The 219,417-nt window shown below is 33.8% G+C and overlaps 15 protein-coding genes and 10 pseudogenes across 18 annotated transcripts in view; 8 read left to right on the plus strand and 17 right to left on the minus strand.

Annotated features, from left to right (window-relative positions):
• LOC120217665 (50S ribosomal protein L21, mitochondrial-like) overlaps positions 1 to 1,915 on the minus strand; it is a 3,273-nt gene extending 1,358 nt beyond the window's left edge. Inside the window, exons 1-2 of the mRNA XM_039214736.1 lie at positions 1,442 to 1,915; positions 1,274 to 1,354 (exon numbers count right to left, since the gene is read on the minus strand). Coding sequence (XP_039070667.1) covers positions 1,274 to 1,354; positions 1,442 to 1,837 — 477 coding nt within the window. The 5' untranslated portion in view covers positions 1,838 to 1,915. The remainder of the gene's footprint in view (positions 1 to 1,273; positions 1,355 to 1,441) is intronic.
• Positions 1,916 to 3,671: 1,756 nt separating this feature from the next.
• Positions 3,672 to 14,459, plus strand: LOC120217379 (annotated as a pseudogene).
• A 3,743-nt stretch (positions 14,460 to 18,202) lies between these two features.
• LOC120217381 lies at positions 18,203 to 19,458 on the minus strand (annotated as a pseudogene).
• A 6,641-nt stretch (positions 19,459 to 26,099) lies between these two features.
• Positions 26,100 to 28,617, plus strand: LOC120217666 (annotated as a pseudogene).
• Positions 28,618 to 35,069: 6,452 nt separating this feature from the next.
• On the plus strand, positions 35,070 to 36,434 carry LOC120217667 (annotated as a pseudogene).
• A 10,008-nt stretch (positions 36,435 to 46,442) lies between these two features.
• Positions 46,443 to 50,596, plus strand: LOC120217382 (annotated as a pseudogene).
• Positions 50,597 to 51,522: 926 nt separating this feature from the next.
• LOC120217443 lies at positions 51,523 to 53,636 on the plus strand. Its single transcript, XM_039214532.1, has 3 exons — positions 51,523 to 51,701; positions 51,793 to 51,950; positions 53,234 to 53,636. The coding sequence occupies exons 1-3, from the start codon at positions 51,621 to 51,623 to the stop codon at positions 53,313 to 53,315; spliced, it is 321 nt and encodes a 106-aa protein (XP_039070463.1). The 5' UTR covers positions 51,523 to 51,620; the 3' UTR covers positions 53,316 to 53,636.
• Positions 53,637 to 70,252: 16,616 nt separating this feature from the next.
• Positions 70,253 to 70,987, plus strand: LOC120217383 (dof zinc finger protein DOF5.3-like). Its single transcript, XM_039214501.1, has one exon. It carries the CDS (start codon positions 70,253 to 70,255, stop codon positions 70,985 to 70,987), a length of 735 nt encoding a protein of 244 aa, XP_039070432.1.
• Positions 70,988 to 83,404: 12,417 nt separating this feature from the next.
• LOC120217433 lies at positions 83,405 to 84,963 on the minus strand (annotated as a pseudogene).
• Positions 84,964 to 88,217: 3,254 nt separating this feature from the next.
• LOC120217384 lies at positions 88,218 to 89,720 on the minus strand (annotated as a pseudogene).
• An 87-nt stretch (positions 89,721 to 89,807) lies between these two features.
• LOC120217386 (AP2/ERF and B3 domain-containing transcription factor At1g51120-like) lies at positions 89,808 to 90,653 on the minus strand (the record flags this gene model as incomplete). Its single annotated transcript, XM_039214503.1, has 1 exon — positions 89,808 to 90,653. A coding segment is annotated over one exon (846 nt), but the record flags the coding sequence as incomplete, so codon positions are not given.
• A 3-nt stretch (positions 90,654 to 90,656) lies between these two features.
• On the minus strand, positions 90,657 to 91,712 carry LOC120217465 (AP2/ERF and B3 domain-containing transcription factor At1g50680-like). Its single transcript, XM_039214553.1, has one exon. The coding sequence runs from the start codon at positions 91,710 to 91,712 to the stop codon at positions 90,657 to 90,659; it is 1,056 nt and encodes a 351-aa protein (XP_039070484.1).
• A 2,444-nt stretch (positions 91,713 to 94,156) lies between these two features.
• Positions 94,157 to 94,622, minus strand: LOC120217444 (glyoxysomal processing protease, glyoxysomal-like). Its single transcript, XM_039214533.1, has 2 exons — positions 94,498 to 94,622; positions 94,157 to 94,411 (listed from the first exon to the last, which is right to left on the minus strand). The coding sequence occupies exons 1-2, from the start codon at positions 94,618 to 94,620 to the stop codon at positions 94,223 to 94,225; spliced, it is 312 nt and encodes a 103-aa protein (XP_039070464.1). The 5' UTR covers positions 94,621 to 94,622; the 3' UTR covers positions 94,157 to 94,222.
• Positions 94,623 to 101,849: 7,227 nt separating this feature from the next.
• LOC120217668 lies at positions 101,850 to 102,807 on the minus strand (annotated as a pseudogene).
• A 4,256-nt stretch (positions 102,808 to 107,063) lies between these two features.
• Positions 107,064 to 113,812, minus strand: LOC120217387 (pentatricopeptide repeat-containing protein At4g33170-like; the record flags this gene model as incomplete). The annotated part of the gene is given in 6 exon segments (XM_039214504.1): positions 107,064 to 107,194; positions 107,196 to 107,276; positions 107,278 to 107,384; positions 108,471 to 108,476; positions 112,497 to 113,545; positions 113,548 to 113,812. Coding segments are annotated over 6 exon segments (1,629 nt in total), but the record flags the coding sequence as incomplete, so codon positions are not given.
• Positions 113,813 to 114,412: 600 nt separating this feature from the next.
• On the minus strand, positions 114,413 to 116,699 carry LOC120217669 (protein DEHYDRATION-INDUCED 19 homolog 4-like). Of its 2 annotated transcripts, none has more exons than XM_039214738.1 (4): positions 116,342 to 116,590; positions 115,230 to 115,307; positions 114,850 to 115,133; positions 114,413 to 114,675 (listed from the first exon to the last, which is right to left on the minus strand). In XM_039214738.1, exons 1-4 carry the CDS (start codon positions 116,489 to 116,491, stop codon positions 114,555 to 114,557), a joined length of 633 nt encoding a protein of 210 aa, XP_039070669.1. In that variant the 5' UTR covers positions 116,492 to 116,590; the 3' UTR covers positions 114,413 to 114,554. The 2 variants fall into 2 exon arrangements, with proteins under 2 accessions (XP_039070669.1, XP_039070670.1); XM_039214739.1 differs by lacking the exon at positions 115,230 to 115,307 and adding an exon at positions 116,597 to 116,699 and having other exon boundaries at positions 114,418 to 114,675; positions 114,850 to 115,116; positions 116,342 to 116,481.
• Positions 116,700 to 121,652: 4,953 nt separating this feature from the next.
• LOC120217670 lies at positions 121,653 to 122,507 on the minus strand. The gene is made up of 3 exons (XM_039214740.1): positions 122,313 to 122,507; positions 122,091 to 122,216; positions 121,653 to 121,988 (listed from the first exon to the last, which is right to left on the minus strand). Exons 1-3 carry the CDS (start codon positions 122,373 to 122,375, stop codon positions 121,743 to 121,745), a joined length of 435 nt encoding a protein of 144 aa, XP_039070671.1. The 5' UTR covers positions 122,376 to 122,507; the 3' UTR covers positions 121,653 to 121,742.
• A 3,559-nt stretch (positions 122,508 to 126,066) lies between these two features.
• LOC120217388 lies at positions 126,067 to 149,773 on the minus strand (annotated as a pseudogene).
• Positions 146,924 to 147,745, plus strand: LOC120217671 (putative EG45-like domain containing protein 1). The gene is made up of 3 exons (XM_039214741.1): positions 146,924 to 147,053; positions 147,148 to 147,424; positions 147,654 to 147,745. Exons 1-3 carry the CDS (start codon positions 146,954 to 146,956, stop codon positions 147,685 to 147,687), a joined length of 411 nt encoding a protein of 136 aa, XP_039070672.1. The 5' UTR covers positions 146,924 to 146,953; the 3' UTR covers positions 147,688 to 147,745.
• A 698-nt stretch (positions 149,774 to 150,471) lies between the features above and the next one.
• LOC120217676 (putative EG45-like domain containing protein 1) lies at positions 150,472 to 165,498 on the minus strand. The gene is made up of 5 exons (XM_039214745.1): positions 165,399 to 165,498; positions 165,033 to 165,303; positions 162,925 to 162,931; positions 162,852 to 162,858; positions 150,472 to 150,486 (listed from the first exon to the last, which is right to left on the minus strand). Exons 1-4 carry the CDS (start codon positions 165,496 to 165,498, stop codon positions 162,856 to 162,858), a joined length of 381 nt encoding a protein of 126 aa, XP_039070676.1. The 3' UTR covers positions 150,472 to 150,486; positions 162,852 to 162,855.
• LOC120217677 (putative EG45-like domain containing protein 1) lies at positions 163,015 to 185,739 on the minus strand. The gene is made up of 5 exons (XM_039214746.1): positions 185,729 to 185,739; positions 183,895 to 183,902; positions 164,240 to 164,249; positions 163,413 to 163,516; positions 163,015 to 163,313 (listed from the first exon to the last, which is right to left on the minus strand). The coding sequence occupies exons 4-5, from the start codon at positions 163,505 to 163,507 to the stop codon at positions 163,034 to 163,036; spliced, it is 375 nt and encodes a 124-aa protein (XP_039070677.1). The 5' UTR covers positions 163,508 to 163,516; positions 164,240 to 164,249; positions 183,895 to 183,902; positions 185,729 to 185,739; the 3' UTR covers positions 163,015 to 163,033.
• Positions 174,796 to 175,704, minus strand: LOC120217673 (putative EG45-like domain containing protein 1). The gene is made up of 3 exons (XM_039214744.1): positions 175,574 to 175,704; positions 175,203 to 175,479; positions 174,796 to 174,947 (listed from the first exon to the last, which is right to left on the minus strand). Exons 1-3 carry the CDS (start codon positions 175,671 to 175,673, stop codon positions 174,914 to 174,916), a joined length of 411 nt encoding a protein of 136 aa, XP_039070675.1. The 5' UTR covers positions 175,674 to 175,704; the 3' UTR covers positions 174,796 to 174,913.
• Positions 182,971 to 202,898, minus strand: LOC120217678 (annotated as a pseudogene).
• LOC120217672 (NAC domain-containing protein 73-like) lies at positions 190,110 to 191,907 on the plus strand. 2 transcript variants are annotated; one of them, XM_039214743.1, is made up of 4 exons: positions 190,110 to 190,257; positions 190,371 to 190,615; positions 190,710 to 190,899; positions 191,133 to 191,907. In XM_039214743.1, the coding sequence occupies exons 2-4, from the start codon at positions 190,436 to 190,438 to the stop codon at positions 191,666 to 191,668; spliced, it is 906 nt and encodes a 301-aa protein (XP_039070674.1). In that variant the 5' UTR covers positions 190,110 to 190,257; positions 190,371 to 190,435; the 3' UTR covers positions 191,669 to 191,907. The 2 variants fall into 2 exon arrangements, with proteins under 2 accessions (XP_039070674.1, XP_039070673.1); XM_039214742.1 differs by lacking the exon at positions 190,110 to 190,257 and having other exon boundaries at positions 190,319 to 190,615.
• A 1,079-nt stretch (positions 202,899 to 203,977) lies between the features above and the next one.
• On the minus strand, positions 203,978 to 209,048 carry LOC120217679 (auxin response factor 3-like). Of its 2 annotated transcripts, none has more exons than XM_039214748.1 (10): positions 208,265 to 209,048; positions 207,810 to 207,866; positions 207,442 to 207,624; positions 207,213 to 207,297; positions 207,000 to 207,090; positions 206,763 to 206,927; positions 206,247 to 206,366; positions 206,046 to 206,121; positions 205,237 to 205,384; positions 203,978 to 205,161 (listed from the first exon to the last, which is right to left on the minus strand). In XM_039214748.1, the coding sequence occupies exons 1-10, from the start codon at positions 208,571 to 208,573 to the stop codon at positions 204,281 to 204,283; spliced, it is 2,115 nt and encodes a 704-aa protein (XP_039070679.1). In that variant the 5' UTR covers positions 208,574 to 209,048; the 3' UTR covers positions 203,978 to 204,280. The 2 variants fall into 2 exon arrangements, with proteins under 2 accessions (XP_039070679.1, XP_039070680.1); XM_039214749.1 differs by having other exon boundaries at positions 206,247 to 206,363; positions 208,265 to 208,573.
• Positions 209,049 to 219,417: the final 10,369 nt, after the last annotated feature.

Below are 219,417 nucleotides of genomic sequence, written 5' to 3' on the forward strand. Positions count from 1 at the left end.
AAATTTCACTCGATGTCATTGATTCATTTCTACAAACATCACCCTATCGGTATCTCTCTAACCCACTTTAAGATTTCTCTGATATGACCCTTCCAAACTTATGAGATAAACTGAATTGGTTTAGGGAGAAAAATAACAGTAATCAGCAGAAGCATGACTACAAACATGTAGAAAGAACCTGGAAAACAAGTCGAAGAGAAGTTGGAACTCAAGAAAACGTAGGGTTATATAAAACCTCTAGTTACCAACTTTTCCTCCAGGCATTTAAGCCTAATAAAATCCTAGGATTAGTATTAAAGTTTTCTATTAAGCCATGGTTGGACAAGATAGAGGTGGAGGAAGAGAATTGGCTGCAATATGACATGCAATTGAAGAATTGTCCTGTGCAGTTTATGCTTTGCTGTGACAGTAACAAATGGGAACCCATATGGAAATTCTGGAAGCTGACCACAACCATTTTGACATAACAGATAAATTTGATTTCTGTGAGGAAGAATACTGGACCATCAAAATGTGTGATACAAGGTGGAGAGGTCGGTGCATGACCTTGAATTAAACGAGGGTAAAATTAATATTGAAGTAGATTTATATGGGAGGATGAAAGCCGAAGTGCAAGCATATGATCTATTAAATCCTATTTATGATGAGTATCCAGAAGAAAGAAAACAAATGGATGTAGTTAGGGAGAAAAACAGCAGTAAATCAGCAGACGTATGACTGAAAAGTGGTGAAAGAAGCTGGATCCTAGAAAACATAGGAATATATAAAACCTCTAGCATCTTTATATTAGTTCAAAGGGTCGTAAAGCTTACAAGTTACAACTTATATAACTAGACTTTTTTTCAAAACTTTCTTGCAAATAAAGTTTTATTCCTAGCCCTAGATTTAAACACTAAAGATAAATATAAACTATCATCCATAATAAATCTGATAATTGATAAATATTACTGAAATAAAAAATAAAGAAAGAAAAATCATGCGCCATAAACATTAAGACAACGCAGGTTCTATTAAAAATGCTAGCAGCATTGCCATTTAAAGGGGAAAAAATTAATATGCGACACTAACTATTGATAATTCCTTTATATGCAAGAAACTAAAGCGAAGCAAAAGCCAAAACTCAGAAACCATCATTAGGTAATAAATAATCCCAGAATTCATCCAACAAATTGGCTGCATGATGCGAAAGATTGTCTTCCACAAAATACTTGCTCGTAATTGAAATAGTCACTATATATTTTTGAATAAGCAGAGTGTAGAAACCGCAAATTACCTTGTCATTGACTTCGCAGAATTTCAACCTCTCCGTGAAAATGGAATCCCCATTGCTCACCTTAAACTGATGCGACCCAATCTTTTTTTTTCCGTAAAAAAGAAGACGGTTGAATTAATAACAGTCCAAATTTTCGATTCTTAAAACCAAAAAAAATAAAATGAATACCTGAACCACTGCGAAAACTGGCTCATAGTCTTTGAATACCCTATCGGACCGCTGGAGCGGGCCCACTACTTTGTATCCAATAGCCGCGGCCTCAGCTTCCTTCTCTTCAGGCGAGTAATCTCTATCCAAATCCACCGACACCTCGTCGTTCTCAGCTTCTCCGTCGCTGCTCTCTTCCATTTCCACTTCTTCCTCGCTGTTTTCGCTTCTGCTGGACGAGAAGTGACGAAAGTGAGACCAGGCAGTAAACCATGTGGGTTCCAAATTGGAAGTTGTTTTTACCGGATTTGGCTTTGGGGATAGGATTTCAAGGGTGGAGAGTGGCGGTGGATTTCTTAGAGAAATGAGAGCCGTCGCTTGGCGGACAAATGATCGGAGGCACCGTCGATGAGCCATTGAAAAATTGGCGCTGCTTCTTTTTTTTAAGTTCAGACGATGGCACTAGGGTTTAACACTTTAGGTAGACGAAAACAGGGTTTAGAAGTAAACTACGTGTATAGTACTTCAACTATCATTTTATTTTGTTTTGATCATTTAATTATTTTTTATTTTAAAATCATATCTAATATTACGTTTTGATTTCATTTTAGTCACTCGTTTTAAAAAAATTAATAGTTATGCTTATATTACCATAATAATGTCACGTCATCAATGATTTTTTTTAAATGATACGTCAATAATTCTGTTAATTTTTTAATGGCAGGTGATCAAAACGTTACGTTAGATATACTTTTGAGAGAAAAATAATTGAGTGATCAAGATGAAATATAAGTGATAATTAGAGTACTAAATATGTAGTTTATCTTTGTTATTTCTGTCTTTGTAATTACTTTTAGAAAGTTTAAATATAGTAAAAGTTCCTATACTTTCATAATTTAAAATTCAATCTATATATATATACTCTTTTTGAAATTGGAACTCAATACTATTTTTTATTTAAAAAATTTGATATGTCTCCTTATTTATATTAAATTTTGAAGCTTGATACTTTTTTGGACTCGTTGAACAATTTCACAAGTAAAAGAAAGTATTATTCTCCATGAAGATTTTAGGTTAAACAACTGTGTATGTGTGTTCATTATCAATTAGTTAAATTTTTTTTGAACAAATATTATCTTATAATCACTTTATATTAATAAAAAAATTATAAAAAGATAAAATGACCCTTTCAATCTTCTACATTATAAATTTTTACTCTAAACCATAATTTGTCTTAAGTCTAATTATATCTTCTTAAAACTCACCCTAAGTTTAAATTTTGAAAGAACAATTCATACATATTGAGATGAGTCACGATCTATTAGTTTCAAATTAAATTGTCATCTCTAATCTCTATGGGTATATCTCAACCATTATCTTCACCAATGCAACCTACTTTCTACCTCCATTTTATTCCTTGAGGGCGACGTTGTATGGGAGATGCAAGTCTGATGCTCTTTTATGTCGCATAGGATCAATTGATTCTTTATCCTAGTCATCGGTATTGTCGTGATCATTAGTTTCTATTGTTCTTTCACTTAAAAAATGAGATGATAAAGTTATGAGTATCACCGTTTAATCATTAATCAATTATTGTTTGGACATCATTGATCATTACATATGGATTTAACAATAAAATTTCATTATTTGAAAATAGGTCATGTAAAAAGTCGGACGAATTTTTATAAATTAGTGAAAAAAGCCAACATAAAACATTATTTGTTTAGTGGTTCAAAGTTTTTTTTTAAAATGATGAAATGAAATTAAATGAATTGATTGAAATGCACACATTTATTGAATTAAATCTTGTTTTAGCTTCATCACATTGAAAACTTAAGTGGAAATGTTCTTATTTTTCTTCTGTTTTCTTGTACTTATTAATTTTCTAAGTGAGTGTTATTCTTTTAGAATAGAAGAAGGTGAAATTTGGGATAAAAGGGCCTAAACGAGTAGTATATTGTAACATTGTAGGTTGAATTTTAGAATTATGAACAAATTAAAATAAAATATAACAATTAAGGCCTGAATTTATTACTATATCAAATTTATTAATTATCATCATCTCATTGAACTTTTAACAGAAAATGTCCACTTGTAACTTCGTTAACTCAATTGATTATTTTGTAATTTTGCATAGTTTGGAGACGGTAAAAGAAGCACCTAGAGTCTGGAGACTATCTGGGTAGTTGCCCTTTACTATTTCCCCGTGGCATTTCAGTTCATTTCGATCAAACTTTTCATTTCATCGTTCTTTCTTATGATCCCTGCAAATAAACTTAATTTCTTCAACAGGTCTCATACGAAAAAGTAATGGCGGGCTGGTTCGGATCGCAATCCTCTACGGTTGCAACCATGGTTGTCACCGGCACACCGTCCACAGATCTCGCCTTGACTAATCTTGCTTATTGCTCGCCTTCCGATCTTCAAGCTTCGCTGCCCCTGGCTCCAAACTCTTCCTCGTTAACATCGGCGATGCCTTCGTTCTTTCTGTATCATATCCTTTTTTGATCCTTTTTTTGCTTTACTTGCAGTTTAACTTCATTTTTACACGATTCCTTGTCGAGTTGTTCCTGATTTATTGACTGACTAGCATAATTTATGCATCTTTTTGTTATTTATTTGTTACTATGCACATTTCATGGACTCATGGAATGTAAATTCATAAAGTAGTCAATGCTATTGTGACTGATCATTTAAGAGATGTAAATTTGTTAATTGTTTCAGTTTATTAGACTCTGTTTTCTAATAAATTGTTCCCCTTATTACTACAAAAACCGAATATCCATATCTTGTAAGCTTATTTTAGTTTTAGATGTTTTTGTTCTTTGTATTTTAACAACGATTATTTTCCTTGTTTTTTTTTTTTTGGTTTTAACCTTTGGCTTATCCTTAACTTATGAATACTCCTCATGAAAGCATACGCAATGGATATATTTCCCTAAATGCTATCCATCGTCGGCTTGCAAAAGTTTCTAATGGTGACAATGTATCAGTTAGCAGGTTAGTAAACTTAGCTTTGAAAATTTGATGTACAAACACATTTCTTGTCACTAACTGTTTCTCCCCCCAACATGTAGATTTATTCCTCCTCAAAATTTAACCTCGCAATGCTTAGGGTTGAGTTGGAATTTGTGAAGAAGGGTACTAAAAATGAGCAGGTAGATATTAATGTAGTATATGATATATTGTTGTCTTAGATGATATTAGATTGCTTTGATGGACGGCAGTAGGGTTAAATGCTGTTATTATTTTTGTGGTTGATGCTGTTCTTCTGGCCAACCAACTTAGAAAGAGGTTTATCAATCAGGTAAGGCGATGTGCCATTTGCCTGTTGTAAATGCTTGCTCTAATTTTATAGTTTTTTTGCTGGCTATTTTTGGCTTGGATTGGCTAAATTTTATTCTTTTCCTTAATTCTATGTTTAGAACAAAGGGATCGTTTGAGATTTTTTCCAAATACTATGTCAGGTTTTTTTTTTGTCTTATATATATCATTCATACTTTGGAAAATATTTTCTTGATGACATTACCCATCTTAATTTGGTCATATGTCATGTAAAAGGCTGTTTGCTTCCTCTTTCCTCATGCATGCAAAACGTGTACAATAAATTTCTTCCTGTCTATGTTGAAAAATTGAATGATTTGTGTTGAAGTCATGGAATACTGGTTTCTTTTTTGCAGGTTTTGACTGTGGGGCAAAAGGTTACTTTGAGTATCATGGTAATAACTATATTTTCACAATCAGTGAAGCTCAGCTGGAGGGGCAAGAAACATCTGGTGCTCCTGAAAGGGGGATGGTTCTGGTGATACCCACTTTATCTTTGATGCTCAAAATTCAAGTGGGATAAAGGTTATAATTAATTTGCTATTAGTTGTTTTTTTTTAATAGCATATTTGACCTGTGGACGTCACTGTCATTCATAGAGATAGATTACATGTCAAAAAATTTAATTTGTTTTTATGCTCAACTCTTTATTTTCTTTATTGGCTCACTGGATTATGTTTTGCGATGCAGGTTGTCAATCAACGTGAAGCTGCTAGTAGTAATATCTTTAGGCACAAAGAATTTAATCTACAATCACTTGGTATTGGTGGCTTAGGTGAAGAGTTTGCTGATATATTTCGAAGTGCTTTTGCCTCTCGTGTCTTTCCTCCGCATGTGACTAACAAGTAAGATAACTTATTCTTCTAAGCATATTGTTTAATATTATATCAATATCTGTTATTTTTTCTGACGGGAATGCTTGAGGTTCCAGGTTGGGGATTAAGCAGTTAAAGGCATGCTACTTTATGGACCTCCTGGTACTGGCAAAACTCTCATGGCTCGTCAAATTGGAAAGATGTTGAATGGAAAGGAACCTAAGGTTTGGAGTTTGTCGCCATATTAGTTAACATGATTATCATTTGAGCCTGGCATTCTTTGATCATAATTTGATTATTCATGGGTCAGATGGAATGAAACTGATGTATTTTTCTATGCTTCATCTCAGCGAATATGGCCTGAATTACTTGTAATAGTTTGCCTGTAGATGATAAGAGAAGTTTTTGAATATATGTATCCCATGCTTGTCTAGTGTCAATAGATTTTGGATTGCTGTTTAAGGTCACAATGTCGATTAAACTTTTAGCTGGCATGCGAAACGTGTGTCCTCGGCATGCTTGTTTTTGTCATCATGTAGTTTCTGCCATCTCATGCTTCTTCTGTTGCTGTTTTTTTCATGAGCGTGTAAACTTCCGTTCAGAAAAGTCTGCTTATAGTGTTTTCTTGCCTGTTTTGGCTGCTTACTTAACTTCATGTTTCAGAGATGCTGCATTTGACTTCACCTGATTACCTATATTGTTTTGCCTATATGGGGACTGTTACATAATACTGTAATTGAATAATGCAATATTTCCTTGCTGTATCTACTTAGATTGTTAATGGGCCTGAAGTCCTGAGCAAATTTGTTGGTGAAACTGAAAAGAATGTTGAGACCTATTCGCAGATGCTGAAAATGACCAAAGGACTCGGTAAGATATTTGTGCTAGCTAGTTTTTAATTTTTCGGGTTACACTTTTAATTCTATAGTGAAAATTATGTCCTTTGACTTATCAGGCGATGACAGTGATTTGCATGTCATAATTTTTGATGAGATTGATGCTATTTGTAAGGTACAAGACTGCTTTATATACATCTAAGCATCCCCTAGCCAGTAGTACTTTTACTTAATTTTACGTGATGTTTCTAATTTCCTTCATAACTTTCCGTATGCAGTGCTCTTTAAAATATTGAAACAGTGGATGGTAAAATTGTGGCAAAGAGTTGGATATTGTTTAAGTCCTACAATCATTCTTTGATGTAGATCAAGTATGCTTGCACATTTTATGTATGTATTAGATGCTAATAAAACCAGGGTAATCTTCATAAAAAAAAATTTTTCAAGTTAAAGATCAGCTTATTCTTGATACACGAAGGAATATGTGATGGCCTAGTCACATATTATACCCTTTGGCTGTGTTCCAAACCGTTGAAAGATTCAATGTTATTGGTATCCAGACAATTGACGTAAGGCTTTATTCGTATGTTGAACTTTCTTCATGTTATAATTTGCGACTTTGTTTTGATTTTGCAGTCAAGAGGCTCAACTAGAGATGGTACTGGAGTTCATGACAGCATTGTGAACCAGCTGTTTACCAAGGTCACTCACTAGTTCTGACAATACCCATGTCTTAACGATCAGTACTGTTTATCTCATGCAGTTCTTTGGTTCTTGCGGCAACATGTCTTAATGGTATGATTATTTTAACTAAGGGTTCATTTACTTTTCAGATAGAAGGGTGGAGTCTCTAAACAATGTTTGCTTATTGGAATGACCAACAGAAAGGATTTACTTGATGAGGCCCTTTTGAGGTTGTTACTCCTCCCTCATTACTCCCTCTGTCTCTTTCTCATGCGCACATACATACACCAAGCAAACCGATTGATCTGCCTACTTCTTTGTGACATTAGATCACCTCTGCATTAAGAAGCTTGGAAACCATTAACAGAACCAAAATTTTGATGCATTTATTGTTGTGGATTGTGGACATTAAATCCCAAAGATGTATTAGAGTTACGGCAAATCTTGGTTTTATGGAGAACTTGATGGCCTATGATTAAGAGTTGTACTCAGGATCTGGAATAAACTTGTAATAAGCTGTCGCAAGTTGCACTAATAACATTTTATTGTATTTGCGAGTTTTTGTGGCTTTTCAGTTTGTGATGATTGATTTCTATTACTGTATGAAATGTCTTGATCTTAATTACATATTTGAACTCTTTTCTCTGTAGGCCAGGGCGTTTGGAGGTTCAGTGAGATAAGTCTTCCAGATGAAAACGGTCGTTTCAGATTCTTCAGATCACACAAACAAGATGAAAGAGAACTCTTTTCTTGCCCCTGATGTTAGCCTTCAAGAACTTGGTATGTTTATTAGTAATATATGATTCTGGGATGCACGTTCTTCACTGCTTTGAAATCGTTATCAATTAAAGTAGAAGTTAATTTCATTTATTCCACTCCTCGTTTCAGATTCTTCAGATCCACACAAACAAGATGAAAGAGAACTCTTTTCTTGCCCCTGATGTTAGCCTTCAAGAACTTGGTATGTTTATTAGTAATATATGATTCTGGGATGCACGTTCTTCACTGCTTTGAAATCGTTATCAATTAAAAGTAGAAGTTAATTTCATTTATTCCACTCTCCATCCTCTTTGAAAGATACATGGGCTAACAGATGTCGATGATGTGTTAAATTTACCTTTTCCTTTTATTTAGTTTTGTTCTCAATATATTGTGTCATTGTGAGATATTCTTCTGGGTCCTCTGAATGATTAAATTTGGTAGTAAAAATTTTGTCATTAATATCTTCTTAATTTACCTGTCTTTGCAATTTCTTTTTCTAAAGCATATGCACATTGTGTTGACAATGATCTTGAGCTGTATCCAGCATTTGGGAAGGCCTTACAAGTTTCTGGTACTTTTTGTGTTCCTGCTCGTACAAAGAATTATAGTGGAGCAGGGCTATGTTTTAAAAGGCGCGAGGCGCTCCAAGGCGATTAGCTACCCGAGAGCCTCAATTTTTGAGGCGCTTTGAGGCGAGGGATTCACGTACGCGAGGTGCTTTTTTTGAGTTCCACATAACCTTTCCCCCTCTCTTGGATTCCAGAAATAATTGTATTGACACCATGATCCCCGTCACCCCTACTCGGCCCTACAGACTGCCACTGGATCAAAACATCATCCGTTTCAGTTTGTAACTCACCATTCTGCCCCCCAATAGACTTCTCATTCCCAACCCACTTAACAGGCCCAGTATGGTTGGATTTCCTAATTGAAGTAGGTGCAACACCATAGTCAACCGAACGTGCACAATCATCCGAGAAGTTTGTATTTCTCGATTCCAGACCCACGTGCTTCCCACTTATTTTTGTCCTATTATCACTGCCAACTGGCAGCCCACTAACTTCTAACATACTTGTTTTAACATTGCGCCCATCTTCTTGATCAGCCTTATCGCCCACCCCATGCTTAAACTCCTTTCTCTCCCATCAATACAAACCCCCGACACAATCTGCTGCCCTGGAACTCCACCTAATACTGTCTCCTCAGAACATAAATTTGTCATGGTACGTGAATCTCTAAAAGCATCACCTCGTCATCCGACGACTGAATCACCGCCTCATGTACTCGCCGCCGCCTTGGTGGTCGGAGGCTTTCTTCTAAACGCCTCGCCTAGCGCCTCAGGCGCGCTTTTTAAAACACTGGAGCAGAGCTTGAAGGTGTTGTGAAAAGTGCAGTGTCTTTTGCTTTGAATAGACAAGTATGGATGATCTTACCAAGCCAGTGGATGAAGAGAACATTAAAGTTACAATGGAAGATTTTCTCAATGCACTCAGTGAAATTGTCCCTGCATTTGGAGCCTCAGCTGATGACCTTGAACAATACAGGTAATTTTTTTTTTGTTCAAATTAGTACAATCTTCAGTTCTTTGATTACAAGACGTGATTCCATCCTGCTTCGGTTCTCATCATTCTTATGTTCTAGTAGTAGGTTTAGAAGGCAATAGTCTTGGCACTGATTCTTCAATTCCTAAACTTTGTAGTTTTTAATATTTTTAGAACACTGCCTAAACAGAAATGCAAGCTGTGAGGATCACATGTAGTTTCCTAGGTTCTGTGTTCAGCCGTCTGTTAGGTATTTTGTTGCATCATAGTGTTCTATTTTCTTTTTCTTTTTTATAGAAAGTTGTTCTATTTTCTTAGTTGCTTTGATTAAAGATAATTGTTGTGTGGTTGGCTTTGGAAAATATGAATGTTTATCTTGAACCTTGAATTGGCTTTTTAAGGAATTGAAGTCTTTTTTTAGTTTTTCAGCAGAATATGCCTTATATCCTTTGTTTGAGTAGCTTTGCCTGAATTATTTCACATTTTTGACTTAATGGCATGGTGGATTGTGGTGATCGGCATAAGCATATTTATCAGAGAGCCATGCTACTGGTAGAGCAGGTCAAAGTAAGCAAAGGAAGTCCTCTTGTCACTTGTCTTCTAGAAGGGTCAAGTGGAAGGTAGGTAGCAGGAGTTTATTTTTTTTAAACATCTTTTAGCTTTAACTCTAACTGAATCTAAGTTGAATTGTACAGTGGCAAAACAGCCTTGGCAGCTACTGTTGGCATTGACAGTGATTTCCCATACATCAAGATAGTAAGCTTCTGACCTTTTGCGCATATGAATATATTGCAACCTTCTATTTGTTAATGTTATTGTTTTTTGTTATTTTAAAGGTTTCAGTACTCGAGAACTAAATGGATTGTTGATGGGGAGCGCAATACTAAATACTTCCACACTTGTGCTACGATTAGGAATAAAAGGAATGCTCTACTTGCTTTAAACTTCAAAGGGGAAACAGTGGAAGACCCAACGGCAATTAAGGCCATAGTTAAAGAGTATTTTTTTAAGATCTATAATGAACGAACTACTTTAGAGATTGATGGTTTGAATCTGGATTTTCCCAGAATTTTTTTGGAGCAGAAGCAATTCTTAGAACAGGAGTTTTCTGAGGAGGAAGTGTGGGAAGTGGTGAAATCTTGTGGCAGCAACAAAGCTCCGGGTCCTGATGGCTTTAATTTGGGATTTTTTAAGAGGTTTTGGCAGGTCCTAAAGGTAGATATTATGAAATTCTTTCATGATTTTTACTTGGGGAAGGAATGGGAACATGGTGTAAATCACACTTTCATCACTCTTATTCCTAAGATTTCTAACATTGGTGGACTGGACGATTTTAGACCTATAAGCCTTGTTGGTGGATTGTATAAGATACTCTCGAAATGTCTGTCAAGAAGACTTAGGAGCTGCATTTCAGATTTGATCAGTCCAAGTCAATTCGCTTTTATCCCTGGTCGGCAAATCCTGGACTGTTCTCTTATAGCAAATGAAGGGATTGACTTTTGGAGGAAGAATGGTTTAAAAGGGTGTGTTTTTAAGGCTGATTTCAAGAAGGCATATGATACTCTTGACTGGCCTATTTTGTTCAGAATAATGAAGGAAATGGGCTTTGGTTCTAGATGGATAGGTTGGATTTCGAAATGTGTCACTTCAGCGACTGTTTCAGTTTTGGTGAACGGAGTTCCAACTGAGGAAATTCCTATGGCGAGGGTCTTCGGCAGGGATGTTCCTTGTCTCCATTGTTGTTCATATAGTTGGGACTATTGAATCTATTAATAGCGAAGGCTGTTTCACGAGGCCTTTTTTCGGACTGGTCATTAGAAAAGAGGAGAGGAATTTTAATTTAACCCATTTGCAATTTGCTGACGACCTTATTATGTTCTGTGGGGCGTCGGAAAAACAGATCTTGAATGTAAAGAGGGTTCTTCGGTGTTTGAGATGATTTCTGGTCTCCAGCTGAATTTAAAGAAGTGTAAATTATTTGGAGTGAACTTAAAGGAAGAGGAAATTAAGGGTTTGCAGCTATGATTGGATGTTCAGTGGGCTCTTTTCCCTCAGAATATTTGGGGCTCCCTCTAGGTCCACATAGGAACTCCAACATTCTATGGGATCCAGTGGTTCAAAGCTTTAATAAGAGGTTGGCGGGCTGGAAAGGCTCCTCTCTGTCACTGGCAGGCAGGCTAGTTCTAATTAAATCAGTTCTATGCTCACTCCCTATTTACTTTTTGTCAATGTTCAAGGTTCCAGCATCAGTTTACAAGACTCTAAATTCTATCATGTCAAATTTTTTGTGGGAGGTGGTGATGGGAGAAAGAGGATACATTGGTAAGCTGGTCCGATGTTTGTAAACCAAAAATTGAAGGAGGATTGGGGGTTCCTAATTTAAAGGTGGTGAATAGGGCACTTTTGGAAAAGTGGGCTTGGAGGTTTGCTATTGAGGGAGGCGGTTTGGAGGGAAATGCTCTGCATCAAAATAAATTGGATCCTTCCTTGATGCAGTTTGACAGTAAAGTCTCTCCTAAACTATCCTGGATGTGAGAGATATGGTGAGAAACCTTATAATGCTGATTCGTTGGCTGTAGTATCAGAGGTAAATATAGCTTTATAATTGGCAATGGGAGGAACATTCGTTTTGGCAAGACAATTGGACAATGGATCATCCGTTGATGGTATTGTTCCCTAGAATATTTTCTATTGCAGTAAATAAAGAAGGAAGATTATCTCAGTTTGGGGAGTTCAGTTCAAGGGGTTGGATTTGGAACGTTCAGTTGAGGAGAGAGTTGAATGACTGGGAATTTGAGCAATGGGCAAATTTGATGGTTGTTATCTCTGATTTCTCTATTTCTGCTGATGCCACTGATGGATTGTTTTGGAAGGGGAATGGGGAAGGGGTTTTCACAGTGAAATCATGTGTCAACCTATCTTATTCGGGTTCTCCCGATTCAGAGGAAGCTAAATTTTGGAAGTCTAACGTGTGGAGGGGTCTGTTGCCTCCAAGAGTTGAGACTTTTCTTTGGCAAGTTATATTAAGAAGTTGGCGGTCAAGACCTCTGGTTAAGAGAGGTGTTCAGGGCATAATGATACTTTGTGTTCTTTCTGTAATCTTGAAGAAGAGTCTTCATCGCATTTATTTTTTTCATGTTCGTTTGTTTGGCCAATTTGGATGAAATTCTTGGGATATTGGAATTTTCAGTCGGTTTTTCATACAGATGCTAAAAGATTCCTATTGGCTTGGAATGACTTGAAGACCAACTCTCTTATCTGGCCATTTATTCCTGGAGCTGTTCTATGGACAATTTGGAAGACCAGGAATTTTATTGTGTTTGAAGGAGGGAAGCTTGATCGAGCAGAGATTTTCTTTCTTGCTAGGTGCAGGCTTGCTTCATGGTTTCTAGCTAAGGAAACTCATGTTACTATTTCCAAGGATGATATTATTGCTGACCCTCCATAGTGGATTCCTACTCATCCCATTCTTATCGGGTTTCAACCGTTTCCTTGGTCCCCTCCTCCAAAAGTTTTGTTAAACTTAATGTGGATGCGGCTACCTCGAGTGATTGGAAGAGGAGTGGCTTAGGTGGTATTTTGAAAGACATGTGTTTCAATTCTTGGTTCCTTCAAAGAGCCGGCTGGTCCGGGCCCCCAACTTTAATGGAATTGAAGGCTATCCTAAAGGGTTTAGATTTTTTTGAATCTATTCGTCATAGGGTTAAAGATAGATTATTGAGAGTGATAGTCAGGTGCAGTTGCTGGATTAAGGATGTGGTCTCTTGTCCTGTTGTTTATGTTCAAATAGTTAAAGACATTATTCAAAGCTTAGTGTTTTGAAGGTTTTATTAGGTGGGTTAGCAGGACAGCCAATATAGAGGCGGATGTCCTAGCTAAGGCGGGTATTGGGTGAATTATGCTCTGTTAAGGGCTGTTTCTTTTTGGTTTTATATCTCTTGAGGGAGATGGGTTGTATACTTTGTTATATTTGAGTTTATTGAATCCTAGGGCACTCCTTTCCCCCTTGTGTGGATTAAGGAACTATTTTCAAGTTCCGTTAACCACCAAGGGGGTTTTATTGAGGCCTTTTATTCCTATCAAAAAAAAAGGTTTCGGCTGAAACGATGATTGGCCTTCATGAGACTACAAAATGTGCTCACATTGTCAAGGTTTGTGGTGACAATATCTTGAAATCTGGATGATGTGAATACTTTTATCTGAGCAAATCACTGGTCTAAACTGGAACTTTGCTTTTGTGTGAGCACTTTTACATATGCAAGATATCTTGTTTTGCATTTGACATCACACATCACACTAGGATAACTTACATTAGAAAAAGTTGGAACATTCTGAATTTAGCATACTTTGGCAGGTATTTGAGGATGCATACAAGTCACCCTTGAGCATCATCATCCTTGATGACATAGAAAGGTAGGGGAAACGAGAAACTTACGCTACTAATTTAACTTGAAATGTGCATTGCTGAAAGAATATTTGCTTTAACTATTGTTGCAGGCTACTGAGTATGTTGCTACTGGGCCCCGTTTTTCAATTTAATTTCTCAGACATTGTTGGTCCTACTCAAACGTCTTCCTCCTAAGGTTCTCTTTGGTCCTTTCTATCTCTGTATTTTGTTATGATCAAATACTCCAAATAGTATTTGGAATATATAATTTTCTGTTTTAAAAAAAAACAATTGAACTATGTGAATATATCTGCTCTCTCCCTCGCAGTCCAATTAAGAAGTCCCATGCTGCTTACTAGTTAAACATTGTAAAAGATGCAATTTGACTCATATGTTAACCAAATCTGATTCCAAACAGTAAATTAAGAATTTCGTTTTAGTCTGAATTAAGTTATTGTTATTTAGATAAGTAAATGCTGCTTCTTTCTTTGCTGTTTTTCAGGGAAAAAACTTCTGGTGTTTGGGACAACTAGTGAGGTGGGCTTCTTAGATTCAGTTGGCCTTTGTGATGCTTTCTCTGTCACCTACCATATTCCTACATTGAAGACAGCTGATGTCACCTACCATATTCCTACATTGAAGACAGCTGATGCAAAGAAGGTAATATTGTTTGCCTCTTTTGTTCTTTAAGCCATCTAGGGGTACGATACTTTGTTTTGCTTGGCTTGTCGCATACATTTGCTTCGGTTAATGCTGACTCGTTTCTTATACCATGTCAATTGGTGAGTTTGAATGCATTTAATCTGCTTTTCTACCCCAGGTTTGGAACAACTGAACGTATTGTGGAAGAAGATGTCAATGCAGCTGCAGAAGCTCTGAATGATGTGAGTTTAACATAGCTACCTTCCTCGAACATTTATGGCATTTTTCTGATTGCATTATTTTTCCCCCTTGAGTGTTGTATCGGGTTTTACCTTTATTAAGCAGCATGATTTAACTTTAGTGAATCCCCTTGGTATCTGTTTAAACTGTCTGGCTCATTTTGATTCATTCATAGGCACATTGTTTCATTTATTCTTCTCTTCATGAATATTAGCATACATGTGAATGCCTGGTTGCATGTTTGAAGTCTTTGTGGAGTGGAATGAGTAAAGAGCTGAGGTAGGGCGACGATGTGAGTTCATGAATGTGCGGAATGATCTGTCAAGTTGTGATTATTTCTACAACTTTTAGCTTTAGATAAACGAATGCTTCCATTGGTGTTTTTAATGTGCATCAAACATCAATCCGAGCTGACTCTCATTCTTCCCTTACACATGGCTCAGACTGGGCTATGGGTTTGAGCTACAAAGCGTACTCGATAAAGCAACAAAGATTTGATATTATCATACTAACTGTTTGTTACCTGTTTTTAGATGCCTGTCAAGAAGCTTATATGTTGATTGAGATGGCAGCTCAAGGAGAGCAAGGTGGAGGAGCAGCGGCAATCTACTCCGGCAAGGAAAGATTAAGATTTCTCACTTTTACGATGCCTCCAGGATGTCGTCCGATTCTAATTCATGCATGTTGCTTGTTTCTACTTTTCGGTCATACGCTCATATTAGATCTTCACTAACCCCTTGGTTTCTCCATTCCTCTCCCGTCAGTTCCTATTCTTTTAATGATTTTTAGATTGTTTGCCATTTCAGCTCTTGATAAATTATCACCGACACTCGACATTATATATCCAATATATAATTCTAGAGGCTTATTAAATCTATCAGATATTAGATGATTCTAAACGTGTTTTTGTCCGTTAAATCTCAGTTATCACTTTTGTTTCATTTTAATCACTCAATTATTTTTCTTAAATTCATAAATAATATTTAATTTTAGTCACTTACTGTTAAAAATTATGATACTAATTTATCATTATAAATATTATCAGAACATCATTAAATATATAAAAAATTCAAGTTAATAATTATTTTAAATTTTTAATAGTAGAAAACCAAAATAAATAAAAGCATAACGGTAAATATAGTTTTATAAAAAAAATAGTTAAAAAAGCCAAATGAAACAAAAATAATATTTAGAATATTAAACGAATATTTAATCATATTTAAAATAAAATAACTAATAATCTGATATTAAATTCGTCAAGCAAAACAATGAACGATAGCAGGAATAATCATTCATTACCGTATAATTAAGCTACAATCAACCTAAACCGAAGTATTCAAGAAAATGTAGCAAAGAGAAGAATGAAAATTTAAACAGAAATGATATTAAACCTAATCATACTTTCTCTCCAAAAGTAAACTAAAAGGAAAACCCATGAAAACCCATCAGTATATCACCAATCGTCTCTAAAAGCCAACCCCAACCCAAATCCTCGACTCCTCTCTTGAAGCAGACCCTCACAACGCCACGAAAACATGCAACACCATGTACCCTTTGGCGAACAACGATTGGAACTCTCACTCTTTAACGAACGAGACCATGAAAAGCAAGATCCTTATAGCGCACAAGAGCAACCCGAGAAGGAATCGGTGGTCGTGTGGGGTGGAGCCGAGGAGCTTGGTGGCGGTCTCGATCCCGTGCGTGAAGGCGTACATTTCCTTCATGTAGAACATCATGAGTGCGCCGTTTGTTAAGGCGATCACCGAGTGGAGAAGACAGATCAACCTGAAAGCTGATGACGATGATGTCATTTTTGTGTGTGATTTATTTCTAAATTCGATCAGTGTGGAGTTGTAAGGGATTGATGAGTGGAATTAACTTCGAAATTTATGCTCATTTCAGCTTACGCCATTTGTCGGTTTCATTAGTACGAGTTTGAGAGTTGATTTTCTTTTATCTTCTCTGCTCATCCAATCTTTACGACATGTTAAGTTAGTTCATGGGGGTGTTCAAAAATATTTAACCTCAATTATTTGACTCGTTGGTTAAAAATCATCAGGTATTCATAATAAAAATATCCCATTTTTTGGATCGGTTATCCGGTTCGTTATTTTTTTAAGTTTTCGGGTTAGGCTCGGGTCACTAGATATCTTCTAACCGGATACCCATTGACTCGATATCTGATTTCTTATCTATATTTTTTTTATATTAAATTTTTATTTCTAATTCTCAAATTATTTATCATAATATTTTAAATTCCTAATTTTAAAACCATTTCACTGTAACATTGTAAATTATTAATTTTTTAATTATTTCACCATATCAATCTAAATTATTTATTTTAACTTTAAAATATTTAAAATTTAATTATATTTTTTAATTATACTTTTTAATAAGTTTTATCTTTTAATTATATAATTTAAATTTTATGAGTATATTAGTATTATAGACCTTTATGTTTTAGAATTTTAGAATTTTTCCATATAATTGTTTTTTTAATAATATATTTAAAGAAAAAAATATAAAAACCAGGTACCCATAACACGAAAAGAAAGGTACCCGAATTTTACGGGTTCTTGATTTACAGTGTTTTAAAATTCAAAAGAAAATAATACTCATCTTTAAATCATAGATGTTAAATTAGTGATAATTGCTATATTAACTCGAACATCGTTTATCCATTTTATATGATTTGAATCCTAACATTTATCTTGAAAATATAATAGATATCTATATAAAATAAATAAATAAAACTAGAACTACTGTTTAAAAGTACTTCACTTTTAATCTAATACTTTTTTTCATTATTCTAGAATTCCCAAATGCTAGAAAATTTTAAATTAAAAATAGCGAACACGTGAAAATTCAAAAAAAAAAAAAATCAAATAATACAATGCTGCTATCTCAATAAAACAACGAAAGAGGAGATCAAATTTCATATAATGCAAATAAATTATAGGATAAGAGAATCAGAGTTATTCAACAAACATTTCTGTTTGACATAAAAAAGAGTTTAAAATCACGAAAACTGAAGAGGAGAAATGTTGAGAGATGATATAAAATAAATATATCATCTTCATTTTACAACATATATTACTATGTTTGATGTTCTAGCAAATCCGAGCATGGTATGCAATGCGCATGACACAATCTCATCCCTAGGAACAACGGAAACATGTTTGCCACAAGATTCAGTCCAAGAACAGTTCAGGTATTCAATGAGGATTCTATCGTGTATTACCATATAGCCGAAGAAAATAATACCTGAACGACAAAGTTGAGCCTTCGCAGTCCAAGAACATATTCAATGTCCAATTTCTCTTCACTGCAATCTTATCCCTTACCGTCGAAAAACTAATTTGGTCTCTCGAAGTGAAAAGGTCGACTTCATTGAACCAAAGACGAGTGAAGAGGTTGCTAATAGGAACATGTTCCCTTATTATTACACATCCTTCAGGAACATCTGCAGAACCAGACATTAAAGCTAAACTAGACTCATCAAACGCAATAACATAAAAGCATCTCACAACGTAACGCTTGTGATAGAACATGGTGGGTCAAACCCTCCTTTCTATAAAAAATCGACCTGAAAATCGATGGAGGCGTTATCGTATTTGCCTGCAGCTTTATTTGCCTCAGCCTCGTCAAAAACATCAAAGCGTTTATAATGTCGAGAGATTGCAAATGTAGCATTTTTTTTCTCCACAAGAACCTGAAGGACTACTTCGAACAGTTAGAATAAACAAACATCGAGGCCGAATCATTTAACATCGCAGTATTCCGTGGGAGTGATCACAAAGTGTAACTTCAAAAAAATACTTAAGAATCTTATTTATTTGGAAGCTGGATAGAATTCCAAATTACCTCTCTAGAATTTGATATGGATCAACAAGAAGCTCGAGTTTCACATCAATCCATTAAGAAAAACGAGCATTCAGAAATAGCCTGTGTATTAGAAGCTTTGGGATCTGTTACAAGCATAACACAAGTCAAAGAGCATCGAGTTGATGCATTGTCTCAATATTTTTTTCTTGGTCCTGTTCTCAGAGTGAATCAAGCAATGCAGACAATATTCATCATAATCTACTAAAACTCGATTTCTCTAACTCAGATCTAAACCTGAAAGACAGTCATCTGTATTCTGAACATTTACCTTTCCGTTGCGCCTTCCATCAGCGTATGGAAGATTACAAACAACAACAATTCTCCATACTCCGATATTCTTGCTCTCATCCAAACCACCATTTGATTTCATATCAGCCTCTGTTTCTTCATTGACAAACATGTAAAAGCAGATAGTTTGCTTAATATTCGCTAATATTCTTTGGCTGTTGTATGATATCGAAAGCTCCTGAAAATGAATACTAAAAGTCCATCGACTCCAACACAGAAACTGAAGAAGAAGATAAAATATAATAGAGTTTCGGGTACCAAATATCGCTGATGCAACAACCACTCCATGACATTGCTCCATCTTGAGAAGATCATTGTCATCAATGTCGAATCCTGTCCCACGGCCAGGTTTGCTTCCTTTGACAAATCTGGCTAATTCATGATACACTCAATCAAAAGTACTAAGTCTAAATCAGAAAACTTGAATATAATACAAAAGATAACGAATAAAAGAGGTAAACTATACCCACATCGCACATTCATCGACTCTCTTATGAAATATGAATCATCCCGCTGCTTCAAAGTAGGATACCCACCAAAGTCCGAACCACCAAATTCGTTCTCTTTTTGTAAGCTTTCCTCATAAATATGTTAAATTTTTTAGTATAGGAGAAAATGATGGGACTTTTCGCATCAAAGCAACAGCTTCCTCCACAGGAAGGTTACAGGACAAGCTGCGTCGTAAACAGCGAGAAAATCAGAAACTATAGTTCAATTGAGGTGTAAACCTGAACTAGACATGTCAAAATACTAAATCTAAAACTAGAAAGAAACCATTCGAGGAGAAATTTACAAAACAAAGGAATGCTTACGACGTGGTCCTGTTCTTTTCTTGTCTGCTGGTGGAGGGGTTAAACTGAAGGCGTTGCATGGATGCCTTGGTGGAAGAGTGTAGCCGAGAAAATACGAAGGAGGAGTAGGAGGGAGCATTACTCCAACATCAGTTTCGTCAACACCATCACTGGCTAGTAAAGATGTCCAATTGTCTATTTTGACACTTTGTAGTTCGTTTATCAGGGGAAATCCGGAAATATTAAGAAGCAAGCTCTCATTTACCTTACGAATATAGTCACTTTCCCGGTATTCACCTGTATACAAGCCACAATCAATTCAAATTCACATATCATCTCGTCAGGCAACTAAAGCCGATAAGCAGCTAGAAGTCCAAAACTCAAAGAGCTAAGGATATACTATCCAAAACCAAAACAAAGAGAGGACCAAACTAAATTAGCATGCACTAGGATCTGACATGCATAAAAAACTAAATACTATACATACATAAAATCCAACATAAACAATGAATCAAAAGGCACATCCCAAGTCTGTAAAGGGAGAAAAGAAATTCAATGCGAGTTGAATGATTAACATTATTTCCCTCAACAGAAAGTAGGCAGGCAAAATATTCTCAGCTCAATTGAGCTCATGAGCAAGCATATGGATGCCTACTTCTTTATTCAAACACAAAAACCAGAGATGGACCAAGGGGGCGGCTGGGCAATCACCCTTAAAAATTTCAAATTCTTCTATAGTTTAGATATTTCCTTTGTATTTCTATTGATAATTTGTTTTGTCCCTTAAAATTTTATAAGTTCCTCATTGACACTAACCAAATGGAAACACTAAGTCCAAGTCTAAACAAGGTAAACATAGTATTTGGACCACTTCTTTCATCAAAATACCAGAGCAACCACCTTAAATATCACTAATTCACTACCCTTGATTTCTAAAAACCCACAAAGAACAATCTAATGATGAAGAGAAATAAAGGGAAAAAGAAACCAACCTTTGCCGACATATAAGACCCAAACAAAAAACACCAGCAGAGATTACACAAAGGAGCAACTTTCCAACCTTCTTGCGGCCAACAAACTTACAGATCCAATGAACAAATGTCTCCTTTTCCTTCAAAACTTTAGAAGGCATGGTTCTTACAGCTGAAGGCGCTTGAATTGGCAACAAAACACCATTTTGCAGCTGTTTATCCAAATAACCGTAACTCCCAGAACGAATCCCCAATGACCCTCCATTCATTGTATCTTTATCAACAATCCCAATTCACTCCTCTCATCAAACTTTTACTTAAATCATAAAGAGGAAGAAGAAAAAAACCCAGAAAACTATAACTTGAAAAACAATTATACAACTCAACAACAGTAAAGAACAAGCCGCCAACTCTTTGGGCGGCACAACTCAAATGCAGTTCAAAAATATAAGAAAGTAAAAAAATTTGAAGGAAAATAAATCTGGGAATCTATGCTTTTGATTGGTTGATGATGGTTTTGTAAAACCAAGGTAAGTGGGTTTTTCGATCAAATCGCAGAACACAAATTTCGACTTATTAATATCAGTCTTATTGTAATATATGGTAATAATCCAATTTTAATTTAATTACCAAAATAAACAATTACCGATCAATATTATCTAAAGAAATTATATATTTTCCGATTAAGTAAAATAAATAATTATCATCATATATTATTTAAATAATTATCCGCTTTTTTCAGTGACATAAAATAAAATACGTTTGTTGGATACGTTTTTGCCTCGAGTAGTAATATCAATGTGTTAAAACTCTCCCTCAATATGTGATAATAAAGATAAATGAAGGGGTTGACAGGGATAATTATTTCTTGAAATTTTAAAATCTCTTATAAGTTAAATATTTTATTTTTATTTTTTTATTGAAAATATTTTTACTTTTAAAATTTTATAAATTAACCCTTATATAACGAGATGAATTGACACTCTCAAATTTATTTGACTAAAAAAAGGACGTGAATTACTATCAATAGTTTAGATACTATTTCTCTAAATAATATTATTTTAATAAAAATGGATATTATTGGCTCAAATTGTCCCTTATTACATACGATTCCCCTTCTCTTTGGTGGGAGAAATCCATAGTTTATTAACGTATGACTAATTTACGATTAGAATGTAATTGAATCTCGACTGCTAACCTGTCTTTGATGGTATAATATCGAATAGTTGGACAACCATGGGTAGTTCGGTTTACCAAAGGGTTAAAATTAGTTCACCATAAAAGTTGGACGATATAATATATTTACGTCTAATAAACATATTTGGATTAAATTCATGCGTTGAGAGACAAATGTGATCATTCATGTTCTTGTGCAATGAAATTGCATTGTACCATTCTATTTTGTTTTGAATCTGGATTGTATTTCGTAAATTATTATCCATAATACTATTCATGGTTAATACAATTTTTAACTTTTTCAAAAATAAGAATGATAATTTTCAAACGTATATTAAATATTTTAAATTTATATAAATGTGATAGTCACTTGAAATTATCGAATTGGACTCAAATGATTATTTTAATTATTAAACTTTTAAAATTTATAAAATGATTATAGTAAAGTTATACTTTTTTAAAATTCAATAATAAAATAATTATTTACAATCTTGATACCTTAACCCGATAAATATTTTACCCATTGAATTAGGACCATGATAAGATTAAAACAACATTTTGTAAAGATATGATATTATTTTGTGATGACACATCAATATCACCGTTAACTTTCTAATGATGAGTGACCAAAATGAAATCAAAACATAAAGTTAAATATGACTTTAAAATAAAAAATAGTTAAGTGACCAAAACATAACAAAAATGGTAGTTAGGATATTAAACATGTAGTTTATTTTGAATTTTATGTGAAGGAAATCAAACTTAATATATGTATATTTGTTTGACATAAATATATATATATATATATATATATATATTATTTTTCTATTAGTTTCGAGACGATTATAAGATAGTATATGTTTGAAAGACTCTCCACTATTTGATAATGAACCCTCAAATATCTTTACATACACCGCGCTTGAACTCAAAACTTTTAGGGATAACAATCATCCATTTGACTATTAATGTACCATAATTCGTGGAATATTTTATAGGTAAAGTACATAAATGATGATTCCAAAACTGTATGAGCTGTATTTTATAGATCAACTATTCGTTTACATTATGTCGTCAAGCCAATGTTTAAAACATTATGTTGTCGAGTGACTCAACAAACAATGTTCTATAATTATTGGGTGACTCAACAAACAATGTTCTATAATTGAGAGACCATTTTGTAATTTTAATAGTCAAGTGACTCAACAAATACCTTATATTCAGATGACCATTTGTGTATTTTACCCTTCTTATATAGTTAAACATTAGGAGGAAGAATGCCAATAATATTAATCAATGTTTTCAAAACCGGACCGGACATTGAATCGGTGAAGGTACTGGTTCACTGGTTCAACCGGGTTCAACCGCGGTTAAACCGGATTTTATATATAAAATAATATATTTTTTAAATTTTACATAATATTCAAAGCAATATTAATATATATGTAACATTTTTTTTAAGTTTACAATATTAAAATGTATAAAAATATCACAAGTCATAACATGTATAAATGAAAAACCATAAAATCAAGTGAAACAAAATGATTCAAATCAACTACAACATAATATTTAAGGTAAAACATATTAAATAATAAATATAATTATATAACTATAATAAAAAAATAAAATTAGGGCTTAAAAAAATTATAACAAAAGATGTCATTTGGTTTAATTGTTTTAAAAAAAATAATCCCACATGGCTAAGAAACATAGAAGAGTATCACAAAAGTTTAAAGAGTAAAAATATGAGAATAAACAATCCCACATGGCTAAGAAACATAGAAGAGCATCCCAACTTACTTCTATAAATAATAGAGGTAATTTGACATTCAAAATTATGGAGCCTTTTCGATTTCAAGTTTTAATATTATATTTCGAGTTGATAATTTTTAGCTAGTGAGTTTTTGAGTCGAGTTGAGCTTACTTTTAAAGTTTTCGAGTTCGAGTCGAGCTCAGCAATACTCGAATTTGACTCGGCTCGTTAAACAAACGACGTCGTTTGGTTTAATTTTTTTTAAAAGAAATAAAGTGAACCGGCGGTTCAAACCGGTTTTGTCGGTTTTCAGCCAATTCTTCCGATTCTTTATCGGTTATGTGCTAATCCGATTTTGGGAGTTAACCGGACCGGACAGGCCATCGATTCACGGTTCAACAGGTCGAACCGACCTGTCCAGATTTTAATAACATTGATATTAATAGAATAATGGGTTCTTGTGGGGTTTGGTAGGGACTTGAAGAATTTTCAGTGAAGATATTTATTTCTCTCATCTGCTAAATGTGATGGTTTGATTTCTGTCATATCAAGTCTTTGATTAATTTGGTACCTACTCTTATACTAATTACCATCACACAAGACACTTTGTTTTGGGTCAAAGCATATGAACATGTGGGATTCATTGTATTTCTTTCTGATTATGAACAACCCAAAGATGGCTTGCTCTTCTATGACACCTTAAAAGAGAAAATGTTGCCTGTGGGGTCTCAAACAACTTTTTTCTCTTCCAAGGCTGCTGCATCAACCATGTTTATGAATCACTAATTTGATTTGTGTGCATTCACATAGCCATACTAACAAAAATAGCATCCTTAAAGTTTCATTAAATAATTATTTTAATTCTTATTTTTAGAGTATTTTAGTTCCTCCAACATTTTTTTGAGGCAAAAATATCCCTCCGTGGATGAAAATATTAGTCAACAAATTGTCAATACTCTAAAATAGCAAATTTTTTGTCCTAAAATAAGATGTTAGGACCAAAATACTCCAAAAAAGAATAGAGACTAAAATATAATTATTTAGTCAAATATTAAATCATTTTTTCACATTATGTCATTCATATAATATTTAGATTACGAAATGTTAGAAATTAGTGATTTAAATTTTATTTTGATTTGGTCTGAAAATTTTATAGTAACTCGTTTAATGGAGAAATAAAATTTAGAGAAGAAATAAAGATTTGTAACGGGTGCAGAGGTCCTCGGATCGAACCCTTATAATATGAGTTTTGACCCACATTAAATTTTTACATGACTATACTTCTTCGATTATATGTTGTTTGTCATTATTTTTATTTGTGATTTTGTTTTGCATTAATCTTCTTTATTTAGTATGAAAATATTGAATGCATTTTTTTGGTAGTATGTTCTCTGTATGCTATCGTAGTACATTTATTTTTTTAATATTACATTTAACATTGTCTATTCAATTGATGTTAATTTGATTATTTTATTGATCTACTCCTATTTTGAATCCTTAAGATAATTATCACATATAGATAGACATATATAACCACCCAAAATATGATACATTTGAGTTGTGATATATTCGGTTTATCAACGTGCATCACTGTTATATTTTTTTATTATAATTATAATATTTAGAATTCAATATTATTAATAATATTTATTTATATTTATTATTTTACTAAATTTCATAGACTATTCTTTATATTTGCGTAGGATTTAGGTCCAAATTTTGTTTGGTAAGAATTGTTTTTTTAATAAAAGTTGAAGAGTGTGGTCCAAGCAATTAAAGCGATCAACGTACCTAATTTATTTGATCATTATATAGTGACGGCCTGAAGTTGATTTCCGTACCAAAAGCAAATACAAAGAGTACCCCATATAAAAGTTGAAAATAAATGAGTTGAACACTCGGGAGTCAAAGACCCATTCTTGTATTCGATACCTAAACCCATATTTTTTTTGGACACCTACGTTCTCGTTATATTAAATTATATAAAAATAGATTTACGTGTGATTTATTAATTTAATTTTTAATAATAATGAATTAATGTGTTGTTTTTTAAGTTGAATAGTAATATTTTAATTATTACAATAAAAAATCTCATAAAATCCAGAGATTATTTACACATTATATTTTTTAAAATAAAAACTATAATATTTAACTCATCTTTAATTGATAGGTTGTAAGCTGGACTCTTCTATATTTTATTTAATTATTCGAAATTTATTTTATACATTTTTAGTAGAGTTTGAAGAACTCTTAATTAATGTTAAATTGATTATACGTGACATACATGGTATAATAAAAACAAAATATATATATATATATTATATAAAATTATTTAAATAATATATTTATAAAATATATTTATTATTATTAATATATCAAATATTAACCAGTAATTATTAATTAAACAACTGAGTTTTTCTTTTCTACTTAACAAATACTTATCGTAATTTAATTCAAAGTTTTCAGCTTAAGCTTCCGTAAGAATGTCAAATAAAACAACTCAAATAGAACCCACCGTACTAGTTTTGCATTTATCTGCAAGTAATACGTTTTGACTATGGACTTTCAAAAGCCCTTTAACATGTCAGCTGATCCCTGACAATTTCACATTGTTTCTTCTTCTTATCTTCCAAAATTCCATGAAAACCAGGCTTTGATATGTTTTTTGTGCCTTTGCAGCAATGAAGAACACCACCACCCAAACCCTGTTTTCTCTCCTCTTGTTCATAACCCTGTCTTCTCTCTGTTCTGTCTCTCGATGTTGTTTTCAATGGCTTCAATTCAACCAATCTTTTACTCTACGGTATTGCTCAAGTAGATTCCAGAGTTCTTACACTCACCAACGAAACATCTTTAGCTGTCGGTCGAGCTCTTTACAGATCGAAAATTCTGACCAAGACCCAGAATTCTTCTCAAGTTCTTCCTTTCTCCACTTCCTTCATCTTCTCCATGGCTCCCTCGAGGAACAAAGATACACTTCCAGGGCACGGAATCGTTTTCCTCTTCACACCCAGTACCGGCATCAACGGAACCACCTCATCTCACATCTGGGTCTTTTCAATCTTACAAACAACGGCAACCCGAACAATCATGTCTTTGGGTCGAATTCGATGTCTTTGCTAACCAAGAGTTCGACGACATAGACGATAACCATGTCGGGATCGACATTAACTCCCTCAAATCAACAAGCTCCACACGGCTGGTTATTGGCCCGACAACGAAACAGTGATTTTGAGGAACTGAAGCTTAATAATGGTAAGAATTACCAAGTTTGGATTGATTATGCAGATCTGTTATTAATGTTACTATGGCACCAGTGGGGTAAAAAGGCCTAAGCGGCCATTGTTGAATGTTTCTTTGAATTTGTCTGATGTTTTTGAGGATGAAATGTATGTTGGATTCACTTCATCAACTGGGAGGTTGGTCGAGAGTCATAGAATTTTGTCTTGGAGTTTTAGTAATTCAAATTTCGCATTGAGTGAACGATTGATCACCACTGGTTTACCGTCGTTTACTATCCCGAAAACTCCGATTCATAAGCATAGATCATTTATAGCAGCCTAACGGTGGCGAGTTTGATCATCGTTGTTTCGATCGCTTTGTTTTCGATGTTTATGATTAGGAGGAAAGGAGGAAAGCAAAGGAAAGAGCTGAAATGGAAGATTGGGAATTCGAGTATTGGCCTCATAAGATGAGTTATCAAGAAATCGATGTGGCGACCAACGGATATTTGGAAGAAAACGTGATCGGATTCGGAGGGAACGGAAAGGTTTACAAGGGTGTTTTACAAGGAGGAACCGAGATTGCAGTGAAACGCATTTCGTACGACAACTACGGGATGAGAGAGTTCTTAGCTGAAATTTCGAGTCTCGGCCGGTTAAAACACCGGAGCCTCGTTGGTTTGAAAGGTTGGTGCAAGAAAGAAAAAGGGACATTTATGTTGATCTATGATTACATGGAAAATGGAAGTTTGGATAAGAGGGTTTATTATGACTGTGACGAAGCCAAGATGTTGAATAGTGAGGAAGAATTAGAATCTTGAGAGATGTTGCCTCGGCTTTGTTGTATTTACACGAGGGATGGGAATCTAAGGTCCTGCATAGGGATATCAAGGCCAGCAACGATGCTCGATAAGGATATGAACGGAAGGTTAGGGGATTTCGGGTTGGCTCGGATGCATGGCCACGGTCAAGTGGCCACCACGACTCGTGTGGTTGGAACCGTGGGTTACTTGGCTCCCGAGGTGGTTAGGACAGGACGTGCTTCGACACAAACCGATGTGTTCGGTTTTGGGGTCTTAATTTTAGAGGTCATGTGTGGGAGAAGGCCTATAGAAGATGGGAAGCCCCCATTGGTGGATTGGGTATGGCAGTTGATGATGCAAGGGGAGCTACTCGTCGCAGTCGATCCTCGGTTAAACGCAAACGAAGGATTCAATGTGGAGGAGGTAGCGAAAGTTCTGCATTTAGGGTTGTTGTGCTCGTATCCGAATCCGGATTCCAGACCAACGATGAGGCAGGTAGTCATTGCCTTGGAAGGGAATAACGAGCCTTGGGAAATGGAAACAGAAGACATGGAAGCATATTTGCTGTCAAAGGTGAAGTCCAGGGATATGTGGGCTAATTACTCTCAAAGTTCCGGGTATGCATTACAACCCGACATTCGACGATATCCGGCAGTCACATTCGTCTTCCATATATCTGTCATGGAACAGTGGCATAGTGGAAGGTAGATGATCCCTGCATCATTTCTAAAGTGAGAGGCCTCTTTTGCTTGCACTGATTTTGACATGTCATGTACATATGTGTTAAAGTTTTGAACTGTAAACCCACATTGGAATGTTTTTTTTTCCCGGCTGATGCAGTGTTCTTTTTTTCTTGTTGCTTCCTCGCGTGGCATTGAGTTGGTCAATATTGCAGGGTAGTTGGGGGTATCTCGATTACTTACAACACTTATCTTTAGCCACTTCTGCTCCTTTTTTTCTTAGGCCTGACCTTATTACCTTATTGTTAGCTTTCACATGTAATTTTCCTCAACAATGTCCGGACACACTCACAAGCGAGCAGTCGAAACATTGTTTCATTATCGAAGTAGTATTACAATGTAAGGGAGAAACTTGTCTGTTTATAATTTAAAAACTTAATTGTAAAATCATGATTTCGGGCCGACCTTGTCTCAGTTGGTAGAGTGGAGGACTGTTGTTTGAACACCTGAAATCCTTAAGTCGCTGGTTGAATCCGAAGTCGGATGTTTCTTTATTTTCATTTTCGGTCTTCTAACAAGGTGATTGAAAAATTATAAAATAAACATTTTAAGTCTACATTTGATAATTAGAGTAATATAACTTTGGGTTCGTATTAATGAAGTTTTAATATCTCATATCTCAAAATTTCATACCTTACTAAACACGAGTTCATTTCTAAAATTTTTAAATCAGTTGTTTCAAAAGTTAATATCAAGATATGATAATTGTTTCATTATAAAAATTAATAAAATTATGAATTCATCAAATTATTTATGTGATTAAAGGATTGATGTTCTCTCTAACAGTTCTGAATTCGAAGAGTTGAATCTGTAAAATATTGTTATCAACAATTAAAAAAAAGACTCTAAACATAAATTATCTTATAATTACTCTAAACTATTTAAAATAATAAAATTACAACACAACAATTTTGACTAACAATATCATTAATTCTCTTAATGCGAAGATGTTACATCATAATTTTAATTAGGCCCAATAGTTGCTTTCAAGGAGTCCACTTTTATATGAATTCTCAATTTTATGATAATCTAAAGTGTTTTAATTTTATTTTCATTCTAAGGCAATGTTCACTTATTAAGGAATTAATAGTATATCTCTCGTAAGTATGCTCAGAGGTGACTATTGGTGACTCCCGAAAAGTTGACATCATTTTTAAAACCATATCATAATTTTCTAAAACGAGCAATAGTCAATTATCAAACGCAATAGTTGATCTCCATCGTTTATGCTAGAGGTGAATGTTTATGCTTTGATAAACGAATATTCTTTTCAACTTTGCATCCGTAATGTTTTAAATTAAAGTTCAGACTCAAATTTTTATTTTAAATTAGGGTAACCAACTAGGTACCGATTATTGGGCGTTTGTAGGAGTGTTAATCCTTCCCCATGGGTAAATGACTCTCGAACCCGATTTTTGGATTTTCGCAGACCTTAAAACTTGGTATTTTTATAAAAATAAAATGTTTTATTAAAATCACCCGTTTTTGGTGTCTCAATCGCACCTTAAATGATTAGTGGCGACTCCTCTCATTTCGAAATTTCCTTTCAAGAGAAAACCCCAAATCGATATTCGATCTTTCCCCACCTAGGCGAAAAAAGGTGTCGAAAGCTTGACGACTTTGCTGGAAAGTTTTGTTTTTAAAACAACTTGAGAGTCGAGTCACGAGTTAGTTACCCTATATTTAGGATTTCAGAATTATGAGTTCGGTCTTATTTAATTTGCAGTTCATTATGTTATTGCAAAAGGAAAAAAATTTTTTTTTCTATGGTTAATGCTTACACTTCCGTGATTTTATTTAAGATTGCTGATATCTAGCTCTAAACCAGAGCTCTAACCGGTTTACCTAAATAGAGAAAAACGTCACACTTCACTAGGAGCATTGAATTTCCTTGTGTGGGTCTAACAAAGTATATCTGGAAAGTATCCTAAGTTGTCTATCTAGATATCAGATCTGAGGTACACTTTTAGTGGTATGATCCCTAGCAGATCTGATTCACAAATTTACGTAACTTTTAATAATCTCAATTGATGTAAACTTTTTAAATTTCATCTCACGAAATAACCAAAAAGAAAACATAGTAAATTACCCTTCAACACCACGCACCAAACCAACCCTTCTGGGCAAAAGCATAGTAAATTTATATCCAAATTTATAGTAAAACCCTAGTTGAAATGCCCTCTCTCACATTGCTATAGTTGTGAAATTAAATTGCATTTTCATGCATGTGAGAGTCAAAAAGTATTTTATTCGGATCCCAACCGAATTAACCCTGCCTAAAATTGTGTGAACAGTTAAAGAGATAGTCAATAGTATAATAATAACAAAAACCAAAGCTACGGTGACCGATAAACTTTATTTTAAATTTTAATAAATTATTTTTATCTTTTCATGATATTAATTAATTTTTAAATAAAATAATTAAAAAATATGCTTAAGAAATTAAGTATTCAAAGATTGAACACGTAATCAATAGAAAAAATATACATGATTGATCAATATTTGCACAAATATTTTAGATATCAATATATGAATATTTTTTATTCATTTAATTATATTTTATAATAAATAAATAAATTGGATGGGAATGACTTTTCATATATCTAACAATTTATGGGGAAAGAATTGATAATTTTATCTAAATAATACCTTTCTTTATTTTTTATCAAATAGTATTCAGAAGATTTTATTTTCTAAAATTTTGAAGTGTTTAAATATATATATATATATATATCCATTAAGTGATTAAAGAAAATATTTATATACACGTGTTGCCGTCATCTTATTAGTTCATGTTTGTGTCCTCGCATATACCGAACATATTATTTCTTTTAAACAAAACTCATCTAATTTTTCATTTATTATTATGTATGTAAAGATACATTTATATGGAAGTACCTTTTAAAAGACGTGCGTTGAAGGGCGTATTTTTATTTTAGGTGACCGGGAAAATAAAATATTTTAAATGTTGTTTTTGATAAAGGAAAAGGAAAGGAACAAAGGGATAATTCTTATATATGGCAACCTTAATATAAGGTTATCATATTATTTTTTATTAAAAATATTAATTTCGTTAACTAATTTTTGGTAAATTCAATATCAACATTTTTCGATAAAAAATAATATTTTAATTAACACTTTACTAAAAATATTAAACAATAAACATATTAGATAACACTTAATATTAATATTTTCGATAAAAAATAATATTTTATATAATATTTTACTAAAAATATTAAAAAATAATATCTATTTCTTATAATATTTTTATTTTAGTCGTATATTAAAACTGAAACATACGTCCACAAAGGGATTATTTAGATATATTCGTGAAAAGAATCATTTTTGTTTTGAAACTTTGTCGTTGGGAATAGTGGGAGATATGATTTGTGGGGAATATACAAGAACCGTTGGGAGAAGGTATGGCCCACTGCTTTTGTTTGATTCTCCTTGTCGATTTTATCTTCACAGAAATTTCTTCATAAAAAATCGAGGAAGTTATTTTACTCGTTTTCTTATAATTTTTTTAATACATTTGATAGTTATATAAGCTCTGGCACGAAGTAATTTCGGCAATTAAAAGAGTATTATTATTTCTTTAAATTTAGATCCGAATACAAAATGTTTATTGTTTTCCTTATACTGATAAAAGAAGTTTTGATTATATATAAATTGAATTTTTTTAAACTTAATTTTTGAGATCAATGCTTGTTTTTAAGTTGTTAATGTGAATGATACTCAAAGAGTTTATTTTAGAAAATAACAACTCTTTAACAATGGTATGTACTGTAGGAAATTTTTCGGACAGAATTTTCAACAATTACCTCATTCACCCTTATTCTTGTTTCTTCTATTTTGATCATGAACGGTACAACAGTTGAAAAAAATCTAAAAAATGTATCATACAGTTATGAAAATGTGTTATTTTATTAAATAATTTAAAAAAATATCATTTAACTAAATAATTTAAAAATGGGTATTATCCAACCATATAGGTCTGTTTTTATGTGAGGTAAATTTTAAATAACCTCGAAAAGGTACAATATAGGCATCCAAAGCAGCTCAGTTTCCGATCATTTTACCCTAACAAAGGCCTTAACTTTATCATCCTTTGATGTTCAAAGTTCAAAAGCTACCTTTTTCCAACTTCATGATTGCTCAAAAAAAGGAACAACGTTCATAATCATTTTAATTCAATGGTATAAAATCAAATTTTATATATAAAAGGGGCCCCACTTCTCCAAATCCTTGGAAACTTCCACATTTTGTTGCAGCAGAGGCTAAATTCTCTTTAATTATCCCTTCTACCATTTATAAGTTTGCATGTGATCACGCCACTATATTAAAAAAAAATACAAATTGAAGTTTAAATTAAAATTTAGTATCTGAACTATCTTATCATTTTTTATTTTACTCCTTAGGCTTTAAAAGTTTTTAATTTAATAACTAAACTTTATATTGATTTTTTTGTCATTTTATGATGATATAGATTGTTATTCTTTTCCATACGATGTATCATATTTTATTATATTTTTAATATCACACAGGATTATGAAAAAATAAATTCGAAAATTCGAAATACACATTAAGATTAGACTCAAACCCTAAATTCTAAATTATACCTCAACCCCTAAACCCTAAATTACAACTCCCACCCGCCCTCACCCTCGCACCGGTGGATGAGCCGTTTAACTAAAATCTATTGTCGACGTTGATACTTTCTGTTTCGTCAAGCCTCGAGCTTGGTCCTTTTTTTGTCCTTTATCGTTCTCGTTCGAGAGCTAAAACGAAACATGCGCTTCCTAATGTTCTACACCTTTGACCAAATATTCTACCCTTGTCCGGAACCACCACTGCATTTGCACTCGAAAAGTTGAGCGATCGTCGGCCAACAACAATGGAGCTCAAATCAGTACCCATTTACCATCAGTACCCATCCCACATGTGAGGCTGTCAGGGGTGAGGGTGAAATGAGGGTTGTAATTTAGGAATTTAGGATTTGAGTCTAAATTTTAGGAGTACAATTTAAGATTTTAAAACTTATTTTTATTATAATCCTATATGGTATTAAAAATATTAATAAAATCTAACACATCATCATAAAAAATGATAACAAAATAACTCATGTTATCATAGTCTAACAAAAAATAATAATAATGTTAAAGTTCAGCTATTAATTTTTTTTTTAAAAATTCAGTGAATAAAATAAGAGAAGGTAAATTTTGTGAGTAAACTTATAACTTACCAAAAATTAAAAGCTAAATTTAATCGATCAATGTAATAATGGTCGGTACAAAAATGCATTCCGGTTTGGTACTATGCATTTAAAGCTATGAACCCTATTTTCAAAGAGTACGTTAATTTATGATTCATATTGGGTCAGATGGTAGTTCGAATTCTTTCTAGTTTTCGTGCTTAAGTCCCACATAACTCAAGTTTTAAAGTATTGTTCGGTTGAAATAGATAATAGGTCGAATAAGGTGGTATTTTTCTTATTCTAACCTCAACTCGAATTGTATATTTATTTCAATAAATGAGTATCGAAACCGACATACTTTTATCCGACATGATTTTATAAAGTTTTGTTTACAGTGAAAAATTTAGACTCATCTCTATATGGAATAATAATAATTATCGTTTATATAAATGATAATGCAATGATATCTTTCTCTTATATTTTCAATTAGATTTATATTTTATTAAATAAAAATTATGTCGAATCGAGGATGTGCGAGATTTTATCCTAGAAGTTGTGTTGAGATTAAAGTTAGATGAAGTCTCCCTAAACTTAAATCAAGTGATAAGTAGAGAAAATAATACTCAGATTAGGTTCGGATAATCGAAAAACTTGACCAAAACTAATCTATATTCGTTCTTATTCTCGAACCAAAAAATTGAATCAATTAATTTTCTTAACAACTTTTGAATATTAAGTTTTGATGTTTTTAATATGGTATTATTGTAACATGACCCATTTTAGTTATGTCAGGTGAAATTTGCATTTCAAAAAAAAAATTATATAAATAATTTTTTTTAAAACTTTATTATAAATAATGAATGTCTTAAATGTCAATGACAACAATATCACATATGTCATTAATTGTTTAAAAGAACAATTAAATTTAGTACGAACCAAATGACCCTAGAAATTAAAGGAATGATTGTTATTCTTAGAGGTTTCAGGTTTAGGGTACCAACAATAGTAGAATATTTAAGCGTTCATTGTTAAATGGATGAGAGTCTTTAATATAGATACTACCACTTATAAGTAGTACAGTTAATTAAAAGAAAACAATTAAATTTAATGATTAACGATATCAAAGGAGTAAACCAATGATTTTTCAAAATATAAGTTTAGTTGAATGTAATAAGTTTAGATGTTTAGTTGATTTTTGGATAATTTACAAAAACAATCATTGAACTTTTAAAAATTATGAAAATAATTATGTCATCAGATTTTATTAAACGATATAAATAATCATTAGAACTTATCAAACTGTCACCAGATGATCTTTAAAATGTTATAATTAATTTACAATATAAAATAATCATTATGAAAAATACATGAAATTAATCACTATTTATATTATAAATTATTAAATTATGTTACTTCATTGCATAACAAAATCAAAATCTGAATTACGACTACAACCCTAATCCCATTTGCCCACTGCCCCCACTCCATTATTAAACAATATTTTAATAAACAAAAACAGCAGAGAATCAGGGCTTAACCCTATAAATACAATCCTAGAACCACCCTCCTTCACCCTTTCTTCTTCAACTCTCTACAGCTTAAGCAAAAGCCATGGGTTTTGCAGAGGCAGCTAAAGCTGCTTGCTCTGCACGTTTCACCTCTTATAGCTTCACGGTATCTTCTCAGATATTCCCCCAGGCATTGCCTCCCATTACCATGACATTTCCCTGTAATGCCACCTGCTCACCCACCGAACCACCACCACCATCCCCCAACTTATCCTCCTGTTTATCCCCCAACACCATCCAAGGCACTACCAAGCCACCAACTTATGCTCCTCCGCCCAAAGCACCACCCCAAGCCAACTTCCTCCTCCACCAAAGGTACCAACCAAGCCCGACTTATGCACCTCCGCCCAAGGTACTACCCAAGCCACCAACTTATCCTCCTCCACCCAAGGCAACACCTAAGCCGCTGTCACCTCCTCCGGCTAAGCCACCAACTTACCCAAAGCCTACAAGGAGCTTTGTGGCAGTTCAGGGAGTTGTTTATTGCAAGTCATGCAAATACAAAGGATCCGACACCCTGTTGGGAGCAGAAGCAATTCATAGTCAGTTTCAAAACCATTCCTTACTATAATAATATAAAAAAAAAGCTTGGTTTCATTCATTTTCACAGTATAATCATTTTAATTTAGCCATGGACGAGTCTTTCCCTGTTTGTTTGTTGACTTTCGAGTAGGTTTCTTGGATGTGTTAAAAGCAGCAAAGTTTACCTTTTTCAACGTTTAGAGCTCATATTTCTAGGTTTCTGCTGCATCATCAATCGCTAGCATGCATTGTCACAGTAAACTGAGAACTTTCGCTGTCATTTTTGCAGACGCCAGTAAAGCTAACATGCAAGTCTAGGTTTCTGCTGCATCAATCGCTAGCATGCATTGTCACAGTAAACTGAGAACTTTCGCTGTCATTTTTGCAGACGCCACAGTAAAGCTAACATGCAAGAACACCAAGTATAAGCAAGAGGCCACTGCAAGAACCGACAAGAACGGCTATTTCTTCCTGCAGGCACCAAAGACCGTCACCAGCTTCGCAGCCCACAAATGCACGGTGTCTCTTTGTCATCGCCGTTGGCTTCGTGCAGCAAACCGACCGATCTCCATGGTGGATTAAAGGGAGCTACTTTAAGGCCTGAGAAGCCATTTACTGCAAACAGGCTCCCATTTATTCTCTACACCGTTGGGCCATTTGCTTTTGAACCCAAATGTTATTAGGAAAACTAGCTTAATAGAACCCACCTGTTCTCCATTGTTGTGCTTCATGTATTTACTACTGCTTTTGCGCTTTTGCAGGTTTCCTTAGCTTATTACTGTAATGGCGTTTTCGTCTTGTATTGCTCTGTGTGGACTGTGAAAATTACTGAAGAATAATTATCAGTGGATATGGATTTCTTCTTAAACTATATATTATCCTTATTACTTTTTCTAATGGCAATAATATGAAATAATGTGATGACCAAAACTAGGAAAAATATAGATAGTGTTTTCATTACTGATCATCGGGAGGAGTGTATGCTGTCTACCACTAGGTAGACATGACTTTTTTATGATTCAATATACAATTAGTCTTTTACTATTAAAAAATATAGAATAATTATTCAGTCATTCATATTTTTAAATTCGTTACTTTTTTTGTTAAAAAATAATATTTATCTAAATTAAACGTTAATATATTAAATATAATATCATAAATTTATATTTATATTAACACCATCATTATTTTCAAATATGGACTAAACAAATAATACAAATAAAGAGTCAACATACAAAATGTAAAACGATTTTGAGATCAAAGTTTATCATGTTTTAAACAACAAGTTAATGTACAACTCACACGCGTTACTCTTAATGAAAATGGATAAATTTAAAACATATGAATAGTCAGGTGATCATTTTATTACTTTTAATAGTTTTGGATTTCATCAAAACAATATTATAATTATAAGATCATTTTATAAATTTTAATAATCGAAAAGTTCAACAATACAACGTCTTATAATCATAAATTTTAATAATCGAAAAGTTCAACAATGCAACGTCTTATAATCATAAATTTAATTATAAATCATATTTTGAAAATGAAAAGTATACAGTAAAATTAGAAGAAAAAAAGTAAGGAATTTTAGATCATTTCTATATATGAAGATTTTTTATTTAGTTTGTCTTTAAATTTTTAATTGTAATTTATGTTATTTAAATTTACTTTTTGTCACATTAAATTTGAAAAACTTTAACAAATACTTAAAATTAAAATTGAGAAATCTTATTTTTAAATAAATTTTAGAATTCTCTATGAATTTTTGAATTTTTTATGTATTCATATATTATACATTATATTATCATTTCAGTGTGAAAATTTAAAAATTCAATTGAGAAAAAAAAATATTAAAATGGTAATTAATATACATTAATAATTAAAATATTATTTAATAAAAAATATTGAATTAGGGTTAAGTTTTTAGATCATATAGGCGGATGTAAGTGCATGTAGTTCATAGTAGATTAGTGTTCATCGTGAAATCTAATTATTTTTATATTAATTAATTATTTATTGATGATGTTTATCTTGAAATTTTATTTATACATATTTTTATAAAATAAAATTTATTATCAATATATATATACTCATTCTCAAATATAATTCTAAATCTATAATTTTTTTCGAATAATCTGAAGTGATTGTAGAGTAGTATCTATTTAGAATCTTTCTTAATCATTAATAGGACATATAAAATATTACAGACGTAACTCAAAATCTTTAAAAAAAAATATCTTTTAAATAATGAGATCATGAATAAGTTCTAAATCCACTGTTCTTAATCACCTTTGACTAATTTGAATTGATTATTTATCATCTAACAATTGTCCGTTTGTGTTATCCTTTGATTACAATTATGGAGTTTAGATATGCTGTGTCCCTCATATTTCTGCTTTCTGGAGATGGTGCCAAGGGAAAACTATAGTATAAATGATGCCAAATTACTTAGCTTTTTTAATGTGATATTATATTCAAATTTTAAAAATAGTTTTGAAAAAACAATTAAGAATAGTATTATTAAAAACAATATTTTAATTTTAAATATAAATTAAAATAATAGTATTTCTTCATTATCACCTCCATAGATTCAGATTTAATCATCTGAATGGGAGAAATAATAAGGGAAGATTTTACATCCTATTTAAAAATTCAATATTTAATTATAACCAAAACTTATATAATTATTTAATATTAAAAGAATGAAATATAAAAAATATAATACTCGTTTTTAATATGGATAAAAGATTATATATTTTAATTATTAGTTCCATATTATATAATCCGAGAAATTTTGTTTATTTGGCAGTCACGAGGCTATCGAAATGGAGTGGTGTAGATTGTAGAGTACAAAATCACATCCAAATAATTTTTTTAAGAAAAATGGGATCATTCATTAGATATCAATAACGGCAAGAAGTACATTATTTTTAATATAATCGAGTTCATTCAAATAAAATCAAAATGGATTAACACTCAACAAGGTTCACTGTGCAAATGAGTGCAACTCGATTTGTCATCCGATTAGTGTAGTGAACTCTGAGGTTGGGATGGAATGCATAATATTACGATTCTCATTGAGAATCAATCCAATCATCGATTTGTCTTTTTGGAGTTATCGATACGGTTGGCAATTGAAATGACATCCCCCGACAATCATGCAAAGCTTAAAATGCAACAAATTCGAGGATTAGATTAATTTCCATAGCTAATTTCTGAGGAGGGCAAGATTGAAAAGTTTGAGATCACGAAAGCTTATACCTCCGTCTCTTTGCACGACACACTTGATTATACGCAGCAAGAGCCCATCCTTTTAACCCATGGCGACCCGACCACCGGAAACCACACATAAGGGATGTAATGGAATCGAGAATACCATCCGGAAGGACATAGCATGACATGGTGAAGGTAGGGAGAGATTGTGTCATCGATTTGAGGAAGACTTTCTATGTCGCCGAACGAGAGTAGATTCTTTGTCCAACCGTTAGTACGGTTGATGACTTCACCTTTAACAAAGTCAAATGTTTCCAATTTGCTTCTTCCTATCGTGTGAGGGACACCAAAGTAGTGGCCAGGAAAGTAATTTTCTTAAACCCCAAAAATGTCCTTAATTTGTCTTTGATTCTCGGAGGGAGTACTGCGGCTAAAATAAATCATGGAATCGTTGTAGTTAATTTTTTGCCTTGAAGAAGTTTCATATAAACTAAGCACTCTTTTTAAACATTCAACTTCTGAGATGAAATTCTTAAAAAAAAATGAGACTATCATCCACATAAAAAAGATGATTAACCCGAGGGTCACCTTGATAGATCCTTTTCATTGCTCGACAAGAAGAGTAGCAGAAAGTCCTTGCGCACAAAAAAGAAAAAGGTACGGAGAAATAGGGTCACCTTGTCGAAGTTCCCTTTTCAGTTTGAAAGTCTTTGAGAATTATTTGTTAATTCTAATATTATAAGAAACCGTGGAAATATATTGTAAAATAAGATGGATAAATGAGGGAACAAAGCCATTTTTTCCCGTAACACTCAAAATGAAATTTCACTCAACTCTACCGTAAGCTTTCTCCACATCTAGTTTTAAAGCCGTCCTTTGTTTGGACCACTATTCAAGCTTTTGAGATAGTGAAGTAATTCATGAGCCACTAAAAAGTTATCCGAGATTTGTCTATCGAGCACAAAGACACATTGATTATCAGATATACATGCATAATGCTTTTTAAATGGTCGACAATAGATTTTAACACATCTTTATAGATGACCGAGCAAATTAATCGGTCCGAAGTTTTTTTTATTAATTTGGGGTTATAAAAAATCACATCCATTATAGATGACAAAGTTCACAAACTGGTGTTACTGCCATGTGACCCTTCAACTTCCATCTTCTCAGTTTCTCTTTAACCTCCTTTAATTGGTGAAAATGACAGAATATTGATTTTTATGGTTTAACACGAAATCTCAAACTTTTGTTGTGTTTAAACTTTTTTCCCAGTTAATATGAGTGTTTAATGTTATAAACATTATCACTTTAAGTATCTATGTTGTAATAGTCGTTAAAAAATATCGTCAACCACGTAAAATACAACACCGGGCATTTATAAATTTTATTTTTTAAAAAAAACTTAAAATTATTAAAAAAAACACTCCTAAAATATTTCTAAAATCTCAAAAAGTACTAAAATCTTAATCTCAAAGCATCCATTCTACTTGTCCTGCTGCTACCGCCCCCCATTAACTGCCTACCCATCCATCGTTGGTTGTCACTCGTAGCTTCAATCGTACAAAATCCATAAACCTTAAATCCCAACATACATACATCCCATCGGCAGGTGAATGGGTGATCGTCGACGACGACGAAATTAAAGATTTTGGACTATTTTATATATAAAAAGGTAATATTTAAGATTTTTTTTTAAATTTATGAATTTTATTTTTGAAAATTAAATGAAATAAAAAAGCAGGCCACATGTTAAATATTGTTGGTTGACTGAATGTTAACGAACCATTGTTACCAATGTAGACACTTTAAATGGTAATGTTGTAACATTATACACCTACATTAATCGAAAAAAAATAGGCACCTAAATGGAAAAAAGAGATATAATTTGTGTATTTTTTTTATATTAAGCTATTTTTATCTTATCATTCTTGTTTGGATTAAATTTAGTATTATCCTCTAAACTATGCACTTTGTATCTAATTGTCTCTTAAAATATGTTTCAAGACGTTTAGTCTTTTAAAGTTTAAATTGTTATCTAACTTCTTCCAAATCGTTAATTACAAAGAACTTGAGTAAATTACATATTTAGTTACTCAACTATTTTCACAGTTCTATTTTAGTTATCCAACTATTTTTTACCTTTAAAATTATCACCAAATTTAATTTCTTTCTTTTTCGGCCACCGACAGTTTTAGTCGCCAAACAAATTGGATAAATCTTTTTAAGTATATCAGTTTATAAGCATGGAATTTTCTCTACTCTTAATTAGTTAATGAAATCTCATATGTATTAACATGTAGTCCTTTCTTTTATATATTATTTTGGAGCTCTTTCTCTACTCTTAATTTGATTATTTAATTTCTTTCAAATAAAATTTGATAATTTAATTTGGTGATTCGTGTCAAGTGAGGGATATGTAGAACTATAGTTTCTTGGGTGGGCTGTCCATTTGTTCTCAGCTTTTGCAAGCCAGTGACGGTCATTGGCCTGCTGAAAATGCTGATCCATTGTTTTTCCTTCCACCCTTGGTAAAATTCTTTTGCTGGGACTTGTCAATCAATTCTTAACCAAATGCAAACACCAGAGAACTTAGATAGTTTGAAGTAATTGACTACAGCATATGCTCGAATTTAAAATTTTAAAAGGAAAAAAAAAACTCCCTTTAATCATTGAAATCTCAATAAATTATCAATCGTATATACTACCATCAGATACATACAATCCGTTTATAAAACTTTAGTGGTGTAGGACAACGTATGAATTAAGCATCTAATAACAAATATCGAAAAATTTGAATTGTAAGAACAAAATAAAAATAAATAAATTTGTTTGTAAATTATTTTCTTTATTACGTTTGATAAACTTCTAATAATGCATTAAATTTTAAATAGAAAATATTAAGAAATTTTATTAAACACTCAAACTACTCGAATAAAACAAACATTATCGCCTTTTAAGATGACTCAGGTTCGATTTCAACATTCTCCGTTATCAAAAAATAATAAAGAATAAGTGAAAAGTAAAAAAATAATTTAAAATGTCACATCAACGTCGCTATTAATTTTTTAATAATGGATAACTAAAAAAGAAATATAATGTAACGTTAAGTATAAATTTAAAAATTTAAACAATTATAATTTAAAAATTGAAATAAATAATAGGTGGATGATTAAATAGAATATTTATTTTTTCAATTATATATATACTTCATAATTTTGAAGCCTAGATAGTTGGGGCCTGGACGGGTTCCTGTCGAGCTTAGTTACGGACTGTTAGAATTGAGTTATTAATAGAAAATAGGGTAAGAGATGTTTAATTATTATCAACTTCATAGCCTTATCGTTCTAGTCTAATGAAATTAAATGCAAAGGGGCCCTTAAGTAACAAGCAAATCAAGCATAGACAACTAGCAATTCCGTATTCTCGAAATATCCCTTCTGCTTCAGTTCATATAAGGTAATTTTTGGGTTATAGAAAAAACCCTTCAATTTTTTATTAATTATTTTAATATTTAGGGTAAATTACAATATGTCACCAAATTTTTCTTTGGCATTTTTAGAGTAAATTACACTATGTGAAATATAAATTAAGTTCTAAGTCAATTACAAAATCGAATTAAATTAAATTAAATTATTTTGTCACAAAATTATGATAATTTGAGAATTTATCTTATTTTGCTTCACAATGTCAATGGATTGCTCGTATAAAAATAAAATATAATTTATAATAAATAAGATTTGATTGTTTATTAATGACTTAATACATGATTTATATGTATGATTAGGGGTGTAAATGAACAGAGCGCTTGAGGAATGTCTTGAGCTGTTCATACAACTTATTTTCGTTATTAAGCTAACAACAAGTATGAACAAAAAAAATTATGTTCATTCAATAAACGAACGAATATGAACAGGTGTTTGGTTCATTTATGTTCACGAACAAATTGTTTATAAGCTCACTTATGAGCTCGTTTATAAACTCGATTAATGCCCCATTTAGAATCTCGTTTTATTTTTATTTTTATATATATTTTAAATAGTGAATGTATGAACTATATTGAACGCATGGTGAAATTTGGAGTTTAAACTATGAAGTTTAAGGAGTTTAAATATTAGTAGCGTGATTTATAATTTTAGATTACAAATGAATATATTCGTCAACTAAATGATGAACATGAACACTATAAAAAATAAATAAACGACATGAACACTATATCAAAAAATTAAACGAAAATGAACACATTTAAAACTAAACAAAGAACACGAACATAACATTATTCATTCATGCTCGATCATTACACCCTTATGTATAATTGTAGTTACAACAATAAGAACATGGCACGTGATAAATAATTTCATACTATATGAATGAGATAATATATTATATATTGTTATTAACTAATATTATAATTATTTTAAATACGAATATTATTTAGAATAAATAAAAGATAATAAGTTGTACGTATTAAAATGAACTGAAAAGAGTGCAAAAATAAAAAATAAAATTTAAAAGCTAAATTAAATGTTAAGATTCGTGACAGAATACTTACTTAAATAATTATTATTATCTTTAAAAAAATATCTTATGTTTAAGTCTCAAGTAATATATATTATTTTAAATTAACAATTTTATTTAGTTACAAATTAAAATATTAAAATATATCAATATAATATGTATTTACAAACTCACCTTTTGATTCAATTAGTATGGAAAACAGGACAAATCTACAGTGCAAGTCGCACTAAAATGACGTACCGAAACGTATCACAAGATAATTTATCCTTATTTAAATATTAAACATATAAGGATTATTTAAAATTAATTATTTTTAAAATTTAATTATAATTTTAATAGAATTATAATTAAATTATATTTTTATTAAAATAATAATTAATTAAAGTAATTTATTTTGTTTAGAATTGTGATTTTAAGTTACATAAGTTAGAACGGACCATCAACAATAATCACCATCGACGATCATCTTAACTCGTTGAGAAAATCAACTGCTACAACATTCAACGCCTTCGTTTGTCGTCGCCCAACAGTTGCCCGTCTCGAATGAGAAGCTCTGCCTTTTGCGTCGGTTGCCGTATGTTTGTTTTCCTTTTTTACACACGTTGAACTTCAAAGAATCATCCTCGATCGTCGTCCATCCCAACCAAACTAATCACGATTGTCGATTCTCGTCCGTCTGCAACCGCCGCCACATGTAAGTCCATAGCACTTAACTCTCTGATCATCTTTCCATTTTTTTAAATGGTAAAATTGCATTCCAACCCCCTAATTTGTATTTTATTTAGAATAGTTGGTCTAGCTGGGATGGACGATGGTCGGAGATGATTATTCGAAGGTTACCGTGCGTAAAAAAAAAAGGAAAAAAAAACTGACGATACAAACGGAAAAGCTTCTTCGGGAAGGCCGAATACTGGGCGACAAAAAACGGAAGCGCTGGATGTTGTAGCAGTTGGTTTTCCGACTAGTTAAGGTAGTCGCCGATGATAACTGATGCTGATAGCCGGTTCTAACTTATATAACTTAAAAACCATAATTCTAACAAATTAAACTACTTAAATTAATTATAATTTAATAGAATTATAATTAATTATAATTTTTAAAAATAATAATTAAATAATTTAATTTGTTAGAATTAGGTTTTTAAGTTATATAATTAAAAATAATTAATTTTAATAAATGATTAATTTTAAATAGATTCTTATTTTTTAATATTTACATAATAAGGATAAATTTGTTTGTGGTACGTTTTGGTATCGTTTTAGTGGTGCGTTGGCGGTATGCAACGTGCGGTGTAGAATTTTTCATTGAAAATATTTTTTTTACTAAATGAACTTTTTAAACTATTTTATTTTTTGAGTTAATTGTATCATATGTCCCCAAATTATAGCCCTCATTTTAAATTGCTCATTAAACTTTTTGAATATTCCAATTCCATCCCCCAATCCATCCAATATGTAATTATTTTCAACCATAATTTAACCTAAATTTTGTTTTAAACAAAATATACTAATATAACTTGAACTAACAATTTATTAGCAAGAGATATGATTATTATATATGTATAGTTTGGGATGAAATTGGAATGTTCAGAAAGTTTATAGACCAATTAGAATGAAGGCCATAATTTAGGGATGAAGTTAAAATGTTTAAAAGTTTAAGGACTAATTTAGAATGATAGTCATACTTTAAGAATGAAATTGAAATATTTAAAAGTTTAGGAATCAATTTAAATAAGAGTCATACTTTGAAGATATACGATGCAATTAACTCAATAATTACCAGTCATAGTTTTGGTTTCCCCTTACGTGAAGTTGGCGTGGATGAGTTAAAATTTGGTTCTTTCATTTAAGGATTCATTCACATTTGTCCGAAGGGCACATTACATTCACTGACTGTTTGTGCATTAGAAACTTACGAAGAGTCACTTATTAATCACCACTTCCTCTCGGTTACGGATATAATATTTTATGTTACGAGATGATTTTTTAAATTTAAGTGAAAAATTAATTTATAAAACTATAAAGAGATAAAAACATATTATTAAAATTATAAAAACAATATTTAAAATATATGAAAATTTAAATTTTTTAGAGAGACAAACTGTATTATTTCCTTCTATCCATCCCTACCCCATACAAGTGCTAATGTAACAATTGGATAAATCCCTTTTGATGATAATAATAATAATCATGCTACTGGGAATTATTATGCTGCTGCAATCTGTTATTATCAAATGACTAAATGGAAGATATGAGGGGTTTGGCTTGGATTGCAAGGCTCTTCATGTAGTCAACAAACAACGGATGATGATTATAATACCAACTATCTTCTATTTTTTCATTATATAGACTTGATCATCATCTTCTTTTAATTATATAGACTTTGGTTTTTATGAGAATCACTTTTATATATTCCCATCTTTAATGAGTTTTTTTATTCCCATGAATAGTATGTAGTGACAAGCAACACCAGTAAGCAAATGGAATATGGAAAAGCAACAATTTTATTTATTTTGTTTGGTAAAAATGGAAGAAAAACACTAAATATCTATTTGAGGCTAAATGGACTTTCCATGAGACTCATTATCGGCTACCTTTTACTTGTATGTTTCACAATCACAGCTGAGAACAACAGGTGGCTAAACGCTTCTTTCAGTTGCCAATCCCTGCGCTTCTCTCTTTCTCTCTCATTTGGCTTACTTTCGTCTGCAAGTTTCTTTCTTTCTCATGGCGTTTCTTAATTCAAGCTTTAATTTTTCTCTTTACTTTGTTTACTGGTGCTGCTTTCTCATTTCCAGGTATGATGTTCTTAGGTTCTAGTCCTTGAAAAAAAAACTAAGCTGTCTTATTTTTTTTCTTGTTTGTTTTGTTTGATGTTGTTCCTTTCACTGTTGGTAAAGGGCAAGCTGCAGATTAGAATTCTCAAAATTCAGTTTTTTTTGTTGGTTTTTTTCTCAAGCAAGTAGTTGTATGCTTAATTCAATAATTGGTATGTAAAGTTGAAAACTTTGGGAGTATTTATTGAGCAATTCTTTCACCTAAGAACTTTATTACTTTTTTCATGGTGATGATGATGATGACAATGGTCATTTTCTGGGCTTGAAAATTTTAGTTTTTGCCTTATGCTTCTCTCTTTTTTCCCCACACCGATGAAAGTGATGGAAATTCTTTGAATTTTAGAGCTTTTGGATTGGTTTTTTTATGGCAGCAAATTCCTCAATTTCTTCTTGTGGTGTCAATTTCACTCAAAAGATTTCGGAACTTTTGCTCTCATCCATTTTCAAGGCATTTAGATTATTTTTGCAGATGAAATCCTTGAACCTGTAGTGAACGCTTGAAACTTGAAACATATAAGGGGACAAAGAAGCAAAGGATTTCTTTAACTTCAATTTACTTTCTGATATGTTTACTTCCATTTTAGGAAAGAATGATATGCTCCCAAAGTTCCAGTAACTTCGAATCCGGGAAGGTCTCGGACCCTCGGTCTAAGGAATCCGATATTTTATAGCTAGGCAGGTTTCCTGTGGAGGAAGCATTATCCAAATGACTCATATGGAAGGATTTGTGACTCAGATATCAAAGCCTGCATTCTTCTTATTGTTATGGAACTCGTTTTCGGCCTATCCGTTTTGCTGATGTGTTAACCTATTTCGAGTTTAGAACTGATCATGTCGTTGTTCTTCTCCAGCTGATGAGATATAAAACATATCGAAGAACAATCCGCACTATAATCATGAACACTCCTGCTGTTCCCTCGAAAGATCGGAAGGCAAAAGCAAATTTCTTCTCGAGGCATGTTTGGACGTTGGAGCTACAATTTGTTGTATAATATGTTGTATACAAAAATTCCCTTCTTCACTTAATTTTTAACTCTCGAAAGCATGTTGGTTCATCAGATTGCTAACACCGAGAAGCAGTTGTGGGCGACAATCCTCGCCAAAGGTTATTGCATTTGATGTTCGGGACTTATACCTCAAAGTCTGTTCAAGTTATGAAAGTTTCATTTTGGACGACCATGAACTGACGGAACTTCAAGACGTTGAATACTCATTGTGGAAGCTACACTATAAGCACATTGACGAGTTCCGTAAAAGAACGAAAAGCTCAGCTAATTCAGAAAGTACAAACATGCAACGGACTCGAGTGGTTCTCATAACCAATGTAGAGAAGGGTTAAGTTGTTTCTTCTAAAAGCTACCGAATTTTACAAAAAATTGATTGAGATAATCCGAAGTCATTATGGACTTCCCAATGAATCTTCGTCTTTAAAAGGGGTGGCATCGACTGTCGAACCAACAAATTGCGGAAAGGTCACTTTTTATGTCATCGGTTTTTAGTATGTCTCGGGGATCTTGCTAGATATACGGAACAAGTTGAAAAATCTAGTTTTGTCCAACATAATTGGTCAGTTGCAGCCTACTACTTGGAAGCTGCAAGTTCATGGCCAGACAGTGGAAACCCCCAAAATCAGGTATTTTAAGTGGTTTCTTATCCTCTGTCGATATCTCTTGATGAATGTGCTACATGTGTCAAGTATATAGAACTCGGTTGCGTTTGTAACATTCGATTTCCTGATTTCTATGTGTCTAACCTATCATGTTCACTTGTAGCTGGCTGTATTGGCAACATGTGGGTGATGCGTTTCTTGCTCTATACCATTGTAAGAAGTTTAGCCGTAAAAGAGCCTTTCCCGGATGCCTGGAACAATCTGATTTTACTTTTGAAAGGGTAAGACTTGTACTGTTTGCTCATGTCATGTAAATGAATTTGAACCTCTCGATACATCGAACCAACTTCTGATTTCTGCAACTGCTTTTTGTGATTTTACAGAACAGATCATCTCATTTGCATTCTCTTTCGAGTGAGGCACACTTTGATTTCTTAAAACCATTTGAAAGATGTGATCCTAATGTCAAATTACAATCGAGTGAAAAGATCTCAGAGGATGGTCCGTTGAAGGATGAAAATGATCTCTGCAGGAACGAATTTCTGGCCGCATCTTATCCGAACACTAAGTTTTTTCTTCTTAAAATCCAGGAATCCAATTATAACTGCAAATGAATAGAATTAGTTCATTTGAGATGCAGATATGTTTTAAAAGGCTCCAGATGCTACTCTTTTTCATCCAATATCACGAATATGCTTTTATGTAAATTCGGTTTAGCGCATAAGCATATAGAGTATATGAAGCTCTTTCGAGTTACTCGACTTTATGTGGAGGCTTATCACTTGCTATTTGAGTTTGTTTTCCGCTTTTAACTAAGTTCTTATGTTCTGGATGATGCGAGGCAGTTTGGAGGACTTCCCTTGTGCTTTGCATCTACCATGGGAGCTTTTGATGCGATAATGGCTTTAGATGATATAAAGCTAAGAGCAAATCTGGAGTCATATCAGCTTATGGATTCGGCTAGAACAGGACCTTTCCGAGCTCGTCATGCTGTTTCTGTTTCATTTTGCCCATAATCTAATTAATAACCCCGAAACGCAAGTGTCAAAAGATGAAAAGAATAAGCAGCATCTTGAGCTGGTACGATTTGCGTTGGCTGCTACATTCATTTTCATGGGACGTGTTGTTATAGGTGTTTGAAGACATTCATTTTCATGGGACGTGTTGTATATAGGTGTTTGAAGGCAAATACTTTGGGCTCATGTCCCCTTCTCCCCTCCATACTTGTTTTTGTCGAGTGGCTAGCGAGCATGCTCGATGAAGTTGAAGTTCATGGAGTGGATGAGAAAACTAAAAGCTCTATATCTTATTTTTTCGCTGCTTTTATCGACCTCTTGAAGCGGTTCAATGTTAGGGTTGAAATTCTGTCCGATGTAAGAACTGCATTGTGGGAAGACTATGAGTTGAGGGGCTTTGCACCATTAGCTGAAATACATCTTTCGTTGGATTTCTCATTAACTGGGATCGGAAATAAATTTTATTCGAAAGTCGATTCTGATGTTCTGATGTAACAAAGCAAAGGCATGCATCGCGTATACATGAAGCTGGAAAAGAATTGGAGACACAGATTGCAAGTGAAAACCAAAGCAGCCTTCTTGTGGATGAGGAATCCGTTGCCACAGAAGACGAAGAAGTTATTCTTTTAAAGCCTCTTACGAGATATAATTCGGCACCACTCTATGGGAAAACTCATAATGAACAAGACACAGCATCCCGAATGCAATGGAGGAAATATTCCTTCCGAGAATGTTTGCGCCATGCTACATCCCTATTAATAGCACAAAACCAGACCAATTATGCTGCTTCAGAGCTTCATTACGACATCTCGAATTTTAGGCGCAGCAAGCCTTTCAAGAAGCATGAGCCTTTTGTAAAAGATACTACAGTATTCTCGTTTTCTGAAGCCCCCATCTCGGCCGGACCACCGTCCCTTAGTTCTTGGGTTCTAGACCGAGGAAGTTTAAGCAGTACCGAAAAGGGGAGAAGTGATGCTAATAGATTGAGCTTGAGCCCTATTGCAGAAGTAGCTACTTCATCCCTGAGTGATCTCTTGATCGGTCAAACCGATGATTCTGTCACTTATTTAAGATCAGAAACTTCAACCAATTACCACTACTCCCCTCCGCATTCGGAGGATTATGTCACTTCTTCAAGTTTGGAAGCTTCAACCAGTTACCATTGCTTACCTCCTCCATATTCTGCTCCATTATTGCCTGATGATGCTGCTTGGTTTAATGCTACTAGACCTAGTATTTCCGAGATGAGGGGCTCAGAATTTATTAATAAGCCCGAGAATTTCTACAATGAATCAAGGATGAGTGGCTATCCGAACTGGTATCGTGATGACCAAGTTAACTATGGTTCTGGTATCCCGGGTTTCATGGATAAATACCCTCCGTTTAGCGGGATGACTTCTTCGGAATGGCTTCGGAGATACAGAGAAAGTCGCAATCTTGATTGTGCCAACAACCATGTGCGGCCTATCAATCATTACACTCCCGGGGCTTCTCGCATTGGTCTTTTTGATCAATACGGAGTCCCTTCTTTACCAAACCCAACAATTTACACAGAGAGTTTGGTATTGCAACAAGGGTTTCCCCGTGGCATGGAGGAACCAAGAAGGGAAAAGCCGTTCCACGGCTATCAAAGGCCAAACCCCTACGGCTGCGGTGCCATGACTGAACCTAGACCCGAGCCAAGGCCACTCTTGCAGTATCTAAAAGAGAGAGAATGGCTACTCCAGCAGGATCCAACCCTGAGAAATCCTACTTTCACGGGGAATTAGAAACTTCAAAGCTCCCTTTGGACATACAATATGTAAAGAAGTTGAAAATATGTACGTATGGTTTTAGTAGGACGTAGGGAGGGTCATGGGATCCGAATCCGAGGAGTTCCGACCCGATCGGGTCGTTTTTTTAATTTGGGTCGGGTCGGATTTTTAAAGGTGATGTTCGGGTCGGATTTGAGTTTAGGGTGAAAATACTTGACCCGACTCAATCCCGAAAAAATAGTTTGACCTTATATATTTAGGAATAATTACAATAATACTTATATATATATTATTTTTAATTAAATTATTATTATTTTTGAATAAAAATAATATTTTTTATTATTTTGGCTCGGATCAAATCGAGTTCGGATTTTATCTTAAAATATCAGGTCGGGTTGGCCGAAACCCGACTCATGCTCATCTCTAGTAAGATGTCTGAAAGTGAGGTTTTGTCCACAATTATTATAGATATTAGGTTGTGTTATAATATTAAAACACAATGATTATTGATAAACAAATAAACGTTATCGAAAAAAAGAAAGAAAAAATATCAATATTTTCAAAGGAGAATTTTACTAATAAAAACTTAATTATTAATCTTGATATTTAGTATCTCCCTTGACTATAAATAAAAACTAAATAGAGTATAAATCTATTTTAAGAAAATTTTCTACTTTTAATCAAATTAAATTTCTTACTACCTCAAATTTATATATTAATTAATTTATATTACTTTAAGTTCAAGTTCAATTCTAAAAAGTTTGATTTTTATGGGACGATATATGAGTAAGTCTCGAAGATCATTTTATTTACTTTAGCCTTGAGAAAAAAAATATTTTTCATTCAACCCCATTCCGTAAATTTTAATAAAAAACTTGCCTCTCCGAATCCGAAAGAAAAAAATATATATGTATGATCCCATCCAACCGGTTTGGGTAATTTTTAACTACCAAAACCGGGTAACCCGGTGAAATTTTCCGTGGCTTAATTCTAATAACAAGAATTTTAGGGATTTTGGCTCCAGCTCTGTCGAGTGAAGTTTCTCCCTATGCTTCTCGAGGGCCGAGTCTAAAAAATTCAAGATCTTAAGATCCAAGACGAAACTCAAATGGTAAAGAAACAGTCAGCAGGAGGCGATATATCTTCAGCACAAGCAGTTTTACTTGGGGCTTTAGCTCCTGGTGTCAACGTCGGTTCAATTCTCTTCTCAATGATCTATTATACATGATATTTGCAGCCATTTTTATGTAGTTTGGATCTTTTTGTTGTTTGGATTTCAGGGTCCAACATGGAATACACTAAAATCAACGTTTCTGATGCTGGGTATTTGTCTTGCTGTTATGCTGGGTTTAGCTTTCTCCTCTTGTGACTCTTCTTTGGTTCTCCATGTTGCTTTCCTCGTTCTGATTGCTGTTGCCCTCTTCTTGCTTCTTAATTGGTACTATATCTTAATTCTTTGCTAAGTTTTGACCCAGTCATTATAAGATTTTCTAGCTTTTTACTAATTTTGGAGTTGCGTTATGTGTTATTCATGCTTTGATCATTGCGTGAAAGTTATGTTACTCAGATCCAGATTCATGAGTATGGTTAATTTTTTTTAAGGTTTTTCATGCATTTGAAAGATCCATGAAGATCGAATCTAGTATTCATGTGTCCGACACGGATGCTTCGAATAAAATATAACTATGAACAACATAGCTTGAAAGAAAACCAGGGGACTGTATGGTCATTAGACAAACTTTCTATGTTAGATCTGAGAGCATACTTGGAGAAACAGGGTTGTTGTACCTCCGTCAAACGTTCCCCGCGTGCAATATTTGTACCTGCATCTCAAAGCCTCTGGAGAACCTCTCCATTGGTAGTATTCTGGAAGAGCACCTCCAGATAAAGGACTTCGAATATCTAACATCCCTCGGGAAGCCGTAACTTGTTGACATGAACTCTGACAGGCCCACGTGACCTACATAAGCCAAATCTATCACCGGCTGACTATATCCACCTAGCTTGCTACACCAGCTCTAAGAGTCACGGTAAAACATCTCGATCAAAACAGAGAGAAGTGATGGAATCACCTCAACCTCATTCATCTCTTTTCTATAGACATAATGCTTTGACACTGGTCAATGGCCGATCCATCATCGATTGCGATTCTCTGCCCAAATTAGGAGGGTGAACCGTCTGTAGCCGTCATGACCCAATTGTTCCCATCAGCAAGTTTATAGTGTTTTGTCTTAAACACGATGAATATTGTAGCTTACAACATTTTGAGAGTTTATATTATTCTATATTAACTATGCCAACTTAGAGGAATTTTGAGTGTTTTGTCTTAAACATGATGAATATTGTAGCTTAAAACATTTATAATGCTCTCTGTCTCTTGTCATGTAATCTGTCATATTGGATTTCAGTTAGGGCTGAACCTGCAATTGCTCACACCATTACCTGTTATTTTAGAACATAACATGGTTTAGATAACAAGGATAGATTTGGGGCTCAAATTTAGTTTCGAAGATGTCGATTCTTGCATGCTTGTTCTGTTCTTTTCTCAGTTTTAGAACAATATAGTGGAGGGATGCAACCTGAAGTGATTTGTTTCTCTTTTGATGATCTTTATGCAAGTGAGTAATTACATATGCATGGGGATGGTGATTCGAAGCAGGGAAACTGAATCTCTAATCATTTTTTCTAGTTGGAATGTTGCTGATTGGATTACTTATGCAGGTTCCTTGAACAGACCGGTTTGGTTTCTGTCGAACATCAAATGCAAGAGATGGACTTAATACCGAAAGATCGTACGAGATAATCTGCAAGAATCAGTTTAACAGGATGAACTGATTTCCTTTTTCTTAACATTTGAATAGTTCAAATGAAGATGTCATCAAATACAATAAAAGGAAGAGGCTAAGAGGGTATATTTCTTTTTCTTTCCTGGGAAATCACATCGGAGATGTGTGATCGTTGGTCCCTCTTTGCTTCCTTCTCCTTATGTTTGCTCTTCCTGCGCTTTATGAAGCAGAAGCATGAGCACCATGGGAGCTGAAGCAAAAACTTCATATTTCATGTATCAATTATGGATGATTCATTTGCAAAAACTGAGATTCATATAGAACTCCATTCTTGAGTTCACTTAATGGTAATTTAAGATTATTCTTCTGTTCATTTCTGCCTTTGGTTGCCGTTACTTTTTCTCCATGTCATGGATAGGAATATTCCAGGGATTGTCTCAGGAAAGGCGGGTTAATATACGGTTAATATACGGCGTTACCGGATATATTAAAAGATATTTAATAAATTCGGTTTAGCGCTACCGGAAATGTTGACTAATAATAATGTAGTAGGTCTAAGTCATGAAGAAATATTAAAAAATTGTGCAACCGACAAACTTAACTTGTCGGTTCGTGTCGATCCAAATTAAAAATGTGTCGATCCAAAACGATATAACAGGTAAAACTATGACAAAACCGGTATTGAAATGATAAAACCGGTAAAGCGCTACCGGATACATTTAAAGTGTCGGTACTTTAATATAAGGATCGACACTTCGTGAATTTAAAAGAGAAGCAATTTTAAATCCTATAAAGTGTCGATACTTTTAAAAAATGTATCGATCCAAAACGATATACCATGTAAAAATATGATAAAACCGGTATCAAAATGATAAAATCGGTAAAACGTTACCAGATATATTGAAAGTGTCGATACTTTATATAAGGATCGACACTTTGTGAATTTAAAAGAGAAGCAGTTTTAGCGCCTATAATGTGTCGATACTTAAAAAAAATATATCGATCCACAACGATAACAAGTAAAATATGATAAAACCGGTACCAAAATGATAAACCTAAAACGATACCGGATATATTGAAAGTGTCGATACTTTCGTAAGTACGTGTAATAAATTATCGACACTTTCAAAGAAATAGGTAAATATCCTTTCGAAAGTATCGACACCTGACATAAAGTATCGACACTTTTGTATTTGTATCGATTAAATATAAATAACATATTCGATGAAAATATAAATGCCATATCTAAATATCCTCTGAAAATAGATAAAACGGACGAGTTTTTGAAATCGAAGCGTAATTGTTGCTGCATATCAGAAGGCGTTTCTAAAGCGAAGTTTGTTTGTTTGTTGCTGCAGTCGAATCGAAAAGTATGTTGTCGAAACCCTAGTTTTTAATTATTACAGTAATAGGAAATAGGGTTTTTATGTGTTGTTTGGGGTTTTAGAGTAAAGAAGCATTTGAGAAAGATTACAGGTAGAAAGTGATATTCAAGGTAAAATATAAATGCCAATACTTTTATTAAATATTATAGGTAAAAAATGATATTATAGGTTGTATAAATGTGCCGACACATTTTGTAGTGGCCATTCCAATTCTTTTGAAGAAAACCGTTTTACCACAAGAGTAGTTATCTATATTTGTATATTGAATAAAGTGTACGTAACAAGTATTTGATTTGATTTGCGTAAACTGATATATGAAGGAAAAATGGAGTCAATGGGTGGAAAAATTGTTGGTGGCGCAGATGACTTTGAAATTGAGGCCGAGACTCGAAAGCAACCAAAGGGTGGATATATGTACTTCTAGTAAGTATCAATGTATTTTTGTTATTATTGTTGAAATGGTAATTGGATTAAAGTATCGATAAACTTTAAATTGATTACAAATTTTAAATGTTGACAGTATGGCCGAATGCAAAAGGATGAAGGAAGATGGCACACAGAGCGGTTCGGTATGTAAAATGAAATTGACATTGAGTAGTATTTAGTGTTAATGTATTGATTAAGAAACGTTTATGTTTAATATTAGGTGACAAAGATGTGAGGTCCAAATGGATTCAATGAGTGATGCTGAAAAGGAACCTTACATCACACAGTCAAGGAATGATAGTAAAGAATACAAAGAACAGAGGAAAGCACATGAAAATAAAGTATTCATTAAACTTGTAAATACGTTGATACAAAATATATAAGAACTATACCATTATATATTGTTAAAAAATGTAGGAAGTGTCGACAAGATGCAGCATTAAAAGGGTGAATTCATTAATTAAACACCTTAAGGAGAAGGGCCAGTTGAATGTGCTGGGAGAAATAGGTTTTGGATCGTTGGTAGGAGTAAGGGATCGACCTATTCGAAGGGAATTGTGTCGATCCTTGATGGCGCAATTTGATGTCAAACAATGTATTGCTAAGTATGGTGATTTTTCATTTCCTCTCGGGATCCCATGTGCTGCAGCCGTATTGGGGGTAGAAAATGAAGGCAAAAGTGTTGTAGAAGTCTGTAAGAGTAAGGACTGGAAAGCACTTGGCTCCAAATATGGTTTGAAGCAGAAGGTGACATATGCTGAAATTGAAGAGGAAATAAAAAGTGGATCTTACGTTGGGGATGAGCTGAAGGCCAGAGTTCTATTATACCTTGTCGGTATCTTTCTTTGTCCAACGGGTCATACGTCAACGAACAAGGAACATATGAAGCTCATTTGCGATGAAGGCTTGAAGGTGAATTCAATTGGGCTGAATATCCATTTGAGATTGATTGAATCAATAATCACCTTTAAAAAGGGCAGCCATAGATACCTCAAAGGGTGCATAGCAATCTTAGAGGTAAATGAGTTGAAGAACTTTTTTGTGTTTTTATATAAAAATATAAATTTTATTATAAATGCAGGTTGCACTGTTCGATTTTTGGTCGGGCTGTGAGGTAGTGTCGGCTTATGAAAGAATCGGAGTGGCACGCATCCGTGCATGGGGGAAGGAAGAGGTGGTTAGAGTGATGGTGAAGTTGAAGTTGGATAGAGCGAAGAAGCAAGAAAGGGTAATAAATGTAATTAAATAATATTAAGAATATAATCAATGTTTTAATATTGTAATTTAATTTTGAAGGTTATTGGCAAGGATGTAGAGGAGGCAGTGGAGGCAGAGGAGAAGAAAGGAGAGATGGTTGTATTGGGGGATGACGGTGAGTGGGACGACGGTGAGGGAAAACATAGTAACTTCGACATTTTGATGTCTGAATTGGCTGATATCAAAAAAATCCAATTTGATATCATGCAAAGACAATCAAGAGTTGAAGAGAAACTTGATAGAGTCGAAGAGAAACTTGAGAGAGTCGAAGATACACTTGAGAGGCATAAGGGGGTAGTGGAAGGAAAAATAGATGGAGTGGTGAAAGAAGTAGAGGTGTTGAGGGGTGAAGTGGTGAAAGAAGTTGGGTGTTAAGGGGTGATATTAAGATGGACGGGTGAAAAATTTGAGGGAGTGGTGAAGGAGGTTGTGGAATTGAGGAGTGAACTTACGGGGGTGAATGGGGTGGTTGATAATACTTGGATGAAGGAGATCAATTGAAGGGTGAAATAAAAGATGAGAGCTATGTAGAAAAAAATACGATGAACTGAAAAAATATGAAGAAGAAAAGAGGGAGGAGGAAGAATAAGAGATGGAAGAAATGAGGAGGAAGGAAGTCGATGTCGTTTATACACCGAAGAGTGTTATAACAGCAGATTTGGATTCGGAATGTCCTGCACCCCAGAAGAAGAAGCAGAAGGTAAGTTGAATAAAATAAAAACTTAATTTGATTTTTATTATGTTGTTGTGATAAAAAATTGTATGCAAAATTGTAGGTTGAAAAAGCGGATATTCCAAGCGGAATTGATGACATTGAAGCTGCAATTTGTGATTATTTATGGAATAGTGAGTTAGAATCGAAGTAAGTGTATACGACGTTGCAACGTTGAAGCCTACGGAATGGGTTGGCGGTGTGGTAAGTAGAAAGTAGAAAATGTTAAAACTTATTGAATATGTTCTGATTGTGTAATTAATTTTGTTAGGTTATTGATTTGGTCGCCTGGACAGTATGCTACGATTCTCAGAAGTCACTCCGGAGGATTGGCTACCTTCCATACCACTTAGCGGTGAGTTAAATTAATAAATGGAGATAAGTAGTGTTATAGACGGTAAATTAATAATGTTTGTTGCGTAATTGCAGCAGCAGGCGTTGGATGCCAACAACAAAGAAAGTGTTGAGAGTATTGCTACCTTCTGGGGTCCCATATTGAATAACTATGTGAAATTCATCGACTGTGAGAAGGTAAGACACCATACCAATTGCAAATGATGTTTTCGGATATAGAATGTTGAATTTTGTCAAATTGGGTGTGAAATTTTGTTGCAGATCATGATCACAATAAACTACCATAATTCACATTGGTATCTGTTGGTGTTGGATATGGTAGATCGTGTTGCAACAATATATGATAGTATGTTTACAACTGAAGCAGCTAAACAGAGAGTGAAGGATGCTAAGAGATTGGTATGTATGTATGTATAAAAGGACATTATGTAAATTATAATGCATAATTTTTTTGGATCATAACTTCTTCTATTTTAATGCATATTAAAATATTAGATTTTTATAATAAGAAACGCATTTGGGTTGAATCCTGTGGATCTCTAGGAAAGTATCCCTTGAAAAATTTCAAATTTGTGGAGCATAAGAAGAATAAGCAATTGAATGGGTATGAGATGTTATCACAAATAGAAAGCTTAATTTATGCAGTATTCATCATAATTGACATGTGTGGTTTTCAAATTTTGTAACAGACATGATTGCGGCATGTATGTGATGATGTGGATGGAATCGATCGGTTCTACAGGGGCAACTGGTGATTTTGTAAGTGGAAAGAAAAATTCGTTTGTGGTAAAATTGTTAAAAGTCGTAGATTGAATGCTGTAGTTTACAATACTTAACGTTCTGACAATTTGAATATAGGTTGTTGAAGAGTGGGATCGATCGCGAATATTAAACGATCTCGTAAGCCACAATCAAAATCAACGAAGACAGGAGATAACAAAAGCTGCCATGATACATAAGAATAACAAAAGGATGCAATGATGTAATGTAGGGTTAATTTTGTATAAGATTTATAATTTTGTATACGATTTATAATTTTGTATGTGAATATAATTATGAATGAGATGAGAAAAGTTAGCAGTATGTTGTTGTACATGTTTCTTATACACATTAAGGGTCATGTTGATACTTACGATATATGGAGATTGTTGTCTGTATTATACCAAATGTCATCATAATTGTCATCATGTGCGAGAATGAATGGCCATTCCATATATATTGAGGGTATGTACAATAACTACAAAATTCACTTTAAAGTAAAAGGCAAATTTACAATATGGTAAACAGGATGCAACCATAAAGTGTCGATCCATATATAAAAAGTGTCGATCCCATAAACATCGAAACCCAAAAGTATAATGTAATAGGTAATTTTTCAATCTAATCGGTACAAGTATACCGGTTTTATGAGAGAATAGGTCTAAATAATGTATCGACACTTTTGTAGTTTGTGTCGATATTTTTGGTCCAGAATGAATGGCAAACAGGGTGCAACCATAAAGTGTCGATCCATATATAAAGAGTGTCGATCCGATAAACATCGAAACCCAAAAGTATAATGTAATAGGTAATTTTTCAATCTAATCGATACAAGTATACCGGTTTTATGAGAGAATATGTCTAAATAATGTATCGACACTTTTGTAGTTTGTGTCGATATTTTTGGTCCAGAATGAATGGCAAACAGGGTGTAATAATAAAGTGTCGATTCATATATAAAAAGTGTCGATCCCATAAACATCGAAACCCATAAGTATAATGTAATAGGTAATTTTTCAATCTAACCGGTACAAGTATACCGATTTTATGAGAGAATAGGTCTAAATAATGTGTCGATACTTTTGTAGTTTGTGTCGATATTTTTGGTCCAGAATGAATGGCAAACAGGGTGCAACAATAAAGTGTCGATCCATATATAAAAAGTGTCGATCCGATAAACATCGAAACCCATAAGTATAATGTAATAGGTAATTTTTCAATCTAACCGGTACAAGTATACCGATTTTATGAGAGAATAGGTCTAAATAATGTTTCAACACTTTTTTAGTTTGTGTTGATATTTTTGGTCCAGAATGAATGGCAAACAGGGTGCAACAATAAAGTGTCGATCCATATATAAAAAGTGTCGATCCCATAAACATCGAAACCCATAAGTATAATGTAATAGGTAATTTTTCAATCTAACCGGTACAAGTATATCGGTTTTATGAGAGAATAGGTCTAAATAATGTGTCGACACTTTTGTAGTTTGTGTCAATATTTTTGGTCCAGAATGAATGGCAAACAGGGTGCAACAATAAAGTGTCGATCCATATAAAAAGTGTCGATCCGATAAATATCGAAACCCATAAGTATAATGTAATAGGTAATTTTTCAATCTAACCGGTACAAGTATACCTGTTTTATGAGAGAATAGGTCTAAATAATGTTTCGACACTTTTGTAGTTTGTGTCGATATTTTTGGTCCAGAATGAATGGCAAACAGGGTGCAACAATAAACTGTCAATCCATATATAAAAAGTGTCGATCCCATAAACATCGAAACCCATAAGTATAATGTAATAGGTAATTTTTCAATCTAACCGGTACAAGTATACTGGTTTTATGAGAGAATAGGTCTAAATAATGTGTCGACACTTTTATAGTTTGTGTCGATATTTTTGGTCCAGATTGAATGGCAAATAGGGTGCAACCATAAAGTGTCGATCCATATATAAAAAGTGTCGATCCCATAAACATCTAAACCCATAAGTATAATGTATTAGGTAATTTTTCAATCTAACCAGTACAAGTATACCGGTTTTATGAGAGAATAGGTCTAAATAATGTATCGACACTGTTTAATGTTTTGTCGATACTAATTTAAATATCAAGTGTTTTTCCACCGTTCATTATATATAGTACTCTAAAATCGAAAAACCCTAAACATAAAGGCAAGCAGACAGAAGATAACTCTTCCTCTCCGAAGAATACTAGCGTTATCATAACAGTGACGATCATATATTCAGGTAAATTTATCGATATTTTATGGGTTTGTTTGATTTCTATATTGGAGTTTTTTTCCTGAATGTGTTTGTGTTCCATTGTAATAGCATCCAACCAAAATGGCTCCAAAACGTCAGCGTCAGAAGTGCGGTCTTTCTCAAAGCTCTTCTCAACCCAATTCTTCTCAACCACAACCTCCTTCTGAAACAAATGATTCTTCTGAGGAAATCAGGTCCTTCGAAACTCTGAACTTTAGATCCGATATGGAGAAACAAAGATGGCAGACGAGTTTTAAAGTAAGGAAGATTCGTCCCAAACGTGTTATTGACCTGGGTTTCTTGTTTGATGATAAATATGCATTTGGTTTTAAATCCACATTTACATCTTGGGGTTGGCTTGAATTCCTTGGTGTAGAACCAAGATATTATCCCAACCTAGTTAGAGTCTTCTACAACAATGCTTCCTTACAGCACGAGCCTAATAAGACTAATATAATAGGAATTAATACACATGTCATGGGGAAGGATATATATATATATCTCCGGAAACTATTACGGAGGGTTTAGGTGTAGCGAATAAAGGGGATTCAGATGAAAATGGTGTAGATTGGTCTACAATTAAACGGGTTGCTAGAAATAGCCCAATTCACCTCGATGTAGAGTCGAGAGTGTTTCACAAAATGCTCACATGGTATATCCGCCCTAGTGGGGGAAAACATTCAACGCTTCGAGACAGCGATTATTGGTGGATAACAAAGTATAAATCCAAATCCAAAACGGCTCCAAACATTGCAAAACTCATATTTAATACAATTGTATATATGGTCACAAAAGGAGCAACAATTTCAACTACACTACCATATGGATGTGTCATCACTCATCTGTTGAAGAAGAAGGAAGTTGATTTTTCGCATGACGCCCCTGTTCGATTAACCCGCAAGATTGTTATGGTATTTATTAAAAAAGCGGGATATGATTTTATTGAAAAACTCGGTTAGAAGCGTGTCAAGGAGGTCAGATTAGATCAAGAGAGGGAGGAAATGGACCCCGTTAGCCATGAAGAATAGCAACCAAGTGGAGACGCAATGATGGAAGAAGCTCCAGTTGCAGAGGATGTCACAATTAAGACCGTGATGGAATACATGGTCAATTTTCGGGAGCATATTGATTCCATTGTGAGTGAAATGCGATCCGATATTTCATCATTGCAACATGAAGTCTCCATGTTGCGTGACGAATTACGTCAACGACATCAAACGAGTTAGGTAATTCATTATTTATCTTTCTAAACATTTACACGTTCTGAACTGTATTTTATTTTCTTTTAACAGATGTGGACAACCAAGCGGTCAATGAAGATGAAGCTGACGATGAAGATGACGACGACGACGACGACGATGATGATGATGATCCAAACAAGTATATCGTGTCTGCAACGCCGCCTTCAAGAAAACTTTTAATTTTTGATCTCAATGGTGTCCTTGCCTACATCCCAAGACGGCCTGCAGGTTTTAATTCTATTCTTTTGTATCCATTATTTTAACATATAAGCGTAGAACTTTAATCTCATTTTCTTCATGTTGTAGATGTTGTCCTCATAACAGGATTATTTGAATTTATGCAATTTTGTGTCGACAATTTTGTTGTTGCCCTTTGGTCTTCAAAGCTGAGGTTAGAACATGTTTGGAGCAATTGAATTACTGTAGTCAAAATCATTAATATATATTTGAATGTTAACATTCAAACTTGATTACAATCTCAGGCATAACGTCGACCATGTACTTGAGAAACTACCTTTATTTTCTGAGCATTTTCTATTCGTGTGGGTAAGATGAATGTCATTACAGTTTGCTGACTTTTCGTTGTCTATGATTCCTACATATTTATGTTCGACTGTTTGTGAACAGGATCAAGCAAAATGCAAAACATACAATACTGTAAAGATCTCAATGATGTTTGGAACGCGTGTCCAGATTTTAACGAGCTAAATACACTTTTGGTCGATGATTCAGCGGAAAAAATGATTTATAATCCGGTAAGTTGCATTTATGCAATATGTTTTTCCAGTTGAACACGTGTTGAGACATTGATTATTTTAACAACTTATGTGTTTATATAGAAATACAATTACATATGTCCACATACCTTTGACGCTGCTTCCCATTCGAACGACAATGCTCTAGGTATGACACAAATTTATTCATGCTTATGCGAATTTAGTTTATTGTTAGTAAAATTGCACCTCATTAGTTTGATAATTGAAATTATTTATGTATGTCCTCAGAAAAAGGCGTAAACATACGAGAGTATTTGGAAAATTTGTTGAAGGCCTCTAATGTTCCGGACTTCGTTAGAAATAACCCTTTTTCATCGGATTAATTTCGTTTGTCGGTACATTATTTGAACATTCTTGTGTATGTATATTTTGGTGTGATTATACTGTGTGAATATTTTCATTAATTATTCCATATTTGCTTCTCTGTATACATATACATTTGAAGATTGTTGAAATATCAATACTAGTTATTAATGTATTTTACATCTGCTTGCAAATGTATCAAAACACATTACTATATCATTGTTTTCCATGATATCGACAACAAAGTTTTCATACTTTTTAATATTGTGTCGGTACTTTATGTCCAGAATGGAAGAAAAATGTGTCGATACCTTGTCAAAAAGTGTCGACATTTACACATCGGAACCCAGAATTATAATGTAATAGATAATTTTGTAATATAACCGGTATAAATATACCGGTTTTATGAGCGAATAGGTCTACAACCTATATCGACACTTTTTAATATTGTGTCGGTACTTTATATCCAGAATGGAATAAAAATGTGTCGATACCTTGTCAAAAAGTGTCGACATTTACACATCGGAACCAGAATTATAATGTAATAGATAATTTTGTAATATAACTGGTATAAATATACCGGTTTTATGAGCGAATAGGTCTACAACCTATATCGACACTTTTTAATTTTGTCGGTACTTATGTCCAGAATTATAATGTACTAGATAATTTTGTAATATAACCGGTATAAGTATACCGGTTTTATTGGCGAATAGGTCTACAACCTATATCGACACTTTTTAATATTGTGTCGGTACTTTATGTCCAGAATGGAAGAAAAATGTGTCGATACATTGTCAAAAAGTGTCGACATTTACACATCGGAACCCAGAATTATAATGTAATATATAATTTTGTAATATAACCGGTATAAATATATTGGTTTTATGAGCGAATAGGTCTACAACCTATATCGACACTTTTTAATATTGTGTCGCTAATTTTAAGTAACGCGGTTTTTCTTCCTTCATTTAAAATATTTATATGTACATGTTTCTTATACACAATAGGAGTCATGTTGATACTTACGATATATGGAGATCGTTGTCATTCCATTCCGTCTTCAAAAAAATCAGTTGATGTAGGGTGTGTGCTTGTACTCAAACTGAGCTTGACTTGAGGACATATTAGTTTGTTATGTCCCTCACCGTTGCAGTACCCACATCGCCTAATTTTCTTCTCGACCTTGTTCTTGGCACTTCTTTTCGCTTGCGTTGTTTTCGTTGAGGGTTCACGAAGGGTCACGAACGTTGTTTACTACATGCTCTGGTTGACTGAATCATTCAAACCAAACGAGTTTTCTAATCTTCTATTAGTTTTTTCATCTCATCTCTTGCGGTTTTGAAAGACTCGTCTGTCTTTGATGCAATGTAGTATAACCTACTTGACGTTGAACGTAGAGCAGTGAACCTTGCCATTTGCATCACTTCTGGAGACACATTCAAATCAACATAACTGGGTGCAGAAGCCTTCGCATCATTAGTCCACCTACTTTGAATCAAAGTCCCGGGCAAATATGTGTAGTCCAAGTGCTTCAAAATGTGAAGTTGATGGCGATACGAAAGTCCAACGGTCTCGAATTTTTTGCAGGAGCAAATTAGAGTTTTCGTACGAGAATCAAAACTAATTTCAAATTTCCTATTTTTTCTGCGTACTTTGACAAAATATAATGTTGACATTCATCTGATAAGGACTTAATCTCTGCCTCAATCCGGTATAATGTCTCCCGTATAAGTTCATCTTGGAACACACGAAAAGATTCGCGGGTAAAAATCGCAGAGGCATGGCTTTCAAGGTCGACCAGTTTGTGATCTGGAAGGGCTTCGTATGGGAACTTAAGTAATCCGCTTTCAACTCGTTCTTTCAACTCGTTCATACGCATTCTACTAATTCCATCTTCAATTGCACGAACAACATCTAAATATGTCTTCTTGTGTTTCAGTACAATAGCTAGTGAAGCATTCATAGACTCGCACCTTTGTGTTGAGCAAATATTGGCAAAGAAATGACCGGTTAGATATGCTTGTGCCCATAAGTGTCGTGTATTTCCCTTCTCAATCACCCATGGATGCTTTTGGACGTTGAATTCTGAAACAACCGAACGCCATTGAATATCAAATTCCTTGGTTGTCCACCAGGAAGCCATGCATTTTGAGAATGCTGCTGTAAACTTTGGGTCACCAATGTTAGCTTGTGCATTGCGAGAAAGATGCCAAGAACATAATCCGTGCTTAGCATAAGGGATAACAGATTTGATAGCCCTCTGCATTGCCCTATCCCCATCGGTGACAACTGAAATAGGTGATTTATTCATCATGACTTCTAAAAAAATTTTGTAGCACCCACTCGAAAGATTGAGACGTCTCGTCAGCGATTATGGCAGTGGCAAACACAATTATGTTATGGTGATGATTGACACCAACAATAGGCATAATTGGTCGACCATACAAATTATCTTTGTACGTTGTGTCGAACGCAATTACATCACCGAAGCATGTGTAATCCGATCTCGATGTAGAATCCGACTAAATAAGATTATACAATGCCCCCGATTCGTCTACCGAGTATGTCATAAAAAACCCGAGATCATCATGTTTCTTATAATCAAAGTAGGCAATAAGCGCATTCACATCCCCATCGACGATTTCCTTTGCTTTACCTCTTTGAAGTGCATTGTAGAGGTCTTTATGTGTAAATCCAACATTATGATAGCCCCATGCATGCTGCGTTAAAATAGTTCATTACTTGTGACGTGCCAACACCGACCTCTTTCAATATTGTTGCCTCATCGATATCAGCCTTACTTACAGCTCTATTAGAACGCATAAATGGTGTCATAGCAGGTGTGCACAATGCATGATTATGTTTCTGATCAGAGTTACTTATAACCCACTGGTCGTTTGTATTTGTTGTTGTAACTACGACTCTAGCCTTACATCCTATTCTTGTGACTGGCGTATGAGCACGTTGACGATCAACAGTATTGACTTTTGATACTCGAAACCCTTCTTTGGAACAACAAAATTCTTGTGTCTTCACATTCCCTTCCACGTCAAGCCGTGTTGTTCCCTTACGTGCACTAAACCCATGTTCCCGTGCGAATCCCTTGTAAAAGTACCGAGCTTGATCACGTGAACAGAAGAGCTGACCAACCAATCTGTCAGATTCATCAACATTATGTACTTCATGGCATTCCTCGGTTGGCTTAACATTGTCTACATCAGTATTATCCATGGCAAAAATTTTGTTGTGCAAGTTCAGTGGTCCAGGAGTTGATGGAGATGTAAGCAAAGGTTCATTTTGAGCATGTTTCAGTCGTGCTGCTTTCAATAGGATGTGGTATTGGTAGTGGTAGTTAAAGGGTGGGTACAACATTAAATTCGCAGTACATATTTAGGTATGTACAATAACTACAAGTATCGACCCAAAAAACATCAAAACCAATAATTATAATGTAATAGGTAAATTAACAATGTAACAAGTATCGACCCAAATTAATATTATTTTATAAAATATCAAAACAATCAAATAATTTTTTGTGTAAATGAAATTATTAAATTAATATTGTAGGTGGAAAACATGAAACACTATTAAAAAAAAATTGAAACATAAATTACATAACTTTAAAAAAGTATCGATCATTTTTATAAAAAGTATGGACACTTTGAATATAATAGGTGAAAATATGATGTAATAGGTAGCGCTTATATAATGTAATAGGTAGCGTTTATATAATGTAATAGGTAGTGCTTATATTGTAAAGTATCTATCCTTTTATAAAGTGTCCATACTTTTTTCACTGTGGAAAACATTAATTTAAGGTTATCTTTTGAGTGAGTTTTAAGATATTAATTTAGTAATTATAGGCGTCTAATGATTTATTTTTTACGTTACGGTATATATTATTATTAAATTAAAAACAATAAACATATATATTACATATTTATTATTATCTTTGGTTAATATTGTTAAATTTAAAATCTAAATAATATTTTATAAAATATCAAAACAATCAAATAATTTTTTGTGTAAATGAAATTATTAAATTAATATTGTAGGTGGAAAACATGAAACACTATTAAAAAAATTGAAACATAAATTACATAACTTTAAAAAAAGTATCGATCATTTTTATAAAAAGTATGGACACTTTCAATATAATAGGTAAAAATATGATGTAATAGGTAGCGCTTATATAATGTAATAGGTAGCGTTTATATAATGTAATAGGTAGTGCTTATATTGTAAAGTATTTATCCTTTTTATAAAAGTGTCCATACTTTCTTCACTATGGAAAACATTAATTTAAGGTTATCTTTTGAGTGAGTTTTAAGATATTAATTTAGTAATTATAGGCGTCTAATGATTTATTTTTTACGTTACGATATATATTATTATTAAATTAAAAACAGTAAACATATATATTACATATTTATTATTATATTTGGTTAATATTGTTAAATTTAAATTCTAAATATTATTTTATAAAATATCAAAACAATCAAATAATTTTTTGTGGAAATGAAATTATTAAATTAATATTGTAGGTGGAAAACATGAAACACTATTAAAAAAATTGAAACATAAATTACATAACTTTAAAAAAAGTATCGATCCTTTTTATAAAAAGTATGGACACTTTCAATATAATAGGTAAAAATATGACATAATAGGTAGCGCTTATATAATGTAATAGGTAGCGTTTATATAATGTAATAGGTAGTGCTTATATTGTAAAATATCTATCCTTTTTATAAAAGTGTTTATACTTATTTAACTGTGGAAAACATTAATTTAAGGTTATCTTTTGAGTGAGTTTTAAGATATCAATTTAGTAATTATATGTATCTAATGATTTATTTTTTATGTTACGGTATATATTATCATTAAATTAAAAACAATAAACATATATAATATTTATTATTATATTTGGTTAATATTGTTAAATTTAAATTCTAAATATTATTTTATAAAATATCAAAACAATCAAATAATTTTTTGTGCAAATGAAATTATTAAATTAATATTGTAGGTAGAAAACATGAAACACTATTAAAAAATTAAAACATAAATTACATAACTTTAAAAAAAGTATCGATCCTTTTTATAAAAAAGTATGGACACTTTCAACATATTATAATGTAATAGGTAAATTTGCAATGTTATCGGTATAAATATATCGGTTTACTTATAAAATAGGTCAATATAAGCGCTACCTATTACATTATATAAGCGCTACCTAATATGTTATTGTACTTTATAATATTTTCGGTTAAATAATATAACATAACCGGTCTAAATTTTAACCGATCACTTGTTTAACCGATCACACCATATATTAACCGTTTTTTAGGCGCCGCACCGCAAAACTACCCAATATTCCAAACTTGACAAAGACATTACTTCTGTTCATTTCTCTTCAGTTTTTTTATTGTGTTTTTGTCGTCTAATTTCATCAATAACTTTTGAGGGTGAAGTAGGAGCCTAAAACTGAGGAATTTGCTTATAGGGTTGAGCCCATGATGATTTAAATCAGCGTGGAATTACATATTTTACTTTTACAACACACATAATTCTCTCTCTTTTATTATATATTCTTTACATATATATATTGTTATTTCATCATGTTATCGGTACGATTTTACTCATAAATAAAGATATCAGAGGAAATTAAAAGTGGTACACACTTATAGTTGATCTTTTTCTTTTTTATGAAGATTAGAAAAAGGGATACGATCCATTTGCTTCCATGGAAAGTGCTTAACAAAAGGGAGATAGCTTCATAAAGAAAATACTAAATTTGAGATATTGATGTAAAATTTTAGGCTTCTACTTTATTTTATAAATGAAGACATACTTTTATTAATTCACTTAATATTTTAAGATTTTGTTGTATTAGTTTGATAGATAAAATTAATAAAACTATTTTTATCATTAACTCTATCTATCGAATTAATAGAATAAAATCTTAAAGTATTAAGTAAATTAATAGAAATATGTATTTATTTAACCAACAATGAAGAAATCAAACTGTCAATAATAGAGAAAAGTAATGTTAAAAGTATAGAATGTTATTAGAAAAGCAGGATGAACGTAGGAAGAAATTAAAATAATTTAAGTTTGTTATTAGGTTATTAAGTTGGGTATAATCCTTATACTTGTAACGGGCCAGTATATATATATATTTAATAATAATGGAAGCTAAAAGCTTAACTAGACATGTCTAATTTTACAATAGGGAGGCCCTTCAACGTCTCGACGCAGGAGAGGTTGAATGTAAGCCAGGACTGACGTCAGTTGAAGCATGTCGAAAACAGTTGGGGGAGCTTTCTTTGCCAAAGCATCAACAGGGGAGTTTGCCTCTCTGTGAATCCAAATAAAGTCAAGATTCCAATGTCGTTGATGTAACCGGGAGATTGCGACAACAAGAGGGTGAGAGCTGGAAGAAGCAGCAGGGTCTTTGATAGCCGATATAGCATGCAAACAATCGGATTGAACTTGTACAAACTTGAAACCAAGTTGCCAGGCAAGGCAAAGGCCATCATGAATTGTCCAAAATTCAGTTTGGAGAGCAGACGATCGCACGAGTGAAGCCACATATCCAATTACCAGCATCGTCACGCAAGGGGCCGCATTTGGATGCACTATTGACCTATTGATCCATTTTTATTAGTAAAATAGGTAAACTACATGTTTAGTATCTCAATTATCACTTTTATTTTGTTTTAGTCATTTACTTTTTAGTGTTTTTTTTTAAATCATAAGTAATGTTATGAAAAAATAAAAAAGAATCCATCAAGTGACCTCAGCGATAGGGACGAAGCTATATCTAGTCCCGAGAGGGCTATTGAATCCCTCATTTCTTATTGAACAAATTAATGGGTAAATCTTAAATTAAAGTTCTTAATTTTAATTTATTTTGATTTTATTCCTCTTATTTTCTATAGTAATTATATTTTCTCCCCTCGTTATTTATAGTTAATTATAGTTCAATGATAAAAGAAAATTTAATTATTCCTACAGATTTTGAGCTTAAATAGCTAGAGTATATGCATTGTTAATAGATTATTATTTTTAAATAGATATTATATTGTAATAATAATAATAAAAAAGTTTGGAATACTTTGGTTTTATGTTTTCTTCTTAGATTCATGTGTTTGCGTTTCTTTATGATCATTAATCGACCGTGTACTATCACTGAACTTCACCTTATTTTTTTCACGAGATGGAGACATTTCCTTAGTGGATTTTGCCCACGCCCGACACTTTCTCTTTTACCCCATCCTAAAAGCCGGTCATTCAGCCAAATCTAAACAATCGTACATCCATACGTATATAGAATGTGATTTTCTCTCCTTTTGTGAAGATCTTGTCAAATTTTTAAGGGGATATTTTCATGATTTGGATGCTTTCTTTTAAGTGAAAGCCATCGTTTTCTTTTTACACATGCAAACAAGATAACGATCATCGTAAAGATATGCAGCAGCAGCAGCCCCCACTAGATCATCGGAGGTTAAAGCCGTTTACGGCCGCCGGAGATAATAACCAACAGCAGCAGCCTCAAAAGTGTCCTCGTTGTGACTCCGCTAACACAAAGTTTTGTTACTACAACAATTACAGTCTCTCCCAGCCTCGTTATTTCTGCAAGAGTTGCAGGAGATACTGGACTCATGGTGGAACCCTAAGGAACGTGCCCGTTGGCGGTGGTTGCAGGAAAGGAAAACGCTCGAAGGGTTCTTCCTCCGGTGAAAATCCAAGGTCGTCTCAGCCGCAGATACCACCACCACCACAAGCGCCGGCAGCTCCATCATCTCGTATTTCTTCAGTGGGATCATTGTATCATGGTGGTCGGTTCTTGTCATCTTCATCGGCAATCCAAGCAACGAACCAACAGCAACCTTTTAATCAAAGAATCGGTGGTTGGTCTTCAAATTTGGGACTTTTGCAGATTCAGCAACAGCATCAAGAGATTCAGCAAACCCAGTTCTTACAAATGGGTACTAATGGAGATCAAAATGCTATAAACATGTACCCATTGGATCATCAAGAGGGAAATTATTGGCATCAAAGTTTCATCAACAATACTAACCCTACAATCTCAGAAGCAGATTTATGGAGTATCAACAACATTAGCACCAGCAAGAACACAGATGGTTCTTTGAATCCAAGTCAATGGTCTGACTCTGATCTTCCAGGTTATGGTCCTCCATAGTGTTTATTTCCCTAAAAGGAAACCTCTTTTTGCCTTTTTGTATAAAAAGAAGCCATTGAAGCTCTCATTTAAGATCCAATATTGCAGAAATTCATCGTCTATTTAGCTTATGTTGCTATATCATATGCTCAGTTTGAATCTGGTTCAATTTGAGTGTAGGCAATGGGTTTGGTTCACATCAGTTTTAACAATTTCAATTGCCGACCTTCGCCATCCCATCACTTTATCCATCCCTTATAGGTAAATTCAAGCACTCAAGGACAACAAATATGACTTCTTTTCCTGCAAACGTTGATGGTAATGAACTTTGAGTTGCTTGAAATGTTTTTTTAATAAACCTGACGTGTTAATTAAGGTAATATGACAGATTTTCAAAAGATATAGTATTTTGTATGATACTTATTGATATGACAGATTTTTTGGATAATCTTTTTTCACTCTAATGCCATATAGGTTAAAAATAAAAGAAATAAAAATAATGAATATTTAAAAAAAATTGTATGAATTTTATTAAAAAATTTAATAGGTTTTGATAAATAATATTGTTTCTATATTATTTTAATAAATAATATTATAATAGGTATCATTCCTTAAATTAACCCAATATTTGTAATACCCCAATTTAAGGGCTAAATTTAAGAAATTATAAAGTGGTGGATTTAATTGATATTTTGAAAGAAATGGTGGATTAAATTATAAGATTTTAATATTGACGGACCGTTTTAAGAAGTGTAGCAAATTCAGTGGCTAAACTTATGATTTGACCTTTTTTTAGGAGTTAATATAACCCCATTTCCCGTGCATTTTGCAGAAAATGTTTATATTTCCTCTCCCGGTCAACCAACTTTGATCTCTGATCTACTCGCCGTCCGACCTCCAATCGACGAACTGAAAATGCCATCGTGTTCGTTGTCGACCGAGGAACAAAAAACCCCTCAAACCTTTCGTCGTGAATCGTCGCCGTTCGTCGTTAATTTCAGTCGGAAGTATCATCGGTAATAACTTGATTTTAATTAGTTTTTCGTCGATTCACGACGATCCGAGCATATGTTTACGGCACCTCCCGCACCATCGTATTCCTTGCATCGTTCCGAGTCTGCCGGTGTCATCCTTGGTCTCCGTCGACGGCGGTGCGTGTGGAGGTGAAGCAGTCAAAGTTTCCGATTCGTTGAAATCGAGCTTTCCGCCGTTCAAAAATTTGAACCGAGCTTCGTAAGTATCTCGAAATCGCTTAAAATAATTTTTAGGAATTTATTCGGGAATTTTTCGATATCAGGGCACTGTTCACGTGCCCCCACACGCTGCCACTACGCGTGGGGAAGTCAAAAGTGATCGGCTTGACTGGTTTTTGAACTATTTTGACCGGTTTATCCGGTCATAACCCGACCCGACCCGTTGACCCGACCCGTTGACCGTTAACCGGCATTGACCACTGTTGACCAAAACTTTGACCGGCTTTGACAAGGCATTAAAAGACCTTTGACTTTGACCCAGTATACCTATCCTGACATTCTTCGACGTTCCAAATCCGATTCCGCAGTCCGTTTTTCAAAATTCGAACCTGAAGGCCTCAAAATTTCCGGTCAAACCCGTTGACTTTGATTTTGACCGAAAATTCCAAATTTCTGAAAAGTTATATTTTATGATTTCGACGTCCTGAATTCGAATCCGAAGTCCATTTTTCTAAATTCAAACCCGGTAAGCTATTTTTCACTGATTTATTACCCGATTCGATCCGTTTATCGCAATTAAGCTCCGTTTCTGATATAATTTATGTTGATATATATCGGAGTAATTATTGAAAGTTGAATTGAAGATCAAAGGCATTCGAATGGAATTTTATGGTCGATCAGTATTGCACGGAAATCGAGATAATACTTTACTACCTCTTTGTGCTTTATGGAATATATTAATATTGGTAAATGCATGAATGAGATAATGTTGGTCACTTTTGTGGAGTTGATTAATTTATACACTCAATATGAATGTGGTAGAAATTCAGTATCTGAATACGGATCGAATGATTAATATAAGAGATTGAAGGGTTGTTAGAATTAAATTTCAAGTTCTGTGTTTGGTAGTAAAGAAATTAACCTGGATCTGTATTTTATAATTTATTTCATCAAAGGTAATATGTTAAAGGTACTTGGATGTGAAATTATGAGAATAATCTGGTAGGGTAAAATTACGAAAATACCCTAATGTTGTAAGATGACAAGAATTATCCCTGTAAGTTGGTTAATAACTCTGAAAAGACATATTGATCCGGTAAAAATTATTGATGTGCATAAGAAATGCTAGTTTTGCTTAGGAAATGCGGATAACCAGTTTTTAGTCTTATGAGGATTTGTGAAGGATACTAGAAGTCTGTTAAGGGAATCATTTCAAGATAAGAGAATGTTCGGGAAATCAATTGATCATAGGATCTCTAAATCATAATTATTTTCGTTAAGAGATAATATCGAAATTATATGGTTAAGAAATTACGGAAATGCCCTTAAGAGGTAGAATAGTTTGAGTTGACTCTGAATGAGAAAATACTTAGAGGATTCGTACTTAACTCGATTAAGTACGGATTTAATTGTTAAGATCCTGACTTAGTGCAGGAAAATTCTTGATATTTCGTTTGTAAAATCTGAGAAGGCACTTGACCCAGAAATATCCGAGTTATGAGTAAATACCTGAAGAAGAATTTGTCGGGGGTGTTTTGTTGTCACAATTGTTCGAAATGACTGAAATAAAAGATAAGATTGAAATTAATATAGTAAGATCAGACGGAAGGAAAGGATTAAAGTGCACTGAATCAATAAAATGACCAGAAATACCCTTGTAATGGAAATAACCCAAGAATATCACCAAGCTCAGAAATGATTGGATATCCTTGAGCTCTGTAATGATTAGAATAAACTGAATACCAAAATGACCAAAACACCCTTATGGCCTATACTAAGGAAATGTCTTGGGTTAATTAAGGAACCCAAATAAACATGGATGTGGTACTGCTCTTAAAAGTTACATATCACATATCAAGACGAGCAACCAATGCTAGTGTTATATCAGTACCTGAACGACATAGATGTCACTTGAATGCGTGTTTGTATTCTCCAGTTTGGCTCGATGATAATTTTGGAAGTATTCAGCTAAACTCAACTCTAGATCGCATTCAACAGTAAGAATTTGATATTTGTTAGACAAATCTACCACGAAGACCAAATTGAATTGAACGAAAGTACAGTATGTATCCAAAATTCAGAAACGTCTGGATTACCCTGAAAACCCCCGAATATTACGGGAATTGACATGACTGCTAAATGAATTAGGTAACCTCAATGACTGAGGATTTAGTAAGTGATTTGGATAAGTCTGAAAACTCTGATGAGTTTACATAGTGTGCAATTACGATGGTTTATGATTAAAATAATCAAGTACGTCAGCATTACATGATATTGTGGAAGCGTAGAAATGAAATGAAGACATTGGAAGATCTATTCAGCGATGATTTTGAAAATAACCGATGGACAAGAATTTATGGTATTTAAGAGTAAATACCATGGAAGAACAATGAATTGATTAATCGACAAGCATTAGTTTTGGGAGCTATTCATCTAAGAGTTGTTTGATAATCCGATCAATCGACATAGATTGTAAATGTCCTGAACCTTAATTTCTTCCTTACCAGCTCAAGTCATATTATGAATAATTAATGATTTTGTCAGTTATTGAACTCTTCCAACAGTGATTCTGAATTCCGATATTCTATCGGTATACTGAAGATCTGTGTTCCTCTACCTGTTAAGATTATCCAGTACCTCTGAATAATTTCTGTAAACTCTGGTGTGTTCCCTAATCACCTGGATATTTTACCTGATTTTCGATTTGATTTCTATTATAATACCTGACCCGGATTCTGATCGGATACTTGACCTGGATTTTGATTGAATACTTGACCTGGATTATGTTATGATTTTTGATATATCCGTTTACAGACGGAACATGTTTTACTTGGGGGGTAATGTTAGAGGAAGTATACCTGGAGGCTCCTCGGCTTTGTGCTCAGGGCCTTACTTACCGGCTCCTCGGCTGTGTGCTCAGGGCCTACTGGACTTGACGGTGGGTGTATGGTTCTGGGGAACCTACACATTTTGGACTTGACGGATGGGGGTATTTATATATATATATATATATATATATATATATATATATATATATATATATATATATATATATATATATATGTTTTAAAAAGATCTGAAAAGCTATATGATTTTTGGGAACACACTAGAAAACCTGTTATGATTTCCTGTACCTAGACATCCGAAATATTTCCATCTGTAATGAATACTATTTGTTACTACATGCGATATCAATGGACCCCAGCTCAACATAAAGATCTGTAAATATCTGAACCAATAAGGAAAATATGTTTATCTGTATCTGCATATTTTTCAGCATCATCTGGTAGTTCTGTATTACTGAGTTTTCCGAAGCTCACTCTATTACTCACTTTTTCAGGTTAAAAGAATTGTATCAGTGCATCTGTCGACTTCAGTAAGGGAGTTTTTCCGGCGTTGTTGCAGAGTATGATACATGTGATTAGGGGGCATATAATTATATTTTGATTTATATACAAGTCTGGAAATCTGTTGTATTTTTAAATAGTGACAACTGATTTTATAAGTTACACGTTTCAATAAAAGTTTTGAATTGTCCGCTATTTTTACAGTAGGTCGCTCCGGTGGCCCAAATGTAACACCCCGGATCGGATCTGGTTACCCTTATCGGTCTGTATGGGTTAGATTTACTGGTATCAGAGCTTTAGTTTGAGTCAAAATTTTTCAAGATAGACCGGCCGGTCGAATGTCAAAAATATGTCTGATCAGTACATGCCCCTAGACTACAATCGTACCTCTCTGAGCCGGAACTCTAGGGTTGAGTCCCTATCTGTAACGAGTAAACCGAAGTTTCTATCCGTTAAGGCTATACTTGTACAAAAAGGAATACCAATAACATCTGTCTAAACGCTGTGAAGTACCTCACGAGCCATGTGAGAGTTATTTATCTGAAAATTTTTGGCTTAACTCCGAAAATGAAATTGGGGTATTCTACTGCTCTATGAGCTTATTCTTATGACAAAGACTGAATTGATTACTCAATGAAATTTTCGTTCGGATTCTTTTATTGAAATGAGGAAAAGTTATGATAAGAATGTATGCTCAGCTGGTTAAGGATTAGTGAAGGATCCGTATTTTTGTAAAAGCTACTTAAAGATATGAGAGAACTGATGGAAGTTTTATTTATGCAATTATGTGATATGAGTGAATTTCGAGGACGAAATTCTTTTAAGGAGGGGAGAATTGTAACACCTCAATTTAGGGGCTAAATTTAAGAAATTATAAAGTGGTGGATTTAATTGATATTTTGAAAGAAATGGTGGATTAAATTGTAAGATTTTAATATTAACGAACCATTTTAAGAAGTGTAGGAAATTCAGTTGTTAAACTCATGATTTGACCATTTTTCTTTAGGAGTTAATATAACCCCCATTTCCCGTCCATTTTCTGCAGAAAATGTTCATATTTCCTCTCCCGGTCAACCAACTTTGATCTCTGATCTACTCGCCGTCCGACCTCCAATCGACGAACCGAAATCGCCATCATTTTCGTTGTCGACCAAAGAACAAAACCCCTCAAACCTTTCGTCGTGAATCGTCGTCGTTCGTCGTTAATTTTAGTCAGAAGTAACGTCGGTAATAACTCGATTTCAATTCGTTTTTTCATCGATTCACGACGATCTGAGCATCCGTTTACGACACCTCCTGCACCATCGTGTTCCTTGCATCATTCCGAGTCTGTCGGTGTCATCCTTGGTCTCCGTCGACGACGACGCGTGTGGAGGTGAAACAGTCAAAGTTTCCGATTCATTGAAATCGAGCTCGCCGTCGTTCAAAAATTTGAACCGAGCTTTGTAAGTATCTCGAAATCTCTTAAAATAATTTTTAAGAATTTTTTTGGGAATTTTTCGATATCAGGGCACTGTTCACGCGCCGCCACTGCGCGTGGGGAAGTCAAAAGTGACCGGTTTGACCAGTTTTGGAACTATTTTGACATGTTTTACCGTTCATAACCCGACCCGTTGACTGGCGTTGACCACTGCTGACCAAAACTTTGACCGGCTTTGACCGGGCATTAAACGACCTTTGTCTTTGACCCAGTATACCTATCTTGACATTTTTCGACGTTCCAAATCCGATTCCGCAGTCCGTTTTTTGAAATTCGAACCCGAAGGCCTTGAAATTTCCAGTCAAACCCGTTGACTTTGATTTTGACAGAAAATTCCAAATTTTTGAAAAGTTATATTTTATGATTTCGACGTCCTGAATCCGAATCCGAAGTCCGTTTCGCCAAATTCGAACCCGGTAAGCTATTTTTCACTGATTTATTACCCGATTCGATCTGTTTATCGCAATTAAGCTCCGTTTCTGATATAATTTATGTTGATATGTATCTGAGTAATTATTGGAAGTTGAATTGAAGATCAAAGACATTCGAATGGAATTTTATGGTCGATCAGTATTACACGGAAATCAAGTTAATACTTTACTACCTCTTTATGCTTTATGGAATATGTTGATATTGGTAAATGCATGAATGAGATAATGTTGGTCACTTTTGTGGAGTTGATTAATTTATACACTCGATATGAATGTGGTAGAAATTCAGTATCTGAATACAGATCGAATGATTAATATAAGAGATTGAAGGGTTGTTAGAATTAAATTTCAAGTTATGTGTTTGGTAGTAAAGAAATTAACCTGGATTTGTATTTTATAATTTATTTCATCAAAGTTAATATGTTAAAGGTACTTGGATGTGAAATTATGAGAATAATCTGGTAGGGTAAAATTACAAAAATACCCTCATGTTGTAAGATGACAAGAATTGTCCCTGTAAGTTGGTTAATAACTCTGAAAAGACATATTGATCCGGTAAAAATTATTGATGTGCATAAGAAATGCTAGTTTTGCTTAGGAAATGCGGATAACCGGTTTTTAGTCTTATGAGGGTTTGTGAAGGATACTAGAAGTCTGTTAAGGGAATCATTTCAAGTTAAGGGAATGTTCGGGAAAGCAATTGATCATAGGATCTCTAAATTATAATTATTTTCATTAAGAGATAATACTGAAATTATCTGGTTAAGAAATTACGGAAATGCCCTTAAGAGGTAGAATAGTCTGAGTTGTCTCTGAATGAGAAAATACTTAGAGGATTCGTACTTAACTCGATTAAGTACGGATTTAATTGTTAAGATCTTGACTTAGTGCAAGAAAATTCTTGATATTTCGTTCGTAAAATCTGATAAGACACTTGACCCGGATATATCCGAGTTATGAGTAAATACCTGAAGAACAATTTATCGGGGGTGTTTTGTTGTCAGAATTGTTCGAAATGACTGAAATAAATGATAAGATTGAAATTAATATAGTAAGATCAGACGGAATGAAAGGATTAAAGTGCATTGAATCTGTAGAATGACCAAAAATACCCCTGTAATGGAAATAACCCAAGAATATCACCAAACTCAGAAATGATTGGATATCCTTAAGCTCTGTAATGATTGGAATAAACTGAACACCAAAATGACCAAAATACCCTTATGGCCTATACTAAGGAAATGTCTTGGGTTAATTAAGGAACCCAAATAAACATGGATGTGGTACTGCTCTTAAAAGTTACATATCACATATTAAGCCGAGCAACCAATGCTAGTGTTATATCAGTACCTGAACGACATAGATGTCACTTGAATGCGTGTTTGTATTCTCAAGTTTGGCTCGATGATAATTTTGGAAGTATTCAGCTCAGCTCAACTCTAGATCGCATTCAACAGTAAGAATTTGATATTTGTTAGACAAATCAACCACGAAGACCAAATTGAATTGAATGAAAGTACAATATGTATCCAAAATTCAGAAACGTCTGGATTACCCTGAAAACCCCCGAATATTACGGGAATTGACATGACTGCTAAATGAATTAGGTAACCTCAATGACTGAGGATTTAGTAAGTGATTTGGATAAGTCTGAAAACTCTGATAAGTTTACATAGTGTGCAATTACGATGGTTTATGATTAAAATAATCAAGTACGTCAGTATTACATGATATTGTGGAAGCGTGGAAATGAAATGAAGACATTAGAAGATCTATTCAGCGATGATTTTGAAAATAACCGATGGACAAGAATTTGTGGTATTTAAGAGTAAATACCATGGAAGAACAATGAATTGATCAATCGACAAGCATTAGTTTTAGGAGCTATTCATCTAAGAGTTGTTTGATAATCCGATCAATCGACATAGATTGTAAATGTCCTGAACCTTCATTTCTTCCTTACCAGCTCAAGTCATATTCTGAATAATTAATGATTTTTTCAGTTATTGAACTCTTCCAACAGTGATTCTGAATTCCGATATTCTATCGGTATACTGAAGATCTGTGTTCCTCTACCTGATAAGATTATCCAATACCTCTGAATAATTTCTGTAAACTCTGGTGTGTTCCCTAATCACCTAGATATTTTACCTTATTTTCGATTTGATTATAATACCTGACCTGGATTCTGATCGGATACCTGACCTGGATTATGATTGAATACTTGACCTGAATTTTGATCTGATACTTGACCTGGATTATGTTATGATTTTTGATATATCTGTTTACGGACGGAACATGTTTTACTTGGGGGTAATGTTGGAGGAAGTATACCTGGATGCTCCTCGGCTTTGTGCTTAGGGCCTTACTTACCGGCTCCTCGGCTATGTGCTCAGGTCCTACTAGACTTGACGGTGGGTGTATGGTTCTGGGGAACCTACACATTTTGGACTTGACGGATGGGGGTATATATATATATATATATATATTTTAAAAAGTTCTGAAAAGTTACATATTTTTGAGAACACACTAAAAAACCTATTCTGATCTCCTGAACCTAAACATCTGAAATATTTCCATCTGTAATAAATACTATTTGTTACTACATGCGATATCAATGGACCTCAGCTCAACATAAAGATCTGTAAATATCTGAATCAATAAGGAAAATATGTTTATCTATATCTGCATGTTTTTCAGCATCATCTGGTAGTTCTGTATTACTGAGCTTTCCGAAGCTCACTCTATTACTCACCTTTTCAGGTTAAAAGAATTGTACCAGTGCATCTATCGACTTCAGTAAGGGAGTTTTTCCGGCGTTGTTGTAGAGTATGGTACATGTGATTAGGGGGCATATAATAGTATTTTGATTTATATACGAGTCTGGAAATCTGTTGTATTTTTAAATAGTGACAACTGATTTTATAAGTTACACAGTTCAATAAAAATTTTAAATTTTCCGCTATTTTTACAATGGGTCACTCCGGTAGCTCAAATGTAACACCCCAGATCAAATCTGATTACCCTTATCGGTCTGTAGAGGTTACAATATTTACCTGCATGATTATTTTGCTTCATCACCTACAAGGAATAAAACGTACGGTTGTGTCCAAATTGTCAAATTATGAGATCATCATCCTTTCATATTGGATTGGGTGAAGAGGCATATATAACACACATATATTTATTAAATTTTATCAAATTTATAATATGGATAAATAGAAGACATACTATTTTAAAAAATACAAATATTTAACTAAATAATTTTTTTATTCTTAATTTTTAAATGTTTTGATCACTAAAATTAAATTTTAGGTAAAAATTATTAATTTTTGATTAAACAATCGCTTTAACTTTTAATTTTTAATTTAAAAGTACTTTAGCCCTCAATATTTTGTTATAAATAAAAAATATCATATTGGATTTGGTGAAGAGGCATATATAACACACATATATTTATTAAATTTTATCAAATTTATAATATGGATAAATAGAAGACATACTGTTTTAAAAAATACAAATATTTAACTAAATAATTTTTTTATTCTTACTTTTTTAAATGTTTTGATCTTTAAAATTTAATTTTTAGGTAAAAATTATTATTTTTGACTAAACAATCACTTTAACTTTTAATTTTTAATTTAAAAGTACTTTAGCCCTCAACATTTTGTTATAAATAAAAAATATTCTATTTTAAAATGTTTACTGTTTATTGATTAATCGTTTCTATTTATGGAAAGACCTTTTTACTTTAAAATTAAACATTAAGAGTTAAAAGAAAAAATAAATATTAAAATAACTATTTAATTGTATATTAAAAATATTGTTGACATTATAATTAAAATTCATGATGGAATTTTTAACAGCTTTCCTTCTTCTATGACTTTTTAGCACAAGCCAACTTTGTGAGGGGTTTTGTTGGTGACAAATAATCCATGGAAGAAGAATCCAGTGTGTAGCTTTAATAGCACAAAGACATTTCCATGATGATTCTGCCCCTTTGGAGGGTAAAGCATCCATTGAGTGGGGTACCCTTATTTCATGTCAAACATCCAATCAGTATGGGACTCGAAGGCACCCCATTCACCCATCATTCCGTCAGTAAGTTTCAATCTTGTTCAACTTCAGTAACAATATGGTCTCTAAATTTTGTTCGTGCTATGTCACTCTTTTGGAGTATCTTGGATGGTTCTACGATACAATCTAATAATTTTTTTTTGTTAACCACATCATCATTTTTACACCCAAAACTATGTAAGAAGGTTGGAAAAATGTTCAAGTCTTTCCGATGTTTTCATGAATACGTTGGATAATTTATATGTTGGTTTATGCATTTTTCTCAATCTACGATCAAGATTATTCATTTTGAAAAAAAGTAAAATCCAATGATATTTATTTGAGAAAAATCTTTTTTCACCTATTATTTAAGTGAATTTACTCAGATAAAAGAAAAACAAGATATACCAATCTCGATCATATCTACTTTCTTCTTATTCACACATATAAAATATTTTTATATCAAATTAATGAAAATTTCTTGATGATTACTCGTAGATTAACATACTAAATAAATATATTGTTAAATAATGGATTACAGATTATGAAAATTTGACGTTGATCATGTTAAGTATTTTATAACAAACTGAAGGATATAGAATTCTGAATAATAATAATAAATCAAAAGAAATTTGAAGAAAGTATGATACTTCTAAAAGATTTTTTTTGAAAACTTCAAAAAAATCTACAAATCTTAATGCTTGATACGCGAAAAAATAACAACACCGTGTGGACTGAATGGAAAATGAGGAGGGGGGGGGGCTAACAAATTTCATAGTGATTCATGTCCCAATTGCTTATGTCATGCCCATATTTTCCTAGTATTTGGTTACTTGTCCTCTTCCCTATGGCTTGCAACATAATATTTGAGAAAAATAAAGCAATAGAATAAGTTATCATCACACTATAAGGAAATGTAGTTGGTGGATTTAAGAACCATTTTGATCAAGACTGATTTAGGTTTCCTTCTTTTAATACGTTAAAAATGGTTTAGTAATGGAATTTGTCAACCCCAAAACGGGCGTGATCCAGTGAGATCCTTTATTCCTTTAATTAATGTCAAGTGGTGTGTTAGTGTGTTGTGATTGTAACACCAAGGAGATTTGTGGTAATGCCATGAAAAGGATGGGTTTCTGATACCCCCGGTGTTCATCCGTTGATGGTATAATATTGGGAGAACGTGATTATGGTTGTGGTCATTCACAGTTTTTGATTTAGACCAAAAGCCGTCGGATTCGATTACTATTGTCAGAGATATAGAGAATGCTTAAGCTTGTGTGACATCTTATTAGCTTTATTCATGAAGTAAGAATGCCTATTTCCATCTTGAACACATTCAATTCAAATGAAACTTTACATTTATTTACCTATTTTTCTGCGATAGATGTCCAAACACAGCTTGGGTAGTGTTGATGAAAAGAAGTGGGTTTGTGACGATTTTAAATGATTAGTCTCTTCTAATTTAGGTAGAGAGTTGCAACGAGTAATTCTGTAAAGAAGATAGAGAGTGGTAAGCATTGCATGGGAGTTTATATACAAACCCATAGTTTTGGTGTCAGACTTAGGGTCATGATAACTATCCGTAAGCTAGCATGATGAATATATATGATTATATTAGTGGTCAAGTCAAGAGATTGTGGTTGACCATAGGATATGAAACTCTAGAAGCTTTGATTAGGCCAAAAAAAAAAAAAAAACTCCAGAAATTTCGATAGGCGGAGATGTGATAGCGGAAATGCAACTTGCGGAGGAGGTCCATTGCTAGCTAGGACAATCAATGGATCAACCACGGGCATGGAGGAAACCGCATATTGATGAGAATGGTTGAAGGGTCTAATGGCATAAACATGGGATCTTAGCCAGCTTTATATATCCAGTAGCGGTTGCAGAAGCTTTTGTATCTTGTTCTATCCAGCTAGGATTAGCCTTTTCCATAATACTCTAATATGTATATATGTATACACACGAAAAAGCAACAAATCCGATGGAAGACATTTCACAGCAATTCAATCAACCAGTCTAAGAACAGGTTGCTTGTCCTACAATGAGGCAATAAATTCAAGGATACAATTCACCATCTCAGCATCATAATCAGGGCCTTCAGCTTGTTATTCAGCTGATTCACTCGTAAATCCATCCTTAGTTCCCATGACAAAGAGTTTAAGCTGATTGCAGGATGGCATTGTGGTGTCGTCCGAAAAGGATCGAGGCCATCATGCCGAAAGGGTACCCCTGACTCACGTATCCCACAACGTGCTCGAGTTGATCTACTGCAGAACCTGCAATAGGTACCCCTGTAAACAAAAGAAGCACCCCATTTAATTCTCATCATCAAGACAATTCAATGCAAAAGAACACTGAACCTATATATTTTCAGCTCATCAGTTCTATATATATGGTAGATGTGTATCCATCCAAACTCATAAAATATTGATCATAAATCTAGAACAACTCTACTAAGCAAAACAAGAAATCACAAGTAAATATGAATTCTTCAATAGTATTATCAACATGCAACATGAAATCATTGATAAGCTTAAAACGGCCGGTGGTGAATCAATCGTTCGCAGGTGTCGATCTTTTGTCACCATGAGAAAGTAGAAGAAAATATACGCAAGGGTGAAATGGTTTCAATCCCTATTCTCAATCGAGAAATCCTATAATGACTCGTAGTGCGCGTTTCAAGTATACTGTTAGGGGGACGATAGATTTAATTCTGGTAAATTATATACTTATTAGAAGTTACGTCAACATATTACAGTTTCATGAGATTTAAATCTTCGATATCTTTTTTCGAAACTCTTGAGAAATATTGAATATTTGAAACTTCCCATCCGAGTATTTCTCTGGAGGTATTAATAACTGGATGTGGTACAACAAGCTTGAAACTTGTCCAATCAAATTACATGATTAGCACTAGATCAACAGGCTAGAATTCACTACCTCTCTAATGGAATCTAAATTTAAACAGATATCTAATCACTACCCAAAACGAAAGAACAGTTCTCCACATCAAAATCAAAATATTTTCCAAATTATATTATACCTGCTGAAGAACCCAGCAACAAGATATTGTGAGAAGAAATCTTTTGAGAAACCCAATTGCAGACGGCGAAAACATCGGCGACTTCAGCAAAACCGGTAAGAGAAGGTTTTCCGGTTGACCTTCCGACACCTCTCATGTCAAAAGTAACGGCGGGGTAACCTTTTTCAGCTAACCCAGAAGCAATCCCTTGCATAAGAGCCTGACAACCACCCATGATCGAGTATGGATGGACTAGAACGATTGCCATGTTGTTGTCTTCCGTCACTTGTTTTGGTCTGGAAATCTTTGTCCTTAGGTTGATCCCATCAGGGGTTTCGACTGAGGGAGACTCCATCGGGTAGTTTGGCATTGTCGGATTGAGCTTAAAGAGAAATGGAATCAAAAGAAAACCAAAAAGAGTATGATTGAATCTAGAAAATTGAGAGTAATAAGCATGAATGAAAAATATAGGTTAAATTTTGTATTTTTGTCATCTAATTATTCGCTTGGTTTTGTTTAATCATATAATTTTTTTTTTAAATCATATCTAAAGGTTATGATTTGATTTTATTTTGATCACTCACCATTAATTTTTTAATAGTAGGTGACTGAAATTAAACTAAAACATATTGTTAACTATGATTTTTAAAAAAAGTAATTGAATGATCAAAATGGAACCAGTTGAATATTTGGGTGGCTAAATACTGGTTTACCCAAAAAGATATGATGAAAGCAATTACGTAGCTTTATAAACTAAAAAAAGTCTAATTAACCCCAGTCCCTATACTCTTTGAAATTTGAAATTTAATCCCTTTGCTTTACTATAAAAAGTTCTCTAGCTTTATATATATATATATATATATATATTTAGGTATTTGTCACTTGGAATTTTGGTGCATTCTAATGGAAAAAGGGAATGAACATTAAACATCCTAGAAGAAGTACCACTGAAACAAACATCAACATTAAACACTCGTCTTTGAATCCGGTCTCGACGTCGTCGTATCCATTATTAGTGTTTGTCACTTGGAATGTTGAGCTCATTAAATATGGGACTGTCGAATGCAAGAACCATTGCATGGAGACGGTTATCGATGTATATGACGGTGCCCGTGATAACTGAAGCCGATGGTGATGCCACGAAGGCAGCAGTGTTTAGTGTTCCATGCCTCGTCTGTTTTGTCAGTATCTTTTATTCAGTATCCATACAGAACAATTGGAATCCTAGTAGTTCCTCCAAGTCACCTGCAGACAGTTCTTTCTGGAGAGGTGTAACCCCCTAGACCCGGCCTATGCGTTTTGACTAAGTCTAGTGGATCACATTATGATTCTTTAAGACATTTTTCCGAAACCGTTATTCAAACAATGTAAAATCACATTATAAATGACATGAAATTATAATAAATCATACTATCAAAACCTAACTTGTAAATATAATACCAATAAGTAATAAATTAATTTAAAACATATCTTAAAAATCAAATCACGATAAACCGAATAGTAATAGTAAAAATGTCATCATATTAAAATCTCATACTTTAAAATAAGGTCCATGTCAACAAAATAAAGTCAACTTGCAAGGTAAAAACGTTACAATCAGATATACTTCAAGAGATATGTTGATCCTCCAAGTGCTCAATCCAGGGTATCTAACCAACAGTATCTGAAAGGGGAAAAAACATTTTCGAAAAGTGAGCTAGGCTCAGTGTGTCCCAATATTACCATAAAATCACTATAGGTACACTAAACATATCATAGTCCAAAAAGTCTCATAAAATTATATTGCAGTAAATCTCTTTAAAAAGCGTTACCCTAAGGGAACATCTTAGGGCCTGAGAGCCTACCCAAGATAGATTTCGGGGCCGTGAGGCCTACCTAAGAACACATCTTAGGGCCGCAGGGCCTACCCGAGAATGATCTCAGGGCCGCAGAGCCTACCTAAGAGTCACATTAGGTCTGTAAAATTTTCCAGCTTGATCAGAGCTGTAATTTATAAATTCGTATTCCAAAAATTCAATTGCATCGTGTTATAAATTCCATAAATCCATAAACATGGTAATCATATACCATTTCAAAACAAATATCAGATAACAGTCATAATCCATAAATCATCACATTAAATCGGTGCATCAACAATACGGTAACCAAAGAATTCAGTGTACCACATATTAAAACAAATAAAACAGTTCAGTAATAAATAGGGAACACACCTCGATAATAGGTTCAAATCGTAGATCTACTGATTGCTGGTTTCACCACGCTCTGCTACAGTTTTCGAACCTAATTTATAGTAACACTATATTACTTATGGGTAACATAAATAAATCTCTAAAATCATAAAATTTACTGGTCTTACGGGTGAATACTGGCATACGTGGTTTAACTGATCTAGAAGAGCTGGGTCGAGCTGTTGAACGATCCGGTGAGTCTCGTGCACCTTCAAATAACAATAATTTATCAGCACCAAATCTTACTTAATTGTTCAAAGCTAAAATTCTTAAGTATCTAAGCATTTTCCGAGTTTGACTATCAATTTGGGGTATTTCGAGTCTGAATTTGGCCAAACGGATTGCGGAATCGGAATCAGGACGTCGAAAAATATAAAGTATGACTTTTCGAAAATCTAAATTCTTGGTCAAAGTCAATGTCAACCACTTTGACCGTCGATTTGGAGACCTTCGGGTTTGAATTTGGTGAAACGGACTGCGGAAATGGATTTGGCACGTCGAAAACTATCAGGATAGGTATACTCGGAAAAGATTTATGGTCGTTTAAGGGTCGGTCAAAGTCATCTTAAGTTTTAGTCAAAGAAAGTCAACGGTCAACGGTCACGGTCAACGGTCACGGTCAACGGTCGGGTCGGGTCAACAGTCGGGTCGGGTCAACCCGGTTCAGACCGGTCAAACCGGTTCGAACCGGTCAAACCGGTTCAAAACTGGTCAAACCGATTTTCCAGCAGCTCACTCTTCCTGCGGCGGCGCGTGCGGCGCGTGAACAGTGCCACGGTGTCGGAAAATTCCCGGAAAAATTTCTAAAAATTATTTTGAGCGATTTCGAGATACTTACAACGATCGGTTCAAATTTTTGAACGGCGGAGAGCTCGTATTTCAACTCGGCCGAATCTTTGACTGCTCCACCTCCTCACGCGCCGCCATCGACGGCGAACAAGGTTGACACCGGCGGACTCGCAACGACACAAGGAACACGATGATGCAGGAGGTGTCGTAAACGGAACAACGATCGGCGGTGAATTTAAGTTTTTCCCGGCGATAGAGCTAAGAAAAAACGACGATGCTTTGACTGAAAATACCCGACGTTTGGCAGCGTTTCACTTCAATTAATTTGAAGGGTTTGTTCCTCGCTTGATGATGAACACAACGGTGGTTTCAATTTTACGATTGGACGTCGAACGGCGTCGGAATCGGGCTTGGAAGTAAGGGTACGGGAGGAGAAAAACTTAAGCAATTTAACATTTGTGGTTTCTGATTTGAAACCAGAAACACGCTTAAATCACCAAAGCTGCCGACACTTTTAGGATAAATTTAGGGTTTGGTCTCTGAATTTCCTTTAACTCTAAAACAAGCTCCAAGTTTTAAAATATTTCAATTTAGTCCCAAAAAAATTTACCAATTTTCACAATTAACCTCCAATTTCAATTTAATATTATTCTAAATTTTTCCGGGTTGTTACAAGAGGTGCATTGGCCTTTGAGTATTCAATCATTGTGTCAATAAATCCGATTGCTTTCGCGGCATTGACGACCTATTTAGGAGAAGCATAAATTCCCGGAGAACCGATTCGGAAAACTGAATATGCAATCAAGTTAGTACATCGATATGTAGAAAACAGATTAAAACTCACTCGTGTCACTTTTTAGAGCAGCTTAAGCAGAACTCACACCTCCATCATATCTGCATATGATGTTTGAGACTTCCGTCGCCTAACAAGAAGTATTCATTATATTTTCAGGACAGTATGCTAACGGAACATAGAAAACAAATGAAATGGTACAGACTCGAACCGACGAAAGACGTGCCTGGATTCATTAATGGGAGAAAGTTCTTGAGTAAAAAAACATAGGAATAACTTGAAGCGGATAAAGCTGCAATCGTTTGCGGGATGTCTCCGTAAGAGGTTTGCAGACCTGTTAACAAACAATTGCTAGTTATGAACAGAGAAATAAAGCTGAAACCAATAGCAACTGAAAGCTTGGAACCTCTATACCTTGGGGCCATATTGGCCAGTGAATGCACAAGAATGTCAATGCTTCCAAAATCCTGTTTGACATATTCAGCAACTTCCAGGAACACAAAAGAAGTAACATAATCATGAATGCAATTGACTAATAATTTAATTGTGATCTAAAAACTTTAGGCTCTAAAAGTTCCAAAGATGAAATTCTAGCGGGAACATTTGTAGATACCGGAACAGTTCAATGATCCTGCATATCGCTTATTTGCTTTTAGTTGCATGAAACAACCGAGATCGAAAGAGTTTACAAGGATATCTAAACTTTTCCAGCATGTAAAATCCCTGGAGTGTTCATAAAATTTTCCATTACATCTTCAGGTACATCATCAGGGTTGTGAAGACTGCATCTAGGGGATATACTTTGGTAATCTCCATTACAGAGCCATCTAGTAATCTAAAACATCAGCTTCCATCAGAAAAAAAAGCCATTTCATCAAGTATCCAACAGTATTGTAACATACAACCGGCTATTACATGCGTGATTCATCGAACTTTCCCTGTCGCAAGCTGGTTTCAAATATGTTCAAAGCCTACAAGGAGAACTCTATTGTCAGCATGTGATATTTGACAGCAGAATCTGTAAAAAAGAATGAGTTGCATATAGCAAACGCAAACAAGGCATGCATAATTGCACACATTGTGTCTTAAGAGTATAATTCATCTGTCTTTCCTATTGTAGAATTACTAATCAAGAAAACAGAAGATTTCACTCAACCATCAGCATAACCAAATTATTTCACATTCATAAAGAGAACCCGGTTAGCTAAACCAGTAAAAATATGAAAAAAAGCGTCAAAAATACAAATTAATCTGAAAATAACTATTAAAGATTTCATCTTTTTACCTTAACAAAACCCAAAATTCCAAACTTTGCATCTCTAAGAAACCGAGATTCTAAAAATTAAGATAAACATTTGACATTTCCTAACCCAGGAGTTTTTGTTTATTCCTGGGATTATATACATGATCATTGTCTCAAAACATCAAAAACCAACTTAAAGTAGAAAAGCAATCTGAAACTCACTAGTTAGACATATATATGAATATATATGTATTCATCAGTTGATCTGTACTCCGAAAAGGGTAACACTTTTCTGTTTTACATTACGACCTGATTCAAATCCATCTACAGCTTTATCTTCATTCAACTTACTACAAGTCTTACTGTAATTCTTCCCCCTCAAACTCAGCTCCAAGTCCACTGCCAAATCATCCACTCCAGACGTATTAGTCCCATTCTTATTGCCCTCGTTGATGCAACAGCTTTCACCACTCACATCGATGAGGAAGAAACTTCTGCCATTTTGATTCCCACCAGGGCACTCACACATGTAAAATGTCAAGGTATCTTTCTCACCAAGTTTCTTCTCCTTCACGAAACGGCTCCATCCCCTAGTGAAAACAAAGCTTTGGCTACTCCTCCAATAACAGTAACGAAATTTCCATCTCACCATTAACTTGTCGTAGAAGACAAGTTCAATGTCTTCGACACCACCGCCGACCGAACTAATGTGAGGGAAGTGTTTAACGGCGTATTTTTTAGGGATCACGAGCCTGTTAAGCTTTCCGACATCGCTCGGTGTTAATTCCTTTTGAAAAAGTTGCATGCATGAGAACTGTGTATCACCATGCACAAGCTTCTTGTTTAGATAAGTGGTCAATTTCCCATCATTTCTAGACAAGATCTTGACGAATTCTTCCAGCTTGGCTTGATACGAACCGTCCCTGATCATGTTCAGTACATCCTCGGTCGAATAAAGGTGTTGAAAGTCCAGTTCTTGGATGTTGAGATCGGTCCACGGGAAGTTCCTATGAGTTTCGCCGCCACCGCTACGTAGCTTGATGGCGGAGCTGTCGTAAGCCATGGCGGCTTCTCTCTTGGACTTGAACGTCCCAAGCCATATTCATCAGTTGATCTGTACTCCGAAAAGGGTAACACTTTTCTGTTTTACATTACGACCTGATTCAAATCCATCTACAGCTTTATCTTCATTCAACTTACTACAAGTCTTACTGTAATTCTTCCCCCTCAAACTCAGCTCCAAGTCCACTGCCAAATCATCCACTCCAGACGTATTAGTCCCATTCTTATTGCCCTCGTTGATGCAACAGCTTTCACCACTCACATCGATGAGGAAGAAACTTCTGCCATTTTGATTCCCACCAGGGCACTCACACATGTAAAATGTCAAGGTATCTTTCTCACCAAGTTTCTTCTCCTTCACGAAACGGCTCCATCCCCTAGTGAAAACAAAGCTTTGGCTACTCCTCCAATAACAGTAACGAAATTTCCATCTCACCATTAACTTGTCGTAGAAGACAAGTTCAATGTCTTCGACACCACCGCCGACCGAACTAATGTGAGGGAAGTGTTTAACGGCGTATTTTTTAGGGATCACGAGCCTGTTAAGCTTTCCGACATCGCTCGGTGTTAATTCCTTTTGAAAAAGTTGCATGCATGAGAACTGTGTATCACCATGCACAAGCTTCTTGTTTAGATAAGTGGTCAATTTCCCATCATTTCTAGACAAGATCTTGACGAATTCTTCCAGCTTGGCTTGATACGAACCGTCCCTGATCATGTTCAGTACATCCTCGGTCGAATAAAGGTGTTGAAAGTCCAGTTCTTGGATGTTGAGATCGGTCCACGGGAAGTTCCTATGAGTTTCGCCGCCACCGCTACGTAGCTTGATGGCGGAGCTGTCGTAAGCCATGGCGGCTTCTCTCTTGGACTTGAACGTCCCAAGCCATATCCGGTGATGGTTGGCGTATATCTGTGCACCCCAATGCCCGTTCTGCTGCGGGACGACACCTTTGAACCTTGCTAACGACACAACGTGATCATCATGTCTGGCACGTTTGCTGGGGCGATGCTTGTAGTTGCTGTTGCCGGAATCAGATGTTTCCGATAATGAAACAGTTGATTTAGTGTTCGAAGCGATGCTTGAATCATCTTCCATCATTAGAGATTGGTATTAAAAGAAAATATCTATGCAGGCAAGAGATGAAGGTGAGATTTAATAATATATAAAATATGGGAACATCAAATGGAGAAAGAAACTATAGATTCAAAAATTCCAGGAGAGATTTCAGGGAGAAAATGTTGGCAATCAAAGGACAATGAAAATGGAAGGTTTTGAATTTGAAAGATGAATTCCCATACCAACAATTATACATAAAAAAAGTAGATGATTAAGTTAAAACCACATAATTAACTTAAAACATGTTTTTCCAGGGAAAAACACAGGATAACTAACTACCGGGTAAGTAACTTGGAACAATTTCTGTACAAAGATGATTAATTTAGGCATGGAACTTGAATTATTTACTTGGCCTCTCTCAGTTAGATCCTTTTTAACTAAAATTTACCGTTTCTTTTAGTTGAGTCTGTGTGATGTTATTTACGACTATGTATGATGGAAACCGTTTTTAACTAATGGTTAATCTAAAGTATTGATGTAGTATTTTTTATACGTCTAATTGATAATGTGACACATATTATATAATTATTTTCTGTGACATAACATATGTCACGTTATTAATTTGAATGGTGTTACACATATTATGTCATCACTTAAAATAAGGTATCACATTTTAAATTAAATATTGTGAAAAAAATGCTTTAAAAAAAATAGGAGACGAAGCGAACATTTGTAAAAACGTTGAGGGGTAATGTTATTATTAGTTATTTTTCTTTTTGTTCTGATTTTAAATTCTCTGGACCCGTTTGTTTGACCTCTCTTGTTTCTTTTGGACTCTTCTCAACCAATTTTGGACCGTATTTATTTTGTTTGAGCGTTAGCAAAATTCGTAATTTTTAAAAAGGTTGTCGCACAAATTAATATATAAATCCTAAATTTATAATGTTTCTAATGTTTATTTCTAAATAATATTTGTTAACTAATTATATCAAAAAGATATAAAACAAGATTGGGTTTAAAAACCTGACAACATCAAGACGATAGCCAATAATCCGACAAGCAAATCAAAATATTTCCTAATTTCCCCTTTAAAATAATTTTCTGGAGAAAATTAATCATCAAAGGAAAGTGCAACGGTTGATCTTTGATTTTCAGCATATTTTTGTTACCGTGATTAATGGGTTAGAGATTTAACATTCCATTTGCTATTGAATTGAATTTTATACAAATTAAGTGAAAACTAAGTTTGGATTTTTCCCGACTTTGTTACTCTTTTCTATTAACTTTTGAATTAATTATGACATTCCGGCTTTGTATTATAATGGACACTCTCATCTTCACGCAAATGACATCCCTTATTATGGAGCAAGGAGATGTAATGCTGTCCAAAATTAAAGACTTCCACATTCCGGTTGCCAGCACGTCGCCTTTTGATTTTTGCAGTGTTCTCGTTTGGACTCGGGGGGGGGGGGGGGAACTCGGGTCTACCGACACATCGTCATTCTTGGCTTGAAGACAGACAAAACAGGTAATCCCAAGGGATTAACAGAGCTTCGAAGAATGGGGATTGGACTCATCATCAGATGGTCGAGATGGTCACTGCCGGTATCACCGAGATACAAAGCCTCAAATTTGTAACCTCCGGCAAGAAGAAAAGATTTTCAATCATATTTTGACTAGTACGACAATATGTTTTAGTTGGCGCGTACAACGTTTTCATGTACGTTGGTCAATTCGAGTTCTTCAATGCACAAACTCCGGATGGCATTAAAAGCCCCAGAGGTTCCCTTTGCATGGCGTCCATCTCTCGTCGCAACTATGTTAGCAGCAAGTTGGTTAACGTTGTCATGGAGATCACGATGGGAGGTGGCGGTCCGAATAGATATAGATCTCCAATGATCTCAACTCCGTCCATATGAACGGGTTCTACTTCCTTATCACCGGTCTAACCGCAGTCGACTTTATAATCTACGTGTTTTGTGCCGGATGGTACAATTGCATCAACCTTCTCTGTTTGTCAACTATTAACAATTTTGATTGATAATCTTTGATCCCTCAACATTTTAGAATTAATTACACAAGAGATCCAAAAACTCTGGCAATTTATTAGATATAATAATAATTATATTATTATTTTTATATTACATCTCGATATAATAATAATTTATTGATATTTTATAGTAAAGTACATATATTGAAGTGATGTTTTAATCAGACAAACTTGTTTAAACCGCCTATTTGGTATTTAACTTTTTTTTGTTATTTGTGTTTTGATTGTTTAATTATTTTTTAATGAAATTGTATCTAATTTTTTCATTTATTTTGATTTTGATTACTCATCGTTAATTTTTTATTCTGATTTTAATTACTCATCGTTAATTTTGACCGTTAATTAATGGAGATGATGATGCAACATTATATAATAGTTTTAATACTCAAAACTTTATATATATTATCAATTTAATTTTAATTGAAGTCATTGCCCATACACCATCATCAATGGTAATAAGACATATAGAAGTCATTGCCTTCTCAATTGGTAATAGTGAAGGTCAAGGAGAATTAAGATGGTCATGATTGTAACAGCAGAGTTTATTTGAACCATTGCTGTAAGACAATAATCCATTTTCTACAGTATTTAAGTTTCCCTTGTCGGTATGAATCCCCTTTTCTGCAATTTGTGGCTCCTTCAGCAGCAAGTCACTGCAAGCACTTGCAATGGCTTCCCACGGAATCACTAGCCGTTACCCAAGGCTACAGTTTGTTGTGATGCATTACCATTGAGAAAGCTTAAAGAATATGAGTATGAAAAATATGTGAAAGTTACCTGAATCTCGGCATCACTGTTCTTTTGCCTCAAAGGTCTGGTCAAAATACCAACTAGCGTGTTCTGATAGCGATCACTAAAAACTGGAGCAACTTCCATTCCTGGTAAAAATGTGTCGATCATAATTAGGAATCTATGGTATAAAAAATCATAGGTAACAAAACATGGGGATATGCTCACCGGGGAGACATAGAATGTCAGCCATCAGCAACGCTCTGTCAGATGATTTAGGAGGATAGCAGTTGGCAACAGATCCCACTGGTATGCTGGTTCAAGTGGCTACATCAGTAAAACTCCAGAAAGAACACAAGGAAAATAATTAATAACACACCACGTCGAGAGGGACAAAATTATTGATAGTTTGATAGCAAAAGCTAAATGTCCAAAACAGATTAGTTCTATTTCGTGTTCCACAAGAATCAGCATCTGTGATCTAAGTATTTGGACTGATGAGAACTAATTTTGGGAAACAAGTAGGTTGTTACCAATGTTAACTTATTAAAATATAAAAGACATTTGCATATGACGAAGCATCATTACGTATTAAAAAGTGCACAGGAGAGAGGATGCAGAAAGGAGATCCTATTGCCAAAAGAAATTCTCCCCTTTTATTCTGAGGTGATATCCCAATTTGGGTTGGTCCTGATTAATGATAATACACAACATTAAGGTTAAGGGGAGAATATATTTAACCAAAGTAAAGAGTACCAAAATGTTTACATTTAACTGGAAGATAACCCCAAGGATAGCCATTCTAGTTGTTGACCTGGCCATTTGGACCAACTTCTGATGCTCCATTAAAAAGTTGTTATCATACTTGATCTGAAATAAAACTAAAACGTCATATCTTTGTTGGATCTCCAGCAAAGCAAACTAACAGCATTTTATTGGCTATTTTAATTAATGTAAACAACTCTATAAAGAAACTTATTCCTGTATACAACGGATCACCGATGAACACAGCGAAAGAAATTCGGTGTACTAAAGCATAAATGCTTCCTGTGTCCAGAATTTCTCAAAGCACCGCGTATAGCCACTAAAGATGCTAAAACTTCAAATGGTCTTCAGAACATTAGCACACAAAAATTCCACGAAGCTTCTGTAAACCAAGCCCGACCAAATAAATACGACAAAAAGAAGTTTGCTTCGTACTTGCCTGCGTCCGAGTACCATTCGCTGAAGGTTGATGAGTTGAAACCAATGACCAACCGAACTCCCATCCATGCTCTTGTCATCTTGAAGAAGCTTCAACAAGGGGTTGAAGTGCAAGGGATGATGCTGGAACATCAACCTTCAAAATCCATTTATCAGTCAAATATATATATATGTAATCAAATTATCAAATACTACAAAGTGTTGCCTAATTTTACTGTGCACTAAATTGTTCTTATAGCTTTTGAATCCACAGGTAGCCATACTAACAGCTTATAAATGCTCAACATTTTCAGTAGCCGTGCGGTAAGCCAACGAGAAGCTACTTTATCCAAATTCATGCCCGTATTTTCCTACAAAATGAAAACTATTTCATTCAAATTACCTAAAAGCTTTAATAAAACAAATTGCCATTCCAAATTTAATCAAAAGCCGTTGCCTATCTTATACCTCGACCATAATATCAATCTGAGCACCGCGAATCAACTCAGGTAGACCCTGAATCAAAACAAAAGGTCAGCACCATAATAACTCAAAATCAAAATGAAGTCAACCCCAAAAAAGCTGCATATTATGCATGAAACCACCCTTCACGCTTTGCGTGATTGTTGTGAATCCAAAGCTGTCTGGAAAGCTATTATTCCTCATAAGCTTGTTGTTCATGTAACACCCTAAATTAGGGGCTAAATTTTTAGAAATTATAAAGTATTGGATTTAATTGGTATTTTGAAAGAAAATTGAGGATTAAATTAAAAAATCGTAAAGTTAGTAGACCATTTTAAGAAGTACATGAAGTTTAGTGACTAAACTCATGGTTTACCTATTTTTTTATGTGATGAATTATAATATCCTTTCTCCCTATCAGTTTCCAGATTTTTCCTCTTTCTCTCAATCCTCTTTTCAATTCTGATCTACTCACCGTCCGACATCCGTTTGACGAACCGAAACCACCATCGTGTTCGTTGTCGACCGATGAACAAAATCCCTCAAACATTTCATCGTGAATTGTCGTCGTTCGTCGTTAATTTCAGTCGGAAGTACCATCGGTATTAACTCGATTTCAGTTGGTTTTTCGATGATTCATGACGATCCAACTATCCATTTTCGACACCTCCCACACCATCGTGTTCCTTGCATCGTTCTGAGTCTACCGGTATCCTCCGTTTCTCCGTCGTCGTCGGCGCGTGGAGGGGTGCGAAAATCAAAGTTTTCAATCTTTTGAAATCGAGCTCTACACCGTTCAAAATTGTGAACCGAGCTTTGTAAGTGTCTCAAAATCACTTAAAATAATTTTTAGGAATTTTTTTCGGGAATTTTACGACACCATATCACTGTTCACATGCACCCCCGAGAGTGGGCACGTATGGCCGCAGGGTGTTAATTTTGTAATTAATTTTTGTTTGGGTGTTATTTGTGTAAAAACACGGGTGTTAGTTTTGTAAATATTTGTATAAGGTGGATAATTTTATAATTAATTTCTGTTATGGTGATATTTATGTAAAATGGACGACTGTTGATCATTGACAGACGTTGACCAGAACTTTGACCGACGTTGACCGGGCATTAAACGACCTTTGACTTTGACCAGATATACCTATTATGACGTTTTTTGATATCTTGAATCCGTTTTTGGGGTCCGTTTCACCAAATTCGAACCCGGTAAGTTAGTTTTCACTGATTAATCACCCGATTTGATCCATTTTTCGGAATTAAGCCCTGTTTTTTATGAAATGTTTATTATTATTATGTATTTGAGGAATTATTGAAAGTTAAATTAAAGATCGAGGGCTTTCGAATGGAATTTTTTATGATTGATCAGTATGGCACGAAAAATCGAGATAATACATTACTATCTCTTTATGTTTTATGTAACATATTAATAATGGATAAATGCATGGACATATATATGATTGGTCTATTATGTCGGTTTGATTATGGATAGATTCGAATCGAATACGGTATAAATGATAAATTAATTCAGACTCTATTGAATTACAAGTTTAGTGATTGAGTGATAAAGAAATCAGTTCTGAAAATGTGAATTATAATTTATCTATTTAAAAGTACTTAGATGATAGATTATGAGAATACTTCGATTAGGTAAAATTATGAAAATATGCCTATGTTGTAGAATGACAAGAATTATCTCTGGAAGTTGATTAAAAATTCTGAAAAGACATATTGATATGATAAAACTACAAATGTGCATAAGAAATGCTAGTTATGTTGGAAAATTTGGATAATCGGTTTTTAACCCCAAAAGGATTTATGTAAGATATTAGAAGTTTGTTAAGGAATTATTTCAAGATCCAAGAATGTTCGGGTAAGCAATTAAGCATATGATCTCTAAACTATATTTATTTTCGTTAAGAGTTAATACCAAAATATATGGGTGCGAAATTACAAAAATACCCTTGAGAGGTGAAAATAGTCCAAGTTGACTCTGAATGAGAGAGTAACCTGAGAATTTGTTTTTAAATCGATAAATTAATGATTTGATTGATGAGATCCTACCTTTGTATGGAAAATTTATGAAAATTCATTAGTAACATTTGAAAAGACATTTAACCTGGAAATTACTGAATTGAGTAAATACCTGGAGAATGATTTATCGAAGATGCTCTTTGGTCAGAATTGTTTGAAAGGACTGAAATAAGTGATAAGATTAAATTAAATAATAAGATCGGACGAAAGGAAATGATTGAAATATATTGGATCTGTAAAGTGACCAAAATACACCTATAATGAAAATGACTCAAGAATGTCACCAAACTTAGGAATATATGGATATACTCAAGCTTTGAAATGAATAGAAAAATTTTGAGCACCAAAATGCCCTTATGGACTAGACTAAGTAAATGTTTTGGATTAAATAAGAAATTCAAATAAACATAGGTATTGTACTACCCCTAAAAGTTATAGAACACAACTTAAGTAAGTAGGTCAACTCTAATGCTATGTATATACCTGAATGGCATAGATATCACTTGAATGCGTGTTCGTCTTCTCAAGTTTGGATAGATGATAATTCTAGAAGTACTTGGCTCAGATCAACTCTAGAACGCATTCAGTACTAAGAAGTGGATATTCGTGAGACAGATCAACCACGAATACCATAATGACTCTACTATATGACTAAATTGAACTGAAAGGAAATACAATATGTATCTGAAATTCAGAAACGTCTAAATTAATCTGGAAAATTATAAAGTAACTGAGATAGACTTGATTGCTAAACGAACTAAGTAACCTCAAAGGCCGAGGATTAAATAGGTGATTGGATGAGTCTAGAAACACTGTTGAATTTACATGAAGAATTGTCCTTATGGATCATGAACCATGAATTAAGTATGTTCGTATTTTCTGATATAGTTGAAACATGGAAAGGAAATAAATACCTTTATAATATATGTTCGTCTCCTTAAGACGTATTCGGTGATGATTCTGAAGGTGATCAATGGACAAGAATTGTTAGTGTTAAGGAGTGAATACATTGGAAGGGCATTGAAAGAACTTGTCGATATGCATTAGTCGGGGAGTTGTATAACTCAAGTTATTTGATAATCCGATCGGTCGATATAAATTGTAAATGTCTTGAATCTTCGTTTCTATATCTTCATCTCACATCACTTCGGTTAGGTCTGAACACGCAAGTAACGTTGAAGGAAAAGATTCTGAATACCCCATTTGGTTCAATTGGGCTGAAATCTTATGAATTCAAAGTATATTCTTGAATACCACTGATTGTTTGGGTAATGGTATCACACTCAATAAATCTGAATCTAGAATTATTATGTATAAAGGTTCCTGAACGTTTTTTATTCACATGAAAACATAGTGGAATTCTACAGTATCAATCTGAAATGTTTGATTAGATCGGTTAGAAATCGATTATCTTCAATAAGTTCTTTCTCCTGTAATTCGATCAAATTGCACACGTTCATGTTATCCATAATGATAACTACAAAATACCTCTGATAAATATTGGGATTTCTCTAGTGTGTTCCTTATATTTTAATAAATTGTTTTATTGTTTTAACATGAGGTACACTGAAATCTATGGATATGTTTTATGGATGTACCGACTTAATGGTGATGGCTTATGGAATTGTATTACTGTATAAATTGTATCTTGGAGATACAGATTTGTAAAGTACAGTTCTGATCAAGCTAGAAAATTTTTATAGACCTAATGTGACTCTTAGGTAGGCTCTGCGGCCCTAAGATCGGCCCTAAGATGTATTCTTAGGTAGGCCTCGTGGCCCCAAACTTTCTTGAGTAGGCTCTCAGGCCCTAAGATGTTCCCTTAGGTTAACTCTTTATTCGACGGTTTTAAAATACGAGCTTAAAAAGCTCCACTACAGTATGATTTCTGAGATTTACTGAACTATCATTTGATTAGTGTACCTATTATGATTTTATCTTACTGTTGGAACACACTAGACATCCTATTCGATCTCCTGAAAATGTGATACTATGAATGCTTCATATGAACTAAGATATTCATTCATGGCTTCTATTCGTTGAACTATCAGTGGAACTACAGATTTTTCCGAAAACCGATGTACGTTTGATTAAATAAGAAATGATATGGCTTTCCATTTATCGGTATGTCTTGCAGCAACATCTGGTAGTTCTGTATTACTGAGCTTTTCGAAGTTCACTCTATTACTCACCATTGCAGGTTAAAAGAATTGTACCAGTACAACTATCAACATCAGTAAGGGAGTTCTTTCGGCGTTGCTTGCAGAGTATGATACATGTGATTAGGGGGCATGTAGATTGTATTTTGTTTTATCTAAGTTTGAAAAACCTGTTTTATTCTGAATAATAATAAATCATTTTATGATTTACATGTTTTAAGAAAAATTTTAAATTTTTAGCTATTTTTATAGTGGGTCGCTCCGATGACCTTAATGTGACACTCCAGATCAGATCAGACTATCTGCATCGGTATGAGCGGTTACAATTCACTTTTTTGAAACTGATTTGCAGGATTGGTTTTTCTTTAATATGACAGCTCAGGTGTTGGCAACTCCTTGGAACTTAGATTGGCCTTCTGTTTTTACTTTTACTCTTTGGCAACTACGGAAGAGTAGGAATGATAAAGTCTTTAACCAAGTCTCCACTTCTGCATATATATTTAAATAAAGAAGTATCACGTGGGCACGATATTACTCTAAAGGAACCACGAGTCAAGATCATCATCAACAAGCAACCATCGCCCAGCTCCAATGGAAAGCTCCTGAACCAGTCTGAACGTGGATGGTGCCATCTCCTTGTCAACTGGCTATGGCTCCATGGGAGGAGTTTTCGTGACCATGAAGGATCCTAGATGTTACGCTTCAACAAAATAATTAATCGGTATAGTGCCAGTGCTCCAAGCGGAATTATGGGCCATCTTCACTGGTCTTCAGTTAGCTTGGGAGCAAGGATTTGAGATTCTAGTTGTTCAAACTGATTCCCTTGAATCAACCAAACTTCTTGAGCAACCGGGTGCTGGGTCAAACCCAAATTCTCTAGTTCGTTCTATCGATAGACTTAGGAAAAAGACCTGGGCAATTTCTATCCTTTGGTCTCTCCGTCGGAATAATGCCACTGCTGATGCTTTAGCCAAGATCGTTAATCCCCTCTCAACCTGGATTTCCATTTTTGAAGCACCGGCTGCTGCCATCGTTAAGTTTTTAGAGAAGGACAAACTTAGTTTGTCTTGGTATAGTTTTTAAACTTCCTGGTTTACCCCATTTTTATTTGAATCAAATAATGTGTAAGTTACGAGGATTAAATACATAATTATATAAATTTAATTAATTATCACATCATCTATTTCGTTAATATTTAATTATAAGTAATTTAATTAACAAAATTTAAATAGTTAAATAATTTGATTAATAAAATTTAATTAATTATGTTTATCCGCAATCCTATCATTAAACCCATATAGCATAGAATAAAGTAACAAAAATGGAAACAAATACCGATGGAAATTATTTAGTGGTTAATTCATTGAAAATTGAAAATACTACAGTAGATACTGATGAAGCAACGGAGAAACTGATGCTGATGCTTCTCTGCTGCAAAAAAAAGGTTACTTCTTCAGCTAAACTATTCACATAATCTGAGCTACCGTGAATTTCACGATCCGACTGTTGTCACCGTCGATCACATCAAAATATGCCGTAATTTTTATCTTTTTTTGGTCTCATCTACCTTCGATTTAACGGACGGAAAGTTGAAATTTTCTAGCTTTTCCGGTTGAACTATTGGTCAATATGAAAAACAATCAAGACATTTCCGGAAGAGCGGGCTGGTTGAGATCGATGTTTGGAAGTGGGAGCGGCTTGACCTTGTGGTGGTTCAAATCAACGACGGTTGATGAATCGGAGTCGCTTTGCGTCGACGTATGAAAATCATGATGACGATGATGATCGAATCTCAGCCGTTGAAACTGCTGGCCGTTCACTACATCAGGGCGAACGAACGGATCAAAGTAAAAAAATTTACTCCCCGCGATATACGGCACCAGCGAAGCTTGCTGGAAAGGAAACCTAACAGCCGTGGGTACGTAACCGGTAACAGCCTCGCCCTGTACGAGGTTGAGGTCTAACGGCGATGAATCGATCATGAGATCCGGCTCACGGCTTGAGGATTCCACGGTGCTACTCTGGCTGGGGCTACGGTGGTGGTGGTGTTTGTATTACCGTTACTTTTACACTCATTCCCTTGTTGAGATTTTGTCTTAGCCTTGGCGCCGCGAAATTCTCGAGCGGCGACGTAGTAGGCTCTGGCCGCTTCCTCGGCCGTATCAAAAGTCCCTAGCCAAACACGGCTCTTCTTCCTCGGATCTCTGATCTCAGCAGCGTAACGCCCCCATGGACGCTTCCTTACTCCTCTAAAATGAACCTCATTATTATTATTATTCCCGCCACCGTTGCCGGTACTTTTGACTGGCGTCGTTTTCTCCCTCGGTGCCATGTCGAAAGGGAAACTCTGTGCTTTCGAAGTACGGCGATGTTTTTATTTGTTCTTTCGGTTTCGAAAATGGCGATTTTGTGTGGGGTGGATAGAAAACAGATGGCGAAGCGATGAGGAATTTATAGAAAGAGAAGATTGGAATCGGCGAGGAATTAAAGCAGAGTACACAGTCAACGAGGGATTTGACTGAGGAGGGGCGGCTGGTAGTTTCGTAAATTAACGAATGCAGATTGCGTGGTACGTGGGTTTGTCTTTGAACGCTGCGTTTATATTATACTCTCCATCTAACCTTTTTTTATCGCGTCCTTTCACAAGACCATTTATAAAAAGGGCGTGGTGCGCTGATGTGAAGTGAGAAAGGAGGTAAGTGAGTTTTCAAAAAGAGTTGTCGGCATATTCTGCTCACTCGCCGGGTGAGGTTGGATTATTTTTATATTAAAATGTTAAGAGAAAATCGTGATCAAAAATGTCTTATAATATACGATTTTAATTAATTTTTTTTAGAATTGCCAAAATGACCAATAAAATCGTAATGCGAAATAAAAATCGCAACGCGATCTCCAGAATCGTAAATCAGTTCCCAGAATCGCAATGCGATAGTACAAATTCGCGTTGCGATAATCGCAACGCGAATATGAAAATCGCAACGCGATTCTGACTATCGCAACTAGTATCTGTAAAACCGTAACGCGTATCCATAAATCACAACGTGTATCCGTAAATCGTAACGAGAATACGTAAATCGCAACGTGTATCTGTAAATCGTAACGAGAATACGTAAATCGCAATAATGTCCATAAACAATTGGTAAGTTTATAGGCTTTTGGTTTGAAAATGTTTGGTTAAGTACCTAGTATTCAATAATTTGTTGTTTGTAGGTTTTAGATGTGTAGAAAGTGTTGTTTGAGCAAATGTTTGGTTTCTGCAGGTTAATCTCAGAAGTGAACTGCGTGAAAATGATGTATGGCTGCAAAAGTTGATTCAATAGTAGATGAGGAAATAAGAATTATTGCTTATTTTTTTATTGTTTTAATTGATTTGTAAAAGATGATTTGTAAAAGTTGATTTGTTTAATTGATGTGAACATAATTCTTATTTGTGCTTGTTTAATTGATTAAAATGTAATGGTTGATTTTGTTGATTTCAATCTGCATTATGTTGAAGGTAAAAATGATTATCGCAATGCGAAATGAAAATCGCAACGAGAGAATCGCAATGCGAAATGAAAACGCGAAATGAAAATCGCAACGCGAATTTAGTTTCGCGTTTTGATTTTGTCGTTGCGATTTTCATTTTGCATTGCGATTCTCTCGTTGCGATTTTCATTTCGCATTGCGATAGTCATTTCCGCGGTGCGATATTCATATTCGCGTTGTGATTTTCACGTTGCGATTTTCATTTCGCATTGCGATTATCTCGTTGCGATAGACATTAAGATGATTGCGAACGTCATTTCCGTGTTGCGATAGTCAAATGAATGCCTAATAAGTGATAACAACTGAACAGATCATAGCAATTTTCAAACTCAAGTCACATGCCTAACTGAAAATGTTAAAAGTTCACACATAAAATACACATAATACAACGTTTGCATTTACGTATTCACATTGCGATTTACGTAATCGCGTTGCGATTAGGAAAATCGCAACGCGAATTGGGAAATCGCAATGCGATAGTCAGAATCTCGTTGCGAATTTGGAAACTGATTTGCGATATCGGAGATCGCGTTGCGAATTATCGATCGTATTACGATTTAGTTGGTCTTTTTGACAAATCTAAAAAAATTAATTAAAATCGTATATTATAAGGCATTTTTGATAAAAGGAGTAGATGGCGCGGCTAGTGCCTACCCCAGACCACACGGAGCTCCTGCATGACCGCCCGCTTCGCTTGGACCAACAGGTCCAATTACGTGATGCCACGTCTGGTTTATTCTTTAACGCGTGTTGATTGCACTTAACACTCGTAGAAAAGAAAAGAGAAAAGAAATAGGGTTAGTCTAAATATACAAATCATTTACTAAATCTATCATTTTTTATCATTATATATATATATTTTATTAAAATTTCTTTTTTTATTATTAAAGTTTATTATTAAATTTTTTTTCATTTCTTCAACATAATAATAATTGTTTGGATTTATTTTTTCGATCGTATGATTTTTCAGTATGTTTTTTGTTGGATTTGTGCAATTTTCACCGTTCGAAACTTAATCGTACATCCCGATCTCCATAAAGAAGCCAAAAACCGTTCGGATTTATTTTCTCTGATCTGTCGTTGTCCACCGAACGATCATTCTGATTTTTCAGTATGTTGTTCATGTTGACCTTGTACAATTTTCACGTTCAAACGTTGATCGGATCTCGATCGCCGGTGAAAATTCGACAGAATACAGAAATGTTTTTCTCTTTTTTCCTCAATTCTTCTCTCCCGTATGCTCATTCTTCTTCTCTTTGATTTTTATGATGATTTTAATATAATATAGTTGATGATTTAAAATAGGTAGTAGGAATTTATTTAGGTAATAAGATTTATTTATGATGAATTTTAATATAGTACTTGTTTAAAATAATAGATAGTAGGGTTTGACTTGATAAGTTTAATAGAGTGAGGGTTTACTCGGTAACTTTAGTAATACCCAAGAAATAAACAGAAAAGGCTTCTCATTCAACCCTGCTGCCTCATGATTAGTTACTGACTTCTGGTATCATTTTCACCCGACAGCTTTCTTCCTCACTCCCTGCGATCCACCTGAATTACACACTCCAAATATAATATATTTTGGTTGGTCAGATTAAGTGAATAAATAAATTAGAAATAAAAATCTTACAAGACGTATATAAGATAATGTTTCTTGATATTGTTTTTCAAGAAAATCCGTTATTCTTAAACCTTGTAAATACGAGGAGAGTATGATTCAAAGATTAAACTATGGACGGAAGATAAGATCGCGGAGGAGTGGGACTTCACGTGGGAAGAGCAGGACGGAGGTGGAGTAAGATAAATATAGGATGGCCAATACATGCCATTAAGAAGTGATCAAAAGCATGACGATGAATCACGTTGACTCAACACAACAGCTGGCATTGACTATCGTATTGATTAATTCACACCCATTTTTGGACGCTAAATTATAAGTTGAAATCCATACAAAATAAGAGGAAAAGCTTTGACGAAAAGACATTTTCAACCAAAGAATCGGCACCGTAGTAGAATTGCTGGATATTTTCGATGATTGTCAATGACGACGATACGGTGTCATTGTCAAAACCCCGGGCCAGATTCTAGTTTTGATTGATAGAGGAGTTTCAATCTACAAGCATTTGGGTTGTTACCATTTTGTGTCCAAATTCATTCGATTGTCATACAAAATTATTGTCTGAACTGAAGTGGTAACGTCGTTGTAATGACGAAAAACGTTGGTTTCCATGGATGAAGACGAAAAGCAAGCTTCTTTTAAAAGTAAATTTAGTCATCATTGACTGGAACTACAAAGTTTCAGACCACAGAAAATCAGACACGGACTCAACGCTGAATTCCAAGTTTGCTTGAAGTCTTAAAAACCAAGTCATGTTCTAACTCTAAGGTAGTTTCTTATAACATGTCTCGAGGTTGGGATCAGGGATGGAATGAGTGGGAGTGGGTGGGATGATTATCCCTTTAAAAAAAATTAAATTCCAATATATTTTAGATATATTCTTTGAATATTTAATTGAAAATATATTTTCGTCTCATAAAATTTTATAAGTTCATCATCCCTTAAAACTTTATAAATTCACCTTTTCTAATATAAAATTTTGCACCCGTCCCTAGTTTGGACAGTCGGCTGTATCATCAAGCCACTGCAATGACTTCAACATGTCAAAAAAGTGTGTTTTAAGGGGAGGTGAATAAGCTAGAGAGTCCATAAATATAGTTGGGATATAAACTTATGTATGGAACTCAATTTTAGTCTAAAGTCTGAAAGATTACTTAAGGAACTTGAATCCGAACTATCTTAATCTAAATCTTTAATGATTTGTATGAAGTATGAATCAAACTATTTTATTAGTTAAAAGGATCGTTGTTATTTTTAGAGGTCACAAGTTCAAACACTAGAGACTACGAGGGTGTTTGCACCTTTCATTGTCAAATTGTTGCGAATCTTAGTCGATGGAGTAAAAGGAATTTGTCTGATTTAGCACACTGTCGATTATAAGGGAATTTAAGTAAAATAAAAACTCTCTCCAACTCAATTATCATGATCATTAATGAACAGTAAGATAAACACGAGCATTTATGGCGTTGCTTGATATCGTAAAGGCTATCGTAAACAAAAAGAATTTTCTGTTTATTGAAAAAAAATGGTTTGTTTATGATAATACAACCAATGTAATACAGAGAAAGAAAGGGTGTTCTGTTACCTGGCTTGTTATCGTGCCGGCCATTTCAATTTCTTCCTTTTATATGATCACCAATAATCCCCACAAGAGCATGAGCCACCTTTAAAATGGTAGTATCTGCTGATGTCTCTCAAAATGATTTCTCTGGAGGCTATTTCACTAATGAATCTGAATGCAGTATGGCAATCTACAGACTCTAAGATTCTTTTTCACTCTAATATGAGCTCCTGGTGGGGTGGCAATCAATCCGAAGGCTACTGCAAGTTTCTCTGTGATGATATAGGAGTTTTTCTGTTTCACCGTGTTCCACGTCATTAAGATCGGACTCCACCTTCGGAACATAGCCAGCTTTGATCAAACGCTCACCTAGCTCATCGAGCTTTGCGTAGAGTGTTGGAAATAAAACACTCACACAAACAACTTTTATTGAAACTCAAACAAATATTACAAGAGTACTCTCACTCAAAAACAAGAACTACAACTCACTCTTATAAGACTTTGCTTCTTCACTCACTTAGAAGCTCTTAATTTTTCTTGATGCTTAAAACTAAAATGGGAAGGGGTATTTATACTACTCAAGAACAATCCTACACCACACAAATAAACTAATTTAAACCATTACAAATTCAACAAATATCTAACTCTCACCTAAATAAATTGATGTAAGCAATGACATCATTAATTAAATGATGTAAGCAATGACATCTTTAATTAAATGATGTAAGTAATGACATCAATTTAGTTTGGGTTTGGGTTTAGGCTCCCATAATGGATCAAGTTTATGATCCAACACCCCCCTTAAACTTGATCTCGTGACCCCTAGTAGGTTCCTTAATCTTAAGAAGTCTTCGCTGGTCAGTTGTAAAATATCAGCAACTTGATCTTGTGACTTCACATATTCAACTTCCACATTTTTTGCAACACACTCCCTTATATGTAGCGAATATCAATGTGCTTGCTTCGATCATGGAATACTGGATTCTTCGCTAAGGCAATGGCTGACTTGTTGTCGACACAAACCTTGGTAGGCTCTTCTTGTATCAAACCAATCTCCTTCAATAGATTTCTAAGCCAAATTGCATGACAAACACATGAGGTAGCAGCAACATATTCCGCTTCACAAGTGGATAATGTGACAATCGGTTGTTTCTTTGACATCCATGTGAATGCAATATCTCCCATGAAAAATACGAATCCAGTAGTGCTCCTTCGATTATCTATGTCTCCACCCCAATCACTGTCGCTATATCCAACAAGCTTGTAATCATTAGAAACTGAATAGAACAAGCCAAAGTCAATTGTACCTTTCAGATAGCGAAGAATTCTCTTTGCGGCTTTAAAATGGGTGGTTGTTGGGGATTCCATGTAGCGACTAACCAATCCAATTGCGTGAAGAATATCGGTCTCGTGCAAGTTAGATAGCGTAGACTTCCTACCAAACTTTTGAAGAATGTTGGATCTACACTTTCGCCTTCTTCATGTTTGTCATCTTGATCCCGTATTCTGCCGGTGTGCTTATTGGCTTACAGTTCTCCATCTTGAACTTCTTCAGTATCTCCTTTGCATAGCTTTCCTGTGAAATGAAAATTCCATCATTTTGTTGCTTAACTCAATGCCAAGGTAGTACGCCATGAGCCCCATGTGTCATCTCGAATTCTTTCATCATCACATCCTTGAATTCATTAAACATGCTTGGGTTGCTTCCAGGAAGATCAAATCGTCCACGTAGAGGCACACGATCAAAATATCTTCATCTTTGATCTTGATATATAGAGCATGCTCGTAGGGACATTTGTTGAAGCCATTCTCTTGGAAGTACTTGTCGATTCGGCTATTCCATGCCTTGGTGCTTGTTTTAGCCCGTAAAGAGCCTTCTTCAACTTCAACACCTTGTCTTCATGCCCTTTGACTTCATAGCCTGATGGTTGCTGAATGTAAAGTTCCTCTTCAAGAACTCCATTTAGGAAGGCGGACTTTACATCCATCTGTTGTCTTCCACTTGTTTTGAGCTGCCAAAGAAATGATTAGTCTGATAGTCTCCAATCGAGCAACAGGAGCAAATACCTCATCATAGTCAATTCCAGCCTTTTGACTATAGCCTTTAGCAACTAGCCTCGCCTTGTGCCTTTCAATCTCTCCTTTGGCGTTTTGCTTTGTTTTGTACATCCATTTGACACCTATCGCCTTATGTCCCTTGGGAAGTGAGGTAAGTTCCCATGTGTCATTCTTCTCGATGGCCTTGATTTCTTCGTCCATCGCATCTCTCCATTTCTTTTCTTGTACGCTTCTTGAAAGCTCACTGGTTCACAATCGGCAAACAGACAAAATAATGTAAGATTATCTGTCGTTCAGTTACCTCATAGAGATCTCTAAGGCTTCTTGTGCGTTGCACAACTCTTTCACTTTGACTCCCACTTGACGATGATGAAGGTGATGAGTCTCCTTGAGTGGTTGATGTTGGTGAAGTGGGTGGAGTTGCAAGCTCTTGTTGAGATTCATCTAGTTGCTCCCTCATTGTCGCTCATCTTCTTCAAACTGAGGAAAGAAATTGAAGTCATCTTTATGAGAGTTAAAATCCCATTCTCCTTCTTCGTTGAAGACCACATCTCGACTAATCACAACTTCTTATTGTCTGGATTGTACAACTTGTAGCCCTTCGAATTAGCATCATAACCGATGAAGATAAAACTCTCGCTTTTATCATCAAGCTTCGTTCTTCTCTCGTCTGGTACTGAACATGGGCTATACTTCCAAAGGTTCTCAAGTGGGAAATGCCAGGCTTTCTTCCCTCCATGCCTCTTGCGGTGTCTTTCTCCATACACTTCTTGTTGGAGATCGATTTGACAAGTAGACTGCACACGATACTGCTTCCGCCCAAAATTCTTTGGGTAGTTTCTTGCTTTTGAGCATGCTTCGTGCCATGTCGAGAATTGTTCTATTCTTTCTTTCTGCCACACCATTTTGCTGGGGGGATCTAGGAACTGTCATTGGTCGACGAATTCCATTTGCTTCACAGAACTCTTGAAACTCCCTGGAAGTAAATTCTCCACCTCGATCGGATCTCATGGCTTTGATCTTTCTACCGCTTTCTCTCTCCACTGCTGCTTTGAACTTCTTGAAGACTTCAAAAACTTCTGACTTCTGTTTCAAGAAATATACCCAGGTTTTTCTTGAAAAATCATCAATGAAGAGAAGAAAATAGTTATTGTTACCGAGAGAGCTTGGCTTGATCGGTCCACACACATCGGTATGGATGAGCTCAAGTGGCTTCTTAGCTCTTGTCTCTGACTCCTTTGGAAGCTTTTCCTGAATTGTTTCCCGACTAGACACCCTTCACAGAGTTGGTCAGGATGGTTGATGTGAGGTAGTCCTTTCACCATCTCCTTCTTAGATAATAGCTCTAGACCTCCAAATTGAGATGCCCAAATCGAAGATGCCAAAGCCATGATGCATCTTTGTAGCAAGCTTTCAGGCACTTTGCAACATCATTTTGTATGTTGATCAAGAACATTCTATTCTTTGACATCGGCACTTTAGCAATGAAGTTATTCTTATCATCTTTTATAGAAAGATTATAATTATTCATATGAATATCATAACCTTTCTTACCAGTTGCCCTAAACTTAAAATGTTACTTTTATATTGGGCACATAGTAGACATTTGAAATAAATTGATGTCTCCCATCTTTCAAACGGATAAGAATGTACCTCTCCCTTTCACTGCTATTGTGGAATCATCTCCAAACGAAACATTTCCACTTACTGACTCGTCTAGCTCCACAAACATGTCTTTCCTTCCACACATGTGATTGCTTGCACCACTGTCAAGATACCAGGAATTTGCTTGGACACCATCAGTTTCCTTTCGTGCTAGAAGAAGAGTTTCTTTGCCATCTGTCTTTTCCTCCACGTAATTGGCCTTCTCCTCAATTTTGTTGTTGGGAGCTCTACATTCTGAAGCATAATGCCCAAATTTTTGACAATTATAACATCGAATTGAGATTTGTCATACTTTGAGTTTGGATTAATTCTTCCACGGCCTCGTGTTGAGCTTTCTCCTTTCTCATAGTTGTTGTTGGAATTGTTATTGTTGTAATTCCAGCCTCGTCCACGACCTCGACTTCCACCTCGTCCATGGCCTCTACCTCTGCCTTGGCCACGTTGGTTTCTATCATTGCGTTGGCTCTCATGCATATCCTTGAGTTGCAGCTTGAGGAGTTGCTCAGTAAACTCATGCTTCTTTTTATGCTTCTCTTCGTATGCTTGCAATGATCCTTGGAGCTGTTCGATCTTCATTTCTTCCAAGTCTTTAGTTTCTTCAATCGTCACGACGATGTGCTCAAATTTGGGATCCAATGAACGGAGTATCTTCTCTATTATCACATCGTCTAACTTTTCACCATTTCTTTTTAATTGATTAGAAACAGCTACTACTCTTGAGAAATAATCTGAAATAGACTCAGATGCTTTCATGTTTAAGGATTCGAATTCACCTCTTAATGTTTGGAGACGAACCTTCTTCACTTGCTCGGATCCTTTGTAAGAGGTTTGCAGCTTCTCCCACGCTTCCTTGCTAGAGCTTGCACTTGAAATCTTTTCAAAACCATCATCATCTAATGCTTGATAGATGAGGTAGAGAGCCTTCTTGTCTCTCTTTCTTGAATCCTTCAAAGTTGTCTTTTGATCTGGTGTAAGAGTAGCAAAAACATCATCATCGCATGCTCATTATAGCCTTTCTCTATGATATCCCACACATCTTGTGATCCAAGAAGTGCCTTCATTTTGATACTCCAATTGTCGTAGTTGTTGTTGTTGAGTGTCGGAACTTGGAATGGTGCCATACCATTTGCCATATCTCTCAATATAATGAGATTTTGTAAAATCCGATTGCACGGATGAATCCGAAACGATGAAAAAAAAACTTTGGAGGGACTTGGACAACTCGGTCAAGGGCTCCAACTCGGCTGAATCGGCTCAACTCGGTGAGTCAACTCGATTTCTGGCAGCAGTCTTCCGGCGGTGCGTGGCGGTGCGTCAGAACTCAGATTGAGAAAATTCTGGCGGCGTCGTATTCCTCTCGTCGAGACCTTCGATCTTTCCAACTCGCTCTGATACCACTTTGTTGGAAATAAAACACTCACACAAACAACTTTTATTGAAACTCAAACAAATATTACAAGAGTACTCTCACTCAAAAACAAGAACTACAACTCACTCTTATAAGACTTTGCTTCTTCACTCACTTAGAAGCTCTTAATTTTTCTTGATGCTTAAAACTAAAATGGGAAGGGGTATTTATACTACTCAAGAACAATCCTACACCACACAAATAAACTAATTTAAACCATTACAAATTCAACAAATATCTAACTCTCACCTAACTAAATTGATGTAAGCAATGACATCTTTAATTAAATGATGTAAGTAATGACATCAATTTAGTTTGGGTTTGGGTTTAGGCTCCCATAATGGATCAAGTTTATGATCCAACATAGAGTTCTTCACTCTGAACGTGGCTTCGGTCTCCGGCTATGAAAGTGTGTATCTTGTCTTTAACCTCAATCCAACTAATCCCCGGTTCTTTCTTCATGTTGCAGTTTTTCACGAGTCTTCTCATCTTTGATACATTATACCACATTCCAACTGATGCGTATATGTTGGCAAGAAGAACATGGGTGCTGGATTTTTCCGGTTCAAGATTCGAAAGCATCTCTGCAGCACGTTGGCCGAGCTCGACATTCTTATGGAATCTAGCAGCACCGAGAAGTGCCCCCCAAACTGAGCCATCTGCTTGAAAAGGCATTGTATTTACAAGTTCCATTGCCTCATCTAATCTCCCAGCTCGACCAAGTATATCGATCATGCAAGCGTAATGCTCCTGCATAGGTTCGAATCCAAACAACTCCTTCATTGATCTGAAGTATTTCTGGGCTTCAGTTAACAAACCTGCATGATTACAAGCACAAAGGACACTGACTAAAGTTATCTGATTGGGGGAAACACCGTATTTAAGCATTTGATTGAACACCCGTTGGGCCTTTTTCCCATGGCCATGTTGAGCTAGTCCTCCTAGCATTGCAGACCATGAGACAATTCTTCTCTCAGGAATTTTAGAGAACACACGTTCAGCGTCATCTATGCTTCCGCATTTGGCATACATGTTGACGAGAGAATTTCCGGAAAAGATATCATGCGTAAATCCGTGCTTCAAGACGTGTACGTGCACTTGTTTCCCTTGTTCATATGCTGATAGATTCGCACATGCATTTAGGTGTGAACTACAAACATATGGATCCGGCTCTATCCCTCTATCTAGCAAATACAGATTAAGAGCTTCTTCACCTTGTCCGGACTGAGAATAAGCTGTGGTCATAGACGTGAATCCCACCAAATCTACGATCAAACACTCTCTGAACATTCTTGTTGCATCTTCTAGAAGGGTGCATTTTCCATATGCATCGATAAGGCTGTTTACAACGTTACGGTCAGACTCAAGTCCTGATTTCACAGAGAGTGCATGAACTTGTTTGCAGACATTGATTGCAAGCTATCAATGGATTTAAGTGCTGTTGATAAGGTAGTCTGATTGAATCCAACTCCTTCCTTATGCATCGAAGGAAACAACGATACAGCTTCCATGTCTTCCCCATTTTGTGAAAGCGCGGAGATAACAGCATTCCATGCAATTAAGTCCTTGTCTGGCATCAAATTAAAAACCATTCTAGCATCATTCATCAAGTCACTTTTGAAGTACATATCTATAAGTCCAACATCAACAAAAGAATCTGATCCTACATTCAGCTTTATCAAACATAAATATATTTATTAACCTAATTAATATATTTATTTCTCATTTTCAGAATATATATATATATATAATATATAAATTTTAAATATTGTTAAAACAATCATTATAAATTATTTATAATTATATAAGAAATAAGTCTCACAAATTTAAATATATATTTGAAATAAATTAAAAAAATATTGAAAGTTAAAATTCACTTACATCTAATATAAAACTTTTAGTTTTACTCCTTTTTTTATAAATAAAAATAAACGATTGAGATTATTTTTTTTGTTTTTCCAGTAAATATCTTCTCATTCTTCCTGTTAATTTTAATCGTCTATTTTTATTCATCCAATTATCATAAATAATATAAAACTAAAAAATGTTACATAATATGAACAGATACTAACTTTTTAGATTAGCTTGAAAAATACAATTTCAAGCTAAAACTGATTGTTTAAACACAATTTAAGGGGTAAAAGAAGTAGTAGGAGAAATGAGAAATAAAAAGCAATATTGTGGAGAGAAGTGCAGGAGAATTCCCTTTGCTTTATTTCAATTCAGGAAGAGCATCTCGTAACATTGAAGTTAAAAAAAAAAATCCATAAACTACAAAGATCACTGCTATTTGCAGACTATAATACAGTCTGTTTAGAAAAGGGTTTGGGATCCTATGATGAAGCAAGTTTGTATTATTGCTTCAACAATCGGACTACACAGGCATCCTTCATTAGCATCCTACCCACAAATGCATTTCACTCACTGGTTTTGTTCCTCGTTCACAAGAGTTGACAACACAAGATCCTGGATGAAACCGGCTCTCCCCCTGGCCTGCCGAATCCTTTTTTCACGCTCCTCGTTACTCAAAGAAGGATCGAAACTGCATGACATAAACGGAAACGAGATGTCAGTTTTTAATTATATTCGATGGTTTCCGTATACAATTGATACACGATGAAGTTCTTCATTTGAACCACACTGCAGTCTCTCTAAACAATGATCATACCTAACATTATTGAATATGTTGTACCGCAGAAAGGACATGAATGATTACCTCGATTTCCACATATGAGTTGGTGTGACATTTTTGGCAGCAATGTCTTCGGCGCTATTTACAAAGCATTTAGTAAGCTCTTCGGCTTCAGATGCAGGGAAATTCAAAATGAGTAAAGAAAGGAGCGAATCATTAGCTGTGTTAGACACGTTAGTACTGCTGGACCTATATGCACTGCCCCCTAGAAGTACTTGCAAATGTGCTTCGCGAAGATCCCGACCCAAGAGAGACAGTGCCTGGCTGTTAGGAATCGCAACTCTACGTAACCTGCGATGTCTCTGTAAGTAATCTTTTGTTAAGGGAAACTGTCCTAATGATTCGACTTTTCCTAGTAAATACATGATCTAAGAAACTGTACAAAGTTCAATTATTAAGGATATCTTGAACAAATGTCCGTGTTGCAGCATGATATGACTTAGCATGTCTCTTGATACTTTCCTGGAGCAAACTGGACAAATCTGTAACAGAAAGGTTAATGCATAAGACTCTTTTGTCACGAAAACATCATCGGAACTTTTTTCCACCATGAACCCAAGTAAACAAGAACTACAAACAAGATTACTAACGCTCTATTATGAGACTTGTATGAGGTGCTAGTCGTTAAAGGTCTTTCCAAAGTTGTAACCGGTCTCCACTAGAGATTGAGAGTAGGTTTTGGTTTAGGAAAAGGGAGGAAAATATCCGATCATCTGGGCAGAAATATAAGGTCGAGGCTAGCTATTTATTCTTTCGTACCTAGGAAATGATATGCCATACAATCCTCCAGCATTGCCAATAGCATATACTAAATGCTTGTTCCAAATCATAACATTCTCAACCTGTCAAGCTTATTGTAGCTTTCCATGGATGTCCACTTTCAACGTTTATCTGTTGAATGTAGCATTCATGAAGAGCATGAACATAAAACAGCCCATCCTGCTCAAGCCTCCGTATCCGGTGGCAGTTTCATATTTCGACAGAAGTTTCCGCAGCCTAAATAGCCAAATTATCTTACCAAAAGCCTGAAATTCTATCTGCAAAGGCAGATGCCATGTTAAAGTACCACTTAAATTGAGTGTTTCAGTTTTGTTTCTTCCCCTACCCCATAAAAAACTGGGTAAACATTGAACAAATCCTAAATTTTGTTTGATAAAGCAACTATCTCAACCGATTGCCACCGCTTCTATCTGGTTGTTAATAACAGAGTCGGAAATGACATTGTCACAGTCACTGAAACTATAACCTTGTACATTACCGATTTCTCCCACTTAGATTATCGATAGAAAATACAAATAAAATACTTAAATTATATGTGAATTTAAAATTTTCAGGGACAACCGCCTCGCCGCCAACCCCCTGGGTTCATCCCTACTATCAATTTCAATTCAGGCACCTTTCCCCACAATTTAACACAACAAAACAAGCTAAATGGTGTTCTAATCATCACTTTTTAATCTTATTCAAGAGGCAAAAAAACAATGAAGCTTACTCAGATATATTGAAATTTGCTTACCGCAACTTTTGATTCGCAAGGATGCTCATCTTCGAGATGCGAGCACAAAGACACGATATCGAAATCCTCGTAACAGTAGGGACATGGGAAATCTGGTCGTACCTCGTTCTCTACCTCGAAATCATCGATGTTCAAACGATCTTTGTTCATAGTTTATATTTCGAAACAGACACGCCAGCATCATAAAAATGAGATAAAAAGGGAAAACAAAAAGAACCCACATCAAAGATCGAAAAATGAAATAAGAAAACGAACCCAAAGGAGAGCTTTGCTGCTGCAAATTATATTGGCATTTAGCAGCTGCAAGACGATATGTCCAGAAATCCGAATCCATTGAAAGACCAAAGCTTGGATTTTTAAGACAAAAAGTTATCTTTAGGACAAACAATCTGCTAAAGTTTGGATTTTTTTCTTCTTCTTTTCCTCTCGAATATATATATATATATATATATATATATATATATATATGTTTCCGAGTTTTCTTTGACTTTATCTTTGAGAAACCTTTGGCTTCGTTGATCTCAACGAGCTTTCGATGAGAGAGAGAGAGAGAGAGAGATTGTTCTGTTGATAATTGACGACGCTTGGTTTTATGCTTAAATATTTTCACTATTTTTAGGTGTTTTGTGTGGTGTTGTAATATTTTCAATTTAGATATTGCCTTAAGGTTATTATATAAAATATTAGAAAATAATATATATTTTGAATTATTAAATCTAAAATAAATCAATCACAAAAATATTAATCAATGTTAAATCGTGCAAGATTTGTTAAAAATTTTAATTTTTAGAGAATTTGTAATGAATGTATTAGTAAATTCTAAAAAACTATTCTAATACTATTTTATTAAATATAAAATATTAATTTTTTATTAAATAAAATATTATTATGTAATTTTATAATATATATATATATATATATATATATATATATATAATTGTTTATCGTGTATTCTTTTGTAGCGTGTTTTCGTGCCCTTTATAGCGTCTATGTCATAATTTAAAATGAGAAGAAAAATATAGGTGAGAATTAAGCATGAAATTAGATTTCAATATGTTAAAGATTTTATATTATTTTAAAATTTAATCATTAAATTATATTTGCCTGAAACTAAATCTTGTATTATTTTTATTTAAAATTTGATTATTTTTTAATTTTTTATTTAATCTTATCATTAAATTTTAATCAAATAGTCATAAAAGATAAAATACTTTTTATTCTTTGTATTTATAATTTGTATTAATTGAATGTTAATAAGAAATACAAGCGTAAAAAATTAAAATTAATTTATCAAAAAACGTAAAAAATTAAGAATCATTTTAATTTTTTTTATAATTGTCAGATCAACAATTAACAACAAAATTAAAAGAGATAATAAAGATGTTCAAATAAAAATGTAATCTCATAAAAATAAATTATATTAAATAAATTATAAATTTGAAAATATTAAAAGGACTCATTATGAAATTATGAGTAGTTTGTATGCACTATAAAAAGTTTATTTTTATACTTTGAATACTTAATTCTCTTGTTCTTTTCAATATTAAAAAAATGAAATACATCAATTTATAAAAATAATTTTCCTAATTTCAATAACAATGAGATAGATGAGAACAATTGGCAGGTCTTAACCCTTACAACTTGGTCCAATGATTAAGTTGATTGGTTTAAAAGTGTTGGGTGAGTTTGAAATTTTGGGATAGATAATAATTAGTTATTATATATATATTTTAAAAATATTTATAAAGCTAATATATATTTTTAAAAATTGATTAATTTCACCGGTTTAATTATATATTTTTGTCAATAATTGATCAACTTAAAAAGGGTTTATATATTTGATCACTAATTAATTTTAAAAGTGTGATGGAAACGTGATTTTGAAAATTACTTTCGGTAGTGTTTGTTATTAGAGAAAATAATCTCGTGACAAAAAATGTCTTATAATATACGATTTTAATCAATTTTTTTTGGATTTACCAAAATGACCAACTAAATCGCAATGCGATCGATAATTCGCAACGCGATCTCCGGTATCGCAAATCAGTTTCTAGATTCGCAATGCGAACTTCGACTATCGCATTGCGATAGTCCAAGTTTGCGTTACGATTTTTCAAATTCGTTGCGATAGTCGAAGTTCGCGTTGCGATTTATTCCAAATTCGTTGCGATAGTCGAAGTTCGCGTTGCGATTTATTCCAAGTTCGTTGCGATAGTCGAAGTTCGCGTTGCGATTTATTCCAAATTCGTTGTGATAGTCCAAAATCGCAATGACTGGTGGTATGGTATTGCATTTGTTTCTTAAGAATTTTCTCTAAAAGTATAGTATTCGAGCGGACATGTCGAATACACGTATTACCACGACCACGACCACGACCCGAGACGGCGGCGGCGCGCGAGAGTCTCCCTTGTTCTCTATCGCTCAACAAAGAAGTGGGAAAGCCAAGCCTTAAATACCATTCCCAATAGTGTTTCCAATACTATGTGGGATTGAGCATTACCAACACTTGTTCCAATACTATGTGGGATTGAGCCTTAAATAGTGATATTATTTTTGAATGTTTTGCTTAAAATTGCAATAATCGCGATTGATTGTAGATTGACTTTTAATTATGACATATTTAATCGTATAATACTAAAGCAATTGGTTGCTGATTTAGTTGTTTTAAGGTGCATGATTGTTAATTGTTTCCTGAATAATTACATTGTATTGGAAACAAGTGTTGGTAATGCTCAATCCCACATAGTATTAGAAACACTATTGGGAATGGTATTTATGGCTTGGCTTTTCCACTTCCTTGTTGAGTGATAGAGAACAAGGGGGACTCTCGCGTGCCGCCGCTGTCCATCTCGTCTCGGGTCGTGGACGTGATAATACGTGTCTTCGACACGTCCGCGCGAATACTATTTTTTTAGAGAAAATTCTTAAGAAACAAATGCAATACCACCACTCGTTGCGAACTTCGACTATCGCAACGAATTTGGAAGATCGCAACGCGAACTTCGTCTATCGCAATGCGAATATGTAAATCGCATTGCGATAGTCGAAGTTCGCGTTGCGAATCTGGAAACTGATTTGCGATACCGGAGATCGCGTTGCGAATTATCGATCGCATTGCGATTTAGTTGGTCATTTTGGCAAATCCAAAAAAATTGGTTAAAATTATATATTATAAGGCATTTTTTGTCACTGAGATTATTTTCTCTTGTTATTATCATCAAAAAAATGCTTTTAAAAAGATAAATGGCCATGATAGATATGATGTTGTAAGCTAAATAAATATGCATTTAAATTATTTTTGAGTTTCTTAATGTTATAATATATTAAATATTCAATTTAAAGTACGAACCAAATGCTCTATGAAGTAAATAAATTGTTGTTATTTCTTAAGGTCATTAGTTTGAGTACTATGAATGTCAGGGGTGTGAGCGTTTAATGTCAAATGATTGTGAGTTATCTTTGAACAGATATTGCCTTATAGTTACCTTATTTAATTAAAAATATTCAACTTAAATTATGATAAAATATATATAAAAAAATTTTATTAAATAAATAATATTTTTATTAATTGTACATATTCTATTAAAATATACAAATTAAAAATAATTTTTATCTAAAAATATCCACATGAAAATATATAAAATTTTAAACCTATAAATAATTTATTAATCATATAAATAACAATGTAATATTTTTATTAATTGTATTTATGTTCGAGTTACAAAACACTTTTTAAAATCACTTTTTTCTCCAAAAGTTATGTGTTTAGCCTTGCTTATGGCTCTTGTTGATGTCCAAAGCACTTTTGAAAAACAACAAATACAAATTGGCTATACTCTTAAAAATGATAATGAAAAGTGCTTTTTGATTGTTTTATACTTTGACGGAATATTTATGGATATCTGGTTAGTCAAATAAGTGTTTGGATTGGTAAGACAAACCTTTTTTTATCTCCTTTGATCCTTGAAATTATTAAACAATTAAACCATATGTAATGGTAGGTGATAAATTGGTAGAAGAGCTGAAGAAGATAACTCAAAGTTACTTGCTCTGTTTTGAAAATCGGACCGGACCGGCCGGTTCAACCGGTTCAACTGAGAATTATTGTTTAATTCGGTTTAATCTAAATCGGTTAAACCGGTATTAGTGAATCGGCCAGAACCGCTGAACCGTTCGAACCGGACCGGCTGAAAACCAGAAAAAACCGGGGAAAACATGGATTTTTGTTTTTTAAAAAAAAAATTAAACCAAACAACGTCGTTTGTTAAACGAGCCAAGTCGAACTCGAGTATTGCTGAGCTCGACTCGAACTTGAAAACTTTAAAAGTAAGCTCAACTCAACTCAAACTCACAAGCTAAAAATTATCAAGTTCAACTCAAACTCGAAATATAATATTGAAACTTGAACTCAAAAAGGCTTGAACTCAAAAAAAATTAGAAGCTCGATTGAAGCCTAAAATTCGAGCTTGATTGAAGTGAAAGAATAGTTCACTCAATGCTCACCAAAAGGCTTCATGATTTTGAATGCCAAATTACCTCTATTATTTATAGAAGTTAATTGTGATGCGCTTCTATGTTTCTTAGCAATGTGAGATTGTTTTGTTCTCATATTTTTACTCTTTAGACTTTTGGATGCTCTTCTATGTTTCTTAGCCATGTGAGATTGTTTTTTTAAAAAAATTAAACCAAACAATATCATTTTGTTATGATTTTTTTAACCCCAAATTTATTTTTTAATTATAGTTATATAATTATATTTATTATTTAATATGTTTTACCTTAAATATTATGTTGTAGTTAATTTGAATCATTTTGTTTCACTTGATTTTATGGTTTTTAACTTATATATGTTATGACTTGCTTTGAATATGACTTGTGATATAAAAAATTATTTTTTATTAAATATTTTTGATATTTTTATTTAATTTTTTAAATAATTATGACGTCGTCCTGTTCTTCCGACCGGTCGGACCGGTTCGACCGGTTGAACTAGTGAACCGATAACATGACCGATTCACTAACCGGTCCGGTTCTGAAAACCATGGTTACTTGTATTTGGCTTTGCACCTTCCATCAAACTTGGCAAGCCTCAATTTCTGATCTTGCCTCCTTCACTCTCCTATGTATAATTTAATTTAAGATGGTTATTAATTATAAATATAATTTTATTAACTTAAAAAAATTATATAAATATGTAATATTTTCGGTTTACAGTCGAAAAATTATATTGTGAGATTTAACTTACATCCCAAAAAGTTTAATGGGTAATTTAAATTTATGAACACAAAGCAAAAATTGAAAATTGAAGATATCAATCCAAGTTTTTTTTCTATTATTATTAGGGTATTTTGTTTTGGTACAGCAATTACTATTAAAAAAAACTCGGATTCTTGATTACCTCTCACTTAGACCTTCTACTGTACTTCACAAACGAGCCTACCATCACCGGTATGCATATCCCCAGCCGACACAAATCTCCTCCCGAAACAGCCTCGCAGTCACTGGAAACTGCAGGCGGTTGCCAATCTCTTTGTTCAGCACGGATTGTGTTTTGGAAGTAAGTTACTGTTGTTCCCCTCTCGCGTTGTCTGAATCCGATTAGCTTACCCAGAGAAACGCTGTTGTCCTGGAAAAACGATGCCGGAGACTGACCGCCCTCGCCATGGAAGAAAGAAACAAGCCGATGAGACTTCTTCGACAATGGCGAAAATGAAAGAAAAAAAAAGTTGCTTGGAATGACTGAACGTACCTCGGTGTCAAGGTTGGAGGAAGAAACAGAAGAAAAACTTGTGGATGACAGGTTTGAAGACTGTAATCGGATTTTGGTGCTCATTATTTGTAGTCCGAGTGGCCACCCGTTGCTCGTCTCATGATTCTGGGAACAATCAATAATTCAAAATACATATATATATAATAAAGCAACCAAAACCCAGAAGATTAAAAGAACCGGAAGCCATGGAAATTATGATACCTGGGCAGCCATGGCTGAAGGTAGAGTCTGAGAAATAGTTGGATGGCGTTTGAAGTTTATCATGAAATATGCAGCTATCTGAAATCAATTAATGTTTGGGTTGGTAGAATCATTAACTTCACACCACCTTTTTTACTTTGCCATCAAACTCGAGAGTTTGAGGCTAATTATGACAGACGACTTAAACACGGAGGCGAAAAGGATTTGAAGATTTGATTTTTCAAATGAACTCCACATGAGTCTTTCATAGCTTTATCATCCTAGCTTTGCATTTGATTTTGTAATTTAATCATTAATCATCGGTATTTGAAATTAAGGTAAACTACACGTTTAGTACCTGCAACTATTATTCTTGTTTCCTTTTGGTCAACTAACTATTTTTTTATTTTAAAATCACACCTATTGTTACATTTTGTTTTCAGTTTGGTCACTCACCAATTAAAAATTAATGGTGACACTGACGTATTACCATAAGACAATGCCGCATTATCGTTGAATTTTTTAAAAAAATTGCCATTTCAACAATTCTATTATTTTTTTAACGACATGTGACCAAAATGGACCAAAACTTTACGTTATGAATTATTTAAAAAAAATAGTTGAGGTGATCAAAACGGAATAAAAGTGATAGTTGAGGTACTAAAAGTGTATTTTACCCTTAAAAGTATAAATAATTTTTTAATAGTATGAGGTGATTATAAGACAATATTTTCTTACAATCTTTATTAGTTATCGACAACATATACACATCCTACAAATACAGTTACTCAAAACTGAATTTTTTGAGAAGAATAACATTCTCTTTTACTTTAAGATCACTCAACAAGTTCTAAAAGTTACAAACAATTAAATTTAAAAAACAGTTATTTTACAACTAAAAGATAAATAAATATTACTGGAAAACAAAGTGGATGAGAAATTTAAGAGCAATTGGTTTGATTTTTAGCATTAAAAATGGGTAATTGAAAGAGAGCGTGATGGTTGAGACAATCACAAGACGTATAGAACAAACGAGGTTAAAGAAAACGATTGGTTGATAAAACCTAAAGCTCAACTCGTTAAACCAAGATTTTAGGGTAAATTACAACCAAAGTCACTTTTGTTTGGCTTTTTCATTTGACTATCAACTTTTAAAAATTCATTCATTTACATTATTAATTTATTACAATATGATCTCCTATTAATATGTTAAACTGATGATGTGACATATTCTAAAAAAATACTTAACTTTTAATTTTATCTAAAAACTTTAAATAAAATATCAATTTCACACTAAATTTTTATTTCATTCATTTTTTCACATTCCTCATAACAAAAATGGTAGACTGTCTCAAAGTCAATTTTTATTTTATTTTGACCACTGAAATTAAAAATATATATTTTAGTCACCTAAATTATTATTTTATTATAATTTGATCACATATGAATTAACTTTCATTACTTTAATGACGTGGCATGTTAGTTTAAATGTTTAATTTTTAATTTAACCACTATATTTTAGATAAAAATATAAATTTGACCCCAAATATTAGTTTTTTAAATATTTTAATTAGATCCCATTTTTTAAAAGAAATCTCCTTAAATCTTTTAAAGATTTTAACACTCTATCTAGGCCCCAAATGTTTTGGAGTTTTTCATTGTCCCCTTAACTTTTTCGAATATTTCAATTATGTCCCTCAAAACTTAGTAACAAAATTATCCACTGGTTTGATCCATAATATATATGATTTATCATTTCATTATTCAGTGTTGTATGGGTTTTATGAAAGATTAATGATATTTTTGGCTCTCGATTTAAAAAAAAACCATTTTAGTTATTAATTTTTATCTCTTTTTATTGATGAATTTCTAATATTGTCAAATTAAATCAATCGATGAAAAATAACAATTCTTTTTAATAATTTTATACTTTTTTACAAAATTTTAATTTTTATAAGTAATAATTTAAATATGTATTTTATGCATTCCTTTATAATTTTTATTATTTTAGAATTTTTAAATATTTTTACTTTTATGTAAAATGATAAAATAATTGCCATCGGTATAAGTAAAAAGATAAAATAGTTATCAATAACCACTTGGTTTAGTGTGATGAGACACTAGATCTTTTAAGTAAGGCCAGAACTTCGAAACCTGACATTTGCCAATTGAGCAAACTGTGTTGAGAAAGTCATCTCTATAATGGGCCTTTATAAAACTTAAATCGTCGTTAAATAGATTAAAAACATACAGATAAATAAGAAAAAGATAAAATAGTTAATGTGAGTTTAACTCATCCATTTTTTCATCAGTTGATTTAGTTTGACTAAAGAAATTTCAAAGGTCAGAAGAAATAAAAATTTAAGGACTAAAATGATTTTAAAAAAAATCAAAATCCAAAAAGTATTATTAGGGGGAAAAACCCTACCTTACATCTTTAACTCCCCCCCCCCCCAAAGCTATTTACAACTTTCCGAGATCCATTGTTGAGTATGGGTTGGCGGCCAACTTCCTAACAACGCCGATGCCCGCTCTAACGTCGACATCTTACCCAACACGCCACTCTGCTAATCTATTGCTTTGCTCTTTGTGTTCCCGATGATATAAGTAATCAATATTATTTCATATGTAATCAAGTTCAATTCAACCTCACGTTGGTAAGAATTTTGTGCTTTGATTATATTTCATTTTTGAAATTTGAGTTTAATTCAAAATAAAGAATGGAACATTGACAACGTAGGATAGAATTATCAGTAAAAGAGGAGAGCATTGACAACATAGTAACATAGGTAAAGGAATGAAGCATTGACAACATAAGATAGGGTTATCCGTGAAAGAAAAGAGCATTGACAACAGAGGATCATTGATGAAAGAATTGAACATCGATAATATAGGATTATCGATGAAAGAATTAAACATTGATAATATAAGATCATCGATTTTTACATCATGACTGATTCTTTTTATTGTAAATTACTCGATAATAGTAAATATATAGTATACGAGTTTATATACCACAAGTGATCTTAAAATGAAACCTCTTCAAAGTAACAAAGGACATAACAATAACATTCTAAATGCCAAACTCACTAAGGCTTGATCCTAAAAAATTGGATTCCCACTTTTCAAAATGTGTTGGAAGTAATTGACCGTTTCAGTTTAGGCGTTACAACGTCTGGTGTAATACACGTCTATAACATTTATTTATTGTTATGGGTTATTGCCTATTTTAATTTATATTTGATTGTGTAGATAAATGTACCGGTTAAACGTGATAATGCAGTAAAAATTACGTATTTTTTTAAAAATTGATTCAAATATTTATCCCAATTTATATAAATTAAGAATAATTAAGTATATATCTGTAATTTATCTATTAGACTTAGATTTCTAAAACCAACATTTGAATTGATTTAACCGCTGAAATCAAATATACTGAAAACTGAATAAACTAAAAGTTTTAATTAATTTCAAAACAGTATAAAGATCTCTAGCATATTTAAACCTAATATTTATTATTTTAAATATATCCAATAATGAAATTACATGATACGACTTGAATGGGGTGAAATAAATTTTCTATTATCAAGAAAAGAAAGAGAAAAAAAATGCATACCTCAATGGGATTTCTCACTTATCATCCACTGAAGCTGTGCCAATCCTTTTGCATCAATTGCATTCCAAATTTGCTTCGACTTGGCCATCACGACCGACAAGGAAGTGGCCGAGCTGCCAACCTCAAATGAAAAGCATGATGCAACTCCAACGTAACAAATTAATCACTCCTTTCTGGAGCTGCCAAGTCCTAGCCATCATCATTTCTAGTTTCATTCGCTTCTTCATCCGATGCATCACACATCTCCAAATCTCCATCTAACTCTTCTTCTTTGTCTTCTTGCAGTTTAATGCCATTATCATCTTCATATGCATCATCATCTTCATCAGAAGCTTCCATTGAACCTCCATTCCAGTCATTACAAGCACCATTAAGATCCGGCTTCCAGTTTCCTTGCTCGTATCCATGACCATGGGCATTATCGTCCGACTCCTCTTCCATGCTGTTACTATCAGGAGGATTTACTACTTGCATCATTTTGAATCTTTCAGCTCTCCATTCTTCATCCAATTCTCTTGCAACAGATACAGCTCTGGCCTTAGGTTTAGTCACGCCACTCATAGAAGCCACCATTGTATTACCAGCAGCTCTCCTTTCTGTTATCTTTCCAACTGTTCGGCGACGATTTCCAGAATTCTGACCAAGTATTCTTTGGTCCTGTTGTTTGAAGTGGAGACTCAAATTATTTTTTTCTCTAGTACTTTGCTTGCTAGTACGATGTTTGGATTTAGAAGCTCTCCTCTTTGACTTTTTACTAGATCATAGTTCACGAACCCCTTTCCCTGCTTAGATTTGTTGCGCTTACTGTTACTCAGGTCAGCAAAGTTTTCTGCTCTCATAGGCTCATCTTGGTCTAGTTCTTTCGATTCAGGCCCTTTGTTCTTGATGAAAAGAGAGGTTCTTGAAGGAAACTTCTACGTTTTTGACAAAATTAGTTAGCTTACATTTCAAAAATTAAATGACCAAGTCAAATAAGGTGCAAACACATGGTAAAATGACTGGAGAAAAATAGGTGGCAAGTGAGATCCTAGGCAAATTCACAGAATGTCAACCTCTGGAAATACCATCATTTAACCGTTATCCAGTCTACCAATAGAAAATATCAAAATTATACCCGCTTGCTAAGGAGGGGAATAAAAAGGCATTAAAAATACTCACTATATATGTTCTAGCTTCCCTGTTCTCAGCTGGTTCAACTTTCTCCTGCTTTAAGTACATGATGGATGCACCAAGCAGCAGAAGCCTTAAAGCAACAGCTGCAGTAGTTTGGGGTATCCATGGGTGGACAGAATCAGTCAAATCACTCTCCGACGGAAGATTAGAAGCCAATAATTCTCTTGTTGTCTCAAAGACCGGTGATAAATGATCTTGCTTTATGGCATTCTCAAGGTGAGTCAATATCTGCAACACCATGACATTTGAGTGAGACAAATATCAGAACTGTATATTTAATCATTTAATTGGGGCAACATAAGTGGTTAATAACTAAGGTCTCATAGTATTAGGCACATGCGAAAAGGCGCTTCTTTTAGAAGAGAACCTCAGAAAAATAAAAATGTATAAAATGAGAAACATGAGCAAAGAATGTGACAGATTGGCTAGGTAAATGTTACAAACTAGGCTAAATGCTCGAGTTAGGATTCTATGTTTGCACAACTTTTCATTTGAGAATATACTATATTCCTTGATTTATATGGCATAGTAACTTCTTGGATTTGTCTAGTGAAACTAGCAAGTCATTAGTCCCATTAACAATAACCAATAACATCTATATCAAATTTCCTTTATTAGACAAATCTAACAAACTAAAGGTCCCGAAGTGATCAAAAGAATAGGTTAAATCCTCAGATGAAAATTAGTGCAAACGTCATATCCTAATTTGGGCACATATCCCTACTAAAAATGATGATAACCTTCAGGATTTCATCCACAGAAGAAGCATTCAGTTTCATGCCCCAAATCTTTCGATGGCCTTCTGTCCAAATTGATTCAAGGGATTCTGGTGGAACAGATACCTGGCAAGAGAAGTTTTGAAACAAAAATACATAATAAGACCAAAAACTCAAATTTATATAGGGAAGCCACCATTGGCATGTTGCTAGCTCACCTCAACTAAAGCACACAAGGATACTCGGTGTCTAACTTCTTGTTTCCATTACACTTATGTTCCGAGAAATTAAACCCTTGTTAATGGAGCCAAACGTCTGGTGGCAGTGAAAACAGTGAATCTCCTCTGGGACATGAGAACCAAGACACACATCACAAACAACAAATAGCTGCATACTTCTTTTCTTGCCATATTTCATGGCACACAAAGTAGAGTTATCATAACATTCTTTCCACATCCACCTCTGGAAATCCTGGTATCTATTCAAGGCCGACTTCATCCCAATTTCGTTTGTTCCAAGCTGAACTTTGAAAGAAGATAATGCCTCTGATGCATTAGAGTTCAACCCACAGATAGCATCACTAGCACTGTCAAAACTGGCAGGAAAGTCAGGACTGTAATCTATTTCAGAAGCCTCATTTTCAGTGGAGCTTCCACTTTGGTTAATAGCTGCTACACACTGTAAGTTCCTGCGAACATTTTCTTTGAAGGAAGTTTCATTTTTTTGCAACATAATCCTTAACTGGGATTCTCTGATTACTCGTGCATCTAAAGTTGACAAGAAAGCATCAAAGGCCTACAGAGAAATTGATTGGATACATAAGAAATTATTTGACTCGTTCTAATAATTCATTCCAATATATATATTTTTTATAAGAAAGAGGCCTCGTTAAAAACCCCCTTCATAACCGTTAAGCTACAAGGTATCTTAACGGGCATTGGAAGGAGGAAAAGAGTGCCCATATTTTATTAATAGAAACAAAGAGTACAACCTAGGTAAACCCCCCCTAGATTACAACCTTTCTCATAAACCTACACCTTTCCCATGAAAGGAATTCATTCCAATATATATAAACACAGTTCTCTTTCCAAGTATTTAAAGCATACCTCTTCAGAATCAATCACTCTCCAAACTCCCCCATGTAATTCAACAAATATCCGGCCAGCACAAGGATCATTTTTAGATGCAGAAGCAATAAACTGCCAGTATATATTACATCTACAATCTAAGCCAAGAGGCAAAGACCTGTATGCATAAATCTCTTCTGCTCTGTGGGAAATGTATGATTTCAACTGTGAGCATGATCTTTTCAAAGCATATCCGTGCTGCTGAGCAGAAAAGTCATCTGGACCCATAAAAGTGAAGTACCAAAGTACTTTCAGCAGGATAACTATTGAGGCCATTCAAAAAATTTTGAGAGCATAGCAAGGGTTTTTGTTCTTCTGGATTGCTTGGAGATAACTCATCATGTTTATTATCAGCAGGAGGAAATTGACTTTGACTGCCCTCCATAGGATAATTAGGCAAATGAGCTTCGGCCTTCATTCCTATCACAAATGAAAAATCCACTTTAGTAATGGTTTCTTCCTTCACAAGACTTCTATCCAGCTGAGCCTCAGACCACATTTGCTTTTTAAGAGCATTCACTGCTTCCAAACGATCCTGTAATTAATAAATCAAATTTAGAAGGAGGAAAATGGCAAGTGCCTCTACGATCAAAGCAACATCACAATCACATTAAACTGTAGTTAGAGATCTACCTCAAGGGCAGTGCGGATAGAGTTCCCTTCATTTGCGATTCCAATTAAAGCAACAATGGCATTAAGGCGCTCCTCAACACTAAGATGAGAATATTCACCTTCTGAAAGACCTTGAATCCATGACTCACCAAACTTACTTTAATCAATTTCAATATTCTGTTGATCGGGATCACCTGTTCCATTCTCCTCACCAATAACACAATGTGAAGTATTACTAGTACCATTGGCATCCTTCATGCTATTCGAAGGGAAAGATAGAAGATCCTTATCGAATTTACCTGGAACATTTACTGCACCATCTGATGATGTATGGACTTTTTCACTTCCAGAACAAATGTTTACTTCATCCTTATGATAGTCGGCATCTTTGTTAGCATTTGAGGGAGTAGCAATGTCAACTTCAGGGTCCTCATCAACATCACCTTCAGAGTCTTCATCTCTTTCGACCTCTTTTTCAACTTCATCCGCATCTTCTCCACCTAAAAGCCCACTTTCAATTTGTTGAATCTTCTTCCTTGCAGCTGCAAATAAGGCCTCAGCATCAGTAGGATCTTTCCTATATGCAGGCTTTAGACAATAAGTTGACGGCGCTATTCTTTCAAAAAGCTTTGCATCCCTTGTCAAAGCAACCGAAATACAAGCTCCAGGCCTTTTGCTAGTTATCAGGTCCCGAAGTCCAGATTTCTTGTAGGAAACATGTAATTAGGAACAACCATGTAAACCATAAAAACCAATTAGACACCTGAAGGAACACAATCCAAACTCACCTGAATCTTATCTGCAAGTTCAAACACTGTTAATCCCTCACTTCCCCCAAGTGAAAGAACATGAAAAGCTGCAAATTTGACAGTTCCAGGTGTCAAACGATGTCTTGATTTTCTTGGAAGTAACAGACCTTTTTTCCGCATCAATGCAAATGCATTCTCAATCGCTGCACCATTGCGTAGAGTAGAAACTACATCTTCACAACCTTTGCTCTGCAGGTCCTAATGCAATAATAAACTCGGACAATAAGCCAATATCCATAAGCTGTTTAATATCTGATGGTACAAATCACTGAAGCAAATAACAATTAAAGATAATGCAAAATAAGCATGGGACTCTAACTTACCTACCATGATTAAGATATATCCCGACAGCAAGCTGATGCAAAATACATTTGCAAAAAAGCAATTCAAATTCATGTAAAAGAATTATTGCCACAAATACAATGACACAGGCCATCTAAGTTCCTTTCCTATTACATCACCTATTAAATATTTATCTACATCTTAACCATCAGAAGTGATATTTGTTGGACTCAAGGACACAAGTATTCTTATGAGGGGAGTTCAAAGCAACATATCCAGCCTTTAAAGCATTCCCATTGTGAAACACAACACACAGAGGTATATATATGTGTGAGTATACACATATATACAAGCACAGATAATACACACATACACACAAACATGCACACTGGATACGTTATAGTAGAAAGAGATGATTAAACCTGATGATTATCACCAGTGTATGTCCATGTAGCACTTCGTTTCTTCAACTGTGGTCCAAAGCCTGCAGATATTGCTAATTGCCGGAAAATTTCAGGCCATGTCACTGGATTCAAGTGATGCTGCCAACTGCGGATGTCAAAACCCCAGGAATATGCCTAGCATATACCAAATGCGAAATGTCTCATCAATAGTAAAACTAAACACCACGACAAATCTTTAACACCACTTACCCCTTCAACAATCTGAGGGTGTCCACCTTCAAGATGGGAAGCACTGTACTGATTCATCCCTAATCCAGTCACAGTTGTTCTTGCAACATCCTCAATATCTTTTATTATTGATTTCAGAAGAGCAACATGAATCTCACCCAACAACCTTGACTCCCGATATCAAAATGGTACGAATATCAAAATAGTGAGCGAAATAAAAGCTGAATCAGAGATCAAAATATTGCATTTGAAACTTACATAGTCATGAAATGCTTGCACAAACTCATCAAGGGTAAATGGCCATAGTCTAAGAACATCAGCAAAAGTAATAAAAATCTCCATGCCTGATAACAGAAACCGTAACAATCAGAAGTAGTACCTTTGGAACTTAGAATATGTATAATTTTACCTTAAACCATTTATGAAACAAACTGCAAAAATATGAAGTGCATAAGAAAGAACATTAGGGTTGTAACTTAAAGCAAATGAAAACTGATAAGAATGTCCTACCATGAGAAGATTCCCAACATTCTCCTCTGAATCAATCCACGGATGAATTGCAAATGGTCTTTTCAGTTGCACGGACTTGGGGGAAACAGGCTTAAAGAATCTAAAACAGAAATATTAGTGTCACTATCAACTTGAAGACACTAAAGAAACAAAATAGATTGCAAAAGAACATGACCCAAAACAATGTAAAAATCAAATAGTTCTTGAAAAAGAATAGAAACAGTTGGAGAAACATAAAAAAAATCTTTTTAAAAATCCAAGTGAAAGATATACCGATAGTACATTATCATATCCTCCTAACCAATAATTAGTTCTAATAATTCAAATAAAGAGACAACAAATTTTTTTCCTAACCAATCTAATGGAAAGCATTTATCATGTTAGTGGCATCCAAAATTTTGATTGTCATGGTTGATATTTGAAGGGGGGAAAAGATCAAGAGTATCTGACAAATATACATTTTAAATTGTGAAGCAACTAAATTAAAATACTCGATATTAGGGAATCCGTTTCAGTTTTTTTTTATAGAAGTTGGAGGTCTCATTAAAAACTCCCTTTGTATTCGTCCACATACTAAGAAGTATGTTAACGAACATAGGAAGGAAAAAAGAGTACCTCATATTTCATTGAATAAAACGCCTCATTACATATGAAAACACAAAATACCCTCAAACGAGGATAAACACCATTACAAAAAAACATAATCACCTAAAGCTCTCACCTTCTCGACCACAAAAATCAAGAGGCAATCACCCTATAGCTAAGATAAACCTCCATCAATAGGAAAACAACCCAACATTTAATGACATAACATATATAAAAACAACACCTAAAACCATTAAACCAAAAACATCCGCCTTTGAAGGAACTCCACAAAAATACCAACATGTATCAAAATCACCAAAAATACCAACTCAATAAATTATCTTTAATGAACCAAAACCACACTTCCTTCCCTTCAATCAATGTTTCCTTGCCACTTAATTCAAAGCTCTTTTCTTTGTCTTGCATTTCTTCGCCACACGAATAGTTCTTAATTTCGCCGAGATAGGGGGCACTACTAAGGTATCTTCCTTTAATTGAAACCCATCATAAGAGCATCTTCAGAGGCCCTGAGGCTAACACCAACATAATGATCAACTGATTTATTACCTAGATGCTCCACGATATTTAATTTTAGCTTTTTCTTCCTCTCATTCAAAAAGGCAATTATTTCAAAAAGGCAAAAACTGTAACAGAATTTTAGCTTTTTCTTCCTCTCATTCAAAATGCACACCAATCAAGTAAAAATTAAATTAAGGCAATAAATACAAATTTCAACAGATATTTAACTCTAAATGACTCAAGATTTTTCAAATTATTGTGATCAAGATGAATGATTGACAATATTCCTTTGCTAGCAGCATCAAACTCCATGAGTTCTAGCTGTTCATCTTCGAGAAACCCATTGACTCTTTTGAAATTTTTCGTGCAGTTGTCTTCTCCCTGGCAACCCGACGTCTCTCCTCCTCTTTCTCTCTTTGAAGCTCTTCCTTTTGTCTCTTTTTCTCAGCCTACATGCAAAACCCCAAACTAAAACCAATGACTAGAAAAAAGAGAGAGTTCTCTTCATTTATGATTAAGGCCACAACATTATCAGCAGAAACTCATACTAATGTCTTCTCAAACTTACTCTAACATATTCTTTCTGCAAAATCTTTTTTCTTCTTTCTTCTTCCCGCTGCTTCTCGCGCTGCAATCTCTCTTCTTCCCACTGCTTCTCGCGCTGCAATCTCTCTTCTTCACGCTGCTTCTTACGCATCAACCTCTCTTCTTCCTTCCTTCTTTCACGCTCATGCCTTTCCACTTCTTTTCTCGTTCTTTCTTCATTCTACAAAACAAATTTCATAACATGAGACAATAAAGAGGAGTCCCTATGAAGCCAAATTCATGATCAATAAAAAAATAATATTCAGAAAACCTTTCTCCTTTTATTATCTAGTTTCTCAAGGTCTTTACAATTGCCATCATCTTGTGCTTCAACTTCCCTAGCAATTCTATTTTCATCACTCTACAAAAAGAAAGGTGATATACAATTAGCATTCATGGAAGGATACAGAAATAAATAATACATATGCTAACAAGATAGGCACCTTGCGCTTCTTGTTGTTCTGTGGATCATCAGACACTTTAGAAGATGAAGAAATAATTCCCATATTGCGTTGTTGAGGTAACAAAGGAACTTGAGATCCTTGACCTTGGATTCCATGAACCCTGGACAATGGTTCCTCTCCATGCACAAATAATGTTGCTCCACCTCTAATACCATTGACTGGTGATTCATAAAAATGAGAATGAGTAACTTGTCCGCATGCATCAGATCTAAGACTTGAATGATCTGGAAGAAACTGATACTCATGAATAGCACTCACAGAAGCCTGGGATTACAGTTTATATGATTTTAATAAGTCAACCCATATAAACATGTTAATTTTCCTTCCATCAAAGTACTTCAAATAAGCATTTAAAATATTTAAAAACATAAAACTTCTGGATCAATATATATCCACATATATATTTATCAAAGATTGTAATCCCAGCAGCATATCCATTTTTTTAATAGTAGCAGCATATCCATTTACGTATCATAAACTGGCACATATTTAAAGGGACATATAGAATAATAAAAGCCCAAAAGAATTTCTATCAAAACCCTAAAGATATCTGAGACTCTTAACTAGTCCTAAGTGAACTATCAATCACAAATCACCATAAATCATAACAATCACGCAAAGCATTCTAATTTCTAGACATAATGACAGTTAAATGTAAATGTGAGTTCAAGAAACCAACTTTACTTGTGTCGCGATCATATAGTTTGCTCTCATAAGGTTGTCCAGACCGCTTATGCAGCTCCGGAATAGCTAATCAAAAAAATAAAGAAAGAAATGCATGCATTACAACCTACAAGGCCGACTGTATAAAGTTATAAACTGCGGTAAACAACATGTCCAATATATCAATCCATGAAAATACAGCACAAATATAGTCTACATTTTGCAACAAAGAAGAAGAAGAAGAAGAAGAAGAAATATGAATTCTATTAAACAACATAGACATCTTACTTTTAAACAAGAGAATTTACTTTTACCTTCAAATGCATCGGGACGTAATGGATCAAATTCCATTCCCAAGATAGGCCCATCATCCCTCAAGGGTTGCCCCAACTGTGCCTCCACGCAAGCAATTGCTCTGAGCTCCATCATGCCCCGAGAAGAACTTCCCCCTAACTTCCTGAAGTCCATACACGGAACCAGACTCGGACCCCTCGTCTGAATCCGGCCCGACACAGAAATCATCACTCGGAGAATCCGGAGGCAGCGTTCTGCCTTTTCGAGGATTCTTGGAAAGAGTTTCCTTCTTTTCTTTCAATCTCCGATGACAAAACCACGTCTGTAACTGCCGGTCCGTTAATCCTAGTTTCTCCGATAATTCTGCTCGCGTCGCTTCCGACAGGTATGTCTCCACTACAATATTTTTTTATAATAAATAGTAATAATAATTGAAAGTGAAAAGAAAAATCAACAAGCACAAGAGAGAGATGAAGGAACATACAAGCATAGGCATCCTCGAGAGTTTGGAGTTGAAACGGAGTCTTCATCTGTCATTTGGTCTTAACGTAACCTTCATTGGAACTGTTAGCGTTTTTATTTGAAACTTTCCTTTGATTAGTTTCTCCTTCTGAACCAGACTCCATTGAAAGAGTTCCAAATTCCAAAATCCACGAAGAGGAATTAGGGTTACAGAAAATACTTTTTCTCTTTCCTTCACCCTAAATAACACGAGACATCGTGAAAGTGAATTAAGGGGAAGGATGAGGATTGTTATCGAATTAAAAGAAGGGAAGAATCAAAGTAATAAACCAAATATCGACAAAAATAAAACAGGCAAATTAGGAACAGAGACTTGTGTCGATTACTAATTAATCATTGGTTTAATGTATATAAGATCCATCGATTTTTTTTTAAAAGAAATACTAAAAGTGATATTTAAATTTATTTTATATTTAATGTGAATTTTAAAATTTTAAAAAAATCTACGACCACTTCATTTTTTATCTGGACGAATATCTATGTTAGATGAGACTATACTTAAGGAAATTGATTTTTCATTTATTTAGTTTTAGATATTCTTCAAGTTTTTCTCTTATATATTTAATGTCCGAGGACGTTAGAGTGATATGTTTATGTATATTGTTGTCTCAACCGTTCACGCTCTTGCTTATCAAGTTATCATAGTTGTTCACCGTTATATTTTACTTATAATTTCTTTTACTTTCAACATATAATTCACAAACGTTATTGATTATGATTTCTTTTACTAATGAATATATTATAGTCTTACTTTTTAAAAAATTAATTTATTCTTTATTATCAAAATATAATTTTAATTGTTACGATGTTGACGTAATATTTTATAACATTATATATAACATATAATGATGATATGCATGGAAGTTCTCAACCTGGCGTTGGGGGCAGCCTATACCCCACCTCCCCTTATCCCATTGCATATGGAATAGGGTTTTTGTTGTTGTTGTTGTTGTATATAATGATGGGGAATGTCTCAGGAACGACGGGTTAATATACGGCTAATATACGGCGTTACCGGATATATTAAAAGATATTTAACAAATTCGGTTTAGCGCTACCGGAAATGTTGACTAATAATAATGTAGTAGGTCTAAGTCATGAAGAAATATTAAAAAATTATGCAACCGACAAACTTAACTTGTCGGTTCGTGTCGATCCAAATTAAAAATTATAGATCCACAATGATATAACAGGTAAAACTATGACAAAACCAGTATTGAAATGGTAAAACCGGTAAAGCGGTACCGAATATATTTAAAGTGTCGGTATTTTAATATAAGGATCGACACTTCGTTAATTTAAAAGAGAAGCAGTTTTAGCGTCTATAAAGTGTCGATACTTTCAAAAAATATATCGATCAACAATGATATAACAGGTAAAAATATGATAAAACTGGTATCAAAATGATGAAACCGGTAAAACGCTACCGGATATATTGAAAGTGTCGAAACTTTATATAAGGATCGACACTTTGTGAATTTAAATGAGAAGCAGTTTTAGCGCCTATAAAGTGTCGATACTTTAAAAAATGTATCGATCAAACAACGATTTAACAGGTAAAAATATGATAAAACCGATATCAAAATGATAAAACCGGTAAAATGATACCAGATATATTAAAAGTGTCGATACTTTCGTAAGTACGTGTAATAAATTATCGATACTTTCAAAGAAATACATAATTATCCTTTCGAAAGTATCGACACCTGACATAAAAGTATCGACACTTTTGTATTTGTATCGATTAATATAAATAACATATCCGATGAAAATATAAAGGTCATAGCTAAATATCCTCTGAAAATAGATAGAACAGACAAGTTTTTGAAATCGAAGCGTAATTGTTGCTGCATTTCAGAAGGCGTTTCTAAAGCGAAAATTTGTTTGTTTGTTGTTGCAGTCGAATCGAAAAGTATGTTATCGAAACCCTAATTTTTTATTATTACAGTAATCGCAATAGGTTTTTATGTGTTGTTTGGGGTTTTGGAGTAAAGAAGCATTTGAGACCGATTGCAGGTAGAAAGTGATATTCAAGGAAAAATATAAATGTCGATACTTTTATTAAATATTATAGGTATAAATGATATTACAGTTGTATAAATGTGCCGACACATTTTGTAGTGGCCATTCAAATTCTTTTGAAGAAAACCGTTTTACCACAAGAGTAGTTATCTATATTTGTATATTGTATAATTTTCATTATACCCAAAAAAATATCAGCATAAAGTGTCGATACCTTTTCAAAAAGTGTCAATTGAAAAAACATCGGAACCATAATTATAATGTAATAGGTAATTTTGTAATATAACCGGTATAGATATACCGGTTTTATGAGAAATATGTATACAACCTATATCGACACTTTTTAATATTGTGTCGCTACTTTATGTCCAGAATGGATGAAAAAAGTGTCGATACCTTTTCAAAAAGTGTCGATTGAAAAAACATCGGAACCAACAATTATAATGTAATAGGTAATTTTTTAATATAACCGGTATAAATATACCGGTTTTATGAGAGAATAGGTCTACAACCTATATCGACACTTTTTAATATTGTGTCCATACTTTTAAGTAACGCGGTTTTTCTTCCTTCATTCAATATTTATATGTACATCTTATACACAATAGGAGAGGAGTTATGTTGATACTTACGATACATGGAGATCGTTGTCATTCCATTCCGTCTTCGAAAAAATCAGTTGATGTAGGCTGTGTGCTTGAACTCAAGCTGAGCTTGACTTGAGGACATGTTAGTTTGTTATGTCCCTCACCGTTGCAGTACCCACATCGCCTAATTTTCTTCTCGACCTTGTTCTTCGGCACTTCTTTTCGCTTGCGTTGTTTTCGTTGAGGGTCACGAACATTGTTTACTACAATGCTCTGGTTGACTGAATCATTCAAACCAAACGAGTTTTCTAATTCTTCTATTAGTTTTTTCATCTCATCTCTTGTGGTTTTGAAAGACTCGTCTGTCTTTGATGCAATGTAGCATAACCTACTTGACGTTGAACGTAGAGCAGCGAACCTTGCCATCTGCATCACTTCTGGAGACACATTCATGTCAACATAACTGGGTGCAGAAGCCTTCGCATCATTAGTCCACCTACTTTGAATCAAAGTCCCGGGCAAAAATGTGTAATCCAAGTGCTTCAAAATGTGAAGTTGATGGCGACACGGAAGTCCAACGGTCTCGAATTTTTTGCATGAGCAAATTAGAGTTTTCGTACGAGAATCAAAACTAATTTCAAATTTCTTATTTTTTTCTGTGTACTTTGACAAAATATAATTTTGACATTCATCTGATAAGGACTTAATTTCTGCCTCAATCTGGTACAATGTCTCCTGTATAAGTTTATCTTAGAACACATGAAAAGATTCGCGGGTAAAAATCGCAGCGGCATGGCTTTCAAGGTCGACCAATTTTGTGATCTGGAAGGGCTTCGTATGGGAACTTAAGTAATCCGCTTTTAACTCGTTCATACGCATTCTACTAATTCCATCTTCAATTGCACGAACAACATCTAAATATGTCTTCTTGTGTTTCAGTGCAATCGCTAGTGAAGCATTCATAGACTCGCACCTTTGTGTTGAGCGAATATTGGCAAAGAAATGACCGGATAGGTATGCTTGTGCCCATAAGTGTCGTGTATTTCCCTTCTCAATCACCCATGGATGCTTTTGGACGTTGAATTATGAAACAACCGAATGCCATTGAATATCAAATTCCTCGGTTGTCCACCAGGAAGCCATGCATTTTGAGAATGCTGCTGTAAACTTTGGGTCACTAATGTTAGCTTGTGCATTGCGAGAAAGATGCCAAGAACATAATCTGTGCTTAGCATAAGGGATAACAGATCTGATAGCCCTCTGCATTGCCCTATCCCCATCGGTGACAACTGAAATATGTGATTTATTCATCATGGCTTCTAAAAAATTCTGTAGCACCCACTCGAAAGATTGAGACGTCTCGTCAGCGATTATGGTAGTGGCAAACACAATTGTGTTATGGTGATGATTGACACCGACAATAGGCATAATTGGTCGACCATACAAATTATCTTTGTACGTTGTGTCGAACGCAATTACATCACCGAAGCATGTATAATCTGATCTCGATGTAAAATCCGACCAAATAAGATTATACAATGCCCCCGATTCGTCTACCGAGTATGTCATAAAAAACCCAGGATCATCATGTTTCTTATAATCAAAGTAGGCAATAAGCGCATTCACATCCCCATCGACGATTACCTTTGCTTTACCTCTTTGAAGTGCATTGTAGATGTCTTTATGTGTAAATCCAACATTATGATAGCCCCCTGTCTGCTGCGTTAAATAGTTCATTATTTGTGACGTGCCAACACCGACCTCTTTCAATGTTGTTGCCTCATCGATATCAGCCTTACTTACAGCTCTATTAGAACGCATAAATGGTGTCATAGCAGGTGTGCACAATGCATGATTATGTTTCTGATCAGACTTACTTATAACCCACTGATCGTTTGTATTTGTTGTTGTAACTAAGACTCTAGCCTTACATCATGTTCTTGTGACTGGCGTATGAGCACGTTGACGATCAACAGTATTGACTTTTAATCCTCGAAACCCTTCTTTGGAACAACAAAATTCTTGTGTCTTCAAATTCCCTTCCACGTCAAGCCGTGTTGTTTCCTTACGTGCACTAAACCCATGTTCCCTTGCGAATCCCTTGTAAAAGTACCAAGCTTGATCACGTGAACAGAAGAGCTGACCAACCAATCTGTCAGATTCATCAACATTATGTACTTCATGGCATTCCTCGGATGGCTTAGCATTGTCTACATCAATATGATCCATGGCAAAAATTTTGTTGTGCAAGTTTAGTGGTCTCGGAGTTGATGGAGATGTAAGCAAAGGTTCATTTTGAACATGTTTCGGTCGTGCTGCTTTCAATAGGATGTGTATTGGTAATGGTAGTTAAAGGGTGGGTACAACATTAAATTCGCAATACATATTTAGGTATGTACAATAACTACCTAAATATGTGTCAATACATTTTCTACCTAAACATTTGTTAAATTTAAATTCTAAATAATATTTTATAAAATATCAAAACAATCAAATAATTTTTTGTGTAAATGAAATTATTAAATTAATATTGTTGGTGGAAAACATGAAACACTATTAAAAAAATTGAAACATAAATTACATAACTTTAAAAAAAGTATGGATCATTTTTATAAAAAGTATGAACACTTTCAACATATCAGGTAAATTTTACCTTTTTTAAAAGAGAAGAAGTTATATTGTCAATAAAGTGTCGATACTTTATAAAAATGTATCGATCCATAACAATATAACAGGTAAAAATATGACAAAACCGGTCGAAATGAAAAAACAGGCAAAGCGCTACCGATTATGTTGAAAGTGTCGATAATTTATTATACGTATCGACACTTTTGGAATTTAAAAGAGAAGAGTTATAGCGCCAATAAAGTGTCGATACTTTATAAAATGTATCGATCATAACAATATAACATGTAAAAATATGACAAAACCGGTCTCGAAATGACAAAACAGGTAAACGCTACCGGTTATGTTGAAAGTGTCGATAATTTATTATAAGTATCGACTTTTGAATTAATAAGAGAAGAAGTTATAGCGCCAATAATGTGTCGATATTTTATAAAAATGTATCGATCCATAACAATATAACATGTAAAAATATGACAAAATCGGTCTCGAAATGACAAAATAGGTAAAGTGCTACCGGTTATGTTGAAAGTGTCGATAATTTATTATAAGTATCGACACTTTTGGAATTTAAAAGAGAAGAAGTTATAGCGTCAATAAAGTGTCGATATTTTATAAAATTGTATCAATCCATAACAATATAACAGGTAAAAATATGACAAAACCGGTCTCGAAATGACAAAACAGGTAAAGCGCTACCGGATATGTTGAAAGTGTCGATAATTTATTATAAGTATCGACACTTTTAGAATTTAAAAGAGAAGAAGTTATAGCGCCAATAAAGTGTCGATACTTTATAAAAATGTATCGATCCATAATAATATAACATGTAAAAATATGATAAAACCGGTCTATAAATGACAAAATGTGAACGCATATTGTGTCGATACATTTATAAAAAGTATCGATCCAAAAAATATCGAAACCGATAATTATAATGTAATAGATAAATTTGCAATGTTACCGGTATAAATATACCGATTTACTTATAAAATAGGTCAATATAAGCGCTACCTATTACATTATATAAGTTCTACCTAATATGTTATTGTACTTGATAATATTTCCGGTTAAATACCTATTTTATTATATAAGCGCTATCTATTATATTATATAAGCGTTACCTAATATGTTATTGTACTTGATAATATTTCCGGTTAAATAATATAATATAATCGATCTAAATTTTAACCGATCACTTGTTTAACCGATCACACCGTATATTAACCGTTTTTTAAACGTCGCACAACAGAACTACCCATAATGATGATATGGTAATCTGTGATGGATGATTATATAACACGAGATTTCATTGATTTTTTGGTGGATGATGACCAATTTTGAATGTATTTAATCGTATATTGTCTCAAAACTTTTGACTACGACTCCATCCAATTAACGAGCTTTTCAAAGATTTGACACTCGAACCATCATAAAATGGCTTCTACACTCGTAACACAAACCAATGTTGTCTTGTTACTGTGGTTGCTTCTAAAAAAAATCAAGTTTAGATATCCAAACTAAGACTCATGAGCATTAGTTTATCAGAGACTCTACTCTATTTTTTTGAATTATAGGAGAGAACCTCGTAAGAGATAATTGGTCCAATACATTATTGATTATATTAAAAATGAGCCAGCCAAACGACAACAAACTCGTATTAGCATGAGCAAAGACTTATCTAATAAATAAATTTATTTTATAAAAGTATTTTATAATTTTAAATATTTTAATACTTTTTTAAAATATTTTTTATTTTTATTGCTTCAAATAAATTTATCATTATTATATACTTTGTAAGAGCCTTCTTAAATATATTTAATTTTAAATTTTTAAGATGCACTAAATTTAAAAATTCAATACATAAATGAATAAAATATTATGATATTACAACTTGACTCATTATACAAATCATAACATCTACACGATAACCAAGTTGTTATTACAATATTTTGATATTCCGTTGAGATTCCTTAGATAATATTTGTAATGACTATTTTTATCTCAAAAATATTTATTGTTATAATTAGAAAAAATCATAAAAAAAGAAAAAAAGGGTAAATCAATCCTTGAATATTCGGGGTATTAAACACCCCGGTTATTGTTGTTGCACCATCTCCCTGTCATCTCCATTTCCTGCAAACTGTCCCAATAGTGCCCAAATCATAGATGTAATTTTTATTTTTTTATTGTTGTAACCGAGTTGTTATAAAACCCAAAGCATGCCATGTGATCTTGGGGGGCTCCTAATCCGAAAAGAAAAAAATTGCAAAAAAGGGCTTCCTCATGAATAAGAAACCAAAAGCAATGTAACGAACTCTCCATTTTTTTTATCAATCAAGTCAATACAAGCAAGCATCCATTTTACATTTCGAAACAGAGCACCATTTTCTTGCTTTTTTTATATTCTAAGCAAAACCATCAAAAAGAAAAAATAAAATGAAAAGAAAAATAGAGGGAGAAAAGTTTACCTCTCGGTCGGTGTTGTTCACGGGCGTTTGAGACCTCTTTTAGTCAATCTGAATGGTGAGATGAAGCCCGATGGTGAGGGAAACAACATACTCTGAGATCAGCTCGATCTGACGGTGGCTGGAAGAGATCGGAGCATTGGGAGCCAAAACGTTCTCGACCGTTTTCGTGGAGCTAGGCGTCGAATAAGGAAAATCGAGCCCCGATCTACATTCTTGACATCAAAACGAGCATCCAGATGTGTTTTGGGCCCAAACGTCCATTGGAGACAATGATCGATACAGCGATCGACAGTGACAATAAGGGCGAGTCTATCGTTGACTTTTAGAAAATGAAGAGAGAGGGGAGAGCATTTTATGGGAAGAGATAGAATGAAAAAGTGAAGAAAAAAAAGGAAAAAGGGGCTTTATAGCCCAAGAAAAACGATGTCATTTTGTCCATACCCTTGCATTTTGGACCAAGGGGTCTAATCACTTTAGTGGCCATCACAAGTTTCTCTGATTTTAATTTAGTCTTTAATTTCAATTCACTTCATTTATTAATGTCCTTATCATGCTATTTTCCATTTTTATTTTTAGTATTAATTTTTTGGTTTATTTTCTTTCAGGTCATCCAACATTTGTCATGTTTTTACAATATGGTCACTAATCTCTGCATTTTTATTTACTTCGAATTTAAGACGCTATTTCGTTATTATTTTAATTTACTCAATGAACGTCCCTTTTTATTTATGATCACGGTCTTTTATCTTATTTTATTACAATTTAGACATTATTTATGTTGTTTGTTTTGTTTTCGATTAATTCTATGTATCTTATGTTTTATTACAATTTAGTCCTTATTTTAATTTATTCTCCTAACGTTTTCGGTTTTTATTTTTTAGGTTATTCAACCAAGATCTTCAATTTTATATTTTTTTAATTTAATTTTTATTCAATTCATTAAATTTTTTATTTATTCTTTTTCCTTTAAATTATTTATTTAAATTAGATTGTTTTAAAAAGTATCCTAACTTTTTTTTTCAGGTACATTCATTAAAGTATATTTTCTTGTTAATTTAAATTTAATTTAATTTATTTTTTATCTTAACATGTTAATAATTAGATTTCAAGTTTAGTCCTTTAAAATAGGGGAATTTTCAATTTGGTCCTTGCCTTCATGCTCAATTATTCAAATTGACTTTCCGAATAAAATAATTAATCAGATTAATGGTTATAACCTTAGATCATAGATTTAGTCCCTCAACTTTAGACTTCTCACATTCTAGTCTCTAAACTTTTAACTAGATTATCCTTTTTGACATAATTGATTAGATTAACAATTAGAGCCTTGAAAGTAGGTTTAATTTCATTTTAGTCCTTTAATTTAGGGTTAGTCTTAATTGGCCCTTGCATCAACATGCTCGAGGGCCCAATTCAATTATTAGATTCAATCATTGGTTAAATCATCTTGGATTAATATTAGAGACCTCACTTTATGATTAGGTTATAATATATTGATTGATTGCACAAGTTTTTAAAACCTAAGGCAATGTTCACTTATTAGGGAGTCAATGGTATATCTCCCGCGAGTATGCTCAAGGGGTGACTACTAGTGATTCTCGTAGTAGGTTAACATCCTTTTCAAGAACGCATCATGATTTCTTAAAATCAAGGCAACATTTGGTTATTGGGCATAATAGTTGATCTCCCACATTCATTCTAGGGGGCAAACACTATTGACTTAAATAAACGACCATCCTTTTCAAATGTACATCCATAGTGAATTTTTAAATTAAATAAAATTTGAACTCAAAATTTATAAATTTTAAATGTAGGGTAATTGATTAGGTATCGATTTCTAGGCACTATGGGGGTGCTAGTCTTTCCCCACGCGTAATCGACTCCCGAACCTGATTTATGGTTTTCACAGGCCCAAGTTTGGTATTTTTGATCAAATAAAATATTTTATTAAAATTACTCGATTTTTGGTGTTCCTATCACGCCTTAAAATTATTAGTGTTGACTCTCAACATATCACAAATCTTTTCAAAGAAAAACCCCAAGTCCTACTAGTTTTTTCTTCACCCGGGAGAAAAAGGTGACAACAATATCATTGTCTAATCGCATGCTATGAAATTTGTAGCATGTGAATGAAAACGCATTTTGAGCGTTGAGCTAACAAGCTGAGTACCACACAATAACTTTACTACATGCATTCATAGCATAAGTATGTCAACGAATATACTCAGAGAAGCGATGCTACCAATGCCATATAACTATATATTCAATGCATATCCATAATCACAATACAACATCAAGGATAAGGCTCAGTTCACGAAGCTCAAACACTCATCCATAACACACAATACCACAATCAAGGATGAGACTCGGGTCACAAAACTCGAACACTCATTTACAACATACAAGCAGAAGCAAGCATCATGGTGTAATATTAGGTCACAAGCGCATCACATGACTCACACCTTTCTAGTCTACAATTTGATACTTTTGATGAGACTTGAGTCACACTCGTATTAAGAATGTACATCTAGTGACCTCACATGACCAGTACCTTGGATGAAACCTAGCTAGGTTACATGCATTAAGAACATACACATGACTAGCCTATTCCTCTAGAGTAAAGGACGAGTCTAAGTCACAAGAGCGTTAGAACAACATCCAACTAACATATTTTTAGTGCCTCAACACGACTCTTAAGTTATCTAGATAACTCATCATACACACATCCATCAAACACAATAAGCGATTGTCATACACAAGTAATTCGAGTGTCCTCATCGTTTCCCGAATATAAACAAAAGCATAAAAAGTCTTATGAAATCTTATCTCATAAGGTTCTTATAATTATCACACACATCATTATTATTCATCACAGTATTGTTACCGAGTCTTCATTATCAAATTCTCATTTTAGAACTAAACATCACATCATACGTCATTTACCATCCTATTATTAGTCATTCACGTTATTATCCAAGAATTATTATTTTTCTCGTTACTAATTAATCACAACGTTTTTAGGCTCTCCACTCAAGTCTCATATTATTATTCAATCATTTTTCCATTCAAACTCTTGCCATCACATGTTATTTAATTTAATTAGGAGGCACCATTCAATTTCAGATATTACATCAGTCGAAACGAAATTACTTCTAGTACAACGATTACACAACATAATAAATTTATTCTGTTAATTTTTATTTGTTTATTATTATTTTTGTCAGTCATGGAACTCCTTTATTTTGTAACAATATTTTTATTAACAATTGGTTCTTTGCATCTTGTTACCCATTCCAACCGATACCTTTCTCCAATACTTGTTCCTCCCATTGGATTTTGCAAAGGTTACATATAATCTACATCCAAGAAGAACGAACACATTAATTCAGTCTTCTCACTGCTCTGTCTGCGTCCACTCAGCTAGCAAATCTCTCAAATTCGAACCATTTCCCATTATTGTTCAGTTTCTTCTCAATGATTTCGCCGTGACTCCCACAAACCTGCCACAATCCTTTCCAGTGCATGGGACCCTGGAAAATTATGCACGAAAAGGAAGATTGGACGATACATGCCAGTTTAATATTAACACTGTAGATCTTTTGTTTTCTTCCTAAGTTTATAGGATATATATATATATTATTAGTAACTGTTGCATGGATATGATCATTTCTTGCCTTGTTCTTTATATTTACGGTTGTCTCATTTACCGACTATTGTGCCTATAACTGTTGACTGGTTTAATTTACTAATAAAAGCTTATGAATTAGCCTATAAAATTGGACCATACATACATGTTCAAATGCACACAGCACTAACAACATATAAAAATTGAAACCCTAACTAAGAAAATGGGGAAGACTAGTTTGATTTTTATTGGGATCGTTGCCTGCCTTGTCTCCATTGCTTCAGCCACACCAGGAATCGCCACCTTTTATAAAAGTTATGTTCGTAAGTATTTTCTTTTTCAATTTGATTTGATTTACTTAATCAAATAGTACTTTGATTTGGAACATTATATGTTATATATTGTGTTTGTTGGTAGCTTCTGCATGCTTCGGAAACAAGCCCCAAGGTAACATGATTGCTGCAGCCGGTGATGCATTGTGGAAAAACGGTAAAAATTGTGGAAAAACGTTCACTGTAAAGTGCACCGGATCCCCAAATGCTGTACCAAATCCATGCACCGGCAAGAATGTTACAGTGAAGATCGTTGATCACTGTCCGGGTCCGGGATGCAAATCGACCTTGGATCTTTCCCAGGAAGCCTTTGCTATTATAGCCAACCCGGTCGCCGGCATCATTAACATCGACTACAAAAAGTATGAATAATAAATTTCCTTTATCACATATCCAAGGATTTAAATATTGGTATGCTATCGGAATAGTGGCCATTATATAGCGGTAAAGGTGTCGTTTGAAACCGTTATTTGACAATCACGATACCTACAAGAACACCTGTTGTTGCCGCAACCGCAATTTCAATTCCTGATCATGATCATATCCATTGATTCTTCAATGTGAATAACATCATTTTCCGTGGTTTTGCAGGATAAAAGTTGGCAATGCAAAGGATGAAGTTTAAGTATCAAAGTTTTTGTTGTAATGGAATAATATTTACGTTTTAACTAAATTGATAGCAGTGTGTGCTATTGAGATGAAATTTGATTTTTTGTTCAAGTAATATAAATTCGCTTCGCTTCAAATAAAGGAATTAAAGTTTTTAACACGATAGACCTTTGAGTTATACAATAATGATTTTATATTCAAAACAAAATTACCATAATCAATTTTGCAATACATGAAATACATTATAGAATATTAATTAAAGTGCGCTTCGCAAAAGAATATACATACAAGTCACTTGTATGGACAATATTTTTTTTTATAGATAATATAATTTTATTAAAGATTAAATCATATAATTTTGTTATAAATTTCCCTAAACTTAACGTTGGAAAAGAGTACTCCCTGAATTTTCATTAAATCACATTGACACAAACTATCAACAATACAGGAACACTCGTGTGATTACAAATATAACACCTCAGTACTTCAAATCTGTTACCACCTGGCTTTGAACAGTGCTTGCCGAGATAACTATTGTTTTGCTAGATGATTCGTCATTCCATTTCGCTCTCTTGATATATACATGAATTGCACCAAAGAGATTGTACGAGATAGTTTATTAATCTCATCAAAAATATTCCACCACAATCTTTGAATACCACATCGACGTTGGATTTAACAGTCCCCACTGAAGGTGGTATCATATTAAAAGTTACATAAAACAATTACTATTTTTTTCTCAGCAAAATGATTTTTATTAATCGAACCTAAGTCAAGAACCTCATTAAAATCCTCCCTAAACCTAAATGGAAAAAAAGAGTACTCTTGACTCGTGCAGAGAAACAAGCAGCAAAATAAGCTTCAGCCACACAGATACACCACATTCCCCGAGGCCACACAATTCACTCCTAGCTACAAGACAGGCAAAAAAACGCAGAGCTATAAAACACAGCTGTAATACACGCAGGCCACCACAATATTACTTCCAGCACACTACAATGCAATATAATCCCCATCTAAACCACAACCTATATGAAGTCCTCCGAACCCGCAGCAAAGAAGAAAGACCCCCTTCTATACCACACAACAGAAACAAACATGTAGAGAATTGAAACAGAACTAGACCAAGGTAAGTACAACCGAGAGCAGAGACCAATCTCCAATGGCAGCTTACTCTTCATAACACCAGAATGCAGCAAAACAGACCACAGCAGCCATACGAGGCCTCTCCACGCAGAAAAAAGTGAAGTACTATGCTGCTACAACCAGGACAGCACCATAGAGTATCACAATAAAGACAGATCAACACAATCACCAAGGCCAAAGGCATAACGTATTAGCATGAGCACTAGTTTATCAGAGACTACTCTATTTTTTTGAATTATAGGAGAGAACCTCGTAAGAGATAATTGGTCCAATACATTATTGATTATATTAAAAATGTGCATGCTAAACGACAACAAACTCGTATTAGCATGAGCAAAGACTTGTCTAATAAATAAATTTATTTTATAAAAGTATTTTATAATTTTAAATATTTTAATACTTTTTTAAAATACTTTTTAATTTTTATTGCTTCTAAACAATTTATTATTATTATTGTTATATATTTTGTAAGAATCTTCTTAAATATATTTATTTTTAAAATTTTAAGATGCCATAAATTTAAAAATTCAATACATAAATGAATACAATATTATGATATTACAACTTGACTCATTATACAAATCAAAACATCTACACGATCACTAAGTTGTTATTACAATATTTTGATATTCCGTTGAGATTCCTTCGATGATATTTGTAATCACCATTTTTATCTCAAAAATATTTATTATTACAATAATGTTATTATTACCAAAAATCATAAAAAATAAAAAAGGGTAAAGTAATCCCTAAATATTCAGGGAATCCAATGCCCCGGTTACTGTTGCTGCACCATCTCCTGTCATCTCCATTTACTGCAAACTGTCCCAACAGTGCCCAAATCATAGATGTAATTTTTTTTTTTTATTGTTGTAACCGAGTTGTTATAAAACCCAAAGAAAGCCATGTAATCTTGGGGGAATCTTGATTCGAAAAGAAAAAAATTGTAAAAAAGGGTTTTCTCATGAATAAGAAACTGAAAGCAATGTAACTGCCTCTCGACCTCTCCATTTTTTTATCAATCGAGTAAGTACAAGCAAGTATCCATTTTGCATTTCGAAACAGAGCACCATTTTCTTGTTTTTTTATATTCGAAGCAAAACCACCAAAAAAATAAAATGAAAATAAAAAGAGAGGGAGAAGGTTTACCTCCCGGTCGGTGTTGTTCTCCGGCATTCGAGACCTCTTTGGTTAATCTGAAAGGTGAGATGAAGCCCGATGGTGAGGGGAACAACATACTCTGAGATCAACTCGATCTGAGTGTGGCTGGAAGAGATCAGAGCGTTGGGAGTAAAAATGTTCTCAACGTTTTCGTGGAGCTAGGTGTCGAATAAGGAAAACCAAGCCCCGATCTACATTATTGACATCAAAACGAGCATCCATATGTGTTATGGGTCCGAACGTCTATAACATCCCAAAAGTTGGGTTAGTGACCAAAATAGAAATTTTGAAACTTTGAAGCATGAATTCAAAAAGATTGAGAAGTTTAGGGACTTATCTGGTAAAATTTTTGTGAAGGATGGTTTAGTAAATATTAATTTATGCAAGGGTTAATGGTCATTTGATAGGAAAAGATTTTTATTTTTTCTCTTTATAAGAGAACTGACACGTGGAGATAAAGAGAAATGAAAGAAAAATCTGGAGGCTTGGTGGGTTTTCTTCTTCCTCTCTTTTCGTGGCTCCATTGGTAAGGTAAGTTGGTCTCAAGTTGGTTAATTCTTTCGTTTTAAAGTTGCTTTTGATTCCTGGAGTGATAAAAAAGATTAAGTAAAGCTTAAGATTGCTTAAAACTCTAAGATGATTAGGTTAGAAAAGATTAAAAATGAGATGGTTATAAGTGAAATCTTGGAAAAGAGTTAGTAATTGAAGTTGGAAGTTAAATTTGACTTGTCATCAGTCAAAATAAGAAATTCAAAGTGTTAGAAATGAATTTAGAACATGTTGATAAATTGGTAAGAGTCTTGGTTTCCAAGTTTAAGATAGAAGATTGGATATTAAGATGAGTTAAAGTGATATAAATTGGTTAGAATAAGTGTAGTTAAGTTTAAAGGGTGAAAAGGGAGGTTATATAAGAAGAATTAAGTAAAGTGTTGGAAATTTACGGGCTAGAAGCATTTTATGGGTAAGGGAGTATCGATACCTGTTGAGTATGTACCAATACCACGAGGTAAATTATGAGGAATTGATTCATGGGGTATCAATAACTGTATGAACAATATCGATACCATATGAAAGGGGTATCGATACCTATGTGGAGGGTATCGATACCCAGGGAACTTCGAAGTTAATTTTGGTATCGGTACCTGGGTTGAGTATCTGTACCTTAGCATAGAGGTATCAGTACCGTGAGGGTGGTACCAATACCACTTAAGTTGGAAAGTTAAAATTGGGGTTTTAATTAATTTATATTGATATGAATCGTATCAAGTCATTTGAATCTCAATATTTATTGGATTGTGTATTCATGTAGATATGATCGAGAGCAAAGTCCGGACAAGTTGACAAGTAATAGTCATCGAGGAAAGATAAGAGATCGGTATTGACTAGTGAGGCCAGGTGAGTGCATAATAGTATTAAATATGAATTGATGAGAAATTAGACTTGTGATAAGTCTGTTTCCTACATATTGAAATATATGATTGCATGAGCAGAATAATGATTAGGATTGATATTGTGTGAATATGATTTGTATGCATTATAGGTCATGTGAACATAAGAGAACATAACATAAATTATATGAAAAGATAAGAGCTATATGGTATGACATATGTGAACATATAAGAAGGTATATGAGTTATATCTGCTACATGATATAAATGATTCCATAAGAATGACATGAGTTATATGATCATATAAGTATATGACATGAGAAATGTGATATGTGAATTATATGGAAATGTATTATGTGTAAGTGAATTACTTGCTTATATGATCATATGAAAATGTGAATGTGAAAGAAGCTATGAGATCAAGTGCCTATGTATATGAATATATGATAAATCTAATAATAATGCACATGTTATGTGTTATGAGAGCTAGAGGTATAGTTGCCATACCAAGAGTTGAGGGTTCTACCTGGTCCTTCGGGACATATATGTAATTATGTGGAACATATATGGTACTTGGTACACTTATTTGGTCCATTGTATTATGCATATGGTTCTTAAGGAGTGGTTTTCGGGACATATGTGATATGTGGTCCTTCGAGACATAGTGGTCATTCGGTACAAATTCTAAGTGCCCCTAGTGGGAATTATACAAGCTGTGGTGACATCATATGTATACAACCTCTATGTACTCGCATATCTTAAGTTCTCAGAAGTATACATGGGATTTTAAAGAGAATAAATAAATTCATTTGATATTATACTATGTGTACTCGTTGTGAATGATATGCATGTTTTATGATGTGTATATTATTAGGAATAAGAGCATGTGACTAATAGATATAAATGATAATAATGATAAGAATATTAATAAGACTAATGAAATGATATGGATATGTATGCATTTATGTTCTGATGCATAATATGCTTTATAGTTTAATATGATTACATGAAGTGTGCATAGTAGGAAATAATAATGAGATGTTATATTTAAGTTTAATTATGCCTCACTAAGTCATTGACTTAGAGTGTGAATGTTTCACACGTAGGTTTGGAAAGCGAGAAGAGAAGTAACAGGAGCAAGACATGTCAGCATCTCCCTTACGAATTTCAGATCAGAAAAGTAATGATTAATATGTATTTTGTTCTTTTGAATTTAGTTGGCATGTACTATTAGATTTGAGTTGAATATGCTCTGATATGTTTTGTAAAACTAATTAATTGTAATTAATGCAAGTATTCGTTTTCTTAAATAATGAGTTTAAATTTTAATCAGTTTGTAAAGGAAAACATTTTGAAAAGTTAATGTGACACCTCAGACTCGGATCCGGATCCGGGTAGGATACGGGGTTGGGGTGTTATATTTAATGGTATCAGAGCTAAGGTTTAGTCGATTCTAGGCTTAAACCAAAGTTAAATGAGTTTTGAAATGTGTACATGCCAACAAAAGTGAAAAATTTTCTGATCTGATAGTGTAATGTGTATGATGTCTTGTTAATAGAATAAAATTAGTATGATATAGTATAAATTGATTATAAGAATTATCGAAGTGAATCGATAGATGATAAACCTGATGGTGGTAGTAATTCACCTGCCCTGGCCAGGCAGGATGAAGAGTGGACACCTCAAAAAGTGCTTTGGAAAAACCAAAGGTTGTTTTCAAAAGTTGAAATAATGCTAGAATAATATTATAGGGTCTCCGCTGTTTTGAAGTGGAGAAATTAGATGAAATAGTTTAGTTACTATGTGAATGAGTCGAAGTATATTAAACAAATGTTATCATGAGGATGATAGAAGATTCAGTGATATGGTTATTAGTTTAGAAAAGTTCGAGAATAAGTAATCAGTGATAAGTTTATCAGATATATGAAGCCAGAGTTTATGATTTTGAAACAGGGGAATTGTAACGTGTATGGATAAGAATATAATTTTATCAGTTGAGTGAATTATGGTTAAGCTAATTTGAATAAAAATGATATAGATATTGTTCAGGAGAATTTAAGAATGGGTACATCGATGATTAGTTTACAAGACAAATGAAGTTGGAATGTTGAGTTGGAGCATAGGAAATTGCATGGTGTATGAGAAAGAATGTGGATTTGATAAGTTAAGCTAACCAAGTATGGTGTGGATAAGATAGATTATGGTGGTCAAGTGTCACCACAAGAATGTTAAAAGATCAAACGATGTGGTTAGAATTTGTAAAAGAATTCAAGAATAAGTGCATCAGTGACAAGTTTATAAGATGAATGAAACCAGAGTTTATGAGTTTGGAACAAGAGAATAGTACTGTATATAAGTAAGAGTGTGGATATGATAAGGGTTTGCATCCTAGATTGAAAGAGTTGGCGCTAGTTAACAAGGTTATGTGATGGGAAGTGTATTGGAGTTAAAAGATTTGAAGATACTATCAGGTTAAGTTAATCAAATATGAAGTGAATTTGGGATATGGTTGTATAATTTGATCATGGAATTATAAGATAGTAAAGAAGATAAGGACTCGTATGTTTGAAGGAAATACAAGTATGAGAGATGATAAAGAATGCGGTTTTGTATAAGTAAAATTAACTATTAAAGTCATAAAAAGGTGATAAAGATTGGTAATCGGAGATAAGTATAAGTGATAGGAAAATAGTACGGGAGTATGAAGGAAAATGAAAATATGAAGCTTAAAGGACCAAGTGTGACAAGGATTATATGAAAGAGTAGAGTATAAGTTTGATACAGAAATAAGAAAAGTATGTAAGGTTGTATAAAGAGATTGTTTGATTTTGGTAAAGTATATGATTTAATCATATATGATGAAGGAAATCAATTGAATTCTACATAACAAGCATTATTTTGTTCTAGACAAATCAACCCAAAAAAAAAGATTTTAATTTGAAGCATTTAAAAACAACTGATTAGCAATGTGATCACGTAGATTAGCCATATACTCATTGCCTTGAGGACCCCATTCAACTTCATTTATCTCGTATTGTTCGTTTCCATTATCTTGTTCTTCACTAGCAAACAGAGTTGATTAAGAATTACAAAAAGAGCACATGTCCCAAAATGGAAGACAAGCCGTTAGAATGAATTACAAACGTTTTACGGAACTAGTTGCATACTGTTAATTAAATGGAAATGAACAAATAAGTAATGAAATAAAGAAAACAATGGAAAAATATGAAGTTATACATTTCATGATAATAACATATCGTTTTATGTTTTAAGTTTTAAGTTTATCTGCAAAACTTTTTCAGTACAACATCATTATGTTATAGACTAAACAAATTCGAGACCAAGTACCCAACAATAAGCAACTTAGGACTACCTTCAACAATAAAATCGAAGCTAATAGTGAAACTGATGGTGACGAAGGGTGTAACAAAGTTGTCAAGGTGTGCTTTTTGCATAACTATCTGAAGCAAAAATCATTCTACATTTTCTACCAAAAAGCAGCAGTTGAGCACAACAAGCCACCTCGTTTTCTACAAGATATCAGACGTTTTAATCTGAAAAGGAAACTAACCACAAATGCTAGAGGCTAATATCACATGTAACCACAATCAATTATCTATTTTCTTTCTCCGATTAACACAAAATATAAAGGGTTCCCTATAATAAACAGGGTTTACGGTCTCTAACATTCTCTATCATCCTACAACACCAAGACCAGTAATTGTCATGTTCAAAATCTCTATGAAAAGATAACATAAAAAGCTATGTTACTCTAGCTTCATTTTTTCAAACATATTTGTATCCGACACTCGCATCTAAGCCCGAGTAACATAAAATAAAAGCATGTTCTAACTTGTTTGGGACTTAAAACTTTATAAATAAATATTAAAATCAAAAATTCATCTCAACATCAATTTTTTATTAAACAATACAACCAACTACAATAGAGAACTTTAGCAATTGCCAAAAATTGCAATTCATATTATGATTTCGAAGGACTGGAATTTTAGCACAAGTCCATCACATCTGCACAGATAAAGTCCAAGAAACAATCATTAGAGAACTTTAGCTGTGATGAATATACTTCAAAAAATGAAGAAAATTTGATATCTCACATAGAAGAAATTTATACAAAAACAAGCAGGGAAAAACAAAACACTGTCAAAGTACCCAGAAACACATACATAAAAAAAAGAAACAATTAAGATTTTACTGATAAAAAATAACTTAGAAAAATAGGGGAATAAATGATGAAGAAGAAGACTGTTAACTGACCCAGAGAAGTATTGAATCCGCCGACAAGAGAAAGAGCAAGAGCCGCCATAACTTGAGAATCCATGGAGAAATTCTGCTTGTTTTTCTCAATCTCTCAATTTCCTTCACTAACAGCCAGAAAGGACTCGATATCGAGTGTGAAGATTGACAATTCTGGGTGGGTTTTGGATTTTAGACTAAAATCCACAAAACCCAAAGCCAAAAAATAGAATAATTGCAGAGAAAGAAAGAGACTATTTAAAACAAAGAAATAATTACATGGTTGTGTTCTCTACGGTGAATGAATCGATCGAAGGAGGTGAACGACTGAAGAAAGACAAACGACCGAAAGAGAATGAATTGATTGCATAACGTAGGAGAAATCGATCTCTGTGAACGAGAGGGGTAAGCAAAAGGGTATTAGGCATCCTTTTTGAGTCTGAATCGATCATCCCCTCCAAATCATTCAGAGCCATGATTTTATGCGAATCAAACGCGCTAAATCGGTCTGATTCAGGGTTAAGATCTGAATGGTTCAATTAGGAGCCAAACAAACACCCCTTAGTCTAGTTTGGTTTAGATCAAGTATGGCTTGGTTTGATTTGGTATTGGATCGATTTAGGTGTTTAATCAAGCCAGTCTGGTCAATTTGATTAGACATGGTCAAACAAGTCGAGTAATGGGTACGATCAAATAGGTCAGAGTTGGCGGTTACATATTCAACCAACTCACCTTGGATCAAAGTGGTTTGAACTAGGTCTTTGGTAGGCCTAAACATCAGGCTTTAAATCAAGTTAGACAATAGTTATTGAAGCAGACCAGATGGATATAGTGCAAGATTGGACTCGATAAAGGCGTGGGCCTTGAGCCCAAAGGGATTTATATAATGGATTAGCTGAGAGGGGAATATCATTTGGGTTGGTTAGGCTAAATGAGGTGTTGCTTGATTTATGTGGAATTGATTTTTGAGTTGATAGATTTGGCCTCCGAGAGTGACTAAGGTTTCATGTCTTCTTTTTGGGGCAAAAGTTAAGGTTTTCAAAGAGATAACTGAAGACGACAATGATATAGGCAAAAGTGGGTTTCGATAATTGGTTGTACAGGCAACGATGAGGTCAATTTTGCTGGTTTTTATGCATGCAAAAAAATAAAGGAAAATAAGAAAAAAAACATAGGAAAAGATAAAGGGCTCTTACCGATGATCTTTAATGGTGATATAATGAAAACTCTAGAGATCATAGAAACAAAGGTGGGTGGCCTTGATCTGTTATGACTTATTGGTATATATGATAGGGGACATAGAGAGATACTTTTGAGGCCGAAAACGAGATGATAGGAGGTTGGACGGTGGTAGAGCAAAACGACATATCTAGGATGGAACAAAAATTCTAGAGAAAATAGAATTTGAACTGGGGATTGGAAATGATTTTTGTGTTTAAAATTTTGTATTCATATCTTTTGGATTTTGGGGAAATTTCAAGGCATGACCTTAAACCTTTCCATGATTCACTAAATTCCTCCCAACTTATTACCCGCAATCAGTTTAATCCTCCAGTTTCAAATTTTGGCCATCCAACTCTGAATTCATTTAATTTTTTTTCTATTTACCTGGCCAAAATTTTCATATTTATGGGTCCTAGAGAGAGAAACAAACGTAAAGTTTAGTTTTCTCCCATCTGCCTCCGTAGCACTGGTAGATTGCTTCATCTGCTTCTCCCGTCTTCATTTTAGGAAGTGTTCATGGAGTTTGGTTCAATGTTATTCGTGTTCATTGCTTTAGGAAGCAGAAGGAGACGGTGTTTTGGATCCAAATTCGTGTTTGTTTGGTTCAGCAACAAGTATGAAACTAGTGTTGTGGTTCTGTGGGTAGATGGGAGGTTGTTGGAGGTGGTTTATTTTTATAGTTTTTCTTGTTAAATCTTCGGTATCAAATTTCTTCAGTTTTGTTTCTGGTAACTTGGTAAAGAGGTTGTGGACTCCGACTATAAGAGTTTCTAGGTCTTTCAATGGTGCTTCGGTTGGTCGGAATGTCGTGGGTGGTCGGTCACAGGATTTTGCTTCAGCGAATCAGCATTGTTGGTTAGTAGTTCTGGGTGTTTGACTCCTTGTCAGTATCTCGAAAGTTCGCCCCCTTTCTCTAGTCGGATTAGTTATGTTGCAGGGATTTTTAGAGTGGTTTGTCAAATCGAAATATGGTGGAGTGAGTGTTGTCTGGTTGCTAATAGCTTTAGGTTGTATATCGAGTTTGTCATTTACACAGCTTTTCAAGTGAAGGGTTTGATGAAAGGGTTTGGTTTAGTTTCGTTCTACTGGTGGTGTTCCAGCTTAATGGGGATTCGGAGTGTATGGCATGTAAGAACAGCAGAGTTGTCTGGTTTCGGATCTGGTTTCTCGTTTTGGATTTTTTAGAAGGGTTGAGCAGAGAATCATGATGAAAATATGGGTTATTTGCATAGTGGTTTATTTGTTAGTGTGGTGCAATTTTTTCATCATCGTATTAGGGTTCTTGTGGGGTTCTTTCTATTAATCCATGTAGAAACTAGTTTTAGTGTATGTTTTGTTGTCATCAGATCGCTTCTGGTGGTGCAGTGACTTTTGGTGGTTTCTGAGATTTGCTCTGTTTTATTTAAGGAGTGTGTTGTGTAGGTTCTTGGGCGGTGGTGGAGGGGTGAACTCAGTTGATGTTGGGGAGGGGCTGTTTTTAGGTTGCAGGAGGGTTTTCTTGTTTTTGCTGGATTCGAGGTAGCTTTACTGAAGACAGTTTCAATGAAGCACTATGAGGTGTGTTGTAAGTGCTATGTCAGGCATATTCCTGCATGTCTCTTTGTGGGAATTTAGGTATTTGTTGGAGTTTATTTATTCGTGTTTGCCCATGTTGCTTTTTGTTGGCCCTTTATCTATGGGTGGTCGTTTGCATCGAGTCAGTTGGTTTTATTATTAGTTGTGCCTATACTGTGTAGGGGATTGATTGTTTGTTGAATTATTCCAATGGCGTTGAGGAGTTTTTAATGATGCGTTTTGTGTGTTGGGATGAAGATTGATGTTGTCATTAGTGTTGTCAACAGATTTGGTGATCTTGGTTTCTACCGTTGTTCGGTTCCTTCTCATTGTTGTTGTGTTCGATACAGATCAGTTTTATGGTTGTTCATCTCGTCCTTTATTCGTTCTGTTGTAGGGTTTGTATTGATGTTAGGAATTGGGTCGTGGCTTCGGGTTTGCCTTGTGTGTTGTTACTGTTATCTCTGTATTCGATCATTTCTACCTCTTGGTTCACTCTTTTTCTCTATTTAGGGTTAGGGAGGTTTTTTAATAAGATCCTCGAGGTAGTGTACTTTGCAATTATTTGTAATACAAAGTACCATCTTTCAAAAAAAATCCTCAAACTTTGCAAAAATGTCAATTAAACCTTCTAAAATTAAAATTTCTCTTTCATTAACTGAAATAATTCTAAAAACTTCTGAATCCAAAATCAGGACATGACACTCAATGAAATTGTACGAACTCAACTATGATTTATTTGGGATTTATATGGTTTTAAAATTATTTCAATTAATGAAAGAAATTTTAATTTCACAAACTCACACACTTGTAATTGTACGAACTCAAGACTTATGAGGAGAACAATATTCCTTTTTACCATTGATTCCACTTGATGAATTCATTATACCCCATCAGTGATTTCTAACCATCTGAGATGATTGCATGAAGTAAAGATGGTCAATGACATTAAAATTTAACATTTATGATCATTTTCACTTACATGTATTGATACCCATAAAGAGGGTATTGAAACTCTTATGGTAAGTACAAAATTTCAATAGTTGGAAGCTTTTGGGTATTTCTATCGTGATATCGATACTTACTCAAATATATTAATATCTAGGAAGAGTTTCAATACCTAAATTGTCCATTGAATTTAAAGACGAAATTCATTAAATACCCGAATATCATTACTTCTACGAATCAAATCAAGAAACTATTTATGAATGAATTTTTAAAAATCAAATCAAATAAAAAAAATCTTTCTATTCTCTTGTTAAACCCTAGGACCTTTAGTGTATTAAGTTCGATTCTCATCATGCGTAGATTTATTCATATGTAGGTTTTTATTCATATTATTATTCCAGTTTAGATCAAAATCTATGTTAGGATTCGATTTTCAGTCTGAATGTACTACAATAATCGTTTAAAGATATGCTTTCTAAATCTATTAAAATATCGAAAAGATGAAACATTACAATTAAAGAAGAGAAAATTAAAAAAAAATAAAAATGATTTATTTAACATATTTACAACCAAGTGGCCTCCGTGGTAAATAAATTGTTGTTATTTCTTAAGGACCCGAGTTCGAGCACCATAGATGTCAGAGGTGTTAGCGTTCAATGTTAAGAGGTTGAGATTTACTTTTGAACAAATATTGTCTTGTACTTTCCCTATATTAATAAAATAACAAAGAAGAAATGGTGATTTTTATTTGGTTTGCATAACAATATGTGCATTCTATATTGCCAAAGAGAACCTATTTATAGATGAAATTGAATGAAATTTAACCTACTTTTAATCATGAAATGCAATTGAATTTTTATTTTGACTTAGAAATGTTTCTATAAGCCGTCCTTCATTGTGGTTGGCTGTGCTGGTGATTCTTCTGGTGTTGCTGCCGGCCCTGATGCCGTCGATGAAGAAAACAGGTTCTCAATACCGCTGTACATAGTGGCACATCACAGATTATCATACATAAGTTACATAAAACCAAGAAAATAACAAAAATATTATATGTAATTCTTAGAAATGAAAAATGATAGTTTTCATGTTTTTTTCTTACCCGATCTTGTTCTTGGCCCAGTCGGTCCATGACGAAGATTTCTCATTTGCATTCTCCGGAGCAGGTCCGGCAGCATCTTTAACATCTGTTGTTGGTGTAGATGAAACTTCAGCGTCGCCAACGACGGAATGGTCTGAAAGAATCATGATATTGAAATCAAAGAAATAGCCAAAACAATCTTTGCCATGTTTTTCTTATCGATTTCTTTGTAAAAATGATAAGAGAAAGTAATGATTTTTTGTTGATATGAATTTATCCAATGAAATGTGATCGATGATTTGAGATTGAAATAATGAGCAATTTATAGCATTTTGAAGGAGATATATGCGGCGAGTCCATGGGCAAGTGACAATGCTTTTCCTATATGTGTCTCGTCTATACCTTATTTTGAGAAAAATTCCCTCATGAGATAATGTTTGACGTGAAATTTCTTTTTAGTTTAGTTTTATTTTTTTCTAATAGAAGCAACTAGTCTTATTAAAAAGTGAATATACAAAATTAAAATAAGAATTTACAATTATATTCGTAAACGAAATACACAATTTGGGTATTTTTCTATAACATTGAACTACCAACTTTATATCATATAAGGACATACATGGAAAAGGTTAAAAACCTAATCAAAAGATTCGAACAAAAATTAGATACAAGTAAATCTGACTGCATAGGCAAACGAATCTCAAGAGGGGATTAAGTTATTGAAAGAACTAAGAATAGCAAATCAGAACCGAGCATCGTGAGAAACTATCCACGATTGCAAAATCGCATATCCAAATTCAATTCGAGGGTCCATAGCATGGAAGATCAACTGGATTACAAATAAACACCATCTTGATCAGTCGTGGCGCCGTCAAATCCAACCTAAGAAAACATAAAATAAAAAGAACTACCAAACAACTGAAAAAGAAGACGAAAAATGTGTCACAAAGATAGAGATAAATGTGCCATACAAGTATAATTATTTTTATTAAAAAATTAAAAAAGAAACAAAGAGAAAAGAGAACTGAGGGTCGACAACCAACATTAAATCGGTGTCACCGACGACTAAATAAAATTTAAGAAGAAAAAAATTGATCTAATTTATAAAAACTGATATAAAATCTAAAAAAGAAAGAGGGGAGGAGAGATACTAATGTTATATTTATTATTGGATCAACTTTAAAAAAATATACTCGACGTATTCGAAAAAATCTTTAAGATATTTTATTTTGATGATATATATATTAAAGGGTTAATGACACCAATGCTTCCTATATTTTGACAAATCTTCTAATGTGATGTCTCTACTTTTTAAATGTTTAATGTGCTCATGTATTTTGCTTCCGTCTCCTATTATACCATTTGAGGGTAAGACGTTAAACGGTGATGTGGCGGGACAAATGACACTCTAATATGTTATTATTTGATATTTTTTAAAGAAAAATATCACTTAAAGTAAAATACTTTAAAACAATTTGACTTTTCTTTTTTTCTTTTTTCACGTACAAAATTATGACAGAAAATGAAAACATATATCCTCTAAAACCAAATAATAAATTCTTCCTAAATAGATAATAATAAGTTACTGAAAGACTAGTATATCTTGCATAAGGTTCTAAAAGAGAGAATGAGTTATGTTGTATACAAACTCAAGCCATAAACACAAAATAACAAAGCACAGCAAATCACAAAAAACAACAAAACAAGACACCTAATCACCAATATACAATCACGGTTTTAGTGAGCACACAACAAACCTTACCACTATGCTTTGAAAACTTCACGTCTTTTCATATCAGCGATCGCAAGAGTATTAGCCATGTCGTTTTGGGAGCGAGGCACAAAGCAAAGTTTGACTCCTCCAATGGCACCAGATAATCTGTCAATCTCATCAAAGTCATTCCACCAGACCAGGGTCGAAGTAAGATATCCCCCAACCAATTAACAATCACTAATAATAAATCACAGTTGAATTGTGATAATATCGATGAATAAAAATGATATATTACCGAGAAGTGACATAGGTTCCGACAACTTTATCTATACTTGAATTTATTCAAATAAAAAAAATACTACTATGAAATAATAAAAGAATGCTAAAAAAATACTATTATTAGATTAAAAAATTGTACCCAACAATACTATGGATCATATTGGTTTGCACTAATTTTCTGAGCGTTGGATGTATTATAAATTAAAATAGATTAAAAATTGTACCCAACAATACTATGTGACTTTTAATATGTTTCAATATCAGTGATTTGTATATATACTTTAGTGAAGCACATTTTAATTAACATTTTTATAATATCTTAAACTATTTAATATATTGCAAAATTCATTATAGTAATTAAATTTTAAATATGAATTCATTATTTAACTCAGAGATCTATAAGCAAAGCGAAGGTATATTACTTTTCATCTCACTACTTCACTCTGCTATAAATTTATTAAAAACGTAAATATTATTCCATTACAACAAAAACTTTGATGCTTAAACTTCAGCCCTTGCATCGAGAAAATTTATCAAATCCTACAAAACCACAAAAAAATGAAGTTTTGCATTAAACAAAGGAACTTCAATCAATGAATATGATAAAGGAAATGTGTCATTCATACTGTTTGTAGTCGATATTAATGATGCCGGAGACCGGGTTGGCAATAAGAGCGAAGGCTTCTCGGGAAAGATCAATGGTTGACGAGCATCCCGGACAGTGATCAACGATCTTCACTTTAACACTCTTTCCGGTGCATGGATGCGGTACAGGATTTCGGGGTCCGGTGCAAGTCCCTGTGAACATTTTCCCACACACTGCACCGTTATTCCACAGTGCATCACCGGCTGCAGAAATCATGTTGCCTTCGGCTCGTTTCCGAAGCATGCAGAAGCTACCAACACAATGACAGCATTTAGTGTTCCAAATCAAAGTATTTGATTAAGTAATTCAAAATTGTATTAAGAAATTGAAAAGGAAAATACTTTCGAACAAACTTGTATAAAAGGTGGCGATTCCTGGTGTTGCTGAAGCAATGGAGACAAGGCAGGCAACGATACCAACAAAAATCAAACTAGTCTTCCCCATTTGCTTAATTAGGGTTGTTGTTTCTCGTTGACTGTTGTAAGGTGTTAGTTTCGTAGTCACGGTATACTATTTTCCTTCTTTTTAGGTGTATGAAGGTTTGTTAACGAGGACAATTGATTAATTCAGAAGTCAAATAAGGCTTGATCAGTTTTAGGTATCAATTCCAAACATGGGGCATCGATATATAGAGAAGTATCCATATCAAATTTATGCATTGGAATCCAAAATCTCATCTCGGTATCGATATCGATAGAGTCATAATTATACTTCAAGAATAAGTACCGATACTTTATTTACAATTTATCCAATTTAAAAGAGTTTCTATACCCTTCCGGATCCTAAGACTTCATATCAGTCTTTCAAGGCCAATATAATATTTCAAGTCGATAAGGTGATTATTTATCCATTCGTATCCAACAAAGTTAGATTTTGAAGATGATTTACTCCATCATACTTGAGGTTGTCAAATCTTGAAAGATAATTCACTCTTTCATATCCGAGAGTGCTGAAAAATTATGAATATAATCTACTAATACCCAAGGATGCTAGATCTTTGATGATTTGCTTTATCGTACTCAAGCATGTCAAATCTAAAAATAACTTACTATTTTATAACTGAAATTATCAAATCTAGAAAAATAATTCTATTTTTTTTTCGAATACAAATGAGGCTGAGGCAGGAGAATCAAGCGTCTATGCGAACGTGAGTAGGACCATAAAGGTCACGTTGCAAAATATTAGTGAGGGAATCAGGTGGGTAATCATAAACTTTGAGAAGGGGGTCATTCAACGTCGAGAGCTTGGCCATGTGGTCTGCGGCAAAATTGGATTCTATGCGGATTGCAGTAAACTCAACATTCCAACGTTTGAAGCAGAAAGCAGCAATGTTCCGAACCAGCTGGAAATGATTGTTCGATGCAGGTGAGGTGAGGAGATTGAGACGTCAGAACTATCTGTTTGTACTATGACGCGTTCGATGTTCTTCTCCCAAAGCTCGGCATGGGTAGCTGAAGTAAGACCCTAGCGGCGTTTAAGAGCTAGAAGAAAATTGCCAAATTCTATTCTTTCATATTTGATGATGCTAAAAAATAATTAAATTTTCTTATCCAAGAATGTCAAATTGTATTATAAATTTAAATTTAATAAAAATTATTTTATGTATTAAATTATTTTATATATTGCAAAATTCATTATAGTAATTTAATTTCAAATATAAATTTATTATTCTATAACTCAAAGATGAATAATGTTCAAAACTTTAATTCTTCTATTTGAAGCAAAGCGAAGAGGTCTATTACTTGAACAAAAATTCTAGATATTTCACTACTACACAATGCTATAAATTTATTAAAAACGTAAATATTATTCCATTACAACAAAAAATTTGATACTTAAACGTCATCCCTTGCATTGCCAAAATTGATTAAATCCTACAAACACACAGAAAATGAAGATATTGCATTAGACAAAGGAACTTCACACTGAAGAATCAATGGATATAATAAAGGAAATGTGTTACTCATACTGTTTGTAGTCGATATTAATGATGCCGGCGACCGGGTTGGCGATAGTAGCAAAGGCTTCTCGGGAAAGATCAATGGTTGACGGGCATCCCGGACAGTGATCAACGATCTTCACTGTAACACTCTTGCCGGTGCATGGATGTGGTACAGGGTTTCGAGGTCCGGTGCAAGTCACAGTGAACATTTTCCCACACACTGCACCGTTATTCCACAGTGCATCACCGGCTGCAGCAATCATGTTGCCTTGGGGCTTGTTTCCGAAGCATGCAGAAGCTACCAACACAATGACAGCATTTAGTGTTCCAAATCAAAGTATTTGGTTAAGTAATTCAAAATCGTATTAAGAAATTGAAAAGGAAAATACTTACGAACATAACTTGTATAAAAGGTGGCGATTCCTGGTGTGGCTGAAGCAATGGAAACAAGGCAGGCAATGATACCAACAAAAATCAAACTAGTCTTCCCCATTTTCTTAATTAGGGTTTCAATTTTTAAGGTTGTTACTTGTTAATGTAGTGAGCACTTTAACATGTATGTATGGTCCAATTTTATAGGCTAATTGCCTTCCATATTCAGTTATTGTTATTTATTTACCTTTAATGCTGATTTATAAGTTTTTATTAGTAAATTAAACCAGTCAACTGTTACAGAATCAACACAGAATATTATGTAAATGAAAAATCCTTAAATACCAAAAACAAGGCAAGAAATGGATTTCATACCAATTATATATATATTCAATAAACGGGGTTATAATGATTTACGGTTAAAAAAAAGGTTTTGAATCATTTAAATATGTTAGATAAGATTCAAACTCATTTAAATCTTTGCATTATAAACCTTAAACATGTTTCTTAATTTACTTAAAGATCAAAATGCAGGAAAGCAATTAGGAAATTTACAAATTGGGGCATAGAATGAGCTCGGTTTTATTTCCAAATTTTGAAGGTTTATTGATCAGGTAGATATTATTTTTTTGACAAATTTTAAATCTAATTCTAAACCTACCTAGAGAGAGGAAGGAGAAACTCTAGGGGAAGGAAAGTCACTGGTCTTAGTGGGTCTATAATCCATTACCTAAGAGAATATAAGAGATCAAAGATGAACAACTTAATCAACAGTCAAATATGCTTACTCATCAAGTAGATATTAGTTTTTACCACTTTTACCACAATAAATTCATTGATAAAAAATAATTTTATCTCAAAATAAATAAATAAAATTAATTTAACAATAATATAAGAATTTTTTTGCTATACAATATGATTTTATTAAAGATTAAATCATACAACCCGAGACATACTTTATGAGCCTTATTACAAACTTTCCTAAATTTAATTGAATTTAATTGGAGGAAAAGAGTACTACTCAACCAGGCTGAAACAATCTCCTGAATTTTCATTAAACCATATTGACATAAACTATCAACAATACAAGAACATCTTACAAATATGACACCTCAATACTTCAAACCTACTACCACCAGACTTTGAACAGAGCTTGCCGAGATAACCCTTGTTTTCTAAATGATTCGTCATTCCATTCGTTCTTGACACATACATGAATTGCATCAAAGAAATCGTACGAGATAGCTTATTAATCTCATCAAAAGTATTCCACCAACGCCACAGTCTGAGTAGAGAATTTTCAATCCAATTATAGCTGCTCTCTGGTGGAGCATTTCATTTCATTGTTTTCTGTTTGGTTGGTGTGGTTGTCCAGTGGCCTGTGCTTTGGTGGGCGGTGCCGGTCTTGTGCTTCATTGATCTGCCGATTGTGTGCTGTTGCTGCAGTTGTTTTGTGTTTGCTTTGGATTGTTTTAAGCTCTTCGGTGTTGCTTTAGATGATGTACTTTGTCCGATCCTGTGTTTGTGTATTGCTTTGTGTGTTCATTGTTGGCTCTCCGGCCGGTGGTGAGTTTAATATGGGAGATTCGCATGCGTCGTTCTGCCAGAGGAGCGTTAATGCCATTGAAAGGGACGCAGTGAGCATGGGGCTAGTGGAATGTGAGGTGAAAAGGAAGGCTGTTGTTGAAGAGGTTATGCACGTTGTCCCTATGGTTGATTCTGTAGGACCAAAGATCAATGAAAGTGGCGGGCTTTTGGCACTACATAGTGAATTGGTATTGGAACAATCCCAGAAGCTTAACCACGTTAGTCCCATTTCTCAGGATAATATTATTTTACCAAAAGCTGACAAAGGGTTGTACGCGTTTGCAAACAGAAGAGCATGCACTAGCAACGTTTTGAAAAGGAAAATGAAGTTTTTGAGGAGCCGAAAGTGGACTCAAGCTGTCAGAAGAGGCGCGCTTTTCGAGGTTTCTCTACGAGGGAGAAAACAGCTGATCGGTGGGAGCTTGAAGTCGGATGATCAGATTTTCATCCGCTTTGGTTCTATTAGGTGTTAGGGCTATCGCTTTGGCCCTCGATGCGCCTGAGTGTTTATTGTTCGTAGCCCTGAACTTTTACTGAATGCCTGAAGCTTCTGGTTCCTCGTCTGGTATTTGTTTCCCAGCAGCTTGGGTGGTTGCCAACGTTTATATTTGTGGATATTCCTTAATTTAAGAGGATCCGCAAAGGCTTAGTCAATAGATGATTGGGTCAGCTGTGTTGTCTCGTGTAGTTTTGCTCTCTGGTTATTTGCTTCGGTCTTTGGACGAGTTCGTTGGCAGTTTATGTTAGCTGGGAGCTGTGTTCCACAGTTATTCTGCTAGTTATGGCTCCATTTTTATTAAGGGTTAGTCTTCGTTCGAGCTCTGGTTGCAGTTGATGTTGTGTTTGATGTGTTGGCTCGTTCCTTTGGTTATGCTGCCCGTGTATGATCTATTTCATATTAATAGTTTGTTTGTGTTGAATTTCTTGAAATGGTGTTGGATTTGTTGTAGGGCTGGAGTTTGGTATATGTGTTGTCATAGCTTTGTGTTTTATTATCACTTCAAGACACATTCTTTTTCTTCCGATTAGATTAGGGAAGGGAAGTTTTTTTAATGAAATCTTTGAGGTGGTGTATTTTGTAACTTTTCTTAATACAAAGTACCTCTTTAAAAAAAACCATATTTAACAGTAACATAAAGATTATCATACTTCTTAATATGTAAATTTAATTTCATAGTTTAAATTGATACTTGAAATCTTTTAAATGACTCACATTGAAACATATAACTTTTGTCTAATTTAATTCCACAAATTAACTTACTTTACATATTTAATACATCAATTTGATTTCACTATATATCATTAGTTAAACGTATGAATCTGTATTGAGGCAATACCAATTATAAAAATGAACATTTAATACGTTCGAGATTCGTCATGAGTTTATTTCGAAACACAGTGCAAAATGTATTTGTGTAAGGGTAAATTATAAAAAATATCCCTACAGCCTTAATGATTAAAATTGAGAATTTAACTTAACGGAATGTGTATGATATTCTTAGGGCTTATTAATGAGATATGAGAATAAAAGTATGATAAACTCCTACAACTTGAATAAATCTTAAGAGGAAATGAAAATGCCTTGAAAGATTAAAATGTCTAATATGTCATAAGTGTGAAGTGACTAAAATGATCTTAAGAGGAAATCATAAGAATGTCCTTATAAGAAGAAAAGTATGATAAACTCCTACAACTTGAATAAATCTTTCATAAATATATAATAGATTGTATTAAGAGTCATAAATTACTAAGATGATCGGCACTCTATCTCTAGTTATGGTGTGTTCATTGGCAAGTGTCTTATTGCATGGAGCTCGAAGAAACAGAAAATTGTGTCTCGGTCGACGATGGAGGCTGAATACAAGTGTCCTACAGATGCTGCTGCTGAAGTTACCTGGATGAGTGCTTTACTTGCGGATTTAGGATTACAACAGCGGCGAGAACCAGTGGTTTGGTGCGATAATACGGAGGCAGGGGCTATGAGCGCCAATCCCATTTATCATGCTCATTCCAAACATATAGATCTTGACGTTCATTTTGTTCAAGAGAAGGTTGCAGTTGGTCAATTGAAAGTTAACTATATACTTGCTACACACCAGGTTGCAGATGGTTTTACAACGCCGCTGTCCAAGTCTGTTTTTGAGGAATTCTGTCGCAGTGTATGTGTGATGCATGTGTTGTAGTTCAAGAAAGAAAATGAGAAGAGTAGGGGGAATGTTAGACTATACCAGTGTTGGATCATAAACTTGATCCATTATGGGAGCCTAAACCCAAACCCAAACTAAATTGATGTCATTACTTACATCATTTAATTAAAGATGTCATTGCTTACATCATTTAAGTAATGATGTCATTGCTTACATCAATTTAGTTAGGTGAGAGTTAGATATTTGTTGAATTTGTAATGGTTTAAATTAGTTTATTTGTGTGGTGTAGGATTGTTCTTGAGTAGTATAAATACCCATTCTCATTTTAGTTTTAAGCATCAAGAAAAATTAAGAGCTTCTAAGTGAGTAAAGAAGCAAAGTCTTATAAGAGTGAGTTGTAGTTCTTGTTTTTTAGTGAGAGTGCTCTTGTAATATTTGTTTGAGTTTCAATAAAAGTTGTTTGTGTGAGTGTTTTATTTCCAACAAAGTGGCATCAGAGAGAGTTGGAAAGATCGAAGGTCTCGACGAGAGGAATCCGACGCCGCCAGAATTTTCTCAATCTGAGTTCTGACGCACCGCCACGCACCGCCGGAAGACTGCTGCCAGAAAATCGAGTTGACTCACCGAGTTGAGCCGAGTCAACCGAGTTGGAGCCCTTGACCGAGTTGTCCAAGTCCCTCCCAAGGTTTTTTTGGCGTTCCGGATTCATTCGTGCAATCGGATTTTACAAAATCTCATTATATTGAGAGATATGGCAAATGGTATGGCACCATTCCAAGTTCCGACACTCAACAACAACAACTACGACAATTGGAGTATCAAAATGAAGGCACTTCTTGGATCACAAGATGTGTGGGATATCATAGAAAAAGGCTATAACGAGCCTGAGAATGATGATGCTTTTGCTACTCTTACACCAGATCAAAAGACAACTTTGAAGGATTCAAGAAAGAGAGACAAGAAGGCTCTCTACCTCATCTATCAAGCATTAGATGATGATGGTTTTGAAAAGATTTCAAGTGCAAGCTCTAGCAAGGAAGCGTGGGAGAAGCTGCAAACCTCTTACAAAGGATCTGAGCAATTGAAGAAGGTTCGTCTCCAAACATTAAGAGGTGAATTCGAATCCTTAAACATGAAAGCATCTGAGTCTATTTCAGATTATTTCTCAAGAGTAGTAGTTGTTTCTAATCAATTAAAAAGAAATGGTGAAAAGTTAGACGATGTGAGGATAATAGAGAAGATACTCTGTTCGTTGGATCCCAATTTGAGAAATCGTCGTGACGATTGAAGAAACTAAAGACTTGGAAGAAATGATGATCGAGCAACTCCAAGGATCATTAAGCATACGAAGAGAAGCATAAGAAGAAGCATGAGTTTACTGAGCAACTCCTCAAGCTGCAACTCAAAGATATGCATGAAAGCCAACAATGATAGAAACCAACGTGGCCAAGGCAGAGGTAGAGGCCATGGACAAGGTGGAAGTCGAGGTCGTGGACGAGGCTGGAATTACAACAACAATAATTCCAACAACAACTATGAGAAAAGAGAAAGCTCAACACGAGGCTATGGAAGAATCAATCCAAACTCAAGGCGTGACAAATCTCAAGTTTGATGTTATAATTGTCAAAAGTTTGGGCATTATGCTTCAGAATGTAGAGCTCCCAACAACAAAATTGAGGAGAAGGCTAACTACGTGAAGGAAAAGACAGATGGCAAAGAAACTCTTCTTCTAGCACGAAAGGAAACTGATGGTGGCCAAGCAAATTCCTGGTATCTTGACAGTGGTGCAAGCAATCACATGTGTGGAAGGAAAGACATGTTCGTGGAGCTAGACGAGTCAGTAAGCGGAAATGTTTCGTTTGGAGATGATTCCACAATAGCAGTGAAAGGGAGAGGTAACATTCTTATCCGTTTGAAAGATGGGAGACATCAATTTATTTCAAATGTCTACTATGTGCCCAATATGAAAAGTAACATCTTAAGTTTAGGGCAACTGGTAAAGAAAGGTTATGATATTCATATGAATAATTATAATCTTTCTATAAAAGATGATAAGAATAACTTCATTGCTAAAGTGCCGATGTCAAAGAAGAGAATGTTCTTGATCAACATACAAAATGATGTTGCAAAGTGCTTGAAAGCTTGCTATAAAGATGCATCATGGCTTTGGCATCTTCGATTTGGGCATCTCAATTTTGGAGGTCTAGAGCTGCTATCTAAGAAGGAGATGGTGAAGGGACTACCTCGCATCAACCATCCTGATCAGCTTTGTGAAGGATGTCTAGCTGGGAAACAATTCAGGAAAAGCTTTCCAAAGGAGTCAGAGACAAGAGCCAAGAAGCCACTCGAGCTCATCCATACCGATGTGTGTGGACCGATCAATCCGAGCTCTCTCGGTAACAGTAACTATTTTCTTCTCTTCATTGATGATTTTTCAAGAAAAACCTGGGTATATTTCTTGAAACAGAAGTCAGAATTTTTGAAGTCTTCAAGAAGTTCAAAGCAGCAGTGGAAAGAGAAAGCGGTAGAAAGATCAAAGCCATGAGATCAGACCGAGGTGGAGAATTTACTTCCAAGGAGTTTCAAGAGTTTTGTGAAGCAAATGGAATTCGTCGACCAATGACAGTTCCTAGATCCCCCCAGCAAAATGGTGTGGCAGAAAGAAAGAATAGAACAATCCTCGATATGGCACGAAGCATGCTCAAAAGCAAGAAACTACCCAAAGAATTTTGGGCGGAAGCAGTATCGTGTGCAGTCTACTTGTCAAATCGATCTCCAACAAGAAGTGTATGGGGAAAGACACCGCAAGAGGCATGGAGTGGAAGAAAGCCTGGCATTTCCCACTTGAGAACCTTTGGAAGTATAGCCCATGTTCACGTACCAGACGAGAGAAGAACGAAGCTTGATGATAAAAGCGAGAGTTTTATCTTCATCGGCTATGATGCTAATTCGAAGGGCTACAAGTTGTACAATCCAGACAATAAGAAGTTTGTTATTAGTCGAGATGTGTCTTTAACGAAGAATGAGAATGGGATTTTAACTCTCATACAGATGACTTCAATTTCTTTCCTCAGTTTGAAGAAGATGAGCAGACAATGAGGGAGCAACTAAATGAATCTCAACAAGAGCTTGCAACTCCACCCACTTCACCAACATCAACCACTCAAGGAGACTCATCACCTTCATCATCGTCAAGTGGGAGTCAAAGTGAAAGAGTTATGCAACGCACAAGAAGCCTTAGAGATCTCTATGGGGTAACTGAACGATAAGATAATCTTACATTATTTTGTTTGTTTGCCGATTGTGAACCAGTGAGCTTTCAAGAAACGGTACAAGAAAAGAAATGGAGAGATGCGATGGACGAAGAAATCAAGGCCATCGAGAAGAATGACACATGAGAACTTACCTCACTTCCCAAGGGACATAAGGCGATAGGTGTCAAATGGGTGTACAAAACAAAGCAAAACGACAAAGGAGAGATTGAAAGGCACAAGGCGAGGCTAGTTGCTAAAGGCTATAGTCAAAAGGCTGGAATTGACTATGATGAGGTATTTGCTCATGTTGCTCGATTGGAGACTATCAGACTAATCATTTCTTTGGCAGCTCAAAACAAGTGGAAGATACAACAGATGGATGTAAAGTCTGCCTTCCTAAATGGAGTTCTTGAAGAGGAAGTTTACATTCAGCAACCATCAGGCTATGAAGTCAAAGGGCACGAAGACAAGGTGTTGGTGTTAAAGAAGGCTCTTCCAAGTGAATGGCTTCAACAAATGTCCCTATGAGCATGCTCTATATATCAAGATCAAAGATGGAGATATTTTGATCGTGTGCCTCTACGTTGACGATTTGATCTTCACTGGAAGTAACCCAATCATGTTTAATGAATTCAAGGATGTGATGATGAAAGAATTCGAGATGACAGACATGGGGCTCATGGCGTACTACCTTGGCATTGAAGTTAAGCAACAAAATGATGGAATTTTCATTTCATAGGAAAGCTATGCAAAGGAGATACTGAAGAAGTTCAAGATGGAGAACTGTAAGCCAATAAGAACACCGACAGAATACGGGATCAAGATGACCAAACATGAAGAAGGCGAAAGTGTAGATCCAATTCTTCAAAAGTTTGGTAGGAAGTCTACGCTATCTAACTTGCACGAGACCCGATATTCTTCACGCAGTTGGATTGGTTAGTCGCTACATGGAATCTCCAACAACCACCCATTTTAAAGCCGCAAAGAGAATTCTTCGCTATCTGAAAGGTACAATTGACTTTGGCTTGTTCTATTCAGTTTCTAATGATTACAAGCATGTTGGATATAGCGACAGTGATTGGGGTGGAGACATAGATAATCGAAGGAGCACTACTGGATTCGTATTTTTCATGGGAGATATTGCGTTCACATGGATGTCAAAGAAACAACCGATTGTCACATTGTCCACTTATGAAGCGGAATATGTTGATGCTACCTCATGTGTTTGTCATGCAATTTGGCTTAGAAATCTATTGAAGGAGATTGGTTTGATACAAGAAGAGCCTACCAAGGTGTGTGTCGACAACAAGTCAGCCATTGCCTTAGCGAAGAATCCAGTATTCCATGATCGAAGCAAGCACATTGATATTCGCTACCACCATATAAGGGAGTGTGTTGCAAGAAAAGATGTGGAAGTTGAATACGTGAAGTCACAAGATCAAGTTGCTGATATTTTTACCAAGCCACTGACCAGCGAAGACTTCTTAAGATTAAGGAACCTACTAGGGGTCACGAGATCAAGTTTAAGGGGGGTGTTGGATCATAAACTTGATCCATTATGGGAGCCTAAACCCAAACCCAAACTAAATTGATGTCATTACTTACATCATTTAATTAAAGATGTCATTGCTTACATCATTTAAGTAATGATGTCATTGCTTACATCAATTTAGTTAGGTGAGAGTTATATATTTGTTGAATTTGTAATGGTTTAAATTAGTTTATTTGTGTGGTGTAGGATTGTTCTTGAGTAGTATAAATACCCCTTCCCATTTTAGTTTTAAGCATCAAGAAAAATTAAGAGCTTCTAAGTGAGTGAAGAAGCAAAGTCTTATAAGAGTGAGTTGTAGTTTTGTTTTTGAGTGAGAGTGCTCTTGTAATATTTGTTTGAGTTTCAATAAAAGTTGTTTGTGTGAGTGTTTTATTTCCAACAACCAGTGCTAGGTGCACCTACCTGTACCCTAATATATCTAGTATCGGTTAGTTAGATTGGCGCCAACAATTGGTTAGTTTGTTAGCTGGTTGTTAGGTTAACAGTTGTGCATAGCAGCAAAATGATGTATCAGCTTGTATGATGATATGAGTTCAATATATTTTCTATCATAAACGTTTTTCATCATAATTTAATGAAAATTAAGGGAGTACTCTTTTCTAACATTAAGTTTAGGAATTTATAACGAAGCTTACAATTTAGGTTTAAAGTTATATGATTTAATCTTTAATAAAATTATATTATCTATAAAAAAAATTGTCCATACAAAGACTTGTATGTATATACTTTTGCGAAGCGCACTTTAATTAATATTCTATAATGTATTTCATGTATTGCAAAATTGATTATGGTAATTTTGTTTTGAATATAAAATCATTATTGTATAACTCAAAGGTGTATCGTGTTAAAAACTTTAATTCCTTTATTTGAAGCGAAGCGAAGCGAAGCGAAGTTATATTACTTGAACAAAAAATCAAATTTCATCTCAATAGCACACACTGCTATCAATTTAGTTAAAACGTAAATATTATTCCATTACAACAAAAACTTTGATACTTAAACTTCATCCTTTGCATTGCCAACTTTTATCCTGCAAAACCACGGAAAATGATGTTATTCACATTGAAGAATCAATGGATATGATCATGATCAGGAATTGAAATTGCGGTTGCAATCGCGGTGCATTTATTGCAATTGCGGCAACAGCGGGTGCTATTGTAGGTATCGTGATTGTCAAATAGCGGTTTCAAACGATACCTTTACCGCTATATAATGGTCACTATTCCGATAGCGTACCGCTATTTAAATCCTTGAATATGTGATAAAGGAAATTTATTATTCATACTTTTTGTAGTCGATGTTAATGATGCCGGCAACCGGGTTGGCTATAATAGCAAAGGCTTCCCGGGAAAGATCCAAGGTCGATTTGCATCCTGGACCCGGACAGTGATCAACGATCTTCACTGTAACATTCTTGCCGGTGCATGGATTTGGTACAGCATTTGGGGATCCGGTGCACTTTACAGTGAACGTTTTTCCACAATTTTTACCGTTTTTCCACAATGCATCACCGGCTGCAGCAATCATGTTACCTTGGGGCTTGTTTCCGAAGCATGCAGAAGCTACCAACAAACACAATATATACCATATAATGTTCCAAATCAAAGTACTATTTGATTAAGTAATTCAAAACAAATTGAAAAAGAAAATACTTACGAACATAACTTTTATAAAAGGTGGCGATTCCTGGTGTGGCTGAAGCAATGGAGACAAGGAAGGCAACGATCCCAATAAAAATCAAACCAGTCTTCCCCATTTTCTTAGTTAGGGTTTCAATTTTTATATGTTGTTAGTGCTGTGTGCATTTGAACATGTATGTATGGTCCAATTTTATAGGCTAATTCATAAGCTTTTATTAGTAAATTAAACCAGTCAACAGTTACAGGCACAATAGTCGGTAAATAAGACACCCGTAAATATAAAGAACAAGGCAAGAAATGATCATATCCATGCAACAGTTACTAATAATATATATATATCCTATAAACTTAGGAAGAAAACAAAAGATCTAAAGTGTTAATATTAAACTGGCATGTATCGTCCAATCTTCCTTTTCGTGCATAATTTTCCAGGGTCCCATGCACTGGAAATGGTTCGAATAAACTGAACAAGAATGGGAAATGGTTCGAATTTGAGAGATTTGCTAGCTGAGTGGACGCAGACAGAGCATTGAGAAGATTGAATGGGTTCGTTCTTCTTGGATGTATATTATATGTAACCTTTGCAAAATCCAATGGGAGGAACAAGTATTGGAGAAATGTATCGGTTGGAATGGGTAACAAGATGCAAACAACCAATTGTTAATAAAAATATTGTTACAAAATAAAGGAGTTTCATTGACTGACAAAAAATAATAATGAACAAATAAAAATTAACAGAATAAATTTATTATGTTGTGTAATCGTTGTAATAGAAGTAATTTTGTTTCGACTGATGTAATATCTGAAATTGAATGGCGCCTCCTAAGTAAATTAAATAACATGTGATGGCAAGAGTTTGAATGGAAAAATGATTGAATAATAATATGAGACTTGAGTGGAGAGCCTAAAAACGTTGTAATTAATTAGTAAGGAGAAAAATAATAATACTTGGATAATAACGTGAATGACTAATAATAGGATGGTAAATGACGCATGATGTGATGTTTAGTTCTAAAATGAGAATTTGATAATGAAGACTCGGTAACAATATTGTGATTAATAATAATGTTGTGTGTGATAATTATAAGAACCTTATGAGATAAGATTTCATAAGACTTATTATGCCTTTGTTGATATCCAGGAAACGATGAGCACACTGAATTACTTGTGTATGACAATCGTCTATTGTGTTTGATGGATGTGTGTATGATGAGTTATCTAGATAACTTAAGAGTCATGTTGAGGCACCAAAAATATGCTAGTTGGATGTTGTTTTAATGCTCTTGTGACTTAGACTCATCCTTTACTCTAGAGGAATAGGCTAGTCATGTGTATGTTCTTAATGCATGTAACCTAGCTAGGTTTCACCCAAGATACTGGTCATGTGAGGTCACTAGATGTACATTCTTAATGAGAGTGTGACTCAAGTTCATCAAAAGTATCAAATCGTAGACTAGAAAGGTGTGAGTCATGTGATGCGCGTGTGACCTAATATTACACTATGATGCTTGCTTTTGCTTGTGTGTTGTAAATGAGTGTTCGAGTTTTGTAACCCAAGTCTCATCATTGATTGTGGTATTGTGTGTTATGGATGAGTGTTTGAGCTTCGTGACCCGAGCATTATCCTTGATGTTGTATTGTGATTATGGATATGCATTGAATATATAGTTATATGGCATTGGTAGCATCGCTTCTCTGAGTATACTCATTGATATACTTATGTTATGAATTCATGTAGTAAAGTTATTGTGTGGTACTCAACTTGTTATCTCAGCGCTCAAAATGTGTTTTCATTCACATGCTATAAATTTCATAGCATGCGATTAGATAACGATATTGTTGTCACCTTTTTTCGCCCGTGTGAAGAAAAAAATAGTAGGACTTGGGGTTTTTCTTTGAAAAGATTTGTGATATGTTGGGAGTCAACACTAATCATTTTAAGGTGTGATAAGAACACCAAAAATTGGGTAATTTTAATAAAATATTTTATTTTATCAAAAATACCAAATTTGGGCCTGTGAAAATCATAAATCAGGTTAGGGAGTCGGTTACGCATGGGGAAGGACTAGCACCCCCACAATGCCCATAAATCGATACCTAATCGATACCCTATATTTAAAATTTAAAAATTTTGAGTTCAAGGTTTTATTTAATTTAAAAATTCACTATGGATGCACAGTTGAAAAGGATGGTGTTTATTTAAGTCAATAGTGTTCGCCCCCTAGCATGAATGTGGGAGACCAACTATTATGCCCAATAATCAAACTTTGCCTTGATTTTAAGAAATCATTATGAGGTCTTGAAAAGATGTCAACCTACTACGGGAATCACTAGTACTCACCCCATGAGCATCTTGCGGGAGATATGCCATTCACTCCCTAATAAGTGAACATTGCCATAGGTTTTAAAAACTTGTGCAGACAATCAATCTATTATAACCTATTTTACTAGGTGAGTTTATTAAAGGATTTCCTAACTTAAAGTATCAATTTATGAAGATTAGAGATCTTAAAGGACTAATCATAAAGTGAGGTCTCTAATATTAATCCAATCTGATTTTTAACCAATGATTGAATTGAATAATTGAATTGGGCCCTCGAGCATGTTGATGCAAGGGCCAATTAAGACTACCCCTAAATTAAAGAACTAAAATGAAATTAAACCTAATTTCTAGGCTCTAATTGTTAATCTAATCAATTATGTCAAAAGGATAATCTAGTTAAAAGTTTAGGGACTAGAATGTGAGAAGTCTAAAGTTGAGGGACTAAATCTATGATCTAAGGTTATAACCATTAATCGGATTAATTATTTTATTCGAAAAGTCAATTTGTATCATTGAGCATGAAGGTAATGACCAAATTGAAAATTTCCCTATTTTAAAGGATTAAACTTTAAATATAATTATTAACATGTTAAGATAAAAAATAAATTAAATTAAATTTAAATTAACAAGAAAATACTTTAATGAATGTACTTGAAAAATATGATACTTATTAAAACAATCTAATTAAAATAAAAAAATAAAGGAAAAAGAATAAATAAATAAATTTAATGAATTGAATAAAAATTAAATTAAGTAAATATAAAATTAAAGATCTTGGTTGAATAACCTAAAAAAATAAAAACCAAAACTTTCGGAGAATAAATTAAAATAAGTACTAAATTGTAATAAAACATAAGATACAGAGGATCAATCAAAAACAAAACAAACAACATAAATAATGGCTAAATTGTTATAAAATAAGATAAAGGACCGTGATCATAAATAAAAAAGGACGTTCAGTGAGTAAATTAAAGTAATAATGAAATAGCGTCTTAAATTCGAAGTAAATAAAAATGTAGAGATTAGTGACCAAATTGTAAAAACACGACAAATGTTGGAAGACCTGAAAGAAAATAAACCAAAAAAATAATACTAAAAATAAAATTGGAAAATAGCATGATAAGGACATTAATAAATGAAGTAAACTGAAACTAAAGACTAAATTAAAATCAGAGAAACTTGTGATGGCCACTGAAGTGATTAGACCCCTTGGTCTAAAACGCAAAGGTAAGGGCAAAACAACGTCGTTTTTCTTGGGCTATAAAGCCCCTTTTTCCTTTCTTTTTTTCATTCTTCTTTATTTTCACTTATTCATTCTCTATCTTCCTATAAAATGCTCTCCCCTCTCTCTTCATTTTCTAAAAGTCATTGATAGACATCGCCCTCCTTGTCACCGCCAATCGTCGTATCGGTCGCTGTCTTTGATGGACATTGTAGCATCCCCAACCCGTATCCTACCCGGATCCGAGTCCGAGGTGTCACATTGACTTTTCAAAATGTTTTCCTTTACAAACTAATTTAAATTTAAATTCATTATTTAAGAAAATGAATCATTTACATTAATTATAATTAGTTAGTTTTACAAAACATATCAGAGCATATTCAATTCAAATCTAATAGTACATGCCAACTATATTCAAAAGAACAAAATACATATTAATCATTACTTTTCTGATCTGGAATTCGTAAGGGAGATGCTGACCTGTCTTGCTCCTCTTACTTCACTTCTCGCTTTCCAAACCTACGTGTGAAACATTCACACGCTAAGTCGATGACTTAGTGAGGCATAATTAAACTTAAATATAATATCTCATTACTATTTCCTACTAAGCACACTTCATGTAATCATATTAAGCTATAACGCATATTATGCATCAGAACATAAATACATATATATCCATATCATTTCATTAGTCTTATTAATATTCTTATCATTCTTATCATTTATATCTATTAGTCACATGCTCTTGTTCCTAATAATATACACATCATAAAACAAACATATCATTCACAACGAGTACACATAGTATCATATCAAATGAATTTATTTAATCTCTTTAAAAGCCCATGTATACTTCTGAGAACTTAAGATATGTGAGTACATAGAGGTTATGCACATATGTTCTCACCACAGCTCGTATAATTCCCACTAGGGGAACTTAGAATTTGTCCCGAATGACCACTATGTCCCGAAGGACCACTATGTCCCGAAGGACCACATATCACATATGTCTCGAAGGACCACTCCTTAAGAACCATATACATAATACAATGGACCAAATAAGTGTACTGAAGTACAACATATATGTTCCACAGAATTACATATATGTCCGAAGGACCACGTAGAACCCTCGACTCTTGGCATGCCAACTATACCCCTAGCTCTCACACATAACATGGGCATTATTATTAGGTTTATCATATATTCACATCACATAGGAACTTGATCTCATAGCTTCTTTCACATAGTTCATTATCACATTTTCATATGATCATATAAACAAGTAGTTCACTTACACATAATAGCTTTCCATATAATTCACATATCACATTTCTCATGTCATATACTCATATGATCACATAACTCATGTCATTCTTATGGAATCAATTATATTATGTTGCACATATAACTCATATACCTTCTTATATGTTCACATATGTCATACCATATAACTCTTATATTTTCATATAATTTATGTTTTGTTCTCTTATGTTCACATGACCTATATGCATACAAATCTTATTCACACAATATCAATCCTAATTATTATTCTACTCATGCAATCATATATTTCAATATGTAGGAAACAGACTTATCGCAAGTCTAATTTCCCATCAATTCATATTTAATACTATTTGCACTCACCTGGCCTCACTAGTCAATACCGATCTCTTATCTTTCCTTGATGACTATTACTTGTCAACTTGTCCGGACTTTGCTCTCGATCGATATCTACATGAATACACAATCCAATAAATATCGAGATTCAAATTACTTGATACGATTCATATCAACATAAACTAATTAAAACCCCAATTTTAACTTTCCAACTTAAGTGGTATCGGTACCACCCTTACGGTACCGATACCTCTATGTTAGGGTACCGATACCCAGCCCAGGTACCGATACCATTATTAGCTTTGAAGTTCCACGGGTATCGATACCCTCCACATAGGTATCGATACACCTTCCATATGGTATCGATATTGTTCATACAAGTATCGATACCCTATGAATCAATTCCTCATAATTTGCCTTGTGGTATCGGTACCTACTCAATAGGTACCGATACCCCCTTACCCAGAAAATGCTTATAGCCCAAAAAATTCCAACACTTTACTTAATTCTTCTTATATAACCTCTCTTTTATCCCTTTAAACTTAAATACACTTATTCTAACCAATTTATATCACTTTAACTCATCTTAATATCTAATCTTCTATCTTAAATTTGGAAACCAAGAATCTTACCAATTTATCAACATGTTCTAAATTCGTTTCTAACACTTTGAATTTCTTATTTTGGCTGATGACAAGTCAAATTTAACTTCAAACTTCAATTACTAACTCTTTTCCAAGATTTCACTTATAACCATCTCATCTTTAATCCTTTCTAACCTAATCATCTTAGATTTTTAAGCAATCTTAAGCTTTCCTTAATCTTTTCTATCACTCCAGGAATCAAAACCAACTTTAAAATGAAAGAATTAACCAACTTAAGACTAATTTACCTTACCAATGAAGCCACGGGAAGAGAGAAAGAAGAAATCCCACCAAGCCTCCAGGGCTTTCTTTCATTTCTCTCCATCTCCACGTGTGAGTTATCTTATAAAGGGAAAAAATAAAAATCTTTTTGTCAAATGACCATTATACCCCTTGCTTCACTTAATATTTACTAAACCATCCTTCACATCAAAAACATAAACCACTCTTTTATGTCATTCCATGTTAGTAGATTTGTTTATTATGAATGTTGATAATTTGTCTAAAGAATGTGTTTTTAAGTTACTTGATTTTATATTTTGTTATGATTGTTGATAATTTTGACAAAAAATGTGTTTTTATAAACATCAAAAAGTAAAATATTTTTTTAGTATTTATTCACAAGGTAGAAACAAATATATTTTATTTTGGCACGAAATCATACAGAAAGGTAATATGGTCATTTTTTGTCATTCAGACCGGCCATTCAAATGTATTATCAAACAAATTTTCTATTCAGAACTATATCATACAAAGCCTTTTAATCATTCAGACTGCTAAATCATTCAGTGTTAAACCATTCTGTTTTAACAAACAACCACTAACATGATCCAAAAATAATCTAATGTTGACTGACTCAACCCATTGACGATTGACCTAACTCGTTTGATCGTTACCCTAACTCATTTAACCGAGCCAAGTCAACTAAAGCCGTTACTTCGAATTTTGGTGTTTACTTTTACTCTTGGTGTTGACTTTGACTTCTAGTGTTAACTTTAACTTCCTACCTTATAGTTCACTTTCAATGTTAACTTTGACTTTCAATTTGACTTTGATTTTTTATGTTAACTTTGCTCTTACCTTTAAGAATTTATTTTGACTTTTTATTGACTTTGACTAAAAAATAACTTTTTGTGTTGAATAGTAAATTCATTTTTGAATTTATTTTTGCTCTTGGCATGTGTTATCTATTTATTGAGATTTTAAATGAACTAGAAGGGATAATTTATTTTTAAGGGTTACTTTGGTGATAAGAGTGATCTTCTCGATTCGATCGTAACATTTAGACCAAGTTTAAGTGTTTACATAGAAAGAAGAATTCAAGAGGTTTCCATATGAAAGATGTATGCCTCATTGCAAATGAGCTATAATTCACTTTTTGGGATAGTGACAATATACTATGAGATTAACTTTATTCAATGGCTCTAACTACTCATATTTGAAGACAAGAATAAAAATTCTTCATTCAAGACAATGATTATGAAGTATGAAGAGACATCACTCATAAAATATCCATCCCAATTAACAAAGAATGGAGTCGGTTGTGTTAAAGAAAGAATATGAATGGAATAAAAATGACATCAATACGATTCATGTCAATTGCAAGTCATGCATACCCTCTCTTTTTTTCTAGGATCTCAAGAGTACAATAGAGTATCACTTTGAGATAATGATATAAAGATCAACTTGAGGTCACCTACGAAGGTATTAATAGAGTGAAAGATACCCAAATTAACTTGCTTACTCTAGACTATGAGCAATTCAAGACTAAATTGAGTGAAAATATTGAACTATGTTTTATAATATTTTGATGTAACAAATTAAGGGGAAATGTTTTTGGACTTCATTGAAATTGTTCAAAGTTTTCAAAAATAATTCAAAGTCCATTAAACAAGAATTTGAGCATAAAATAATTTTCTGGGTAAGCAGTACCAATGTTGTTCTTACAGTATCAATACTGCATGAACAATATCAATACTGCATGAACAGTACTGATACTGCTCATGTGGTACAAATACCAAAGGTAAGAGAAGTATCGATCTTTTCTTGGTAGTATCTATATTACTTGTTTTCAGTAGTGTTTAATTTTCAGAATACAAAATTAGTACTGATACTCTAAGAAGTATTGATACTACCTTACGTAGTAGTATCGATACTAAATTAGTATCGATACTACCTTACGTAGTAGTTTCGATATCATAAACCCTAGTATAGATAATGCCCTTGCCTAATAGTCGAATAATAGCTAAATTTTTAAATATAACAAAGGAAGTACTAATGCTCCTAATGGTAGTACCGATACTCCATGTGTTAGGCAGTTTTTTTTGTAGCAACTAAGTCTCCAACGGCTCCAAATCAATCCCATTGGCTAGATACGGTCACAAGATCATTCAAACTTACAAAAACAATGCAATAACAATTGAAAGATGTTACAACACCTATCTAATCAAAAGATATCAATAGAAAATTTCTTTCACTTTTATTTTTCTTTTCCTCTTGTGCATAAGTGTTTTAAGCTTAATTGTAAATCTTTAGGATTCTTTCTTGTGAGCTAAATCTTTGTAAACATCTACCTTGTGAGGTTTCCTTGTTTACATTTCTTATCATTTGTAAAAAGGAGAGTGATTCTAGTTTATCCTTTGAAAAATTAGGAAATTGTAAAAGGTTACTATTGTGCCTAGAAAAAGAAAAAAGAAATTAGTGAGCTTGTTAGAAAATCATTAGTGTGGAACTGAAGTAGTAGATAGACTTTGTTTAGAAGTCGAACCACTATAAATATTGTGAAAATTGTCCTTTTTTCCTTCCACACTCAAATTTCTCAAAAGGTCAATTCATCCCCTCTTGGCACTTTTCCGGTTGTTTGTAAAGCTTCAACAATCCTAACAGAAATGATAAAATAAATGTTTGTTGTTTCATTAACATCATCAATAGATTAAAGGGATTTAAGAATACTGTCCAAACAAGGAAACAATGAAAATATGTTAAATAGACTTCATCTTCATGGAAAACATGTAATGGCCTAAATTTTTAATCAATGTTTGAGCATTGATCCGAGTTATAGATAGACCAATTCGTAAGAATGATTCGATTCATATTAAAAAATTCAAGCTTAATCGAGTGAGAATTGGGTCGAGTTAGCTATAAAAATAGAAATTTTGAGTTGAAGACGAAAGAGAGAGAAATAGAAGTGAGATTTTCCCATTGATGAAAATGAGGGTTGAATTTTATTCAAATTTTCTCTTTGGATGTGGGAGAGGGGGGCAAAGCTTAAATAGGTGATCCCATCCCCTCTCCCTTGATCATTTTTTTTTCATTTTCCTTTTCCTCTCTATTTCTCTCCCAAAACCTAAGCCTTTTTGTATTAAAAAGGAACAATATTTTTAGCTTTAATAGCCATCCAAGATTGAATTGGATAAGAATCATTGTTACTTTTCAAGAGCTCTAAGAAAAGCTCGTCATCTTCATTAAAGGTGGTGCGAAGTCATTAAAAAGGTTTTGAGACGGTTTAAACAATGATGGTTATTTCAAGCTTCTTTTATCACATTTTTATGTTCTTAATTCATGTTATGAATCCTATAAGAGGAACCCTCTAGAGCTATAGTGAATAAGTAGGTTGAAAGTAGTTAAGCTAATGAGTCCTTCCGCGTTTTGCATTAAGGTCTTACTTTTCTAACTTTAAAATATTTCATGTAATTCATAAATATTATGTTTTATATGTCAAATGTATACCTTCGGACATTGTGAAGCTATAGACTTAGTGTTGCCCTTAGGGGTGTTAATCCTTATGTTTTCCCGTTGTTAGTATATTCATGATATATTTTATGATTATATTTGATAATTCGACTATCTCATCGAACTTCTCGATTTGTTTATTATATTTGCAAGAGTACAGTTTTATTAAATCAAACGTGAATTGTATTTTAGAATTTAGAAGTTAACTTTATCAATTATCGATGTAAAAATTTCGTATACTGAAACTTTAAGAATAAGTATGTAAATGCGATCACTTTGATTCGTAGCTATAAAATTCCATATTTTGTTATGGTTATGATACTTGTAATGATTTTTTTAATAATATAAAATAATTATAAGATAATATATGTTAAAAGTTTTTAAATTATTAATAATTAACGACACATACAGATCCTTATAAATATAACTACTCAAATCTAAAAATTAAAAAAAAATTATTTTACTATTAAAATTTATGGTGAGTTTAATACGTCGTCGTAATTATATTATACGCTTGCTATGACTAGTTCATGTAAATATTTTTTATTATATTAAACTTGAAAGCTTAATGGTGAAGTTATTTCATGTAGTTGTTGCGTGGCTTCCGAGAGAATCTCTCCGACATGACATGACTTAAGATTCTTTTAACATGTCATGTCGTCTGTCTTATTATATATCTTAATGTTACGTTAAAGATTGTGATTAAGTGCGCTCAAGTTTCCTTTAATAGTTTTACTCTCGGCCGCTTGGTCAAAAGGGACACCATCGGATCAGCTTTGATCAGCGGCGCAGGATTTGTTTTAAAACCTTTATTTGCCTAACTAAAAAAATACATGTAATTGTGATTTACGTGTGTTTATTTTCCTTTATTTTGTCTATTTGAAAAATAATAATAAGTGACTTTTTATCCACCTAAATTCATTATAAAATCTTTTGATTAAGTTAGACACTAACTAAATACCGAGATAATTAAAACATATTTCATTAAAAACCAATAATTTTATTTGAAAATTTTATTTTTTATATTTTTATAAAGTTTTAAAAATATATCACTTTAATCTTGATTGACATTAGATTATTTTAAGTAATCCCTCCCATTTGTATAAAATTTAAACACAGATTAATAAATTTCATACAAATCTTCAACATAAATTTTTTTATGAACATTTTGTATTCATGTTTTTTTAATAGTATGAAATTATTATAAGAGAATATTTATTTATAAATTTCTTAATTAATTAACAATATATATCTTGCGGACCTCTAGAAGAGGCCTATTGATATTTATTATCAAGTTTTATTTTAATAGTCGGATGATTATAATGTGGTATATGTTCATATTATTTTTAGTCATTAACAACACGCACACATCTTACAAATATAACTGCTATAACTCAAGACCTCTTACGATAATAATACTTATTTTGACCACTGAAGTTGTTATATGAGTTCAATGATATTTATTATTTAAATATTTATTACTATATAAAATTCATTAACATAAATATTTTTTTAACAATTCCTACTTAAAGGAGGGAGGAAAGGGATGTTGCTCCTGATGAGTATTGAAACACAATTTGAGAAAGAAGACATGTATCAACTGAGAGCTTTCAATCACTTGCTTTAGAGATTGTTGACATTAACATAAATTTTTTAAGTATTCTCAATTAAACATCAAAATTGACTTTTACTTTTATTATTATTAATATTTGATACTTTCATTATTATTTAAAATTTGATAATATTTAGAAAAATAAAATATCATTTAATTAATGAGGGGATTGTACTGTTATATATATTAAATTTAATTTATATTTTTAAACACGTTTTATAAAACAAAACTATTATTTGTGAGTTAAATTATTTAACAGTGACAATTACAATAATATTTTTTCGATTTCAATTATCAAATTATAAACACTTGTTCAATGAATATAAGTGTAATTTTTCCGAAATATTATTATAAGATGTTCTTTCTTATTATATATTATTTTAAATAAAAGAACTAAAAACAATTACTTACGAAATCAACCCGAAACTAACAAATTTATTTACAAACTTTTTATCTACACCCCTATAATCATTTTTCAAAATTAAATTTTATAAATCTATATATAATATGTTTGATTTGATAGTAACCAATTTGAAATTAATTAAATTAGTGCACGAAAAAAAATACCAAAATCGCATTAATCTTTAATATTTATTCTTATTGAGGAGATGCGAAAATCATAAATTATTTTTTAATAATATGATATGATTATAAGACTATCTATTTATAATTTTTTAGTTAATTGATAATGTATATATATTTTACATTCAGGTAAGGATCGGGAGGGGGCGAGTAAGGGCAACATCCTTGGAAATTTCAAATAAGTATATATTTTAGATATTTATTTGTATTTTCAATGAATAATATGATTTTACCTTCTAGAATTTTATAAGTTCGCTCCCTCCTAAAATTTTAGAAATTTATCCCAGCATAAAATTTTACGTTTGTCCCTACTTATACTCATGTAAATACTGTTTGAACTCAAATTTTTCAAAAAATAATATTTTTTATTATTGAAACCGCTCAATAAATTTTTACACTAAATTATATAATAGCAATACTTAATTCATAACTTTAAGATTACTCTAGTTTGACACCCTAGCTGAAGGCATATTCTAAAGAGGTAAAACGTCCTCCCAATGATACTTATTTGCCTTCTCTCCACTCAACCTAATTGGCTTTTATTTTATTATGTATCTTTTAATTATTTGATTTATCGTTAAGTTTTATTAAAATTTAAATTAATTATATACCGATAAATATTTTATTAAAATTTTAATTAATTATATACAAATTTTAGTAAATTTAAATAAAAATATTTATTACTCCACCTAAAATTAATTGATGAATATATTTTGATAAATATAATTTTTGTATGAAATATTTTTTTCATTCACGACTAAAAAGAACCTAATTATCCAAATTCGAAGAGTCCTAAGCCGACTTTATAGAATTAAATTTCTTTTAAAATTAAATCTAAATATAGTCGAACTGGATTTAATAGATGATAAAAGCAATTCGAAATCGAATTTATGATGAAAATCTACTGTACAAACTCATGACTATATTATAATTTTTATATATATTTAAATATAATTATTATAAAATTTTGCTATATTTTCTAATTCTATCATTATCAAATAAAAATAAAAGAAAATTTTATTTGTAAACAAGTTTTTACTCAAAACTCAAATAAAATTTAAATTGATTAAAAATCACTGTATATCATATCAAATTAGAATCTTGTCAAAGCTTTCAATTTTGGACTGAGTATCAAGCATTAAAAGTATATTGAACGACTTTAGAGGTAATAAAAAAAAGGTTGTTCTCATCTCTAAAAGTTTTGAGTTTAAACAATTATATTAATAAAAAATTATACGTTCATTATTAATTGATTAAGATATATTTTTATTAAATTAGTCATTGATATTTGATCTATAGACCGACTAATAGATCAGATTTTACAAGGCTCTTTATGATGATGACCCTCTCTATCCAGTTTACTTCATTCGCAAACGTCAACTCTTAAACATTGACTTTATTTAAGAAATCTAATATCTCATTCTACTAAACCAACTAATCATTAATTAATTAATCAAGAATATTCTAAATCATTTTGTATTGAAGCCAAACTAATAAAGAAAATATTGGGCGGTAAAGATATCTAGTATTGTAGTATCTAAATTTTCAGTTTTGCTTAGTTTTAGTGTCTAAACTTTTATTTATTTCAAAATAATACTTAATATTTACTTTTTGTTTCATTTTAGTATCTCCGCCATTAAAAACTTAACAAAACTGCTACACAAGACACCTTTCAATGGATAAATTATATCATTTATCACTTAATTATCTTCTCACTCTTATTTTGGTCACTAAAATTTAAAAAAATTCAATTTAACTACTTATTTTCAAATCACTTATGTTTTAATCACTCTAATTTATTTTATTAATAATTTTTCTAACATGACATTTTTATTATTTTATTAATATATAATTACAATAAAAAAGTAAATTTGAAAATTAAAGTGATTAAATTAGGAGTAATTGAAAGTTAAGTAATAAAATAAAATAAAATTAAGTTTCAGTGACCAAAATAGGAGTGAGAAGATAGTTGAGTGAAGAATGATATAATTTACCCATTAAAAAGTGTCATGTTGTAACAGTTTTGCTAAGTTTATGACGGCGATGTACCAAAACGAAATAAAAAAAACTAATTGTTTAGATACTAAACATTAGTTTATCCCAAAATATAATACTTGTCCATGACTTGTCTATGGAGGATATTTCATAATTTGGAGGTCTCCTACGGAAGTTGCTCTCAATCTAGTATTGAGGGCAGCCTACTATTTTACCTCCCCTTACCCCATTACATATGGGAACAATGGACATCCATTTTATGTGTTTGAAAATTAATTTGGTACTTAAGTTATTTGCTACAATGTATTTAAAGCTCATCATGAGAGAATAACGAATTTTATAAAATATAATAAATAATTGAAACTTATAATAAGGAAATGACGAATTTCATATAATTTTTTTCAAATCATATTATAAATTTTATATTTTAAATATATTTTATAAAATTCGTTACGAAAAATGAGAAATTCTATATATACTATAATATATAATCCCAAAATAATCTTTTAACACTTGCATAATTTAAAAAAAAAAATCCGCCGACAATATTACCGAATTTCATTGCCGTGTCTACTCACAGAGTTAGAAAAGGTAGGGTGATAAAGCAAGGTTTGGCCAAACATCTGCATGTACTATATCATACAAGTGTACATAGACTAACATAACCCAACTTGACGTCCAAGCAACAATTATCCAAAATTTGTTATCTATTTATATTTTGTCTCCGAAAATTTAATTACTGAGATTAAATAAATCCAAAGCTTCTTCTTTCTTTTGTACTCTTCCTTTTCTAGTCCTTCTCTCTCTCTCTCTCTGTTAACAACCGTATCTAAGCCACAGCAGCAATTATATATATAATCATAAGCAAACCTTTTTATTTTCCTTTTTTTCTTCTTAAAGAAGGAGAAATAAACAACTTGGAAGAATTAAATTCCATTGCCAAACATCAAGAAAGAAAGAAAAAAAAAAGTGGGTAACTGTAAACGTGTTCTACAAGAGACAAGTTCTGCTTTAATTATTTTTTCTTTGTTATCTTTTGTTTTATGTCTCAATCTTGTTAGATTTTTTTTTACGTGTTTGGAGAAGTGGAGGAAGAAACAAGAAGCGAAACTCGGGTTTGTAATGGGAATAAAATCAGAAGAACAAGAGAGATGACATGGTGTGATAACACTGTTGATGATAGGACTCTAGAGATTGTCACTTCAGCCGCCAGTAAAGAACCCACCGCTGTCGCCGCCGTAGCAGATGTAGTCATTTCAGTCTCAAAAATCAATGAAACACCAACCATTACATGCCCTTCATGTGGCCATAACATGCCCTACCATGATAAGGTCCATATAGAACCATACCTTACTCTACAAGTAAAGCCCTTCACAGATTCGGAACTTTGATGAACTGTATTTATCTACTTTTATGTGATTTCAGGCGGGGATTCATCATTTGCCCGGTTTACCAGCGGGAGTGAAATTTGATCCCACGGATCAGGAAATTCTAGAGCATTTAGGTGCAAAGGTGATATTGGACAAGCACAAGCTTCATCCATTGATTGATGAGTTTATTCCAACCCTTGAAGGAGAAAATGGGATTTGTTATACTCACCCAGAGAGGCTGCCAGGTACTTTCATGCTTTGATTTTATCGATTTAGCTTCGGTAAACTCACATTTTTCTCAACTTTTTAGGGGTTGTGTTTTTTTGGTAAACCATCTTATATAACTAATTTAGATAAGGTGTTGTAGAGCCTTATTATGTAGTCGACTTTCCTAACCGAGTTTACTCCGTTGACAACGTAAGTATTCGAAAATTATAATATCATTTGTGTCTTATCTGTTAACATTGTAATGGTGCAGGTGTAAGCAAAGATGGCCAAATTCAACACTTTTTTCATCGACCATCCAAGGCGTACACAACAGGGACTAGGAAGAGAAGAAAAGTACACACCAACGATGAATATGGAAGCGAAACGAGGTGGCATAAAACAGGCAAAACCAGACCAGTTTTGGTCGGTGGGACAGTGAAAGGATTCAAAAAGATTTTAGTACTCTACACTAACTTCGGTCGGCAACGGAAGCCGGAGAAGACAAACTGGGTAATGCATCAATATCACCTTGGGAACAAGGAAGATGAGAAAGATGGTGAGTTTGTGGTTTCTAAAGTATTTTACCAAACTCAGCCTAGACAATGCAGTCCAAGTGGTAATAGAGAAAACATTCAAAGTCCTAATGTTGAGTATTACAATCAACCTTTTGTTTCATTTGATCATGGAAGTCTTCATTATAGAGAAAGCCCACCTCAGATAATCCCTAATTTTGTTGTTCAAGGTGATGGATCTTCGTTTTTTAGGTTAGCCTCTGGTACAAGCAAAGGGAAAGGGAGATCAATCTGAAAAGAAATTTTTTTTAGACAATGACTTATTCGGTTGGTGTTGTTGCTGTTGTTCTGTAATAATCAAAATTAATTATCGGATGGTGATTTTGCTGAGGGATTGAAGGAGGGGATGAAAGAATAACTCATGTGAATGTATATTGGCTTCATGCATGCTGAGCCTCTGAGACAAGGGAGCCGCTGCCCTATATATATATATGTATATACACGTTAGTCATTTTGCGGAACTTTTATTTTTACAACAATCATATATTATATTCATTATAGCATTTATTTTAAGGTTTGATGACATTTATAGTAGGATTGTACAATGATTTATGACTCGTATGAACTTTATGCTAATAACAATACATACATGTATTTCTTTTTACCACTTGTGAATTGTAATCAAATTTGTGATAATCTTTAACTTTTAGTAGGAGAGAATTTTCGATGATACATATGATATTATAAATTTTATTTTTATTCACCTTTATATTTATAGTGAATTATCAAGTGGCTCTTTCTACACCAATGGCCTGGAAAAAGGATGAGAGAATGTAATTGTAGGAACATGAGGGTTAGAAGATTCTAGAAAACTAGCACAATAGACTAGCTAATTTTTTTAATAGTCAGAATTTTTTTAGCTAATTAAAAATGTGTGCACACCTTATTAACGCAGTTATTCAAACACAAAATCTCTAGAAATAATAATATTTCATTTTATCACTTGATGAATTCAACGGACCAACTATATTGCATAGCTCAACAATCATATATTTCAGGTAGTCTAAGATCATAGGAGCATGGAATATTCTTAAAATTTGGAAATTGAGAAGGTTGAAAAGTTGTGTCATTAGCAGAAGCTATTATCCCCAACGAACATCATCAGTTGTAATATTCACGAAACTTGTTGCCAAAGGAAGGGAGTTGTAAATTTTGGTCATAATTCCAATTCCGGGTCAAAAAACAAAAGAAAAAGCAAACTATAAATAAAATAATAGTAGGCTAGGGAAACCATTTTGTTAAGTAACCCCTTTCCAATATAGCAATTTTTTTTAAGAAGAGTCTTGAAAATTTCGGAATTTTATTTTATATTTAAGATTCTTTTTAGGAATTAAATGGGTCGTGGATGATATTTGAATCTATGTTCTTGTTAAAATTTTAAAGAGTATTAACTAATATTAAGCACTTGACTGAATTGGAGGTCACGTTAATTCAACACGAACTCAATTGAAATTGTATTAAGTTAAAATTTTAATTCAAGTGGTAAAATTAAAATTTCAAAAATTTTAAAGATCTGGATTCAAATCTTACACACATATAAAAAATATTGTCTACCGCTTTTTAATATAATAGCTATAATTTTTTAAAATATATTTTTTATAACTATAATTTACTTTTAAACTATGTTCGATTTGTCACAATTATTGTTAGACTGTGTACAAAGATCAATCCTGATAAGATTATAATAATATATTCATTTTTATCTCGTTTATTATTATAAAGTGTTGTCATTCTTATTTCAATTTTTTTTACTGTGCATACAAATAGATTATTTTATAATAAAATCATCTATTCATGTGTTGCGACATATATCAGATGATCACTCATGTCATTATCTATTGGAGAGGAAATTTATTCAATTAAATACATTAAAATTAATAAAAAAAATCTTCAATCAAGTATATCATTAGTGAGACACGTCACCTTATGGTTGGAGTTATTTAAAAAAATAAAATTATGAGTATGGATGGAATAAGTAAGTAATGATGATAAAATGTAAAATTATACTAGTTTTATTAATCGTTAAATTATTATTTTCGTTAAATGTTAACAACAGATGATTTGATTGTTATTTTCGTCAAATGTTAACAACAGATGATTTGATTGGTAATACATAAATAATTAACAGGAGTGGTTAATAAAATTTAAAAATAATAGTCAAAATAAAATTCTCATAATTAAGTAATCAGAAGTGTAGTTTCTCCAAAAATTTATTAGAGGCGGAAGAGAGTTTTTTTTCAAGGAAGAAAGCAAGAATTAGTTGGCTATGTGAAGGAGAATAAAACACCGTGTTTGTTTTTCCACAATTATTTGATTGTTTCTAAGAGGCATGAATGTAACCACAATGTAATTGATTGTTCTGCTGATCTCATCAAGGAAGTCAAGTAAGCTATGTTCTCATAGGGGAGTGGTAAAAGTCCATAGGCATGACGGTTTCTCAGCTGGCTTTTTCAAGGGTACTTGATAGATTGTAGATATGGGTTTTTCTTTTTCTTTTTTAAATATTTAAATACGATTTTTTTAAATATATATTAATTCAATAATTGAAGATAAGATTAATATATATATATATATTATTGTTGTTCGGTCTAGCTCATGTTCGTTCTCGTATAAATATGCCTTTGACATACACTACATCTATTTAATTTTCTTGAACAAAACTCGTATAATTATTTCATATTTTTGGCTATTTTTTCCCTTAGTCCCATTTCAGTCCAACTTGTGTCCATCCTGCCATCATGTAGACTGAAAACACTTCCTACAAAAAAGAGTGTTCGAATGCGTTTCCTACATAAAAACACATTTGATTTACGAGAAAATAATTAGTGATTGAAAATGTCTTATAATATACGATTTTAATTAAATTTTTTTGGATTTGCGAAAATAACCAATAAATTCGCAACGCGAACTCTAATTTCGCAACACAGTTTTTCAAATTCGCAACTCAGTTTCGAAATTCGCAACGCTAATTACCGACATAGGTAAACAGTACTATCGTAAGATTTTCAAATCCGCAACACGATTTTCAAATCCGCAATGCTAATTACCGATATAGGTAAACAGTACTATCGCAACGCGATTTTCAAATTCGCAACGCTAATTACCGATATAGGTAAACACAACTATCACAACACAAATTTCGCAAATCAAATTTGCCAATTTCGCAACTTAATTATCGATATAGGTAAACACAGTAGAAAAAATCCGGACAAAAATCCGAATTCACCAATTTAAAAACTGAGTTGCGAATTTGATAAATTCGTGTTGCGAAATATAAAATCTCGCCTCTTAAAGAAAAAAATCATTTCGACAGTTCGTTTGTTTGGTTAAAGTTAAACGAACAAACGAACGAACATGAACATACGCTTGTTCGTGTTTGTTCAATTCATTTACCAAATTTGCAACTCTGTTTTTAAATTATCGAATTCAGAATTTTTTTACCGGATTTTTTCTACCGTTTACCTATATCGGTAATTGAGTTACAAAATTGGCGAATTCAATTTGTGAAAATAACGTTGCGAATTTGAAAATCGCATTGCGATAGTAGTGTTTACCTATGTCGATAATTAGCGTTGCGATTTCCGAAACTGAGTTGCAAAAAAGAAATTCGCGTTGCGATTTTCGAAACTGAGTTGCGAATTTGGAAACTGTGTTGCGAAATTGGAGTTCGCGATCCAAAAAAAATTGATTAAAATCGTATATTATAAAGTATTTTCGGTAAGTGAAATTATTTTTTCTTGATTTACGGGGCACAAACGAGTGTCAATATGAGAAATAATCTGAAACGGTTATTTTCGGTATCAATTTGTCTTTGGATGATATTTGGGTAAAAATACCTCCATTGTTCTTGTTCTAAAATGTCAAAATCTTGAACTCCTTTATAAAGTATACGTACCTTATTAATAAGTTAAGAATTTTTTAAAATAAATACTAGATTATATATCTGGTTGCTCTACACTTCATAGTTTTCAAGGAAATTATTGTTGGAAAACTTAATCAAATTCTGCTAGATATAATCTCTCTTAGCCAGTCAGCTTTTATACAAGCGAGGGATATCATTGATTGCTTCTTGCTGGCTCATGAAATAATTTGAGGGTATTCAAGGAAGAAGATTCTCCATGATGCACACTTAAAGTAGACCTGAAAAAAAAAACCTGTGATACAGTCTGGGTTGATTTTGTCATTAGCATCTATTGCATATTGCAATAACTCTTATTTAATTTCAGACTTCTAGCTCGATGCTATCACAATTGGGATATTTTACTGTGGTGTATCTGATGAGGAGATCGATTTTATGAAAAGAGTTTTTGGGTTCAATTAGGCTATCTACCTATTAAATATCTTGAAGTACCTTTAGTCTCTACAAAATTATCCATCCATGGTTACCATGTCCTAGTTAGATATGACAACGGGTCAAGTCAAATTTTTTGTCAATCCGACCTAATTTTATTGGGTCAGATTGGAATTTGTCGATAAAAAATGTCGATCAAGAGGTGGGAAGATATAGGTTTGATCGGTTAGAGTCCACTTTTAGCTAAAGCAGCTATTTTGCATGGTGTATTGAGTTGAAATTGTTTCTGAAATTGCTTGTTATTTACTGCCATGTTAGGCATTGATGCTTATTGTTTTAAGTTAAAAATGGTGTTAGATTGAGTTACAAAAACTAGGCATTTGTAGTGATCTATTATTAGGTGAGATCGTATTGTTTGATTAATTTGTTGCTTGATAAACACTAAAAATATATTGCTGATATTATTCTAAAATCGTAATAACATTGCTCATTGTACTATGTCATATGTATCATGTATGTTACCCTTCTTTAGGGACTGTTTTATGGGTTTTAAGTCAAATTAGAGACCGTTATTTAAACAATAAATAGCTACTGGAAACTAAAGGGAATGAACTGCCCTTTTTGACTTAATAATCCATGCTTTTTAGTGTCTAAAAGAGGAAGCAATACTGCCCAGATTTTTATGTAATAAAATGTGAAAGAAATTAGCTGGTAACACGCTTTAAAATCAGTAACTGTGTGCGGGTTAAATGTTCTATTGGGTGCCTAATGTGGTGTATAGTATAAGTTTTAAATTGGTTATTTCAAGCATGGTAAATAAATTAAGCTCAAGCCATGTGTCAAGGAAAATATATTAACCTCTATATGAATGTTGCCATGACATTCTCATATCCTTTAACTACTTCAAATAGAGAAAAATAATTATATAACCTTCATCATATTATCTAAAAACCATTCACTTTATTTCTTCCTTTTTTGTCTTTTCATTTTGAGAATGAATTTTCAAGTTTCTTTCATATAAATATGAAAGTAGATGATTACTTAGAATTTAATTATATTTAAATTGGTGATATAGAGAGAGAAAATGAGATAGATAATTTTTATTAATTGGAATCATAGATGATGTGATGATAATAATTTATGAAATAATTTCTCAATAAAAGTGTATATATGTGATATGCAAAAAATATATATAAAGATTAAATTATCAAACTTTTTATCAATTATAGGATAGTCTAATAAATGAGAAATTAAGCCTTTCATAAATACATATACCAACAATAAATTAATCTAGCGGGATGAAATACTAAATCCTTTAAGTAATGTCAGAGGTTCGAATCCTGACATTTGCAAATAGAACAAAATAGATTGGAAGAACCGTTTTCACCTCTACAATACCCTATCTAGTAATAAACCAAATATGGGTGGTTATACTGAGCTCATGTTCTTGTCTTCTGTAGCCTTGTAAAAAGAGAGAGAAGCATAAGGATTTTGATTTAAAATGTAAAAAGAGAGATATAAGCATAAATCAGGAAAATGAAATACATCAACAAACTGTAAATAAATATTACTTGAGATAGGTTTCTCCTGTTCAAGGAGCTAGAATCACACCGTTCCATACATTAACATACCTACATATTCCAAAGAAAAAAACCTCATCCTAAGCGTCGGTTTAAAATCGATATTAAACAAAATATACTACTCTCAATTATCGACATACTCTCAATTATCGACATACATGCATTACAACTGCTATGATTTCTGCAGAACACATTTCTCATATAGTGCAAGGATTTCTTTCTTGTTCGGATTCCGTAGCGCAAGCAACTCCGCACCAAAGTTAAGTTTGGTGAGTTCCTGCTTAAGTTTCTGCACGGTGAACTTTGTATAATCTTTTGATTGTTTTGCTGATTCTGGCCGTCATCACCACCTTTGAATACTGACCCCCCATCGCCTGATTGCGAATACAAGAGGGGGTTACTTGTGCTCCTCGACTTTTTATTTGCTCTAAAAATTCTGTCACTCATGTCTATATCTTGAACAGATCCCACGCCCATTTCCACATCATCTGCCCTTGATCTCTTTCCATGAGATGCGGTTTTGAGCTTACTACCCAATGCCGTTTCATTAAGCCGGACGAAAGTCAATTCCTGCTGGAGTGAATCAAGTTTTGCTTGTGCAGCTTGCAGCTGAAGAGAGAGGGCTTCGGCCCTTTCATTTGCATCTGCATGTGCTGCTCGTTCAGAGTCCAAAAGATCTTGAAGGACTTTAACTGTACTACTCCTCTGATCATTGTTCGTTTTTAATAATGACTCGATCTCTTTCTCCCTCTCTTCAACTCTAGCTTCTAATAATCCCACTTTTGACACTGCATCCATCTCTGACAAACGTATTCTATGCAGTTCATCCTCCAAGTCTGTTATCTGTCTCTCCATGTTCTCTATTTGGTTCTCGGCCCTCTCAATCTGAGCCAATCTTTTAATTGCCAACTTTTGTATCTCACTTCTCTCCGTTTGGGCAGCTGCTTCTTCCCGTGCCCTATCAGCCAATTCTGTTGCTTTCTTCGCTTCTTTCTCAGCTGCTCTACACCTTTCTTCTACTTCTGCAAATCTCCTGAACTCAGAAGAATACTTCTGCTCCAAATGGATCTTCTCTTGTTCTAAAATCTTTGTTTCTCTCTCAAATTACTGGGCCTTGGTATTAGCATTTTCTACCTTATCAATTAACTCCCTGATTTCAACCTTTAGAGACGATACTTCTACATCATAACTCTTAATCTTTGCCTCAGCAGCCTGCAGAGCATTTTCCATTGTTAAACACTGCAAAACCTTTGCCGACTTTTCCTTTATTTCCTCTTCCTGCAACATATTCATCAACATAAAAAAATCACAATTATTTTACTGCATATTACAGTTGCATAAACATGATTAAGTAAACAAGAATCTGCATATGAATGTGTATGTGAGTCGAGAAAGTGAGCACTACCTTGTCAGCCAATGTATGTGAAAACTCTTCTCTCAAAGCATCTTCCCTAAGTTGAGTTTCCTTGCTTGACCGCTCTTGCACAATTGCTGCCTTCTCCAGAGCAGCTTTGGCCTCTCTAACAGCAAAGTCATACTTCCTTTTCCACTCTTCCGCCTCCTCTTGTGCAGACTCAGCTTGTTCCTTGGAAGCAACCAGCCTAGCTTCAGCAGCAGTGCTCCGGGACTTGAGCACTTCAATTTCTGAGGTGGCCTGGTCTTCTTTGGCTTTCTGCTTTGATAACACCTGATCATGTTTTCTTCTCCAGTCTAACGTTTCTTGCTTGGCAGAATCTAGTGCTTTTGTTAAACTAGAACATCTCTCTTTCAGTGAACTGTTATCACCTTGCAAATTATTCATACGGCTAGCATATTCATCAGCAAGTTTCTTTTTGTCATTGATAGCATCATCGTATCGCTTCAGATATTCAGACTTGTATTTCTCACTATCCTCCAGTTGCTTGCTGGGTAACTTCATCTTATCCTCAATCGAACAGCATTTCAATATAAGGGAACTCTTCTCTGATCCGATCTGATCTATAAGCCTCTTGGTTAAATCCAGCACTGGCCCCTCTTAAGCCCCGGAATACTTGATACAACCATCTTAATGAAAATAAATAAAAATATTGGTACAAACCTTTGCTGTAAAAATACAGCCAGTTTCTGCCATTTTCCAGGGCCATGACATGATGCTTCATACTCGGATAGAAGAGCATCAAGAACCTGCAAATAACATTCTAATCAAGCCCAGTGAGTTGTATCCTTTGGTAAATGACAATACCACATACTATCATAGATAACATATAACCAACTTTCCGTAGGATCAAGACGAAGGTAATAAATAGTAACTAAAAAAGAAAGCCAAAGGCAGATAGCTATACTTAAATTGGCTGATTAACTAGCTTTCATCCTTACAATATCAACGATGAAAAATTTAAATCAGGAATATCATCTCAATCGGTAGTTAATGAGAAGAAACAAAGTAGCACAACTAGGTTGCAGTCCTCTGCATGAAGAATAAGGACAAGTAGATAATGACCACTTAACTTCACAACATTATCGATACTTGCATCAGAAGCATGACATGCTGCTCTCAACCTCTTTCCCATGTTTTCTATGGCATTTGAACATCGCAAATCCGCTTCCATAAACGCATTCCTTTTATAGTCCTGCATAAATGACCAATCTCATAATTCAAAGCAAACAATGCATTTGGATAGCATAGAAAAATAGACTAAACCTACATATGTAGCCTTCAAGTTACTGCATACCTCAAATGCCTTTCTGAAGAATTTCTGTAGAAGCTCCTCATATTTCTTTCTAGTTGTACCAACCCCTTCTGCACTAGCATTGTACTCGGCCATCGCTCTTTGCATAGCTTCTTCATGAGCCCCCCTCAATGCCACCTAGGATCATCAAGATTTGCATTGTAAAAAAATATATCAAAATAGCCACACAACAACTATCATAAAAACATCACTTACTTCCTCGGGTGACTTTGTACAGACAAAACTTGACATATAAATCACCGCAGAAGAATCGTAAGCCCTCCGACACTCAGTTTCTTCAACACTCTGAAAATAACACTATTAACACTCTTTGATTCAACCAAATGACTTATCCCATAACATTTCCAGATAACAGTAACTAACCTGCCATGAGGAAGATATTGTAGGCACTGCACCATTATTCAAAGCATCCAGATATGATTGTGTAATACCAATAAGAACAGGCCCCGTCAGTACCCCCAACCTGCTTCGGCCTTGTTCTCTCAAAAACAAATTTTGTCAATGCATCAAGCCCAGCTCGAAATTCAGGCCTCAATCTCTCCAGCTACATAGAAAAGCTAAGGTCTTAATAAACAAATTCATGTTAAACGAAAAAGAAAATCAGGAGTAGGAGAGGGAAGGAGAGAAAGGAAGCAAAAAGGGTGATTTGAAATCAGAGGAGGGAATAGAATATATGGAAACAGTTGGATACTAACCGAAATTTGATCAAGCCTTTGCAGATCAGTTTCATTGTTCAAAGGCCTCACAAGAGTAAAGCATTCTCTGTCAGGAAACAAAGCTCGAATAGAGTCTCGGATCTATCAACAGTTAAGCATGCATAATCAGTGTCTATTACATAATTTGCATGCTTAACCATGCAACAAAATTTTCTTATTACTCATTAAGACACTTTGTTTAGTTTTCATCAAGCCTCTAAAGAACTAATATTGATTTCTTTTGATTCCCGGATTAAAATCCATGTTAAGACTTACCTCATTCTTGGAAGCTATATCTTTCCCACTTTCCTTGAACTGGCCGTAAAGCAAGCTCTAGGTAGTCACGGGGAGTTATTTTCCTATTTTCTTCCGCCAAATCCAGGTAAAAATCCTGCGAGATGAATATTTTACAAAAGAGAACTTGAATAAAACATGTCTTACAATAATCATAAGAAAGAACTAAACATGTGAAAATCAATAAGAAAGATTGTGTATGTGTCTGTTTGTAATCAAATATTACCCTTAGAAGCCAAACAAAGATCGGAGAGAACTGTGCAAGTTCAGAAGCTGAGGTTGTTCTTCCTCCAGCTTTGACTCGTATATGTTTCGTCATTTGAGTGACAAGAGAGAGACGATCCAGTGCAGCTTCATCTATACCTCCCATCTAAATATCAGAAGTAGACAGTCAAAACTTGGGGAATACGTGAACAATAACAAACAAATCAAAAATAAAAAAGCCTAGATATTATTTTATTTTATTAAAAAGTACAAACCTGGTTGTAAATGAACATGCTAGATAAAAGGACGGCTAATGAAAATATTTGAGTGCTGTACGTTCCCTGTCAAGTTTGCAAGATAAGAGCATGAGTCAAAGTAACCAATGTATCCTAATAACCAATCCATTGCCACACAAAAAATAAGAGAAAACAAACCGTTTGATCATAGGCATCTATTCCTTCAGAATCTAATAGCAAAAGGTTGTATTCAGTTCCGTCAAGAGCACTTCTCTTCAATGGTGCGCTCCACAACCAAAGGCCTTTTGTACACGGACGATGAGTTGGTGCTACTTGAAATCCACTACTCCTTCCAAGAAGCTATAGCACAAAAATTGAAATTAAATGCAGATAAATAGATATATCAAACAAACATCAATTGGGGAAAATATTTACAAGTACATAACATTTAATGGTGATACCAACCATAACTCAGCAACCAAAGCTTTACAAAATTAAGAACAAAAGGATACAAGATAATCCATCTTAAATCTCGGTCTCTCAAAAAGGATATACAGCTAGTCAGACTTGGTTCATTCAAATAAGTTTTATAATAATATTCGCATGAAACCCATGCATGGATATAATATGTTCGCATTGGACACTTATATGAGTTTCTCTTTACTCATTCTCTCTTATATATAATTGCCTCTACCTAAGTTGTTTCTAGCAAGCATACATTAGTACTCAACCTCGTTAGGTTTATTTATCTAAACTCAAATGCACTTCTGGAAACTTAAATTTGATGTTGATAGTTTTCCCTTATGAATATAATCAATGAAGGTTTCTACAAACAGCAAACGTATACCAAAATGCTCTACATTATACACTTGGTTCCCTTAAAACCCTAAATTTGCAACATTTCTACTCCTAAAGTCACAAACCATAGAATTCGTTTATTTCGCCTATGGAAACACCTAAAGAACAAATATTTCCTCCAATTTATCTTCAAAACAAGTAAAACATAAAAAAGAAACAAAATTACCTGATTCAAAATGAAGCTCTTGCCTTGACGAGCCCGGCCACAAACCGAAACGACTCCAATTGGTTCCTTAACAAGCTGCAAAGCCGCGACCGCTTCCGAATCCATCCTGAACCTCCCATTCTCGTCACAGTATAATAACCGAACCAGCCTTGCGGGACCGGTCACCGGAGGCCCCGACGCCGATGCAGACGCCGAATGACCATACGACTGCGGCGACACGTCAAAGGCGGAGTCTTTTCCTCTACCGAAAAATTTCATCATCTTTTCCTTAGATCCTCCGTGGTTCACTTAACTTCCTCTCTAATTGCTCTTCCGCTTTTTCTTTTCCATTGATTTTAGTTTTAGAGTTTTTTAGATTGTTTTTGCAACGTTTTGTTGGGTTTTCCACTCCACAGAAAGGTTTAAAATTGGGGAGGGAAAAAGAGCAAGGAAACTTATCTGGCTTCTGGCCATTTGTTCTTTTATATATATATATATAAAGGCGGTGAGAAGGCGTTAATTTACGCTGATATACGCGGTTTCTTTTATTAATGTAAATGTGGTATATGGGTGTTTTAGTCTTTTCAAACAACTTAATCTCTAATACTCTAAACGACTGCGTGGTAATAAAGCTGCTTTACGGATTTTTCCTTTTTCTTTTATTTTTATATAAGAGTTCATTCTACTTTATGACTTTAGTACTAATGAAATTAATTTAGTAAATTTGATCCTCAAGTTTAAGAATTAAATTGATTTAATTCTTCAACTAATATTGATTGTTATTGTGTTGACGTAATTATTAATGATATTGACATAATTATCTATTACATTGATGTAATAATATCAACAATAAACGATTGAGGTGTGGTACCAAGAGAGAGAAAGATGAACTGTGGTGTGGGGTTGGCTGGCAAATGAGAATGTGTATTCGGGACGAAAACATTGATGGCTAAGAAAGCTTGGGAATATGAAATTGAGTCGTCGTCATTTTGCGTCGGCGGATTGTATCGAAGTATGATATTAGTTCAAACAGAAGAGTACGATGCTGTACAAGTGGAAGTAGATCGTCAATAACTTTGAGGTTGATAATGTATCGGGTTTCATAGAACTGCCATGTTGATCTTAGAAAGGTTGGTAATGGATCGAAAGTGTTGTTTTGGCGTGATCCTTGGTGTGTGAAGGAATCATCATCGAAGGTGTTCCTGAGGCTATTTGGTGTGTGGACGAGTAAAAATTTATATCCGGTTCGAATAATATATCATACGTGCATAAAGAATACACAAGCAACTTCAGCAAATACAGGCATCTTCTTGCTCAACATCGGCTGCTAGCTCCTGCAGCATCTTCATCAGTATACGCGTGTGTGTGTATCAGATTAACTCTAACGAGTTAAAACTCGAAATGTAGTCTATTTTAATAGCAGTAATCACACTCAGCAGGGATGTCCTTCAAGTTATACATATAGCATACCACAAGAATGCAACATTTTTTCAAGCCAAACTACTCTCCAAGTTGTGTGAAACTGGAATAATATTTCTATATCAACAATGTAAACACTCCAGAATACTTCAAGGTTTTGGACAAGTAAAATGCTCCGAAACAACAATATATTATTGTTAATAGAAAATTAAAACTTCAGTGTTTAATCTCCTAACACCAGGTGAATAATCATCCTGAAGAAGTTTTAATCCTTTCTCCCCCATGATAAGCAGTCCTAGTAAAGTTATAGCTATTCCGATTGCACCGCTGTATCGTATTCATCAATCTTTCGAGACCCTGTCAACAGAACTCCAGACCAGCACTTCCATGGCTACATTACGATGCAATATCAAAGGCCATATCTCTGACAGCATAGAGGTTACTAGCTTTGGTACAATTGCTTCCCACTGTATTCGTCGTTGATGGAGAATTTGGGTGAAACTGTTCTCCAACACAAGGTACAAAAACACCGGGAGCCAATGATAAAGTTGCTTGCACCATGTTTTCTTCCTTGTTAGCGTCACGTCTTCCCTCGGTCAAGGAGAAACCGAACAGTCTGCAGCTACTTCTATAGGAGGAATCTAATTCTTGACTTGTCTTAAATGCTGGTTGACCTGCTAGAGGTAGAGTATCACTGAACTGAACAGAATCAATTGAATGACCGAATGGATCCGAGCTTCCAAGATACCTCCCACGGGAATCATGTTCACCAGTTGATGGAAATAACTTTCTTATTTGTTGGAACATTAACACTGAAGACGGTGAGGACGCTTGTGCAGATGGCACAGACTGCCGTATACGACTATGAGGATTATACCCCTGAATCGTGGAAGACCATCCACTTCTAGCTCCCAACAACCGACCAGCATCAGGGAGACCAAGACTGCCATTTTCTGGAGTCTCATCTGCAGCTGAACCTTTTAGACATCGAGTTGCAAAAATTTCTTGACCTTGCAAGACCTTATGGAATCGGAAAGATTCCCCAAAGCCTACATTTTTAAAGGAAATATCAGGACTCGCCAGTGGGTCCCCACCAACATTTCCTACTGCACCAAAACTAGAATCAAAAGAACCAGGACTGCAACGCCTAGTTTCAGACTGATGCATATTCCGACTATCAGAAGCATCATAAAGAGTGTTAAAACCAGAATTTTCTTGAACTTGCAAGACCTGCTGGGACCACAAAGACTCCTTAAAGTTGGATACTCCAATTCCATCTGTTAAAAGAATGAACTAAGCCAAGCACTGTCATGTGATACAGGAAAGAGAATTAGTCCTGCATAACAACCTACCAGGAACCATAAATTCAGATTTTCCTACCCGGTTCCTTTTCGAACCGGGAGCGGGCGAGTCATCGGAATTAGAAACTGAACCAGAAGGCTCGATTTCCCAGGGAGAAACCCTGCTATGCCTGTTGGCATCGATATCGTCCCACCTTACCTGCAAAAAGAGCCAGAAGGAACTATTGCATTCACTCTAGTAACTTCTGATAAAATTATAATGGAGCGATTTTCGAGCTAAATAACACATGGAGTTCATACATTATATTTCATTTTAGCAGGAATATGCTTAACCTAAATAACTGGTGGCTGAGTAAGAGTCATCAGCAATACCCAATTAAAACAGCTAGGAACACTTCTATCAAAAAAATACTGCAAGGAGCACCAAACAAGGCCATTCTTTGCCATGTTCATACAGGTCAAGGCCTAGTCTAGGGATGGGAAAACGAGATGCAACTAATAGCATAGTATGCTGACTACTCTGTAGGGTACACTAACAGACTACTTCGAATAATGAGCAAGAAGCCACAAGTCTGTGAGAGTTATTCGATAAAACCAATAATTAGCCCGGCAACCATTTCCTTTGAGATCTATCGACTTAACTTGGATGGATAGAGAAAAAAGATAAAAAAAAATGCTATGAGAATTATAAATAGTAATTACTATTGTAAAAGGTTAAAAGATACCCCATTTAGCTATTAATAATCTTAATGTTAGGCCTTGACAGGAACATTATTATGACAATAGTATACGTTTAAAACTTAAAGGCATGCAAACATTTTATCATGAATACACACATGTATATATAAATTCAGTCATACCAGCAGACATCGCCATTTTGAACCAGGCCATCGAACAGGATCCACATCACTAATTCTAGTTACAACTCCGGAGTGTCTGCAGAAAAACATGAAATAAATTCAAGGCCTCGATAAAGCATGGTAGAGTAGATCTTTCCTCCCCGCTTAAGGCTAAAAATCAAGTAATTTAACTGAATAGTTGCAGGTTCTATCAGGTCATACCTTCTTTCTGCATCTTCACCTTCAAATCGCATTTTGAACCTCATTCCAATAGAGAAAGAAAAATCAAGACTATTCAAAAATTTATGCACGGGTATTACAAAATCCGATGAACTTGCCCTACTACACCAACCAAAATAAATAGTTTTAAGATCTCATCAAGAAAGTGGCCATAGAGAAAGATCCAGAGAAAAACTAGGACATACAAATTATAGAATACAAGAAGATTATCCAATAGTAACATCAGTTTGTATATATGGCACTAACGTCTAAAGATAACTTCTTAAAATTTTTAAGACATGCATTATTTCGACATATCAAAAGGATGTCCGAATAAGGTACATTGTCTTTCAGACTTTTAAGTGAACATAATATTCAGATAAGTGAAAATGCCAGCCCAACAAACCACTTCAAAGTTCAAACCGAGTCTCTATGTGAATATCAAAGTATGCATAGCTGCATAAATAGAGCTAAAAACAAATATAGCCTTTATAATATAAATATGGGGCAGCCACATACCTCGGATTATAGCAAATGCTGAATACACTTCTCATAGAAATAGCATGGACCACGTCTGCAAAAGTGTTGCAGTTCAACTGCTGGCAGCACAAAGATGGGAAAGAAGAGAAATTTTTAATTTGAGCAGCTCTTCGAATTCCCAGTCTGAGTTCTCCATCCTCGCCCCTGTTATGAACACTAAATAAGATTTCCTATCGGATTATTAACTAAAATTTCATAAAAGGGGAGATTTCTAACCTCAGAAAAAGCACCGCATCTCCAGAGATGAGCTTCTTCTTATTCACGAAAGCACTCCATCCCGAAGTGAGTAGATGCCTCCGTGGTTGCCCTACTCAAACCGAAACTATCTTTAGCAATAAATAGAGAAATGAAAAGCTAATCAAGGCTGATCCACATATCCAAAACTAGTATAACTTTAACATTAAAATGCATCTGATAACTACTGCATACCCCTATAGATGTGTCGAAATCTCCATTCCGAACCATGCAGGTCTTTCGCAAGAAGCTCTTGTGATGGCCTTTGCTGATTATAATCCTACAATACCAATCTAGTTAAACTCAAAAAGCTACACCAAAGATTGATTTAGGAAAATATAACTAATTGTTATACAAGAAAAATACATAGAAAAAACAATGAGAAGTTTAAAATGAAATAACGAGAAAAGTGCAAGAAAATTACCAAGGGAGGGAAGCAGTCCTCGGCGGCTCGGCGAGGAACAGAGAAGCCTCCATGTGTGCTGGTATCAGAAGCAGTAAGTGTCTTGCAGAACATATGGGGCGTTGTTGACTTGATATTGGCTTCGGTATCCTCCTCTTTACCATCTGTCTGTGTCTTCCCTCCTCGAAATTTCTGCTCATATTGCTACATTCGGCACAATTTACCCAAAATCAGACTCGAGATGAAAACGAAACGAGAAGAAACAACATTAACCAACAAAATGACACCAGATTTAGGAACAGAATTCAATTCATCATTGGACTATATTACTGGTTCAGAATGATGTCATTGTCCTATGGATCAAACTGGTTATATAGAATAAAACCCACCTCAGCTTCAGGAATCAGTGACACTTGGGCGTAAACCTCATCTGTGGCACCCTCAGCCTGCAAACAAAAACAAGCATTTCATAGCAAATTCACATTTTAAGAAGAACACAGAGCAATCTCCTTTGCCCCAAACAAATATATAGGAAAATAGGGTGAAATTCAAATACCTGAAACACCCAATTTCCTATTGGTAAAACCAACTTTACAAGGTCAATTTTCTGGAAAACTAAATCAAACCCAGGGAAGAAATTAAGGGGCTAAACCCATAAAACCACAAGTCATTTTCTCAAAATAAAAATCCATACTTCAAAGGTCTCCCTTTTAAAATACTTATCACATATATAAACCCAGAAACCCCAAAAAATAAAAAATAAGAATTTTCCAAAACAAAAAATCTGATTAGAGAAATACAATATATAGAACACACAAAATAGAGTGAGAGTTTGGTAGCTTACAAGGAGCTTGACATCAACAACCCGACAAAACACATGGGCAGGGAGATCATAAGCTGCAACTACACCGGGAGAATCGGAAACTTGTTCAAAGTGTCCCTGAGGGAAATACACCACTACATTTCCTCTCTTCGGCAAAAATATAAGTGGACCAGCACACGCATGCCAAAGCTCTAAACAAACTGAAGAACCCGAACCAGACGCAGAACCAGGAGAACTTAACCCGGAAGCTGAAGAAGAAGATGGAGATAAAGAACCAGATGATGGCGTTTCATTGTCTTCCATAGTGTTCAGATCGATTAATTCCCCCATTGGATATTCCACACACAAAAAACTTGGAAAGAAATGGTTTTTCTGGAAAAGCTAAGTAGTGAGATGTGAAGAAGAGGGTATTTCATTCATGACTGCATTTTTAGAGCTAAAAGCAATGGTTTGTTGGCATTGCAAAAGTTAAAGGGGGAAAAAAGGAAATTAAGTCAAGACCTCAAAAAACACAATTTTTATTAACGAGACGGGTGATGTGGTGTTAGTCTTTTTTGTCCAAGATATCAAATCAAGCTTTTATTACCTTTAATTAATTGGAAAAAAAACACAATTAAAAAAACAAAACTTTATAAATAAGTAGATATGTATATATTATAGAAAAAAAGGTGTCTTTATATACATATATATTTGGTAGGGTGTTCTTAACTGCAAGGTGAGCAGTAGCAGTGCTGCGAGCCTGCAACTAATGCTGCTGCCACTGATGAGAGTGATGTGTGGCAGAAAGGGTGAAAGAAAGAGCTTTTATTAAGTGGGGTTTTAATTTAACCCCTCTCCTTCTCTCTAATATATATATATATATACTTACATATATAGTACCACTAATTATGTATAATTTTTAAAAATAAAAAAAGTGAATGATAGCTCAGGGTGTTCCTGTACGGCTCCCTGTATTTCCGGGCGGATGTCCATTCTGTCACCTTCTACTTACCCAAATCTCACCATGTCCATCCTCATTAAACTCTTTTTTAGTCCTCCTTTTGCTTAAACATATTTAACCACCATTTATTGGTACTTTTACATTCTAATGTTTTGAGATCATAATTATACAATAAGATAGTAAAGAAAGAAATTTGGTTAAAAAATTTAAGGGTCGATGGAGTATACATTCATTTTCGTATGAATTTGGACTTTTTATTTATTTATTTTTATTATAGTAATATAGTATAATTTTTGAAAATGTTTTTAAAAATATATTTTTTGAAATATATATTATATAGTTTTTTAAAACGTTTTTGAAAACTTATGTACAATATATAAGTTTTAAAACATTTTGAAAATTATATAGTGTATAGTTTTGAAATCATTTTGAAAATATAATATATAATTTTTAAAAACATTTTTTGGAAAATTTATATAATATATAGTTTTAACAAAACATTTTGGAAAACTTATATAATATTTTTAAAATTATCTTTGAAAATTATATAATATATAATTTTGAAAACGTTTTTAAATATAATATATAGTTTAAAAATATTTTTTTGAAACATATATATTATATAATATATATTATTATTAATATTTATTTCATTTCATTTTATTAATTTAATTTATTTTATTTTTTTTGGTCAGGGTCCAAAAACGAAGACTGGGCCTGAACCAGCCCAGCAACATGTTAGGTTTCATATCCAGTTTCAACCAAGGGCCGTACGACCCGGGCAACCAAGAGCCACGCGAAACAGACGGGCAACAGTGCCAACGACGGCCGAGATCCCTGGGACTGACCCATCCCGGGGTGACCGGTCACGAGCGCCCCTATTTCGGGACCACAACGACCGGTGAAGGCCTATAAATACCAACCAGAACACCGCCAAAGGGGGAACACCTCCGACAGTATCAAACCACGGCCATTAACGAGAGAACCCTGGAAGCCATCAACATCGAGAGAGTAAACCGAGAGCACATTAAACGTCATCAAAGCCAAACACGATCACAAGCAAAACATGAACCATCAACAGCACAAAGACAGAAAAAAAAAAACATAGGGAACTGGGAGCAAACTCGAAACAAACAACACATAAAATAAAGCAAGCCAATACACAACGAAAAAACCAAAACATCAGCCACGAAGGGTCACCGGGAGCATAAGAGTCGAGACGCCGATTTTAAAGGGTAAAGGTCGAAACTGTAAGGGTAGTCTACAATTTTGAGTTTTTTTAGTGGATTTGGGGTTCGATTTTGGGTTTACGGGGTGGATAGGAGTATCTAGAGGGGTTTCGGTTTTTTTCGGCTGCCGCTCACGGCGGCGGCAGGTGGCCGGAAATCGCCCAAGGGAGAGGTTTGAGAGCATTCTCTCGGCTGAGAGAAGGAATTTGAGAGAAAATGTTATTCCGAGTGAAATGGGGCTTTTTGGGTATTTATGTACCGATGACCGATTTGTAAATAGGAGATTCTTAAATTCTCTCTGCAGTCCCCGTTGTTTTGAGTCGCATTACAATCTGGTCATCTTTTGTAATTTCACCTTTGGATTCTCAATTCATTCAATTTAGTCACTATCTATGCTTTGCAAATTAACCCTCAAATTTTTTTTTTTGCAGTTTGGTCTTTAGTATCAATTTCGGTTCACAAAGTCCAATTCGATTCATTTTGGCCCCTTATCTATTTATTTATTTACTTTTTTAATTTTTTTTCTTATTTTATTTTCCTAACATTTTTCCCTTCACAACTCAACCTTGTTTATATTTTTTATTGGTATTGTCATTTCCATTATTATATATATATATATATATATATATATATATATATATATATATTTATGGTATTTTCTCCTTTTATTTTGTCTGTTTTTCAACCATTTTCCCTTTTAAAATTTAATATACTTTTCATTTTTTTTACTTAATTAATTTTATTCGATATTTTTATATTTACCATCTAACATTTTTATTTTCCAGTAGTAACTTCAACCGATCAAAGGTAAGTAAATCGAATCGAATATTTTAAATTTTAAATTTAAATTTCCGCAATAAAAGACAATCTATAAATTAATTGGTACCGAAAGGGCGGTTCAAGGGTGCTAATCCTTCCTTGACCGTAACCGACTCCCGAACCCAACGCGTTTCTGGTACAACGCAGATCATGTAAGATGGTGTCGACCCACCTAATATCGTTTTAAAGTGGTCGATGACGACTCCAATTCGTTTATTTCAAGTCGAGCCCAATTCCGGGCCCAACCGAAAGACGGTTCCGACAGATGAAAATAAAGTGATTAATGCGGTTGTAAGCGTTTATTCCTTTTTTTAATTTAGATTGAGAATAATAATCGATGATTATGATGACTATTCAAATATCTTTTTGATGAGATAAAGGAGTGAATAGTGAATACAATAGTTCCATATAATTCTCTTAATCATTAAATAAATTTTATAGTAACTTTTAATATTGGTGTCAGATTTAGGTCACGCTAATTATTTATAGGTCGTCGGATTATATAGGTATGTTGTTAAATAATATATTTAACTCTGACAAATCACATAAATAATTAAAGTCATATTGAGGATATAGTTATTTTTCGGAGTATATAGAGTTATGAAAATTAATAGCAAGCCAAGATATATAAAACTTTAAAGGTTTCAAAGAATTTCAAAGATTTCAAGAAACTCAAAAAATTTATACACTTGATAAACGAAAAAAATGACAAAAAAGTGTAACTTTTATAAGAAAATTTGAAGGAGGTATAATAATAGTAAGGGTAAACTACATAATATCCTAACTATCATTTTTGTTTCGGTTCGGTTACCTAATTATTTTTTAAAAAAATATACATAATATTTAGTTTTATTTTTATTTTGGTCTCCTACCGTTAAAAAATTAATAATGATACTAATATTTCATCATAAGATAATTTCAAGTAATCATTAATATATATATATATATCACATCAATAATTTTATTATTTTTTTAATGATGAATGATCAAAATAAAATAAAAATGATAATTGAGTATTAAACGTGTACTCTATCCTAATAGTAATTAATGAAACAATATATAAAGATTACAATTTTGATGTCTCTCTTCCATGATTCTTGCTTGGCCATTCTAGTAATGGAGGCCATTATGGTGGTTTGTTTTCTTGGGTAAAAAGCAATGAGAAATGCAGGTCATTAAGGCTGACCAATCAGGGATTGTGTTTTAAATCTTAATCATGGAAGGAATTGCCCCTTTAAATCCCTGTTATTAATGTGACAAAAACCTAATCTATGTGTCAACTTAAAACCCAACATTAGCTTGACAAACTTTAACTTTTTCAATAAAAATCCTGCCCAGTCTCTACCCTTGACTGCAAATTGCAACACCAGATCAAATATATTAGTATTGCACAGCCTCAACAGGTCCATTGAAGATCAACCACACAATCAAGTACGAATACATAGAGGAGATAAAAAAGGGTAAACTATACTTTTAGTACATCAGCTATCATTTTTTTTCATTTTGCTTACTCAATTATTTTTTGTTTAAAAATCATATCTAACATTACGTTTTTGTTTTATTTGGCCACTCACAATTAAAAAATTAACGGAGATATGGACATGTCACCACAAGGTAATACCATATCATCATTGAAAAAATTAAAAAAAGATCACATCATTAGTTTTGTTAATTTTTTAACGACGGGTGACCAAAACGAAATCAAAACGTAACGTTAGGCATGATTTTGAAAAAATAATAGTTGTGTGACCAAAAAGAAAAAAGTAATAGTTGATATACTAAAATTATAGTTTACCCTAAAAATAATCAGATTGCAACTAATAAAATCGTCATAGCAAACTCATGAGTTGTTCTATTGACCATTCGATAAGTCCACATTTTAAAACATATATTTAAATTATAGCAAATTATCCACACACAAAAAATCGTCATAGCAAACTCATGAGTTGTTCTATTGACCATTCGATAAGTCCACATTTTAAAACATATATTTAAATTTTAAGGGTAAAATATACAAATGATCCCTCGACTATAAGATATTATTTTGTTAAATCTATTGATTATTAAAAATTATAAAATGATCCCTCAATTATAGGATGTTGTTTTGTTGAGTCACTCGACCATTAAAAGTCACAAAATGGTCACCTGACAATTCATATGTTTCAAACTCATCCTTTTTATTAAAAAAGTTGTGGTCGTCTGAGTTTGACGTTAACATATTGACTGGAATATGATAAAATTTGATTTCAGAACCGTTTGAGTTGTATTTTGTGAATCGACTCTCCACTTATATTATGTCGTTGAGCTAGTGCTTGAAACATTATGCATTTGAGTCAGTGCTTGAAAGCAACAACGACATCAATAAACATCATTAAAATATGATTTTATCACATCACATTCAGCAGGTTGACATATAGCTCAGACGACTGTCGATTTTTTAACGAAAAATGATGAGTTAGAACATATGAATAGTTGAGTGGTCATTTTATAACTTTTAATAGTCGAGGAACTCAACAAAACAATACTCTATAGTCGGATGACCATTTGTGTATTTTAGCCTAAATTTAATCGATCATGAAGCGAAAAATTAAATATGAAAACATATACCACTACAACAAATTTATCAATTAATGACCAAATTTATAAATGACGTTACGTATAACATCACAAAACATTTATAAATGTGACAATTATTTGTTTTCATTGTATTTAATGATTGATTATATATCTTTTATGATAATTTTTAAAAAAGTCAGTAGTTTTCGTCATTAAATGTTGAAGTCCAAATTTATCTTAAAAAATTGATATTAAATCTTTCAATGACGTTTAGACAAAATGATAGAGTTGTAAAATAGTCGTCAATAAAGCAAAAGCATTATTGATGTATTATAATTGTGAAGATTCAATTTGAATTAATGACATTACAATGTTTAATCGTGACAATTTAATTAATCGTATTTTATAAAATAACTTGTCACCCTATGATCACAAACATTCCAATGACATGCCTTCCTACTAAGAGTTTAAGAACAAAGTGATATTACTCAAAAGAATACCAATGTTTGACTTGTGATTTTGATAATGCAATCTAAGACCTATTTGTCTAACATCAATTCCTCCAAATGTTATAGAAATAAATGAAGTGAGCTTCAGAAAACTCAGGAAAATAATCATGACTAAAAGAAAACAAAGCATATCAATAGAATAAGATATTATTCTTAACAAAAAGATATATTACATTATCATGGCAAAGCAATTCATATCAATACAAGTATGCAATATTCATAATACTATTAAAGCATTTAAAGATATTTTATCGAATTTATATCAATACATATCGATACAAGTATGCAATATTCGTAATATTATCAAAGCATTTAAAGATATTTTATCGAATTTAGTTTAATGGTCGATTAGTAGCCTATGAATATACTGATTTCACTTCTTAATTAAGTATTGATGATATACAAATAAAATAGGTATCACTTCATCTCATTGGAACACAATTCATATACACAACATCTGTTTGTCTCGCTAAAACTGGAGTTTTAAAATAACTCATACACAAAGTGTTATAAATCCTATGACATATCAACTGTGCATGGAACTAAATAATAACCAGGGGCTTATTACAAGTCTTACCAAAGTATCAAAAATTTATATTTCACAAAATCGAATGAACACATGGCTTAGGTGTAAAGCCTTTAACTCACAAACACTTATCAAATAGGATAATCTACTCTTGTTACCATAATTCACATATCTGACACATTCCATTAGCATACTCAATCAAGTTAAGAAATAACATAACGAAACATATTACAAATACCTTACCAAATAATATGCTGGTCAAGTGCTCAGATGAAGCCGAAATTCATACATTAAGCAATGCATACATAATTTGTCTACATTAAAACACACACACATGTATTGATTGATTCAATTTCAATTACACTCACTTAATTCGAGTTTACGGTATTCTCGAATATCGATTCTCTATTTTCCTTTCTTTCTATCAGTCTTGAATCAACCTATCATTACTTGGATTCCAGCATTACACAATAAACACAACTCTATGACTTAGTGATTTTTAAATTTCCTCTATCAAGAAAGATGTGGAAGAAAGAGTTATCTTCCCTTTTCCTAGACGTTTTGATTTAGACCCTTAGGCAAAATACATGTTTTAGTTGTTGTTTTTTTTGAATAATCTAAAGTGATTACAATATAGTATATGTTATAATGAGTCTCAACCATTTGACAATGAAAGCTCAAATATCCTTGTATTCTCTGATGCTTAAATTGAGACTTTTTGAAATAATAATCATCCCTTTAACCGTTGAAATAACTTGGTTCATGCATAATTTACTAATTTTTAAATCATGGAAGTTTGAAACATATATATATTCTTTGTTAGTTTCCAAACATAAACAATTGTGATGTTTAAGATACATATATCTCACTTGTACTTATTTTGCAATTCGATCCTTAGATTTTTTTTTATTTTAGTTATTTCTTTCGTAAACTTTACAAATTCCACTTACTCCATTTTAGTCCCTCGTCAATACTACCATTATTATTATTATCAGATTTGTTAAAAATCTCAGATAAACTTTTAAAATTAAGCAAATTTGAATTCCCAATGAATTTTAATGGTTCTTGATTATCGGTTTATGTTAAAAAATTAGAGTCAAAATTTGGGATATACATACCATGTAATTTATAATGGCCTATGAATTAGGGTATGTATATTGATACCTATGTCAAGGCATTGATATGTACTTATGAGTATCGATCCTCGTTATATTTACTAGATGAATTTCAAATATTAAATTGGTCTATACTATTAATACTAGAGTAAAAATATCAATATTTTTCTTAAGGTAACGTTATCCTATTTCTACTTCACATTTCTCATCTTATTCAACATATCCATTTATCGTGATTACATGTATTACTTTCAATTGAGTAATTGGTTATAAACATAATAAAGTTGAGTTTTAAAAGATTTAAATTAATACGAATTTTTTTTCTTATTCTTGAATATAATCTCTTATGTACAAAATTTATTTGGATCAGATAAAGGATATTCATTCCTTAAGAGGCAATCTAAGTTCAAATATAATTTAATGAAGAAAAAAATGAAGAGACAAATATTATAAATAAAAAATATAAAAATATTTAAATTGTATAATAATTTAAATTTTTTAAGAGAATGATAGTCCTTATTGACTCCCTTAGGAGCATTAATTTATAATTCAATGAGTTATTTGAACCACGTGTTTAGTTTTCTTTAATTCTAAGAAGTAGAGATTAATGAGGTTTTAGGAGCATTAATTAGAAAGCAAAGGGACTTGTTAAAATCCAAGTTAAATTTGGGAGAATGTGTCACAGTAATGAAGGTGGGCAGGTCTTTATCAGAGTCATCAATTGCAAAGAAGAACCCTGACTAAACCCATCCCTATACCTCTAGGCCCCAGGCTTAGCCAGATAATCAGGATAAATTTCAATTTTATAACCATCCAACTCAAAGTGACTTTTTATTTATTTAATCTTAATTCACCTGGTTTAATACTTGGAGTTTTAAGGAAATCTTTAGAATATCATGTATCAAGTTTATTTATTTTATCTATTTATAAAAATAATAATCGATTTAAGCCTAACACAAATACTAAAAAAACCATACATAATATATCATGTAAAATTAAAGAAAAGATTTTCTCTCTTTCTCGAATTCTAATACTACAGTTCATTATCTTCTTCAATATATTTATATTTTCTTTTACATTTACATTACCATCATATGATACGTTTCATCCAAATTAAAGAAAATAATTATTATAATTTTTCCATTGTGAATGATTACTATAATTTTTAGAATAAAATAATAAATGTTTAAACACACATAATATTCGTTATTAAAATATAAATTTTGTTATTATTATTTTTTATTTTAACAATAGGAAAAATGGTGATATCGGGTCACTTGAATGGCATTTTTACTGAAATATCACCCTTAAACCCAATAATTAACTATCAGGCGTCCTCTTCCCAAATATTATCGATCTAGTACATTTTATAACACGTGGCAATAAAGCGCGGATCACCATAAGCGCCTCTGCGGGGTTCTATCTAAACTGGCGCTATGTAAAGGTAAGACGCAAATCGCCATCAGTGCCTTCGTGGGGTTTTAACACTTACGGAAGGCGTGAATCATGATTCACACCTTTTCTTTAGTTTCACAACCGTCCGTCTCCCACATTGATTACCACCCAAATAGCAACATCGCTTCCAGTTCAAAGGGAAGTCATTCATCTTTTGTTTTCTCTGGACGTCTCCCGAATATCCATATCACAATGAATTCGAGTGGATTTTGGATGACTGGGCTCCCTTAATAATGATGGATCTGGTACAATCAAAAGCCAATTCTGAACCTTATCAGAGTCTTTCTCATTACCTATGGGGGAACTCAAGTTCATATACCTTAAATACTTCTGAAAGTCGGTATACAGAATCCACAAAACGATTATAGTCTTGACGAGTATGAGAGTAAGTTGCTATGACATGGGAGCATAGATACTTTAGAGCTTGAAAAAAACCCACAGTCACACCACTTGTCTCGTAGATTAACTCTGAACAAGTTAGCTTGAATCCCTTGAAGAGGTCGCGGCATCTATGTGACACGAAGTAATTCATAGGTTCTAGAGAAGATTGTTACATATATCTCATTTGATACATCAATTCTTTTTTGTAGATCTGCAACTAATCTTGGGTTATAGACATGACTGTTTTGTATCCAAGTTTGAGATTATCCCCCGAGCTTGGCAAAAAGCGCTCCCAAACGAAATTACGTCGTTTTAACCAAAGTTGTTACTGGTAAATAGCGTGCCCCATTTAAGGTCGAATTGATAGCCTCAACCAAGTTGGTCGTTATGTGTCCATATCGATATCCACCATCATATGTATTTGTCCATATTTTCTTTGTTGATGAGGCTGATGTAATTGTATCATTCCTTGTTCTTTCCTAGCAAATCTTAAAGCATGAACTCAAATGTTTCATGTAATAGTTCGTAACCTGAGCATCAAATGTAAAACTTACTATTAAGTTTCCATAAAAAATGAAAATGATTTAGAAATAAAATTAGACATTTTGACATACCCATGCGCACAAGTAATTGACGCTCATCATTCTTCTTGACCTTTCCATGATAGTTACCAGCAATGTGTCGGATATTGTACCGATTTTGGACATAGGGTGGTTGCCACATTGGACCAAAATAATCCATTGTTGCTTTGATCTCAGCTCCGCAATCTGAAATGACACATATTTTTCCTCTCATTTACAACATGTAAGTTCTCATTCAAAAAGGGCAAAAGCAACTGAAAGAATGTTGCGATTACCATCTCGGACAACTGGCAATAATAAAACTTGTTTGTATTTTCCGTACAAGAATGTCCCATCAATTTGGACCACGAGCTTGCAATATTTCACAGCATTAATGTATTGTGGTTAAGTCCAAAAAGCCGATAGAATTGCCATCGATTGTGAAGCACTCGATCATTGTGGTATGCATGACAAGTTTCAAAGTCGATAATTGTCTCATGATTCAATCTGCGCACTACCCTAAACCAACTTGGTAGTTCGTTGTAAGATGCATTCCACTCGTCGTGATTTTTTTAATGTCATTTTACTTTGCCTTCAATGCTTTCCTGTCTGAGATGATGTACACATATTGCAACTGTATAGGTGAAATCATCATCGTAATAACTATATGGGAGTTTTCTTTGACCATGAGCATGATGGCTTGGCAGATAATGTCGGAGTCCAAGTTGGGATGATCTATGTTGATCCCTCTAGCACAACATGTGTGAGGACCATTGTATACTATTAGTTTCCATATATTGTTTTTCCTCTTCCTCTTTGATACACAAACCACCCTGTTGCATCCGTTATCACGTTTATACAGTGACATACATACTTTTCAGTGGTGGAATGATCGACTCTGGACTAAATATAATTACGAATGTTGTAATTCTTAATTGCCATCATCGTTTATTATTTGGATGTAAACTCCATTCCTTTATATAACTCACCATCATTGATTGATGAGTTAAATATGTAGTCACCAACATTAGGCATATTTGCAAATTATGGCCCTATATTACACTATAGTCAACTTCATACACGT

Source organism: Hibiscus syriacus, unplaced genomic scaffold (assembly GCF_006381635.1).
Source record: "Hibiscus syriacus cultivar Baekdansim isolate YM2019G1 unplaced genomic scaffold, ASM638163v2 tig00110187_pilon, whole genome shotgun sequence".
Taxonomy (NCBI): Eukaryota; Viridiplantae; Streptophyta; class Magnoliopsida; order Malvales; family Malvaceae; genus Hibiscus; species Hibiscus syriacus.

Excerpts from the sequence above, each read along its gene's own strand:
- LOC120217443 (XM_039214532.1), top strand. The coding sequence starts at position 51,621 with ATGGTAAAGAAACAGTCAGCAGGAGGCGATATATCTTCAGCACAAGCA. Across the intron at positions 51,702-51,792 it reads CTTTAGCTCCTGGTGTCAAC|GGTCCAACATGGAATACACT; the intron begins GTCGGTTCAATT and ends TTTGGATTTCAG. Across the intron at positions 51,951-53,233 it reads CTCTTCTTGCTTCTTAATTG|GTTCCTTGAACAGACCGGTT; the intron begins GTACTATATCTT and ends TTACTTATGCAG.
- LOC120217383 (XM_039214501.1), top strand. The coding sequence starts at position 70,253 with ATGCAGCAGCAGCAGCCCCCACTAGATCATCGGAGGTTAAAGCCGTTT.
- LOC120217465 (XM_039214553.1), bottom strand. The coding sequence starts at position 91,712 with ATGATGGAAGATGATTCAAGCATCGCTTCGAACACTAAATCAACTGTT.
- LOC120217444 (XM_039214533.1), bottom strand. The coding sequence starts at position 94,620 with ATGATCGACACATTTTTACCAGGAATGGAAGTTGCTCCAGTTTTTAGT. Across the intron at positions 94,412-94,497 it reads ACAGTGATGCCGAGATTCAG|CTAGTGATTCCGTGGGAAGC; the intron begins GTAACTTTCACA and ends CTTGGGTAACGG.
- LOC120217669 (XM_039214738.1), bottom strand. The coding sequence starts at position 116,491 with ATGAACAAAGATCGTTTGAACATCGATGATTTCGAGGTAGAGAACGAG. Across the intron at positions 115,134-115,229 it reads AACACGGACATTTGTTCAAG|TTACAGAGACATCGCAGGTT; the intron begins ATATCCTTAATA and ends ACAAAAGATTAC. Across the intron at positions 114,676-114,849 it reads ACTCATATGTGGAAATCGAG|TTTCGATCCTTCTTTGAGTA; the intron begins GTAATCATTCAT and ends TATGTCATGCAG.
- LOC120217670 (XM_039214740.1), bottom strand. The coding sequence starts at position 122,375 with ATGATAAACTTCAAACGCCATCCAACTATTTCTCAGACTCTACCTTCA. Across the intron at positions 122,217-122,312 it reads CTTCAGCCATGGCTGCCCAG|AATCATGAGACGAGCAACGG; the intron begins GTATCATAATTT and ends GATTGTTCCCAG. Across the intron at positions 121,989-122,090 it reads CCTCCAACCTTGACACCGAG|TCTCCGGCATCGTTTTTCCA; the intron begins GTACGTTCAGTC and ends GAGGGCGGTCAG.
- LOC120217671 (XM_039214741.1), top strand. The coding sequence starts at position 146,954 with ATGGGGAAGACTAGTTTGATTTTTATTGGGATCGTTGCCTGCCTTGTC. Across the intron at positions 147,054-147,147 it reads CTTTTATAAAAGTTATGTTC|CTTCTGCATGCTTCGGAAAC; the intron begins GTAAGTATTTTC and ends GTTTGTTGGTAG. Across the intron at positions 147,425-147,653 it reads ATTAACATCGACTACAAAAA|GATAAAAGTTGGCAATGCAA; the intron begins GTATGAATAATA and ends GTGGTTTTGCAG.
- LOC120217677 (XM_039214746.1), bottom strand. The coding sequence starts at position 163,507 with ATGGGGAAGACTAGTTTGATTTTTGTTGGTATCGTTGCCTGCCTTGTC. Across the intron at positions 163,314-163,412 it reads GCCACCTTTTATACAAGTTT|CTTCTGCATGCTTCGGAAAC; the intron begins GTTCGAAAGTAT and ends TTGTGTTGGTAG.
- LOC120217676 (XM_039214745.1), bottom strand. The coding sequence starts at position 165,498 with ATGGGGAAGACTAGTTTGATTTTTGTTGGTATCATTGCCTGCCTTGTT. Across the intron at positions 165,304-165,398 it reads CTTTTATACAAGTTATGTTC|CTTCTGCATGCTTCGGAAAC; the intron begins GTAAGTATTTTC and ends TTGTGTTGGTAG.
- LOC120217673 (XM_039214744.1), bottom strand. The coding sequence starts at position 175,673 with ATGGGGAAGACTGGTTTGATTTTTATTGGGATCGTTGCCTTCCTTGTC. Across the intron at positions 175,480-175,573 it reads CTTTTATAAAAGTTATGTTC|CTTCTGCATGCTTCGGAAAC; the intron begins GTAAGTATTTTC and ends GTTTGTTGGTAG. Across the intron at positions 174,948-175,202 it reads ATTAACATCGACTACAAAAA|GATAAAAGTTGGCAATGCAA; the intron begins GTATGAATAATA and ends GTGGTTTTGCAG.
- LOC120217672 (XM_039214743.1), top strand. The coding sequence starts at position 190,436 with ATGACATGGTGTGATAACACTGTTGATGATAGGACTCTAGAGATTGTC. Across the intron at positions 190,616-190,709 it reads ACATGCCCTACCATGATAAG|GCGGGGATTCATCATTTGCC; the intron begins GTCCATATAGAA and ends ATGTGATTTCAG. Across the intron at positions 190,900-191,132 it reads TCACCCAGAGAGGCTGCCAG|GTGTAAGCAAAGATGGCCAA; the intron begins GTACTTTCATGC and ends GTAATGGTGCAG.
- LOC120217679 (XM_039214748.1), bottom strand. The coding sequence starts at position 208,573 with ATGGGGGAATTAATCGATCTGAACACTATGGAAGACAATGAAACGCCA. Across the intron at positions 207,091-207,212 it reads ATTTCGACACATCTATAGGG|GGCAACCACGGAGGCATCTA; the intron begins GTATGCAGTAGT and ends CGGTTTGAGTAG. Across the intron at positions 205,162-205,236 it reads ATCTGAATTTATGGTTCCTG|ATGGAATTGGAGTATCCAAC; the intron begins GTAGGTTGTTAT and ends TTCTTTTAACAG.